The sequence below is a fragment of the Globicephala melas genome, chromosome 12 (assembly GCF_963455315.2).
Source record: "Globicephala melas chromosome 12, mGloMel1.2, whole genome shotgun sequence".
Taxonomy (NCBI): domain Eukaryota; kingdom Metazoa; phylum Chordata; class Mammalia; order Artiodactyla; family Delphinidae; genus Globicephala; species Globicephala melas.
This window is the reverse complement of record NC_083325.1, coordinates 84,013,153-84,301,510: the sequence shown is the minus strand read 5'-3', so window position 1 is coordinate 84,301,510 and position 288,358 is coordinate 84,013,153. Positions and strand designations below refer to the sequence as shown.

The following is a 288,358-nucleotide window of genomic DNA, read 5'->3' as shown; positions in this document are numbered from 1 at the left end:
TTCCACTCTCTCATCAAGAGGCCATCTAACTTGTCCTTAAATTTCTTCAGCGATAGAGTATGCCCACCCGTGGAGGCAGGTCTTTCCATTCTTAGACGTTTCCCATTGCTGGGAGGAATTAGTATGTATTGAGCTCTCAGTATATGCCAGCAAGTCTAGGTGCCCACCAGTGGATTTACTCTCTAACCCTTATGACTGCCTTGTGAATTATACGTCCTGGTGGCATCTCCACTAAAGATAAGGTCAGGGAGGCTTGGAAGAATCAAGGCAACCCAAGTCTCAAGCTACTACGTGACACTGTCAGAATTAGAGCTGGCCCAAGCACTTCACTCTTTTCTTTACTCCATATTGATTAACAATCTTCTTATTAATAAAGTCCTCATTTTTGTTGTGCTAAATTTCACAGTGGTGAATTTTCCACCCTCTGACCTCTGGTCTAGGTCTTAACCCATCAATAACTTCTAATCTCTTTTTATTTTGATCTTCCTTCAGATATGCCTGTCCCTTGGACCCACCTTTGTTTCCAGAGCCTAGTGTCCAGACTACGTAAATCCTGACCCCTGGGAACTTGGATGAATAATGAGGAGACTTCCAAGCGTACTCCTGTAACCCCAGTTCCTCAAAGCAGAACTTCCTGAAAGCCATATATACAGTATATACTACCATGCCTTCTCCTCCTCTGACGGGTACAGAGCAGTGGGTGAGAGCGTGTGTCCTAGAATCGGGTCTCCTTCTATCAGCTGTGTGACCTCAAGCAACTCACTTACCACTAAGCTTTGGATCCTCCTCTGTAAACTGGTAAGTGATGGCCCCTAACTCAGGGCTCCTTCCCAGAACTAAATGTCAGCGTCGAAGCCCGGGGCCCGGCGCATAGGAAGCACTCACTATGATAACGCTTTTCCCCTAAAACTTGTGCCATCGACAGCACCTGTGCATTTTTATAGAATGCCAAGCCTGAGTCCAAAAGTACAGGGGAAAGAAAAGCCAGCTGGTTCCCACACTCGATAGCACAGACGCAAACGGGGCGGCCCATTCTCTTTTTCCTGACGGAGGAGTCCCGGATCAGGCCAGCCGCTGACTTGGGAAGGCGTGATGCTAAGCGCAGGAGTCAGGCGACATGGCCAGAGGCTGCATCTCCACAGCCGCGCAGCTTCCTCCTGGGAACTGACAGTCCCGCCGGCCCAGCACGGCCACAGAAGCTCTCTGCAGTGCCCTTGGGACCTGTGAGAGAAGGTTTCTCCTGCTGCCTTCAGCCTCCAGGAGCAGAATTTGGTGCCGTGGGACCTGCCCTTGAACCAGCGGCATCTCGCTTCCCCGAGATACCCGCCCATCATGGAGCCCACTTGCCTGCCAGGCCTCACCTCCCTCCCGGTTCAGGCCACTGTGGAAAAGCTCTTTCCACAAATGGAGCTCCCACACCCCATATGATCGTGCTCTGCACAGCAGGTCCCTTCAACGCAGAGCTGATGTGACCCAGGTGCTTTGGGTCGAGACGGACCGTCTCTGCACGCCCAGACGCTCGCTGCTTTATCACCGCTCTGTCGCTCCCCAACGCCTCCTCGGACTAAGGAGCCCCTTACAACAGGGGCTGTGTCTTCTGACCCTCGAATTCTCAGCGATGAGTGGATATTGGGTAAGCGAGCAAAAGAACAAAAGGAGGAGAGATAAGGAGGGAAGGAAGGAGGGAAACGTGAAGAGTTTCCCGGAAGAAGTATTCAGTACATTCCCTCCTTCCTGTGACCCTCGCTGGCTTCATCCCCCCTAAGATCCAGGCCTCGCCTACCATGCCCTTCATTCTAACACAGCTGTTCCTTTGCCTCTGGAACTCTGGGGATCGATTTGTTGGGGTATTTTTGACTTTAATATATATAAGCAGAAAAAGAAATTACAATGCTTACTTCCAGGTGCTTCTTTACGTGACCCTTTGGCAAGCAGTGCATTGGGAGGCAGGTGTAACTGAACAGGCCGGTGGTAAACTCTGAACTGAGTCACTAGAACTGGCACAGCTCGGATTTCAGCTGTCTGAGGAGATGGGCGGGAACAGACCACATGGCATCCTCAAGACTGAATTCCTGAGCCCCAGGTACTGCACACCTGAGCCCCAGGGTGCTGTATTCTGCGTCCTGGGAAGCTGTGACCTTCTGTCCCAGGATGCTGTAGGCTCGATGCCCTCCTGACAGTAAGTCTCTTTGACGGAGAACTCACATTTCAGAGTCCTACAGGCTGTGGAGAACTTCTGCAAACTCTTCTCACCCGATTCTCACCTGTCACTACCACTTCCACTTTACAATCTAGGAAAATGAGGTCACCTGCAAGTAGGGGACAATGCCAAAACTCCAGCCCAGATGGCGGATCCCAGACCTCATGTTCTGTCTCCAAGCCACTCGTCCTACTGGTGGGCGTGTACAGTGGTACAAAGCTTTGAAAATTGTTTCTAGCCATCTGTGTCCAAAGGATTTGAAATAAATATGTTCATATACTTTGACATGTTAAATTCCTTCTGGGAATCCATCCAGGTTAAATGTCCCAGAATATGGAGAAAAAAAAGCTTTATGTACAAAGATGTTCACTGCTTTATTATTTATTAAGAATAAACTATAATCTGGGAAACCCCTAAACGTCCAACAGTAGGGACATGGTGAAGTACACACAACTATGGTTTCCTATGCGTTTATTAAAAAGACACTAGTTAGAAAAAGATGGTGAAAATGTGGGAAAAACACATTATAATTTTACATGAGAACGTGAGACTACACAACTGAATATATGTGATTATTCTACAAATGTATTTAAACCCATTTATTGAGCTCCAGTTGCATAACTGTTAGGGGATAAAGAGGAAAATGAGAAAAACGTAGATCCTGAATACTGAAGGCTACCATCAAGGGGTCATTAGAACTAGATAAGAAAATTATTGTGTAGGGAAAAAACAGACCAAAACAAAATACACCGAAGAGTAATAGCGGTGACCTTCTGAGTGTGAAAATACAGGTAATTTGGTTTCTTCTCTTCTTTTCACTCTTTTTGTGTTTTTAAATTTGGAGTGATGAGTAAGTATTGCTTTCTTTAGACATACACTTATTGTGTATGTCTTTTAAGACACGTGCCCCCTATGTTAACTCCCACCAGCCTCACACCCGTCACGGCTGCTGGCGACCAGGTCAGGGAGCGGCTCTGCTTCCTCCCCACGTCCCGGTTGCATGGCCCAGGGCCTCCCAGGTCACAGGCATTCAAGAAATACCCCAACGGTGGCAATGCGGTCGAATGAAGAGGGCTCAGCCTGGCAACGGGGCAGGTCTGAGTGTGCATCCCAGCTCAGTCCATCCCTGAGCATGTGGGTGAACCTGAGCATGGGGGTCCCCAAGCCCCTCTGTCCCTGCATTTCCCCTCCCACGAGATGAGCAGCCCTGCACAGCAGTGCCGACCCAGAGACGTGCCCTCCACAGTGGGCTCAGGAAGGTGATGGTTTGTGACTTAGCTGAACCCCAGCAGCTACCCTCATTCCATCTGACAAGGATCACTAAGCCCATTTTTCAGACCACCTCTTAAGGGTAATTCCGGGGTGTTTGAGGGGTGATGTGAGTCTCTTAAGTGGCACAGACGTGGCCTGTGAGTGGCCGTGTTTCCCTCCAGAGAAGGACCACGGACAGGACTGCAGGAGCAAAGACCCAGGCTGAGGCACCCTGGTCTGGGAGGGACTCAGCAAAAACAGAGCGTTCCAGCACCTTCCATGGTGGGCATCCAACCCTGCCCCCCTTCTCTGTGGCCCTCGCCCTAGTTCACCTGGAGAAAGTACCAGTGTGACTGGAGCCTCAGCTCCCACAGAACATAAACAATGCCGGTGATGAGGGTCATTCTCAGATAAGCCGAGATAAGCACGTTGCCTTTCTTCCTGACCTTCACAGTCATTCTCACACAATAGGAGGATGATAACATTTAACTGTTTCTAACAATTCCTCCACACAGTGGAGAGCCAACTTAAGCCATTTCCTTCGGGGACTTTCAGGGTTTAAGTGTGCTGCGTTCTCTGTGTTAGGCATTTCTGAATCTGAAGAGAATCTCTTTTTTCCTTTCCCCTCTCCAAGGGAGGACAATCCAGTGAAAGCATCACAGTGGTGCTCAGGAGATGGGTGGTCTAGAGTCAGCCCTGTCTTGGGTAAGTCACTTTCCTCTGGGGGCCCAGTTCCCATCTGTGAAATGCACGGTCTGGACCAGGTCACGGCTCAGTTTCCTACTAGCCCCACCAACAGCAACCTCATTCCACTCCCATCACCATGGTGAGATGGTCTCCAATTTTTCTCTTCGCTCTTTCAACCATTTAATAAGTCACCATGCTTTCCTTCCTGTGGCGTTTACCTGCTCGTTGGACAAGATCTGCCAAGAACGCGGAGTGCCTGGGGCCAAGGAACACACCAGGGGCAGCTCACAGGGGAGCGGAGTTGTGAAGAAAGACAGCAAGAGTGTTTCCCTGAACCAATAAGTGCCAATTCTGAGACCTCAGGCTCCAGACACCTCTCTAGACCCAACTTCATTTGCCCAACTCCCAGCAAACCCAACCCTCAGTAACCAACAACAGGAAGTGACATTTCTTTACACCGGAGACACGTGTGTATATTGGTGTGACAGGGCCGCCACAGACTGGGGGACTTAAACAACAGAAATTTATTTTCTCCCAGTTCTAGAAGCTGGAAGTCCGAGATCAAAGTGTCAGCAGGGTTGGTGTCTCTTGAGGGCTCTCTTTTCGGCTCGTAGGTGGCTGCCTTCTCCTTGTGTCCTCACGTGGTCACCCCTCTGTGTGTGTCTGTGCCCTGATCTCCTCACCAGTCATAGTGGGTTAGGTCTGCCCATGTGACCTCATCTTACCTCAATCATTTCTTTAAAAATTCTATCTCCAAATAGAGTGGCATTCTGAGGTCCTGGAGGTTAGGACTTCAACCTATGAATTTGGGGGACACAACTCAGACCATAATATCCTCCAAACTGTTACTTTACAGATGAGAGAGCTGAGGCTTTACCTCGATCTCAAAGCAAATTGGTGCTGGAGGCCAGAGGCCAGAGTCCAATGCTCGTTCCCTGAACCTGCAGCCTCTGCCCCTTCCCACCATCCTTTAGACTGAGCGCTCAGCTCTTCACAGCCCTGTAACCACAGGCCAGCCCAAATAAAATTCCCACTGGCTCCTTTATGGAAGAGCTCTGGATTGGAAGACGAAAGTCTCATGGATCAGATTCAGCTAACAGCTCTGGCCTCTGGCAAGTCATTTAATACTTGCCAAGCCTGAGTATCCTCGTCTGTAAAAGGGAGAGGTTAATTCCAAATCTCTAGGGCGTGAATTCTGCCTTGCTAAGCACCATAAGAAGCCATAAGAAGGAGGGCTGGCGGGCCCAGTCAAAGGAGAGTTTAAACAAGCTCCCAGAGAACATGGAAGCCACCTGAGGACAAATTATATGCATGCTTCGGAGGTTTCACTTTCCATAATAAACGTAAATTAAATCACAGGTCATTGTGAGACACTGAAGTAAGTCCTCTGCCTAAGACCACCTCCAGACCAAAGGCAGTCAGCTTCTCTGGATTTCCATGAGTTTGTGTAAGAAAATAGACTGCGTGTCTTCTAAAGTGCTGGAGCCTGCGGAAGCATCCCTGTGGCAGATAGACAACCCCCCAGAGAGGTTCCGCTGGAATTCTCTGTTTTCTGCAGAAAACAAGAGTGCGTGAGGCAGCCAGTGTTGTAGAAGAAGGAAAATCCCAGAAGCTCCAGACCCTTGTGCCATGTTGGTTCATGATGGGGAAACTCCATCTCTAGAATCCTAGCTGCTCATCTATAAAATCAGAGAGGAGAAGGAAAATGTTTGTGGCTGTCTGAGGCCGTGGGTGAAAGACAGAGAAAGGACTTGACCTTGTGGAGGGGGGACCTGACTTCTGAGCTCCTCTGAATCTTAACCAAGGGACTGGGGGTAAGTGCCGCAGCTTCTCCAAGCATGAGTTTCTCCACTCAACAAAGGACACTCATCATGTAGTACCAATATACATCTATATATCTCAAGGCCTTCTCACTCTAGCCTTTGAAGACACTCTAATACCACCTTAAACATGCAAAGCACTTTGCAGTTTAAAAAGTGCTTCCTGGGCTTCCCTGGTGGCACAGTGGTTGAGAGTCCGCCTGCCGATGCAGGGGACACGGGTTTGTGCCCCGGTCCGGGAGGATCCCACATGCCGCGGAGCGGCTGGGCCCGTGAGCCATGGCCGCTGAGCCTGTGCATCCGGAGCCTGTGCTCCGCAACGGGAGAGGCCGCAACAGTGAGAGGCCCGCATACCGCAAAAAAATAAAAGTGCTTCCTGGTGCCATGAATTAATAGGTGATCAACACATGCCCCTAGAGAGCACACTGTCACATCTAACACCCTTCACCTTGGTCTGCTGATTCCAGATCCAAGACTCTTTCCATGGCAAACAAATAAAACGTTTCTTCTTCCTCTGTAGGAAGTCCAGTGACCTGCACGGCATGAGAACTGCACTGAACTGTTCGAGCCAGGGCGTTGAACTTTGCAGTCCATGTTTGCTTTCAGACTACTTGGCGAATTAGCCCTTCCGAAGTTCTCCTTAAAATCTGTTTCATTTGGTGCCTAGCACCCTCACAGCTCAGCTCCCACTTCCTTCTTTTAAGCTAAGTGCTTCCAACCATTAAAATAAAAAGAAGTGAGGGAGGGAGAGAGGGAGGGAGGAAGGGAAGAAGAGACAGTTATTATCATTTTTAAATCCTCCATTTGCACCTTGATGTTCTGTTTTCCTATTTCTTTAATGCGATGTGAGGATAAACTGACTCTCCCCCTTGAGCCAGTCAGAGAAATCCACCTGCCCCCAAAGTTCCCACAGCCCCTTTCTCAGTCTCCTCGTAAGTGTCAAGAGGCTGTGTAGGTGGGGTCCCTGGCAGAGAGGACCGGCATCTGGCTGAAACTCTTCCCGGTCTGCATCCCAATTCCTGAGTCAGGCCCAGCCTGCCTCATCTCTCTGCTGTGGCTGGAATGCGCAGCCCCTGCAGTATTTATTCCTTCTCCACGTTTTGATGAGTCGTCTGATAAGGGCGACTCTCCCTCAGGCAGCTGCGATCCTACACCCTGGCGCACCGACAGCTGTGCGTGTCAGTGCCGGGGCCTTGCACAACGCCAGCCGCCCCTGCCCTTCCCCAGCCTGCACGGACAGCCACGTCCAGCTCTTCCAGGCCAGGAACTCAGCGACTGGACACTGCTGGTGTTTGCTCAAAAGTTCAGTATTTGAGATTCATGGTTAAATTCAGTAATAACACCACAATTTCACCAGAAAGCATTATAGTGATTACCGAGTTATATTAGGAGTTTATTTAAGATAACATCTTATTTGCACAATGTAGTTCAAATAGATGGTTAGAGCAGTCAGTGCGATTGGTAAACTCCTAGGTATATTAGCATAATCCGGAAGTGTGTGCCGCTTTTAAACATATGAACAGCTAAAACCGAAAGCATAAATATAGGTGCCACGGTTAGAATAAGAGGGTTTAGGTTCTTATGTAAACAGGCATTTACTTGTCTCTTTAGCACAGTGCAGTGGGATGTAAAAATCTCTCCAAGACAGCTTTCTTAAAGAAGCCAAATCCCAGACTACTGTGTTTCATTAATAATAGTTTCTGTTTATCAAATACCTTCTGTATGCCAGGTACCGTGCTGAGTGCTTTACGTAAATATCTCGTTTCGTTTACACCTCCCTGCACTACGATAATAAATATTATTATCCCCGTTGGAAAGACAATAAAATCGAAGCTCTCAGAGGTGAAATGACTTGTCTGAGGCCACACAGCTAGAACGAGAATTCAGGTCTAACTCCAACGTCTGGGCACTCCCCATGTTACCCACCACCAGATGTGGCGTGTCCAGCCGGGTTCCAGAAAACCCCCAAAACATCAGAGTGGGCCTCGGGGTCTCCGTCAGTCCCCTCGGAGTGCTCTAAGGGACCCTGGGTTTCAGGACCCTCACTCAGCTACAGAGCACGGAAGGAGAGCAAACCCAGAGCCTAGCCAGCGAGGGCAGCCTTCTGCATTGACCCTCTGCCCCATCTCCTGAGACCCAGGCAGCCACTGGGGATCCTCCGATGACGTAATGGGCCTCGGGGCACATGGGAAATTCCACAGAGTCCCCAGATCTCTCACCCTGCTATCGCCTTGCAACCATCCCGCTCTGAAGCCTGCACGGTGACTCTCACCTGGAGGACAACCGTCACCGCTCTGTGTCCCTTATCAGCGCCCTAGCAGCTGACTTTCTGTGCTGGATTTTTTTTTTCTTAACAGAGAAATGTGATTTTCCTCACTTCCCACATGGGACACCAAGCTGCACCGAGAGGCCCAAGTCAGCTGTCCCGGCCCTTCTTACCAGCACACCAGCCTCCCAGCCCAGATGCTGTGTGTCAACAGCCTTCAGACCATTGCATCTGGACTTTCCGAGCCATTCAAAGATACAGGCATCCCCTCGGTATCTTTGGCGGATTGGTTCCGAAATTCTTGTATGCTCGAGTCCCCTGTACAATGGTGTAGTACTTGCATATAACCTATGCACATCCTCCCATATACTTTTTAAAAATTTATTTTATTGAAGTATAGTTGATTTACAATGTCCTGTTAATTTCTGCTGTATAGCAAAGTGATTCAGTTATTTAAATCATCCCTAGCTCACTTATAATCCTAATACAATGCAAACGCTGTGTCAAATTCGAGCCGTGGCAAATTCAAGTTTCGCTTGTTGAAACTTTCTGGAATTTATTTTTTCAGTTCGAGGTTGGTTGAATCCTTGGATGCAGAACCCAAGAATACGGAGGCTGACTGTCGTCCAAATTGCTAATTCCTCAACGTCGAGGCTCACCTATGATTCTTTCCAACAGTAACTTCCATGTTCCCCAGCCCCAGACTTATGAGAAACGCTAACCAGTAGCTCCATGGACTAATCTGAGTTCAACTCTGACCCCTGGTAAGAAAGCTGTATGCCTGGAAATTAACCAAGACACCAATCATGCAATATATAACTAATCGTGTATTATATTTCACATATAATATAAATTCATGTAATATGACACATTGAGTTATATTGCAAGAGGAGGAAAAAACCTGCTAAAGTTTCTTAAAACTATTTTCTTTCAGCACACAGAACATTCCACGACAACATTAATCCCCCTCTGTCTCTGCACGGGCTCCCCACGTGGGCCTCATGTTGGCTGTTGGAGTTCTCCGCCCCTCACGCCAAGGCTGGTACATCTTCTGCTGTCTTCTGGCCTTGGCCTGAGCCCCTGGTGACCACACGGGGCACAGGAGACCTCATGGGCTCTGAGGTAACAGAAGCAGCTGCTACAGAATCAGCAGACCCTACTGTCTGCTGACCTCCATTCAGAAATGTTGACGGCAGATAGCAAAGAGAGAGGAGAGCTCTGTTCTCCAGGGGTCCCCGGAGAATCCCACTCAGGAGAAACTATTGTCAGCAAAGGGGCAATGTTCTTGGAGCCATAAGTGACCACAGCAAAATCATGTCTCTCCATGGCGTCAGATCAGGTCGAGGTCAGGAAGGTTTCACGCACGTGTGGACCTTGATAACTTGAAGGGGCACTGAGATCTCTGTTCAAATCCCAGCTCCACCCTCTCTCGGCTGTAAGACCTGGGGCGAGGGTCTGGCCCCACGCGTAAGCTGGAGACCGTCACAGCGGTGACCCCACAGAGCTGTTGTGAGATGAAAGAGAGCCATGCCAAGCCCCGAGCAGTGTGTCCGGCGCACAGGGGACACTTTACTGAGAGGAGCTGGTGTTTCTATGAGACGCATACATGTGTTTCTCTTGGAATGTAACCTATTGCACACAGCTTATTCTGAGGGGACGCGTCTGCACAAAGCATACCTATAAAATCTCCCCCATCAGCTGTCCAAGGTTTTGTAACACCACCGCATCCCAGTGTCCTGGGACAGTCATGGACAATGGGTTCTGCACAGAAGCCGTCCCCACAGTCCCCGAGCTGAGTGAGGTGCCCCCTTGTAATCATGTGTGTCTGTCTCGACCCCGGCCAGTGTCACATTTCTCGCTGTCTCTCTAGATGCCCTCACAGGATAGCACAGAGGACCCTGGCAAATGTTTATTTACTGGACAGAAGTTGCCAGGTCTTCCCCTGCCTGATAATTTAAGTGCGAGTTTCAGTTTTTTTCTCCCATTAGCCAACCAAAGGTGGAGTCCAACCTGATAGACACACCTGTGTTTAGCACATGGGTGAAATCACCCAGTCCCCATGCTGGTCGTGGACAAGTCAATCTTATAAAAATAACAAGAGGAACTTTGAACACACTGAATGCCCACAGGCACCGCACGCTGGGGGTGGGTGCGGTGGAATGCACCCAGTCAGTCGGCCTGTCCTTCCCCCTGTGCGTTAGCCCACTTCACAGATGAGCAAACTGACACTCGGCAAGTCTCATTTGCCAAAGGTCACGCAGCTGCTCAGTGTTTATCTACACTTGAGAAGAGGAAGACGCTGATGTCTGTTCTAGGAATTAGGAACACTGATGCTGAGAACACTTAAAAATAGCCCTGTGCATTTTCCCATTTTTGAGACAGGTTTACTAATCAGGGACATGGCTCAAAAAAATCCAGCAAAATGACTCAGTTCCTAGCGAAATGTCACTTCTCCCCATCACTCTGGGACAACCCCAGCAAAGCCTGCGAGGAGAGACAGAGACAGAGACAGAGACACAGAGAGAGAGAGAGGGAGAAGAAAAGGACGTCGCGGCGGGAAGACCGGAGCGATTTCCTCTCGCATCACCCTGCAGCCTCTCGGTCGGCTGGGAGCTGGGGGCTCACAAGGCGAAAACGCCCGGTGTAAAGTCAAGGGCAGGCTGGAGGGCTCATTTCCTGTCTTCTAAATATATTCTTGTTCTGATGGTATCTCATCCCCTGCGTCATGGAGGATGGCCGCCCTTTACATTGCAAATGCCTCCGGAACTCCTCAGCCTGGAGGAAGCTAGACTTTCTGAACGCCTTCAGGAACAGTGTGCTCAGGCCCTGGGCAGTCTCTGCTGTCCTCCCCACCATCCCCCCTCCTCACCTCCATCCTCCAGCTCCCCCCTCTCCCCCCGCCTCTCCCACCCCGCACCCCGTCCCCAGCCAGACACTTCCAGCCTCAGGGTGGGCAGCCCCATCCAGCAGCGCTGCTCTCCGTGAATGTTATCAGAGGAAGCACTTGAGCACCAAGAGGCAAACAGAAACCATTCCACACCTGCTGTCACTCTGCCACCTCCAATGCCCCACCCTCCATCCAGGTGTCCTCAGGGAAGAAAGGGCCCATTCAGCTCTGTGGCTGGTGGTTCTTGGGCCGAGTTCCTCAAAAGCGGCAGAAAGAAAGGAAACACACAGTAGGAGGCGGCAGAACCTCCCTACAGCCTCAGAGGGAAGCGCAGCTGACCCACTTGGCTGACGCCTGGCTCTGCAGCCTCTGGGCAGGTTGGCCGGCCCTCGGCCTCCGTCGATCATCTGTACACTGGGGCGCTGAGACCTGTGACTCCCCCTCGGCTGTTATGAGGATGAAGTGACAGAGTGCCCTCAACCATGTAACACAGTGCTTGGCACTAGGGTGTGAAAGGCTGTGTTTCCACCCCGGACCTGGTACATTCCCATGATCTCCTTCAATATTGACAACTGTGCCTCCTACTTTCTCACCATCAGTATCAGTAACTATAGTTCAACTGCGGCAGATTGGAAGTCAAGGCTCAGAGAGGGGAAGCAACCTGGTCGAGGTTACAGAGCTTGGAAGTGGCAGATCTGGAATTCCACATCCAGTGGAACTGAGGCCCACCTGAGTCCTTCTGCCCCTCGGCATCTTCCTCCAGACAGTCCATGCACCTCGGTGGTCATAGAGGCAATATTCCCAAGGGTGCGATGGGGCAAGAGGCTTAGAGATTGAGATCAGGGAGCCTGGGGTAGAAGGACGCACCACGACTGCCACTAAGCAGGCATCTCTACCCCTCGCTGCCTGCACAGGGCTAACCTGGAGGACACTGGCCGGGAGCAGAATTACAAGCACAAATTCTCCCTCCCAACCAGCCAAACTCCCCAAAGACTTAAAGGGACCTCAGTATTCAGAGACCACCAACTTTAATATAAATAATACTAAATAACTTACATTGACTGATATCCTATCATGTTCCAGGGACGGTACATATGCCAGGAAAACATTAAAGTATCTAGAATCACTCAGTCCTCACAACAACCTCCCAAGGTAGGTTCTAGTGACCAGAACTATTAGCAATTTGTAGATGAAGGAACTGAGCTGGAGAGAAGAAACGTGATTAACGTCACACAGCTGGGAATTGGTGTGACCTGGGGTCAAATCCAGCCAACGGGGCTCTGGCATCTGTACTTTTATCAGTGTGCTGTTTTCCTTTCTAGGACTGTGTTTTAATTTTTTAAAGGGCGAGCTGGGGATTAGCTCCAAAGGGCATCCAGGGGTCCCACTGTGGTGAAGAGTCACTTCCTGTTGGAGTCCTTCAGGACTGGTGCCGGAAGCCCGAGGCCGTGGGCCACCCTGCTTCCTCCTCAGGCTTCCTCTGTTGCCCAGGGCCAGCCTGTCTCAGCCACGCTGGTGGGAGGGGTGTCTGTGGTGCTTCTCCAGAACTCCAAGGGCCACCCCTGAATGTTCCCTGCACGCCCTGGACACCATCTCCATCCTAGATCAAGCAGAAGGGAAGGGAGGGGGAGACCAGGCCACCCGTGAGGGAGAGTGAGCTTCCAGTGGTGGGGGAGGGATGACTCCACGCAGCCTGGGAGTCTGGGCTCCTCTCCAGGCCTCAGGCCAGCACCCCTTCTTGTCCCTCTGGCCCACTGGGGGAGGAGAGCTGCGGAACATCACGCCCTCTGAGGCTCTGAGAAGTGAGAGCTTATTCACAGAGCTGAGACAAGAGCCTCGGATGGGCAGTCACTAGCTGTTTGACCTTGGATGAGTCCCCGAGGTCGCTGGTGCTGGTTAGGAAGTGGTTAGGGTGACACCCTAAAACCGTCCCGTCTGGAGAGCAGTCAGCACATGTGGCTTAAGAGCATCTCCACCTCAGGGTGACGTCAATGCCTCCTCGGGGTAGGACCCCTGAATCCCACAGCCCCTGTTTCCCTTGGTCTCCACGATCCTCAGGCTGGTCAGTCACCCCCCCACACCTGTCTCATGAATGATGGGGCACGTCACCCATCAGTAAGGCGGTGGACCACCCAAGCCAGTGTGTGCAGAGCCAGCCCTCACCGCATCGCTGTGGCCACCATGAGCATCTCTTCCCAAATGTGTACTCGGTGATGTCTCGTTGGTAGCTTGGACTCGGCCTGGTGAGAGTATTTACACCACAGAAATGGGCAGACGTGGGCTATTTTATTTTGTCTTTCTTTCGGGCAGTCGTTAAACATTTTCTAGCATGCCACTGGAGCCCGCGGGTAGACAGGCAGAGAGGACCCCACACTAAACCCTGGATTCCCCACTCTATTCTCCATTTGATACCAGGGAGCCCAGCAGGGCACTGGTGTGGACTTCCAAGGGGACGATGCCCTTGACTATCACTGGTCGAGGGCACACATCACAGGACCAAAGCACTGGGACACGTGCTCTCCCCTCAGTCCCACCCCTGTCATGTGGTGGATAAAGCATCATACCTAATGTCATAGAGTTGAGCAAGCCATAGTTTCCCATCTGCAAAAGGAGGCCACCGCTGGGTACAGCAAATGAAACAGGACCTTCCCCGACATCGTTGCTCAGGCAACAATCCACTGTTGCTTGGGTTTTACCAAGATTTCCACAAGTTTTCTTCTTCCTAATTTACTTTGATCTTCAAGAGCTCTCAGAAACCTCCCCCACTGAAGTGCACTTGAAGTCTGGAAAACCCAGGAACAAAAGGTCGCTGTTCACAGAAGGGCTCATAAGACTTGCGCGACTCAAGACCCAAAGCCTGAGCTAAATAATACTGCGAGAAACCACCCCAAAGCTAGATGCCACCTTCGAGCTTGTCACACACCCTCATTTCACAACTGGGGCAACTGATGCTTGTTCAAGGCCACATTTCAAAATATCATAGAGCTGAGACCAGAAGCCTCTAGGATCACACGTGGAAATTGGGAGAAATGGTTGATTTCTATAACTTACCCACCCAAAGCGGAACATGTTTCTGACTCAGACTTTTCCCGAAGGAGCGATATTGCACGAATCCACGTTAGCCATCCAGCACCCGTTGGCAATGCCCATGAGCCAGACTCTCTGGAATGGCCCATGTGACCTCTTCTTTCATCCGATGCAAGAGTTGGAAGCATTTCCCAGGCCCCCTTGCAGCTAGGGCTCTGGATGCAAATTAGCTTGCACCAAATGACACCTTTAGAAGGTAGAAGTGAGGCAGATGCCCTCTGCCTGCAGAACTCGACTGCTGTTGCAGTGCGTTGAGCCTCGGTGACGTGGGGGTTTCCAACAGCAAAATCCTATTCCATTCTATTCTCCAGCTCCTGGTGTCTTGACCTGGCTTCCTAACCCCTGGATTGCGGCTTCGGGCGGCTTTTCTTTAGTAGAAGTAGATGCTTCTGCAGCACCCTACTCCAGCCCCACTTGGGGGGAAGCCTCAGAGGCAGCAGCTCTCCCGGTGGCCAGCTCTGCATTCTTATAGGAATCGTTCCAGTGTTCCAGCCTAGAATCTGCTCCTTCAGCCCTTCCATCTGTTTTGTAAAGACCAAATTCCCTGTATTAAGACCCTTTCTGCTTAACATACCTAGAGCAGTTTCTGCTTCCTGCAATGAGCTCTGACGGATACATCTACCCTTAGGTTCTCAGAAACAGGCGATTGGTATACGTTGTGAGTTTCAGGAATAGCTACCTGAAAAATCTACACGTTTCTATAAGTCCTTTCTGGACTCCACCATCAGTTCCCGTAAGTTGTCAGGGAGGCACTGGAGCACTGCCCCCTGTTGGCTTTTGTATTCACGCACATCAGGATTCACGTGTTGCTGGGCTTTCTCGTGCACATGCTAGCAAATCAGATACACACTAATACAGGCCGACGCTCTACTAAAGAGAATTTTAGTAGAGCAAACTTAAAGTATATCCCACCTTAGACTTTAACAGAGAAGAACCTCGTGTAGATTGATTGATGGAGAGCCAGGGGACCATTTTCTTCTGCAGAATCCTTCAGGTCTATTTTAAAGAGTCTTCCAATTTTTAAGAGTCTCCCATTCTCTGATCCTTTCCTGAGTCTGGCCATGATGTGTCTCCCCAGGGGGTCATTTCAGATCACTCACCGGGTAGGGAAAGACTTGGGTGGCGTCGACGGGGCCAACTGGCCTCCGCTCCTCTCTGGACACCCCTTTCTTCACCATGTACAGTGGGACAAATGCCTTCCTGCCCACCATAAGCGAGGTCACCCTCAGGAAAAGCAAAATCACATGTTCCCTTGTGCTCTTCCAATCTGATCCTAGTCATCTGATTCAAGGACTGATTCCAATCCTCATCTCATTTCTGTTTCAGGTTGTGATGTCAAAGACCCATGTCCAGTTGGTGAGCAGAATTAGAAACATACGTCTGTTTCTATAGCAGGGCAGGGACGTCCATTTTTATAGCAGGGCAGGGAGGGTTTCTCCTGAGATGTCAGCTTCAACGCTGCCCTCTGGAAGAAGAGGCAGCAAGAAAATCATGAACACTCACCAAGTAAATGTTCAAAAGATGGGGAGAGCCAGCTCTCCCAGCTCCCTGCCCCTGCCTCCCTTCTCTCCCAACTGCTGGTGCTGACCTGGGGGAGCCCCGCCCCCAACCTCAACCTCCTCAGATGCCAAGCGCTAGGGTCTTCCCACACACCCATCGTCAGCTCTCACCCTTAGACTCGGCCACAGGTACCCCATAAATGGCCATGCTCCCCCACAAACAGAAGCCCCAGGGCTCTACCCAGATTCTGTCTCCTGAATCAACTCTCTCATCCGGCATATTGCATCCCCTGCATTTCACTCTGCTTTAATTTGATTTTAATTAACTAAATTTTTTAATGGAAAAAAGTCACATATACACATGGTAACCAAAAGGTCAGAGCAGGGGCTTCCTTGGTGGCGCAGTGGTTGAGAGTCCGCCTGCCGATGCAGGGGACACAGGTTCGTGCCCCAGTCCAGGAAGATCTCACAGGCCGTGGAGCGGCTAGACCCATGGGCCATGGCCGCTGAGCCTGCGCGTCCAGAGCCTGTGCTCCGCAACGGGAGAGGCCACAACAGTGAGAGGCCCGCGTACCGCAAAGAAAAAAAAAAAAGGTCAGAGCAGGAAAGGTTACGCAATTTTAAAAAAAGCGAGCTGCTCTCCCCTGTAAGATCCCACATCCTGTTCCCCAGAGGCAATTACTATCAAAAGCCCCCTGGAGACCCTTCCCATGGAGTCCTTTACAGGCACTGGGCAAATGCTATTTGCTGGCTAACTGGACAGCATTTTCAGACTCTCTTTCCTTGCTATTGTGGCTAGAAAGCCAGATACTTTCCCAGCCTTCCCTGCAGCTGGGAGTGTACAGGTGAGACTCTGTCCTGGACAATGAGATATGGGGGCAAGATTGCCCATGCTGGGAAAGGAGGAGTCAGGTGACGTCTGGGAAGCTCTCAATTTCCATATTTAAAAAAAGACAACTGTGTCTGGCACTGACCAGTCCTCCTTCCTCATTCCTTTTACTTAGATGTGATCTTCGGAGCTGCAGCAGCCATTTGGGGACCATGAGGAAATAAATGTAAGGATCTAAAAGCCAACACCTTTCATGAAGGTGGCGTGGGAAAGAAAGAAACTGGGTCCCTGACAACCTTGGTAAGCAGTAGCTGCTTCCCTCCAGATGTGGGATTACATGAGAAAAATAAACCTGTATTTTTTTCCCCTGCTGGTGTTAGTTCATTGATTCCTACAGGCCTACCTTATTCTTTTCAATATCCCCAGAATATCTCACTGTATAAATATATATTACAGATAAACCCTGATCCCCTGCTAATGGACATTTTTGTTGTTTCATTTTTATCCTATTACAAGCAATGCTTCCACAAACATCTTAGTAGGTGGATCTCTATGTGCCTGTGGCACACATCTATAGTGATTTGTGCAGTGGATCCTGTCCATGCTGCCACTGACTCCCTTGACTGGACTTTCTGAGTCCCCCTTGCCCTCCCAGCCCATCACCAAGGGTTCACACTCAGATTCCACTTTTTCTTCGTTCACCCCCCTGCCCAGGCCTGAATCCTGTGGGACATCCACGGCCTTGGCCAGAGCCCTGGCCTCCCACTAACCTGTGACCCAGTTTGGGTAAATATCTTTAGCTTTCTTCCTCTGGGACTGAAACCCAGGCTTGCCCTGAGCAGGCCTCCCTCCAGCCCAGCCCCCATCCGTCCCCAGCCCGTGCTAGAGCAGACGAGCTGCGGGCACCTGGGTCTGCTCTCCTAGCCCTGTGCCCCCCGAGCCATTTCCAGAGCCCGTCCTCCCCACCTGCCCCTTTCCTGCTCTGGTAAACTGGCCCACATGGGTGCCTGAGGCCCGGCTCCCACAGGAAACACAGTGAACAGCCACACCCCACTTCCAGCCAGGCCCTGGCCCTGGTTTCAGCACCTGTAACCAGCCTCAGAAATTCACACCAGAAACCCAACCTCACACCCCAACCCAAATCCCACTTGTCGAAAGAAGCTGACAAATACCACTGCTGGGTGGAAAGGGACGCGCAGCGATGGGAGACCAGATACCCAAGAACGTACGAAATGCACACCAGTGACCGCAAACGTGTTTCGCATTCTATCAGATCAGATTGGTTTGTGATCTCCAGCCTGTGCCCGGCCAGCCGGGACATGCCCAGAGCTGAAACGCGTTAGAGGGTGGCAGGGGGCAGCAGGGGTGCAGCCCAGACATGCAGGTTACATTCTCAGTATAAAAGTTTGTCTTCTAGGGCAAAAAGCCACCTTCTTTGATTGGCAGATTTGCAAAGCTGATTCCAGTAGGAGGCTGGGGCCGGTCTTGGGCCTGGTTGCTGGGCTCCCAGCGCCATGCTTGCTGACCCCTCTCCAGCCCTCTCCCCCCATCAACCATCCCCACCAGCCGGCTGCATCTGGGCCCACGCGGAACATCGAGGTGGCAGCAGGGGCACTTCCAAGACCATCTGGTCCAGTCCCTTGATTTTACAGACAAGGAAACTGAGGACCAAAGAGGTCAAAAAGGTGACAGTCACTTAGCAACAGAGCCAGGGGCAGGAAGGGCAAAGCTGCTTGTATGAGCACCTCCCGTGTAGCAGGCACCGTCCACACTGGTCTGTAAGGCTCACAGCCCTCCTTCGAGATACTCAGTGCTGTCTGCCTCTCACAGACCCGAGACTCGAGGCTGATGGAGGTGGAAGCGCTTGCTCTAGGTCACACATCCGGTGAGAAGCAGAACCTGGGCAGGAACTCGGCACGCCCGACTCTCCATCCTGGCTCCTTCTACCGCCCTGTGATGCCACTCCTGGGACAAGAGTGACAACTGTGGGTCGGAGAGGAAGAGAGAGTGTGTTAAGGAAAGAAATGAGTGGTTATGATTAAACAATGAAAATGCAAATAAAGAGCCTAAAACAAGCCAGCAGGTGTCCGTAAAGCCGTGCTTTTCTTCTTAAGTAAGGAAGTACCTGAAAACCAAAAGGATGGGGCATTTCAGAGGGAGGCAGAAGCCATCCTGCAAGAGCTCCCACTGCCCAAAGCTGGATGGATGTGAGTAACAAAATAAGTAACGTAGTATTGCGTTATAACCCAAAGTTTAAAAAGCACAGAGTCCACACCAAGATAAACAAATAACTGAAAAAATAAATAATGGGGAGAAGAGGCCATTCGCCCTGACAGAAGAATTCCACAGACTTTATGTAGACACCACCCCCTCCAACAGGTGGAGGGGGACCACCCTCCCGCACTGGCGTGGGCTCTGCTCTGCGACTTGCCTCCGAAGACGACAGTATGGGAAGGGGAGTGACTTTACCATGGAGAACCTTGGCGGACACTGCCTCAGTCACCCAGGTGATCAAGGCCGGCATCGGCAGTGATGAGTCATATGACAAGATGAATACAGCACTTCGCCTCTGTGGTCTTCCTTCCAAAACCCATACCCCCCAGTCTCAGCATGAGAAAAACAGCTTCCAAGCCCAGAGTGTGGGGTCTACAAAACACCTGCCCTCAAAACCATCGAGGTCATCCACAAGGAGGGTCTGAGAAACCGGCCCAGGCCAGAGGAGGCCGCAGAGACGTAACAGTTAAATGTAAGGAGGGATCCTGGAGGGGACCCTGGGACAGAAAAAGGACTTGGGAAAAACTGGTAAAACCCCAGTAACTCATGGAGGCTAGTTAATTGTGATGGGCAGACACCAGTGCCTTAGTTGAGACAAATGACTACATCTCTGCCAGCTGCTAGCAAGAGGGGGACAGGTGAGTGGGTGCAGGAATTCTCTGTGCATCCTTGCAATTTCTCTGTAAATGCACAGTTATTCTACGTGAAAGGTTTATAGTGAACAAACATGCAGAGTTGTCTGGCGACCCTACCGGAGAAGCTGTGCTGAACTCACCATGCATGAGACAGATCTGGGGATTCTAACATGCTGGACCATGTCGGGTCAAGTAAACCAGAGTCCCTGGGCCTGAGGCCTGAACCTCGGACATTCACAAGGTCCTGGTGAGTGTCCCATGCAGATGGGGGTGAAACCACTCGCCAGGGTAAGACGTGAATTAAGTCCGAAGGGCTTCCATGGAAGCAGATGGAATTCTGAACAAATTCTGGGGTTCTCACAGAGCAAAAACACATTTCCTCCTCTGCCCACAGGCCTCTAAAGGTCTCATTGTTGGATCCCTGGCAGCTCCCACCCCTGCCCCCCATCACCCCGAGTGAGTCCTGGAAGGCTGTTGTAATCAGGGGCTTGAAGGGTTCAAATTTCCTCTCGGTGTGAAAATACAAAGTGACCTGGGCCAGCTAGGAAAAGAGCAGGTATCCTCTTTCGTCCAGCTGGGGTCACTGTCCCCCCAGGGGCCCCCAGTCGGCCCTTCCTTCCACACTGAGGTCTCCGACCTGACGTGGCTAAGCTCCCAGAGGTCACCCCAGGAGCACTAACGCGACAGCAGGCCCCGGGAAGACCCGGGCTGGCCGGGCGAAGAGGGGAAGCATTTCCGACGTGCAGGCTGGCCCCGAGCCAGCGGGTCCCTAGACGCCACGCAACACACACCTGAGCGGGGTAAGAGAATAGGTGTGTGTAAACAGTATTTGAAAAAGAAACTAGCTGGACAAATACAGCACTTGTTAACACAGGTGTTTATAGGTGGAATTATTTTTCCAGGGCTACTATCTCCCAGCGTCCTTTGTAAGTCCCAGCTCACACCTGCAGGGACTTTCCCATTAAGTGAAGCCACAAAGAGGAAATGGATAATCCGTATCAACTTTACAAAGCGGGAGGTCAGTGATCGGCTTCAGGCCTGGGTCGTTTCCCTCCAGTTTCTCCCTTACTGGAGTTGCCTTCCCTTTTTTAACCTGCTCTGACAGGATTCGGCCTGTTCAGGGCTTCCCGCTTGGTTAGCAGCTGCTGGTGACCACCCGAGGGCAGTAGCTTTCCCGGCCCATGGGCGCTGGGTGCCTCCTGAGCAGTATTATCTTAATCTACTCTCTCTCCCCAGGGCAAGTCTCACTACTTAACATTTTACGGACAGGAAAACCAAAGAACTTGTCCAAAATCACAGAGCTGATAAGTGGAGGACGCCAGGGTGGTCATCCAACCTGGCCCAAGTCCAGAGCGGCCGGGGATGGCGACCCCTAGGGACCAGTGCTTTCTGGAGAAGCACAGATTCGTAGAGCTTGTCGTTCTGTTCCCCCTCATAGAAGAAGGCAGTGCTGTCAGGTGGTAACGAGTTACGAAGTATTAAAAGTTATGGAAAAGAAACTTAAAAATGGTGAAGGTGGCACGTTTCATGTTACGTGTATTTTGCCACAATTTAAACGTGATGGAAGAGAAACTTAAAACTGAGAACGTCCTATTCTGTACGAAAACCTAACACAAAGTAGGTGAGTTTGGTTTTCAGTTAGTCTGTCTGGTTTTTGCCTTCTGAGAGAACTCTGTCCTCTGGAAAGAACTTCCCTTACGTGAGCCTTTTATTCATGCAAATGTGAGGTGAGAAATTCCCCATTATTGGGGGGAAGCCCTCAAAGGTGAAATACCCCAAATGCAGATTCTTCAGAGTGAGGCGTGAAGGGCTCCGTTCAGGTCTCAAAGGCAGGGACGGGGTGAGGAGGGAAGGAAGTGTAGGACACTCGGCTTGACACGAGGACGCCGGACAGAAGTAGACTGGCCAGCACGGGACGGGGGGACTAGCAGCTACAGCACGGAGCCTCCCCTGGCCCTGTCATCAGCCTCCAAGAAGCCAGTTGAACGTGGCAGCTTGGGGGACACAGGGAGGGCTCTGTCACTCTTGGAGAGGGGCAGGATCAAAGGAGCGGGCCAGCAGACGCTGTGACCAGCTGGCCAGGGGCCACTGGTGGGAGAGCCAACGTGGCAGCCTGGCTGGAGGTGCCCGGGGCTCAGTAGGATGGGATGGCAAGGCCTGGGAAAGGCTGTGTCTCCTTCAAGCCCCCCGTCTGGGGGCTCAGACGGTGCCAGTGCGACACTCAGGACAAGTGACCCCAAAGCAAGTGGGGAACTGCGGTCCTTTGCCATTAGTATTGATGTCACTGCATCTACAAACCAGGGGAAACTTTATTATTTGGTTTCAGCAGCAAAACCCTTTGGTCTACCTTAAGGAATGAAGAGATTTCTTGAAACTTTACAAACCATCGCTCTGTTCTGACCTCGCTCTTCAACCTCCACTCCCAGACCGGCTCCATTTCACAGATGGAGAAACAGAGGGTCAGAGAAACAGCGGCATTCACAGGTCCTTGAAGGCTGTCTGCGGTTAAGCCCAGCTGTCCTGGTCCCTACTGTGGCTCTTTCATCCTCTGCGACACTCTCTCCTGGGAAAAGGAGGGTCCCTGAGAGCAAAGTGGGGGAGCCTTGCCCTGCCTCCAAAGCCCTCCTGGCTCCCCCCTGGACCACCTCCAGCCCTGCCTCTCCTCTGTGTGCAGATGGTACCAAGGAGGGCCAGCACACAGGCTTGAGCACCCACTGCAGGCCAGCAGCTGGTCTGCCCTGCCACTTGCCAAGGGGACAGAGAGAAAAAGAACACCAACTGAGAATTTCAAAGTTCACCACCGAGAAGCTGAAAGTTTTCCCATTTGAATCTGTGACAAGTCTCTAAAAGATAGGATGATGCCTAGCTAGACATTATTTTATGTCATTCTAATTAAGATGACCCCATATGACAATTACAGACCCGCTCCTCCAGTACTTAGAAACACGTAGGATGCTGGAACTCACTCTCCGCCTGCCACGCTGGAAGATCCAGGCTTCACACGGGCCCCTTCCCTTCAGTGGCCTCGGAAGGAAACCAGAGTCGAGGGCGTCCAACAGGCCCAGCCCAACGAGCCGGCGTTTAGCAAACCCCGTGTGCCAAGAAGGGGGGTCATTTGAAACATGGATTTTCATGAAGAGCCCAGGGGTAAGACAGGAATAAAGACACAGACCTACTGGAGAACGGACTTGAGGATGTGGGGAGGGGCAAGGTGAGCTGTGACAAAGCGGGAGAGAGGCATGGACATATAGACACTACCAAACGTAAGGTAGATAGCTAGTGGGAAGTAGCCGCATAGCACAGGGAGCTCAGCTCGGTGCTTTGTGACCGCCTGGAGGGGTGGGATAGGGAGGGTGGGAGGGAGGGAGACGCAAGAGGGAAGAGATATGGGAACATATGTATATGTATAGCTGATTCACTTTGTTATACAGCAGAAACTAACACACCATTGTAAAGCAATTATACCCCAATAAAGATGTTAAAAAAAATGGATTTTCATCATCGCCGTGCACTATTCTTCTTACTCTCTGTCAGTTTGGGGGCTGCCACCAATGTGCAAAATGCACACACACACACACACACACACACACACACACCCATAGACGTAGTTTGCTGACATGAACTCCCAGTGTCCAGTTTTAAAACTAGACCCGCACACACATCAGGCCACATCTCCTGACCCTGTCCTCCACCTCCAGGGCTGACCTATTGCCTGGAGCTCCCTGGGTTCCCTGTGGACGTTTGCTCAACCAGGACCACCTGGAGCGCACCAGCATCTTCTTGGGTCTGGCATGTATGACACATCTCTGACTCTGGTTCTAAGGGAGCATCTCTATCCTGAGCTGCCTGGCTGGGCAGAGCTTCCCTTCCCTTCCAGCCCGAAACTCCACCTGGGACGGCAGCTCGTGCACCGGGCACAGCTCAGAGGCACAGCTCGGAACAAAGGGGCCCCTGCTCCCCGGGCAACGACAATCTCTCCCATGTTTCAGGGTCGCTGGGCAGCTCACTACGATTTACCCACTTTTTCATCTCTCCTGGCACTGACTTCTCACTCCATGATGTGGTGACATCAGTGCCCGTGAATAATCATCAAATAAAGGGAGATAATTAATATTTAGCTTTGCCAGAAGGAAGCACTTGGGAGGAACCTGTCCTTTCATCAGAGGAGCTGACACTTGTCAGCTGGAGAGCAGGACTAATTAGATGCCTCAGCTGCTTGGCTCCAAAGTGACTTCCACGGGACGACCAAATGCCACGTGGCACAGGCAGAGGCAGCCGGCACACAGGTGGGCCTTTCATTCTGCACGCAAGTCCTGGGCCCTGCAGGGCTGTGATCAAGTTCAGGGCCAGGTATAGCCCAGGGTGTGCTGCTAGTTCTTTCCCCTTCCTCAGAGTCAGCCAGGAGGTCAGCGTGAGCATGGCCACAGGGCAGTGGGAACCATGTAGGCTTCTCCTGTGTGATGTTGAAGCCCTAACCCCCAGTGTGACCGTAATGGAAGTTAGGGTTAATAAGCCACAAGGATCAATTGTACAGCAAAGGGGATAGAGCCAATATTTGTTAATAACTATCAATGGAGTATAATCTTTAAAAATTGTGAAGCACTATGTTGTACACCTGAAACTTAGATATGATATTGGAAATCAGCTACACCTCAATTTCTTTAAAAAGTTGAAAAAAAGGTTCATTGAGATCATAAGGGTGGGGTCCTTATCCAATAGGATCGGTGGCCTTATAAGAAGAGAGACCAGAGCTCTCTCTCTGTGTTCTCACCAGAACCTGCCCGTGCCAGACCTGTTCCAGATCTGGGACTTCCAGCCTCCAGAGCTGTGAGAATTTCTGTTGTTTAAGCCACCTCACCTTTAGTAATTTGTTACGGCAGCCTGAGCTAACTAAAACACCCTCTACCTTCCCTCTCAGGACAGGAAGCCCTCTAAACACGCCCCAATGAGAGGCCACCAGACTCGGCTTGATTACCTCCAGGGACAGGGTGCTCACTCCCATACCATTAGCTTCAGGATATTTGAATGGAGATAATTAAGAACTTTGATCTTCAAAGACCTGGGTTCAAAGCCCTTTGCCCCCCAAGGTCACCTCTCCTCCCCCAACCCTGTGCCTTCCATCCTGGGGAAGGGTCTCTGCATACATGCAAGCATCCCAGCCAGAGACCAGAGCACCATGCTGGACTCTCCCCACCACTCTGCTCTCAACCCCCCGTCCAGTCTGTTGCCTGGTCCTGGAGAGTCTGCCTCCTTCATCTTGGTACGCAGGTCTTCCCCTCCCCTGGGGCCACTGCCACTGCCAGCCATCGTCCACTCTCTCCTGGCTTTAGGCTACAGCCTCTCAACTGGATCTCTGTCCTCCCCTCTCACTGCTACTCCCAGATTCATCCTCCAAACTGCTCTCAGAGTGAGCTTCCCAAAACACACTCCTGACCGCACACTTTCCCACTTAGAAGTGCCGCTATGTCTCCCAGTGTCCTGCAGGACAACGGCTAGACCCCTTAGCTCTGCGTCCCCGCTGCTTCACACTGGGTCCCATACCTGACGTAAGAAGAGTCAAGGGAGAGATTTCCAAGACTTTTCTGTTGAGGTTGATGGTAAATTAGTGAATGGTGGTTTCTGGATGTTGCCTAATAAAATGTGCCAAATCTGCGAGGTCTTCATAATTCAGTAAGCCAGTATTTCTCCAAATGACAATGCAAAATCACGCATGAGCAAAAGGTCCACGCCAAGAAACAGGTAGACTAACAGACTTTAGAGTAACAGTGAACACGCATCGCAATTAACTTTTTCAGAAACTATCACTTGCAGAGCTTTAGCGCAGTATCAAAAAATATATATCTATCTGAAAAAAGACATTAAAATACTAACTACGTATTGTCTGAGACTGGATTTTTTTCAACCAACAAAATATGTTGCAGTAGATTAAACGCAGAGACAGAGAATCCAGCATCTTCTGTTACATCAGACATTAAAGAGCAAAAACATAAACTATTGCCATTCTTTCTACTACTTTTTGTTTTCGAAAGAATATATAGTTTATTTTATAAAATCGTTATTTAAGGTAATATGTAATGGTTTTATTAGTGTTATTTTTTAATGAATTAATAATTTTTTCATTTGTCAATTATAATTTCTAATGCAGTAAATAGCAACAGATATAACCTACATAAACAAAAGCTCTTTGGGGTCCTCAGTCATTTTTAAGAGTATAAAGCTGTCCGGAGAGCAAAACTCTCAGGACATACTGGTCTAGTCACTTACTACCCAAAGCAGGATGTGCATCTCCAAAAGCTTTTTAGAAATGCAGGATCCCAGGCCCCACATCAGGCCTACTGAGTCAGATTCTGTATTTTAACTGGATCACATTAAGGTCTGATAAGCGTCTATTCAATACGCAGAGGGGCACTTATGAAAGTATTTATGACATTCAACAAAGTTCTGGTACCAAATCCTGTTGGACTAACACTTCTCTTAGTGTGACATTTCCCTGTGGGGAGTCAACTCCCCGAGAAGCAGACTTGAATCAGGGAATAACCCCGAAGCGAAGCCTCATGGGTCCCACCCACAGGGGCAAATCTGGGGAGCATGTGGCCCTCCCACGGAGGCTCTTGGGGGGGGGGACATAGGGCCTTCAGCCATGGTGTCGGCCTCAGTCCTGATTCCGTAAACACCTGGCGGTGAGAAACACAGTCCGTGCGGTGAGGCCCCTGTGAGGTGATCCCCGACGGTGGACTTGCCTCCCATCCTCACGCCGGGCCACCCGTACACCAGCCGTACCTTGCTGGGCCCCCCCGGCCAAGGGCACTCTGGCCACCCCTGGGCTCCCTGAACGGAGCGCCCCAGAGCTGCATCAGCCCACCCCACACCTAGCCTCAGCGACCTCAGACCCCCAGCCCTGCCCAAAGCACACCTCCACTCAGGCGGTGGCACAGGAGCAAGCAATCAATAGTCTGGGGATGGGCGGGCAGGGTCCCGCTGGGGCTGGCACGGGGCTAGGCACCAGGGCCCTGGGCTGGAGGCTCAGAGCGAGCATCTGGCTCTGGTGCAGGAGGCCAGTCAGCATCAAGGAAGGACCAATAGCCAACACGCGGAGGCAGGTCCAGGGTGCCAGGCTGTGAGGGGCGGCTGGGGTACGTGTAAAAGCTGTGCAGCAGAGCCTGGCACAAGTGCTCAGCGAACCTCCAGCAGCTGGGGGAGAGACCGGCAACAGATTCTCCCTCACCAGCCTCAGCAGGAACCAGCCCTGCCGATACCCCGACCTCAGATCCAGCCTCCAGAGCTGTGAGAGGGTACATCTGTGTCATTCAAACCCCCCGGTCTGGGGTATTTTGTTATGGCAACCTGAGAGCTATGATGACACCTAGTTTACAGCTGAGGAAACTGGAGGTCTAGAGATGAAGGACTTTGCCAAGGTCACGTGGCCACAGAGGGGCCTAGTTCTGGGCCCCTGTGGAGAGCAGAGCTGGGCACCAGGCTGCATCTGGACTGGATGTCAGTGGCACTGCTGACCCTGTGAACTTTGGCCTGTCACTTGTCTCTTGACCTCCCGGACTAGGAGACATCCAGTCCAGACCGGCCTGGCAATGCAACTGACCCCTGACCGTGGTCACCCCCGTGGGAGGAGCTGAGTCACGGGTATCATGGGCTCAACCGGGTGGAAGGGGAGCCAGAGGCCGGGGCCCTCGGCACTATCTCAGCAGGAGAATCGGGAACTAGAGCCCCAGCTGCCAGAGCCGTGAGATTTCTTCACCTTCTGCCACTTCCCCACTGTTTTCCCTTTTGTAACTGCCCTGCATGTATTCCACCCCCTACAGAGCCAGGCCAGCCCGGAGGGAGGGGGAGGGGGAGGAAGAGGCACGATGGCTCCTGCTGAGGGATTTGGGGGTTAGCAGGAGCCCAGGCCTGCAGCCGCTGCGCCAGAAACTCCCTGAGCCCCCAGCGCCCTCTGAGCAGTCTGATGAACTGAGGGGTCAGTGAAACCTCTCTCCCTGGAGCACCTGGGGATGCTGTCCGAGCTACCCTCGGAGGAGGGGATCTCAGACCACGGAGGCCGCTTTGCTGGTTACTGTCAATGCAGCTGCTCCCCTTTCTCCCCCCACTCTGTGAGAAATCCTCTCATCCTGTTCACGAGGGTGAGACAGATCTGGAGACAGGGGAAGGTGACCGGGAGGGATCTCAGCAGGCTGTCCTCTGTGCCCTGGGCTCCAGCAATTCAGCCCAAGCCAGATGGACTTGCTCGTCAGGAAGGTGCAGGGGGGGAGTGCGTGAGCACCCAGAACACGCGACAGTTCACCTGGACCAGAGCCTTTACTCAGGTACACGCATGTGCGCTGGCCAGGAGCGTTCACTTGGCGTCTCTGCACTAAAAACATGTTTTACGCGCGTTATTCCCTCTGATTCCATGAGGCTGACACGGCTGTGTTAATGCACAGATGGGGAAACTGGGATTTAGACTGGCCCCGTGACGGGGCTGGAATTCAAACCTGTGGGAGTCCCGGGTGATGCCCTCAGTGTCATGGACCCCTCCCTTCAGGATGGATCACGGCTACAAAGCAGCACCTGCCCGACTCTCAGAGCCTCTGCAGAGCTAACCCCTGCCGGCCAAGTCCTTTTCCTTACCTCTACCCCAGCCCTGCAAGTGGCAGCCCGAGCCTGTCCCCCGTATTCTGTCCAGAGCAGAGGAGAGAGGAGCCCTCACCCTGTAAAAGCCCGCATGTGCCTGCAGATGTAACACCTACACAAAGTCTCATCACCCCCCAGACTCCCCTCCCGTCCTAATTCTGCCTTTACTGCTCTCTGGGGACAGGGATTTGAGGGTGGGGGGCATGGGGTCAGCACAGAGCCCAGTATAAAAGTCAGGGGCATCCCTGGGTTCCTTTCTCCACATGGTGCCAGACCCTCATCTTTGGTGACAGAATAAGATGACCTGCAGCCCAGCTCAGCACCGGCACGGGAAGGTGGGCGGGGCCCTCAGCCTGCTCACCTCTGTCTCTCACCACGCCTCCTCGGCCAGCGCGGACTCAGACAGAACCTTTGCCCCGCCCCAACCCGAGCCCAGCCCACCGACACCGGGGTCCTCAGCGAAACCCAACGAGGTTCCTGTCCTGGGTGACACCATCGGGGGGGCCAGAGCCCTGAGAGGTCCCTCTGAGCCCTGTGCGTGGCTGGCCCTCAGAGGCCCTGGTCCACGCAGCTTAGGACTCAGAGATCTGGACAAAGACCCCCCATTTTCTGGGGCGGGGGAAGGAATGTCACGCAGAGGAGAGCAACAGCCTAGCGGGAGCTCAAGATAGGTGACATCTGTCACTTCCCTGCAATCTGCAAGCTTGTCACAGTGGCCTGGGAAGATTAGATTAGTGAGAAATCCAACTCCAGATACCTAAGGTCTAGCTCTCTGCTGTCTGTGCCCGCGGTGAGAACGACTTGGCCGGCTCTTTCCCAAGTGTAGAAAGGAGCGGGCAGGCCTCCCTGTCCCCGGCCCCCCTCCTGGCCGGCCGTCTCCACACCCCGAAGGCTCCCTCCGGCCCCCTCAGCTTTCCGAAATGGCAGCCCAGCTGGGCCTTTGGGGCCCTGCCTTTGGCTGGTCACTGTCACCACCCCTGGGTTTTCTGGAAAGGAGCACAGTCCCACGCATCTCTCCCTTTCCCTTTGCCTCCCGTTAGAAAGGCTCCTCCCCACCCCGGTCCGGGCTTCTGCTCCCCAGAAGCAGTGATTTGACAGGATTGGAGTCATGAATGCTCCATGGCCTGTTTGCAGGTCACACAGGTGGAAGGAATTAATGAAGAAAGGGTCTTTTAATGGACGAGAGCAAAGCAGCGTCTTTGGCTGGTGTCCGATGGCCCAGTCCCGCCCTCTGGGAAAACTGTGCGGGCTGGGTTGCACGGTGTCCCCTGCCTGTCAGCACCTCGGGCGCAGGGCCCAGACTTAAGCCTTAGAGACGGCAGGACCCCGAGAGCTCACATGGCCCCTCAGCCCTTCTCCCCGTTCTCTCCGACAGCCCAAAGTCCCCAAAGAAGATTCCATCTCAATCCGAGTTCCAGGAGTGCCAAGTCGGGATTTGCTTCCGGAGCTGGTGCCCCTCAAATGGGGGCCGAGACCACAGAGGGCAAGAGCTCAAGGGTCCGGCTGTGCTGACCCCTGCCCACGTGAGTGCCAGCCTGCCTGCCCCCCCGACCTGTCCCTCTCCTTGGCATAACGTCTCCTGTCCTTGCTCTCCAGTCCCAGCCTGGGATGAAAAGATCTAACTAGGGCAGAGGCTGACCTCTTCCAAGGGGCTGTCATCTTTGGCCTGGTGCCTCCAGGTGAAAGGGGAGGAGATAAAGGAGGGCTCGCACTGGCGGGGAGGTTATACCTGACCGTGTCTCCAGCCAGGCGACCCCCCCAGGGAAACACAGGAGGAAGACGGGCAGCAACCGCCTAGCCCCCTCCAGCTGGCCGGCCACTTCCCATGGCTCGGGGCTCCCTGGATGCCTCTGATGAGAAAAAGAATCCAGAACCTTCAAGCGGAGAGAAGCCTGCCTCCAAGTGGGCTGGAAAATCCACATGTGAACAACCCCAACTCCTTTCATTCTGTGCTTTCGCTTGTCGAGTCTTCTCCTGCCCCCAAACCTACTGCAACCGAATACCTGGAATAATTGGAAATTCTCGGAAAATATTACAGCCCTGTTCCCTCTAAACACATGCTCCCGCCTCTCTCCTTCATTCTGTCTGTCTGTCTTGCTCTGCCATTCCTTCCTGTCTGCTTATCCCCACCCCCATTCTTTCTCTTAATATATACTTTTCTCTGTGTCTCTCTCTCTGTCTCTCTCTGTCTGCGTCTGTCTCTCCATCTCTGTCTCTGTGTGTGTACATGTCTCTCTGTGTCAGTCTCTCTGTGTCTCTCTCTCCCCGCTTCTCTTTTTGGCGTCTCTCCTTCTCCGCCTGGAAGGAGCTCTGCTAGTGTGGCCCCTCTCCCCGGCTGAAGGTCTCAGCATCTACAGATATTAACTCCATTAATTTGGGAAGGATTTACTGGTGCAGAGGTTAATTGTCTTTCCCTGACATGTTTTTACTGAATACATCTGGGTGACAAAATTAATTTCCTCATTAGCTATTTTTAAAAGTGGAACAAGCTGGGGGGAAATCAGTGCACAGAGACTTTGCAGCGTGAGCTGTTCTAGCCTCCAAGCTCTGCCCGGGCACCGAGGGGCACCGAGGTCAAGGGTCAGAGATCGGAGGGATCCTGGAGGGAGGGAGGGCCTGCGGGGAGACCTGAGGGCTGCGTTCTGGGGCGAAGCTCTAGGGAGCCCACACCAGGGAGAGGCCTGGGCTCAGCGGCCAGGACTCAGCTCCCAGGCGGCTTCTCCAAGGCCCTCCTCTTCCCCACGGCACGGAGCCTCCTAGCTGGACACCCAGATCATGGTCTTTCGAGCAGAATAAGAGTAGCCGGTAGAGACAGAGATATATCCAAAGAGCCCCAGGTCGGAGACCCGGCGCCAGACCATGTCACGCTGCGGGGCCGCGGGGTCTGCACCCCTCATTGGAGCCGGAACTGCAAAGCCTGCGTGTGCTTACGACGGGGCGCTGCGCTGAGGGGCGGCCCAGGCAAGCCGGCAGGGGGCGAGCCCCATCGGGTGCCCGGCCGGCGCTCGGAGCAGGGACGTCTGGGACCACCTAATGGCAGGTGGCCGGCCGGCAGGTGAGTGCCATGGACACTGGACCAGCCACCCGACGCCGGGGCCTGCTTCCTAGGCTGTGAAGGAAGGGGCCTCTCCCACCCGCCCCGCCTCCAGCTCCCACCGCCCTAAACTCTGGAACCTGAGACTCCAGCTGAGAGGCCCAGGACCCTCCAGGCTGTCCCAGCACCACCCCGCTCCTCCGTAAGCGCCCCCCTCAGAGTCCCCCTTCCTGTCACTCTCACTGATTGCCCAGGACAGAGGCCACCAGAACGTACAGACCCAGCAAGACCCAGAGTCCAGAACTTTCCCGAGCCACGCCTGCTCTCCGACCTGGCTTCATCCAGACTGGCAGCGAGTAGTTTGGGCCTCTTCTAGCAGAAGAGGACGCGGACGCCCCGGGGCCAGACGCTGCCCTGGGCCAAAGCCAGGACAGATCCAGAGCCCTTCCTGCTGGCCAGGCCCCAGCCTCACCGCGGGCCCAGCCTCCACGCTGTCTGCCCTTCCTTTCTAGGAAACAAGGCGGCCTGGGATGTGGCGCTGATACAAACCCTGAATTCCCTGTTTCTTTAAACTGAGATATCACACACACACACACACACACACACACACACACACACACACACACACGTGCTCACGAGCTACACCCCAAAGGCTACTTCTGACCTAGCCCAGCACATGCGGTACTGCAGAAACTTCAGGAACAGGAAAAACCAGACCCAGGGAGCTATCTGAATGTCACAAGCCGTCAGCCCCGGGCAGGAATAGGATGGGCTGCCAGCACCTCCCCTCCCTGTCTTTATCTCCTGTTCAACTGGGCCTCTCCTTTCTCACAGCCTCCTTGCCTTCCTGAAGGCGGCAGCTCAGCCGGGCAGAAGGATTCTTGGAGTCAGGTCAACTTCAGGCCCTTCCCTAAACTCGCTGCTCTGGCAACCGACAACCCGCTGGACGCACTTGTGCTTTAAGGTAGTGAGGGCCCTGCTGGAGTGCCACCCCTCCCAGCACCTTCTCCTACCTTCCGAAGAACAATCCCTGGGCTACCGAATGCACCAGCAGGAGGTGATCACACCCACAGGGCCAGGAGCCCCGTAACCCATTCAGATGGGTCTGTGCTGAACCACTCCTCTCATCGGCTCCAGTCTGATTGAAACCTGAAAAGGCATCTGCACCTGTCCCCTGACAGCTGTCCTTCCCTGCTCCCAGCCTTCCAGACCCAGGGTTTCCTGGAACAGGAATTCCAGACTTCCCGGTGAAGGGCGGGCGTCTGAGACGAGACAGATTCACCCCTGCTCCCCCAGATGGAGAAGCAGTCCAGCCAGCCTGTCCTAGGAGGTGAAGAGAAGCAGGCCTTGGGGCACCCCCTGCCCCCTGATGCTGAGTGTGGGGACGGGGAAATACCAGGGTCAGGGAAGCTTCCCAGCGGGGATGGTCGTGGAGCTGAATTCTGAAGCATGAAGAGAAGTTTGCTGAGCTGGTCAGAGGGGAAGGGCATGTACAGGGACAGCACTTGCCGAGGCCCTGGGACTTGAAGAGGACCTGCAGGTGTACTTCAGAAGGCCAGAGGGGGTGGGCAGGGGACGGAAGGAGCCCTGGGTGTTTCTGCCCAGCGGTTCTCAGTGGGAGTTGAGCAGGACAGAGGCACAATCAGACTATGGGCTGGGGAGGGCCCTTGGGAGGCAGCGCAGAGGCCAGGCTGGAGCTGTGAGAGCCGCGGGGATGCTTCCCCTTGAAACCAGGGGCACTTCTAATGGGATAGCCTCTAAGAAACTGAGCGGAGACAGTGCCGGATGCATGCGCAGAAAGCCTCAGGGAGGGAACGGAAGGGCCTGGTCCCAGGGCCCAGCAGACATCCAGGTTCCTGACCAGTGATGTGGTTTGCCCGTGAGTTCTGTGGAACCAGATAAGTTAGATCTGGCCCCATTTTAGAGATGGGGCAACCGAGATAGTGGGAGGCTTCGTATCACGGTAAGTCAGTACCTGTGCCAGGAATAGCACCCGCTCGCCCTGGACTCCCACACTGGGCCACATGCCTTTGATGTGGGCATGGCAGCTGCACGCGCTTTCCTGCAAACGCACCTGGTTGTCTGCACTGCCTCCAAATGTGGGCATCGGGGTGCTGAAACGCCGTCCCCCTCCTTCCGACGCCACAGATGGAGCTGTCCAGGAAGAAAAACCTAAGGCCAGAAAGGAAACTTGTTGGGGAGCTAAGGCTGGTTGTGTCTGGCTCTGCAGAGCCCAGGTGAGGACCTTCGTTTTCTCCAGCCAGGCCTCATCCTCACCTTCGTGCGATGATCTGTCAAATCCCGTCTCTCCCACTACAGAAGCGCTCTGAGCAGATATGTGAAAAGTGCCCAGCGGTCACGTGTAGGATGGATGAAGCATGTCTGTGCAGAGGCTGCCTCGAAGCGGGAGGGGATTAAGATGGAGCTTCCCCAGAACGTCCTGGGGGTGGTACTAGTTGTTACCCGGGGCTCACCCCCCTGTGAACCACTACTCTCCTCTCTCCACAGGTTTTCTGTCTTTGAAAAGAACCAATCCTGGTCAGCTCTCCACTCAGCGTTGCCCAGAGCCACTCCGGGCAGCGTGTGTAGAAAGCAGGCCACCGGCGTGGGCACTTCCAGAGCTGGTCCCACCCAAAGGCAGTGGAGTTTGTCAGCTGCCCTGAGAAGCACAGGCTTCAGAAGCCAAAATTTTCTTGTATTCTGGGCCTTGGGACTTTTTGAGAGGGAAAAAGTAAAGTGCTGTCCTGCGAGTCTGTTCTCAATCCAAAGGCACGTTACTTTGGATAATGGTCAGATTCTGCATTTCGCTGATCTTAGGATCCAAAAATATGACGAGGGAGGAAGGGCGGTGCTTTTGAGGATTTAACATATTTTCTCAGGCACATTTTAAACCTGACTGTAGCTTGAAATACTAAGGGTACGTGCGTCTTAAGCTCAACAATGAGCAGCTATCTGCCTAAATGTACAAGGCGTTTCTAGGAGCGATTACAGTATTCCGCTCATGTCTCTCACCAGCTAAAGTCCCTCAGTGGCTCCCCACTGCCCTCGGATGCCATCACTGTTATCGTCCTTACAGGGATTAGAGAAAGCTGTGCTACGCGCCTGGCGTGTGTTCCCTCATTGAAGTCTCAAAACAAGCGTAAAAGGAAATATCATGCAGCCCATTATACGAAAGAGAAAGTCGAGGCTTAGAGAAGCTCAGGGACTTGTCTGAGCCCACTGCACTGTACAGTGTCAGAGCTGGGGGAAGCCCAAACTTAGCAAGGCCGTCCAACTTTCTCGCTCCCCTCCGTCTAATTCCTATCCTTGTGGAAGAGCTTAGGTCTCACCTACTGCTCCCAGGAACCCCTCCCCAGGCACCCTGCCCGTGTCTGACCAGGGAGCTTCTCCAGACGAGGCAGCAACCTTGTCGTTGGCTTTATCTGCCTCCTCCAGACTGGGACCCCTGGGGACAGGGATTTGGGCTCAGTGCCGGGTGGTCCCTCGCCGTGTCCATCACAGAGCCTGGTACCCACGACGGGGTCAGTAACTATGTGTGGAGTGAAACATTTAATTCTGCCCTGGAGCACCGTTTTCATTCTTCACAACCCACGTCTATCAAGGAAACTAATAAAACCTACCAGTGCAGTCTGCGTCTTCCCATGCTGGGTGATGAGACGGGACCCCCTGGAGAGCCAGGTAAAGCGCAGACTCCCTGCCTGTGGGCTGCCGCTCAGAGGGTGGGCTCAGCGGGCCAGTGTGGGCTCAGTGGGCCGGGCTGGGCTGGAGGTTTTGCATCTCACACAGGCTCCCAGGTGCTGCCAGGCCTGGCCTCGGCCTACGGAGACACAAGCTCTCTCAACTTGAGCCCAGGCTTGAGAAGTGACCATCTAGCCAACTAAAGACACTGCACACGGGGCTTACCAACATTTTGGACAACTTCAAAACTCTGGTTCAAACTTACAGTTACCAAAGGGGGAAAGGCAGGATGAATCGGGAGATAGGGGTTGGCACATACACACTACTCTGTATAAAACAGATAACTGATAAGGACCTACTGTATAGCACAGGGAACTCTACTCCATGCTCTGTAATGACCTATATGGGAAAAGAAGCTAAAAAAGAGTGGCTATATGTATATGTATAACTGAATCACTTTGCTGTACACCTGAAACTAACACAACATTGTAAATCAACTACGCGCCAATAAAAACTTTTTAAAAAACCCTCTGGTCCCTGGCATTACAAGACGAATGAGCATATTCTCAGTTTTCTATTTGAAGCAGTCATTTGTTATAGTGGGGAATTTTCCTCTGCGCTTTCTGAAATGCCAGGAAGTAAAACGGTAGGTGAGACTCCCCTCTCCTCATCTGCGCCTCCTCAGAGAGAACCGGGGCTCCCCGCGACACGGGGCAGCACTCAGCCTAGGCAGTTACGTTATGACTCCTCAAAACGTGACCCCCTTTACTTCAGCAGGGGCGCACCCAGGAAAAACTCCCTTAGACCACACACACGCATACACACGCACAGGCCACACACACGTACACACGCGCCCACACCATCAACTTCTGGTTGGCGACAAACGTGCGGGTGTTTTCTGTGTCTCACTCGCTGTGGCCCGCGGGGAAGGCCCGGGGAACCGGGGAGGTGCCGCCCCTCCCCACGCAGGGGGAGATGCCCCTTCGCACCGGCGCAGCGTCCCTGCTGGCCAGAGCCGGTGAATCACGCAGCCCGGTCCTTTCCCAGCTACCGGAGCTATCAGAGCTGACTGAAAACCAGTAGCAGCTGGCAGGAAATGGGTGAGAGCACTGACCCCAGATAAACTGTAGGCCTCCGCAGAGCAGCGGCAGATAGACCCTGGGACAGGAAGTCGAGCTGTCAGGCCTCAGCCCCACGCCTGCTCACAGGGCACTCCCGGGGCCACCGGGGGCTGCACGCACCCGATAATGCTTGGGGACACAGCTGTGCGGTCACAACCAAGGGAGGCGCGGCCAGACTGGCATAGCCCTCAGCCCCGGAGGGAAAGAAGGGGCCAGGCGGGAGGAGGAAGCACCGAGAAAACCCCTGATGGGAGTTCCAGGTTCTGCCGTCAGCAGCGGCAGAGGCAACGGTTCTAGCCGTCGGTCCTGTGATGAAATAACAGCTGGCCCGGGGGCTACCCTGTCGGGGTCAAGTCAGTCGCTGCCCGTGCGTTTCTTAATCAGGAACCCTGCAGCAAAATGACCAGCTCCCGAGAGCAGAGGGGCCCAGCCCCAGGGAGCACGTAAAGCAAGGAAGCACTTCTTCACGGAACACAGGCCCAACGCTTTCAAATACTCCTGCAGCTCCTCAGCCTGTTCTTGGCACAGACCCTCTGAAGTTCCCAGCGATAGAGAAGACAATAGCCGGGCAGCACCCCAGACCCTTCACACACATTTAATGCTTACAGACCTCCTAGGAGGATCATCCCCATTTTACAGATGGGCAGACTGAGGCTCAGGGGATGAGTCCACCTCGCCCTGGGTCATGCGCTTATGAGGGACAGAGCCCGGCTGCGAGGTCTGACTGCAGTCTCTGGGCTGTACACTGAGTTCATGATCCTCTATGCACAGGGAGCCCTTCGGTGAGGGAAGGGAGGGAGAGGCGGGGGGAGGTGAGTGGAGCCGAGAGTAAGGGCCTGTGGTCAGCGTTTAGTAACATCCTCCCATGGCCCGGGGTGGTCACCGGCCCACGCAGCCCAGTGAGAGGGCACGCGACCTCTTTGCACCCCAAAGCTGACCCAGGGGTTCTTCCAGGGGCAGCCAGAGCGGGGTGCCCTGCTGGCCGCCCACTTCTTGGTGACCCCTTTTTGACAAGCTCCAGCGTCTGCACTTGAACTCCTGAACCAGGTCTCAGCCTCCGAGGGCAAAGAGACTCAGCTGAGAAGGGCTAACGTGGGCACTGCCAGGCCTTCCTCTGGCTCTCTCTGCAGGGAGCACGCTGCGAGGGGCGGGGGTCCCTTTCCTGTCTCTGAGAAGCAGCGCAGTGCATCTGCCCCTGAAGTAGCAGCAGCCCCCTCGCTGGCACGGAACCGGGGCCATCTCTTAGGGTAGCAAGACGGGAGTTCAGCTGGGCGACTGACTCACCCTTGTTCCTGGAACTGTCTGAAGGCGGGAGAGGATGCTGTGGGTAGGTTCTAACTGTATCATCTGGGCTGGGGCCTGTAGCAGATGGTCCTTAGAAAAAAAAAAATACTTCCATGTGGGCTTAAAATAGCACAGCACTCACCATCAGCTGAATGGGGAAATGTACGAGCCCGCCTGTCCCGTTGGGGGTGGGCGCTGCAGGCTGCAGGTTGGGACACAGGGGCCGGGCACCAGCTGCAGTGGCCGGGGCTTGGAAGGCAGGAAAGGGAGGCCTTGTCTGCCCAGCCTGTAGGAGGTGGTGGCAGTAGAGTCTGCGACACCATGACAGTCCTGAGCCCCAGTGACCCACGGCCACAGAGAGGACCTGGGCCTGAGAGACACGCACTGGGGACGCAGCAGCAAGGCCATGGACCTCCGAGGCACCCTGGAAGAAATCTCAGATCTGCCACTCGATGTCTGCACGCCCTGGGGCAGGTCGCTTCCTCTTTCTGTGCCTCAGTTCCCTTATCTCTAAAATGGAGCGCACTCAGCAACGTTCTCTAGGGAGGGTGGAGGGTCTGCGGCAGCCCTGCCTGGGGAGGTGGTCTGAAAGCGAGCTCACGGCTCGGGGGTCTTTCCCTGAGGCAGGAGGCAGCCCTGGGCCTTTGCTCCCCTTTTCTGAAATCTCCTTTCGCGTCCTTATTTAAACCAGGCTATGGTTTGGCAACTGGAAGTGACAGCTCTGAAAGTCTGGGTCTCATGTTACACCCTCGGGGCCGATGCCCTGTGCGCTGGGAGGGCAAAGTGATGGCAGGAAAGACACCACAGGCTGTGATGGGCGGAGGAAGCCAGCTGCCCCAGAACGGGCAGCAGGAGGGCAGCCTGCTCAAGCCAGCAGCCCAGGGCCGCCGCGAGGGCTCCCCGGGCAGGTGACCCCGCCTCCCTCCTAACTTCTCAGAACTCAGCAAACAGAGCCCCAGTCTTGTGGTCTCTGAGAGGTAGGAGACCTCCCAGCTGCAGGGCAGGGGGGGACCCTTCAAGGGAGCCAGGAGGCCCTCGGGTCACTTGTCCAAGACAGAAGCTTTGTCTGGGATGGACAGTTTCTACCCAGTTCACCTCTGGGTCCTTTGGGAGAAGCAGTGAGCTGTGCTAGTAAATGTTTAACAATCGGCTCTGCAGGGGATTCAAAAATAGCTCTGATTCATGCCAGTTTTCATGGGGCAAATATCCCCACCCCGGCCGGTGTGATCACCGAACGTGGACTTGGGAAGATACTGCAGGATCCACCTTCACGAGCTCCAACGCCCAGCCCATGACCGCTGAGAAGCAGACCTGAGTAATGAGGGTCTTCAGTTAGACTCTGTGGTTAGCTGTTAACCTGTTTAACTTGGTTAAGTCCTGCCTCTTCTTACTAGCTGTGTGGCCTTGGGCAAGTTACATATCTACTCTGGGCCTCAGGTGTGAAGTGAGGCCCAGAAGTGTCACCCTCCTTTTAAGGGTAACCGCTGGGTAGGAATAATCCCTATGTCATAGCTGGTGTGTTAGGTGCATAACGGAGGTCACACGTGGGACTCTCCCACCGGCACGTGTCTGTAAGGCGCAGTTAGAACCTCGCCCACCCCGAAGTCAACGAGCACTGTCTCCCCTCAACGCCACATCCCCCTCCAGCTACTGCTTTATGGTTGCTGTCCTCACACACTCCTTCCAAATGCTGTCAGGCCGGCTCCACTTCGTCTCCTCCCGCCCACTGGTCCACCTATGGCCGCAGCCTCGGCCCCCATCAGCCACCTGGTCAGTTCCTGCCGACGTCACCAGTGACCTCCTTTTCTAAATCCAAGAGACACTCCCCAGTCATCCTCTCACTCAACTTTCCAGCAGCACCAGGAGGCCCTGCTGACCACCCAGCTCTCCCGCTGCCCCTCCCTCGGCTTCTCTTTCTGCATCTCTTTCCTGGGGCATCTCCCTCTAGCCGGCGTGACAGTCAGGCTGCCTGGAGCCTTAGGTGGGGACATGTCTCCCCTGCTAAACCCCATCCAGGGAGCTTGCCCAGCCCAGTGGCCTCTGTCCCTGTAGACCCATAGCGACCTCTCCCAAATGTGCCCCGCCCACACTGCTACTCCGCCCCCCAGGCAACACAGCCAAAGTCCATTCCACACACTGCCTCAGCTGTTTCAGAAGCACCTCAAGTTCAGCTTGTCCAAAACTGAGCTTACCACCCTCTCCCAGACCCGCTCTGCTTCCAGAGGTGGTCACTTCCCGAATGGCCACTGCCACGTGGTCGTCTTGGCCGCCATCCTCTCTCTTGCCCCAGATCTAATCTACGCCCAGACCCGCGTCCCTCCTAGCATCCGGCAAACCCATTCTCTTGATCTTCTGTCTTCATCCTCATCCCCCGGTGCAAGCGAACGCCACCTCCGGGGGCCAGGCCACGCGGCACCATCTAACCGGTCTCCCCTCTAGCCTTGCCGTCCAGTCCATCCTCCATGTTCTTCCAGGGTGAGCTTCCCAAATCTCAGAGGCAGTCAGGTAGGTCACCCTCAGATGCAGGAAACTCAGACCAGAATCTCAGCTTGGCTTCTCAGGACCTGGGCGACCAGCCTCAGCCTACGTGTCTGTGTCTGCGCATGTGTGTGTGTGTGTCTCTCGCAATCTTCCTCTTATCTCCCCTCCGCACCCCACACTCACCCCTTTGGATTTCAGCCCCATCGCTGCTTCCTCAGGAAGCCTTCCTTATCCCCACCCAGGAGAGGACCCTGTTATTCCCCCTCCCAGCTTCCTGTACCGTTGTCTTCACAGCAGTTACTACGCTTTGTGATAGTCACTTACTTGTGTGGTTAATTGATTAACATCTAGCTCTCCCACTGGGCTAATTATTCCCAAAGGAGGAGTTGACCAGTGGCATTTTGAGCTTGGTAATGCTTTACCCGGCGATTGTCTGCGAACGGCAGGAGGGCCGAGCCCCACCTACTAAGTGTCTGCCGCCCCCTCAGCCACTGTGACAGCATCAGAAGCCCTGTGCCTTTCCACACACCCTGGGTGGCTGGACCCCAGCCACCTGCCCTAGATGACAGGAGCAGCGGGGACAGGAATCCTGTCTAGGTGTGTCCAGTGCTGGCTGCCTAGGAGGACCCAGGACCCATCGGTGGCTCAGAAAACACACCTGGACGCGTGAGTGGCAGCTCCTGCTTGTAGGTTTTTGAACAAGCTGCTCTGATCACCTTGGCAGGAGCTCACAAGGAATTTCTGGTTGGGGTCCAGGAAGCTGTCTTGCCCATGGGGGACTAGAGAGTGACCCTCAGCACCCTGGGGATGGTCACCCCGTGGTACTGCCCAGAGTGCAGCCGGGCAGGGCTGAGTCAGCCGCTGCGTCCTCTCACCTTCTGTGGCTACTCAATGTCCAGGAGAGGATCCTCCCTTGACCACGTGCCAAGGAGGACCCTTGGTCCTTTCTCTGCTCGTAGGAGTCTCCACAGTCTCCCTACCTACTGCCAACCTTCTTTTCTTTTTTTTTTAACTAAAGATGCGACTGGGGCTTCCCTGGTGGCGCAGTGGTTGGGAGTCCGCCTGCCGATGCAGGGGACGTGGGTTCGTGCCCCGGTCCGGGAGGATCCCGCATGCCGCAGAGTGGCTGGGCCCGTGAGCCATGGCCGCTGAGCCTGCGCATCCAGAGCCTGCGCTCCACAACGGGAGAGGCCACAGCGGTGAGAGGCCTGTGTACCGCAAAAAAAAAAAAAAAAAAAAGATGCGACTGGTTCATTCTGTCTAGATCCTAAGCATTTCCTTCTTTTTTTTTTTTTTCTGTTGGAGCACAGTTGATTTACAGTGTTGCATTAGTTTCTGCTGTACAGCAAAGTGAATCAGTTATACGTAAACATATAGCTACTCTTTTTTAGATTCTTTTCCCATATAGGTCATTACAGAGTACTGAGTAGAGTTCCTTGTGCTATGCAGTCCGTCCTTATTAGTTATCTATTTTATATAGAGTAGTGTGTATATGTCACTCCCAATCTCCCAATTTATCCCTCCCCTGCCCTTTCCCCCTCAGGTAATCATAAGTTTGTTTTCTACATCTGTGACTCTATTTCTGTTTCGTAAATAAGTTCATTTGTACCATTTTCTTAGATTCCACAACCTTCTATTCAGGGCTGCCCAGAGAGCTGGCTGCCAGGAAGAAACGAACTGGAAAGTAGAGGCCAGGATGTGACAGCCACGGCGCTCTGACTTCTACTTCGAGGGTCTTTGAGCTTTTCCCTTCCTCTCAGTGATGAGCTTCTTTCCGCTATCATCCAATTTCCAACCACTTCACTCAGATTCCCAGAACTTTCACCAGATCAGCCAGAATTAACACTGGACCTCATAATCCATTTGTCCAAAAGCATTTGTCAAGCACTCACTCTGTGTCATGGGCCCACCTAACGTGGACCTCATGGCCCACCATGTCCCCACTTCCTTGGCCTCGTGCGTGTACGTGTGGCCTGTCTCCCGTCCTGTGTCTACTCGCTCCATCTGGTTTAACAAGATGGTTTCAAACCTGCTGTGCGCTGGGACGGTGCTAAGGCCCTGGTCCCTCGGCACCCAGTAATTCCGCACTTCCCCGACCTCACGAGCTCACAGCTTGTCCTGTTCGCCTTGTCATCTGCCCACTTTATTTAACCCCACCCCTTATTATGTGTCAAGCACCCTGAGGAGGCCTCCTGGGGACCCTTCAGAGCTGGGAAGAGTTTATAGATCTGAGACCGTCTCAAGTCAGAGGGTTTAAGTTGGAAAACGAGGGTCTAAAGTGCAGTCAAGATACCATAAAAACTCTGAGAGGAGAGTCCAGCACGCGTTGGAGCAGCACAGTAGAAACTGTAGGAGGGATTAGCGTCAGGCTGTCCCTTAAAGGGTAGGCTAATAATAATAATAATTGTAGCTAGTGTTGACTGAGCCTAACAGTGTCCTAATCAATTTTTACGGGCTATCATCTCCCTTAATCTTTGCAGTCACCCTACAACATAGGTGTTAATCTTACCGCCATGTTACAAACAAAGGAACTGAGGCACACAGATATAAATAATTTGCTTAAGTTCGTACAGCTTGCAAACGGCAGAGCCAGGATTTGAACCCGTGCACTCTGGCTTTGGGAACAACGCTCTCAGACACCATCAAGAGGGTCTGGGGATACTCGCTCTCTTTACCTGTGTGACGCAGGCCCCCAGGTCTAGCAGCCTAACCCCACATATGTTTGTTGCCTCAGTTCCGATGGGTCTGGAATCCGGGCGTGGCTTAGCTTGTTCCTCTGGCTCCCGGCCTCTCTATCCAGGTGACAGCCAGTGGTCACCTCAGGCTCAGCAAGGGGAGGGTTTGGCTCCAAGCTCACTCTCATGGCGATTGCAGGACTCCCATCTCGGCTGGCTGTTGGCTGGAGCCCTGGACGCCTCGCCTCCTGGGCCTCTGCACAGGGCAGCTCCCGACACAGCAGCCAGCTTCCCTCCGAGTGAGACAGAAGACGACAGGAGCCACAGTCGCTGTGTAGCCTCAGCATGCAAGTGACGGTCCTTCACTTTTGCCCGCGTCGATTCATGACAAGCGAGTCGCCAAGCTCAGCCCACACCCAGGGAAGCGTATTACGCAAGGGCATGGACCCCAGAAGTGGGAGGGGCCCCGGGGGCTCGTGGAGGAGACGGGCACCCCCAAACAACATGGGGCGTAAGCTCATTATCTTCTTGTTTTACTCCCCAGCCCAGGAATCCTAATTGTGTCCCCTTAAGTAATAAGAACAGCCTCAGAGTGAGTTAAACTTGACGCCCAGCCTGAGAGAACTCGTCCTCCTGCTTTTCCCAGGAAGTAAGTGCCGAATGAGACGAGCGCTTCTTCTCGCTCATCTGCACACGCAGCTATGTAAAGAAACACAAGTGTATTTGTACTCGTTGGCGTCAGGCTGAGAACTTGGCACTGCCGTTCCCTCTGCCCACTCGCTCGCCATCTGACTTCAGCCAGCCCAGCGCCTCTCTAGCGCTTAGTTTTTCATCTTCTCCCTTCCTCCCCAGCTCCCGCAATGAAGAAATGCCCCCACGGTCCCAGTGTCAGAGTTTCCCCCTTCAATCATCTCCAGGCGTCACTGTCAATGTCACCTGAGAATCCCTGTGCACACAGGACAGGCCGCCTCTCGGAGACCAGCCATGGTCCCCCGTGGCCAAAGGGCAAGGCCAAAGGGCAAGGCCGGACTCGAGTCCGGCACTCAAGACCTTATCCCACCCTATCCTATAGCCCACACCTGCTCCCCACACAGCCCTCCTCGCTCCACCTACGCTGGTCCACGCACCTGGAACCTTCCTGCTTCCGGGCCTCCACTCACTCCATTCCCCAACCTTCAAATACTTTTCTTGTTCTTCTTGAATTACCCAAACCCTGGTCTCCCTTCAAGGTCAAGTTCATGCCCCACCTGCTCAATGAACCTCTCCAAGGCTACTCCGACTCGACTCTCCAAGGAAGAACTTGGAGGAGGCAGGGTGTGCTCAACGGGGTCTGTTAAATGAAAACACTCACCGCAGCAAGCAAACTACGCTAGAAAAGCCGTCTGAGCTCCGCTCCCTAAACCCGCGGTCCCGCCCTCCTCTGCATGACCTGTGACCCTCTGGTCGCCCCAGACTCAGCTTTCCAGCTCAGCTGGGCAACGGTTCCCAACGCCCTCTCATCTGAACACCTGCTTCCTCCGAGCCATGCGCATCTAACCCTAACCCCGACCAAGTCTGAGTACTTTCATGGCCGGGCTGTGTCCAGTCCATCTCTGAGTCCAGAACCGAGCTGAGACTGGGGTAAATATTGTCAGGAATGAGGAAGATGGTGGCAACTCCTTTCTAAATAATACACCAGAGATGCCTCATTCTCTTTCTTCAGTGCTCAGAAACACAAAGCTGTGTTCCTGCTTGAAATCGAAGAATATAAACTCAGTATTATGCTGACGCAGAAGAAAGGATGCGAAGCGCTAGAGGTCAATCAGCCACAGCGACTGCTGCAGAAGCAGCAGCCACAGAGCCCAGGAAGACGTGTGCCTGAGGCCCCATTTTCCAGCACCTCCAGGTGAGACGGGGAGGTAGCAACGCAGACGAGGAAGAGGCTGACATGAAGCAGATCCAGGGTGAGCATCGCACCCTACCTCCTGACACAAGGGTGAACCCCAAGTCTTCCCGGTAATGCCTCCCGCTCCCTGGGCCCCATGGGACGACACCCACATTACACCCTGCACACTTCCCGTTCAGCTTTACATTCTGCTGTTCTCTTTTCGCACGTTGTTCAGAATAAACACTGGTGCCCACGTCACATTCTGCTTGTACACAGCTGCCAGAGAGGAGACATGCCCAGTGCTCTCTGAGACGGGAAGGCGGGGAGGGCAGGCCTTTTGCGCAGAAGGAGGAAGTTAGCTGCGGTGAAAGTTGACAGGTGAGGGCATGTGCAGCCCTGCGTTTCTCCTGGCACTGCCGCCACCAGCCAGGGGCCTTGAAGGAACTCCTGTAACTGCTCTCAACCCAGGCTGGCTTTTCTGAAAAGCACCTTATCTCAGACTTTTGGGTCTGAGGACCACTTCCTACCCTTAAAAATGAAAGAGCTTTTTTTCATGTGGCTTGTATCTGAAGATATTTACTGTATTAGAAATTAAAACTGAGAAAAATTTTTGGAGGTTTATCAATTTGTATCAAAAATAACAATCATAAATTCATTACATATTGGCATAACTTTTAAGAGAAACCACTATATTTTCCAAAACAAACAAACAAACAAAAAAAAACGGTAAGAAGGACGGCAACAGTTTATAGTTTTCCCAAGCTCCTAAGCGTCCGAATTCACAGAAGACAGCCAGACCCTCACATCTTGCTTCTGCACTCAGGCTGGGACATTATGCTGCTTTGCCTGAGGTGTGCGAAGAAAATTTAGCCTCCGACAAATACGTAGCTGGAAAGAGAGGACGACTTTGTAATAGGATTTTCAGATGATGGTGGGTATTCTTTGATACTACACTGAGACATAACAAGCAGTCGTTTCTTTCTTTCTTTCTTTTTAACATCTTTATTGGAGTAACATTGCTTTACAATGGCGTGTTAGTTTCTGCTTTATAAGCGGTAGCTTCTTAAACCTTAGTTGCCATTGGAATCTGAAGCCATATCAACTCATTTTTTAATCACTGTTAATTAAAATCCACTAGCTGTCATGTATTTTGAATAGTTTTGTTTTGTTTGAGGCGTGGCAAAAAGAGGTGGGGAAGGCCATCCATTCGAGCCAGGTTGCCAGAGTTGGAATCCTGGCTGTCTTACTTACTCCCAAGTTAATTAGTTCCTCTGTGCCTCAGTTTCCTCAGCTGTAGAATGGGTCAATAATAATAGCATCGCCAGGGCAATGAGATGCCTGCGCACTGCAACGAAGAGTAGCTCTGCTCACTGCAACTAGAGAAAGCCCGCGTGCAGCAACGAAGACCCAACGCAGCCAAAAATAAAATAAATTTAATTAAATTTAAAAAGGCTACAAACTGCACAGTCCCGTTAATACAAAAATAATAATAATAATAGCTTCTACTTGGCAGTACCACTGTGAGAACCAAGCGGCCTGCTTACGCTGAGGCTCTCACTGGACGCAATTCTTGCTACTGTGGGCTCAAAATTTGCAGACATGCTCACCCTTTGGGAGAGCCTCAGGGACCGGCCGGCTCTCCCAGCACCCAGGCAGCCCACCTTGGGTGACGGCGTGGCCAGGAATCTGGAAAAGTTAAACAGAAGGTAGCTCCTCCCGGCTCTCTCCCCCTCCTGTCAGTGAGGGGTGATGAGTATGCACAGACAGGAGCCCTTCGGTCTGGAAATCTGATGGGTCTGAGAGGAGATGGGGGTTCTAGGGGTTACCCAGGACCCCGTGTTTCCCCTAGAGCTGTCCCAGGTGGTCCACAGTCATCACCTTCCAACGTGGGCACGGGTGACAGGAGGGGTGACCTGGGTAGCACCCACAGGTCCCGCCCAGCCATCCAAGCAGGGGAGACACCTGCATTTGGGGAAAGCTGTGTGAAAGCCCCCATCACAGTCCACACGGTCTCCACACCCAGACGTGGGCCACGTGCCAGCCCTAGGGGGAGAACCTGGGGGATGGGACCCCTGCCCCACGAGGCACAGCCCCAGAAACGGTGTCACCGGAGAGGGGCAGCAGGGCGGAGGATGGGCTGCTGACGGTTCAACCTCAGATTCTCAGAGAGGCATGGAGTCAGCACAGGTGGCTCAAACAGGAAGTACCTGCAAAACAGGTAACAACCCCCTGAGCGAAAACACACGCGACAGGCCAAAGGGGGATTCGAGCAGACGGGCACAGCCGTGGGGCTGCCGCAGCCACTGGCCCTCCATCCACAAGCCCGTCAGGTGGGAGCTTCCTGGGCCTGTTCCACCAACAGTTTCATCTTGAGGAAGTTTCCTGACCCTCAGCTTGCAATGACTCTGGACCCAGTCTGAGTTCCTTTCATGAGAGATCTTTGTCAACATCACCACCACTCTTGCCAAAGTCAGGAACTAAGGAAATGAATGTAGCTGAATAAGAAGTAAGTTAAGGGCTTCCCTGGTGGCGCAGTGGTTGGGAGTCTGCCTGCCGATGCAGGGGACACGGATTCGTGCCCCGGTCCAGGAAGATCCCACATGCCGCGGAGCGGCTGGGCCCGTGAGCCATGGCCGCTGAGCCTACGCGTCCGGAGCCTGTGCTCCGCCATGGGAGAGTCCACAACAGTGAGAGGCCCGCGTATCACAAAAAAAAAAAAAAAAAAAAAAAGAAGTAAATTCAAAGGACACAGTTACGTGGCTAAATGCTCAAAATAAGAAGGAAAAAGATGAGGAGAAGGTGGTGGAGCGGTGAGAAGCGGGAAGCTGGAAGAGGACGGGGGGAGGGGGAGAATGCCCACCGTGGAGAGCTTACAATGCTCATCACCGCGTGTAATCACAAGAAAGTGAAGTTCCAAATATCATCCCCTTAACTAAGGCATCTGCCACAAATCACGAAATGCCAGGCGTACCCCAGACTCCAGAGCCTTCTCCTCTCCTCTGCTAAGACTGAGGGACTTGGGAGTGGGAAGATGCTGGAGAAAGTCAAGCACGTCCACATTTGCTCGATAGCTTGTTGTCAGCATTTTACACACAGGCAACCATAAGTGACCTCCATGAGTAAGCAAGACACAGCAAATGAGGCTGTGACAAAAGGGTCCACTTGGATATGACGGCGGGCGGGGCATCGTGCTGGGGTCAGGAGAGCCGGGCTCCAGGGCCAGACCTGTCTCCAGCACGCCGGGGCCCACGCCCAAACCACTGAAAAGCTGGATTTCTTGGCCCTGTAAAGGGATGAGCGGTGGGGTGGATGAATTCAGTGGTTTCTGAAACTCTCTTCTGAGAAGTACAGGTGTAATTATGAGACATCAGGAACTGATACCACCATGTGTGTGCACCCTACAAATTCCATGAACTCCCAATGAACATGAAAAGACCATCATCGTTGACAGATAATATGACTTCCTAACCAAAAATGTGTAAAGAAGTCATCTAACAATATTATCAGAACAAAGAGTTCTGTAAGATGGCAGGAGGAGAACAACATAAAAAAGTCAGTAGCTCTCTATAGAGCAATAATAATTAAAAAACTTTTAAGCTCCCATTACCATTTATAGCTTATAAAAATAATATACAGGAATAAACCTAACCAGAGAAATGTAAGACCTATATAAAGAAAATTATCAAACATTTCTTATTAAAAATCCTACTCCTGGATGCGAAGCCTCCTTTTCTAAAGACGTCAGTTCTCCTCCAATATAGACTATAAATGCAAAACAGAAAGTTGTTGTGGAACTTAACAAGATGATTCTGAACATCTTACAGAAAAAAATTACACAAATTTTGTCTAAAAGATTTGGGGAAAAAAAAGACAAACTATTAGGGAGGACTTGCCCTTCTAGCTATCAGAACATGTAATAATCTGTAATAATTAAAGCACCAGGAATATTTGTGCAGTGATAGACAAATAGACCAGTGGGATATATTAGAGTCCAGAAAGAGACCCATTGGAAATGGAAACTCAACATACAGTAAAGGAGGGTAAAGCAGTTTTAAAACGTGGCCACAGGTCCTTTGGAATGTCTTCCATTTAGAGGGGGGATCTATGTCCCCTCTCCTTGAATCTTGTTGGACAGGTGACTTCCAACCAATTAAGTGGAACGTGCCTTCCAAGGTGAGGCCCTAAAGGGCATGCAGCTTCCTGCTTGTTCTGCTGCCTCTCAGGGCCTTGAGATGCCGCCAAGAAGTCAAACCACCCTGAGGCCTCCATACTGTGAGGAAGCCCAAGCCACACAGAGGTCAAGTGTAGGTGATCCCATCACAGTCCCAGCTGAGCCCAGCTTTTAAGGCACCCCAGCCCAGGTGCCACAGTGACAGGCAGCCCTGATCCGAGGTCAAAGCCAATCATTAGCTGGTGTGTGGGTACTCAGGTCAGGGCCCACATCCTGATAGGGACCCGGTGGATGGTGGTCTCTTTCCTTTCCCCTCCCTGATGGAAACCGTCACAGGGAAGACACAAGGCAGCCCCTGCAGGCATCGTGTGTTTCTTGTAATTATGGCAGAAGGAGTCCTGAATACTGGGCCATCCCATCACTGGGCACGGCTGCCTTCAGAAAGTGTCTCCAGCTTCCATGGGTAGATCTTTGCACCTGTGATCAGGGAAGCCAGAGGCTGGGAGAATAAGGGCAGTGCCTGCTCTGGGCTCTGGAGACAGTGACTGCCTTGCTGGGTGGTGCCAGGGAAACAGAACAGAAACGGCTGGAGAATGACCCTAGGAGATGAGCCCAGAGCTGGTGTCTAAAGCTCATGGGACAATGACAGTGGCGCTCGCTGGACAGCAATGAGATGGCCACTTGCCGGTGCGCCAAGAAGGGACTGGTACTTCTTCCCGCTACTTGGTCCTTTCCGTTTTCATAAGCAGGGGCATTTCTTTTTCTCATTCAGAAGACACCAGATACAGAAAAATCAAAGAACAGACACAGAGCCCAGAAAATGCCGGGACAAGGACTCACATCTGCCCGAGGTGAAGCATAGGTGGGCCAGACCTGAGCAGGTGGGGGTACGTTTCTCTAGAAGAAAAACACTGCCTACACTAATGTACCTCCTATTAAAAACTGTCCAGTTCAAAAGGCAGAGGTACACAGCACAATCAGACAATCAGTGTGGCACTGCTCATAAAAGAGAAAATTTGGAAGCACCTTAGATGAACGTAGGAGAGGAAATCCACTGAATAAAATGGGATGCTTACCCACAGGATGACATTTCAGGTGGCCATATAGCTGATGTTGTATGGGGAGGTTTATTGACAAGGAAATATGTTTAGAAGAGGTTGCCAAATGAAAAAGAAACGTTTGCAAAGACGGACATAGAATACGATCCAGTTTCGGCCGAAGGATATAAAAGGCAGGAATTTACATACAGGCGTAGAAAAGAATTTGGCAGTTAATATCACAAAATACAAGCAGCGTGCCCATCTGAGTGGTGGCGTGATGGGTAGTTTTATTTTCTCTTTTTTATTTTGTATTTTCCAAATTGTGAACATGTATCAATTTTATGTTCTGGAACAAAATTAATGTTTTTGTTTCATTTTTCAAATCCCACGGAATTGAACCATATCTGTGGTTTACAAGCTCTTTGGCATTAAACGATCCCGGGATTCGCTGAGGTCGCCGGAGCAGGTATTCTGGTCTCTACTTCATGGCTGGGGAAGTGGGGTTCAGGCTGACCAGTTCCTGCCTAGAACAGAGGGACCCTAGGCTGGATCTCCGGGGCTCTTTCTTCACTGGGGAAATCAAGGGAGCGCAGAATCTAAGAAGGACAAGCGCCCCAGGTCCCCCCAAGTCTGTACCGGCCCCCAGCTGGACTGAAGACCCCAGACCAAGGCGCTGCTTCAGCTCTTCTCAGCTCCAGTGTCGTCGTCTTTGTGCTTTGTGTTTTTGTGTCCAGTTACTTCCTGTCACGACGGAGGTTGCTGCCCGAGCTCTGGGCCACAGCGGAGCCTCCAGTGGGCACTTTTCTCGCCATAAATGGCCTGGGCTCCCACGGACACCGAGCTCTCCTCCCAGCCTGTTCCGGCACACCCCCGACCGCCCCGTCCAGGAGGTGTGACATCCGTGGGGTCAGCTCCCGGAAGCTCTGAGTCTCTGGGGATGGGTTCCAGGCCGGGTCAGACCAGCCTGGGTTAGATGCTCAGCATCTAGGAGATTTGCTCCTGCCTGGTGGGGCTGACCTGGACCCCGCGGGGAGAAGAACGGTGCCCCGTCAGAGCCATGGGAATCTCTGGCCCAGAAGCAAGCAGCGTGGAGGGCCTTCCCCGCTGGCGGAGGGCAAAACCTCTGAGGCCTGGGGCAGAAGTGCTTCACTCTGACCAGGCCTCAGAGGAGGCAGCAAACCCTTGGGGTTTGGGAGCCAGCCGAGCCTGAGCGGTCAGCCAGGGAGCCCGTGGCCTCGCCGGGCAGGGGTGTGGGCCGACGCCATCACCGCTTGTCCCAACTGCCGAGCGGTCCTCCCCCCCCCCCGCCTCGATCTCTCCGTTTCATGGCACCCTCTCCCGCTGACAGCAATGGGCCTAAGCGGCTGCATCACCTTCCTGGTGAAGAGTCTTCAGTGGCACCCAGCTCAAACTCCCCCTCCCAGCACTGAAGGTGCCTCGGCCAAGTTTTCCAGCTTCCAGATTCATCCACTGCACCCCACACGGCCCTGGGGCTCCAGGCGCCCCGGCCACTGGCTCTGCCCCAGCATCTCTGCATCCTCCACCTTGGCCGGCACCTTGACCTCCTGGAGGCCCTTCTCCTGCATCAGTTCCCACTGGAACCCTGCTCGTCCTTGGCGATCCTGCTGAAATTCCCCTCCACTGCCACACAGACCCCTCAGACCAGACCCCTGCCACTGGAATTAGACCCAGCTCTCCCCAAACACACTCACTCTTGACCCCCTGTTTCCACAGTACGTACAGCCTCTGCCTCAGTCCTAGATCCACCTGGTCCCCCCGACTGACTTCTGCAGGGCAGAGACCACCTCCTGTTCATGTTCGAATCTCGCTACCCCACCACCATCTCCTTCCAGGACAAGACCCTCTTTGTACACAGTAGGCAGTCAGTGAAGGCTTGTAATATTGACATAACTTCACGGCCAGCTACAGATTCTGCTCCTAATCTAGCAAAATGGCAGTATTGTTTGGTACAATGAAATCCACAGGTGGGTGAAATATTCTCAGAGGACCCCAGCACATCCAACTCTTCGAAGCTCTAAGCTCCCCGTGGAATCTTTTTTTATAAATCTCCTTCAATTCTTGAAAAGACCTCAACCTTTCATCATGTGCTGTGCATAGACTCTGTCCTGAATACCTGCAGTGCTTTCCCCATCTTGCCCAGTCACCCAAGGCACAAAGTAAAATCAGCTTTGGAAATCAGAACTCAGAAGGAGAAGCCCCCACCCCCGCTAAAATTTCCTGGGAGGGGCCTTGCTAACCTCCCATGACCATAGGTTATAGGCAAGGCATCTGAACCGTGGTGCCGTGTGCTTCTAAACAGATGACCTGTCACCATAGCAACACTCACATCTGTCATTACCTCAGAGAGAGAACACGTTTTAAAAGAAATCTACTTGGCAACATGTCAGGTTAACTTCTGTGATTCTTACGGGTTCTCTCAGGAATCCAGGCCTGAGTACCGCGGGGCAAACGGTGAACAGTCTAGTAGGTGCTGCCACAGGCGAAGTGGCTCTTCCTCGACCTGTCCCCACCTGTCCTTGGATGAGTCAGGTACGGTGGCCTCCCCGAAGCCACAGCCCATTGGCTTTGCACTCAGGGCAGTTACACAAGCCAATGGTTATAAAAATAATAGCTGCTGTTCTGCCGCGTTGCATGCATAGGCTCTCGCGATGCTCAGGACACCCTCTGCAGCAGGCGTTACCTCCACTCAGAGACGACAGGCCGGCTGGTTCCAGCACCAGCCCGGGAGCTCCAGCCCTCCCCACGCACCGGCTGCTGTCGTGCAGGCGAGGGCCCCGGCAGGCTCTCGACACGCCATCCACATGCATTTTCCCAAAACCCCATTTCATAGAGGAGCAACTGTCTTGGAAAACTGAAGCCTCTTGTTCAAGATCCCTTCAGGAGGTGCCGAGACACAGGCTCACCTCCCCGGGGGGAGCCTCAGGGAACACACGTCTCTCCAGCCGTATTTACACCAAGTAAGGGGCCCAGGCTGTCTCCCTCTGAGCCCGAGAGGCAGATACCTGGGCGCCTCCCAGGCTCGGCTTAGGGGTGAATTCCAACCTCTTGCATTCGCTAAAAATCTTTGTCATCTAGGCTGTCAATCCTTCCGGATCTTACAGGGAATTTTCTGTGTATCTGAGGGGAATGAGGACTACAGAAGAAAGTGTGAGACTTTCATGCTCAGGAATCACCCCCAGCATCTTGTCGAGATGCAGGTGCTGATTGGTTGAGTGGGTAGTGGGGCCTGAGATCTGCATTTCCACCCAGCTGCCGGGTAAGGTAGCTGATCATTCATCCCACCTTTAGGGAAAGGGGACAGGGCCCTTCTGTTTAAAAGAAAAGACGTATTGTAAAAAGATGCAGTGTTTCCCCCAGCACTATTGCAGGCTGCCTGTTAAGACCCTAAGTTGCTAAGGAAGCCTTCGAGAAGGGGAGGGGGCCTGGCTCCCAAGGCTGACCTGTAAACCCCTGGAAGCCCTCCTGGGCGCGAAGCTCCCGGTTTGTAGCAGGATGGCTTCTCGTTTCTGATTTCCCAGTGCCTGGCCTGGTACCTGGAAGGTGCTAGATGCCCAAGAAATACTGACTGAATAAAGGAAAGAAGGTAGGAGGGAGGGAGGGCGAACGCCGTCCCCGGCCCAATTTCCAGCTCACCACTCCCTCCATCTGGCCCCTGCATTTGCCAACGGCCTCCCACCCGAAGCCACCGCTGGAAAGCCGGCTTCCGCTCCACGAAGGAGTGAGCTCCCACCACCTTCCCCCTGATGCTGCCGCCAGCCCACCCATGACCCATGGCTACCGCCACCCAGGTGAGCCCAGCCCGGCCCGACCTCTCCAAGCCCACGCAACCTGCAACCAACCTCCCTCTTCAGCTGCTGCACCTGCTTCGTCCTGAGCAGGACAGAGGCGTGGACAGAGGGGCCTGCAAGAGGCGGAGGGCACAGCTCTGCCCATGGCCTCTGCTCCCTTCCTGAGGCTGCACGCGGCGACCCGGGCCCCTCCTGCGGGCGCTGGCAGCCCGACCTCAGCCCACCTCACTGGCCCCCAGGGGCCTCACAGCCCACCCTGCCAAGGTGCCTCCAGGTTGGTGAGCCCTGGGCCGCATACCTGAAGCAAGCAGGCAACTTCAGCAGCCAGGCTCCCGTAACCTGCAACAGGAATCAAGGTGAAGAGCCCTGGACAAGATGAGCTATAGGGGCAGGGGGTGCAGGGAGGGCTCAGCAGGAGAGAAGCGGCCTGCGGACGAGGCCATGTCACCTGGGAGACTCACCCCAGCCCTCAAAGCAGCCGCCGGAGGAGTCAGCGAAGGAGCTAAGAACCCGAGGCTTTGCAGCCTCAGTCAGTGACTGTGAAAGGGGCAGACGTTTGTGAACAGCATCTTTGCACAAGACTCCCCTTTGGTTTTGTTCAATAGTTACTGTTTAGAGAAAGTCACAGTTCCCCACCCCCAAACACACGCGCACACACACACACACACACTCACATACACACTCACATTCTCACACACTCACTCACACACACATACACACTCACACACTCACACACACACATACACACTCACAGACACACACACACACAGACACACACACACACACACACACACACTCACACTCACACTCACACACACACACACACAGCAGATGCTACTCCTGAATGGTGTCCCTGAGGAATCAAGTCGTCAAGAAAAGGAAGGTCACTGGAGAAAAGAATCGCTTTTTTATTCCCCCAAATTGGCTTAAATTAGCTCATATCTCAGACATAACGTCCTCAGAGTACCTTCCGAGATTGACTCCCGGCAGACACACAGGTGGATCTGCCCTCCTTTAGAGGAAGTGAGGGGAGCGCTCTGTCGTCCTGATCTAGTTACGTTTGCTTTCCTTTCCTGAAATAGAGGCTCAGCCGGGAGGTGCCTCCACTCCTGAGTTTACTCATTCCAAAGGGGACACGACAGCAAAGAGTGTGCAGGGGACAGATGGACGGTGGGGAGCTGTTTTTCCGGCTTCTGCACCACGGGATGCTCTTTCCATGAAGGACCACAACGCGAATGTAATCACTGTTGCTTCTCTTCCACCCAACACGCCAAACGATGGGGGCCTGTTATCCCCTTGGCTCCAGGAAGACCCCCGTCTGAGGTGGCTGCCACAGAGCTGAGCCGAGGCCTGGGGGCCTCCGGGGCCGAGGAACCTCGGGTCAGTTCCAGGGGCCGAGGCCCAGCGCCAGCCGTCTGCGTTCAGGGCTGGCTTAGAGCACGGCCGCGGGACCCCGCGTTCACGGGCACAAAACGTCATTGGCAGAAGTGCTCAGCAATACGGCCGGGCAGCCAGACTTTCTCACCAGCAGACAATGCCCGGTCGACATCGCACGCCTACTAAGAAGCACAGCGGTTCATTAAACAAACCGAGTACAGGTTCGGTGGCTCCAGCTTCTGTAGAGATGCGAGGCTTTTTGCAGCGGAAGGAGCTCTGGCAGCTCAAGCCCTAATCCGTCACGCGGGCCCCAAAGTAGCCATAAACCCTGAAAGAGATGAGAATAGGTTTAAGTGAGGTGACAGCCAGGATCACTGAACGTTACTCTTCTTCCCTCTACTTTGTCTCCTCCTTTGTTTTTCTACCTTTTCTTACCCCACTTTTCATTTATGCTATGTTCGTACATTTTTATTCCCTTATAAGCCACCTGAAATCCTTTCTTGAACAGGGAAGGATCCAGTAAAACACCTGAAGTGAAATGGGATGAGATGGGATGGGATGAGATGAATGATCAGCTGTCAGCTTGTCGCCTGACCGAGGAGGGGAAGCAGAGCCCCAGTGTGACACCCCTGCACGTGTCCCCCTGGGGCCAGGAGAGGATGGGCTCCCGCGGAAGCAGCCATGTTAGGGATTTTAAGGGCTTTCCAGCTTCCATGGCTCCCAGCCCCCCAGAGAGGTGTTTCTGCCGTCGAAAGACCAGCAGCGTAGGAATTTCCTGGGCTGCCGAAAACACACGCACAAAACTAAAACTCGCGTTTCTGGGGCCCACCGAGTCAAAGTCTCTGGATGGATGGGACCAGGGACCCGTACTTTGACCAGGTAAGTCCTAGCTCAGGACATGAGCGCCTCTGCCCTGGAAACGTCAAGCCCCCGACCAGCTCCACGAGGTGTGCCCGGGGCCCTCCCAGGGTCCAGCAGCGCCTCCCTGGTGCCCAAGTCCAAGCTCCCGGAGCATCCTTGCCGGGCCTGCCTTCCCTCTCTGACACCCACTCCCCCACGAAGCCACAGCCAGGCGGTGCCCTCCTTGCTGCCCCTGGACCGAAGCTGCCCCGGCTCCCCACGCTCCCCTCCCTGTATGACCCCCATCCTGGCACCAGGGACACCGCGGGGGCCTGTGTGGCTCCCAGGCGGGTCTCCCCCAAGCCTGCCAGCACCGTCCACAGCTTCACGTTGGCCTTCACTGAGCCTCAGACGGGGCGCACGTCAGGGGGATGTTAATTCAGCAAACATGTGGCTATGTATTACTTCCCTCCTGGAAGTCACTGGCCTCAAACACACAGCTCGTGACAAAACAAGACCCAGCCAGACCCCTCACTCCACAACAGTTTGGAAGCTGTGTGCCTTTCCAGGTCTCTGAGCCTGGTCCCCCCACCAGCTCCCCCTCCCTTCTCCCCGATCAAACATGACTTAAGTTTCAGCCTCAGCTTAACTGCCACCTCCTCTGGGAAGCCTTCTTTGATTTTTCTCTTTTGCATTCAGCAAACATTTCCTGAGTGTCCACCCTGGCTCAGGCGCTTCACAGGCAACCAAGGGATCCCTGCCTCGACCCTGGAGAGGCAAGTAAACGTCACAGTGATTCGAAGTCTCAGCCCCTCCCAGTGCCTCTGTCAGAGCCCTTTTCCAGTCCTCTTGTTTCACTTCTACATCTTTATAATTATGTATCAAGTGCACACACACACAGCACACACCCGCACACGCCCTCTAACAGTGAGTGAGGGCTGAGTCTTCTCGTTAGCTAGGAGAATTAAAAGTTCTTCCAGAAAGTTTTATTGACAGAAACCAGGCCCACGGCAGGGGAATGTAGGTAAGGCTAAAAGTGAAAACTAACACCCATTAAAACCACAATGAGACACCATTACCCAACTATTAAAATGGCCACGGGCTTCCCTGGTGGCGCAGTGGTTGAGAGTCCGCCTGCCGACGCAGGGGACACGGGTTTGTGCCCCGGTCCGGGAGGATCCCATGTGCTGCAGAGCGGCTGGGCCCGTGAGTCATGGCCGCTGAGCCTGCGCGTCCAGAGCCTGTGCTCCACAAAGGGAGAGGCCGTGGCAGTGAGAGGCCCGCGTACCGCAAAAAAAAAAAAGGCCAGAATCCAGAACACTGACAACACCAAATGCTGCTGGGGATGCAAGTGGGAATGCAGCCACTTTGGAAGACGGGCTGACATACTCTTCCCAATCTGATCCAGCAGTCGCGCTCCTTGGTACTGACCCGAAGGAGATGAAGAGTGATGCCCACACAAAACCCTACACGTGGATACTGACAGCAGCTTTGCTCATAACTGCCAAATCCATCTTGCTTGGAAGCAACCAAGATGGCCTTCAGCAGGTGAACGGTGATCCACTGTGGCATATCCAAAGAATGGAATACTATTCAGCACTAAAAAGAAATGCGCTATCAAGCCATGAACATATATGGAAAGACCTTAAATACAGAGTCTAAGTGAAAGGAGCCAATCTGGAGAGGCTACCCATTGCTTGACTCCAACCACATCACATTCTGAAAAGGTGAAGCTATGAATAGAGTAAAACGATCAGTGACTGTCAGAGGTTAAGAAAGAGAGGGGGAGGCACGAGTAGGCGGAACGCAGAGGACATTTAAGGCAGTGAAGACACTCTGTATGACGTTGTAAATATGGACGTACCATTGTACATTTGTCCAAGCCCACAGAATGTGCAACTCCAAAAGTGACCCCTAATGTAAACTATGGACTTCGGGTGATCATGATCATCAGTGTAGGTTCATCAATTGTACGAAACGTCCCACCCTGGTGGGAGTGTTGATAGTGGGAGAGACTACGCGTGAGTGGGGGCAGGGCGGCATAGAGGAAATCTCTGTCTTCCTCTCAATTTTGCTGTGAACTTAAAACTGCTCTTAAAAAAATGGTCTTAAAAATGTTTTTAAAAAAGAACACCCATAATAAGAGTAGCCACCCTTTGCTACTTACGCTTACTCGTAACAGAATCAAGGGCCCCGGCTGTAATGGTCAGAGCTGAGAGCACACACCCTCCCTGGCGCCAGCTGCCTGCAGATGCGGCAGCAGGGCTGGAGCTGACCCCCCACCCCCCAGGCTCACTGGAGCTAATCACAGCATGGAGTCCAGGGGCGGGTCAGGCCAACTGCCTGAGACCCACGGGGACATCAGGCGACAGGAGCTGCTCGGGGAGAACTGGCTGGCAGCCTCCAAGGCCAGCGATGTCCCGAGCAGAGTGAGGAACAGGGACGGCACAGGGCTGGACCCCAAGTGCCTGGGGGACAACGCCCGCTTCTGCCTCGTAGCAGCTCTGTGACCTCGGACACGTGACTCTGCTTCTCAGTGCCTCAGTTTCCCCTTCAGTAAAATGGGGAGGACAGAAACCATGGTCTCCACATTAGAAGATTGCTGTGCCGTCTACATGAGCTGATACTTCAAGCCCTCTCGGAGCCAGACGGAGGGAGGCGGCACGCAAAGGCTGCTGTTTCTACTATCACTGCCACCACCCAGCAGGGCACTGAACCCTTTCTGTCTCTTGGTTTATTTAGTCCTCACCCCTGCCTCCAAGGAGGTCTTATTATCCCCGTGCTCAGATGACTTTCCCAAGGGCCCCGGCCTCCGTCATGTTGCTTTGCCTTTTGGGGTCGGAAGTCCCCGTGGAGGGTGTGCCCCGCCTGCAGCGGCGCCCCCCTGCCTGGTATGTCCATCCCTCAGGTGGGCTTGGCCTGGGCATGTGAAGTCCCAGCTGCGAGGGGTGGGGGAGGGGAAGCTGGACAGAAAAGTCCCAGGTAATGTAAATGGAAACTCGAACCGCCAGCCCTGCACCTGGTGTTTTTGCATTTCCCGAGACAGCTTAGACTCCAAGCCACTTCACATCCCAGCCTGGAAATTCCATGCTCGAGCTTACTTAAAGTCCAGCCCTCAGGTGACCTGGAAGACACCTGGTCTAAGCCAGACCCCTTGCCAGGGGCCCTCAGAGCCACAGCCTGCGGGCCGGTAGGGAGGCTCTCTGGTCCAGAGAGGACGGAGCAATGCTCTGTCCCCCAGGGACTCCTGGGGGCTTCGAGGGAGATCCCAAGTCCACTTGTCCAGATTGCTGGCAAGCGCGCCCTTGTGCCCCCAGATCACATTGCTAGAAACCCCGAGCATCTGGTTCCCTCTGATGCCACATGTGCGGCAGCGTACCACAAAGACACAGGCAGCATGACAGAAGAGGTGCCCAAAGTGCTTCCATAGCCCACTCAAGGTCACAGGTCACTGGAAGAACCCGGACTCGGGGCCAGGCCTGAGCCCAGGGGCCGATCTGAACAGGAACCGTGGCCACCACGGTTTAGGGAAACCAGCACGAGCCTCAGTGCTCTGGGGAAACCCCAGACACCAGAAGACAGAGTCCCTGGCCGTGACCCGCCGTAGATTGTGGGACAGCAGGTGCAAATGACCAGAGTCTAATTCCCGCATCAGCAGGGCTGGCCCAGCTGCGTCAGACAGACAGGCACGTGCCCAGTGGTCAGGGGCGCGGGGAAGCCAAGGAGACCTGTACAGGCGCGCGGTGCGAGGGGCGATGCAGCCAGCCAGCTGGCACCCACCTGTAAGCGCTGATGCCCACCCGACGTGGCTGCAGGGGCAGCAGGCCTCGCCCGCAGCCGAGACTGGGCCCCAGAGCACAGCTGCAGGGAGAAGGCGGCCGGGAGGCCTTCCAACCCCAGCAGAAATGTTCATCTGAAACGAGAGGCGGGTGGAGAGCACCCTTCAGAGACCCTAACCATGGCTGTACTGGGTCTACACCACATGCACCCTGTGTGCATCCCTGCAGGGGAGCAAGCCCGGGAGGGGTTAGGGGGTAGCGCCCGCCCCCAGTTCTGGTGGGCTAGGCTGCAGCGCCCAGATCTGAGCCCCACTGCCCCCCAGTCCCCAGAACAGGTACAGCAATATTTGTTTGACTTGTCCACTTACCACTTCCCTAGAATACATTCCTGCCCGTCGTTTGCTCCAATTCAGGAGGCCGCCCAGACTTGAACTACTAGCCCTCCTGTCTACCGGAGCCCTTCCCGAGAGGTGCTTCTGTGAACAATCACGACACTTACGGCTATTCCCCAGGAACCAAACGTTCAAGAGCAAAGAGGCAAAGCAAGGCCAGGTGCTGAGTGAGGGGCTCCTCAGCGGGTAAGAAGCCAAACCCACGCGGGGCGGAGCTGGGGCACGAGGGCCGCCTGGCCGCCTTCTCCCGCCGTCACCCTGAGCCGCGCGCCCTTCGGCGTCCCAGCCCCTACATGAGCGCCCGTCCTCTCACCCAGTGTGCTGTCCCTGCGCTCAGGGTCCCTGGTCACCTTGTGGATTCAGAGGGCACAGCTCCCGGATGAGGTGACACCAGCGGAGCCAGCAGCCTCGAACTTTCGCTGTGACACCACCACCTACATCATCAGGCCAACGCCCAGAAGCTGCTTTCACAGGGGAAATGGGCCAGATGACGTGAAAGCAAGAATAAAACCCAAACTGGGAGGGTTATTTTGATCACCCTGTAGACTTGTAGCAAAGACCCGGGCAGCTACAGGGGCATCCCGGGCACCGGGCAGATTTCTCTCGCCCTCTGTCGCCCCTGCCCCGCGTCAGCCTCCCTCGCCCCCTCCTCAGGAAACCGAGCAAGTGAATCAGGTCAGAGCAAAGCGTTCCTCGTCCTGCCGTCTCCACAGGGAAAGCTAATTAGTCGCCAACTATTCAGAATGGGTAATTGCTACCTGAGTTAACAAGGGCACACAGCTGGCAAGAAGACAGTGGCTTACTCTTTCCGAAGGTGTGCCTCTCTTAACCCGCGGTTCCGGGCTCTGCTGGGACCGACCGGCTCGGCAAGACACGGGTCCTGCCGGCCGCCCCTGCTCCTGGGTCAGCTCCGACACTGCCGTGGCTGAGTCACCGTCGGTCTCCCCTTGAACACGCACCTGCACGTGCTACACACACACCACACACATGCACGTGCATGACACACGTGTGCACACAGACACACAGGCACGCACACGTGCACAGCACACACCAGAAACATCCAAGGGTTTGAGGAGAATGGAACGCATCTGTGTGCCCACCCCGGTTTCCCAACAAGGTGCCCCAAGTTGCCTCAGCTCTGGCCAGCGGGCACAGAGACCAAACTGAGGGGGCTGCAGGCAGGACGAGGAAGGGGGGGAAGAGGAAAGTTGAGATGACCCTGCAGAGAACGCAGCTCCTGGGAAGGCTGGAAGAGCCGGCTGTAGCCCTCACGCACACCCGCCGAGCACAGAGTCACAGCAGAGCAGGCCTGAGGCGCCGGCAGAGCCCTGTCTCTACATTGCTGTGTGACCTCAGACAGGTCGCTTCCCCTCTCCGGGCCTGAGTTTCTGCCTGTAGAGAAATGGGGCGAACAGTTCTGAGGCGCTGCCCTCCAGGAAGTCTTCAGTTCACGTTTGGGGTCCTCAGTCGCCCCTGCCCTTCAGTCCCTCGCCCTCCCCCCGCCCAAGCACTTAGCACAGGACTTCCCCTGAGTGTGGCGGCAAGTAACTTCCTCTGGGGTGGCCATAGCTCTCTGGAGGAATCGCTATGTCAGAGGTAGCTTGGGCCGGAGCCATCCCGCCACCGACACCACTGTCAAATCTGCACAGGGGTCCTGGGCTGTGTCTGGATGGGCTGCCCTTGCTGCCTGCCCGTCCATGAGAAGCTACTGTGCAAATTAAGTGAGTCTACATGACGCAGACAATCCTTCCTTCATTTCTTCACTTAAAGGCTCGTTGTAAACAGCTCTTGCCGCTGTACATGGAGAGCTGTCTTTCTAACAGCCAAGCAATATTTCTACTGAATGGCCGTATCACAAAAGGTCTAACTGAACCCCTACCGAGGTTATCTCACTTCAGGTACTTCCAACCTTGGGCTTTTACAAACATTGCTTATATGTACTCATTTCAAATAAATAAGTTCTCTGTGTATAGATATCTACATTTATCTTTGAAGGTTCGTATGTGTCTAGGAACAAAGTCTGGAATGCCACCCACCAAGTTCATGTGCTGACTTCTGAGGGATAAGATTACAGAAGGAAACTCAAATTTTTGTAAGCAAGTGTCACTTTTTTTAATTTTTAAAAAATGAATGAGTGAAGGAGAAAATAAACAAAATGCAGTCACTCTTGAACCTCTGTAGGGCACAGATATGGCAGGAGCAGAGCCTCAGGAAAGTGGAGTGAGGGGAGGAAGGGAGCGTGTCCAGGGGACAGAGGCAGGGACCACTGCCCTGCTCCAAGAGGCCGGCTCTCCCCAGGGTAGAGAGGAGGGGACCAGGTTCAAACCCTGACGCCCAGCACTAAGCAGGTGTAGGACTTCAGTCTCCGGTGTGTGAAATGGGAAGCACAGGGCTACGCGGCGGCCGGGCTGCCTTGAGGTCTAATGAGATAAATCAAGAGAGCAGGGGGCCACCATCAGCGTCCTGTCCTGCGACTTCCTTCCTATAGGAGGTTCAGAGAAAAAGAAATACCAAACTGATGGCTGTCCCTCAAATCCTCCCTCCTCCCCCGCCTCCCAGACGGCCGGACCCAGCAAGGGGGCAGGCGGCGGTACACACGCCTGGTGTCCTTTCTGCCAGAGAGGGAACTCTTGACAACAGCCAGGCTTTGGGCACAAATGAGAAGCTGATTTGAGCACATCTAGAAACACCAAGATGATTAAGGATTGAGACAACCCCCTCTGTCATCAGTAATGTGGCAATAAACCTACTGGCCGATGTTTTTAAAACTCTTTTTTTCAGGAAAACTCAGTAAGCCCAAGAACCCAGAAACACAGCAGCCCTGGGGCTGAGCAGGAAGGTTTTAAATAATCCCAATGGTGTGGATGAAGTTAAACGATCCGCCCCTTCACATTGATACGCCCTGGATTAGGGGGTCAGGTCTCCTGCAAACTCCAGTTCAAAGGGAGACGCTGACGGGAGACGGTGCCCCGTGCAGCTGGCCTCACACGTCTGTGCTGCCGTCGTCGCCACACGAGGACCCACCTCGGCCTCCAAGGGTCCACGGCACCCAACCAGGCTGTCAAAATCAACACCACAGCCGTGTGCCCTTGGGAGTCAGCGACCTGAACCAGAAGGCCCAGGTCCCTCACCTGTAAGGAAGCACCACCTTCCTCGGGGGCTGTCGGGAGGCCCGATGAGATAAAGCCAGGAGCTAAGAGCTGGCCCAATCCCCACAGCGGCTGCCGCCCAGCATGCCCACGGCTCTCAGACGGAGGGGCTCATGGGCTGTGAAATCACATGCAGACTATGACGGGCTTGCGTGTCTGAAGGCCTTCAGCCGCCTCCCATGAGCCAGCCCTGGGTCCCCCACCTGCTAGTATCCCCAAGGCCGGGAAGGAAGCGGTCCAGAATCGCTCAGCCGCCAACGCATCTGCCACGACATTCCTGCGCCGCTGACCTGCTCCCCTCCCCCACTGCCCACAGCCCTCCCCCGCCCTCCCCCGCCCCTCAAGTGTTCCCAGGGTTCCCAGCCACCCAGGAAACAGCCTCTGGCTCTCTCCCAGGAGGCACTTTGAACATCTCAAGTGCTCCTCTCCAGCGAACATCAAAGACGATGGTGCTTCCCGTTGATCCTTAGACCCAGTGACCTGTGTGTGACCAGCCACACGGTGCCTGTCGGACACGAGCTGGGAGCCCAGCTTTGATCAGTGAGTCGCTGGCCCCCCAGACACCCCTGTGCCCCAAATTCATTCCACGGTCAGGTGGAGGGAGCTGGGTTAGGCCTGGAATTTGCACCTTTATCCCCCTCAATAAAGAGCTGCGTCCCTCTAAGCCTGTTCCCGCATTTTATTATGGGTTAGTGGCTCAAACATTTTTAATTTTAGAAATGATTGCAAACAATCGAATAGCACGCTGGCTCCGTGTCTCCCAGTTAATAATCTCTCCATGCACAGGGACAGCAATATTTTTAGGCCCTATTCAAGTTACCCATCCTGGCTGCAAATGAAATATTAATTAAAGGTTATGCTCGCAGCCTTCGGAAAATGATTACTCAAGGTAGCAATTATATTTCCCCCCTTCTCTGTGTAATAAGACTGCACCTCGCTGTGCAGTAGGAATTAATAATTCTGAGCCCTGTTGTTACAGAGGCAGCATCAAAGTGGAAGAGAGGGTGTGCCCAAGAGGGGAAAACTCAAACACGCTTAGACCCACAGAGAAAGTGCGTGACTTCAAAAGAGCAGGGCTGTCTGTTCAGGGCTGGGATCATTTCTCAAGGTCATCAGCAACTCTAGCTGACGGAAAGGGTGGCTCACTTACAAAGCACACAGAGAAACAGAACAGGACGTAGAGACGGCTCCCCATCCGGGTCGCTCAGCGCGGCCCATAGCCTGGCGTGCACCGGGAGCCAGTCAGCCGGCTCCCCAGGGCCTTTCCGAGGCACTCAAAAACTCAGGACAGTCAGCGACCCAAGAGCCAGCAGTTCAGTGCCTCCTCAGGCAATGCCCATGCAAGAGGAAAGAGGACAGTCTATAGCCTGGAAAATAGCATCAAGAATGAAATCCACTCACAGACTTTGAAAACAAACGTAGGGTTACCAAAGGGGAAAGGTGCGGGGGAGGGATAAATTAGGAGTTTGAGACTGACATACGCACACTACTATATACAAAATAGATAATCAACAAGGACCTACTGTAGAGCACAGGGAAGTCTACTCGATATTCTGTAATAACCTAAACGGGAAAAGAATCTGAAAGAGAATGGATGTAGTATATGTATAACTGAATCGCTTTGCTGTACACCTGAAACTAACACTACATTGTAAATCAACTGTACTCGAATATAAAATTTAAAAATTAAATTAAGAAAAAGGAACAATCTATTTATTGCATGTAGCTCCTAGATGCCAGGCAAACTCAGCGAGACAGAAATCCCCATCTTCACCTGAGAGATAAAAGCTGAAGCCCAGATTCATCGACACAGTGAACGGCAGAACTGAACTCAAACCGGCAAACCGACAATTCCGCGAACGAGGGCTGTGTCTCCTCCGTTGATCTAGCATGGCGCCTGGCACACAGTAGGCACTCAAGAAGTTTTACTGATTTAATGAATAAATGATTGAACTCCTGAATCAATCGTCCACGCTCAGCAAAGTTCAGCAACTTCTCAACAAAGAAGACTTAAAAAAAAAAAAATAGTTGTGACTTTAATTAAGTCTCAGGGTCCAGGGAACTGGGAAGGTCAGGGTACGAATGTCCTGATAAGAGGCACTCATCACCCCACCCCCAAGCATGGCCCAAGTCTTCCCCTGGAGGCACCGTCAAATATTTTTCATAAGATGGAATATAACAGTGCCGGAAATTACAGCTATATGTTATGAAACAGTTATGGTTTACTTTGTCCTGTGACAATGTATCAGAAATTCTTCCAGAAGCTCCCTGGGAGAAGCCTTCAGTGACCACATCAGACCACACCCTGATCCTGAGGAGTGGTTCCCACCACCCTACACCCTTGAGGTTACTCTGGGGCAAAAGAGAAAAGCCTTAAGGCCTCCTCTCAAGGACAAGGTTGCAGATATTTGGTAGCTGTGAAGCTGGTGTCTCCAGATCACGAGGCCTGGAGCCAGGGGCCCAACCTGCAGAGGAGAATTTGCTGACCCTGCAAAGATTCCCTGGGGCCACTGAGGCAAGGGTGAGGCCTTGCCCCTTGAGCAGAGAAGAAGAGGGGTTCCCCAGAGCTGTGCAAGTGGAGAGAAGGGTCCGAGGCAGAGAAACTCCCAGAGGGGTAAGTGAGGCAGACTGCGGTGGCTGGAGTCTCCAGGTCCAAGGATTCTTCTGGAAACTGCAGTGCCTTTGTGTACCAGCGAGGAGCTGGGACAGCCCTTCAGGATCTGAAAGCCACGGCGGGCAGGAGAGGGGCTGGGAGCAGGCTGTGGGGAGGCAGTCAGGGAACTCGCCGGCCCTCCGAGCAGGCAGAGAGCAACAGAGGCCCAGTCACCTGCCAGTGGCCGCTGGTGGACTGCAGCCAGAGGGAGGGACACACACTTCCCAAGGGTCCTGTACGTGTGACACTGCACTCTGTGCTGGACACAGTGTTCCAAGATGCAGACCCTCCTCTTGAAGACATGCAGACCGGTGAACAGACAAGGTCAGTGCCTCCTGCATGCAGTCGGATGCAGAAACCAGGACCCAGAGCCTTGCTGGCGAATGTGGCTAGAGCTCAGGTGTCAGAGCTGCTCCTCTGCGGACACTAAGGGCTCATCGAAGCCCACGGTCCTGAGACCCCTCCCAACCCCAGGGCCTAGGAACCCCCTTATCACATCGCCCTCTGGGATGAGGACACCCCGGCGGGAAGCATGGGTAACACCAAGGCCAGGGCACCATGGGAGGGAGGGACCCAGGGGAGGGCCTACCACCTCCATAAAAGGGGACCCAGAGCCGCCCACTGTTTCTGACACCAAATGGATCCACCGATACTCACCCTCCTCGGGCACAAGAGGTCCCAGAGCCCAGAGGCGTCAGAGCCACCAACTTTCTCCCTTCGCTTAACCTCTAAGTCCTTCCCTGATCAGCAGGGCTTGGCCAGAAAGGCCACACAGAGAGAAGGCACAGTGGCCAGAGACAGGAAGCAAGGGGGGGACCTGTGGTCAGAGTCCCGCAGGGAACCGGGCCCCGGGGCCGCGCAGCCTGGGAACTCATCTGCAGCTTAACAAAGGCCTCAGACCCTCACCAGCCTCCTGACCTGCCTCGGGGCCACCTCTGGGGGTTGGGGGCAGGACAAGGGCACTCAAGATAGACCTGAGAGCAGCTGGAAGGCAGCACTGCCTCACCCCAAGGGGGCTGAGCCAGCCAGGCAGGCTTCCCGGCCCTGGGACTGACTCTCCACCACCAGAGGGACATGAGGGAGTGGCATCCGTGCGAAGGGGAAGCGGGAACGTTCCAAGCTCCTTTCCTCTTCCAGGAGTCCATGAGGCTGCTGTCCACAACCCTGAGATACTGGGACGAAGCACTGCCCCAGCACAGATTCCGCCAGTGACCACAGGCCTTGTTCCTAGGGGAGGGAGCAGGTGCTCCAGGCAGGAACCTAGAGATACTGTGGCCAGGGCCACCCCAGGGCTCAGAAGCCAGTGCCGATGGCATCTGTAGGAAAGAGTATTTCATTAGCCAAGTTTGGCTTCTCCCTCCACCTAAGGCCTCACTCATCATGGGGATGGGAACGCCAAGGACGCCAGGACCCGGGAAGCACACCTGAGGTGCGGGCACCCCACCATCCAGGCCTACAAGGCCAGAAGCAGCCTGGGCCCCAGGGTAGGAAGTGGGATGTGGTCCTGCCCGGATGGGCACACTGAGTGCTGTGCAGCCGGCCTGGTCACGGTCATGCAGGGATCAGGCTGCTGGAGGGAGGGGTCTCGGCCCAAAGTGGGGCTCAGGGGAGGAAAGGGGCTTTGCACACACTCGCGTTCAGTCCCTAACACCTAATGCCTCACTCTGCAGGGTCATAAAACAGAAGCGGTCTCTGCCCCCAGGAGCTCCTGGCTGAGGGGAGAGGCGTAATTACACGCCTGATGTAGGGTGATGAAAGGTGATGGTCAGCCCAGGTCGGCGCAGGGATGCAGCGCTGCGGCGGGCATAGAGGGCACAGTGGGAGTGTGGGCCGGTGGTGCAGAGGAGGGAAAGAAAGAGAGGGTGCGGGTCCCACAGGACCCCGGGGCTCGGCTACACAGGTGCCTCTCTAGAGCTTGGATTGAGGAAGTTGGGGTCAGAGGTCCAGACTGGAGTCCTCTCTGCTGAATTCCCCTTCCAGACGTCAGAGGCAAAGAGGAACACACATTGGACACCACCTGCGCCTGCTCTTTCTGCTCAGTGGGAGAAACAGGTCGTCTGCTCTCTGGCACGCCGCAGGTTCCCCTTGGGACAGAGCACCTGCCACTGCAGAGAGGTGCTGTGGCCCTCCGGGAGGAGCCAAGCGTTGAGGGAGGGGCTCCAGTAGGCCCCGCCCATCGACCACGGTCTCGCCCACCGGCCACGCCTCCAGCCGCAGGGCTCCTCCTCCTTGCTTACCTTCCCAGCCTCTTGCAGGACAGCTTGCCACTCCTGCCTGCAGCTCCCGCCTTCCTGTTCCTACCTCCTGGCATCACCCGACCTGTCAGAATCACCTTTTTGCTAAGTCCGTTTCATTGCTTTTTCTGATGAATCCTTTCATTATTCCTGAGCCTTGATATAAACTTTCTCTCTTTTAACCTCCCCCCACCCCCTCCCCGACCCCGTCCCACCCTCGTGATTTGTGAGGACATCTAATCTAGTAGATCAGACTCTAGGAGCTCCAGACAGACCCCTGTGGTCTGCCCACTGCGGGCACTGAGGGTCCTTGGGCACCACTTATGGAGTCGAATGAGGGGAGACTTGCCTCCCTTACACTCTCCCTGGTTCGGGTTTCACACCACACCTTCCCGTGCAGATCTCAGGAACCAGGATGGGAACACACAACCCCATTCACCCCCACCCCTCACCCCTGCCTTTGGGAAAGGCTCCTTCCACCCTGACGCGAGTTCGCCTCCATCTATAGGAGCCCACTGGGTGCTCCTCAGAACCTCCAGGCTTCCCTCCCAACTGCAATCTTGAAGGGCAATTCCGCTCACCGGTCCTGCACCTTTGTGCACCTACCATGTGCTGGGTGTTAGATGAGACAGGAGGAAAGCCATGAGACACAGCTGGTGTCGTGCAGGGGTACACAGCAAAGTGGGAAGGGTGTGAACCTTGGGGTCAGGGAGACCCAGCTTCAAACTCTGGCCCTAACACATGCTGTCGTGGTGATCTGGGAAAGTTACCCAACTTTCCTGAGCTTCAGTTTCCTCAGCTGTAAAATAGAGACAATAATAGCTTGCAGATATATGACTTGCTTGCAGACTTGTCATAAAGATGTAAGGAAAGTGTGACACACTGTGGGTTCTCAATAAACATGAGCTGTTATTGGACACTGAGTTCACTGGGGAATAAGAGCCCAAGTTCTGCACCCAAATTACCTGTTCAAACCCTGGCTCCACCACGAGTTTGCTGTGTAACCTTGGACAAGTTGCCTCACCTCTCTGTGCCTTGGTTTTCTCATCAATAGAATGGGGATAATATGCTGAACAGTTTCAGAGTCTGTTTGGGGGCTGATGAAGAAGTTTGGGAAATAGATAGTGGTAATAGCTGCACAACACTGTAAATGTAATTAATGTCACTGAATGTTGCTTAAAATGGTTAAAATGGAAATTTTTATGTTACGTATACTTTATCACAATTTCACAAAGTTAATAATGCAATATACCGAGAAGCAATGAATCATAGGCTTTTAATGGGTGCAGTGTATGATATGTGAATTATATCTCAATAGAACTGTTTTTAAATAAATGGAGATGATAATAATACACAGCTAACAGGATTATCGGAGGGGATTAAATGAGTCCATACAGTGCTTGGAAAAGTTTAAAACCCTATCCAGCACCGTGTCCAGTGTTGGCTAGCATATAAATATACTTCATCCGTCATTTCATTTAATCTTTATAAGAACCCTACAAGATTAAGAAGTATTTTTACTCATTGTATGGGTAAAAAAGATTGACAGAGAACTTTAACCACGTTGGCATGGAAGTTGCAAAGCCAGGATTCAAACTCCAGGTGTGTCTGACATCAAAACCTATCACTATAGTCTGGGGAACCATGTGGAGAAGACATCTGATTGAGTCTGAGCAAGCAGCAAGCTGAAGGGCTCCCGAGCTGGGAGCACTGTGGCTCATGGTGGCAGCGGGGTGGACAGCAGGAATTACACCATGCAGGTGGAGGACAAATAGGCCTGCAGGTAGACAGGTGAGTGTCCAAGGTCCTCGGGGGCCATGTGATGGCCACTTGGCTAGGCCACTGTACTCAGATATTTGGTCAAACATTATTCTAGATGTTTCCATGAAAGTATTTTTTAGATGAGATTAATATTTAAATCAGCAGAGTTGGAGGAAAGCAGACCCTCTGTGATATGGGTGGGCCTCGTCCAATCAGTTGAAGGTCTTGATAGAAAAAGTCTGATCTTCCTTGAAGAAGAGAGACTTCTGCCTGCAAATGGCTTTTGGACTTGAGCTGCACCACCAATTATTTCTGCATCTCTGGCCTGCCGGCCTACCCTGTAGATTTTGGACTTGCCAGCCTCCACAATCCCATGAGCCAATTCTTCATACTAATCACCTCTCTTAAGAGATAGATAGATAGATAGGTGATAGGTAGGTAGATAGATAGATGATAGATAGATAGATGATAGATAGATAGATGATAGATAGATAGATAGATAGATAGATAGATAGATAGATAGATAGATAGATAGATAGATAGATGATAGATGGAAATACATAGATACAGTCATAGATATAGTTACAAATACCTTCTATTGACTGTTGACTATTAGTTTCTCCGGAGAACCCGGACTAACATAGGCTTCAACTTTCCTGGTCATTTCCTGAACTCACTATTGCCATGAGCTCCCATCATGGCCAGAGCACCTCAAGTGTGGCCTCTGCCACATCTCAGTAATAAGATCTTGAAACCCTGTCACCTTCCCAAGGAAGGAGAAGCACAACTGGGTTTGGGGATCTGTGAAGTTTGGGTTTTCTGGGGCCTTTTTCATCTTGTTTTAGAATCTTTTTTATAATTATTCAAACCACTCAGAAACACCTGAACTTTCCACTTCTAAGTTGGCTGTAAGTCACCTGACCCGGGTGTTGCTAGGTGAGAATTAAAGATCTTGAGCTTGAGAAGTCATCCTGCTTGGATACAGGAGGAAAGGTTGCCGTGGGGAGGGCGCCCTGTAAGTGATGAGCTTCCTGGCTACTGAGTGTGGAACTCAGTCCCCATGATAGCACCCAAAGGAACACACACAGGACACCGGACCCCTCTAGAGGCTTCTCCTCCCATACCTGCAGCCACAGCTCTGAGCTCAGAAGCAGGGGACTGGCCCTGGGCTGCTTGGCAGCACAGAAGGTGCTGGTTTCCAAGAAAGGGGCTGACAGCTCTCTGAGGCTGCGGGGAGGGGGCGGGGCAAGAGGGGCCCCTCTCCCATGTGGATGGCCAGCTCTGCTTTGCCTGCCTAAAGGTGAGCTTCCACCTGAGCCCTAAGGACATGGACAAGCCAAAGCGGTCACCCCGCCAGGTGCAAGAGTCAGGACTCAGCTGGCAGCCAGAAGACAGAGTAGTGGCGGCGAAGCCGGAGGGGCTATTGGTTACTTCATTTGCTTCTCAGAACAACTGTAGGAAGTGAGTGTTGCAGGGACTCAAGGTGGAGAGGGGCTGAGGCAACTGGGAGGCCAGTGGGACCAAAGCAGAGCTCAGCGCGGGGTAGGGAGGGTGTGAGCACGCCCAGTCACGTCCAGATGGAAGTGGCGTGCGGGACGCAGGGCCCAGCCAGGGGCCGACCCCACAGGGCAACAAGGGTGGCCCTGGGTCAGGGCACCTCTCAGGAGCCAGAACAGCTCGTTTCAAACCAAGACAAGGCAGGGACCAGCTCAGGACAGCCTGCCTACAAAGCTTAAACCAGTCCCCGATTCGGGATGCGTTGGCAGCTAAACCCGAAGACTACACATGCTTGTTTTACAGTGAGAAAAATGAGGTTTGAAAGCAAGTCTTGAGCTTAGGATGTGATTCTAAAGGAGAACTGACTTGAGCTAGAAGGCTTCTCTGCCTGCCTGGCTATCCCACGTCACCCAGAGCACTGTCACCTCCATAGACACCCAGCCAAGTCCGGGGCGATGGCACGTCTGACCCTCCGAGGCTGCTGGCTTTCTTCTGCGGTGAACTCGGGAGTCCCGGGCCTAGGGGACCGCAGTGAGCTGAGAGCGCAGAGGGGAGGAAGTGAGCTCTCCCACTTCTGCTTCCTCCACCCCGCACAGCAGGACTGCCTTGAGGAGTGGACCTTTCACCCATGTAGGGGCTGGGAACCTCACTTTCCTCTATAAAACTCTGCATGTTATGCAAAGATGCTCAACGCCATTAATTACTAGAGAAATGCAGATCAAAACTACAGTGAGGTATCACCTCACACCAGCCAGAATGGCCATCATCAAGAAGTCTACAAACAACAAATGCTGGAGAGGGTGTGGAGACAAGGGAACCCTCTTGCCCTCTTGGTGGGAATGTAAATTGATGCAGCCACTATGGAGAACAGTATGGAGGTTTCTTAAAAAACTAAAAATAGAGACACCATATGACCCAGCAATCCCTGTCCTGGGCATATATCCAGAGAGAACTGTAATTCGAAAAGATACGTGCACCCCAATGTTCATAGTAGCACTATTCACAATAGCCAAGACATGGAAACAACCTAAATGTCCATCAACAGGTGAATGGATAAACAAGATGTGGTACATATATACAATGGAATAGTACTCAGTGATTAAAAAATAATGAAATAATGTCATTTGCAGCAATGTGGATGGACCTAGAGATTATATAAGTGAAGTAAATCAAAGAGACAGACAAATATTATATGATATCACTTACATGTGGAATCTAAAACATGACACAGGGCTTCCCTGGTGGCGCAGTGGTTGAGAGTCCGCCTGCCGATGCAGGGGACACGGGTTCGTGCCCCGATCCGGGAAGATCCCACATGCCGCAGAGTGGCTGGGCCCGTGAGCCATGGCCGCTGAGCCTGCGCGTCTGGAGCCTGTGCTCCACAACGGGAGAGGCCACAACGGTGAGAGGCCCGCGTACCGCAAAAAAAAAAAAAAATTCATTCATTCATTTATTCAACACACATAGATAAAGTTTCCTATGTGCTTAGCAACATGTTAGGAGTCGCTCACCAAAACCTGGATTGGAAATCATCCCTGCGTTCAGGGAGCTTCTAGTCCAACAGACAATACATCCACATCCAGGGCCGTCAGGGGCAGGGGGGCCAGTTTTGCAATACACAGATTTCCCAGCTGCACCGAGGCCCTGAGTCAGACAGATAACCAGTTAGCAGACAGACAGACACAGAGGAAGGCTGTCATTAGATGCCAAGAATCAGTGGGAGGGGGCAGGTGGGGAGCAGAATGGAACAGGATGGAGCCTGGAGAAGAGGGCTCTTGGCTGCATTCGGAGCAACGTTCTCTCCTCACCCACACGCCCCAGAGGCCGCCCTGCTTACCAGGCACCACAAAGGTGGGACCCATGTATTCTCAGAAGGGCAGGTTTCGGGGCTGTGGGAAGGGACGGGGAAGGAATCAGGAGACCTGGGCTCTGTTCCGGGCTCTGCCTAGGACTGACCCAGCCTCGGGCAGCCACGGGGCTCCCCTTCCAGAGTCTTCTCCATCTGATCGACATGACACCTGGTCCCTTCTCACCTTGTGGAAGTGTCAAAAATAGGCAGAGGGCTCTAAAGGCCCATAAAAATCCATCCTCAGAAGGCGACCCGTGACACAGACTCTGCTGAACGGGGAAAAGGCAATAATTCCATGAGAGTGTTTCCAAACATCTGTGGAGTCATCTCTAGGAGGAACCCAGAGGCAGGAGGGGAGAAACCCCAAAACTCTGCAGGGCCTGCCGTCCGTCCAGGCTGGTCCCATGTTGAGAGTTTATCCCCAGCTGTAGAGGGAGGGACAGCTGTGAAAAACAATGGAGACAACACAGAGTGGCATCTAATCTGGGCCAGGCCCGTGCTGGATGCTCGAGCCCATTGTTCTGCTGTATAAACTTAAAACCATTATTATGGGCCAAACTGTGGCCCCCCAAATCCATATGTTGAACTCCTAGCTCCTAGTACCTCAGAATGAGACTATATTTGGAGATAGGATCTATAAAATGGTAACTTAGGTAAAACGAGGTCACTAGAGTGGGCCTTAATCCAATAGGACTGGTGTCCTTATAAGAAGAAGAGATTAGAGCACAGACACACACAGACCATGTGAGGACACAGGTAGAAGACAGCTGTCTACAGCACAAGCAGAGAGGTCTCAGGAGAAAACAATCTGCCCACACCTTGATCTTGGGCCTCCAGCCTCCAGAACTGTGAGAAAATACATTTCTCTTGTTTAAGCCGCCCAGTCTGTGACATTTTGTTAACAGCAATCCTAGCAAACTAATACAATCATTATTTATCACCCCGATACTTTTAAATGTTTTTGAGCCATATGCATTTATCCTCATTTCTAAGAGTAAATAAAAGGTCCTTATAAGAGGAATTCATAGGCTGTGTCCCCTGCACACACACACACACACACACACACACACACACACACGTACACACACTGTCCATAATGCCCTCTACTCACCAACCTCTCTGATAAAACATGGTCACCTCCACCAGTTCAAGCACTGATTACAGTCTGGGTAAATCCTGATTTGCCTTTTCCCAGGTCGTGGTCCACTTGACCGAAAATAGCCGTGGCCGTGTTATTTGGAGGAGGTAATATATCTCCCCTGCCTTTCTAATAAATAACGCTGTGGCTATGATTTTAAGATCAGGTCCATGCCGTTACCAGAACATCCGTGGGAGCGCTGGATGCTTCCGTCTCGTCCAGGCTCCAAGCGCACACGGGACTCCAGACGTTGCGAGCCACTTTCCCTGAGCCAGGCAGAGCCCCGCAGACGTTCCCGAAACTTCATCAACTTCATCTTCCTCGCAAGAGATCGCCCCAGCTGCCAGGAGCTCAGAAGCGTCAGGGGATCTGTCATCCGTTTTGTTCGCTGCTAAAGGCTGCTCTTTTCTGAAGGAAGCCACTGCCCTGGAAGTGAGGGTCACAGATGAGCCGAAAGGCGGATCTACCCACCAAAAACAATAAGTCATTCTGAGATGGCTCTTCTCCCTGGTAAACTTTCAAAAGATGCCATTTAGTCCAAGCGAGGATGTAGGCTTCTTCTTTCAGACGGCCCTACCCGGTGAAAACAGTTTCTCCATCCAAGGAAACTGTGGAAATAAAACACCTTAAAAACGAATTTGCATTTTTCATAATGTTATTTTATTGAAAAAACAACATGAGAATAAAATAAGAATCCAAGGCTAAAATTGCCCTCAGGCCCACCCCCTAAGAAAAATTGGTGTTTCTCTTTATCCAAACCATTCTCGTTCGTACGTAAATTCAGTTTTCATGTATAAAAATGTTAAATCAAGTAAATAGCCAGTAGTTTGTTTTTCTCTTTCTGAAAAATGTGCCTTCTTTGGAAGGACACAAGGGTAATAACATGAAAATGGGCGGAAATCACAAAGGCTGTGATTCATGGAATCATCGGCTGTCATGTGACAGCCCAGGGCCTAAGGTCAGGGCCCCCATCCCAGGGCCCGAGAGGGTCCTTGCTGTGCCCACTCCTTTCGAAGGAGGAAACACTGCCACCAGCCTCAGAAATGGGTCACCAGAGTCGCTTACAACTTGCGCAGCACTTTGCCTTCCGTATGTCTGCCCACTCAGTGATGACTTAAGTTGCTAAGAGTGGTGCCTATCTGAGAGAAAGCCACCTGTCCACGTGAGAATTGCCCCTCGCCTGTGTCCTTTCCCTCTGTACCTGTATTGACTTCAGAGGAGGCACGCAGCCAGCAGACCAACCCAAGAGGACCAGAAGCTAATTCTCATCCTTTCCCGGACAAGCATTGGGAAACTCCTCCCAGCTCAGGGGGCCCGGCCCTCACCTGCTGCAGCTTCTGGAGACTGAATTTGCCCGGGAGCAGCGGTGTAGACAGCAGTCAGGCAGCGAGGATGCTGCAGGACCCCCATCCTCCCCTCCCCACCCCCAGGCTGGCCCAGAGCCCACCAGGGGTCCCTGCTCAGGGACTGCAGCCCAGACGCCTGGCTCTGCCCCGCTTCCAAACCCCTGCCACCCCGTCCATGGTGACTGGCCCTTTGGTCTCCCTTCTCAGCCTAGTCTTCAGCCTGCCTCACCCCCTGCCCTGACGGGGAACTCCCAGTACGAATCCCAGACTCCTCCAAGGGGAGCGGGGAGGACGGCAGGCCCCCTATCCATGTTCTGCAACCCACGGTCAATTCCAGAGCCTTACAGTCCAAGTCAGAGCCGTGAGGGACAAGCCAGGAGAAAAGAGACAAACCATTCACACCACAATGGCCAGACTCTGCCCTACCCCAGAGTGCCCACCAGTAAACTTTTCATTAGGCGGATCATGTCATTCTTCCCTTCTTTCTTCCTTTCCTTCCTTCCTTCCTTCCTTCTTTCTTCTTTCTCTCTTTTTCAGAGTAATGCTGGCACATAGCTAAACACACACACACACACACACACACTTGTGCACAGGCAGGCACACACACACACGCCACACAGTAGACACACACACCCTGCCTCTGTCATTAAACTACATGTTGCCATGTGGCCAGAAATTGCAATATCCAATAGGGAAAAAGGAAATCACATGCTCTGGCTGAACCAGAGGAAGAAAGACGGGGCGAGGAGCCTTTGCCCGAGTAGCAGCCCGTACGTGTTGGCCACATCTGTCTCGCCCAGTGGAGTCACCCACAGCATCGCTACCTACGTGTCCCGAGGACAGCCTTGCCTCCCCTTCCCGTTTCAGGTCTTCCCCTTTGTCTCTCTTTCTCTTCATCACCCACAGACACGGATGTCCTGGGCATGCACTCATCCTACTGGGAAAACTACCTGATTATCTTGAGACTTGGCAGGCGCTTGATAATTGTGGGCCATGGAGAAGAGAGCGTCAGGGCCTTTCTGGCATCTGGATCACGGAGGCTGTCCTTGGAACAAGCTCTGGGCCCTCCTGCTTCCTGGACCAGTTTGTGACCAGAAGGCGTGCGAGTACTTGTGAACATGGGGACTGTGTGTGTGTGTGTGCATGTGTGTGATGCACTGGAGAGAGCCTGCAGATGGTGGGGTACGGTGTGGATCCCCAGGTGTCTGGTGGGAGCACAGCAGGACGGGGGCGAGAGAAAGTTCCCATCTTGAGCCCTGTGCCCCAGCACGTTGGCAAGCTATCAAGCATAGAAAGGACCGTCAGGAACCCCCAGCCTGACAGGGGCAGAGCTAGAGCTGAAATCGATGGAGGTCAAGGCTACGTGGAGAATGCGGTCAGGGGCAAGCCCCCAGTGACAACAGGCCAATCCAGGCGAAGCACAGTTAGCAGATCAGTGAAGGGCAAGGGGGCAAATCTGATTCCATAATCAAGGCCGTCAACGCAGAACCATCAGGGACTCCCAGGGCAGTGCATGGGATGGAAATATTCTGGCCCCGGAGAAGGAAGAGGCGGTCAGACCCGCCTCGCCTGAGCTGTGTGACCCTAGCCCAGTCAACCAACCTCTCTCAGCCTCAGTTTACTCACCAGGCAACCTGGGATGCTAACAACACCTCCCTCAAACCGCTGTCAAGAACAAACCCAGTCCACCAAGGCACTCTGAGACCCACATGCTGCGGAACTGCTGGTCTTCGTTTCCAAAAAGTACCCGTCAGCTGATCTGACAGAGAGGGCAGCGCTGGCAAAGCCTGGAGAGTGAGGCAGCCTGATGTTGTCAAGGGACGTAAGGAAGCTGGGAGGAGCGGCAAACAGGCAAGGAGGCTGGAGGGGGGACCCCGCCCCAGGGAGTCTGGGGCCTGATCCATGAAACAGGGCAGGTGGCTGGAACTGGAGAAAAGTCACTCGGGAGGTGGGGAAACCTGACCTGGGAGACCACCAGGAGTCCTGTTGCATCAGTTGAGTTGGTATATGAAGGACATACAACATACGGTGGATACAGAGAATACAATGGGCATACAGTATACGGTGGATGTACAGAGCCATGGCTGGACAGTATACTGTGGAAATGCACGGGGGAGTGGAAATGAGACGGCTGGGCAAGGGCGCCAAGGGCAGGCAGACGTAACCAGGACAGGCTCGCTGGCAGGGTGATGGGCTTTGGTGAAGAGGCCCCAGAGACCGCTCTCTGGCCTCTAATTTGGGAGAATGCCGGGGTCATGGTGCTACCCCAAGATTCAGGGGGTGTGACCTCTAAGAACACCTCAACCCTCCTGGGACCACTGCATCTCCCTCTTCCCCCAGCCTGCCCGGGAGCCCCTGTGTCTTCTAGTTGATGCTCCCAGCACTTGGAAGCAAGGAGGATTCAAGGAGGCATCACCTGCATACAGGTGAGCCCGACGGTAGGAAGGAGCCCTGCTCCTTCCCCTCTGGAGAAGAACCAGAAGGACACAGTCCCTGCCCCCTCAGGCCAGGATGCGGAGGGCTGGGTTCAGAGAGTCCAGAACTGGGCCAGAAGAGCTCCCCAAGGCAGCCCCGTCGGTGGAGGCTGAGTTCAAGTCCACGTGGGCATCGGGGAGACCTGGACTCAGACAGACTCGGGTCTGCAGGTGGGAGGCAGTCTTCCTCAGTCAGGTCTGCAGGATCCCAGCTGAGCCAAACTTCAGAGTCAAAAGCCCTCGGGCTGGACCACCATCTCCACCAGGCTCAAAACAGAGGCCTGGGATCTGGGCTCTTTCAATGGCCAAACAAAGCAACGTCAGTAACCAAACAAATGCTGGTTATTCTCCGGGCTCCGCAGCAAACAGAGGAGAGGCTGCGTTGTGCTATTATTAACTTGCCAAAAAAGCCCCTTGCTTTCTCCAAAGTTCCCCCTCGCATGCGTTCGTCCTTCACCCCCCAGTTTTCCTCCAAACCCACCAAACACGGCCCCTCTTGTGGCCAAGGGCTCAAGGGTCCCACAGGGATGGCGGGAGAACAGCCTTCCCGCTTCCGAAGTGCAGGGCACAAACACCTTCCTAAGTCCAGCTTAACTGGAAATGGCTCACAGGACAATCCAGGCCACCAAGAGCTCTCGTGACAGCAGTGAATCCTCGTCAGAGGCCTCGGGCGTTGAGACGCCCCAGAGCCGAGGGCACCTCCTCTGAGGCAGACCCTGACACACCATGCACTGGTGAATCCGCTTCCCTCAGTCAACGGGTACCCAGGCGGCTGGATGTCGCTACCACAATAACCCAGGAAGTGGATACAGAGCGTGACCCTCAGAAATTCCCATGGACCCAGGTTTAGTCACTTACAGCCATCAAGGGACGTGGAGGGGAAGGCAGCTGTGGGCTGGTTGCAACCTCGTGGTCACACAACACTACATGGAGAGACCCCTGCTACAGATGAACATTGCATGAAAAAATGGAACGCCCTCTTTTTTTTCCCTCCTAACCTGGAAATGATGTCATATCTCTCCACACACAGTAAACATTTCCCAATTCAGAGATCATGAACATCAATCCTGCTGATATAGTATAGCCTCCTATATTCTGTTTTCTTAAAGATAAGTTTTGGACTTCACACTAAGAAAAAAAATGGAATGGATGTGAGTTATGCAGTCCATGTGAAGAACACAGAATCCTCTTTCAATGTAAATTAAAAAGTTAAAAATAGTAATAAGATAGAAGGTAATTTTACCTTCCCCTAACCCAAGAGCCATTCACCTGCAATTGTTACGGAAACATCTGAAAACGTGTGTGAGGATGGAGGTGAGCTTGCCTGGATCCTGGACCCTCATACATCGCTGAACAACGGATACGACCCTTTCAGAAACAACGGAACAATCCGTGCATTCTCAAAACGTTTTAACCATTTGACCCAGAAACCCGCCTGCTGGAAACTTGCACTAAGAAACAATTTGAAAGAACAAAAATCCTACGTGGATAAATATGTTCACTGTGGTGTTATTTATAAGTTAAATGTTGAATGCAACTGAAGTATTCAACATCTGGGCACAATCAGTAGATTATGTCCCATCAAATCAGTATAATATTGCATGGTGGTTAAAATGATAATTGTAGGAACAAAGAAAAAGCTATTAGTATTGCTACATGATAACCTACAAAAAATGTGGGAATATTGGGCAAGGTCAGGAAGGCACTTCCCCAGAATGAAAGCAGATGTTGACTTCCTTTTTTGTTTAATCTGTCTATCTAACTGCCCTTCACTTTGTTCTAGAATATTCTCAGGGAACCATTGTATATCTGTTTTATTAGGATGCTGGAAATAGGGGCTCACTCTTTCAAAATCATTTCTGAGAGTTTATTCTAAGGAAATAATCCCACATTCACTGCTATACTACTTCTATTATTTTTAATGGGAATAACATAAATGATGAATAATAAGGGATTACACAAATAATATACATCCAAACAATGACATATTGTGCTGTCAATCGAATTGTGATATAAAAAAGTAATAACATAGAGAAATGTTTCAGATATATTAAATGAAAAAGCAAACTATGAAACTGATCTTAAGGTCTAATTACTCTTTAGTAAAAGTGTATATTTTTCTTTAATTTTAATTTCTTAATTTTTTTCTTTTCTACAATAAAATTATCTGAAAATGAAAGAAGTATTCCCAGAGCTGAGACTGACAGTTTAAGCAGAAAAAATACCTAAGAGTTAGGAGCTAAATCTATAAAACTCTTAGAAGAAAACATAGCTGTAAATCTTCATGACCTTGGATTAGGCAATGATTTCTTTTCATGTAACACCAAAAGCACACACAAGCAAAGAAAAAAATACATAAATTGGACTTCATCAAATTAAAAACTTGTGTGACAGAGGACACCAATGAGAAAATGAAAAGAGAACCCACAGAACGGTAGAAAATATTTGCAAGTCCCATATCTGATAAGGATATAGTATCCAGGACATATAAAGAATGTTTACAATTCAACACTAAAAAGAAAAGTAACTCAATTCAAAAATGTGCAAAGAATCTAAATAAACATTTCTCCAAAGAAGATGTACAAATGGTCAATAAGTACACAAAACAGTGCTCAACATCATTAGTCTTTAGGGAAATGCAAATCAAAATCATCATTAGATAACATGTTTACACGCAGCTAGGATGGCTAGAATTTTTAAAATGGACAATAAAATGCACTGATGAGGGTGTGGAGAAACTGGGGCCCTCATACAATCCTGGTGGGAATGTAACATGGTGAAGTCACTGTGGAAAATAGTCTGGCAGTCCGTCAAAAAGGTAAACATACTTAGCACATGACCCAGATATTCCACTGCTAGATCCGTACCCAAGAGAACTGAAAACATATGTCCACACAAAAACTTGTACAGAAACGTTCATAGCAGCAGATTCATAATGTTCAAAAGCGGAAGCAACCCAAACGTCCACCAGCCAATGAACAGATGAGCAAAGTGTGGTCTGTCCATACAATAGAATATTATTTGCCACTAGGAGGAATGAATAACTGATACAATGAAAGCTACAACATAGACAAACCATGAAAACATTATACTCAGTGAAAGAAGCCTGACACGAAACGCCACATACTGTATGATTTTACTTAGAGGAAATAAAGCAAATCCATAGAGACAGAAAGTAAAGTAGGGGGTTTCCAGGCCCAGGGAAGGAGGGAAGTGACTGCTTATAGGTACAGGATTTTTTTGAGGATGTAAATGTTCTGGAATTGGATAGTAATGATTGTTGCACACTCTGTGAATATACTAAACACTGCTGTATCGGACACTTTAAAGGAGTGGACTTTATGGTGTGTGAATTACAGTTGACCCGTGAACAATGCCGGGGTTAGGGACGCAGACACTCCGTGCAGTCGAAAATATAACTTTACAGTCGGCCCAATGTACCCAAGGTTCAACATCCTTGGATTCAACCAACGCCAGATTGTGTAGTACTGTGGTATATATTTGTTGAAAACAATTCACGTATAAGTGGACCCTCACAGTTCAAGCCCATGTTGTTCAAGGGTCAACTGTGTATCTGAACTTTTAAAGAATAAAGTATGATGAATCATTATTTACAGGTCATTTTAAACCCAAATAGCAGATACAAGGACTCTATAGCACAGAACTTTTGAATTTCCCAGTGACAGCCACAGGAAAAATATTCAAGATGACCTCAGCAGATAATGAACAGAATGTTTTCTCCTTGAGTTAATAACACAAGGCAATGTTCACATGAAGATTTCAGATCCGTTGGTGATCTGGGAGAAAAAAATCACACTAGCTTAAGGAAAATGTGATCAAATCTGTAAGCCCGAGGTTTAAATACTCTCTAAACCAATCAGAGATTGGACTATCCGGTCACATAGGAATCCTCAAACCTGACATTTTTATTATGAACCTGTACTCTTGACTTGAGTAGTTCTTGGGAGTGAAATACAGCAGCTACAAGTCCCAGTAAGTCCTGCTGCTTACACCCCTCCCCAGCCGGGGCTTTTCGTCCACACGCTGTTCTCTGTCTCCCACTGTGAACCAAAGATCACTTCCTATTGTCCAAAAAAAAGATGGAAAAAGTACAGGCCAGCTTTTCTCAGGAGGCTAAGCTGGGCTGTCAGGAGATGAGCAACATTTTGACACCGAAGCTTCATCTTCACTTTTGGATCAGTTTGTGAAACCCGCTCTTAGAAGCGTCACCTCGCCTGGGCGTCCGGTCCAGGCAACAGCGCTAAGTCAGAAGCCTGCCTCGGACCAGAGGTAACGCACCCACAGGTGAACAAGACATACTTTTCTCTAAAGCGCAGGCTCCTAACTTTCCCTTCGATTTAACCCAAAACTGCCTTCAAGAATGAAGCCTGTGCTTTAGGAACGCAACCGCAGAGGTAACCTCAGGAAAGCCAGAGGCCCAGCAGCCCAGAAGCTTTCCAAGAAGGAGGTGGCTTACAGGTCACCAAGTCCAGCTTTCCCGCCCGTCAGGAGCCCTATCCCAGAAGCAGGCCTGGCAGACCGTCCTGCAGACCCAGTGTGACGGGAACTCCGTCCCACAAGGCAGCTCTCCCGGCTGATTTGATTCTCTTGGGCTGGGCTGAAGTTTACTTTGCTGAGATTTCCCACAGAGGTTCAAGCTTTTTGCTCTGAAGCGGCTTGTAGAAGGAATCTACTCCTAGCTCACATGAAAGTCCTTCAGATGTTTGAACATGTCAGCCAGATCTAGGCCATCGGCTCAGTGACACTGAGAGCAGATGACACCAGGGAGAAGAGATGAAGAGATGTCCAATGCTAACCGAGGTCTCCACCTCCGAGCCCGTGTAACTTGGAGCCAGACGCTTCCATTCTCTGTTGCCCACAAACAAAATACTGATACCACTTCCTCACCGGCACTGTAATGTGAAATGCTTTAAGAGATACCCCATAGAGCTCAAAACAAATCGCTCTTGATTTTTGTTTGTTTTTGTTTGAGAGAGAAATTCACCAGTGCAGTCATCCAGGTTTGCAAGCCTGGCAGTGACCAAGGCCAGTGGCAAGTGCTTTCTCCACATTTTCTCCTCCATCTTTACAGATGCTTAGGCTGGGATCCTCTCCCCATCTGGCCCTTCCACACAGTTCCTCAGGAGGACCTGCTCAGCTCCACCCGCGTCTTGCATAAGAATTATTCACAAGGGATGTCGGTGATGAGAGGCAGATACTGTCAGAAACAGTACTGGGACAAGTCCATCGCCCCGAGTTCTAGCCCTGCCTCGGCCACCATCAACAGGGACCTTGGGTAAGTCCCTTCACCTGGGGGGGCGGGGGGCATGCCTCAGGGCCCTCATCTGTAAAAGGGAAGGACTGGAATCCGAGACCCCCGGGGTCAGTTCTAATGTCTTACCCCAGCCCTGCCCGCTGTTTGCGAGCTCCTGCGCCAGGCCCCAGACGCGCCGGACGCTCAGTGATCAACAGTTTCGATCACAGTGAGAAATGGGTTTGGCAGAGCCGAAGCCTGTGCCAAGGCAGTGAGGAGGTGCCTGGGCAAAGGAACTGCCACAGAAGCAGCTTTGTCGACTCCGCAAGACAGTCCTTTCCTTTATTTCTTGTAAAGAAAAAGATGCCATCATTCTTAACCTCATCCAACGGCCAGTCGAGGACCACTCACTCCACAAGGGTCCTGCTATGATGTCCTATAAATCTGGAGGGAAACTGAGGCACAGCGGACGGCAGAGAAGGCCCTACTCCATATGGGTGTGGTCACAGGACGAGGCCTCAGGGCTGAGGGCCTGGGGGCCGGGGGCCTGGGGAGTGGACAGAGGCGTTAGGGAGGAACGGCAGCTCGGGGTGGAGGGGGGCGCAGCTCTGCCATTCCTGGTCCTCTTTCAAAAGAAACCTAAAGTCAGCATTGTGATTGACTGAGATTAATCACATCCCTCCAAAAGCACCTCTGGGTAACACTGGTCCCAGCACCCCGGTCTGACAGCGAATAGCAGTGGAGGCCATCAGCAGACGCCGTCTGGGCAGGAAGCTTCAGGAAACACAGAGGTCAGGGCCAAGAGGCAGGCTGGGCTGGCCCTTGGTGGCAGCAGAGGCATCAGGACCCAGGGCAGGGCAAGCGGCAGGAGCCCAAGATGAGTGACCATGGGGTCTGGACCACAGCCAGGGGGCAGAGGGCAGCTGGGGCAGAGGTATGGGACACGTGAAGGAGTCAGGTCAGGGGTCAGAGCATCCTCACCTGGATAAGGTGGATGAGCTATCCAAGCGCAGAGCTGGCCAGACAGAGGGAACAGTGAGCCCACGCGACGTCCCCTAGACTGGGGACTTCTGCATCACTGGCTCTCAAACATCGAGCACAGCCCCGCACAGAGGAGGCAGCAATGATGTTTGCAGGAACAGTGATGTTAACAAAAGGCCACCCACTTCTGTGGTCACCTCTTATCTCTTCTCTAATCTTCCCAAGGGACTCCCAAAGCCTCATCTCGCTTCCCACCCTCAAAGCTCTGGGAAATGGCCTTCAGACAAGAGTGGCATTTTATGCTTGGCGGTGGTCTTTTTTCCACATACACCCCACAAAACCCCTGTGGGGTTCCTATTGCTATCCCCATCTTCCAGACAAAGAAACTGAGGCTGAGGCAGGTCAATTAACCTGCATGAGGTCACCAGCTAGTAAGTGGCAGTGCCAGGTGCCCTGCAGGGCCAAGTGGGCAAGCCACCGTCCCTACCCACGGAGGGCAAGTGAGGCCCTCCTGGGCCTTTGGGCTTCCAAGGTTGCCCTCTTCCCCACCCCTTCCCCCTCTCTCCTCTCCCTCCCCTCCCCTCCCCTTCCTCCCTCCTCCTCTCCTGTCTCTTCCTCTCCCAGGCTATGTCTGAGATAAACCTACTCAATTACCCTCAATGAAGAAAACACCTAGGAAAGATGTGAGGAGCCTTCTTCTTATTTTAGATGTGTTCTTGATTTCCCTTTGTGGGAGCTAATATTTAACGTAGCTGAGCCAGGTTTAAATTTGGGCCAGACACCCGGATACCTCCTTCTCACAACTGTCTGTGACTCACAGACTGCACCAGCTGCCCTGGGTTAGTGTCGTCTTATCCATCCATCAAGCATTCATTCAACGACCACTCACGGTCCATTCCCTCTGTGCCAGGCCCTAGCAACTTGGTGTCCAGATCTTGGGCAAATAGAAGTGGCCACTATGATGCAGCTGCCACGAGCCAGTCTTGAGACAGACAACATTCCATCAAATCCCCTCAACATCCCTTCGAAGTCAGTGTTAGTATCTTCTTTTACATCAAGAACTGTTGAGAGGTTGAATAACTTACCTCAAGGCGCTCAGTTTCAGAGCAAGAGTCCAAGCTTAGACGGGTCCAAATCCAAAGCGAGTGTTCTCACCACCAAACTCTACCTACCTCCAGCCGACTTCTTCCCCCCTTATCCCTTCCAGTCATAGACCCCCAAAACAATTCGGGGGACCTTGTCAGCCCCTCTCCTCGAGCTGGGAACCAGCAGCTCTTGGGCTGGTGCCAACATTTCAGGACCTGAGGGCCCCCTTCTCACGTTTTGATGAGGCTGACATCCCACTAATCCTGCCGCCCCCACCCCCAATCATCACTGTTGCAGCCGGAGCCCTAAACTAGACTGCAAGCTCACGTGCCTTTTGGAGCTTCTGTTTACCTGCTCTTTGTCCTGGGAAGGGATCCACCTCTGTGGGGACGATCAAGGTACAAACCCCTCTGATGGCCTCTCTGGGGCAATCAGGTTTTATGTGACAAAACCACACACGGAATTCCCTACTGATATGACAACTTTGGTATGCAAACCAGAGAGAGAAGTCTGCAGATAAAGGAGGTACCTCCCCTGTTAAGGTCCATCCCGAGGCCATAAAGACCTACATGCTCTCACTAGGATGGGGAGAAGTCCAGGCAGACCAAGAGTTGATCTTTATGGCCTGTGTCTGGGTCAACTCCACATAAACCCGATTTTACACCCTGTGGTCAGTTTATTCTTTCCCAGGGTAGGAGAAGGAGACTGGTCCTTTGCGAATTTAGAAGCTATGCCAAACAGAGCATCAGATAATTTGGCCCGACTGGGCAACGATCAGCCTCAGGTTTTAATGCATATTTCTTTTAAGCAGTTTATGCAAAAATGGCCTCACTAATGTGGTGAAGAGAGGACAACTCAATAAAGCCCAGTTGTTCATCTGGTTTGAAAGCCCTCCGCAGTGCCTCCGTGTGGATTAGCGGCTGGCGTGCTCAGATAAACCAAAACCAGGCGGCTTGCGAGGTGGGAGTGCAGAGGCCCCGGTTCAACGTGAGCTCAGACAGGGCCGTCCGTCGACAGGGTTTCCACAGGACCGTCATGGGCACTAAGAGTGGGAAAGGAGCCTGGTCCGTGGGCTACAGAAGCACAGAGCAGCAGCGGGGGACTGAGGGCAGGGTCTCCCTCATGCTCGTATGAGCTGTCTGGCCTTGGACAAGTAGCTCACGTGAGCCTCAGTTCTCCAGGGCATCCCTCACGTAAAAGAGAGGCTGTAGCCCTGATCTCACAGTGTGATGGAGGGGATCTGAGGACCCGAGGAGAGAGTGCGTATGATGTCTTATGCCTCCAACAAGCTGTATCCATGTCGATTATGAAGATGAGTGGCTAAGCAAGCATCCTGACAAGGAAGTTCACCCCCACGTCCAGACTCATCCCGTCTCCCCCAGATCAACAGAGACTCGCACAAAATACAAAATCCGGTAGCTGCCACTGTTGGGTACCGGCTCTGTGCACACAAGACCTCATTTATCCCTCACAGCGACTCTCCTGAGTATCAGTGGGGCAACGTTATGGAGAATGAAGCTAAGAATCTGGAAAGTTCGGGTATTTGCATAAATACCAGGGGCTGGGTTTGAAGAGCAGCTCTAAGAAGTGAAGAGACACGAATGAATGCACACGCAAGACAGAAACGGACTCACAGATATAGAAAACAAACTAGTGGTTACTAGCGGGGAGATGGAAGGGCGAAGGGCAAATTAGGGGTACGGGGGAAGAAAAGAAGTGAAAAGAAGCAGCCAGCGACCCACTCAAGGCAGAAGGAGAGGCTGGTGTTGCCCGGAGACCCCCAGCCCCTGCTTCTCTTCCCCCTGCCCCCTCTGAAGGGGACCAGCTGGGCCCACATCACCCCTGCCCTGGGCAGACAGGGCGCTGGGGTCCACTCCGAGAGCCTGCCACATCGCTGCTCCATAAAGAACGGGCTGCACGCAGCTGCTCCAAGCACTGCCTCCCGGCCGACTCTAGGGAACCTGAAAGTGACCAGAGACTCCCAGGAAGCCACTCGGCGCTGTGACCAAGCGGGTCCTCCAGGGCGCCCACAAGGAGGAGGGTACTGCCGTCCTTGCTGACTCTTTCCCATTCCGCAGTTGGCTGGCTTTGGCTTTGAGCTTTCACAGTGCATGTCTATAGTGTCTCCCTGGAAAGAAAGTGTCCTTGTTCTGCTTGGAAGGGACCAGACACCCTCCTTCCTCCCGTGCGGGATCCAGAGCTTCCAGCTCGGGGCTCAACAGACTGGAAAACAGCAAACACTGTCTCGCAGAGGATGTTTCCAGCTAAGATGATGCTGCGGTTCCTTTCAGAGCCCAGGAGGAATGTTTAGCCTGCCAACAGAAAGGGGTAATAAAGTTTGTCGTCAAATATTGAGAAACTTCAGACCGCACGGGAATCCGTGGCCTTGAACGCTAAACGCCCTTGTGAGGCCTGTGTCACAGAAGCAGTATTTCACTCTAACGTGATGTTTTTACAGGTCATCACAGAGCAGAACGTGGAAGCTGTAAAGACCCAGGGTGATCTGGTCTGACTCCCTATGTTGCTGAGAAGGAAGTGAAACCCAGCGAGGTGGGGACTCATCCAAGGTCGAGGGGGCCCTGGATGCAGAGCTGAGAGCGGCCAGAGCCTTCGTCAGTGCCTGCTATGGCGGAACTCCGACCCCCTAAAATGTATATGTTGAAGCCCTAACCTCCAGGATGTCAGAATGTGACTGTATTTGGAGGGAGGGTCTTTAAAGAGGTAATTATGTTATAATGAGTTCATACGGGTGGTCCTAACCCAATATGACTGGTGTCCTTATAAGAGGAGGAGGTTGGGACACAGACAGCCACAGATGGGTGCCCACATGAACCACACTGAGAACAGGGCCAGCTACACGCCAAGGAGAGAGGCCTCAGGAGAAACCAACCCTGCTTGATCGCAGGCTTCTGGCCTCCAGACCTGTGAGAAATAAATTTCTGTTGCTTAAACCACCCAGTCTGTGGGGCTTGGCTACAGCAGCCCTAGCTCACTAACATATACCTCTCTCTGCTTCCCCCAAACATGAAGCATTTAGGGAATGGGAATTTTTGCAGTTATTGACATAGATGATATGCTGAGCAAAGTGCTTTTAGTTAGCAACACCTATTTGGGAGAATCCCTGGGATACTGCTTGTGTCGTGTAGACAATGATATAAAGTCATGGGAATGGCTTTCCAGCTATCTCTGCAATCACTTCCCAAGGAAGCCATTCGAAATGTCTCAGGCAGCGATGACATCCCTGGAGTGACTGGTCAAGGGGAGCGGTGCCCACTTTTATGGACAAGATCAAGTTCATTTGTTTAAACAAAGTATAGCAAGAGTCTCACGAATGTTTGTTCGCACTTCTTATGCTACGGAAACGGACCAAGAAGGCAAAAGTAGGGCGATTTCTAAGGGAAACACGGATGGAAGTAGGTGGAGGAGGGAGTTAAAGAAAACTGGAAGGGCTGCCCTGGTGGCGCAGTGGTTGTGAGTCCGCCTGCCGATGCAGGGGACACGGGTTCGTGCCCCGGTCCGGGAAGGTCCCACATGCTGCGGAGCGGCTGGGCCCGTGAGGCATGGCTGCTGATCCTGCACGTTCGGAGCCTGTGCTCCGCAATGAGAGAGGCCACAACAGTGAGAGGCCCGCGTACCGCAAAAAAACCCAAAAAACTGGAAGATGGATCCAACTCACCTGTGTATCTCACCGACCAGTAGTGACCAGCATTCTGTGGGTGAGAGACGGGCATGAAGATGGACACTGTCCAGCACTGTTGGCGACAGACCGTGAAGCATGGAGGCCACATGTGTGGACTTGGAGCCAAGCTGCTTCCCACCCTTGCTGGCTGTGTGAGCTTGGCAGGTTCCTTAACCTCTCTGTGCCTTGGTTTCCCCAGTATGTTTTAAATAGAAATCAGAGTAACGCCTCTCTCACAGGATCCAATGAGTTAAAACATGCAAAGCTGTCAGCACAGGGACGGGCACACAGAGGCCCTGGTCACCGCCGGGCTTGCAGATGAAGTCAGACTCTTGGAAAAACAATAGGAAGAAAATGCAATGAGTCCTAATAAAGGGCTTTGGAAGCCCAGAGGAGAGAACCGCTGACTCTGTCACGGTGGGCTGCGAAAAGATGGGTCCGAAGAGGTGCCTCGCGAGCTGGCCTGGGCCCAGATCCCAGGCTATGTTCTGGAAGAGGGAACACCTGCAGGTAAGGCCAGGGGCGTTCATAGATATCGTAAATACTACATGTCTGGGGAACTGCAGGGAGCTTGTTGCCCCTGGAGAGAAAGCTGTGCTGGGGAGGGTGGTGGGAACTAGAGATGGAGGGGTTGATAGGGGCCAGCCGTGAACGACCTCCTGGTTGTTGCTAAAACAGAGACTGGGCTGCATCCTAAGAGCACAGGAGTCGAGCGCCGCAAGATTTTAAACAGGAGGTGGTGTGCTCCTTGGACGAGGAAGGGCTGGGTCAGAAAGAAAGGGCCTGCGAGCAGGGAGACTGGCCAGGGCAGCACCCCCTCGCCCAGGGGGAAATGACAAGGGTGCAGACCAGAGCAGAGCTGTGAGGGCGGAGAGGCAGGGCAGGGCAAAGGGGGCGGGGCAGGGCAAGGGGGCAGGGCATCCAACCGCTTCCTCTCCCTGGGCAAACGGGGTGCTACGTTCCCCGGCCTCCCTGGCAGTTAGCTTAGGGACCACAGGACTGAGTTCTGGTCAGCGGGATGAAGCAGAAGTGTCGTAAACCGTTTCCAGGCTCCTTGCGGGATCCTCTGGTCTGCTCTTCCCCTTCGGCGGCACCTAGCGTGTTCCCGGGCTCCAGGTGTTTCTGGTGCAGACGGAGCAGGGCGCGATCCCTGAGTGGCTGCCTGGAGGAGAGCTGCCAGGAGACATGTCCAACCCACATCACACTTGTGTGCGCAGGACACAAACGTTTACTGTGTTAGGCCGCTGAAATTTGGGGATAGTTGTCACCAGAGCATAGCCCACCTAACCACATGGGGGAATCAGAGCACTTGTCGTTGGACCAGGCTGGGGAGAGAGGTGAGCCTCGGACGACTCACTTGGGCAAGCAGATGAAAGTGGTGCCGTTAACAATAGCCAGCCAGAGATACTGGCCAGTAAGCCGTCACTTTTATCCTAGACATGTGGGTTCGAGGTGCTTGTGACAAAGGAAACAGAGGCGGCTAGAAATGCATCAGAGAAGGGCTAGGGCTGCAGCGGTGGATTTGGGAGTATCAGATCCAAGTGGTCGCTGAAGTCTTGGAGAAGGAAAGGAAGTGGCTGGCATTGGGGAGCGGGGGATGCAGAGGGCAAAGAACACTAATAGTTAAACAAGAAGAGGAGTCAGTGAAGGGCGAGCAGGATGCTGCCTTTCAAGAAGAGCAAAAGGAGAGTTTGACGAGGATGCCGAGGGAGCAGAGGCTTCGCGAAGAGAGGCATCGACAGGGTGAGATGCTGCAGACAGGGCGAGTCGGATTAACACCAAAAAGAGCACACAGGTCCAGCAAACAGCAGGGCACTGAAACCTCACATCCAACCCAGAGCCAGCCCAGGGGAGAAAGGGGAAGGGCACCAAATCCCTGTGGCCAAGGAATGAGACAGAGGGGACATCTCGCTGGAGAAGCTTGGCCGGAAGGGGAGAGGGAGGCTGAGGGAAATGCAGGGTCCAGAGAGGTGAGCGTTAAACAGAGAGAATGGAAGAAGGACCATCCACCAGGGAAATAGCCTGCAGGAGGCAAGTGAGAGAAGATACAGCAGAGAGAGGTGATACTTGATGGAAAGACATTGAACCCAGAGGAGGAAGGAACATGGCAGGAGATGGCGATGGGAGCCAATAACCTCCCCAGGGCAACCTCCTCCAGGGGCCTTTGAAATCCCAAGATGGCAGCCGAGCTGGGATGCTGCCCCCCGCCCTGCCTGGGGTGCCAGCCTGCTGGTGCAGAGAAACTGCTCAGCCCTGTCATCCAGGGATGGCTCTGACACCACACAGGGCTGGGTTCAGCTAAATGATAACTCTTGTGCGAGGCCCTCGGCCTCGGGGGAAAGCCAAAGGCCTTGGAGGAAGATAACAGGTGGTTACGACAGTCCCAACCCTTGAGGCACCAGAGGTCCAGGAAGTGAGATAAGGCGGGTTCAGAAATAACTCACCAGAGGCAGACAGTAATAAGTGCCCAAGGCAAGGAGCAGATGCTGCGCTGAGGGGGTTCCACAGGGAGATGACTTCCAGCTGGAAGAGATCAGGGAAGAAACACCTGAAGCAGGGTCCTTGGGAGCCAGGCCTAGTCTGTGCTTACCAGCGTCACTTCCAGGTTCTGGAATAAATGGTTTCTCTCCTTCATCTGGCCTGGGCTTCCTTCTGGTTTAACTGGCGCCCACTGCTGTCACAGTGCTGTTTTAATACCCTTTGTTCCTTGGATGATAACAGAAAAATGAATCTAATATGGTAAAAAGAGCTGACTCCTGGATCTCCATGGGCATCTCCTGGGGTTGCGGGAACCGAGGTGTTCAAGCAGGACCCCAGGAATGGCTGGTATTTACATCGTGTGTGGTTCAGAGTACCTGCGAGTACCACAGTGCCTGCTTTGACAATTACAAGCCATGCTCCTTTGTCAATTACAGGCCAGTCCTGGCTGCCGTAACAGAATCCCTCTGACAGAATCCCTCCGACTAGGCAGCTTCAACAGCAAACATTTATTTCTCCAAGCTCTAGGGGCTGGAGGGGATTGGGCCACCAGCCTGGTCGGGTTCTGGTGAGACCTCTCTTCCTGGCCACTTGCAAATGGCCACCTTCTTGCTGCGTCCTCACATGGTGGAGGGAGAGATCATCTCTCTCATGTCTCTTTATAAAGGCACTAAGCCCATACATGGAGGCATCACCGTCACAATCTCATCACCTCCCAAAGGCCCCACCTCCAAATACCATCACCCTGGGGATTACGACTTCAACATGTGAATTTGGGGGAAACACAAACATTCAGCACATAGCACGCCTTTGCAAATTCACTCCTGTTGGTAATGCAAAATCCAAGAGAGAAACTTCACTTCTCAGATCTTCCAAATAATCAACGAATTTGGACCACAAAGGATGTGAATAATTTTTTAAGGGAGGGGAGTGAATCGTCTCAAGTCCAACACATAATGAACTATTTATATAACAAGTAAATTTTAAGTAATGAAATGGGCACTAACTAAAGTCAGTAACTTATTTTAAAAAGTATGTTTGCATCTCTTAACCTGATTTCTTTTCACACTACCCTTTGCAGTCACAGGTAAGAGAACCAAAACGTGTAACGTTTAAGATCAACCTAAGGTCACAGGGTCACTTGTCAAGAGAGGCTTGTTCCGGAACCAGTGTTGTGAGAAAGACGCCGGTCATTCTAGAATAGTTCTGGTCAACTCTGGGGAAAGGGTACAGAGAGAACAAAAAACCCCTGGGCTCTCATTTCTGTGTCGTGTGCACTAGCTTCCATGGGACAGTGACCACTTTAAGGGTTGAATTCTTGAGCCACACATTCAAATAGTCCCGAGGGCCAGGAATGGGCGGGAGGGGAGGCAGGAAAGCCCGCATCACAGACAGCTCACCTTCCACCTTTCAGCATCCGAACCATCAGGATGGTGTGAGATGAGCGCTGGGGCTCAGCATACAGAGCCTCCCTGTGTGGACCTGCCCCAGTGTCCAGGAAGGCCTGGCAGGGCTCCCCAGTAAACCAAACCCCAAAGCAAGTCCCACTTTCTACAGACGAACCTTCCTCACTCAGTCGAGGCCTGGCTTACACTCGGTGTGCTGGCGTCTCCCCTCAACCCCAGACACTGAACTTCTAAACTTAAAAATCCCATTGGCTGCTTTTACCCCTAAGCACACAGGTCACGAAGATTCGGGGCCAGAGTCCAGGTCCCCGCTCCCTCCACCTCCAGGAGCAGTTTGCACTGAGTTTATTGTTTGCAAGCAGAAGCCTGTGGCTTCGATTCTTTATAATTTAGAGCTGATCAGCAAGGAAAATATATTTTGCAAGGTGCAGTGAGGGTAGACCGTCTTCTCCCCTGGCCACTGCGCAGGCATATGGCCTGTCATCCCACCAGGTAGGAAGTGATTATCAGAGCGACACAAACAGATTTTTTTGTCAAAGACCAGGTGTGATTTTCTCAGGTTCTGTGAGAACCCGCACTCATGTTTTCACCAACGCAATCTGTTTTCCAGCAGCCAAGGGGCGGCAGGACCTGGGAAGCCAACCTGGATGTTCGGGAGTCACAAAGGTTCAGCCTCTGGAAACTTCGAGCATCCCTGACCTGACAGGAGGTTGGACCACCGAGGATCCAGGGAGTTGGCCCACGACCCCTGAGTGACAAGGAAAGGTGGGCTGCAGGGAGACAAGCGGGCCTGGGGGCAGGGGTCCCAAGCTCGTCCTATGACCCCAGGCAGCACTTCCACTTCCTCCCCGGCCAGCCCCTCACCTGTGACAGCAGGGACCTCTGCAAAGCCACCTCCTTGCACAGAACCGTATAACAGGGCTCATCGACTATGCAGGACCAGAACTTCTTTTTTTTTCTTTTACCTCACTATGGCTGGTTTAGTTCTAAGATCTCTTTGAAATAAAATTCAAGACTTAGAAGAGATACTGGCGTAAAGATGGCAGGTGGAACACATTCCTTTACTTTTATTACCTCCCTCATGACCTTGAAAACAAAAACTTCTGGGGTTTTTTTTTGTACAGTATAGATAGTACAGTATAGAGCTGTACTATCCAATATGATAGCCACTAGTCACATGTGCTAAATTTACATTTTTCTTAAATAAGTTCTAAACTTCAGTTTCCAGGTCACACTAGCCACATCTCAAGTGCTCAATAGCTACGTATGGCCAGTAGCTATCATACTGAACAGAGCAGATAAAGAACATTTCCATCACAGCAGAAAATTCTATCGGATGGTGCTGGTATAGACCTGCTAGGAGCAAAAGCCATGGGGAGAGCACAGTGGGAAAATGCTGGGAAGTGCAGGATGGGTGGTGACTGGCTGGGTGAGTGGGATAAAGCTGGATCCTAAACCAGAACTGGGGGATGCAAGAAGCCAGACCACCCTCTTCCTTTGTGGGGACGGAGCAGGAGTGTCAAAGGAAGCCACGTGCCCTAACTCTGAAAAATGGCTAAACCAAGATAATGAACTTCATTGAAAGGATTTGAAAAATGCCATCTCTCTTCTACCTTGACTACTATACCTACTTGGTGACATAAAAGGACAATGCATAGCAAAGTACTACACACTGGGGGGCTTAAAATGACAGAAATCTCTTGTGGCACAATTCTGGAGGCTGGAGGCCTGAAATCAAGGTGTGGGCAGGGCTGGTTTCTCATGAGGGCTCTGAGGGAGAAACCGTCCACGCTTCTCTCCTCGCTCTGGTGAAGGTCCACGATCTTTGCTTCCCTGGCTTGTCGATCACTAGCTCCATTCTCACATGGCCTTTTCCCTGTGTCTCTGTCTTTCCATGGCCTTCTTCTTATGAGGACGCCAACTACATTGGATTAGGGACTCTCTCTACTCCAATGTGACCTCATCAACTAATGACATCTACAAGACCCCATTTCCAAGAAGCTCACAATCTGAGGTACTGGGGGTTATAGGACCCCAACATGTCCGTTTAGGAGGACTTGATTCAACCCGTAACAGCCAGGTTCCAATTGGAGTCCTCAGATGTCCCTGAGTTCTACACCAGAATACGGCAACACAAAAAGAGCCTGGCCCCGTCTCTTCTTTCCCACCCCCAATTCCTCCCGTACCGGAGGGGCCTTGTCATTTCTCCGTCCACACCTCCCACCAACCACTGCCTCTCGGCCACCCCTCGGCCTAGGTGTACACATGCTGGCAGCACTGTCCACTCCAGGAGGATGAGCCCTGGAAAGAGGTCCACGAAGGCCCTAGAAGCAAGGATGGGGTCATTTGGACAGGGAATTTCAAGACTCCATCTCCCTTAAAGTACGTTCTAGAAGGACAGAATGAAGTTCAGGCTCTGGGTAGGCATGTCCTCTTGGTCTTTGTGAAAAGGCACAGCTGGAAGAGGGAACTCGGGACTCTCCAAAGCTCTCATCCCAGGTCTAAGGGCAGCCTTGCCAAGAAGCAGCCAGATTTTCTCAGCAGAATCCATGGAGGGCTCAGGATTTGGTGGTCCCAAATACTTCTGCAATTGAAGGTAAAAGTGGAGTTATAAATGGAATGACTTGAAAGTCTGTTTATGAAGCAGTTTTGTCTTCAAATCCCCTTTCCCACCTCAGCAGAGGACTGAGGGTTTATGCTCTGGAGAGAATAGAATGGAAGGTATCTAGACAGGAGTTTCCAGGCACAGCTGAAGCCTGGGGTACCATACAGAAACAGGGGGCAAATGAAGGTTTGTATACTGAATATTGAGACCCTGTACCCCACCCCCAGCTCTCTTTTCTCACTCGACTTCCAGAATGTCTAGCCTGTCACCTCCAGGAAGAAGGTTAAACCATCCTTCCTTGTGAACTTAAACCAGAACAAGAAGAACGATATAAAGGTCCTAATGTTGATAGTTCCCCAGCAAAACAGCCCAGCCATGTCGGCAATCTCAATCACACATTCAGTGCTGCCAATCAGCTTCTTATGTCCCACTCGTACATATGAGCCAGGAACCAAGGGTGTCAGACATCTGAAGAAAGCCTCTAACATGAGAGATAGAAACCAAAGCACAGAGAAGAGGTGCTACTTGGAGGAAACAGAGATAATGCACAGAGAAGAAAACATCAAAAACAGAGAGAGAAGAAGATATGGCATCCATAAAAAATGAAACTTTTTTATAATATTTATATTTTAGAGGAATATTTAGAGGGAAAAAATCCACGGAAAATTTCAAATGTAATATCAAGAACAGAAATCTCATTTAAAAGATTAGAAGATAAAATAGAGAAATAGAAGAAATAGAGCAAAATTGAAGGTTTAGTTCAACAAGTTCAACATACGATAATAGAATTCAGAGAGAGAAACCAAGGAAAACAGAGGAAAGGAAATGATCAAGATATAGTTTAAGAAAATTTCTGAGAACTAAAAGACATGATTTTCTAGCCTAAAAGACCCATTGAATGCCCAGTAAAATAGATGAAAATAGACACACCCCAAGTTAATCATCATGAAATTTAAGAACATTGAGGACAAACAGAAGGTTCTACAAGCTGTCTGTGTCAGATATTCAAGGTGTCAAGATATTTACCACATACCTCTGGAAGCTACTAGAAGATTTTCTCATCCAAAACAAGAGAGAAAACTGTGAAAACATGCATTGGATGCAACTCAAGAGAAGATCAAATGGTAAATATCAGACTTCTGGTTTCAGCTCCAACATGTAAAGAGCTCTGAAGTCATCATCCACCATCCTTACAACAACAACAATAAGAAAAGCTGGACAAGCTGAAAAACAATGACTTTTCTTGGACTCATTAGGTAACTGATGTTGCAGGGCAAACTGCCACCCATAAATCTGGAGAGGCAGGTACATCCAGAGTCATAGCCAAGATCTTACCTGGAGCAAAATCTGCTGAAGTCATAAACTAGTAGGGACACTTAAAAGGCAATTTTGATGAATTGCTGGAGTCTTTTAGTGTGGACTAGCCTAAAAAAGAAAACTTCTGGAGCTATGGGATTGGGGGGGCTCTCACACTATTTTGGGCTTTACCTCTGGGAACCCCACCAAGTTCTCACAGTGAAGATCCAAGAAAGATCCCCTCATGGCTCTGGCAGGGGGAGGGAAAGGTAATCATGTGAAATATGCCCAGAGCATTCTCCATAACAAATGCCAACTCCTCAAGGGAGAAGAGTTTGCCAAGGCCTATCCCAGCTGAGGGAAGGGCATTCCTCCCAATACAGCACCCCCCAAGTCTTCTTGGATCATGTATCAGGGGAAAGGCAGGGGAACATAGTTAACAGGGATCATAGTTTCAAGGAAATAGATTTGGAACACTGCATCCAAGGAAGTGAGTAGAAGACAGGGAGACAAACCTACATTACTTGTGATGGTCACAGCCTCAAAACGCAGGTCCATTAAAGACTGAGATTTAATCAGAAGATAATAGAACACTTTCCCCTTCCCAGTGCTTTACCATGGCACCAGTAGGTCTCAGTATAATAACTGGAAAAGCTGCAAGACTCAGCCTTTCTCTGAGAAGGAGAGCTTAGGGAAGCCCAGAGTCAAGAGGGGAGAGAAACAGGGACATTCAGGGGATTTGAAGCCTCTGGCACACACAGCTACAGCAAATATGAAACACAGCCCAGCTTCTAGTCAGATTTACATAAATCCTCACACGAAAGCCTATTTCCATCAATTCCTTTTACCCAGCACAACATGTCTGGCTTTCAACAAGAAAGTATAAGGCATGCCAAAAGGCAAACAAAACCACAGCCTGAAGAGACAAGCAATCGTCAGAACCAGACTCAGATATAACACAGATGTTGGAATTATCAGACAGGGAATTTTAAATAACTATGATTAATATGTTAAGGATTCTATTGGAAAAAGTAGACAAAATGTAAGAACATATGGGTAATGTAAGTGGAGAGATGGAAACCCTAAGAAAGAATCAAAGTAAATTAAAAACACTATCATGTCAAAAACACTGAAATGAAGAATGCATCTGATGGACTCATTAGTAGCCTGGACATAGCCAAGAAAAGAATCAGTGAGCTTGAAGATAAGTCAAAATAAAATCTTCAAACTGAAAGGCAAAGAGAAAAAAGAATGAAAAAATAGAACAGATATCAAAGAACAGTGGAATGTGTTCAAAAGGTCTAACATATGCATAATTGGAATGCCAGAAGGAGAAGAGAATAGAGCAAAAGAAATATTTGAAGCAAGAATGGCCAAGAACTTTCCAAAGTTAGTGACAGATACCAAATCACAAATCCAGGAAGTTCGGAGAATACCAATCAGGATTAACACCAACAAGTCTATACCTAGGCATATCATATTCAAACTACAGAAAATGAAAGCGGAAAAGAAAATCTTGAATTGCAGTCAGAGGGAAAAACACCTTTTCTACAGGGGAACAAGGATACAAAAATTACAGCATACTCCTCACCTGAAGTCATGCAAGCAAGAAGAGAGTGGAGCAAAATATTTAAAGAAAAATAAAATACCAACTTGGAATTGTATATCCAGAGATATTATCCTTCAAAAGTGAAGGAGAAAACTCTTCAAATTTTCTACAGTAATTATGTACAGTTTTCTGTATGTCAACAAAAGGGAGAACACAAGGAAACTTTTGAAGGTAATGAATATGTCATTACCTGATTGTGGTGATGTTTTCACAGAGGTATCCATATGTTCAAACTCACCATATTGTATACTTAAAATGTGTGTAATATTTTGTATGTCAGTTATATCTCAATGAAGCTGTTTTCAATAAATAAATAAATAAGGAGAAATAAAAACATTCTCCACCAGACAATAACAGGGAATTCATCACCAGCAGACCTCTACTGCAAAAAATGGTTCAAAGAAATTCTTCAGAGAGAGAGAAAATGATATAGGTAAGAAATTCAGATCTACTTAAAAGAGAAAAAGTGTTGGGGAAGGAATAAATAAAGGTAAAATAAAATCTTCTGTTTTCCTTACTCTTAATAGATCTAAAAGATAACTGATTAAAGCAGTAATAGTAACAATGTGTTGAGTGATTATAGCATGTAAATAAAGAAAATGAATGCCAACAATATTTAAGGGATAAGTGGGAGGGATTAGAAACTGTCAGTTAAAAGTTACCTGAGTGAATTTTAAAGTGATACAGTGTTATTTGAAGGTGGACATAGAATAGTTTAAAATGTGTATTTTAAACTTTAAGGCAACTACTATTGAAAAATTTTTTAAAGTATCACCGATACTCGGAGGAGATACAATGAAATCATATAAAATGTTCAATTAAAATCAGAGAAAACAGAAGAGATGGGGAAAAAAGAAGCAAAGAAAAAATGAATGTAACAATAGTAAGCAGAAATATGGTCAATATTAATCCAACTATATCAATAATCACTTAAAACATGAATGATTTAAATACACCAATTAAAAGACAGAGTTTATCAGAGGGGATAAAAAACTAGACCCAACTAACTACATGTTGGATACAAGAAACCCACTTTAAATGTACAGACACAGATGGATTAAAAGTAAAGGGATGGAAAAAGATATATCATGCTAACACTAATCAAAAGAAAGCTGGAGTAGTTACATAATTTCAGACGAAACAGACTTCAAAATATGAAAGATTATCAGGAATAAAGAGGGGACTTACATAATGACAAAGGGGTCAATTCTCCAAGAAGACATAAAAGTCCCTAACACATAGGTACCTAATAACAGAGCATCAAAATACAAGAGGCAAAAACTGATAGAACTTCAAAAAGTACACACATTAGCTATTATAGTTGAAAGCTCCAACACCCCTGTATCAGTAATTGGTAGATACAACATGCAGAAAATCAGTAAAGAGAGAGATGACCTGAATAGTCAATGTGGCCTACTTGACATTTACAGAATACTCTGTCCTACAACACAATACACTTTCTTCTCAAAGAGCATAACTCGATTTACATAAAGATGAAAAATAGCAAAACTAATCTGTTGTTAGACATCAGGATAATGGTTACCTCTGGGGAGAAGGATAAGAGTGGTAACTGGGAGGCAAATACGAGACAGTTTTGGGATACTAGCGAGGTTCTGTTTCTTGACAACTGCATGTGTACATTATGATAATTCATCAAGACAGGCACTTATGCTTTGTGCACTTCTTTGTATGCATATTATGCTTCAAGTAAGTGAATTTTTTAAAAGGCAGAAAGACAAAGGGATGCCCCAAGATGACGGAGTTACCTGTAGGACAGTCAGTACAGACGCCCAAAGGGCTGCCAGTGCAGCTTGGAGCAGCTCAAGAGATGCCAGAGTAGGTCATTTCAGGAGGATGACATTGACCTGCTCCAAAACATCCAGGATCTCAAGGAGAAGAGGAAAGCATCACAAGGGCAGGAGAGGTGGAGATGGAGCCATACGTCCACAGACTCCTCAAAAGTACAGAGGTTCCCAAAGACCCTTCTTCTCTCACAGAGGGAAATGGGAGGGGGGACAGACGAATGATTTGACGACTTTGATCAAGCCTCATGGGCTTAGGCAGAAATAAGCCGAGCCCCCGAATGGAGTCTAAAGAAATAGAAATATTATTTTCTTGCTCAACATGCTTTCTTTCGTGTGGACGCATTGCATATTGTCACGTGACTTCGTGATGCTTGTTTCATGAGCGAAAACAATGACCCTATTCAAATTTCTCAGATTCCTTGAGACGGGTGTTAATTCCAAATTTATCAATAGTTTCGGTACAGGACTAAATCCTAGCTCGCTTGCTTTATCTTTGCATTTCTTCCCTCCTGGATCTAATAAATGGCTTATTTTCAATTTCCCTAATTTTTCATTATAGCAGGTAGAGGCCAGGAGAGCAGAGATAAATGAAGTTATTAAATGGTCTCTCCACACCCTTTCTTGATCCCAACGTTTATTCATTCACTCCTCTTCTTATGCAGGAAAGGAAAAATGAGTGAAGAAATTGATGATTTCATCAGAGCTACCAACACATAACAACGCTAAATGCCTTCACCTCTTTCCTTCGCTTTCCCACTGCCAGCTGTTGATGCCAAAGAGCGGCAGAATCATCTAGATGCAGACATCAAAGGGACAGAAGAGAACTCAGCAACGAGATCAATCAACCGTGAAAAATCAGGAGGGTTTTTTCTTTTTCTGGTAATGTTTTTATAATTAACCTACAAACCTAAATTCTGTGCAAAAGAACCCAGTGCCAAATCCCAATGTAGTAATAAAATTCCTGCTTCTTAGTTTCACATTTCAGGCATGCCTGGATATTAACTCCACACTTCCTCTTCTCCTATGCTAATAAGGAGTGAAAGAAGCCCTCCGTCTTCAACCTGTGGCCTTAAATTTAATCCCAGGTCTCTAGGGGGCCTTACTGCTTTTCTAGTCTGGCCTCCTCATTACACGGATAAAACCCGAGGCCCAGGGAGACAGCATTCTGCCCAAGGTCACACAAGGTCAGAGGCACCGCTGGGACCAGAAATTGACCCTGCCCCTGCCTTTACCTGCGTGGCTCCCAGGAGGGGAAACCCCAGTCCCAAAGGTGCCGGTTCCCTCCTACAGCCTGGAGTCCCTGCCCTGACCCCCAGAGCTGCTGCCAGCCCCGTGATAACTGCCCCAAACTTCTCCCCCTCCTCAAAGCTAGGCGCTGCCGCCTCCCTCCCTGTCAGCGTTTCAGAGGCAACCAGCAGAGAGGAACTCTCCCCACTTGCAGCCAGGCCCACCTCTGCCCTGTCTTGTCCCTCCTTCCCCCCAAGGCCAATCTCTAGCTGGACTCTTGACCGACACCCTTCCAGCTTCCCCAGGTCCCTGTCACATGGATGAGCTGTGTCTCTCTCCTCTCTCTCTCTCTCCACCAGGTTCTTTTTTTATTTTTATTTTTTAATTTTTATTTTGTATTGAAGTATAGTTGATTAACAATGTTGTGCTAGTTTCAGGTGTACAGCAAAGCGATTCAGATATACATATTCCACCAGCTTCTTGCAATCGATTTTCAAAGCTGGTGTCTCTCATCTTAGAGAACAGCACAATGCCCAGGTCTTGGGCTCTCTGCCTTTCTGGCTGGTCCCCTGTGCTCTCTCCTCCCCACACTGATCCTCATGTGATCACGGGAAGGGGAGTGGCTGATCCAGGTGACAAGGGTTCAGGCCGACCATACGTGGTCAGTTCATGTGAGTCCCCAAGTCCCAGGGAGAGGAGCTCAAACTGGTGACCTCAGCTCCACTGAGTGGAAGCCCAGAATCCTGGCTGCAATGGGCACCCAGATGACATGGTGAGGATGTGCTCCCAGAGCTGGCTGCTCTGTCTGCCACAGGTCGCTGGGGAGTGCCCTCCACCTTCCCGGGACCTGAGGGGCAGGGGCCTGACAGGCCACATGGCTGAACATCAGAGCCCCCGGCCAGCCCGGGCACCAGGACGGCACCCAGGCCTCGGACCCACAGTCCTAAATGCAATGCTGCAAACTGACTGCCCGTGAAGAGCCAGGTGTGACCCGCGGACCCAGGTCGATGCTGGCCAACGCGACCCCCCAGCCCCGTGTCCTGGCCACGGAGGGCTGCCGCAGCAGGGCTATGCTCAGCAGGCCGCCCTGCAATCCGGTCAGCCTCTGAGAACACAGCAAGCAGCCCTGTCTGCAGGACCGGAGTGGGGAGAAACCAGTGAAAACTGGCCCAGGCCTAAGCCTTCAGTCTGGACACGAAGCTGCCACTCTGAACGGCTGGTGGGCTGAGGCCAGATGTGCACACCTGCCCAGGGGCTGGGCGCTGGGTGTCGTGCACACAGGCCTCGATGGCTCCTGGGCTCAGCTGCTCTCCGCCCCTCCCTCCCCCTCACTGTACCTCACAGACGTCATTAGATAGTAGGGATCAGGCCTACCGTGCAGCCCAGCGAAACACGGCACCTCCCGGGGAGGCAGCTCCCCGAGAATTCTGGGAGGGGAGGCGAGCTTGACCTGGGGGCAGCGGAGCAGGCGGGAACAGAGCTCCAGGAGACTGGGCAGCAATCCAGATTCGGAGCCACAAGTCCTTGGGAGAGCTACGTAACTGCCCGATGTCCGTGTCCTCTTCTCTAAAATGGGTGACACTGGTGCCACCCTCGTGGCCGTACTGAAGAGGCACACCACATGCAGGGCGGAGGGGCTTTTCCCTCTTCCGTTGGTAAGTTGGCCAGCTTTTCATTGCTCCAGACAAACAGAATGGACTGATTTCATGCCCTTTCGACAGCTCTATTGTATTTCCAAAAGTCACACGTTACTCCTTCCCTGTGGGACATGGTGGGGAGGAAAAGGCCTTCACCCCCGCAGCCATGCCCACAAGGAGGCCGTCAAGCCCCTCCTTCTTCACAGATCAGATACTGATTAAGGATCTTCATTCTAGAGGAGGGAAGTAGATAGTAAATGATAAGCTTAATACATAGAGAAGGGCTATGTTAGGTTAAAGGTCGCACATATTTGGGGGGAAAAGAGTGAGGAAGGGGGCCTGGGAGGCGGGGGAGGGGGACAGCTGTTGCATGAATTAAGTGGGTCTACGTGGCCCTCTCTGGGAGAAGAGGTCAGCAAAGGCTCGGTTCAGTCAAGGGGAATCTGGGGAGCACCCCTTCCAGACACTGGGAATGGCTGGAACAGAGCTCGGAGGCGGACGCGTGCCCAGAGTGCTTGCAGATGCCTTCTCCAGCCACACGCCCGTCTACCCCTTGACCCCAGGTCGGGATCCTGGACATCTGTGGGCGACGGAGATGGGAGCCAGGCCTTGGCCCTAGTGGTCCGAGGCTGGCCGGTCTAGTAGCGGAGACCCGGTCTCCCTGACCCGCCCAGGTTTCCCCGTATCACCCGCTCCAGCTGGAGACTCTGTTACTACAGGAAGAACCCTCAGGGCAAATTGCCCTTCGGGACACCCACCTCTGCTGTCTCCCACCCTGAGCTTACACCCTGATCAGCCAGACTGCACTTTCTCATCGGGCCTGTGACAGGGTCTCCCCCCACTCGCCTCCCTGGGTCCAGCAGTGGGTCCTGCTGTAGGGGTCCAGGCCCACGCCCCAAATCTCCTCGGATGCAGCTAACCGCAGGCTGCCAGCACTCCCCAGTCACCACTCACGGCCACCAGGAGCAGCGGGTGGGACCGGGGGCGGCCTTGGAGAGGGAGGGCTTCCTGGATGGTGAGTAGACAGTGGATGGATGGCGGGTTAGTGAGGAAGGACGGATGAAGGAGTTGAGGGGGCCACAGAGGAGCTGCCTCTAGGAGGGAAAACAGTCCGATGCTGCCCCAGAAAGGATTCTAAAGAGAGATGCTCTCTCACCCCTGAAGTGCTCTTTCTATCACCCGCCCCCCACACTAGTGCAGCCCCCTCGGTTTCTGGCCCTCGCCCCCAGACTCACAGCCAAAGAGACCTCCACCTCCCTGCATCATCAGCCGTGGAAACCTAGATGCTTGGAGAACACTCCCCAGGTGCCTCAGAGCCCCGTGGGGCAGGCAGGGGGCAACAGAATTACTTCTTCAAATGAAAACCCAGGGAGAGCTCCAGCAGACAAACCGGCAACGTGAAGCTCGTCTGATCGAAGTGAAAAAAGGAACATGGCTGCTGGGCGCTCAGCCCTCACCCACCTCCGACACCTCTGTGCCTCAGCTGTGTCGACGAGGGGTGTGTGTGTGTGTGTGCGTGTGTCAGCGTAGGATAGGCACAGAGAGAGAAATGCGGAGAGAGATCTTGATTAATATATAATTTACCTCTACAGCTAAATACACAGGCCATAGTCATGACCATCTCACCAAGTGGCCATAAAACTGCAAGGTAAATAGGAAATCCCTAAATGACAGGGGTTTTTCTGAGGAGGGAGTGGTGTGATAGAGTGCTATCTGAACCAGGTCAAGCTTGCGGTGACCTGGGTGTAGTAGACAAACAGACAAGGCCCTGTTTCTCCCCATCGACGGCCCCATGATACCCTCTGCAAGGCTGAGAGCCCGGCTGCGAGCCAGGGTCGAGGACAGGTCCCCACGGCTCCTCCTGGGAAGCGGGCTCCCCACCCTCGTGAGAGCAGCCGGGACAAGGGGGCACACTTGGCAAGGATGGAGTCCGATGCTACCCCCAACACATACACACTCACTTTTCGATGCCGGCCTTCCAAACGACGCGCTCAGAGACCACCTTTCCCCCACGAGACAGGATGACCCAGTCCCTCCATCTTCCTGCCCCTACCCCGGGACCCCCAACTCCAGGCCTGCGTGCCTCAGCTCCCCGGGAAAACTGGTCTCTACAACTGAACAGCCATAGAAAACACTTTTTTTTATTTCTTTTCCTTTTTTTCCAAAAAAGGAAAGGCCTCAGACTTAGGATCCTGCGGCTGGCGGTGCTCCAAGCAGATCGGCCCCAAGGGGCCTTCTCCCGCCCATCAGCCTGGGAGGAGGGTCTCACTCAGGGAAAACACTGCTGCTCCTTTCTCCTGGCCTCGCTGCTGCCCGAGTGGCCAGGAGCAACCAGGGGCCGTCAAACGTGGGGGGGAGCCCACGGAGGTGCAGCAGAGGGACGGCCCACGGAGAGCACAGGGCTGCCCCTAGACAGGACAAGTATGGAAGCAGGAGGGAGGAGAGTGACAGCTTTAAAGACAGCAGGAGCACGGTAGGAAGTGACATCCCTTTTAAGCACCCAATGCCAGGCCCTATGTCAGATGCCTAGCACCTTCACCAGAGTCTTCCAAAGTAAGACTCCTCGTATCTATTTGATGGATGAAGGAACTGAGACTCAGAGAGGTTAAGACACTCGCCCACAGTCACACAGCTAGCAAGTGTCAAACCTGAGAATGAACCTGTCGAGAGAGAATCAGAGGACCAGCTAGGTGGGGGGTGGCAAGGCAGGGGGCAACCGGGGCCTGTAGTTTGGGGCACTGGTGTCCTGCTGTGTACCGAGTAGGACGGAGAAGCACAGACTTCTCTTTGAGGACGTCTGAGGTCACCCAGCAGGCCAGAGCCTGAGGTCCAAGAGTCACAGGGCTGTCACTCAGCCTGGCCACAGCGGCCGCTCACTCTGCTAACACACTGTATCCAGCGAAGCACTGACACAGCCCACGGTTCTCCTGGTTTCCTTCTGTGACCATGAGCTCACTGAGCGTTCTCATTCATTCGTGCTTGCGGAGCTGCGTTTCTCCCCACCACTCCCTCACCCACACACACAGGGCACACGGACGCCAGGGCCCATCAGCCTCCGAGGGAGGGGCAGGAGAGCCTGGGGCGCAGGGCCTGGCAGCCCCAGCGGGTGCTCGGCCATCGGGAACGGGGGTCACCACTGACCTGCCCAAGTCCACGAACAGGAAGAACCCCTCGGAATCACCCCTAAGACCCCCTGACCCGGGTTCTCAGAGCGGCGGCTCTTGTGGTGGAGGGAGTTTCGGAGGAGCTTAGACCTGGGTCATTGTTTCTCTGGAGAAGCAGCCGGGAGTGCTCTGCTGCGGGGCTCTCCCCATTAGAGCAGCCTCGCACCCCGACCCCACAAGACCGACCTGCGCTTCGCGAGCCCCAGCTCGTGTCCCCCACTGCGGGCGGTTAGGGACCCCTACCCGGTGGGAATTCGGGGACGGCACTAACCCAGGCCCTTGGTACCCACCCACGAGGAGCAGGGTGAGGCCCGGCGGCCTCCGGCACACACCGGCCTCGGGAGCCCAGGAGGCGGGGGTGGCAGCCAGCGCCCATGCTGTGCACCGTGATTTCACCTTCCACAGAGCTGTCATCCCCCAGAGGTGACGCCTGGGGTACGACGGTCATGCCCTTAGGGATGAGGGTTTTCATTTGATATGAGAGAAAGGACTTTTCTCAATTCAATTTTTTGAAAGAATTTTACAGAAAGGCCACATAACCACGCACTGTCTCAGTAAAACGCTCCGTGCCCTTAAGACGGGCCCAACTAATGAACACGCCCCTTACGAGGTTAAGAAGCATTGCCTGTCACCTCCGGATTTTTTTAGGTGCGCGAACATCCTGAAATCAGCACAGCTCTCACTTCTACTTGACAAGTCAGTGTAGCAAACTTTAAAATGAAAAATGTGTCAACTTCCAGCTCCCTGCTGCTGCCTCTGCCCCTGCCCCCGGCCGACTGCCAGTGGCCTCGATGCCACCTGCGTCCGGCTCTCGCTCTGGCAAAAATTGGGAGGTGCCAGGACAGCACATCCGTCCAACCTCAAAGCTGGTGCCTGGGCAGGAGCCATCTGGTAAATGCTAACAGAAGGAGAGCCTGCCCTGGCCTGGGGGGAGCCGCTCACGCCTGTGGCCTCCCGGCCGCCCTGCAGAGAGGTGACAACGCGGAGGGGACCGCCTGGGCCTGGATTTCGTCCCTCCCAACACACTGTGTGACTCTTGGCCAACTACGCAATCCTTCTGGCCCTCGGTCTCCTCATGTCTGAATTGAGGGTCATGATAGAAGCCACCAGATCAAATTCTTGTGAGGATTAAGTGAAACAGTACACGTGCCCCAGCCGAGCACAAACCTTAGCTTTGGTTACAACAAAAGGGCATGGTGTTCACCAAGTTACTGTTGAGGGTTGAATTAATTAATCGAAAATTTAATGGGGAAGAATAACCCCACTTATCATAAAATTCCGGTTTTATTTATTTTACCTTAATGATCATTTTATGGAAATACAAAGGCAGGGGATATTCACTGAGTAAAACATAGTAAGTGTCTCTGCACATTATACATTATACTTGATTTAAAATTTATTTTAAGGGGCACCGGACTCTGCTTATTTTGTATTAATAGTCTTAAGGGAGGGATATACTCCCCTTTAAGGATTCAGGGAACGAGATTTTTACCCATAAAATGACAGAATAAATGCCAATGAATAGGCTACCGCAGCGGGTTTCATTGATTTCTCAACTAAAGAGTCTCAAAAGTTTATTTTCCAAAAACGTTTATTTTTAAAAGTTCCTATTCTGGCCGCGCCTGAGTATGATTGCCTTTCTCCAAAATAACTTATTCATTGTTCTAGCACCTGTGGGCGCCCGGGCCCCGCTGTACAGGGCGTGGAATTAGGTCTCCAGGAAAACAGTTAAAAACACTCACACACTTGAACAGAGAAGACTCGAAAGTAGTTTTTAAAATTAGATCCTTAGCTTGGAAGCAAGAGTCAAAGGCTTTCTTCCAAGGTGGCCTTTGTCCCTCCGTGGCCACTGCTCTGCTTGACATCTGCCGCCCCCCATTCCCACTAACTCCCTGTGATTGTTTCCTGGGTCTCCCATCCTATCAGCTCATTGTACTCATGTTTTCCACCGCACACAACACGCCCTTCACAAGACCCCGGGGCTCTTTCTAAACCCAGTTAATCCTCCAAGATAGGCAGACCCCGCGGGAATGAGGAGTTAACGCAGGAATCTCCGAGGCTTCAGGAGCCAAGGTCACGCTTCACTCACTCAAGTGCACGGGGCCCACGGGCTCCATGTCTGCGGACCCGGCCTCATGAGCACGCGGCTTCCAGGTCTGCTGAGTCGGTGAGAACTCACATCAGCTCTGCTCACAGCCCAGCAGCCGAAGGGGCCCAGATCCCTCGGGGGGCTGGGAAGACTCCAAGGGCCCAGGAAGAGGAGGAATCGGGGTCACACCACCCCGGTCCTGCCTCTGGATCCCCGGCTTCCGAGCTTCCATCGTCTGCCGGTCCCCGGTCCTGTCTCACCCTCTGCAGACCTGGCCTCCACTCTCAGTGCGGGCCAATGCCCCGTGACCCCCAATGCCCTCCCAATGCCCTGTGACCACGGCCCAAGCGTGGCCCTGTTTGGGGATCTTCTCTGCACACACCTGTCCCTGGCTGAACTGAAAGCCCATGGGGGCCGGGACAGGGCCTCCCTCCTCCAGCCCTGATGCTCTCCTCCTAGGGGCCGCAGGCCCATTTGTGCAGCTGAACAGACAAGAGAAGGGTGTCCTGCTGCGGCTGCGCCCGGAAGCCTCTGTGGAAACGCTGTGAGGTCAGCTAGAAGGAGAGGTGTGGGGAAGCTTCGTTCTCTGAGCGTGGCGCTGACGGGGTGCTGCCTGGCTGGGGCGGAGGCAAGAGGCTCCGGGACCCGCCAGCTCCACCTTGGACATGTGCACACTGAGAGCTGTCCCCTCTGTTCCCAGGTCATGAGAAAAAGCGTCACTTGGTTTCTTCGCTTTCTGTTGCCACAAATAGAAATTACCTAACAAATTACCACAAACGCGGCAGCTCAAAACAACACAAGTTTATTATCTTACACTTCTGGAGGCCAGAAGTCCAAAATGGGTTCCACTGGGCTAAGGTCAAGGTGTTGGCCGTGTCCTTTCCGGGGCCTCTCGGGGGCAGCCTGCTTCCTTGTCTTCTCCAGCCTCTGGAGCCCGCGTTCCTTGCCTTATGCCACCTCGACCTTCAAAGCCGGCGCTGGCCCGCTGAGTGTTTCCCACACAGCATCACTGGGACATTGACTTCTCCACCTCCCTCTTCCGCACTAAGGGCCCCCTGGAGATTACTTGGGGCCTATTTGGATAATCCAGGATAATCTCCCCACCTCCATCCCCTTGACTTAACCCTATCTGCAAGGTCCCTTTGCTAGTCACAGGTTCTGGGGCTGAGGATGTGCGTATCCTTGGGGGGTGGAGTGCATTATTCTGCCCTCACAGGCAAAGGAGGGAGCCTCCTCAGGACACGCTGTGAGTACGCAGACACCTCCGCTCCGGGCCAGCGTCTGGGAGGCACTAGACAGCCTCTGGAGCCGTACCTGTGTACAGTCTTTGTAATCAAAGGCGTGTAAGGCTGGGGAAGGACCATCCCAGGGACCGGTGGTCCCCCTGTGAGCGGGCAGAAGAGAGGGGGTGTGCCGTCTTCCGTAGGAAGTCTCCTCCAAGAGGCGGCATTTCTCCTGCTTTGGAAAGAGCTGGAAGGGCTGGGTCTGGGGAGTAGCTGTGGCCCCCCAGAAGGGAGAGGAGCCCAGGGGCTCTGAGCAGCTCTGGCCAAGGGAGTCCTTGGGCAGCGAGGTCATCCTGGGGACCCCCTGGGGGGCTCTGAGCAGGGGTGAGGCCTGCCGTGTGAAGTGCAGAGGTTTGGGGAGCTCAGGAAGCGCTCCAAGACGCAGGCACCATTGTCTACGTGAGAGTGGGGCAGGCTCCCTCCATAGACCCCGGAGAGTGGGAGGTCGGCCATCGTGGGGCAAGAGGCAGAACTGCCCAGCCAGGGAAGCCAGACGGCTGGACCGCCGCTATGCCCTGGGCAGGAATCATGGGGCCGGAGGGCGGTGACTGGCAGCCCAGAGCAAAGGAAGCTCGCTGGGCAGGCACAGGGGGGCAGCAATGTCCAGTGCCCCAAGGGAGTGACTTTTTGCCCAAAGCGCAGCTCCTTTGAACACAAAGACTTTTTTTTGTCCCTTCAGATCTCCAGAAATCACAAACCCTGCAATCTTAGGACTGGACAGCACCTTAAAATGTCACCTGGGCAGCCACACCCGCCAGAGGAAGGTAGAGGAAGGTACCGTCAACCCCTCTGCAGAAGCCCTGAGGTCATCTAGGGTCACCGGGCAGGTATTGGTGGTGTAGGGTCCTCAGCCCTGCTCCGGCGTCTCCCCCCACAAGCACCTGAAACGGGGCAGAGCCAGAGGCGGGATCTGGGCTCCGATTTCCCGTTGGCCTCAGGCTCCCCTCCCCCCCACGTCCCGCAGCTTCAGGAGCCTGGGGGAGGCAGTGCTGCCGTGGGGGCTCGGGCTGGGGGGCCTGGGAGCCAACAGGCCTGCCCCCTCATTCCTGGCTCGGCCACCCTTGCCATCTACGGAGGCTCCGTCAACTGCTGAACCTCTCTGAGCCTCAGTTTCCCCCAGAAAAGAGGGGCTCATAGCCCCGGCCCCCCGGAGGAGTGCAGGATCCCCTGAGCCCGCATCAGACGCTGGCTCTCCCGCCCCGCCCTTTCTCCAGCTCCTACCAAATTCAAGTCGAGCCACATTGGTCTTCTTAATCAGCCTCACTAATTTCCGGTCCTGGCAGCTTCCGAAACTAAAACGCCTTGCTGTTCGGGGCCCCACGGGCTGAGCTTCCTGGGGTGTCCCCACGTGGGCCACATGCCGACAGGGCGGGAGAGCAACGGGGTCAGCCCCAAGGACCCTGGGCCAGCCCAGCCCATTGTAGTGGCGCCAACGGTTTAATCATTAACTCTTTATCCGGTGCAGTGGGCCTCCCACGCACATTCATGATCTACTCAGCCTCATCTCGCCAGCGCAGCTCGGCCGCCCACATGACAGGAGGACCAGCGTGCTTGGGTTCTGAGTCACTCCCCAGCACCACACTCAATGCCTTTCCAGGGTTAGTTATCGTCAGGAGTCACGTACGCTGTACATGTCAGCATCTCCGGTCCGGCTTCACTCCCTCAGCCTCCCTTGGGCTGCCCTCTCCGCTCTCCCCTCTCCAGCGCTGAGCGCCCTCAGCCAGAGTCAGCCCGTCCTCCTCGGGCGCCCGGACCCCTCCCTCCACGCACGTCCCCCAGCCAGGCCACCTTCACAGTCCCTTCCTGCCCGCTCTGTCTCCCGCTCTCAAGCACCCGCATGTGCTTAGGGAACTCTGGGAACACTCCTGGTGTAGCAGGGAAAAGCCGTCTCCTTCGCTTCCGCCCATCCCTCAATGACGCGCACAGACCTTAAACATCCTCATCCCGCGCTTACCGTTTTGCCTGCTACCACGCCTTCAAAGTTCCCCATCATGGACGGCACCAAATCCCAATGCCTCCTTCTGGTCTTAAGACCTTTGAGCATTTGGTTCCAGCATCTGGGTCCACCCAGTCCCTCCCCAGGGCCAGCCCTCTGGGGTTCGCTGTCTGCCCTCGGTCGCATTGCCCTCTTCTTGTCTCCACCCCAGTGAAATTCCACTCCTCTTTCCTTCAAGGCCCTCTTAGTTCCATCTCCTTCTCTAGTACTGGAGAGTGAGCCACCTTAGGAGCCAGAGGCAGGCAGCATCAGAGAACCTAATTCAGAATTAGGTTCAAGTACACAGTGGAAGCAAGGTGAGTACTTGGTGCATTCATTTCCTGTGGCTGCCATGACAAATTACTACAAACTGGGTGGCTGAAGACAACAGGAAGTCACTCTCTCTCAGCTCTAAAGGCTAGAAGTCCAAAATCAAGGTGTCAGGCGGGCCAGACTCCCTCTGACGGTTCCAGGGCAGAACACTTTCTTGCCTCTCTTAGCTCCTGGTGTTGCCAGCAACCCTTGGTGGTCCTTGGATTGCAGATGTACCACTCCAGTTCTGCCCTCCATCTCCACGTGGCGTCTCCCTGTGTCCTCTCTGTGCATGTGTCCAAATGCCCCTCTTCTTATAAGGGCCCCAGTCATCGGCCTAGCCCACCCACAGGACCTCATCTTAATTTGATTACATCTGCAGAAACCTCATGTCCAAATAAAGCCACATTCACAGGTGGCAGGGGTTAGGATGTGAACCTTTCTGGAGGACACAGTTCTCCACCCCAACGCTAGTCACATATCTGCCTGAGCCTCAGTTTTCTTATCTTCACGATAACACCCTCTCCCTCAGGGTAGTTGTGAGGATGCGATGAAATAACGCAGGTGGAAACTGGCCACTTCCTGATACACATTTCTCAACGCTTCTCTGTCAAGACCCACAAGACATTCCTGCAGGTATAACTTCGGGCCCACCTACTGCTGCTTCTCCTTCCCTCTTCTTCCTCTCCTGAAAAAATATCAGAGTGAGAGTAACGATACTAGAGTCCAAACCTGGAATCTGTGTTACTTTTATTTTTTTTTTTCTTTTTAATTAAGGAATCCCTGGCAAACTTTGCCACTTTATAACGAAGATCGATTTTGGAAACATCAATAGTTCTTAAAACAATTAAGAACCATCAGTTTAGATACAGCACAGAGTTCCTTAGCCAGCATCTGTCCCCTCACCCTTCCCTACAGCCCAGGGCAGCTGCAGCTTCCTTGAGAGATTAGGTCTGTCTGGGGTCTGGCTGTCCAGCCCAGATCCCAACTCACTATTAGCTAGCTGCACAACCGTGGACAAGTCCTTCCAGCAATCTGAACCTCCTCCGTTTCTCATCCATGAAATACTAGCACCCACCTCATGGGGTTGTTGTGAAGATGGGTGGAATATTCTCGTGACACAGCACGCACCTGGCAGATCCTGAGAGCTCGGTACCTGTGAATTGCCATAGTTACTGTGCAAACGCTTCTCCTAGGGGAGGAGAGACTCCAACAGGAATCCAGAGATCAAGGCCAGAGGTATTCTCTTCCGAGCCTGAGGCCTTGCTAAATTCAACAAGAAGCTGTTTGCTGAGGCTTATCAGAATCCTCCCTCCCTGGCCCCGTCAGCCACTTCAGTTCCACTCCCTACATGTAGAGCTGGAGATCAGGGGCTCCTGCAGGAAGAATGACACAGAAGGCCCTGAGGGGCGCACAGAGCTGACATCCAGTTAAACAGAGAGACTGTTTCCCGGCTGGCCCCCACCCCTCCCAGACCTCTCTCCCCATCTCAGGGGGTGTGTAGAACTATCCCAGCAGTGACCCCAGCCTAGAATTTCTAGTCAGGCCACTGACAGCAAACATATTTCTAACTCCAGTGAACTGAAACTAATTTTGTTCTCAACTAAACATAGAGTTGGCATATGATCCAGCAGTTTCAGTCCTAGGCATATATCTGGCCAAAACTATAATTCAAAAAGATACATGCACCTCAGTGTTCACAGCAGCACTACTCATAATAGCCAAGACACGGAAACAACTTAAATGGAATACTACTCAGCCATAAAAAAAGAACGCAATAAGGCCATTTGCAGCAACACGGATGGACCTAGAGATTATCATACTAAGTGAAATAAATTAGAAAGAGAAAGACAAATACCATATGGTATCACTTATATGTGGAATCCAAAATATGGCACAAATGAACCTATCTACAAAACAGAAACAATCACAGACATATAAAACAGACTTGCGGTTGCCAAGAGGGAGAGGTGGGAGAGGGGAGGAATGGGAGTTTGGGATTAGCAGATGCAAACTATTATATACAGAATGGATAAAGAACAAGGTCCTACTGTAGAGCACAGGGAACTATATTCAATCTCTTGTGATAAACCATAATGGAAAAGAATGTGTGTGTGTGTGTGACCAAATCACTTTGCTGTACAGCAGAAACTAACATAGCATTGTAAACCAACTATACTTCAATAAAATAAACGAAAAACAAAAAAATTATTTTGTTCTGAAGATGCACCGGGAGACTTTGAGAATTTGAAGACTCCTAGCTGGTGGAGAATTCTGTGCTCAGGCTGCAGACTGCCTGTCTTCACTGCGATCCCTGCAGGCTGTCTCACCTCATCCTCCAGGTTCTGTCCAGGCCCGGAAGTTGGCCTCAAACTGTCTCCCTGGCCCCAGGGCTCCTCTGGCCACAAGCTGTTTTTAAAGTATGAAAGAGACGAGGCTGTTAAAATCTTTTGCCTTTCTTGCGTTTTCCTCCCTTGCATTCCTCAAACATTCTCCTCTACCCCTGCAGCCCTGCGTGGCCGGCCTCTCTTATTTCTGTTTCAGCTGTACGAAATTGGAGACTTTTAGAAGCATTGATAAGAATGAAAGGCTGGGAGGAAAGAGCAGCTAAGATCTTTTGTGTGTGTGTGTGGTACGCGGGCCTCTCACCGTTGTGGCCTCTCCCGCTGCGGAGCACAGGCTCCGGACGCGCAGGCTCAGCGGCCATGGCTCACGGGCCCAGCCGCTCCGCGGCACGCGGGGTCTTACCGGACCGCGGCACGAACCCGTGTCCCCTGTATCCGCAGGTGGACCCTCAACCACTGCGCCACCAGGGAAGCCCAGGAGCTAACATCTTAATTAGACGTCAACGTTGGGCCAGTGGGATATCGTACTGAAGGGCCAGGCATGTTTTCCCAGAAACGCTGCTGCATAATTATTTTCCATTTTCCTTTCATTATCATTCATTCCACATCATTCGTGTTATAATGTTTCACGCTTCTCCCTAGTCCACTTTAACAGCGGTGTGCAATTTTCACCAAGTGGGCGTGGCTGGGTTTGTTTTGTCTTGTTGGTGAGGGAGCTGGTTCGTTTTTTATGTAAAAACTCTTGTTTTTCTCGTTCTATAGATGGGGAAGTGAAAGAACAAAATAAAAGTAGATTTCTTGACATGAGTGACCCTGGAGCAGATTTAGAGAAAGGTTTCCCTAGGGTGGCACCTGACGGGGGCGGGCAAGGTGAGGTGCGTCTCCCAGGAGGGGGACAGCCCAGCCTGCCTGGACAGCCCTGCTCAGCGACAAGAAGGCACCACGGGAGCCCCCCAGACCCACAGGAAGGCCTTCCCCTCGGGACGTCTCGCGGCTCCCTAAGTGGGGTGTGGGTCCCCGTCAGCCCAGATCCCTAACAGTGATGGGACCTTTCCTAGGGACTAGGGCCGGTTCTGGAAAGGGACCACCTGCTTCTACTCACTCACTGGTCAGTGTTAAATGAGACCCGCTGATTTTTAGTCCCGCATTCCTGGACTAAGGACATTGTCTCAAGATGCATCAGAAAAGGCATCTCAGCTCTTGGTTTCTTCACTGATGGAGAAACCGCAGCCTCTCTGGCCCCTTAGACCATGACGGCTCCCCGGCAGCATTCACTCTGCAGGACTCCAGGGATCTCGGGGGTAACCTCCCCAAACTACCCCGCAGCCCACCCATCCTTCGGCCCCTTTGCTGTGGGTTCGGCTCACACAGCCAGCACACCCCAGGAGCAAGGGGTCCCCTAAAAAGTGTCCCTGGAAGCCTCCAGGGGCTCCAAAGTCTGCCTTTTAAGACTCCAGAGCCCAGAGGCGGGGAAACCTAACACTCCTTTCTGATAAGCCCTTGCACTGTCTTTTGCCCACAAATACAATGGTCCTCATTAGCTTTCACTGGGGCTTTGAACTCCACACAAAACCCTTCCCTCCCCTAACTGCCTGCTGGAGCGGCCCTGGGGCCCGGCCATGTCAGCATTTCCTTTGTTGTCTGTTTTTAAGGTGTTTATAATGGAGCCGTTTTTTCTGCTCCACGCTCCCCCCCAACCCCAGGTGAAATCTCAGTCTAGGAGGCTAGTCTGCTGCTTTCCAATCACCAACAGCTCTTTTCTTACTGCCGGAGAATAAACTAGGTTGCTTTCGAGTGGGAGCAGTTTTTAGCACTTGGTGGCAGGGCCGGTAAACTGGGGCAATTCTTACGCCCTGGGTACTAACCAGGCAGTTGGAAAGGCCGCCAAGCACAAGGCTGAGAAAGGGGGATTGCTGGAGCCCTTTCTCCCTCTGGCCCCAACCCACCAGCTGGGCTCCAAAAACTCACTGGAAAGTTAAACAGCTCAAAGGTAGAACGCTTCTGTCCTCAGAAGCAATGTTTTAGCTGTCCCGGAGGGCCCGGCCAGCCCACAGAATCTGATTCCATCCCTGAGGCTGCTGGCTTCTCACACGCATGATGACGTGTATGTTGAGTCTGGAGGGAGCTTGGGGCATGGGGAGCAGCTCCAGGGGAAAGGGACACCCCCCGCCCTCCAGATAAGGTGAGCGTGGCAGGGTACAGAGTGGGCAGTGTTTGCCCTCAGTGAAGGCTCACCCCTCCATCTCTGTGCCCTTTCTCCCTGGGTACCAGTCCTGAACTCTGACCCCGAAGCTCACTCTACAGCACCCTATCCTCAGGGGATGAGGTCAAATAAGGCTGCCCACCCCTCCATCCCCAAGCCTCCACTCTCCCTGCAGGCTAATCCCTGCTCCCACTGCCCAGGCCCAAGCCCCTGCTGGATCCGTGCAGGCCAGGAGGCAGCTCCCCTGGTGAGCACCCTTTCGGGGAGAAGGGCAGCAGGTGCAGCCGGCCATGGCCCTGCACAGCAGGCTCATCCCTCCCCTCTGTGGGCAGTTCCTCCTCTATCAAGTGAGGATACTGGGGCCCTAGACCATCTCCCGTGGTCCCTGCACAGCAGGCTCATCCCTCCCCTCTGTGGACAGTTCCTCCTCTATCAAGTGAGGATACTGGGGCCCTAGACCATCTCCCGTGGTCCCTGCACACTTAAAACAACACATTTGTGAGGCCGAGTGAATGTCGACCTGGTAGACTTCAACACGGCGTCATGAGGTGTGATGAAAGCACAGACAGTTTAGAAGAAGCTGCTTTGAAGCCTGTCGCCCCCCAGGCTTCGCTCCTCAGCTGGCCTTGACTTGCAGGGTCTCGCTTTCCCTGCCCCACACATTCCCAAAGCCCCAGCTTTCCCTGACGGCTCTTAGGTCAAGGACGCCGGAGCTCCCTCAGCAGATGAGGCAATGGCAGAGGGGCTGTTTATAAACCCACGTGCTGGTGAAGCCGGGACCTCCTGTGTCCTGGGAACCCCCAAGTCGCTGAGCCTCACATCTGCACACAGCTGGGGAAGCACGCCTCCCCGGGACCCACCTCCCCGTGTGAGCAATACCACTGATCCACAGTTTAGGGATTAAGCGCAATGCATATCGCCGCTCTCTGGGGATGCCCTTGATCTCTCCATTTATTACATTACCTCAGTTCCCTCTTCGAGCTCTTGTGAGTAAACTATGCTTAAGGTGATCGCAATACTGCTGTGGCAGCTCCAGGAGGCCATGGGGACTTCCAGCTCTTGTCTAGGGCTGCATGTACCACAGTTCAGGCAAACCCAGGATGGGGAGGAAGGTGATGATACAATTAATGATGCTACAATGAAATTCTTTAGAACAGATTTTCTCTAGGTTCGCTTTTAGTAGAAAAATACATACAATATGTATTTCATAGGTGAAAACCTATCGTCCTACATACAGGGAACATTTTTTTTTTTTTAGAATTGTAGCCGACATTTATTTTACTTACTTATTTATTTATTTTTGGCCACACCGCATGGTGTGTGGGATCTTAGTTCCCCGACCAAGGATTGAACCCCAGACCCTCAGCGGTAAGAGCGCAGAGTCCTAACCACTGGACCACCAGGGAATTCCCCAGGCAACTTTCTAATAAGTTATTCCAAAAAGCAAGGCGTCCCTACAAGGATAATGAAGCGTCATTCAAAGAGTAGCAAGGCCTCACTTAAAAATCTCTCTGGAGATTAAACCGACCACCCGCCGGCAGACCCATTTCTACTCCACAAGGACACCACCTGCCCGCAGGGCCGAGCGTATGCAGAGCAGCGCACCTGACACCTAGTTGATTGTCCAGGCTGTGGACTGTTTGGGCTTCTTCCTTCACCTGCTTCCTCCCCTCCAGTTGACTTGCTAGAAGACCAGGGAGAATGCAAAGCCACTGGTCTCGTGGGGAAGGAGACTGAAAGCACGCACCAGTCTGCTGTTGGCTTTGGCGTGTCCGTTCCTTTACCACGTTCTCAGCAACACTGCCGCCCCAGCCTGTGTTCACCCCGAGGCTCTGTGCCCCACGCCAGGCCAGACACTGGGTAAGTTAGAATGTCCCAGGTGTGGTTTCCATCACCCGAAGGCAGGTGATGGATCTAGTTCAGTGGTTCTCAACCAGGGAAGCTTTCAGTGATGTCTGGAGACATTTTTGCTGGTCACTTGGGAGAAGGGTGCTATTGGCGTCTAGTGGGTGGAGGCCAGGGAGGCTGCTAGACACCCTACAAGGCAGAGGCCAGCCCCCACAACCAAGAACTATCTGCTGTGGTTGAGGAGGTGGGGCCAAATGAACACACCTGATACCCAAGGGCACGATGCAGGAAACGTCAGATTCTGAGCACCCCAGAGGCGCGGGGGAAAGGGAGACAAGTCACCAGGGCTGCTGCAGCCTCCGTTTCCATTTTTGTAAAATAAGTGGCTTAAAGTTTGTGCTTTTATTAACTGCCACTGGCGGAGCTCTTTCCACCCCTTCCTCTCTGAGGCATAAAATCTTGTTCTACTCTCACAGTCTTAAATTAGGAATATTTGGTGGTGTGATCATGTATGTTTAAAACCAAACAGAAATTTCCTGTTCCCCAGCACAAAATAAAATTCCAGTTTATAAAAGGGCCTGTAAAATCTCATAATCAAGCCCATTAGCTGAGCAAAATGTTCCGCTTTGATTTTGTGGTGTTTAGCTTTCTTTTCTTAGCACTACTTCATTAGCGTGCTTTTAACGGAGGCTCCTCCAGCCTGCTTCTTGAAATTGCCGAGAAAGAAAACACACGGCTTTAAAGCACAAGATACAAGAGCCACATCCCTCCCCCTTTGAATCCTGAGACTCGGGGAGAGCAGAGAAGGCCGGGGTGCCTGCAAACGCAGTGCGGCCCCAGATACCTTGTCTCCCTGGGGCTCTGGGATCTTCTCCTGCATTTTTGCTCCCTGGCCTCATTGCCAGTGGCCTTGCTAATTTCCAGCTCTTCGCGGCTTCAGAAGACCAGATTTTCTTGATTAATAACAAAAGGTTTTGTTGAGATCAGAGCTGTTTCCCACCATCTCTATGCAAACCCTGGCAACACAGACTGTGGACATTAGCATTTCAAGGCGCTTCCTATTACGGATGGCAAGAAAAGCCCCTCTTGGTGGGTAAAATCCATTTTGTCCTCTCTGGTGACATCTGTTCTAACTTTTAAAGCCAGAAAGGAAACTAGATAATGCCAGCGCTTTGATTTACAGCACTTGTCCTTGTCCTCGGATGCTGCCAAGCTCACACGGGAGAACCCAGAAGTAATTCTGAACTCGCCATTCCAAAGTGGGTTTTTTTGTCTTTTTCATGATTTCTGTATTACATGTTCGATGGCTTCTACACCTCACGAAATTGAGTATCTTAAACTTCCATTTTTTTGGAAAAAGAATGTAAATGTTTATTGCTGCAGATACTATTGTGTTTCATCTTCAAGTTTGCTTTCGTGGAGTGAGGAAATCGAAGCAGATTCGATTAAGCAACTGAAATATGTATACAAATATGGAAGAAAAGCCCCGCGAGTGGTAGGATAAAAAGGGAAAGGAGAGAAACCCGCCAGATCGTCACCTCCTCCTACCATCTGGGCTGCAAGCTCCGGGGTCCCTTACCCTGGTCATCCCCGAACAAAGCTGAAGGCAGATTCCAGCCGGTTCTCCATTCACTATTCATTCAGGGGTCCATCCGCTCCTTATGCATTCAGCCAACTGCTGCGCTAAAGGGCCTCCTCCCAGGATTGACATGGTAATGAAGTGTCCGTGCGGCTCCTGAAAAGGCCGCCCTAGGTATGTGCCCCTCTGACAAACCCACCCTTTCACCCCGCGGAGGCCCCCCAATTATCTCATAACATGACAGCATCCTCGCAGAGGGCTCCCGGCTCTGGAGCTGGGCACGTTCATCACGTGGCCGGGCTTCCCTTCGCCGGCTGGGGCGGCCAGCCTCCCGGGTCCCCGCCTCTCACCGGTCCCGCAGCCGCTGTGCTCCAAAGCGGCTGTGCCCGCCAGTGCCAAGGCCGCCGGGATGCTGAGTACCTGGAATTCCTGTTTGATCATCTTCAGGTGTTAAAGGTCGACCGAAGAGCTAAACCATGTCACATGAACTTGCTGCTGGAGGACCTTATAATTATAATGCCCGGCAAGGAAACCAGACAGAACCTGGGGGGTCTGGGCCGGCGGTGGGATGTGTTCGGTGCTGAGAGCGAGGAGAAGTTAGCTAATGAATCGTGCTCAGATTCTAGCAAATGACTTTCGCTCGACTAATAAGTGTGTCTGAACCTTATTTAAACTGGCCCAGGTCAATAAAACCCAAGAGGAAGCAGTGGAGTTGGGGGAATTTATAGAAAGACTGCACCATCTGCAACTTATATGTGTTCTGCCCTGATACGATGATTTCCTTTAATTTAATGTGACATTTAAGAGCCTTTTTGGAAAGAAAAATGAATATTTCTATATTCTATTTGCAATAACCTCACCTGACTCTGCACATAGCCAAGAAGAATAAATGTCACATTCATGGCACACAGTTGCGGGCGTCCTGGAGAGGGGACCTGGGAGCAGGGAGGCAAGCAGGGACCGCATGCAAGATGGATCTGTGGCTGCCAACCGGAACTCACAGAGCAGCCCGTTCGGACAGGCCGTGAGGAAGCCATGCTTTCCTTGAAGAGCAGCAGGGAGACAGGCCAGTGTGACCCCAGCTTTCTGCCGATGCCCCATTCCCTCTTCAGAATCTTTCCAAAGCTTCTAGGTCGAGATTGAGCTGTCCCGCCATCGCAGGACTTGGAAATGCATCCCTGGCAGACACCTGTCCTTCATTCATCGTTGAAATAGAGCCCTCTGCCTGCTGACCTCCAGGGGCTACAGGCTCGGGGGACAAGAAGAAGCAGGAGGCGGTCTGGGTGCATCCTCCCAGGAGGGACCACACCCCTGCTATGCACACCCCAAGGCCCAAGGACCAGCTTTTTGTGGGGTGTGGAAAGGAGCTTGGGTTCTAGGGCTGGGGCGGCCACAGGCCACTTGCAAGGGCCTTCACGATGCTGGATAGACCCAAAGGTGGGAAGCAGAGGAAAGACTGGAGGCAGGGAAGCGCTGCTGCCCCTCTCCCTGGGCCCCCTGAATATCAGAAGTGGTCCCACTCCCCTTCTACCCTGTGCCAGGGAGGGAGCAGAGAGGGGTGGGAAGGGGGCCCTTACCCAGGCCTCAGGGGTTCTTGCCAGGTAACAGGAAGCTGTGCATCTCGGAGAATATCCTCATTCCTCGATTTTCCCAACAATCTCTCCCCAGGTTTATCACTTAATCAAGACCCGCTCTCCCACAGTGGCCGCGCCCTCAGGCAAATAACCCTTTCAAAGCGTCCAGTGTTTCTGAGCACTGCTGGGCTGTCCCCTCCGCGTGTGACTCGGGCAAGCTCGAGCCTCGCGTGGGAGCCCCACGCAGAGCCTTCAACGCCACGGGTCCTGGGAGCTGAGTCCCCCCAGTGGAGGTGCCTCCGGGGCTGGGAGCTGAGAGCCGTCTTGTCACCAGGCTCCAACTCGCCCCAGACTCTGTCTGACAAGGCCCGTTATGCAGATGACGCCTCCCCTGGGGTCACGGGACCCTTGGGCCTCAACCAACCGTGTGACTCCCTCAGGCTAGAACCCTGCTTTGCATCATCCCCCAGGCTCCCCTTCCCCTGCATCCCCGACCCCTGACCTGCAGGACCCACAGCGTGCAGGACCACCTGACGTTTCCAGAGCTGAGGGGGTCCCTCAGCGGAGGGGCGGCTGGAGGGCCTTTGTGATGGGGGTCTCCTAGTGTCCCAGCCCCTCTCCCCGGTGATCAGTCAGTCCCTTGAACCCAGATCCCTCCTTCCCTCACTCTGTCTGACACCCACCATCAGCGCCCAGCCCTGACCCTGGAATCTCACGGCTTGTGTTTCCGCAGGCAAGAACCTCACCCACCATGAGTCCACTGTCACCGCAGAAGTGACTTACTGCCCCCCAAGGAGGATGGGGGTCCATGGACCAGTAGACAGCCTGGAAAGAAACTCAGGGGAGATGTGACCAGAAAGTGAGGGAGAGAGGCTGCACTCGGGAGAGCCAGGGAGGGCGTCCCCAGCTCCCAATTCCAGGCCCACAGAACTGTACCCAATACAGTGGCTGTCATTTCAGGCCATTATATTGGGGTCCTTTTCCGTACAGTCCTAGATAACTAAACCGCTTTTATTCAGGCCTGAATCATTCCTTGGATTCCAAGGTACCACTGCTTTTGTTTTTTTTTTTTGCTTTCCGTTTTATGACTTTCCTAAATCATGGCTGACTGCTTCTCCAGGAGTCCAGCTTATAATAGCCAAACAGTCTGTGCACTGTAGTCTCATTACAAAACCTATCTATCTTCCTTAAATATCCCAGAGCAGTAAAACTAAAAATATTATCAAGTTACTTTGGCTGGAGTTACCAACAGCCTTTCCACAGCATTTAACTTCCTCATCTCTCTGACCCAAGTTTACAGGAAAAAATATATGTGCAGATCGCCCTGAAGATCTACGCTTTGGAAAGACGTCGCCTAATCACCTCTTTCTGTCAATACCATCCATCCTCGGGGCCATTCGGTGCCCTCAGAGGCCGCCGCATTCCATGAGTCCCCTGACGGCAGGGTCCCCTGTCCTTCCTGCCAGCCTCCCCGCCCTGCATCCAACTCCACCTGTGGTTTGAAAGCACAGCTCACTTATCTCTTAGTCAACCGAACCACATAGCTGGTCAGCAAATATTTACTGAATGAGCCTCATGCACTGGGTGCTCCCACAGCCTCCCCTCACCCCCTCTTCTCCCCTCCCTATCCCACCACAAGTCTTCCTGTGAGGACATTCCTGACCTTCCAAGTTCCTACACTCCCAGATGTAGACACCTTCCCCACCTTAGCCCCACAAGCCACTGACCAGAGTCTGCTGATCACTAGACCAGCGGAAGGGCCCCATGGTCGCAGGAACAGGGCAGCGGACTCACACCTGGCCAGTTCCTTTTTTCAAACTAACAGTTTATTAACGCTCAAAGAAACCATCTTAGCACCGTGTAATTCTGTGTTAATCATTCAGGGGATGCCCGCCAACCATATACTAAGAAAACCAAGAAGGCATAAATAAATAAATCATGGTGCCCAACCTTGATGTCTGGTGAGGAACACAGATGCAGACCCGGATATGGGGGAAACTTACATGCAGGGAGGTCAGGGCTAGAGCACAGGCAGGCACAGGTGAACACAGGTGCCGTGGGAGCACGGGGAAGGGCGATTCTCCCAGCGCGGGAGGAACAAAAAAGACTTAACAGTGAAGGGCACATTTGAGCAGGCCCTTGAAGGACGCAATTCCACCAGACAGAAAAGGGAGAAGGGAGGTCCATGCAGAGGGTCCAGGGAGGCCTGAGTGAGTCTATTTCTTTACCTCCATCAGTGAACCAATGGCTAATGACATAATGGGTCAGCCCAGGGCCAGGACTGGGGTGAAGGGATACAGGGAAGTGACGCCTTGAGTGTAAAATTGAAGGAGATGTCAAAAAACTCAGTGATCAAGATAAAACCCATTTCATGCAGTACGTAAGAAGTCAAAATTAATGCAAAATCCATGGCTAACAAAATGCCATACTGTTAAATAAAAACCAGACCAGTATTTTTCCTTCTGTTTCTGGCTCATTTTCACCGTTAACCTGCCGCTTTTAAAGTGTTCACAGCTATGGGCATTTGTGCACTTCTCTTTACCCATAATTCCCTTTACTTTATTTCCAGGGAAAATGAGAGAGAGAAAAAAAATACATGAAAATAGTTTGAACCAAAAGCTCATTCATTCCTGTCTTGGCCTTCAGCAAATTCTTCCGTCTACAAATTCCCTCCTTCTTTTGGAAAAACTTGAGTCTGGGAGCTGGAAGCTTCTGGGAGCTGGAAGCTTTCCTTCATACCGAATACTGTTCAATACCCTTTTCCTCTGTTAGCCAATGAACAGGGCAAACGTGCACGCCAAAGGCTTCAAGCTGGCCTGGGAGCCTGCGGATATGTGCGCATCCTGCCGGAAGCTGCAGAGCCGGGCAGGAAGTTGCAATTACGAAGAGGTTGGGCTTCTGCAGAAGCTGAGCAGTGCTGGCCTGAATAAACCCAGGCTTATCAAAAGAAGGGATATGGGAGTGAATCTGGTAATTAATAGGATTGCAGGTTTCAAAGGAAAAGGGAGGAGGCCAGGCCAGCTTTGTGGCGCCCAGCACTTTCCCTAAAGGCACAGACAGAAACAGGACAAACAGCCATGGGGCAGGCGGGGATGGACCACGTCCAACTGTGGGGCAGGCTCTCTCCTCCTTTATGTCCTCCCAACAGTCACCTGTTTGCTCGAGACCCTTTCTCTTCTATCATTACTGACTCCTTAGCTTTTCGAGATAATTATCATTGGGGATGAAGTTTCTTACTCTTGGGTCCTAGCCAAGTGACCTTATTTTCAGAGTTTAAGGAAGATTTTCAAATTTCTCTTGTAGGTTCCAATTTCAACTCATTTTTAACAAAATTTTCTAGAAGCCACTAAACACTGAAATGTGTATTTCGGTAAAAGTGAATCCATTTCATCCCAAAGGCCAGACAGTGCAACACAGGAGAGCCTGGGGGTTACAGAAAGCCATACTACCCGAGATCCGCCCAGAGCCCGTCTGCTGTGGACTGAGAGTTCTCTGGGGACCGGCACACAGCCAGCGTGGCTGGCCACATGTGTGAGCCGCTTTGCTTTCAGAACCACCCGCCAACCCATGTGAGCCAGGAGCCTGGGCTCTCCATTCAGAGCCTACAAGTGTCTACTGAAGCGGAACAGGAAGGGGAAAGCTCAGAGGAAAGGGTTTCTCCCTCCCGTGACCCTGAAAGAGACCCAGTTGTAGCCTGCAGGGCTGGATGGGAAGACTTAGACAAAAATCACAGAACTGGGAGGACAAAAGGTCACACTGGGTTTCTATGGCATGGTGGAAAGCCAGATCACCTCGTAGTCAAGAGAGCTGCCCTGGCACCCTATGAAACACCTGCTGTATTTCTGAGATCCACCCTGACCCTCGGTGCCCTCATTGGGACAAGGGCTGGGGCTGACGGAGTAGGTGACACGCCCTCCCTCGAATCCCCTGTCACTCCAATCCTGTTCCCTGACCTGTTCCTCCTCTTCCACTCCCTCCGTGCAGGCTCCAGGGATCTCTCTGAAGGGTGAGTCACACCTGGTTACCCACCTGCTTCAAAGTCACCCCTGACCATCCACATCAAGCATTTACCTGCAAGGAGCACCACTGCCTGCAGCGTCCGCTCCGCACTCCTGAGTCCCCCAGCACGTGGCCTGGCCTGAGGTCCAGCTCCTCAATGACCCCTTCTGGTGCCCTTGTCCCCTTGTTTGGCTTGAATCCCCCACCCTGTGTTCAAATTCCTAAAGGAATTTGAGGTAGTGCCCACCTCCAATGGAGGAAGGAACGTAGAAGGCAGACCATCTAAGGTCTTTCCCCCACTGTCATCAGCATTGCTATCACCATCGCACACCACACCTACCATCTTCTAAGCCCATCTCCCCAGCAAGTCTCGTCTCCCATGACCCAGGTTATAAGGCCCCTGCTCTGGGCTTCCCAGCACCCCAGTCTTGCCTCTCTCCTAGAACTCACCATGTGGCATCACGACATACACCTTCATTCACCTGCCTCACCTTTCATCTTTGCTTCCTATGCTTCTATTCTGGTAGGTGCCATAGCATTGATGCTCAAGATGAATGAATGAATGAATGAATGGGAGAAGGGACAGACACATCTATCCCACTGTGCGTGCGCAGAGGTTCTTTCATTGTTGAGCCTCTTCTCAAGGACATCTGATGATGACAGAGCCCTCCCTGCTCCCCTAGGCTCCAAGGTGCTGAGAGTCACGAGTATTCCTGTCTGTCCAGCTGCATCCTCCCTGCCACAGCTGTTGCCCACCCACCTTCAACCAGAAGCAGAGCGGAGGGGCAAATCTGCGTGGCACCAGCTTTAGGCCTCCTTTCACCTGGAACACTGACTGTTCAGCACATCTTCGCCCTGGAGATTCCCACCAGCTGGTTCACAAAACCGAAGGGCTGAGTTTTCTCTACAGAGAATGTCTTCTGCTTCCCCTTCAGAAAGGACACTGGAGTCTGAAGTATCCAGCACAGTTCAGCTTAGCCTCTTTGCCTTGGAACCTCGTTTGTTTCCTCTGGGGCTATCAGGAATAAGGACCTGACTGAAAGCTCTCATAAGGCAGCAGGGCCCTCTGCCGCTCCTCCTTCCTGGAACTGAAGCTGAGTAGCTTTGTGCAAAAAGGGAGACGAGTGGGCGGACACCTTTCCTAAGCCTTGGTAGCCACTTGAGACGGTCCTCAATCGTTCCTGACCTTCCCCCAATTAAATATCCTCAATTCCCTAAACTTTCTTCAAAAGGATCATCTACTCAGCAAGAGGAGAGAAATGCTCAGAGCCTTCAGAAGGCAAGGAAAGAACCAGGCTCTGTCCTGATTGAAGACACAACCAGTGAGACTGGTGAGCAGACTTGCTTTCTACAGGTAAGATTCTTTTTTATATTTATTTTATTTATTGTCATTTATTTTTGGCTGCTCTGGGTCTTCGTTGCTGCGCGCGGGCTTTCTCTAGTTGCGGCATTCAGGGGCTACTCTTCGCTGCAGTGCGCAGGCTTCTCGTGGCGGTGCCTTCTCTTGTTGCAGAGCATGGGCTCTAGGAGCACAGGCTTCAGCAGTTGTGGCACACGGGCTCAGTAGTTGTAGCTTGCAGGCTCTAGAGCTCAGGCTCAGTAGTTGTGGTGCACGGGCTTAGTTGCTCCACAGCATGTGAGATCTTCCCAGGCCAGGGCTCGAACCTGTGTCCCCTACATTGGCAAACGGATTCTTAACCACGGTGCCACCAGGGAAGCCCCAGAGTTGCTTTATAGGTGAAAGGAGGTGATAAACATGAAGATTTTCATTTTAGTGCAAATTACCGCGGCACAGCCCTCCTGGGGCAAATTCCCAACTTCCTGGTCCATCATGGACTAGCTCTGAAAATGCCAATTTTCTTTAGGTGACGAGTCAGAAATGTCAGGGCCTCATAAGGAGTGCTCCCCAGAAATAAATTTTAGAAGTGTATTATTTGACACCACTACTTCAGAGGAGTGACATTGAAACTAGTGGAAAAGGGAACGTTTGTTTTCCCTCTCCCTTTTGAAATGGCAGCAATAACGTTCCAAATTAAGGAGATTTCCAAAAGCATCAGGCCTTTGGGCAATGCAACAGGAAAAGATATTCTGCAGAAGCTGATCATCTAACAGGTCACACTGTACCTGCTTCCCATCAGGCTGTGGTTTCGCTATTGGGAAATGAATAAATCAGAGGCGTGATGGCAAACTAACATCTTTACCCTTCAGGCTTAGGAAGTCAGTTAATTAAAGCAACAAGGTGCTAACGGGTGTTTGCACTTTCCTCTCCCTGCTTTTTGTGCATCACATGTGCAAGTGGCTGTGTGGGCCCCCCACTCAGACCTCCTATTGTCCAAATGCACCATTTAGCAAGCAAACCTGGTGGCTGAGTGCTGACTTTCTCAAGCCCGATGTAGAACCTTCCAGAGGTAGAAGGTGTGTCAGTTAGGTTAAATTAACTTAATGAAGTAAGGCAGTCAAGATCTGACTTCAGTATATACATCCATGTCCTTTACTTTCTCCCGATGTCGCGGATACCTGTGAACTGGTTATGCATCTTTCATCCATTATCTTCTCTGCTGAGAAAAAAATAAATTCATTCACTCCATGAACATTCATTGAGGACTTCTAGGTGCTTGGCAGGCACAAGGTGCTGGGAACATGGAACAAGAAGTACCAAGCAGATCCCTAAGAAGCTGGCAGTGCCCTGGCGAGGCAGAATTAGCAAAAGCCACGTGCCAAATGCTTACCCTGCTTGTCTCAGCTTCGGGGGCCATCTACCCCAGGTAGGATGGGACCTCGAGGGAGGAACAGCCCTCTTCTAACTGGAAGGTTAGGCCACAAGAAGGCTTTGCAGAGGCAAGTCTCAAATGAGAGATCTTCCAGGCTATACTGGGGAGGGGGCACGGGGCTCTGTGGAAAGCTGACAAGCACCAGGGTGGCCTACCCTGGCCTGTTCGGGAGCAGGGATGGTTGTGAGTGACTGAACGCTGGATGCAGGGACCCAGGGACCAGGCCAGGGGATCAGGCTGAAGAGGGAGGCGGTGGGCGGCCCATGGAGCTGCTGCCTTGAAGGGCTGGGTCTTCTGTCCCCTGGGGGGGTCCACCAAATGTGAGAGTCTGAGAAACTCCTCTAGTGGCAGCTGAAGAAGAGAACTGAGCAGGTTCTTCCATCCCTCGCTCACCGTTTATGAGGAGGAACGTGCTGTGTGCCGCGGATGGGATTCCCTGGCCCCGGGACGGACACGAGGGCCATGTGTGTGCCCTTAAGCGGTCACTTCGCCCGAGGTGGACAGGCCATCCCTGGGATCCCGCCGACTCTGAGATTCCCTAACACTGATGCGCCGCGTCCCTGGAAGATGCTGCAGGTGGCACCAGGCGGAGTAGAAGGATCTCCTTTCCTCAAGATCTGCAGGTGGACGAAACCAACCGACTCAGCAGCTAACCGAGAATGGTCTGCCTGGTGACAGTCACTGCGGAGGACAAGAGATGAGTAAGAAAAGGCAGCTGAGGGTTTCCCTGGTGGCGCAATGGTTGAGGGTCCGCCTGCCGATGCAGGGGACGCGGGTTCGTGCCCCGGTCCGGGAAGATCCCACATGCCGCGGAGCGGCTGGGCCCGTGAGCCATGGCCGCTGAGCCTGCGCGTCCAGAGCCTGTGCTCCGCAACGGGAGAGAACACAACAGTGAGAGGCCCGCGTACCGCAAAAACAAAACAAAAAAATAGCACAAAGTGACCTTCCGGGTTCCTTTTCGGCAGTAACATTTTATGAGTACATGAACACAACAGATTAAATGTCCAGGCCTGATAATCCCCCGCCACCAGGATTCCAGGCAGCGCCCACTGCTGCCGTCTTGGACTTTCACCCAGCACTTCTGGCTCCGTTGCTTCCCCAACCCGATGCCCATTAACACCCCCTCCCAATTCAGTCAGGTGTGCTTGGCTAGCAGCCCAGGGGCCCAAAGCAGTAGCTGATGAGCCTTTAGCTGGACCCACTGATGGACACTCGGCTCCCTTTCTTCCAAAATCTGGTCTGGCCTGGTCTCCCGTGGCTTTGTTAACACTTGGTTTTAAGCTGTGGGTGGCAAACTATATCCTCTGAGGGTGCCTTCAGGACACAGGGGTCCCCCTCGGGTGGCTTTGGACGCTTATGTTGAAACCTGAGTGCACAGGGGACAGGGGAGGCTGCCAGAGGAGCTGCAAGGTATCCTCATCATTCCCTCCCTGGCCCGGGGACTCTCATGCTGGGCAAGCATCAGAATCCCCCCGGGGGGGCTTGTCGGCACAGACCTCTGACCTCTCCCCAGGGCTTCTGACTCATGAGTCTGGGGTGAGGTCGGAGAATTTGCATCTCTGATGCTCCCAAAGGGCCCATGTCAAGGGCCACACTTTGAGAGCCGCTGCCCTAGTGCCCCAGTGAGACGGGGACAGTTCTGGCCCCTGAACATGGCCCCACCCGCCGGGTCTGTGATGAAAGCTCCCTGCCAGGGCCACAGGCCACCGCAGTCCCTCTGCTGAAGCGCTTCTAGGACTCGGCCGGGAAGCAGCCCAGCCCGGCGCAGGTGGCTCTGAGGGGGAGGCTCTGGGGGAGGGGGCCCAGGTGGACCAGGGAAGATTTGGGGAAAGTGACACTTGAGACTGAGGGACAAAGGAGGGCCAGGCCACGAAAGGGAGGGGATGAAGGGAGCCCCAGAGAGGGGGGCTGACGCAGGCACCCACACCTGGCACAGGAGAGAACTCGGTGTCCCGGAGAGCAGCAAGCAGGTCGGGCAGGAGCTCAGGCTGGACGGCGGGCCAGGGCGCGACCCGCGGGGCCTTCGGGACAGCCAGAGTCTGGACATAACCCAGAAAGCAGGGCCTGCTGGGAGGGATTGGAGGGAACAGCCCTTCGAGGGGCCGGGGCCAGGGGTCCGGGGACCCAGGATTGAGTGGGGAGAGTTGAAGGGGTGGGTAGCTCAGGCTGCTATCACAACATACCACAGACTGGGTGGCTTAAATGACAAACACTTCTTTCTCACAGTTCTGGAGGCCGGAAATCCAAGATCGTGGCCTTGGCAGAGTCCGTGTCTGGGGAGAGCCCTCTGCCCTCTGCAGGGCTGCTCCACACATGGGGTAGGGGCAGCAGGCTCCCTGGTGCCTCCTCTTCTACGGACACTCATCCCACCATGGCGGCCCCTCCCTCATCCAAGCCCGACCACCTCCCAAAGGCCCACCTCCAAGCACCATCACACTGGGGTTAGGGCTTCAACATATGAATCTGGGGGGGACACAAACATCCGGTCCATAGTGGGGCGGGGCGGAGGGGAAAAATCAGAGCTGACGTTTACTTCAGTTTCCGAAGGGCTTCACGTGGGAAAAAGCCAGTACTATTGAAGAAACATTGGGCCATCTCTGAGAAGCCCCATGCTATCTTCCCTGTACTCTGGTAAAGAGCAGGTCACCTCTAACTACAATTTTCTTTCCACAAGCAAACTGAAAGGAGGTACTGTCAGTTAAAAATTAAACAACAAAACGAAACTCAGACCATGTGAGTGTCATGTTTTTTTAAAAAGCAATCAATTACTGGTTTTCTCTTGATCCCGACAGGATCAAAAAAACATTTGGTAGCATTCCCTGACGGTCAAAATCCATTCGTAAATGGTTACACAGTCTGTGCCTCGCTGTGGATGTCCTGTACTTCCGTGTCGGCCCCGTGTTCTTCAGCTCTTCTCCTCCCTGGGCTCCTTGCTCAGCAAACATTTTTCAGTACGTACACGCGGGCCTTCTCATTGCCCCTTTCCCACTGATTTGGGGGCAACTGAAGACACTGATCTCTTGTTTTAAAATAAGAATCAGTGAATGGACTTTGATGCAGAGAATGTCTTTTTTTTTTTAATTGAAGTATACTTGATTTACAATGTTGTGTTAGTTTCAGGTGTACAACAAAGTGATTCAGTTATACTATATGTATGCATGTGTGTATATATATGTATGTAGATATATACATATGTATGTATGTGTAGTGTATATTCTTTTTCAGATTCTTTTCCCTTGTAGGTTATTACAAAATGTTGAGTATAGTTCCCTGTGCTATACAGTAGGTCCTTTTTGGTTACCTATTTTATTTATAGTAGTGTATACCTGTTCATCTCAAACTCCTAATTTATCCCTCCCCACTTTCCCCTTAGAGAATTTTTCATTGCAGCCAACATTTCAAATGTATCTTCATCCATCCCTTCTTGTGGCCTGTGCCATGCACTGTCGTAGGTATTGGGGTACAGGGGTGCAAAGGATGAACCAGGCCCTGCTCCCGGGGAGCTCATGCTCTGAGAACATTACAAGGGCATTAGGAGCCGTTCAAGGAACCAGAGCAGGTCGGCACGAGAGGGGACACCTGCCTGAAAGCCACCTGACCCAGCCATCTGACCAGGGCTTAACCCTGAGCCCAAGGCTGACCCTTCAATGCCGCCCCCTTAGGACAAGCTGGACATCCTGCAAAACCTCTCCAAGCCAACCTCGGGCTCTCATCTCTTGCTCTCAGGAACTTCAAACATTCAACACAGAGTCAAGACATTAAAACAAAACACACACGCACACACAAAAAAAACCCTCTTCCAGTCTTCAAGCTCCACTTTATGACCTAAAAAGCAAAATCTTTCTAAAGCATAACAAGCTACTTCAGATGAAGAAAACAACGGACTCTAAAAGGCGAGGAATCCAGTGTATGTTCTCTGTCACGTGAGCACCAAATACTGAGAAACCATCCCGGGACGAGGAGGCCGGCCCAAACCAGCTGCTTCAAAGAGGCTGTTCTTTAGCGGAAGGCTTAACACAATGACCCTAGAAATGCCGAGGGGAAACAGTCCGAGAGCTCGCACTGGCTTTCCAAGGAGGGATGCCAGAAGGTCCCTCTTGGCAGGATTCACAGCATCAAAATCCCATTTGTAGAGAATGCCAAGTGTCAGTGGCTACGATGGCCTTTTTTAAAGATCTGTGCTTTCACGCCACTAAGAAAGAAAAGGGAACGAAAAGAAGCTAGAGATTCACTAAGCTTAAAAATTTGGAATAAAGGGTACCTTCCCCCCAGTGAATACAGCTGATGCCGCCATGGCGGCAGTGGCATCAAACCATTTGTGCTGCTTCCTTCGTGGCCGGCTGTTTGCTTTTTCAAGCCAGGAGGAGACACTACCATCGGACCCCTCTCCACAAGGAAACTCAGGGTGTTACTGCTTCTTCCTCCCCCACCCATCTTCAGGGCAACAGCTCTGCACTTGGGCCCCAGGGGGAAGATGCTTTCTCAGCTTGTCCTCTGCATCCTTGATCCGATCTCTCCAGTTTGGGTGTGAGGAAATCTGGGCCTTTTTCCTTTTCCCTGGTGCGTTTCATTTACAATGATTTTGCTAAGCAGTGTGAATGTTTACCATATGCTGGCCGTGTGGCAGAACATTTTGGCTCCCCTAAAAAGCCAGGTTGCTGAGTCACGCTGAGTCACTTGCCCCGAGAAATCCCCAGGGGGAGGGGATACAAAACAGCTGGGGCAAACACGGGGCCCTGGCTGGCCCTCCTCGGAGGGACCGGGGCGTGGACGGCGGAGCGGAGTCAGGCCAAGATTCCACAAGCGGCCGAAGCACCACGGCTCTCACCAAACAGCAAAGTCCTGTAAACGTTGCATTTCTAGAACTTTGCCTACAGAGGAGAATAGCTGAGATGGAGCCAGAGCAATGAGTAGGACTAAAGACACTTGTAGACAGAAATAATATTAAATAAAAGGCCGACAAGCAGAACTTGATCACTAACTGATTGCATACATTTGTTTTTGTTTTTTAATTTGTCCTCTCCAGTATTGTGTGGTGGACATTCAAAAGTCAATGAACTAATTGATTTCGACTCTGAATAATTGTGTTTTTAAATGGAACATGGGTAAATTTGGGTGGTTATTTCCTACAGTTCCTTCAATGTCCCCAAAAGTCAGACCCTTCATGGGATGATAAAATGGCCACTTCTAATCACCTTATGGCCATAAGAATCATCTTATCTAAAATGCAGGTTCCGTAGTCATCTTTCCACCTCTGCTAAGAAGCTGGGGGTCCCAGGAGTATATCTTAAAACATGATCCCAGGATTGCCCAGGAATCTTGTGAAAAAATATAAAGGGCTCAGCCCTATTCCTCACCCTACCCTCAAATTCTTATGGGATAGGTAAAGGTGGGGTCTATAAACCCATATATTCCAGAAGCTTCCAGATCATTCCAGTTGGGTTTTCCCTGGCTCTGCTTACAAGAACAAAACAGCAAAGTCCCACCACTGCCTAGATGACCCTCAATTTCTGAGCAGACGTGAAAATGTTGCCTGTGGGTTTTTGTTACTCTCTTCCACCTGAGAAAAACGTTCCTCACTATTTCTCCCATACTTGACTGAAAGATTCAGATACAGTGTGTCCATCATCCCTGTCTTTACTCCCTAATCCTGGCACCCAGTGGCTCTGCGACCTCAGACTTGTTACTTAGCCTAAGTCTCAGCTTCTGACTCACACTGAAATAGAGCCCCTAAAGCTCCTCTCGGGGTGCTGTCGGGCTCAGGTACACACCCTCGTGCAGGCTTCACGAGGACCCGGCCTTCTCCTTTACCGCACTCAGATTCCACCATGTAAGCAGGGAGACTGCTTTCTTCAAGTCTCTGATCCAATGTCACCTTCTCCATGCAGCCCACCAGGACCACCATCGAAACCATTACTCTCGGCCCCTGCTGCGGGCACTGCTCATTTCCACCCCTGCTTTATGGCCAGTCTTCACCATCTTGTAATAACCTCTGTGATTTACTCACCAATTTCGTTTCTTTGTCTCTCCCCTCTAGAATGTAGCATCCTGGTGGTCAGAATTTTCGTCTGTTTTGTTCACTGATGATTTCTAATTTCCTAGAAGAGTGCCTGGTACACAGTAGGTGTTCAGTAAGTACTGGACGGACGGATGGATGGATGGATGGGTGGGTGGATGGGTGGGTGGATGGATGGATGAGTGGATGGAAGGGTACCTGCCTTTGAGCTCTATTTCATCGGTGCCACCATTCACACTGGCTGCATGTCTGAGCTTGGAAAACCTGTCTCCTTTTCCAGATGAGGTAAGATATGATTACTCACAAGCCAGTCACTTCCCTCTTTAAAACCAGCTTTGTTGTTTTACTACTGACATGTTTTTGCCAGATCTGTTTGCGTGCGCCATAACTCATGTAAATGTTAATAAAGAAAACTATGAAAACAGCTTCCTACATGTTTCCTGTTCCAGGCATAATCACGTGAAAATGCAGTGTGCCGTGCGTGTGATGGAGTAACCCCCTTTACTGGGCTTCCAAATGACAATCCCTCCCGGGGAAGACACCAATCCTAGATCTGTACATCTCCCCTTCCAACCCCAGTCTGTTCTGCACTTTCCCTGCATCACACACTTCCGGCCATGGCCTCGGTACTGGGGCCCAAGGCAGGCTCCTTCCAAGTGCTCGGGCGCTCCCCACGGGGTACGCTGCTCCGAGGGCCGCCCGCACTCAGGGACGTTCCAACCTCAGCACTTCAAACCCCACTGACAGCGGCACGGGCTTCTGTTCCTATCGGCGATCGTCAGCCCATAAGGGGACCCTAAGGCACGGTGAGGATGGTGCAGAGTATTTTATTTCGAAATGTTATGTTTCGAACGCTTGTAAAATACTCATTGTCAATGTTTCCTCTTTTAAAGCAAGCATTTCTCCGGAAGATAATTAAATGGATTTGATACACTTTCAGAAAGCCTTAGGCAGTAACTCAGGACAGAGATGAGCCTTTGACGTCAGACAGGCCAGGGTCCAGGTTCTGGCTCCCGCCTCCTGGCTGTTCTGACAGGATGGGTGACAGGGCAGCCTCCCGGCAGGTGAGGCAGGAGAGCGCTGCGGCCCAACCCGCAGGGTCTTGCAGGGTTTAGGGAGACCAGGCCGTGAAAGGGCTTGTGCCAGGCTTGCGCTGGAGTGAGGGGGGCTGCGGGATGCCCCTCGCCACGCGGGGAAGAGGGCCTGGAGGGTGGGAGTCCCAGCCCCGCAATTCCCAGGCTCTGCGGTCTCAGCCAGGGGACCTCTACCCCCTGTCCGAGCCCGGCCCTGGCCCGGCGTCTGTGATGTGGGACTCACGGCCGCACCGCGGTGCCCGGCACATCCCAGGCCTGCTTCCCACACACACACCTGCTCCCTCCCCGTCCACAGGCACTCCCACTCCTCGTGGGACAGAGACTGGACAGGTGCCTTGGGTTTCAGACCTGACCCCACCTGACACCTGGCCCTGCAGCCCGGCTCACCTCTGCACTCAATGCTTCCTCTGCAAAACGGGAAGGACAGTGCCTACCCTGCTGGTCAAGGTGAGAGTCAGAGAGGGCAGTGCTGTTAAGTCCACCCTGTGATTCACATGCTAGGAGTTGCTCTGCAAAGACGCTATTTTAAAGTCAAAAGCGGGAGAGCTCACACACCTGTGCTCCTGGCTCCTTGCAGAGCCCCCGGGGTGGGGGTTGGGGTGGCCTGTCACTGGCGCTGGCTGCAGGCCTTGCTGTGCAGTCACCAGCGGCTCTGGTTCCCTGCAAGTTCTGACTCAGTGGGTCAGGACCGGAGGCCAGCTCTGCCCCGCTGGGAGCACCCGGGCCGCGGCTCTCACGCCACACTCTGAGAAGTAAGGGTCAGAGTTTAAATGCTCCGTCCCAGCCCTCCGTGTGATGTGAGTCTCTTCATGCAGGTGGACTCACCGAGGGCAGCGGCAACCAGGGAGAGATGCCCGCAGAGCAAAAGGAAATGAAGGGCGAGGTTGCAGCTCCCCTCAAGGCCAAGGGCTCAGGCTCAGGCGTGGTAGGTGGCGGGAGCCCGCAGCTGCCGCCTCCTTGCCCTCTCTGCGCCCCGCCAGCCCCTCTTCCAAACACAACGACAGCAGCAGCCACAGAACCTAGACACTTTCTTGTAAGCGTTTTGCCCTTCTGGGTTTCTTCCTCTCTGGGGAAGCGGAGCGCAGGATTTCAGGAACTGGAGCTGCACGGCATTCTCCTGACCCCTGTCTCAGGACCAGGAATGGCATCGCGGGAAGACGGACCTCAGCTTTCTAGCAGCTCCAAGAGCCACAGCCTGGGGGCTCCCAGCCCCCTTCGCGGTACTCAAGCTTCGAGTCCGCACACCAGCAGGGTCTTCCTCGGGGAAAACGGTATCCCAGGGGTCTCTGGAAGTCAAATCAGCAAGACAATGGCTAAAGAGCCTGCCCCCAACCAGAAAGCCTGATGGCCCCACACTCAAAGTCATGACATGTAAAGAAAAATGCCAAAATCACCTTAAAATCTTGATGCTGAGAAGTGTGGAGATGTTTCTAAGATGCCGTTTCTGGAACGTCCGGAGGCACCAGGTGCTCTTACCCCCTCACCAGGGAAGCTGAGCGGTCCACAGGTGGCCACGTCTTCCCCCACTCAGCTTTCCCATCCTCTCCAGGGCCCGGAGCCAGTCAGGCCATTTATCCTACTTGGTTTGGGTTCATCACAGATGAATATAAATCCTATACTTTAGGGGAAAGTCAGTAGGAATTCTGATTGGTTAAAAATAGACCCACGCTATATACCTGAGTATATACGAGACACCACGATGTCAAATAAAACCATGCATTTTTTTTTAAATTAAGGCATTTTTGTTGGACGTGGAGATAACATTTATTTTGTGCACTATAAATCATTTGTTGCTGTAAAGCTTTCAGGAAGAAAAAAGCTGAAGTAAGTTATCCGTGATTACAACTGCAATGCACGTGTAAGATTATACTTCAAAACTCTGATTCACCAATCATCCCCCTGCCATCTGTAATTTCTCTTTTGGTGGCCATTTAGTCATCAGTGTGACAAACTACATCAAAGTTTAGTGGCTCCAGACCATAGTTTCTTCTCTCACAATCTTATTGCTTGGATTCAGAGGCTCTCAGGTGAATGTGGTCAGTTAGCGGTTGGAGTGAGGTCACCTTACGGCCTTTCTAGGCTGGACATCCAAGTTGTCTCCTTAACTCACAGTGAATTGCTTAACTGGGATGGCTAGAGGCCTGGGGCCGGCCCCTCCCTCCCATAGCTCTTTGTGTGTGGCCTCTTCATGCAGTGAGCTTGAACGTCCTCATCACAGCATGGTGGAATCCAAGAGGCCTGGATTTCTTCCATGGTGATTGTAAGAGAAAAACCAAGAAACCAAAATGGAAACTAAAAGGCTTCTTCGACCCTAACCTGGGAAATCACACAGCACCACGTCCACTGCAATCTGTTGGGTTCACGCAGCCTGCCCAGGTCCCGTCTGGGAAGGATGACATGCAGCAGGAACTCTGGGAAGCATGGTTCATCAGGGGGCATCTTTGGAGAGTAGTGACCTCAAAAGCTACCAGAAACCTGTAGGTCAAGGTGAAGGGCAAGATACAGAAACTTCAGGGCCCACTGTGAAACGAAAATGCAGCCCCCCCCCACAACCGCCCATTCAAAAAGCAGAAAAAAGGATTCTTCCTTTCTTCCACAGTCTCTCTCTCTCTCCTTCTAGCTCCTCTAGCTAGCCAGGACGCAAAAGGTGCTAGTGGAATGAATTAGACTCAGTCTAAAAGAATTCTCACCTGTCATGGTGTTTTTTAATGTGTGATTTAAAGGCATACCCTCTTGGCCACAAGGATACTTAGGCAAATAAAGACACAGGTGCCCAGAGCCCTGGTCTTCAACTCAGCGTGCGGGGTGCACTCACCCACTCTGACCTTTCCTGCCCCCAGTCCTAGGCCCTCATGGGGGACAGAAGAGCAGTGGTGGATCAGCAAGGGGTAGGAAGCAGGTGGAAGAACCCAGGGAAGCATGGAGGTGGGACCACATATGGTCCAGGCTGCCAGCCTCCAGTACGTGCTCCACTGTCCCAACAGATGTCACTCACAAAACACAACTGAAAGGTTAAAATTATTAAGAATCTCGGGGACTTCCCTGGTGGTGCAGTGGTTAAGAATCCACCTGCCAATGCAGGGGACACAGGTTTGAGCCCTGGTCTGGGAAGATCCCACATGCCACGGAGCAACTAGGCCCGTGCGCCACAACTACTGAGCCTGTGCTCTAGAGCCTGTGTCCCACAACTGCTGAAGCCCGCACGCCTAGAGCCCATGCTCTGCAACAAGAGAAGCCACCGCAATGAGAAGCCCGCTCACCGTAGTGAAGAGTAGCCCCCGCTCACTGTAACTAGAGAAAGCCCGTGTGCAGCAACGAAGACCCAATGCAGCCAAAAGTACATAAATAAATTTATTATTAAAAAAAATGAATCTCAGGATAACACCTGTAGAGCATTAAACCCCAAGTGTGGGGCCCCTCTGAGCTAGGTGTCCAGGTGACATGCCCATGGAGCTGGACCTGCCAAGGAGTAATGACAGAGTAGGAGCAGGCAGCAGTGCTGTACGAGTGGGACCCCTGCCGTGGTGGGGGGAAAGATCCCTCTAGCTCCCCTAGCTGGCCAGGATGCACAGGGTGCTAGTGGAATGAATTAGGCTCAGTCTAAAAGAATTCTAAGCAACGCTTGCAGCCAAGGGTGAGGACAGTACTTGTCTAGGCCAGGGATTCTACAACCATCAGGCTTAATGATGCCTCAACACATCTGCTGTCAGGGCCAGGCTGGGCCTGATAAAACAACAGTTAAATCATATTTTCAAAATCCATGACTTGATGAAATAAGGTACACGGAAAAGTACTTTGCAAATGCAAACAATAAAGACATGTGAATAGTTTTCTTTAAACAGATACCACTCCTCCATGTGTCCTATTTTTTTTAATGATCAACAAATGGGAACTTCTAGTTCCAGATAAGATGGAGTAGATGTACTTCTCCCTGTTCCTCCTGCCAAGGAGAGCTAAAAACTCTAGACACCAGCCAGAAAACAGTCATCAGCAGACTCTGAGAGGTGGAGAGAAGGGCAGACTGGCTGGTGACTGTGGAGCCCAAGGAAGGACATGGTGGTGTTTTCCCTGGGTTTTCTTTGTGCCTCTTATATCCTGGACCAGGTGCTGGGGAAGCAGGCACCCTGAAACACCAATGGACACGGACAAGAGAGAAAACAAGAAAAGCCTGCCGTCTCAAGCAACGGACCAGGAATGATGCAGCCTGGCAAGACAGACAATGTCTAGACGATAACTATACTACCCTAAAAAAAAGCACCAAAGATACAACTGGGGCACCAACTCCACCCCCATCAGCAAAGGCCAAGTGGAGAGCCTACATTTCCACCCTCACCCTGCTGTCATGAGGCACCCCCATCTCAGCCTCCCTCTACAATAGGGTGGGGTTACAGATGGTGGGGTTGGGAGCAGAGGCAGCCGCCCTGCTAGTCAGCAATGAGCCCCCTCGACAGTGTTAAGAGAGATCACGTGCGAGCCTGGACTTTCACCCTCACCCAGCAGTAACCTGGCACTGTTTCCGCTCCCCACAGGGTGGTCTCAGAGCAGGCTGAGTGAAAAGCTGGGGCGTTCACTCCCTTCCAGAGGTAAGAGGTCTTCAGCCCCCAGAGTGTAGGTACTGGAGGAGGCATCTCTTCCCCTGCCAGCCAGGATAGTGTCAGCAGAGACCTGCTCTAACAGAAGGTGTAAGATCCAGAGTCTCATAACACCCAAAAAGTCTAGGGTTCAAGCAAAAATCACTCTTCATACCAAGAACTGGGAAAAGCTCAACTTGAATGAGAAGAGACCACAGTTGCCAACACTGAGTTGACGTGATGCTGCAATTAACTAATAAGGGTTTTACAACAGCCATCAAAGTCTTTCAAGAAGCAATTATGAATATGCTCCAAAAAAGGATAATCTCAGTAAAGATGTGGAAGATACAGAGAAGAACCAAATGGAAACTTTAGAACTAAAAAATACAATAGCCAAAGCAAAAAATGCACTGGATGGGTTCAAAAGCAAAATGGAGAGGACAGAGAAAAGAATCACTGAACTTGAAGATAGAAAAATAGGAATTACCCAATTTGAACAACAGAGAGAGTGAGTAGACAAAAGAAAAAAAAAAAAGAAAAGAAAACGGACATGGCCTCATAGACCTGTGAGACTATAGCAAAAAGATCTAACATTCTTGTCATCAGGGCCCCAGAAGGAAAGAGGGAGGGTTTGAAAAAGTATGTGAAGAAATAATGGCTGAAAATATTCCTAATTTGGCAAAAGACTTAAACCTACAGAGTCAAGAAGCTGAGAGACCCTCAAACTGGAAAAAGAAAGAAAGCCATGCCACGATACATCATGGACAAATTTCTGAAAACCAAAGATAAAAAGAGCAAGGAGAAATAACACCTTATCTTCAGAGGAAAAAGCAACTTGAAGAACAGCAGATTTCTCATCAGAAACCATGGAAGCCAGAAGGAAGTGGCACAACATGTCAAATGCTGAAAGAACTCTACCCCAGAAGTCTAGATCCAGCAAAAACATTCTCCAGGAACCGAGAGGATTACAAGACCTTCTCAGATGTAGGAAAACTAAGACGACGGGTCACCAGCAGACCTACCCTTAAAGAATGTCTAAAGGATGCCCTTGAAAAAGAAAGGAAATGACAAAAGAAAGAATACTGGAACATCAGGAAGGAAGAATGAACACGAGAGAACGTAAAAATGCGGGTAAATATAATAAATTTCCCTTGTCCTCTTGGGTTTTCTAAAAGCAAGTGTATGGGTCCTCAAGAGGTCCAAGATGGCTCATTCTCACCCGTAGGCAAACCGCACCAACTGCAGGATTGATTTAAGAGGCCAGTTGCTTACCTGAAGCTTCTCAGATTGTGGTGCTTGCACCACCTGCATCAGTGTCTCCTCAGGCTGTTTCCTGGGCTACTCACCAAACCCAATTAATCAGAATTTCTAGAGATGGGCTGCAGGACTCTGCTTGCAAAGGTGATTGTTACATACACTAAGGTGTAAAGTCCTCAGGTCTGAGTTGAACTTTTGTTAATAAAGAATCAGGCTCAGTCACTCAGTGTTAACTTCTGAGGAAGATGAGAACAAAGTGTTTTATAAATTCCCTGCAAGATTGGAACAAATTTTAAGGTAAAAAAGTAATCAATATCCCACCTGAGGTCAAGGTCACAAACCTCTGGATCATCACAGGGTACTGTTCTAGGAAGTGTGGGCTCACAGACGGATCTGTTATTCTTCTCTGCTTCAGTTTCTTCCTCTGCAAAACGGGGACAGCATCTGCATTTCCTAACTGATGGGGTCAAGTTGAAGAGTAAAACAAGCGAGCTATGATGGGCTTGTAAATGACTATTCTTGCCCAATGTGAATGATTAACCTCCCCTTCTTTATCTTTTTTTTAATTTTTTAAATTAAATTTGATTTCATCTGTGGCTTTCACTTTTCATTTTTTATTATTGTTTAAAATTTATTTATTTTTTATTTTTGGTTGCATTGGGTCTTCGTTGCCGCGCACGGGCTTGCTCTAGTTGCAGCTACTCTTTGTTGCGGTGTGCGGGCTTCTTATTGTGGTGGCTTCTCTTGTTGCAGAGCACGAGCTCTAGGCACACAGGCTTCAGTAGTTGCGGCACACAGGTTCAGTAGTTGTGGCTCGCAGGCTCAGTAGTTGAGCTAGCTCGGTTGCTCCGCAGCATGTGGGATCTTCCTGGACCAGGGCTCGAACCCGTGTTCCCTGCATTGGCAGGCGGATTCTTAACCACTGCACCACCAGGGAAGTCCCAACCTCTCCTTCTTTAAAGAGGGCCATCACGTCGCCCTTTTTTCTTGGAAATATGGTGTCTCTATGCTCTTCACAAAAACTCCGGGAAAGGCAGAGACGGTTAAGATAAAATGTGCCACTTAATCCAACCGGCCTTTCCTCCAGGGTCCCGCTGATGGGCAGCCCCAGCACTGAAACATATGAGGGCCCTGGCATCCGCGGCGCTGGGGAGACAGCGTGATCCTGGCTGAGCTGAGGATGGGTGCCCAGGGACTGCTCCAGCCCCAGCAGGTCCCCGCTGCTGGCTGGGTCCCCGGCACTCACCTCCCTGAAAATGCAGCCTTAGGTCCTGTCACCTCCCGCAGACAGGGGTAGCAGTGACACGTGACAGGCATCAAGGGGCTTGCAGAACCCTTGTGCTGTTTCCAGCTGGGGAGAAGGGATATTGTAAATTGTCATTTTTAGGCAAGTGGGAGGGTAGACTCTGGGAGTGAAAGCCTCAAAGACGTGGGGATGGTGAGGGTGAGGGCGTGGAGAGAAGTGTGTCACTACTTGAAAAACAAATTCTCTCCACCAGCCGACTTGAGCGGCCAGTGATCAGAAGTACCCGTCCTGGCGCCTCCTGGGTGCCACCAGCGCCCCATCGGCGGCCTCTCGGGTCGGGAAAGGGCAGTGGCCGAAGCACCGCGGGCGCAGGACGCGTGTCCGCCGAGCGCGCCCCAGCCCCGGCCTGAGCCCCTGACCTGTCTGCTGGACTGGGCGGCGGGGCGCGGCGAGGCGGCAGCCGGGGCCGGGCGCGCACGCTGTGCGGGGCGGGCGGGTTCCTCCCCTCTGAAGTCATGGACTTGGCGCTCGGCATCGCAGCCGGCGCGCAAATGTGGCTTCGGCCAAAAAGGGGAAAGAAGAAAAAAAAAGCGCACAATGTGTTTCTTGTTAGGGACTCGCAAGCCGGGCCTCGGGTTTTACTTTTGGTGCCGCATTATAATATTGAGATGCAGCTTGATTCCGGACAAGCCCGCCCTCGTCGCTGGCCAGAGAGGGCTGCTGCGGATTCCCACGGACGCCGGTGGGCAGCCCCAGCGGCCCGGGCGCCGCGGCCCATGCGGGGGGGAGCACGGTGGGCGGCGGCCAGGGGTCCCCGCTGTGACCCGGGCTCCCCGCGGGGGCCGGACCCCGCGACGCGCGCCCCGGGGCGGCGCAGACTCGGCGACGCCAGCCCCGCGCCCGCCAGCTCGCGGGCGGCCCGGGATTGTTTTGCAAGACCTTATCTCTCGCTCAAGTTAATTTTCTTTTTTAATTTGGTGACCGGAACAAAAGCCACAGGAAAATCCTTTGTGAAAGCTAAACGCGCCCACAAATCGGGGCACTTCACAGCATTTGTAACTAAATATTTGCCGTGCTGGTAGTTAAATCGGCCCCTCCGCCAAACTTTCCAAACTTTGCTTTCTTTGAACGGGGCTGAAAGGTGATCTCCCTACAAGGAGATCAGAAGGTTGAAAGCAATTGGCTTTAGCAAGGCGTTTTTCCTGGTGCTCTTGAGATCTCTGGGCAAACAGGACCGCGCGCGAATCCTAGAAGGAATTGGGGCCGGGATGGGGATGGCGGCGGCGCGGGGGAGGTACGACTGCTAAGCCATTGTAGTAGCTGAAGCGCTTTGTTAGTGCAATTTATTAGCTGTGTGCGACAAGAACGAGAAGAGGTTAGGCAGGTCTTCAAAACTACCCATAGGGAGAAAAATAAACATCCCCTTGTTTGCTTTTTGTGGTTTTGCTCATTTTCTTCCCCTCTCTTTGCCCCTCATCTAAGGCTGTTTTCAACCCAAATTCGGTTATCTGGTTTCAGGGTAAGGGCTCCCTCTTGCCAAGGTATTAAATAAACAAGTAAAGCAAAAACTTGAATCCTTATGTAATCCAGATGCCGTTTCCTCGAAAACCACAACAAACCCCGCTAAACCAGATAACAGCATCGGGAGCAGCAGTGGCCCCACCCCCGCGGTTTCGGGGCCAGCAGAGGACATCCATGTTCAGGAACTCCTCTCCAGGACAGACGATAAATAATTGCTGCTAGCACTCTAAACTGCAGATGCGCACCCTTGAGGGATCCGGATGCCATAAACTGTCCGGGAATGTTGGCATCTGGTTCTTAAAATGGAACTTTCCCTAGAGATAAAGCCGGGACCGAGGAGGCGTCTGCGTCCGAGGGCTGACTTGGAACTTTCTGGCCTCTTGATGTTCTCTGTTGAAAACGCAGCATCGGGAAGGGGCTAAAAGCCTGCCCGTCTTTGTAGTGGTAATGAGGACGCAGACGCGGGTCCGCTGCGCTCCGAGGCTGGGAGCCGCGGGACCAGGCTGCACATCCTCCCGCCTCCCGGGGGGCGGAGTGGGGGGCTGTTCTGGAAAAATCTGAGGGTTTTTAGCTCAACCTCCAAGGGTTCCGAGGAGGAAGGCAGGGGACAGTAGGGGTGCAGGGGTGAGGGGTCCTTCAAAGGTATTTTGGGGAGTCCAGCATCAAAGTCATCCCCGCGAGGATCCAAAGGAACACATAAATCTCGACATCCACTAAGACAGTCACCTTCTCCCCATCCGCCCTAACCCTCGCGCCAGCCCCACCCTGAACGCCTCGGTTGCAAAAACAAATAAAATAAAGGAAAACCTTTTTTTGCTTTGGCAACCTCTAAGCCACATTACGCCTCCTGCACAAGGAAGATTTCTTTCTTCTCCCTCTCCCGGCTTTTTTTTTTCTTCTCTCCCCAACCCCCCTTTTCTTTTCTTCTCGGTCGTCCTTCCTTCCCCCAAATCGCTCGAAACTTAAGACGTGCAGCGGCTGCAGGTGCTCGCGGGCCGGGCGGCCCGGCCGGGGCGAGCCTGGGACTCGCAGGCATTGATCAGCTGGGCGCGCGCGCTGAGTGACGGCGCGGTTGCCATGGCAGCCGCCTGAGCGGCGCCGCGAGGACAAGGCTGCAGGGCGGCGTGAATGGGCGGCGTCACGCGCCTGGCGCCAGAGAGTCTGCTCCGGGGCTCCGGCTCCGGCCCCGCCGCGGCCTGGCCCTCGCGCTGCCGCCGCCGCCGCCGCTGCCAATTCATCACCTGTCAGGGATCACTCGGGGGGTCACGGGCGGAATGGACACAGCTGTGAGAACAAAACCGGGGGAAAGAAAGGCGAGCGCTCCCAATTGTGCCAGATGTGCAGGGAGGACCTTGAGACCGCCCCCCCCCCGGCCCCCCGCAGGCTCCTCCCGCCCCCAGTTGCATCACGCGGGGATTGCAAAGGTGGCCCAGCCGGCCCGGTGCGCCCGGCCCGGAGCTGCTTCTGATCACAGCGAGGGGCTGGACGCGCTGGGAGCCGGCGGCCGAGCCCCGGGTGGAGACCGAGGGAGTGAGCCCTGGAACCAGGTTAGGGGAACTTCCAGGGCAGGCGTGTGGCTTTAAGTGGGTGTGTGTGTAGGGGGGGAATTGTATCTCCACCCCCCCACCGGAAGCCATTCACACCTTCCCACCAGCCACAGATCCAGCAAATCCAGGGCCCTTTCTACAGCTTTAAGAGTCCTCAAATGCAAACCCACTGAGACACCAATTGACAGATTTTTCAATGCTTTGTAACCCACCCCGAAAATGCTCCAACACCGTTTTGCCGATGAAAGCATAATTTTAAAGGTAATTTCGTATTGGGTTTGCTGAGACAGACATACTAGTAATTCAAGCCTTTTTTTTTTTAATCATTGACTTATACAGCCTCATAATCCCCTTAAAATGATCTTTAAATGAATGTAGAACTGGGTAGCGTGCCAATCGAATCGAATTCAACACAATCAGGCTGACTGGACTCTGACATGGCCGCTAAAGAAAGAAACACCAGAAAACTTTAACCATATTTAGCCATTTTACTGCATCAGGGTACAAAAATGATCATGGGAGAAGGCAGTGGCTCAGTCAGCTTTGCAAGTGTGTAAAGTAATCCTGCACAACGCTCATTAGGAACCAGCCCAGAGCCTGACTGTAGGGATAATGAGGCTGGCACGGATGTTAACATACGGTGTCCTTGGAAAAAGCTAGGAACGCGTCAGTATCTCAGAGCTGCAATGTCCAAGAATCACAAGTAATAATTTGAGAATCCCAAAGATGTTTGTTTACGTTGGCTATTATTGTAAAATAGTCAAAGTATAACATCATGAACCAAAATAGTGTCAAAACAAAATCTGTTCCACTGTGGCACGTATGTGACAGAAACACATGCACACAAAGTACATCAAAAGGCTCGAACTGTCGGGGACTCGGGTATGAAATCATTTCCAGACTTAATATCAGAGAAGAGGTTGTTAATGGAACACTGTCAGGAACAGAGTCGCAGGCAGCCTTTGCCCAGCCAGGCCCTGAGCAGATTTCTCTGCTGGTCAGGAAACCACCATCTCCATCCTCCAAACTGAAGTGGTTGGATTTTCTGAAAGTGACATCCACCCTAGCGCCACCAACTCTCCCTCCCTAAAGAGACGCCGTGGGGCAGGCACATGGCTGCAACTGGTGTCTGAGACCAGACCAGCTGGCTCACCGGTGACGAATTAATCATTCACTGAAGGAAAAAATACTGTATCCCCATTATTAAGCTTTGCTTTTTCTCCAGTTCTGCCCTCTTCCTCTTTCTTAAATGCAGAGGAGGTGGATGGAGATTGAGACAGAAAAGTAAACTTACCAATATAATATTTTGTCAGATTTTCTAGCATATTCTAGAGAAATATGATTTTCAAAACACACAACTAATTTATTGTAGTCTTCAGTTAAGCTAGAATTATGTGTGAATTTACTGAAAAGGATTTGAGTAAATAACTGCAAACTTTTTTTTTATTTAGACCGCAGGAATGAGGTCTTAAAATATGTCTAGAAAAAAGAGGGGCGGGGGAGACACAAACTGAAGCTGTTTCCAGTCCTAGTGCTGAAAAGATTCCCAACCTGGTACCTGACAGATTTTTTTTCTTAAATAGTGTGAAGATATCGACCAATGGCTGGGGCCACCTACCTATGCAAAAATTTAAAAATACAGCAGGCGCTGGAATGTGACACCAGAAATCACGATTTGTGCATAATTAATCACCTTACTGTGCCACCTACATTGCAGAACACAGACCAGCAGCCTCTCAAGGGCCGCGTATATAAATACAGCTCCAGTATACAAGTTTTCCTAATGACTTCCGATTACTAGGATCATTACAATAGCCTTCCCAGCTCTACAAAAGGAACCCAGAGTCTTGCCTCTCAGAGCTCCTTAGCGATCAGCATGGTTTCCAATAAGTACTCATTTTACAGAGTTTACAATAATGCCTCCTGCGTCACTCCGGGTTGCACGATCCCACACTAAACCTGTCGCTGAATGCGCGCGTGGGTGTTTTTGGTTTTGTTTTTTACAAAGCTTTTCCTTATCTTAAGAGACCGAACTCACTCTACAAAAGTCACTTGTCGATGGCAAACTTATTTGCGTTTTCACTTTCTTCAGAAATGCTTTCTATCTTGATGACATTCCGTGAGGCGCAGGGAACGGTGGTGACTTTCCCTCTGCTGTGCAGACCTAGCCTGTGTCGTTGTGATTTTAGGGATGCTGAGAGCTCTGAGGTGTAGAGGCTTCGTCGGGGGACACCTTACGGGGAGGGTCCTGCCTAGCCATTGGGAGTAGAATTAAGATGCACATTTAGATTCCCGGGGTCTCCGTCTCCCCCTCCCCCACCCTGTCCGCGACCGCCTTCTCCCTTTTCTCCGCTCCTCTCCTCCCCTGTCTTCCCCCTCTCCCGTGCTCCCCTCCGCTCCCCTCCGCTCCCCTGCACTCCCCTCCGGCCCGGCGCTTACTGTACTCTATTTACCACCCGAGCTGGGCACGCGTCCGCCCCGCCCACCCCGCGGGGATTGGCTGGGAACGCGGAAGGACCGAGCGCTCGCCTCGCGCCTGCGTCCGCCAATGAGGGAGCCCGTCAGGCCTGATGGACACGCTGACTTCCACCAATGGGGACGCAGGGAAGCCGGATCGTGTTGCCCCGGCGAGCCCTAATAAAAGCCGCCGGGCCGGGCTCTCAGCTTCATTCTGAGCCGAGCCCGGTGCCGAGGGCAGGTAGCTCCGCAGACGGCGGCGGCGGCGGCGGCGACGGCGGCGGCGGCGGCGGCGGACTGAGCTCCGGGGCAGCCCGCTCCCTCCTCCCGGTCTCTCATTCCCCGCGATCAGCATGAAAGCCTTCAGTCCAGTGAGGTCCGTTAGGAAAAACAGCCTTTCGGACCACAGCCTGGGCATCTCCCGGAGCAAAACCCCGGTGGACGACCCGATGAGCCTGCTGTATAACATGAACGACTGCTACTCCAAGCTCAAGGAGCTGGTGCCCAGCATCCCCCAGAACAAGAAGGTGAGCAAGATGGAAATCCTGCAGCACGTCATCGACTACATCTTGGACCTGCAGATCGCCCTGGACTCGCACCCCACTATTGTCAGCCTGCACCACCAGCGGCCCGGGCAGAGCCAGGCGTCCAGGACGCCGCTGACCACCCTAAACACGGACATCAGCATCCTGTCCTTTCAGGTAAGACCTGCTCCCGATGCCCCACTCGCTGCCGCGCACCCCCAGCGATGCCTGGGCTGCCCCTGGCAGAGCCATTGTCCAGACGGCCGGCCGTAGTCGGTGACTTACAGATGAGCTAATAACTTTATTATTATTATTTACAAATATGGTGTAGATTGAGTCGTGCGTGAAATTACTGGTAAGTTCTGACCTGTTAATGCATCTGTCTTCGAGTCTGAATGTAGTATTAACGTGTTTAATGGAACTTGATGTTTTAAAAAAGGCCCTTTCTCCTTAAGATTGTCTAACGTTGTGCCTCTTATCTCCTTTTTCGCAGGCTTCTGAATTCCCTTCTGAGTTAATGTCAAATGACAGCAAAGCGCTCTGTGGCTGAATAAATGGTGAGTGTTCGCTTGTGCCTCGCGTTGAACTGGCGCTTGGAGTGTGTGTGTGCGCGCGCGCGTGTGTACTTGCGTATCTGTAAAAATGTTGGCTTGGTAAATGAATGTGTACTTCGTTGTATTACACGTAGTACATTGTTTACACGTACTCTAGACACGAAGGGGCCTCTAGCTCCTGTTACTCAAAATCCCACGACATTTACCTTTAAAAAAAAAAATGATGCCAGTAACTTACTCGGAAGGTGGTGGAGACAAATGTGTACTGGCTTCTGTGGGCATGTAACATACTCCGGCTGTTTTCTGCTATCGCTCTGGTACTATGAGGTACTAACCTCCATATAATTAATCTTATCGCCACAAATTCCATAGGGATCCTCCTTCCCAAAAACTGCAGCCCTCTGGGATTCAGCTAACCCGAGCATTGCTGCCCTGTGCCTCAGACCCTGTGATGTGGGATTCCGACTTCCCTATCTGTTAACGAAAGGGCTGTTTTCAATCAAATAATTGTTACAAGAAGCAGACTGGCGCCTGTGAGCACTGCCGTTGGAGATCCAAATAAGAGGTGGCGTTGGGAAGCTTTTCCCCCGAGTCTCTGCTATTTTAATGTTGAATTTGCGCTGTCCAGGCCGAGTGTGTGTGTTGCATCTGGACGCCGGGGTTTGCCCAACGTTTGAGTGTTTGGTTAAGTGTTCAGACTGCGGCTTCCTCCTGGCACCAGTCTACCGCCTCTGCCCTTAGGTTAAAATCTCCTAACACCCCCTTCTCTCCCAGTCTTTTGCAGGCGCTGACTTTTTGTTTCCTTTGCACAATAACAACAACAACTCCACAGGCTCTTTTAAGGCGCTGAACTCACTTTTCAACCCTTTCCCAAGGAGAACAAGTCAAAGGGACCTTTTTTAAAAATGGAAGGAAAACTAAGAATGATCAACTTCCCCAGGGTGTTTTCTGACATGGACTGTGATATTAGTTATTTATGAAAAAGACTTTTAAATGCCCTTTCTGCAGTTGGAAGGTTTTCTTTATATACTATTCCCACCATGGGGAGCGAAAACGTTAAAATCACAAGGAATTGCCCAATTTAAGCAGACTTTGCCTTTTTTCAAAGGTGGAGCGTGAATTCCAGAAGGATCCAGTATTCAGTTACTTAAATGAAGTCTTTCGGTCAGAAATTACCTTTTTGACGCAAGCCTACTGAATGCTGTGTATATGTTTATATATAAATATATATATATTGAGTGAAACCTTGTGAACTCTTTAATTAGAGTTTTCTTGTACAGTGGCAGAAATGTACATTTCTGCATACAAAGTGTAATGATGTACTTATTCATGCTAAACTTTTTATAAAAGTTTAGTTGTAAACTTAACCCTTTTATACAAAATAAATCAAGTGTGTTTATTGAATGGTGATTGCCTGCTTTATTTCAGAGGACCAGTGCTTTGATTTTTATTATGCTATGTTATATAACTGAACCCAAATAAATACAAGTTCAAATTTATGTAGACTGTATAAGATTATAATAAACATGTCTGAAGTCAATACCTGACTCTGAATGATTTTTAAGATTCTCTTTCTGTCTCTATCGCGCCATTTTATTTAACCCCTCCTCCTTCATCCCTTCTATCACCCCCTAAGTGTTGGAAACCTGTGTGCTGAGAAATGCCTTATCGTATGTGTGGTCAGGGCTATCGCTTAGGGGCAAAGGGCCGCTGCTGCTTTTTAGGAGAGCTGACAGGGGCTGGGAAGTTTATAAACCCAGAAGTTTCTCTAAGTCCGTCAAGGAAAAATTAGTTCTCTGCTTTGGGGTTGGGTTTCAAACCAAGGAATTGCTGTGGTGGTGACTCCTGAGAGGTAGACCATTCAAATAAATGTGGACTCTGGAGGCCTACGTGTCTGTAGATGTCAAGACACTTCTGGAGTAAATGAAACTGCTGTGAATCAGAAGACAAAAGACTCTATAGAATTCAGAACATGATTTTAAGATTTAGAGGAAGGGCAAAAAGAAACCCCTCAGTGCCCCTGTCTCCTTATGACCCTTTGCCCTGGGAATTCCGCTGTAACCGGCCCTGAGCTCCAGCCTCTGCGCGCTGCCCCTGTGCCGAGAAGGACGGGGCCCACGTTCCAAGACAGGTGGCTATTAAACTGCCCTTCACCCTTGACTGCGCCGCCGCACTGCCTGCCCAGGCGAGGACAGAGTATCAGCCGGCTGTTTCCACCGCAGCCCTCACGTGGCAACCTTTGGACCCGGCTTTAAAATATATAGTTAGTATAGATACGTGTTTAAAATTTATATGTGTACGTATATTTATATTCTCAAATTGGAAGACACTTCCGCAGGGGTGTGAGGGGAGGGGGGCAGGTTCTGGAAGCTCGGTCCCGGGAGGACTGGAACTGGAGAAGGAAGCTGGAGGACAGGCGGGCGAGGATAGGTGTCTCACCTGTGGCCACTTTCTCAGGCCCAGCCGAGCAGGTGCTGGGTGGCGCCACCGAGTCTGACCTGGCGGCTGCGGCGTTTCCGGCCCTGACACTGAATCTATCACCAGTGAGCAGTGAGCGCCGGGTAGGGGTGGAGGATGGGGAGAGAGGCAGCCTGGGGATCTTAGCTCGAACCCTGCCACGTTCCCGCATCCTCGGCAGCGGTCCCGGCCCTGGAGCCTCCTTCCTCTTGGGCTGGCGCCCTGCAGCCGGCCAGGGCAGCTCTGGACATCACCCGCGCCCTGCCCGTCATCCCCGTCGTGGACATCATGCTAGTCCGCAGGTGGGCCCGTCCTTTGATCCGGGCACAGTACCAGGGCCGTCGTTGTTGTTGATAATCATACCCCCAGGGAAGCGGGCTCTGGCTGTGGCACCTGGGCGCAGCCGGTCACCCGACCCACGCCTCCCTTCAGGCCTGTCGCCTGACGTCCGTCCACCTGTCGTCAGCCCCTCCGGCGCCCTGCACGACAGGCCACACTGCGTGGGGCTGGACCCGGGTGGGGCAAGGGCGGGAGGAGGGAGGACAGGTCGCTGCCCACCCCCGTCCTTTCCTCTGGGCGGGGAGGCGGGGGGACTGCGCAGACGCCAGCCCCGGGTTGCCCCCAGCCTCGGTGACCCTCTCGTGGTCGGCTCAGATGGCGAGGGGATCTGACCCCGGCGGAGGGTCTCGTGCACGGGCTCCCTGGCTTTGCGGGGGAAGCTGTGTGGCCGGGGCGGGGCCTTTCGACAGCTGCACTGTCACTGGGAGCGGGGGACCGTTTGCAAGTTTTGGACGACGACCTAGAGTAGCAGCAGCGTCAAGGGAAAGAGGCACCCTTCGGAGGGGACTTTTCGCGGCGGAGCCCGGGCGGCCCTTCGAGGTCCGGCCGGTGGAGGCCGAGCGCCACCTGCTGGCTGGCTCGAGGAAGGCAGTTCGCGAGCGGGGTCTAAGGGGCCCGGGGCTTGGGGGCTTGGAACCCGAGTTAATCAGCTGGAGAGTTAGGGGAGAAATCACCGGGGAGACACAAGCTTTTGAAAATGAATGATGATGTCATGAAAGCCTATTTCTCTAGCATGTGTACAGTCGTTTCCACATGGGACTCTTATTTCATCTTTACTACTTCATAACTTGGATACGATCCCCTTTTACAAACTAGTATCTACCACCAACTCTGCAGTAGGTACTGTCCTGGATTTTAATAAAAGTATCAGACATGATCCCGGGCCTCAAAGAGATTATAACCAGATCGTGCAGAAAAAAGAAATGTGAAGTCCAATGAAAGCCAGAACGTTTTCCCTTCTCTTTCCTTAAGTTTTTGTTTAATTTTATTGTTTCTGAATTGCTTAATAACCTTAGCCAGGACCTCCAATGTTATGTTAAAGAAGTAGGGGTGAGTGAGAGTGGGCATCCTTGTCTTATTCCAGACCTTAATGAGAACAGGTCAAACTCCGTCATGTGTGGCCTGGCTCTAGGATTTTGCTGTAATATATAGTCTTTATCAGTTTTAGGAAGAACTCTTCAATTGTTACAGGGTTTTTTTGAGAATTTTAAATCATAATTTGGGGGTGAATTTGGTAGAGTAGTTTTACTGTATTTATTGATATAATTTCGCTAATGCATGACACTAATTTTTCTGATGGTAACTACCTTTACATTTCTGCACTAAATCCTACCTGAACATGATGTATTATTACTTTTTATAGACACTGTTGGGTTCTGTTAGGCAATATTTTACTTGGAATTTTTGAGAATGAAATTGAGCTGTGGTATCTTATGCAGTCCTTACCTAATTTTGGAATCAAGGTCACGCTGACTTCAAACAATAAATGTGTGGGTCAGATTGCATTTACTTTTAGTCCTCAAAGCCATGGATAAATCCTCAGAGCTGGGCAGACATGTGGTCTCTCCATCCTACAGAAACTGGACTCAGATATGTGATCTGAGTGAACAAGGGCACACAACAGTCAGTGGACAGAGCAACTCAGCCCAGTGTTTTACTGGAATGGAGAAGGGGCTTCTGAATTTAATAGGAAATAGCATTCTTGTTAATAAAAAGCTATACTTTAGCTTTTTATATATACGTGGAGCTTTTTAAAAAAAAATTCAAGGATCATTATTTATGGGGCTTGCTCTCCACAGTGTGGGCACACAGCTCCAGGACCACCCAAATAGTCAAATAGCCTGACTCACCACCCACCCTTCCCTTTCTGTCGCTCTCTGCTGTTGGAGAGGCGCCTCCAGGCTCTGAGTGTCCTTCTGGAGATGGTTCTGACAAGGCTTTGAATGTCCTTCTATTTCATCATAAAGATAATTTGGGACAGAGGCAGCAAGATCTGCTGAGAAGCTTAGCAGCAGGTGGTGTGTTCAGTGCCAACTACTGACATAGGCACTCTGAGGGGTACCAGCCTGAAGTCACAAGAACGTCAGAGAACCCTGCAGAGGACACGTGGAGCGAGCTGATTCAGAGTGAGGGGCATGCACACATCTGTGGCCGTCCTGGGTGAGGGTGCCAGGCTCAGCAAGTTAGGGGCATGGGCCCAATAGGAATGGAAAACAAGGGTTTGAACCATGTGAAGCAAGACATTGCAACCGAGACCACCACGCAGAACCCTTGAAGGCCTGCAATCTCAGCTAAGGTATAGACTAAAATAAAATATTACTCACTAGCCCAGGAAGATCGTAAGAAAGTCTGTCTGTCAGCCTGAGCTCAGGCGGGGAAAGAAATATCTCCCTTGCAAATTCATAGCCGTAGATCTGCCCTCATGGGGAATGGGGGTTCAAATATATACTACCCAGTTAGTTTCAGAAATTCTAATGCTGATAAATTAACATAAAAATGGGTCCTGGCTGTTGATGCTTCTGGGGTGTTTGGCAGTAGCAAATACAAAACTTCTCTGGAGAGAAAAGCCCTCCATACAGACCGCACAAAATTCTCATATTTAATGGCTTGCTGAACGTAAGTTTACAATTAAAAAAATTTTTAAACCACTGGAAAACAATTTACCATGTGAGAAAGAATCAGTAGATAGAATGAAGAGAAAGATTAGGAACAAGAGAACTATAAAGGATGAAAGTGACTAAAATGATTAAAGAAATCAAAGAACTAATTGAAAACATAAGACAATCCCAAGATATAGTTATTGAAGTTGAAAACAATGCAAAAGTTAAAACCCAGATGAAAAACCACTGGAGCATTTCTATACACTAACAATGAACAATCTGAAAAGGAAATTAAGAAAACAATTCCACTTACAATAACATCAAAAAAGAATAAATACTTAGGAATTAACATAACCAAGGAGGCAAAAGACTAGTACAATTAAAAGTACAAAACATTGCTGAAGAAATTAAAGAAGACATTAAAAAATGGAAAGATATCCCATGCTCATGAATTGGAGAACTTAATATTGTTAAAATGACAATGCCACCTAAAGCAATCTACAGATTTGAGGCAATCCCTGACAAATCACAATGGTGTTTTTTGCAGAAAAAGAAAAATCCATCCTAAAATTCATATGGAATCTTAAGGGACCCTTAAGCTAAAACAATCTTGAGAAAGAAGAACAGAGTTGGAGCACTTACAGTTCCTGATTTCAAAACTTACTATAAAGCTCCAGTCATCAAAACAGTGTGGTATTGGCATGAGCACAGGCATCACGATCAGTGGAATAGGCTAGAGAACCCAGAAATAAACTCTCACATATGTGGTCAAATGATCAACAAGGATGCCAAGACCATCCAATAGGGAAAGGACAGGCTTTACAACAAATAGTGCTGGGGAAATTGGATAGCCACATGCAAATGAATGAAGTTGGACCCTTACCTAACACCATATACAAAAATTAACCCAAAATGCACTAAAGACAATAAACATAAGAGCTAAAACTATAAAACTCTTAGAAGAAAACATATGGCATAAGCGTCACAAAACTGGATGTAGCAATGATTTCTTGGACGTGACACCAAAGGCACAGGCAAAAATAAAATAAAATAAAAATAGACAGGGCTTCCCTGGTGGCGCATTGGTTGAGAATCTGCCTGCTAATGCAGGGGACACGGGTTCGAGCCCTGGTCTGGGAGGATCCCACATGCCGCGGAGCAACTAGGCCCATGAGCCACAACTACTGAGCATGAGCATCTGGAGCCTGTGCTCCACAACAAGAGAGGCCGTGATAGTGAGAGGCCCGTGCACTGCGATGAAGAGTGGCCCCCGCTTGCCACAACTAGAGAAAGCCCTTGCACAGAAACGAAGACCCAACACAGCAAAAATGAATAAATTAATAAAAAATAATAATAAAAATAAAATAAAAATGAACAAATTGGACTTCATGAAAATTTAAAACTTTGTGTATCAACGGAGGCTATCAACAGAGTGAAAAAGCAACCTATGGAATGGGATAAAATATTTGCAAGTCATATATCTGCTAAGGGATTAATATCCAAAATATATAAAAGGGATTAATATCCAAAATATATAAAAGGCTCCTAAAACTCAACAACGGCAAAAACAGCCCAATTCAAAAGTGGGCAAAGGACTTGGATAGACATTTGTCCAAAGAAAATATATGAATAGCCAATAAACCTTGAAAAGATGATCAATATCACTAATCATTAGGGAAATGCAAATCAGAATCACAGTGAGCTATCACTTCACATCCATTGGGATGGCTGCTATCAAAAAAAAAAAAAATGCACCAAACCCGTCCCCCCCCCCACCCCCGAAAAGAGCAAGTATTGGGGAAGATGTAGAGAAGTTGGAATTCTTATTCACTGTTGGTGAGAATATAAATGATACAGCTGCTGTGAAAAACAGTATGGCAGCTCCTCCAAAACTAAACAATAGAATTACCGTACGGTCCGGCAATTCCACTTCTGGGTATACACCCCAAAAAACTGAAGCAAGATCTCAAAGAGATATTGCATGCCTGTATTCATAGCAGCATTATTTGCAATAGCTAAAATGTGGAAGCAACCCACGTGTCCATCAACAGATGAATAGAAGGCAAAATGTGGTCTATACATACAAAGGAATGTTGTTCAGCCTTAAGAAGGAAGGAAGGAAATTCTGACACATGCTGCAACATGGGTGAACCTTGAGGACATCATGCTAAGTGAAATAAGTCAGTCACAGAAAGACAAATGCTGTATGATTCCATTTACATGCAGTACTTAGAGTAGTCAAAATCATAGAGACAGAAAGTAAGGAGGGTGGGTGACAGGGGCTTGGGGGAGGGGAAAAGAGGGAGTTATTGTTTAATGGGTATAAAATTTCCATTTTGCAAGATGAAAAGAGTTCTGCAGATGGATGGTGGCGATGGCTGCACAACAATATGAATGTACTTAGTACCACTGAACTATACACTTAAATGTACTTAAGGTGGTAAATTTTATGTTATGTGGGAGATAGGTCTGAGGAAATATCCCAGAACGTAGCACAAAGAGATAAAGATATCACAAATATGAAATCAAGGCCAGAGACACAGAGGATAGAATGAGAAGATCCAACACAGGACAAACTTTACTGAGGGTCGTGGCAATGGAGGGGAGTGAGCAAGCAACTTGAACTTGAACATTAGACATGTCTAAATAGTAGACAAGCCTTTAGTCAAGCTGGCAGGCCACACATATATCCGTCCTAAAACTTGAGAAGAAAAAGTTCAACAACACAAGACAAAGAGTTCACAGATGAAGTAATAGAGTGGCCTTTAAACATACGAAGATCGTCAACTTCATTCATAATAAGTGCACATGGATACGACATGAGATATCAGTTCTCACCTAGCAGATGGACAAAAGTCCAAAAGTGGCCACGTACTGTGTTGACAAATCCTGTACGTTGTTGATAATAAAGTGGTACAACCCCTGTGCAGAGGAATTGGATGATATCTAGCAAAATCGTATATGCATTTACACTTTGACCCTGCCATCCCACTCCTAGGAATCTATCCCAAAGTCACAATGCAAAAGTATGAAATAATAGATGCTCCAAGTTAATAGATTTGGCTTTGGCTTTTTTTAAATTTTATTTATTTATTTACTTAGTTGCGCTGGTTCTTAGTTGTGGCACGTGGGCTCCTTAGTTGCGGCATGTGAACGCTTAGTTGCAGCATGCATACCCTGGGTCCAGTATGCAGATTTCCAAGCACTCCCCTCCCTGGGACACCAGCACAGCCAGCAGGACCCTGGGAACCCTCCCCTGCACCAGTGAGCAGCATCCCCTCCTCAAGGCTTCCGGGTCTTAACCATTCCAACAATTCCAGCCTTTCTCCCCGTGCCCTCAGCCCAGACAGCGACATGCTTCCTGCAGTCACTACCTCCCTGCTACCTCCTTAGAGTTCTTTTTTTCCTTTTTCGGTTCCCTAGTTAACAATTGACACTGAGTTGACAATTGTATTCTCTCTGTGGAAGTTCCTGCCTGGACTCTGGCTGGTCCATTGGGCCCAACCCCTCAACCTCCCTGTACAATGTGGAGCCCGTACTGCTCAGAGGAGAAACTCCAATGGCTCACCAACTCTTGGTTCGAAAGGGTACATGCACCCCAATGTTCACTGCAGTGCTGTTTACAATAGCCAAGACATGGAAGCAACCTAAGTGTCCATCGACAGATGAAGGGATAAAGAAGATGTGATATATATATATATATATATATATATATATATACACACACACACACAATAGAATATTACTCAGCCATAGAAAAAATGAAATAATGCCATTTTCAGCAACATGGATAGACCTAGAGATAATCATACTAAGTGAAGTAAGCCAGACAAATATCATATGATATCAATTATATGAGGAATCTTAAAAAATGATACAAATGAACTTATTAACAAAACAGAAACAGACTCATAGACTTAGAGAACGAACATATGGTTACCGCGGGGGAAGGATGGGGGGCAGGGATAGATTGGATAGAGTTTGAGATTCACATGTACACACTGCTATATGTAAAATAGATAACCAGCAAGGACCTACTGTGTAGCACAGGGAACTCTACTCGATATTCTGTAATAACATAAATGGGAAAAGAATTTGAAAAAGAATAAATACATGTATAGGTATAACTGAATCACTTTGCTGTACACCTGAAACTAACACAATGTTGTTAATCAACTATGCTCCAATATGAAATAAAAATTTAAAAATAAATTAATAAACAGCAAAAAATAAATAAAATAGAATTTTAGTGATATATTGGTCCTATATTGCTGCATAAGTAAGCACCCCAAAACTTAGCAGCTTAAGACAGCAAGTGTTTCTTACCTTGTACGGTTTCTGAGGGTCGGGAATCAGGAGTGGCTTTGCTCGATGGCTCTGGACAAAGACTCTTGACTCAAGGCTGCCAGCGCTGGAGAATCAGCTTCCAGACTCCCTTGTGTGGTTGCCTCTGTTCCTCACCGGCTTTTGGCCAGAGACCCTGGGACCTCTCCGTAGGTCTGCTCACAACAGGGCAGCTGGCTTCCCCCAGGGCGAGGCAGGGAGAGAATGTCCAAGACAGAAGCTGCAGCCTTGACCCACCAAATCTCGGAAGTGACGGACCACCACCTTCGGTCACACAGACCAACCCGGGTACAAAGAGGGGGGACCACCAGGGTGTGGGTGTGAACAGCAGAAGGTGGGGTCCCTGGGGCCATCTTGGAGAGTGGCCACAAGGTCTTTTTATTAAGAATGTTGGCTGAGGGGGTGGGGTAGGATCAGGGCCAGCCTGGGGGTCCTGATTCCTTTGCTGCTGCTGACAGTGGAGAGAACGCACAGTCTGGGCAGGAGCTGGAATCCGGAGGTCCCAAAAGGAGGAAATGGCCAACTTCCTACCACAGGCACCATTTTAGAAGTTCCTTGGAAACATTTGGTGGAAATGGCAGTGATAATTTTGGCCGTGTGACTCCTCCAGTCTATCTTGCTGTGTCACTAAAACTCTCAATTTAGGAACTATGCTGGCATTTCCTCCAGCTGATAAGATGTCTAGATGTCAATGGACGACATGTGTATTTTTTAGCTGCAGCCAATACATTTTAAACTTATTAACAAGACCACAACTAACTTGGTTTTTTGAACTCAAGAAAAAATAGCATATTAAGTAACCACACATCGTAGAGCATCATAACTCATTGGATCATTTTACTTTTCCCAAATATTACTCCTACCTGATTCAATACCTGGCTAGAAGCAGAACCTTGAAGTGAGGTAAATAATATTTTCACTTCTACAACGGGAGGGATAATTTGGGCATATCTAAAAGGCTAGCTAGCTAGCTAGCTAGAGATAGGAAACCATACTATTAAATATTTTGGACTTGAGATGATTATTCTATTGATAAATGGAATGGTAAGGTATAACAGCCAAGGATAAAATTCAGTTCTTCCTTCCCCCTGCCCAGCTATCATATGTATTTTAATTACTGGAAACATATTATACACAATTGATAGTGTTCTCCAGTCTCACCATTGAAAGTGACACCTTCAAGTCCAAGTGATCGGTTGAAATAGATAAAAGGACCAAAGTTCTGGAAATGTTGAAAGTGGCCCTTGGGCCATTTCCACACCTTTATACACAGGAAGGAGGTAGCTTTTGTGTGGCATCTAGATAAAGATAAGGGACTTGAATTCTAAGTCTTATGTTGATATGCAATCTAAAAATAGTATATATTGATTCTTATACACTTCAACATTTTCTGTGTAAGGCCTTTACATTCTTAGTTATAGGCAAGAGCCCAAGTTTTCTGAGATTCCATAGCCAAACCATCAGTGAAATAGGAGGAAAAAAAAAAAACAACTCTTACTGGAAGCCATATGCAAGAGAGAGATAGTGACAATGTCTGAAAAGAAAGCCATTTCTATTTTTTACATCTTTTTCACTACAGTAAGGGTGTAAATTTTAACTGACATTTCCCAAGGAAGAAAATCATTCTGGGGGGGGAAAAATGGAGGCAATTACACACCAAAAGTATGTTGAAGGCTTCAATGTTAAGGGAAAATATCTACTTGATTTCAAATATTTTCAACCAAGACAGTTTCTTGCCCCAGACTAATCCTCACAGGCACTGAATGGAACACAGAGCTTCTGGGCAGCCCATGGAGGTGAGGCTGCAAGCATTCGACCCTTGGTGCTGGCATCCCCCAGCCCCGGGAGGTGTGGGCAAGCATGTGCACTAACTAGGTCTCGGTCTCACTAGAAGCAAAGCGAGCGATCCTTTCAGCTCCATCATGCTCCCTGTAATTCTCCTGCCCTGGGAGATGAACGGCTCTCTAAAATCAGGCTGGACGCATCCAGTGTGTAAAAGAGCTATTTTTCCATCCGTTTTTCTGCCGTGACAGAATCACAGGAGAGGATTTATTTGTCTTCCTTATCCCTGTGGTGATCCGTGACAGTTTGTATTTTCCAAAACTGACTGCAAAAACATTCCTGGACCCACGTGCTCTTCTAGAACTTTGTCACTCCTGCAACAAGAGGTGGAGTCTGTCTCCTGGCCCTGAACCTGGGCTGGACTTTGTGAATGCAACAGCAGAGGAGCTCTGTGAATTCCAGGGCTAGGTCGTAAGAGGTGATATAACTTCTGCCTGATACCCACTCTCTCTCAGTCTCAGGACATTCACCCTGGGTATGTAGCTGCCATTTTGTGAGGAAGCCCAAGCTGTGTAGGGGTTTTGCACTTACAGCTGCCTCCCCAGCTGCCACCATGTCACCCATCAGACCTGTGAGCAAGAAAGCCTTTGAGAGGCCTCCGGCCCTGCCACCATCTGACCACAACTGCATGGGAGACCCTAAGTAGGAACACTTGGCTGAGCTAGTCAATCCCAGGACTGTGACAAAAATATTTATTTTATATATATATATATATATATATATATATATATATTTAAAATATATATATATATATATATTTAAAATATATATAATTGTTGCGGTTTTTGCCAATCAGTTTGGGGTGATTCCTTACATAGCAGTGGATAACATGAACATGATCTGAAGAGGTGAAGTATCACACAGTCTAAGAATTATAATCTCCACATTTTTTTTGGTATAACCTCCTTAAAGGATTTTGAAAAACCATCTATGTGCTCACACAGTTTTTACTTGTCACTTAAATTTTTGTAATAAGTTTGCAAAATAAATTTTCACACAAATTCATTGCACTATTCTCTTAAGTGTGTCTCCTGGAGTATCGGTGCAATTTGATAGTTGTGATTAACCATATTTAAAATACAAGAACCATTTCTTCTTTAGAAGTCAAAAATTTCACAGTTTCTTTTTCTCCCTGAACTAGTATTTCTATCTACTTCTCCCACAAAATTTTGTTCTAATGTAATATATGTTTGCATTTAAAAATCATTGATTACCCTATTATGCCTTTCTGCAAAAGAACATATATATATTGAAATTATAAACATTTTTGTTTCCAGTTATCACAAATCCTTCTTCATGTTTAAATCCTTTTAACATTTTTATAAACATTAAGATAATATTTTACAGGAAATACATTTCTTAATGATATTTTCAATTATTTTAAGTATCCATGGATGAATGTTACTTTTGTATAGAACGAGCCAGAGTTCAGCATGAATTTTAATCCTGGTATTTTTGTTTGAATAGATTTAAGTGCCAAGAAACCTCACTCACACAAAGAAGTAGATGGAATTGGAAGCTGTTTTGATAGAACAACGTCATTCTTTCATAACTTCTTCCAAGTTATATGCTAGAAACTATGTAGCAATTCATTATCAAACTTTATTTTTAGTATTCTACCCCGTGACAACTCGATTACATCTAGCTTCCATTTTATTGGTAGCAAAGAACTGGGAATCACTGGGCTTGAACATTTCCCCAAAGATGATCTAGGGAACAAAAGGAGGAGGGGGTTTAGATGGCCTTGGAAGACTTTCAGCCAACCTTCCATTTTTCATCCCACTTTCACCTCTGCCTCCAGGGGGCGTCCCTGGGCTCCCAGAGCCTTTCAGGGCGTTTGAGGGCCCCACACATCATGTCTCTTCTCTTTAGGGGCCTGTTGGCAGGCACCCAGGACATAGATTGTTTCTCTGATAAGTCTCCTCACCCCCCTGGCCTTTCTGGATTACAATATTTGTTGAAACTTCTCCCCTGCTGTCATCTTCCTTCCTGAGCTCTTTGACCTTACAGGTTGATACGTCAGGATGGAGAAGAAAGAGATGCACGTGTTCATCCTCCCATTCCTGACTGGTAGTGAAGTAACTAGCAAACAGAAAGCGCGAGTACTTAGACTTAACCAAATGAGTGTCTTCGCTCTGAAGACCAGCCTCGGGTGGCTCTCCTCCTCTGGAATCATTTAAACAGGAACCCCATCGTTTTTTTTTTAATGTGCTCAATGGTGGATTTGTTTTACTGATATTTCCAGAAGTCCTTTGGAGGAAAGGGCCTTAATTAAGCAAAAGGCCCTTTACAGGATGGAATACTGTCCTACACATTGTTGGGGTAAAAAGGATTTGGGGTGGGATATATTTGGAAGAGATTGCACATCATTTTCTTTTCTTGGAGTTTCAAAATATACATGGAAAGCTCTAAGAAACTGTGTAACAAAAAAACCTAGAGACTGTCATACAGAATGAAGTAAGTCAGAAAAACAAATATCGTATATTAACGCATATATGTGGAATCTAGAAAAATGGTACAGATGAACCTGTTTGCAAGGCAGAAATAGAGACACAGATGTAGAGAACAAATGTATGGACACCAAGGGGGGAAAGCAGGGTGGGGGTGGTGGGGGGATGAATTGGGATTGGGATTGACATGTAGACACTAATATGTATAAAATGGATAACTAATAAGAACCTGCTGTATAAAATAAAATTAAATTTAAAAAAAACCTATTTGATTGGACTTTCTAAACTTATTGGACCAAAAATCCAGTTTTTCGTGTAATACCTGCCAACATCCTCACCTAACCAGCCTTCCACAAACATCCCAAGGGAAAGGCTGAACTAACTGATACATCTGGTAACCGATTTTGGCCAGACACTGTTTCTCAGAAAGCCCCCTTTCAACTGGATCCTGGATGTGGTGAGGCCGCAGGCCCTGTGCAACTCTCTGCTTTGTGGGCACCCTATGGACCGTCAGCACACGTGTGTGACGAGCTGGATGGACTCTTGACCCCCAGGTTTGAACGTTCCACAGATGGCTGAGGGACAAAGCAACGGGCCTTTTATTTGTGACTTTGACATGTGCGCTTTTGGGGATATTGGGAATGTTGTAATTTTCCAGTGCAAACTTTGACACTTTGTTTCTGGGTCACAGAGAAAACACCACCTTTCATCACCAATTACTGTTTTCCTCAAATCCATGCTATTTTTGTCCAGTTTCCTTTGAAAGACCAGAACAAATGCTAAGCCTTTGATTTCTCCACTTGTCATTCGAATTCATGGTACAGATTTTAAAGTCTTACCTTGTGTTCAAGTTGTCTTTCAGAATACGTGACTGGCTCCCCGAAGTACTTCTTTCCCCAGCCCTTGTCACACTGCTGTAGTCACAGCTCTTGCCTTTTTCATGATCGTGTAAGTGACTGACGCTTACTTGGTTAGTCATCAATATCTTCTATACATTGTTTAATTTTCAAGGCCACACTCTCACTTTTGATGTCATTTCATTCCAATCAAATCGCTCTTTATCTATTTAAATTTTACATGAAAATTTGACTTCACATAATCTTTGATAGTCTTTGCTCCAAATAGTGGTAATTCCTTTTAAGCCAGTGCATAATAATACATTCTTCTATTTTTTTCAAGGCTGCTAGAACAAGATTAATTTAGACAATGTTGAGATTAATCCTGCTGCAAGTCAAAACAAGTTGCAACATGCTGGAAAACACTCTGAGTCCCGTTTTTAATTTACAAATTAAGGGTGTTAAGACTTAACTCTTTTAAGGTCTCTTTGGAGAGCTCTATACTCCTGTATGTCGCTAAAGCTCGACTCTTGGGCTTCCATAAGTTATGCAATAACGTTCTTAATCACTTATCATTCATTAGATTTTTCTAAAATTCTTGAGATTCAATTATCTTTCAACTTATTGCAGCTCTTTCAGTAATAAATTCCGTTAACTTGTTAACCACCAAGTTCAAGTTTGACCTTTGGCCCAGTGCCTTGCAGTGGCTGTGTGCACAAAGCTACAAGTGGACGCTCCCTTGGGTTGCAATAAGCTTTAAAGGATACTCCAGATAAGTATACTTCAATAGAAGATATTGTGCCAAGAAAGTATAGCATGTGAGGAAGAAAAGAGCACGCGCCTGAGCACGGGAGGAAGTGAGGACAAACTCACAAAAATAAGGACCATCTGTGAAGTTAGTTTCCTGAAGATCCTTGTAGTATTCAGGAAAAACAAGGTAAACGGACAACTTTAGCTTAGAAATCAATTTGCACAGGAATAAATTGGGACCATACTTTGAAGGGCCTTGAATGTCCATCCAAGATTACTAGAATTGGATACTTTGAATGACGGGGGAGTCATCGCCACTAATGAGCCGGAGGTGAACTCTGCGTTTCAGAGGCTCCACTGGCATTCGTGGGCAGGAATGAAGAGGGGAGAGGGGAGAGGCAGGCGATGCTGGTGGCTAGATTCAAGGTGGAGGGGCCCTAAGGGAATGGTCTAGAGAGACACTACAGAGAGGAGCTAAGAGCCTGGTGACTGACGGGGCGAGGGGATGGGAGAGAGAGAGGAAGTGAAGATTGACTCAGTTTCTGAGCCTGAGTAACGGAGATAATTATGGCGCCAGTGACAAGGAGGCAACCACAGCGGGAGAGCTGGTCTGGGGGACAGCTTTGAGCTCTGTTTTAGGCAAGCTGTACGTGAGGCGACGGCCGACATCTGGGTGGGAACATTCAGCTGGCGCCGGAGAAGAGGGAGGTCGGAATCTAGGGCTTGCTGGGCACATGCACGTTCTCCCCGTCACACCCATCAGGGTGCCAGGGCCTCCATCACAGCTGTTTTCTCCTTGCATCATCCCAAAACAAAAGGTCCCGATTTTAGTCTGTTTCCAAATGACAATCTCTTGTGTTCACTCACTCCCGGCTCCTGATACCTTGGTTAAGATTTCACGATTGCTGCAGCAGTCCAGACATAGAGGTACCCCCGGGGAGGTTTAGAGATATGATAAACCAAGAGTCTTTTCTTTCTGCAGTTTTCTTCTGATGGCAGAAACACGTGTCTTTAAAAATAACTCAAATCCAGAAATTTGTAATAAAAACTCCAAACCCTTGCACATGTGCAACAGGAGACATGTAACGCTTATTCATACAAACCTTGCAATAAAAACTGGAAACAACCCAATATCCAATAAGGTAAATAGATACGTTATACATGTTTATATAACAGAATACTATTCTGCAGTGAAAAGTTAATGAATGGCAACTATGTACATCACCAGGGATAAACCTCACAGACAGCGTTTAATGAAAGAAGCAAGTCAAGGATAAACACTAACAGTATGATTTTATTGATACGAGCTCAAAACCAGGTAAAATTGTTCAAGGATACATACATACATAAGTGGCAAAAGCATAAAGGTAAGCAAGGAAATGATTATCACAAAGGCAAGAGAGTGGTATTTGAGGGGTACTTCCAGAAGAGACACACACGGGAGACTTCTAAGGTGAGGTCATGGGGTGGAGCCCCCAGGGATTAGTGCCCTGATAAAAGTCACGGGAGAGCTCACTTCCTCCCCTACCCCTGCTCTCTGCCACACCACGACACAAGGAGCGGTCAGTGGTCTGTAACTTGGAAGAGGGTTCTCACCAGAACCCGGCCGTGCTGGCATCCTGATCTTGGACTTCCAAACCCCAGAACAATGAGACATAAATTTCTGTTATTTATAAGCCTATGGTAAGTCTATGTTTGTTCGTTACAGAAGCCTGAGCTAAGACAAAGATAAAATGAAGCTAAAAGTGGGGTGAAAGCAAACCATCCTATGTAGCACCAAAATATTTGTAATGATACGACCACTTTATAATTTCCTCATCTGTAAACTTGAGGGGCTAGACTAAACGACCAGAAAGACTTCTCACTCTACGTGCTCATGTTCATCCCTTCAATATCACCTAAATGGCTGCAAACTGAGTTCGCATACATCACTGGAGGGGCAAAAAGGGATAGCTGGGGATGCACTAACTCAGTGTTAGACCTGGCTTCAAATTTCTGCTCTAACCCATAATGGCTGTGAGCCACTGGGCAAGGTTTTTCACTTCTCTCAGCTTTAGTTTCCCATTTGTAAGATAGGAAAAGTATCTGCTTCTCAATATTATTGCAAGGATTAGGGAGCTAGTGACTAATATATAACAGGTAGTGGGGAAGCAGTACCCATTATCAAGGGAGGAAGCCCTCTTTCCTCCATCACATACTTTTTTTTTTTTTTTTGCGGTACGCGGGCCTCTCACGGTTGTGGCCTCTCCCGTTGCGGAGCACAGGCTCCGGACACGAAGCCTCAGCGGTCACGGCTCACGGGCCCAGCTGCTCCGTGGCATGTGGGATCCTCCCTGACCAGGGCACGAACCCGTGTCCCCTGCATCGGCAGGCGGACTCTCAACCACTGTGCCACCAGGGAAGCTCCATCATGTACTTCTAATAGATGAAGAAACTAGAGCTGACAAGTACATGGCCATCGGATAGACAGCAGAGCCAGGCGGTCCATAACTCCAGCCTTGTGACTCACTTCTGTGTTCTTTCACCTGTGATGTATTGACCAACCGACCCACCATTTCAGTGATGGGTCAAATCAGCTATCTGGCAAGGTCACATTTAAATACACACATGCACGGGCACACGTGCGCGCGCGCGCGCACACACACACACACACACACACACACACAAACACACACACACACACACACCCCTTCCCCAGCACCAGTTTAAACACGCTGCAATGGTTATGTTTATACCAAATGGACAGAGCTCAGTTCAGGAGATCTGGTCAGTGAGGACAACAGAGCCAGACAGAGGGTTCGTTTCAAGATACACAAGGATTTAAATAAAAGCCCAGATGGCCTGCAGATCTGGACTCCTTTACTGCCTGGCACTGCGGCTGCAGGGTTCACAGGGAGAGGACGGAAGAAGGAGATAGAGCTTCCGTGGGAAAACCCAGGACACATTCTCAGAGCCTGAAGACTCAGATGTGTTTAATACTCTCCACTAACATTTTCTACAACAATGGAATATGGAAAACAGAAGCACCACAGACCCACGTAGGACAGAGCGATGGGTACTGGCAGAAATGAAGTCAGCACCGTGTTGGAAAAATTATCAGATTTGGAGTCAAAAAACTAGGGTTGGTGTCTTTGTTCTGTTTACTAGCTGAGTGACCTTGGGGGTGGGAGGGAAAGAGGGCTCTCAAACTCCCAAATCTTGTTTTCTCAAAATTAAGATAATGACAATAATACCAATAGTTTAGGGAACGGCTACAAAAATCTAACGCATTGTTGTCATGTAAAAGTTAAACGTCTGTGTCTCAGTCTCCTTATCTGTAAACTAGGGACAATGATAGCACTTACGTTATAGGCTTGTTAGGATTTAATAAGTTAATCCATGTGAACTGCTTATAACAGTGTCTGGCTCAAGTAAGCATGCAAATTATTAGGTAGATGATTATATTAAACTAAACTGTCACCTACCACCATCTCGATCCACTGTCTATCCACTGTTCCAGATGTGTCTATTGGTTTCTTGCCTTTAGTGACTAGTTGTCATTATGAAAGACAGAGTTCCATTTTGCCTATTTTCTTTTCTTCTTAGGAGACAGTGACCAAAATCATTAAAAAAAAAAAACCTCTACTGCAATAATGATTTTTTAAATAGACATATATTACTTATCTATTAACATTATTAAGCATTAATACTATTTAATAATAGAATATAAAGAAAAATACATAGAGTGGTATTTAAGATTGTAATCTAACACAGAATACTGACAATAGAATAGACATATAGAAGGGCAAGTGTTTGTATACGAAAGCCATATGACAATAAGACTGCAAGTAAAATGTATATATCCAACACTATGTGCAAACTTTAATGTAATGGTCTACTTCATGAATAATAATGGGATAAAGGATGTTAAACACAAAACGTAGATTTTTAACCAAAAATTGAACATCATTCCAAAATAACTTGTAGGAACAAAGATGTTTGATGTTTAAAAAAAATGATTTTTCCCTATAAGTACTGTTTACATGGATATAGATTTTTTTTAAAGACTTTTATCTTTCTTAAACCCCAAACCCTGGTTTAAAACAAGTAAAAGACAATGGTGATGGTACAGCGAATAAAGCTATAATTAAAGTGCACCTTGGAAAAAAATGTAAGAATTGACTTTAGCTAAAGTCCCCAGTTAGCTAAAGAACAATGAAGATAACTGTAATATAAAGAGAGGGCATTCTGGAACCCCACTGCCTGGGCTTGAATCCTGGCTCTGCCACTTAGTAGCTGTGTGACCATGGGAAATTACCTAATCTGTCTCTCAGTTTCTCATTCGTAAATTGAGGATAGTAGCAATTAAGTCATGACGCTGTTGTGAAGAGTAAATTAGTTAATAGATGTAGAGATCTTGGGAAAATGTCAGGCACATTACGCGTTCAATAAACGTAAACTTTTAAATTATAACAACTGCATAACGATACTTTAAATATCCCAAATGAATATAGAATAATAACTGATAAAACAAATATTCAACACAAAATGTTGACTTTGGGGGGTCAGCTGAACATAAATCAGCACTAGTCCATTACTATTGCTAAAGATCACAACTCAACGTGACCACGGCATATATAATATTAAAGGAGCATCACGTTTCATCAATCCAAGCAAGACTCCATCAACTGCAGGATCTGTCGTTACTTTAGGAAACATTGAGGGGGAAATGCTGCCGTTGATGCTGTGGCTTATATTTCAGAAAAGTCAAAGTGTGAAAAAATGTGCACCTTGGAATTGATGCACCTTGGAATTGACCAGTCGGAAAAAAACTGGAAAGTGGTCAACAGCGTTAGATTGCAGACGCGTTTGTTTAAACAAAATGGTAGACATACAGTCTAATTTTCCCGTTGCCTTCTAAGGGTGGGAGCTGCATTTCCTGGACAGGAGTGGCCACTAACATAAGTTTAGCTTCTCTTCAACTACCAGTTCCTGCACTGGGGGCAGGAGCCTCCCAGGGACCACGTCCTGCCCCGGCTGCCAGGTACCAGGAGGAGGAACCGGGAGCCCCTGCGTTGCTCTAGGAGGCAGAAAGCTGAAAGAGTTGGTGGTGACGGAAGGTCTGTACTTACCACCAGATCCCAAGAGTCACCGGTGCCTGGGTGGCCTGAGTCTTTGGACTACTAAAAGGGTTCTAGAGAAGTTGTGAAACTTTATTCTTTTCCCCATTCCCAACCTTGCTTAGTTCTTCCTGCAACCCACTCCATATTAGAAATTTGCAAAGTTTCTGGAGATGTAAGGAAAGAACTGGCTGATTGAAAACTACCTAACCCTAAAACCCTAAAATCCTCAAACTCTTCCAGGTTAGGTGTTATTTTAACAGACTTCCCTACCAGAACGAAAAGCAAAATTTTAAAGAGATGTCTTCAAAAAACACTGCTACTACAGCTGAAAACAAGATGCGTCGCAGTGTTGAGTCTGCCATGGATCATCCATGTCAAGTACCTAAGTGGCCAGGTGCCTATGAACTTCAAAAATGTTTGCTCTTCCTCCAGGGCATGCAGTTCACCGAATTCCCCAGCCTCCCTTGCCCCTCAGCACGACCAGGGGACTTAGGAAGGCCGATGGGATGGGCAGACACCACTTCCCATGCATGGTCCCCCACCCTCTCTCCTCCCCTGCACATCGACAGAACACAGAAGATGGGGCAGAGGACTCTGAAGCCTTGGAGGCTGGTGGAGCCACAGAATGAAGGAATCTGGGTCCCTGAATCTTTGTGAACTGTTACAGGAACAAGAAACAAACTTCAAATGTGTTAAGTCAATGAGATTTTGAGGTTGTTGTTTAGCCTACCTTAATAAAGAAATTTTCAATGAACCCACGATGGCCCACTCGTGTATAAAAGTCAGTAGAGAATCCCAGTATAACACATGAATTCTAGTTCAAATTTATCAGAGTGGTCAACCTGAGATAAGGAATAAGAAACAGCAATGAGACCTGGTCAATGAAAATAATAACTAAAAAAAAAAAAAGGTTGGAAAGCTGAGCTAGAGAAAGGGTAAACCTACATATCAGATTTGGGGGGATGGTCCTGATGTTAAATATCCTCACTATAATGATTTATCCCCATTTGGGCTCAGAGAAAACATGCTCACCATAGCTAAGTTATACCTAAAAATATTTCCAATATTCTTAAGTTAAATGTAGGATTGAACCATTTTAATTTGATTCTATAACTATATTAATTTATAAGATGGGCATCTCCACAAAGGACTAAACAAAGGGCTTAAAGCACACAGGCGGTTTTAAAATACATCCATGTAGAACAGATAGCCTAGCACTTTAAAGTGACAGCACTTAGCAAGATGGGCTGTGGATGTTCCTCCCTGAGAGTTTTTAACAAAGCATGGTGTCATGTCCTGAAAGATTCCCAGAGTCATAAGCTGAAAAGCTTATAGGGCCAGACAGGTAGCAGGTGGCTATAAAGTGATAGGGAAGGGCGGGGCCTGTAAGGAACTACAGACACACACACAGTGTGAAGGCATTCAGCATTTTTACAATGTGTGGGCAGACTCTCCTAGTTTAGGTATACCTTATTCACTCATCAAGTACTGACTGAATGTCCACTGGCTATCTGAAATCCAGGACTTGGCCTTTCTTGAGGTTTCTTTCCCATCCTAATGCTCTGAAGAATGTCTTATGGTAAAATGGATGAATACATGACAACCGATACAAAACTTAAGACACAAAAAGAGAGAAAAGCACCCAGGTAAAAGATAGAGGGAAAAAAACACAAAGAACTCAAAAAGCAAATAAATTCTTTAAAAATAAAGAGAGTTAAATTCGCATTAAGTATAACAATATACAGTCTACAAATTCTCAGAAACACAGATAAAAAGGGCAAGTGTCAGGAACTATGGTAATTTGAAAATAACAATCTAAATTTTTATTAGACATTTGACCAAGAAGATGCTATAAGATATGAAATGTCAGGTTATGTAGAGTTTATTTACATGCGTTTTGCTATACATTTGGGCTTCTATCTAAACCTTTACAGAAGGAACACTTCATTAAAATGAATTCAAATTTTACAACTACTTGGAACAAAGAACACTGGCCGAGGTGACAAGTCTCTCTTCTTCAGTCGACTGGAGAGCAGGCTTACTGAGTGGCAGATAGAATCTTCATTACCCCCTTGTGTCTGGTGAGGAAGCCAGCAACTGGGAGAAGGTAACCGAATTGTGAGGAGGAATGGTCTATGGGCAGGGTACTAAGATCTAGAGCCCTTCTTGCCTTGAAAGGAAATGAGGTAAATAAGTATGAAATATATGTTAAAATTAGAAAATGATAGTGGGTAATCAAGACAATCTTAATTATTTCAAACAACTCCTTAATTTGAATAATATGAAGCATGTAGTTCTATACTCTTTTTTAAAGTAAAATTTCATTTATTCAAGTTCTAATAATTGTTTGATAGACTGTTTTGTGCTTTGTTAAATCCCGGCAAAAACTAAGGGCTCGTAATATGTATCACTGGTGTAAATAACCCTCCACAGGCACATTAAGCCCAGGAGATTAGGGACCTAAGCTACTCTTCGTACACAGATGACTGTTGGTTATCCTGTATCGGCGTTGTCAGAATATTCTGTGGACTTTAAAACAGTCCCACTGCCTTTCTTGTACAGTATTGCTGTAATTCACACTTTTGGCCAATTTTGCTTGGTCCTCACTCCAGTTAGGTCAAATCACTGGCATTTTTATTGACTTTTAAGGAATCATCCTACTAACAGTCTGGAAATAATTGCTCTTCCTTCTGAACTGATCCTCTTATTCTTACAAATTCTTTGTTTTCTTAATGCCTCACTGTAACTGGAAACTCAGGATAGAGCTCACCACATAGCCAGCCAGGCCTGTCCAGAGTCTTCTGCTCCAAGTGCTGGGAAGCCCCTTTAGGAAACCTCTCACCCACAGACCTGGGCACAGCAGACTTGGTGTTAACCAAGGCGGTGCTTTACCAGTGATTTTACTTAAAAAGCTTTGACCATGTAGGTGACAGTGGTTGATTTCTAGCAACTGTTTTAGATATTTCTTACTTAACTCTATTTCTTAAAGTGGTGAGAATGTAAATTCTCTAATTGGTGAGAACTGTTTCAACGGCGGCTTAAAACTAATTACTTTGAAAACTAATTTTTTACATACCTTAGCTTAAACTGGATCCCTCTGAAGATCTATCTATCTCAAGGGCAGCATTTTCTTCCTAGGCATGAAAGGTTTAAAATATGTAAGGTTTTAAATTCTCTTTCTAGTTAATCAGTCTCAACCAAGGATTCTCAACCTCTCTCAAGTGATGAGCCATTACATTAAAAGCCCATCCAAGTGCAGGCTCTCAGTTACAGACCAATTTCTATTTTTCAATTCATCTGCATAATTATAGTCTATGCTCAGAATTCTGAGGTAGGGAAGGGTAAGGGGCACCACAACCTGGAAATTAAAAATGCAGTCATTCCAGACAGCCCACCCAGGCTGGTCCAGCCCCACCCCCACCCAAAGCAAAAAAGGCTCCCCGGCTGTTCGGCTGTTTCTTCCCTTCTGCCAAGTGTCAGCACGGTTCTAGAAGGGCAGGAGGCGAAGGAGCCTAGATGTTCAGTGTCAAGTGTTTGTCAAAGAAGTTGATTTCATTGCTCCTTCCCATTTACCTGCTTCTTCCCTCAATGTCACTCATTCGTAGAGAGCACAGTGCCCTCTGGTTCTCTTTTCCTGGTAGTTACGCTGATTTACTCAAGGGTTAACCAGGAATTCAGGGATTTTTAAGCTCTGAATAGGCTGATACCTCTGAATAGGCTGAGAATTCCTGGTACAGCCAAAATCTATGTAGTTTTAAAACCTTTTAAATTTAGTATTTTAGCCAGAAGCATAAAGGATGTAATTTCATTCGAAAATATTTTCTAATGGTTAGTATTTGTAAGAAAAAAAATCCTGATTACAAGTATATTTCACACAGAACTATAACATGCAAGTGATCCAAAGAGTCCTCAATTTAAGACGAAGAATTTTAGCAAGTAAGTTTCTAAAATTATTTGGCTAGGCAATTAAAATGATTCTGACTGCTACAGAAAACTCAAATAAATAAAAATAAAAGACAAAAACAAGTTTTCCTGTTAATATTGAAAACGTTGGTTATTATGAATTTTACATTTCTCCAAATTTGAGAGCTGATCCTTAAATGCTCAGCATCCTGAAAGTTATATCAGTCGAGAGAGAGCAACAGCTTGTTCTCTAGTCTCTCCTACTGAAAGGCTGTCCTCGTAGGTACCACTCCATACGTCCACGGTGAATGGATCTGGCCTACGTTATGGTACATGAACAGAACTATCGGCGGCTTAAAGTAAAGGCAAAACGGTCTATAAAACATGGCAAGACTCTGAGGCAGAAGCTAAGGGACTAGCAAATTTAGAGCACCAATTCTCTTTTCCGTCATTTGTCACCCAGCTTAAAGCAGAGTTTTGCATATGTGAGAGTTAGGCTGAGCTATGGATTATAAATAGATACAGATACACATGCACATAGACACACAGATTCAAAGGGATGATGGTGTGACTCAATAACCCATCTGGTTTGTCAATTTCTAAAACACTATGAAAAAGCAAACTTTTCCAGAATGTTCATACAATAACTAAATTGATACCCTCCCAGGATCTGGAAAACCTACTTCTTGTAGTTACACAAATGCACGGTACAGAGCTGTGCCGTGGGCCCTAATGCTTCACAAAGGCACCATTCAGGCACTGAGCCACGCTGTCTAGGAAAGACTAGAGAGAGCAGCTCAGAACACTCCTGCAGCTGCACGACCGCTACATGCACCTGAACGTTTTTAATGAACTTTAGACCTCTGACAAAACAAACACACAAATTACTTTATTTTTAATTGAATTGTGAATCATCGTCACTATAGTGAATAAAAATTCATGACTCAGAATAGCATGCAACTTTTTTTATTGTTTTCTAAATCTATCTGTACACTTAATACTCTGGTATTAACTTTACAAACAGAATAAAGAATACACTACAGTGATATTAAGCTGCATCTACTCACCTGAAAAGGAACAAAGTATCGCCCCTGAAATAATTACTAATTACACAGTACTGCAGACTAATAAACACTGTAAGTACTAAAATGTTAACATTTCAACATACAATGTCAACAACATCCTGCCTTCTTTTTTAATTGGTTAAAACATTTGTTAAGGTCATGCAAAATAAACACTTTATGAAAATGTTAGATTACACTCAAACATCAAGGCAATGAAACCCAAAAGAGCAACTTTTTAATGCAACGACTGGTCAAGTAGATAAACTATTCAGCATATTAAAAATCCAGTAAGTGAAAAACATCAAAAATGTAAACACTAAATTTAGGTAACTGCTCCTCTATGATCTCACCACCTACAATCTTATCTGTGACTGAAGATATACTACCAAAATTGTTCTACATAAGTAAGCTATGTTAAAATGACCAAAAAAAATGTCAATACATGATGCCAGGGTAAATTTCTAGTCCACACAACAGTTAAATGTGATCATTCTCTTAACTCTGCTAACAGTAAATGAAAAGTCACACCCAGATGTATCTTCTGTTCACTCCTGCTTTGTTACATGTTTTTAAACTTTTGTCTACAAGTATTTCTTATGAACCTCCCCCAGAATTAACATGCCGATTTAGGAACAGGTGAAGCAGATAAACCTTGCCCTGGTATAGAAGGCAGTGATTTCGGTTTCCCTAACTAAATATTTCCTTGTCACTTGTCAACTGTCACGGACCCTTCTGCTATAGTTATGTCCTCAGTCTCCCATTCCATGAAGATTTTTAGTGCCTATTATTATCCATGTCTCCCTGATTCTCCCAGAGAAAGAATTCATTTTTTTCCTCTCATCGCTCGGCTCACTAAGGAAAGCTGAGCACACAATTTAAAGGAGCTACAGAGTAGACCAGGGCGGGTTCTCGGGCAGGTGGATGGTGCTTGAAGCCATGTCTGGGATCTGGAGAGAAGAGCATCCAGGTCATAGGAAGGTGATCGGCCCCTCTCCATGGGCCACTCTCCTAGCAGCTCACAATGACCCAGTTACTGGGGCTCTACTTTGGGCACTGTTGACTCACATTCTTACCAATTTTTAAAGCCCTCTTTATATTTTCTACTTAAAATTTAAAAACTCTTTGATAAGCAATTTGTCTATTATACAGAACACCGGTTTGCAACTTACAGAGCATTAACCTTTAGTCTCTAGGCTATTCCATAAGCTGTAAGTTCTTATGTTTCACCCCTTAAGAGCAAAATGTGCTTCTGGTTCATTTAACATCATGTCTTCCCTCAAATATTTAATGAATGAATGTTCTACGGAAGGGGTCTCTAGCTTTTAATTTCTGTTGGTGAATTAAGCCCTTTATATTTAATAAACTACTTCTGACCTATCTTTATACTCATCTCGTCTTGCAGTTATACGCCAACGAAAGGTGCAATAACAATATTGGGTTTTTAAGCTGCTAAGTACAAAGACAAGGGGGCTGACAGATGGACCAGGCTACCTTATACTTCCCTCTGTTGTACAGTGTATGTCTCTTTCACCAAAGACCTTCTCATCCGTTAATTATTTGTGAGTGAAATGTACAGGTGGTGTGCGTGGATGGATTCACCATAAAACTCAGGGCAGTCTTGTCACAGGGATTATAGTAACACTATTCTGCTTTTGCTTGTTTTTCTTAAAGTTGCTTGTTTTTCTTAAAGAATGCTTTCTCTTTCTTCTCCAAAGCCTGTACTATCAGAAGAGGCTACTGCGTGCAGCTCTGAAGAATCTTTCGAGAGCCTCATATAACTTGAACGCTGGCTTCTCTTATGCGTCATGCTTTTTAGATTTTCATTCTGAATGGCAGTTGAGTGGGAAGTGGAACCAGACCTCAAGATGACTTGGGGCGTCTCCCTAAGCCCCTCCATTTCATCAGAATTCTGGTTGGCTCTGTTGGCTGGAGCACTGTTGTTGTTCAGAGTCACAGTGCTGGGTGTGCGGTTCAGATTGTAGGCTTTGTGGCACGCTGGCCAGTTTTCTTCAGGGCTGCTGGCTATCAAGCTGCATTCGGAAGGGCTTTTCTTGTCTTCTGAACAAATGGACATCCGAGCTACAAGTGGGTCTTGCAGGCCACTCAAGCTATGTGGTATTCCCCGTTTTCCACTGTGGCTGTCATCTTCGAGCTCTATGAGATTTGCCTTTTCAAGCTGGGAGTCATCAGCTGCTTCATTGTGAAGGGAGTGATTGGGAGAGCTCTCATTGGATCTCACTCCCGAATCAGATGAGTCCTTTTTGTCAAGGAGGGCGTCTGATAAATACTCTTTTGCCTTAATGAAGGTTCTAATAGGCTCCGCACTGTGTTCTGGAGACTTCAACACTCTCTCTACTTTCCCTTCAGCTTTTTTGTCTCTGTCATCTTTGAGCAGTGGAGTATTGTCTGATTCTTCTGTCCCAGACTCATCTTCATCACTTGGAAGTTTCTGATAGCGCAGCCCACCTCCCTTCAGCTTCAAATCTGTCTGGAAGAGACCTGACCTTTCTGAGGACTTCTTGCTTGGGAGAAGCTTGCTGCCTGACTGATCAGATTTTTCATCCTCTTCAGTGATAGGATCCAGGGGTGAGACATCGTTAGTGGAAACTCCTGATGAGGAATAATCTATAACATCTCCCCTCTTCATTAAAAATGACTTCCTTCCATCATCTGGCTTTGGTTCACTATCCCTCCCTTTCTCTGGTTCTAGATTAGAGTGAATGGAGCCCCCGGATGAACTCTGACCCATGTAGTATGTGCTGTGTGGAGAAGACCTGCCGCTCATTGTTGTGGAACCCGTGCCCCCTTCTAACTGAGACATCTGGGCAATATATTCTCTATAGGCATCTCTATACTCAGCCTGCACCTTATCAGTAAGCTTTGAAATTTCAATACTGGAATCCTGGGAAGTGAGACTCGATAGACTTGGGGTTCTGCGAGTTTGTGACTGTGAAGACAAAAAAATAATAATAATTTAAGATTCAAATAAACCCAAAAAAAGGCACAATAAACATCAGCTTAGGAAATTTTATATATATATATATATATATATAAAAATATATAAATATATAAATATATAAATATATATATATATATATGGACAATAAGAATTTTTAAAGTCCTTAAAATACCAAATTCTTTTAGAAGAATTCTGCATAACACAGTTTAACAAAAGCTGTGAACTTATGAATAATTTTACTGTTATTAGAAAGCTTTATACAAATTTTAATAAAATTAGTTTATTGTTAATATTTAAAAGTATAATTTAAGGTTATATTAACAAATAACCTTAGGACTTGTTTTTATCATTTCCAACTTTTAAATTTATTTACGGCAAAAGTCACCTTCATTGATAAAATATAAAAGTTCCCCTTAGAAAAGAGAAAGAAGATGAGAGCTAAGATACATCTCAAAAACAAAATACTCAAGTCTTTAAATGTATGTTAAATAGAACCTTTCTCAACTTGCACGACATGAAGTTTCTGTCAAATTCCAGTTCAGTGAAAAAAAAATGTACTCAAAATGCAAAAAAAAAGAGAAAAAAACAGATTTTAAAAGGAAAAGTATAAAGTGCAATGGAAAAGATAAATACAGGATCCAAATGAACAAAAATGGAAGCCTTGAGGTCAACATTCAGGTCCAAGTAAACAGAAATAAAATATTTTTAAAAGTTTGATTTCCAATGTGAAGTTTTAGGACGAGAATTGCTTCAGACCCCAGAAAAGGTTAATAACATGAGGAATAAAAAGTAAAGATTAGGAAAAAGAGGAAGGAAATGGAAGAAAAAGAATCAAGGAAGTTTAAGAAAGGGCAAGAGCAAAGGTTGAAACGAAGCAGAAATAAGGCAGAGCCTTCCTGCCACCGGGAGAAAATGACCCAGCTCCCTGAGAAGGTTCCCTGAGACCCAGTTCAGGACAGTGCCGCCCTCACTCTCAAATGCAGTATGTGGACCCCTTCTCAGGGGATCCACGAGGTCTAAACTATTTTCCTAGGAATATGAAGATGACCTTTGCCTTTCCACTCTCATTCTCACAATAGGGTACAGTGGAGTCTCCAGAGGTTGGTTCATGTGTGACCTCCCAGGAGATTCAACACAGAAGCAGATATAGGAATCTAGCTGTCTTCTACAAAGGCAGGCATTAAAGAGATTTGTAACACAGTATCATTTTCAGTAAATATGTTTTGTTTTGGAAAATAGTCATTTTTCATAAAAATGTTATTTATGTTAACATATAATTGGTTTAAGTTTCTCAGTTTTTATTTCTAATATAGTAAATACTGACAGATAAAACTTACATAAACAAAGGCTCTTTGGGGGTCTTCAATAATTTTTAAGAGTGTAAAAGGATTCTGAGATTTAAAAAAAGTTTGAGAACTGCTGCATTGATAGGAAGGCTGTGAGACTTTCCAGGTCACGGTGGTAAATACCAAGTATGGAAAAGCAGAGGATGAGGATTTCTTAAGAAATGTTAAAAGGAATTCCAGGGAAAAGAAAGGAATTACTGTTGTTGAAACAGGGAGATAAAAGGGTCAAGTGCGGACTTATCATAAAATAAGGAAATTTTTATCTTAGTTAACAATCAATAAAATGGCTTCTCAACTTAAATAAGATTGATAGTACGTAGAAAAAGATAATAACAACCAAAAAATATTTTTACTACCAAATCAAACACAACACCCTTAAAAATGGTAGACCTAACAGGTACTCCTTTCTCTAAATACGGCTCCCTTTCAGTAGAGAGTTCTTGGTGGCTACTTACTACTTTTCCTCCCTTGCCTGTCTTCTCTCTGCTCTGTACCCTGCTCTAGGTCTTTTCCTAGTTTATTTTTCTTCTCGTCCAGCCCTTACTCCTTCTCACGTTCTCTCACTTTTGTTTTTATTCCTGATCCTCGCCTCTCCTCCCTCTTCTAAGAACATCCAAAGAAAGAACTCAGCCGTATCTAACACCAGATAATAAAAAGAAAACAAATATCCACGAACAGTGTGCAACATACGTACTGAAAAACCAGGTTATGGTGCTCAAAGGGATAACATGGCAGGTTATCCAATAAAGATGTGTTTTAGCCAATGATTACTGAATTTAACAAGGAAACAGCAAGTGAAAGATGAACTCAGCTAACCACCTAAGTAGGCCAGTTCCTGTTCACCCTCAATGCCATGACTCTATTTTATTATGTTCTCAATTCTTATCAATTTCTGAAATCATGTTATTTTCTTTTTGTTCTACTGACTGTCCTCTCCAGAAAAACACAGCTCCTGGAGAGTAGGGACTCCTCCCTCCATCCTCTTCAGTCAGGGACTCATTAAAGATTTTCTGAATGACTATATAAATGCACCGACATAATCTCGGAGAATTAACCACCACCCTCTTCTTCAGTAATATGAAAAATGGCATTTAATAAATACCTGCCAACTTAGGTTACTGTGACGTGGAGCCCCTTCATCCAGGCCGAGTGTGTTCAGCTCTTCAAAGCTGAAGTTCAGTGTGTAGGGAGTCTGACTGGAGAGCTCGGTGTGAGGCAACTCGTGTGCCGAGCGGTGCGCAGATTCACCGCGAGGAACTGAGCTGCTGTTTTCACTCAGTAAACGTGGGTCCTCAGGGACCACCTGGTTTTCTGCATTTCTCATTTCTAGTACCTTGAGAGAGAGAAAAAAAAAAAGTCATCAGTATCCGCACTGACACATCACATTCTAGAAGCTTTAGAAATTATCTTAAAAATTAAACATAAAGTTACTCTAATGGAAATGAGAAAGCATACTTTCTGTAAGTGAATTTCAAATACATTTGTTCTTATCTGCTTATCTTTCTACATTAATAATACAACTGACCCTTGAACAACACAGGTTTGAACTGTGCAGGTCTGCTTACACGCAGATATTTTTCACTAGTGAAGACGGCAATATTTTCTACATAGTCCAGGGTAGGTTGAATCCGCAGATGCGGAGGAAACTTGGATACGGAGGGTTGACTCTGTTGTCAGTGGATTAATCTCCGAGTTGTTCAAGGATCATCTATACTAAAAGAAGTACAGTCGCCCCTCAGAATCTAGTGGTTTTGCACCTGCAGATTCAACCAATCACAGATTGAAAATATTCGGAAAACAATTCCAGAAAGTTCCAAAAATCAACACGAATTTGCCACACACTGGCAACTATTTACACAGCATTTACATTGTATGAGGCATCATAAGTAATCTAGAGGTGATTTAAAGTATACAGGAGGATGTGTGTAGTATGCAAATATTACTATGCCATTTTATATACGGCACTTAAGCAGCTGAAGATTTTGGTATCCACCGGAGTCCTGGAACCACCCACCCACAGATACTGACAGATAACCGTAATGACAACAACCATCCCATATATACTATACTCTAATTTGACCACTGTGTTACTACTTTAATTTAAAATTTAACTTAAGAACAAAACAAAATGCAACTGGAGTGTGTCAAAGAGAACCACAGCTGGACAGTAGCTAAAGCAGTAAAAACAGATTTTAACCAGGAACTATCGCAACGGGGAAAAACGGACCTCAGGATAGAACTGGGCTCAATTCCAAAAGCAGCGCAGACACGTGGGCATTTACAGCCCAGGAACGAGGCGGGGGTGAGTGGATGGAAAGTTGCTAAGAGGAAGCCTCAGGGGTAAGGGGGGGTGGGATTCTGGTTGAACTGACCTGACAGGATACCTTCTGGAGGCAGGCCTGGGGTCTAGGACCTCACGGGGAGCAGAGGAGGGGTGCAGGATGAGGAATGTAATCGGATAGCGATAGCGAAGGTGATCAGACACTGAGGGTGAGGTTCTTTCTCAACTGACTTAACAGGATGCTTCCTACAACGGGGCAATGCAGGCGCAACGAGGACAGACACCAAGGTCGAGGCCTAGAGGCTTCGGGAAGCCTGACTGAGTGAGGTCAAGGAGAGTGTCCTGGTCAATAAAAGCATGGAGAATTGGCAGGTGGCCTCTCTCCCAGATTTCCAAGTGAAATGCCCAAAAGGCAAATGGTGCTAAGTGCTGCTGTGTATATTCTACATAACAGGATATACAAGAGCTGTACACATAAGTGTAAAATGTAATTTTTACATGTTTTTTTAAAAATATAGGAAAATATCAGTTTAGACCAGTACTTACTGGCACTTGTTTTATAAAATGTTGTAAATAATTCTACAAATATTAAAAATGTCTTACTGTGCTCCTAAAAAGATGCCAGTCTCCAAAATTCATATTCATTTCCTTCTTCAGTTCATCGATGTTACACTGAGCTAACACACGGCCATTTATGTTTGCCTGAATAAAAACAAACACAAAGATAAACAAAATGTGAGAGATTCTGAACTTCTAGTGATTAAAAAGTACATTTATATCAGAGACTAGAAAATACTGACCTAAAGAAGGTTACCACCCCATGTAATGATTAATAAACAAGCAGAATCTGAATAACACAAGCCACTCCATACTCTTCCAAGTGTCTTAGGCGCTCGAGTAAAATAAATCATTCTTCAGGGACCAGCCCGAGAGCTCACCCTCCAACTATTTCCAAAACTACCTATTCTGCCATAAGCAATACCAAAACTGTTAGCTTTTTCCCTCTAATCATAAAACATGAACACGAAGGCAAGCTGCTGGGAGGGGACACAGACATCTGTCAGCATGTTGGTCACTGATGAACTTCTAAATGAAGTGAAGCGCTGACAAACTTGTTTATCAACTTTACGAGATAACTTCAGCCACCAAGAATGTCCACCAACAAATTTCCCAGTCTATTAAATTCACAGAAAATGATCTTGTCACTATTAGGTCTCCGTAATTCCAGTCCCTTCCAAGTAAGAAATGATAGAATTTTCTTTATTAATAACAGGTAGCTTACTTATTTTACAAAATACAAAACCTGACTTTATTAACTGTGGTAAAATTATGGAATACCTGGGTTTAAAACCAAAAGAATCCTCAGTTTCCAAGTTAATTCTGAAGAAAAGAATGTACAGAGCAAGCCTACAGCAGAGGTCCTGCTGTAGAAATGCAAGGAGCTTAGCAGCACTTAAGAAACCAGTTGCTACGATGGGCTTCAAACAGCCAAGGCCTGAGAGTAAAGAGCTGAGTGGGCAGAGAACCGCTGTCCTGAGGGAAACAAAATCCCCACAAAGGGCTCACGTGGAGACCTCCCTCTTCCCTGACGCTCACCAAGCTGCCGTGAGGAGAGTCAGGTTTGTATCTTGGAAAGGCAGTGCTTGACACTTTCGCAAATGGGGATGAACACTAAACAGATCTATGAGAAAACGAACGTTATCCGAACCTTTCTGACCAAACATAGTTTAAGATTAGTGAAATGGTATATGTGCTCGTAATTCTTTTAAAACCTTTTTAGATGCCAGACTTTAAAGTATGTAAATATTACAGGCTTGTTGTTCATGTTCTCCTTCACTGTATCTCTGATAGAAAAAGTATAACTTAGTGGAAGTATCTATTAAAACGGGGACTGGGTTAGCCTTGTAGATGGGAAGCCTCCTCAAAATCCCAGGCTCGTGGTAGTTACCGGAATTGCAAGAAAAGATCTCGGAAGAAATAAACTTCCTCAAATGCATTAGCCTTGCAAACCCAAACCTCTGAGGTATTTTCAAACGGGACATGATCAGAAGTCCTCTAAGACATGAAAGTGAGAATCTGAGGAAAATGAAGTAAGTATGGTTTACTTGGATACTTATTAAGTCACAAATAAATATTATAATTAAAGAAAATGTAACATAAAAGAAAAGGCCTTCAAATGTTCTATGTTGCATATTGGAAATATAAGTTATTGTTAACCTTAATGTGAAATCCTTTAGAACTTTGTACTTCTCATCAAAGCATTTTTGACTTATATTAGATTTTTTTTTTTGGCCATGCCGCGTGGCTTGTGGGACATTAGTTCCCTGACCAGGGATGGAACCCAGGCAGTGAAAGCACCACGGCCTAACCACTGGACCGCCAGGGAACTCCCCCTTATATTAGATCATTTTACAGGAATGTTGTAATACAACACTTTATTTTCTTTTATCCATTTCTAAACTAAGGGATAAAGGGGCAATTTTAGGATACAAATAGTAAGAAACCTGTTTCCACCTAGAGCTTTCCCATTTCAACAGAGAACTCGTCTTTGAGAAGCTAAATACAAAGTGCTCGCCATGCACAGATCCCGCCACTGGCGCCCTCAGCCCTGTCTCGAGTCAGCGGGGAAACATGCTGGTCACCTTCTTGATGGTCGCACAATACTGAGGCAGCATGCTCTGGTCCAGCCCTTCTATTTGTTTCAGTTTCTCACAAACCGCATCCACATTCATTGAATTCAGTGATATTGTTCCTGAGGCTGGGCCTGATCCCTAGATAAGTCGTGGAAAAATACATGTATGAATAGCATTTAATGTCAGATATACGCAGTCATGTGACAGAGAAACTTGTGAAGTTACACTGTAAGTACTCTGATTAACAATACATTTTCAAACTAAAGTAAAGACAGCGAATGTGTGCAGTATGGGGAAATGCCATTAGGGAACAGATTTAGCTACTGTTATACCTTAACAAGTATCTTTTATTATAGCAGACACAGCCTGATCAAAACCACTCTTCTAAGAAGACAGAACATTCCACGAGCCAAGCCAAGGCCAACTGCAAGAGAGCCTAACTTCAAACCTCAAGAGAGAAGAGTGTAGCCCTTAATAACAGAAGGACAGGGGGTTAAAAAAAGAAAAGGAATGGGGGGAATTACTGATGCCTATATTACAAAATACAAAAAGTAAATCTATGAAATAATTTTAAAAGTGCCTATATTTTTTGAATGTCTTTACAGACTACCTTAACAGTCTACGACTATTAACTATCTGAAGTTTTCAGATCGTGACCATATTTTATACCCAAGGGGTCTAAAACTTCCCCTTAAGAATCTATACAATAATCATGTAAATATGAAACAACAGCATTACTTCTTAACACATGTGGAAGTAAATATGATCCATTAAAATTTGGTCTCATTTAAAAGAAAAGTCAAAATAATAAATCTAGTATTTACTTAGAAGAAAAACCTTTTCTGAATATGGTGACGTACTAAAGAAGTATTTGCCTGTGGCCAACTGTACATGAAGCTCCTCGATTACAGATGTGGACACTGGCTTACAGAGAGGTAAGTTCTGGCTTCAACGTCACAGAATAAATAGCTAGTTAGTGGTAGATTTGGATGGGAACCCTAACTTATTAGGTCTTATAACTTCCTATTTTCTTTGTTGCAACTGTCTATTTTTAAAGAGTTTATCGAAACTATAACCAAAATAAAGAGAAGACAAACCAACTAGTATAGAGGAAAACACTCCAAATGACCTGTCTTGTTTACCAGTCAATCTAGTCTTAAAATAAATACAATTTATCCTATCCTCAAGTATGTGTAAATTTACATTTTCTACTGCCTCTTTTACCATTACCAAGGTAGACTATGACAGCCCAAACTGCCTGTTAGCTACTTGTTAAACATGATTTGTAACATGAAAGCGTAACATAATACTCTATTATGAACTGATAAATATACACACATAGTATATAAACAAAATATGCCTATATTACATATAAATACAAGTACAGCTAGGAGATGAGACCATATTGGACAGTGAGGCAGTAATTTTATGAGAGGGAGTCTTAGCAAGTTTACAAGTGTAAGACAGTCCCATAAAAATTTGTAAATTAATGCCTTGGAATATACTGCACAAAACACATTTATTTATAGTTTGTTTTCAATTAAATATAAATTTAAAATATGTCATATATTATGCGGTCTGAGGTTCAACTACTTCAAAAATACTAACAGCAAAACACTAGTACTTCCAGAATTTAGTTTTCATATTTATATACAAAGTTCTATTTTCTGCCTGGATGAGTATAGCCAATATTCAAAGTGTTCATTAACCAGTATCTACTATGGAAACTTAAACTGCTTTCTATGAATTTTTAATAACCATATTTGTTTTGTTTTTCTTTCTTTTAAACAGGTTTATTTGAGATATAATTCACATACAATTCTCCCATTAAAAGTGTACAATTCAATGACTTTTAGTATATTCACATAGCTGTGAAACCATCACCGCAATCAACGTTAGGACATTTTCGTATCGCTAAACAGGAATCCTGTGCCATCAGCAGTCGTTCTCTATCCCTTCCAACACCTAGCCCCAATCCCCTAGCAACCACTAATCTACTGTCTCTGTGGATTTGCCTGTTTTGGACATTTCATATAAATGGAACCACACAACATGTGACCTTTCACAGCTAGCTTCTTTCACTTAGTATGTTTTCAAGGCTCATCCATGTTACAGCATGGATCAGTACTTCATTCTTTTTTATTGCTGAACAATATTTATCTTTTAAATGATCTTTAATACTGTCTTTCAAATGTTTTTATTCCCCAACCTAGCTCTTCTTTCTGGGTACATTTACACTTGTTTACATTTTCTTGATTAGAAAAATCACAAGCAAACAGTTTGATCACCAGAATAAATAATGATCATCTGGATTATAATTCATAGAATAAAATATCCATGAATCCATACCGATACAAATAAAAAGTTGAATAAGTAAATAAATGAGGAAGAAGAGACAGCTTTTACTTATAAAATTCCAATTAATTAATGCAGAAGAAAGGAACAGAAAATTACCATCAGGAAAACACCACAAGAGTGGCTGTACACTAGATGCACTGGTGGACATTAAAGTTAATGGGCAAAAGTATAAGGAGAAACAGGATATTTTCAGAGTTTTAGAGTATCTCCCCCTAAATATTTACTCACTACAAAGGGAAAAATAAAACTTCACAGTGTTGAAATCTGGCAGATGCCACCTTAACCACATGACTGAGGTTATTAGCATGACCAGTGGGAAGATTTAGGCCCTCACAGATGCTCAAATATGATGCACTGAGAAGGACACGGCATCACTTCTGTGGGTCTCTTGCCAAAGATATATAATCTGCTAATCATAGGAAACAGCAAACAAACCCAAATAGAAGGACGGTCTACAAAATATCTATGATCAGTTCTCTTCAGAAGTTTTAAGGTCATAAGAGACAAGGAAAGACTGAGGAATTGTCACAGATTAGGGAACTCTAAGGAGAAATAACAAAATACAACTGGATTGAATCCTGGACCAGAAAAATGACATCAGTGGAAAAACTGGTCAGATTCAAATAAAGTCTGTATTAAGAATACTGTACAAATTTTCACTTCTGCTCTTGAGAAATATACTACAGTTAGGAAAGATGCTAACATTAAGGGAATGTTATTTTTGTACCTTTTAAGTCTAAAATTATTTTGAAGTAAAAAAAAAAAATTTAATCACAAAAAAACTCTATTTCTGATTGTGCTAAAAAAGGTAAGTATGACAGACATGGAACAGATTAACTCTGTCTGCAATGGCGGGGGGGAATGTAAAATGTTAAAGAGTATCTTAAAGGAATCTGAGAATTCAGCAATGGAGACACATTAATAAAGATACTACCCTTTCCTTTAAAACAAAAAACTCCACATTATTTTACTTTCATGATCCTTCAAAACTTTTACATTTTATCACTTGAAAGCATATTTTGTCCCTCATTGGGAATTATGTAGAAAATATATATTATCTCTGAATGGCTTTGAGAAGCTATAAGAAAAGACACAATGGATATCCCTGTAATTCCATCAAAGCTATAGTCTGACTATTCATTATTTGTGAGTTGGCTTTTCTCAAGAAAAGGGGTAAATTATCAATAAATTAAAATACATTACAATATGCTTCTTTGAATAAAAGAGAAATAGCGATTACTTGGCAGGTCTCCTCTAAAATAATCATATATAATAAAATTATTGTGAAGCCAAATGAATCTTAGTAGCCAAAAGAATGACCTTTAGATGGAACTCTCATAAAAAGAAGGAGAAGGAGTATAAAAGTGATAAGGAAAAACATATTCAATAACTCAATATGTAAATTCTTAATAGGAAACTAATGACATTACTTTGGCAATACAAAGAATGGTAATACTTTAAAGTTTATCATGCATTCTTACTTGAAATTTACTTGTTACAAGTCAAGAAAAGATCACTTCAGTATACATCACAATTTATTTAAAATTTTTTTTCTGATACAGGAGATTGAATGCAGAAGATGTTAGTTTGTTTAAACTGTTAAATATAAACTTCAAAATACATACAAATCAGAATTCCTCCGGGTCAAAGTAAAGCTAACAACAAGACAGATTTAAATTACTTTGATATAACTATATGATTTTATATTATAAGTAGATTAAAGCTACACTCTGAAACATTATCATCTCTGGTAAATTTATTAAACAAGCTTAGAACTGATTAGCCACAAATGAGAGCCATGCAAAGGCTGAAAGCAGCTATTAAGAGAAACCCAAGGCACCGAAATGAGCACAGATTTATAAACAGCCCAGCAAGAAGCTGCCAGTGATTGCTTCTAATAGTCTAAAACAAGGAAGGTGAGTAAGATTTCACTGAAAGTTTCTGTACCTGTCTCTGTTTGTTAAACCCACAGTCACACGGCTTTAAGGAAGGAATAAAACAGAATGAAGGACACGAGCTTAAAGGAAAACATCAAATACACATATGTAATAAAAACAGGCAGCACTTTTGTCACTCCTCTTACTTTCCCATGACTTCGAACACACCACCTCTACAGCAACACAAAGCAAGGAACACTCGCATACACACACACACAGTAGTTTCATGTCATTAACATGTGCTTGGTAATTTTAAAATTGTACTCTCAAATTTTATATTCTTTCTCAAAAGAATAAATCATGGGCCATACATTCAACAAGAAAACCAGGTAAATAAAATTTGCTACAAAAAGTCAATATTCCTACTATGTACAAGTTTAAAATTAATTTTTAAATATTCTGATTAAAAACTGCCACTATTAATTGCAGGCCAATTTAATAACAGGGTTTAAATACTTGGAATTCACATGCTCACTTCATAAAATAAAATATTATCTAGCCACACTATAGTTAACATTCAGAGATACACTTTTCAAATTTGGGTTTTGTTTCACTGGGCATGTGGCACGTAATAGATCACTAAAATACCATTTGAAAAGAAAGGCCCTAAGAGCCTTTCAGCTCAAGAAATCATAAATATAACAGTGAAAAATATTTGCATACTGTGAGTAACGTAACTATTTTACTGATGTAGTTCTTTGAAACTCTAATTCAAAGCAGACACACTGCTATTAATTATTCTTCTGTACAAATTAGGTTGGTGGTAAACATTCTTAAAATAGTTAAAATAATCTAAAGATAACTGACAATATTGAGTCAAAGTTAATTTACAATGTTTTTCTTTTACTATGTCATTATCTGGAGTACCTTATGGAAACCTTGTTTTCTAGTTTACATATCAACATTATTGTAAGTAGGTTTTTTAGGAAGTTACTATGTATATCTGTGGAGACTTGAACTACATGAGAAATTCTGGGTTGGCCAAAAAGTTCATAACATCTTATGGAAAAACCCGAACGAACATTTTGGCCAACCCAGTAATAATTAGGTCAAAGTTGACAGATGAGGTTTAACACCACATGTAAAGGGCAATCTTTAAAAAAACACAAGTTCAGGACACGATTTTGTTATTTTTTAACTTTTAACTGTACTCTAGGATTTCAATGATATCCTTACTGCAGTATCCTACTTCTTCGATAATATCTCAATCAATTTAGTTGCAGTTTATTGTTTAGGAAAAAAAGCTTTCTTGAGCTGAAGTCTGGCACAAAGACTCTGAAGCTGGAAGTGAATATAATTTTTCACTACATTACTAGAGAAAACATATGTTAAAACTTTTCCAAATTGAAACAGATCAATAAAAAAGTGCACTCCTAAAATGCTTTAGAAAGTGTGAGTGAAGCTCCAGAGAAAAGGTGCTGACCGCTGGCAAAGAGCACCCGCCCCAGGCCTGCATCTAAATGAACCTGGAACCCCTGCCTTACCCACGGCAGCTTTAGCTTTCTCATCCCAGTCTGCTCCTGCGCGATGAGAGACAGCTTGATTTGGACATGTATTTGGTTTAACAGGTTATCAGTTCTAAACCAGTGGTGGAAATAAAAATGATCTACAGTTGAGTCCCATCTTTTTTTCCCTTTTAACTTGGTCACTCCACCAATTGGATCCGGTTCAATGAAAACCAAGACCTTCATTTTTAAGACTTTTATTAATTCAGTAAATTTCATCAATCTCTAAAAGGAAAAGTAACAGCACACTGTAAGGCAGGACACTGTTATTAACACTGCCTCTGCAACTCTGAAGTTCTCCGCAATTAAACGTTGTGCTAATTATTTTCATGCCTTTTCAGTGAGGTAGCTGATCTAAATGAACCTATCTAAAGGTATCTAGTAACCCCTGCGGCAGAGGAGGTCGGGAAAGAATGACTTGGTAGCAACACTGATCGTTCCCGCTTGGCAGCCTCAAGCCCATCCGCTCCAAGAAGGCAGGATTTCCATCAGTTTTGTTCACTACCACATCCCACTGTAACAGTGAACCAGTGGATGATCAAACAGGCATCTGAAGGACTCAATGCTAAATAATTCAAGGAAGGATAAAAGGATAAAGAAATGCTCTATCACTCCTTCCTTCGAAAAAATGCTTTTCAAGGAAACACAGTTACCACCATGGGCAACATACCCTAAACAAAAACAGACTGAACACAACACTTGTAAGAAGAACTCTTTGAAAGACCACAACAAAATGCCACTGAGGAGACCTGGCTCGAGACAGGCCCTCCTTGGTGGGTCCTTCCCTTCATGGTCACAGAATGATCTGAAGGCCACTACTTCCTTGTGGGACCTGGACTGAAAGAAGGTAAAGGCACCAAGCAAAATTCTCCTGGGAAGCTTTCAAAACTGTAAAATATTTGGAGCATTCAGATAAGCTGGAAATCCTTCTAAATTCTAGGAAAACAAACTGATTCTAGGAAATCAAACCACCTTTTAGGCCAGAGAAGCATCAACAGATAAAAGGCTGAGTTAATCTAAACTGACTGGAGTGTTCATACACTACTCCCACCACTGAGAAGAGGTTATTTAACACAAAACGGTTTTAGTTTCTGAGTCTTTTTAAAGCTCCATGGAATTTGGTCTTTGGGACAGTAGTAATAATAATGATTATTAAGTACTTAAAGTGTGCAAAGGCTGAGTAATCCCTAAAGCAGACCTGTGAGGTAGGTCTGCTTTTTCCAGATGAGGAAGTTGAGTATCAGAGAGGTTAAGTAATTTCTCCAAGGCAAAGAGCTAATCACCAGGGCCTATTTAACTTGAATGACCAAGTACCTGACCAAGTCATGCTTAGTATTAACAGGAGCAAAGAGGGCAGCATGGTGGTGAGGAACGGTCCATGGAAACAGCCACACGGATTCCAGCTCTGCACCTGGTGCTCCCCTCCCGTGAGACGCAGGGAAGTCTGCACCGTGGTACTGGACTAGACCATGGGTCCTAGCCTTCTCTGAGGATCCCCCAGAGGGAAGGCAAGTCCAAGGTGGGGGGCCAGAGTTCTTTTTTCACTGGTTTTGTAAACTAGAATTCTCATTAAGATTTCAGTTCTAAAAAAGGCTTTTCTGCTTTGAAAGTTTGAAAAACACTAGTCCTTTCTAGCTCTAATATCCTGGGGATCATATCTTGGGCCCAATGTTAATATATATTTTTTCAGTTTTACAAGATTTGGCATATATTTTCTCTATTATAAAATCACAGTGGAAACAAGCCAGCACAGAGGCTTGTATCTTATGTCTTTGCCTTAGTGGGACCCTCGGACATCTCTGTAATTTATCTGTTAAGTCCTTGGCTGGTCTTCACAAGTCACAATCATTACAACGTTCCTTAATGTGAGAAAACTCAACTATTTTCATAAGGCTCTGCTTTATGAAGGTTTATGAGAAATTCCTTGAGGTAAAAAAAGATGGGACCAACTATATTGAAAAGACCACAGAGAGCTGGTTAACTCTCTATGATCTGGTTTTCTGGTGTTTTTTTTGTTTTTTTTTTAACTCATTATTCTGTGTCCATAATGACAAGACAGTTTGTCCAAAAATGTTCGCATAGCTCCTGACTTATCTATAAGCAGCTTTTGTCATCAAGTGTTGCATACAGGAGACAGATGAATGAGCAGAGATGAACTCACCTGCAGTCTTCGTATCTCAGAAATCATATCGTTTTCTACTACAGTACTGGAAAACTACAGGAGCCATGAAGGGCTAAAAAAGTTTTTGTATTATATTAACTACTTCTTCATTGGTTCAGCTATAAAAATCCCATACAATGTTCTCATGTATAGATACTTCTCCACATTTCCACCACTGTTTTTAACACAGCTTTGAACTAAGTGTCTACTTGAACTAGTCTACTTCTAAATAAATTTTACATGCTATTGTCACTGTTAATTTCTTAAAAGCAAAGAAGGCTTGGGAAGCAACTATTATTCACTAAACAGATTACAAAACTACCTTTTAATATTAAAAGAACAGCAAATAGTATGGTTATTTTACTAAACAAAGGCACTAATATATTCAGAGCATTTTTACTCTTCGTTATTGCGCTTGCAAACACTTCTTAAGAACTGCATTATTTCCCCTTCCCCAAAAACTCATTTTAAAATTTGCCTAATGCTCCTTCACTGGTCCCTGAAATTACTGACACCTTTTACTCACAAGTGTTTCTCCTTAAGCATGGGAACAGCTACTACTTCAGCATGTCTCTGTCATTAAGACCATCAAATTCTTCACAGGATCCAACTTTCATCAAAAGTTTGCAGAGGAATTTTAGCTCAGAGAATTGCATTGCATGCATGAAACTATGTATTAAAGGCTCTCTGACTAAACTAAAAGTCATTCTTGCATATAGTGGCAATGATCCATGGATTAAATATTCCCCCAACACCCAAATAGAATTACTATGGTTTATTGTGTCCATAATTCGTGGATAATTGAAGTCTCTCAAACACTTCAGCTAAAATGTTAATGACTTAAAAAGAATCATCAGCTCCTCAATGAAAACATCAAAATGGTTCTCTTCCTATCTCACTAATATTAATTCAAAGAAAATTAAGTTAAAAAAAACTACTGCCTATTCAAATGCATGTTTTAAGTTAAAAATTATGCATAAATTCAGGATGCAATATTTCACCAAAGTAATTCTAACTGCTATGCTACATTTCTTTAGATTAAATTGATCATGTTTACATGGGCATAACATTCTGCAAATAAATCAACAGAACTTAAGATACAAACTGGGTTCTTAAATTCCACATTGATTGAATGAATGAAGATTTTATGGCTCATCACATTAAATGTATTTCTTATTAAGTACAAAGCCTTTAATAATAAATATACAAAGAGACTTCCTACAAAAGTTGGTTTTTTAGGGCTTCCCTGGTGGCGCAGTGGTTGAGAGTCCACCTGCCGATGCAGGGGACGCGGGTTCGTGCCCCAGTCCAGGAAGATCCCACATGCCGCGGAGCGGCTGGGCCCGTGAGCCATGGCTGCTGAGGCTGCGCGTCCGGAGCCTGTGCTCCGCAACGGGAGAGGCCACAGCAGGGAGAGGCCCGCGTACCGCAAAAAAAAAAAAAAAAAAAGTTGGTTTTTTAGACACCCATTCTAAAGTGTTGGGGGAAAAAAGTTTTAAATAATTCCCTTTACTTGCTGTACTAGCTCTGTTTATCTGAAAATTTTATTTTAATACAGTTGACCCTTGAACAACACAGGTTTGAACTGTGCGCGTCCACTTATACGCAGAGTTTTTCAATGGTAAATACAACAGTACTACACGGTTGCGTTGGTTGAATCCGGAGATGCAGAACCACAGATAAGGAGGAACTACTTCCGCAAGAGGGCTGACTATAAGTTACAGTCTCTATTTTAGACTGCTAGGATTTTAGGCTGGTAGGAGGCTTGGTGCTCCTAACCCCTGCATTGTTTAAGGATCAACTGTATACAGATAAAGAAAAGTAGCGCTGTAGTAGTACTGAATTTACACTAAGCATGGGCACCTAGATTAAGCACGAGCCACTAAGGATCCATTCCTGGTCTATACCATCGAGCTCATAATGTCTTTTTGCAGTCTCAAGGTTGATTGGAGATATTTTCAAACCTATTCTGCATGTATGGTACCAACTGCAGGCTTCAGAAAAACAGGCAAATGTGAAAATAAAGCCCAACATTAAGGAACTAATACCACCAAATGAATGCTCCTGATGGCTGCTGGAAAAACCCCTTCCTTATTGGATGACAAAAAAAAAAAAACCATCCCATGTCATTGAAAAAGGGGAAAAGCAGGAAGAAATGAAGGGTAAAGTTAAACATTAGCTTTTTCATTAATCCGTGAACTATAATTATTAGTATTCAGCTACTCTACACCAGCTGCCCATCACACTGCAGATGCACAGTTAGTGAACTGCTGTCATCATGATTAAGACAGTCGTTACTGCTGCAGAAGCGGGAGATGCTCGCGTCCACACCACAAGACTACTCCGTTACCCTCGAGGAGTCTGTGGGTGAAGAAAACCCCTCAGCAGCATCCTCCTTGATAACCTCCTAACAACACAAAACAAGAGTGTGGGTAAAAGGTGAAGGAGTGAGCCAAACAAGGATGATGAATGAACATGATGTTGAAATAATATATAACACTGAAACCTGGACCTGATTAGATTTTTTTCCTTCAATGATAATATTTTAAAATTTAAATAACAGTTTAAGTTCTATAGCTTTTGCCTCCTAATTTAAAAAATACATTAACAGGGAAGTTCTTTTTTTTTTCATTGTTAACACACGTTTATCATCAGGAACACCTAAAATTTTAGGCACAAATGTATTTTGTTTTGGATTAGAGTTAATAGTACATTTGAATACTTCCCTGATTCTATTTAATTTCTGCTATTCAATCAAAATGTTCTTTCAATACGTCCTCTAATTTTTATACCATAGGGCTAGCATATATATACATAGATAGACACAACTACCATATATGTATGTCCTTTAAAAAGAAATCAGAAATTAGCAGATGTAAAGGTTTAGTTTTAAAAGTTTGATAACAAACATTATTGGCCAGAAACTCTGGTTGTAAACAACTCATCATTTACCTCCTGATGCTGCAAGTCATTTTCCTTTCATTGATATTTACCAGAAATGAAAACAAAATACATTTTGTGTTAGTAACAGCTTATGTTTCTTAAAACTACTTATAAAATAAGTTGCGCTTTTACTACAGAAAGGAAATAAGCAAACTTCTAATGCTGACTATGTTTCATATTAGAGTAATACTTTAGTTATGCTTTTTTATACTTACTAGGCCATTGCTCTGATCTCTGGGCAAATTCGTTTTTACTGATGGACGTGAGATGAGATGTTGGGAGCCGCCAGGGTAGTACCTTGGCGTGTAAAGGTAAGGGGCAAAGAATGGCTATGGAGAAAACACGTAACAAAACAATTACCGAAATCAAAGTGAAATGAGATGTAGCAAATGAAACTAACCAATAAAATACAACTCCAAGTTTTTAATGCAAGTGACAAAACAAAAGAAAAAATGCCTCACTCATATTCTCTAAGATATCAAACTTAAGACATATTATTTAAATTTTTATATTGTTGATTTAATAAAGCTTTTTAAAAAGCAACTAAAGTTTTGCACCTTACAACTTGACACCAGTTTCTCTTTACATTTAACATTTTTATGGGTTTACCATGTGTCAGGTTCTAAGTGATTTACAAATATTAACTCACACTCTCATAAAAAAAAAAAAAAGCAAAATAGAATCTCAATAGAATACTATTCTTTACCAAAAACAGATTAGCCTTAAGTAAGACCAAAGAAAGTCTGAATTATATGAGAACCTCCTATACATGGACTCCAGGAATACTGTTACTCTAGGTTCCTAGAGTTTACTTTATATTCTATATCCTGGAGTTTACTCTGTCTCCTAAATAAGCAAGCATATTTTTTAAACGGGGAATTCATTGTTTAGAGGAGATCTATAAATACACCATTTATTTGTATCCAGCTTCATATAAACAGGAGCTATCAGATGATATGGGCTAAAAATAAAGATTAAAACATATTAACTTTCATTACACTGATGTAACATCTTCCCTTACTTTTTTCACTCCTGCCATTTTAAGAAAACTGTTCTGCTTTTAACTTTCAGACTAAAAACCTCAAATAACTAGAGCAAAAAATAACTAGATCTAAAAACATGAGAAATTTTTAAATGTTTTAAAAATAATAAAACGATATTAAAGCATCACATCATTGTTATTCATGTGAAATTAGTGAACACAAGGTCTCCACCTAGATGGTATGGTAATTTAATATTAAAAAAAAATTCTTGGTCTCAAAACTTCAACTGTCATCTAATTATCAATTGAACCATTTTACGAAAAATTATAGCAGATTTTAAGACTGGCAAATAAAAACCTGCATTTCACACTGCCTACCACTCAGATAAAGTTTACAAGGATGAAATACATTAGAAAATGCTATTGCTCCACCTTTTTCTCCTTATTTGAGTAAAAGAATGGAATAACATTCACAGGACCTCTATAAATGGTATACCTAATAACTTACATGGCTGGCATTTCTCAAAAACTGGAAAATTTAAATTTTAGAATTCCTGCTTTGCCACATTTATTCAAATTTCTCTATCTTCCTAGCTTATAAGAAATTTATTTAGGCATGCACTTGGCTTCTATGAATACCAGCCCCTGTGTTTTCTCAAATTAGACTAAAGAGGGAGACAACAAAAATAAAGAAACTGCAAGGGATCTTAGAGTACAGTTCCAGAAAGTATAATACTAGAGCAGATGCTCCAGTTTCCTATAGGAAATATTAGTGTTTAAGACCATTAAAATGAGGATAGCTTGGACCTACTCAACTTGATAGGGTCTGAATACTGCTGATAATTAATTGTGCTCTCATCTTTTGAAGTAGAAAATGATCATATTTATACTATGCAAATGATTATACATGACTGAAGATAACTTGAAATAAAATTCTAGAAATTGGCTACAGTGCTATTATTTGGCAATAGCACCTGAGTCCTACCAGCAGTATTTCCATTATCTCACATTTAAAAGCTGTAACACATATTAAATATAGGTTTACTGAACTACTATAAAAATTATCATTGTTTTAAATTCCAATACAAATTATTATACAAGATAACAAGAAATGGAATATTTGTTTATAAACAAATAGAAAAACAGATCCCTTTGAAGCACAGGATAGTCTCTGCTGACCCCATAGAGTTCACTTTCTTATTAAGATAATAAATAAAAGCAAAAAGCATCTCAAATATTCAGACTCAATTGAGATCTAGAACCATTAAAATTCAAAATTCTTCTGATTTTTAAAAAATCATACTGCATTCAAACTTAACACTTTTTGTCTTTAACCTAAAGTACAGTTTTAAAATAATAACAGACCCCATTAGCAGAAAATTTCTAATGCTTCCCTGGAAGAAATTCTTAAAATTTAAGACTCCTAGCACTTGCTTACCCGGTTGTAGAATGGATGCTGGGGTCCCGTCATACCACTGTAATAGCTGCTATGAGGCTGTGGTGACACAACCCCTCCTCCAAACGGGGCAGTGAAGGAGGCGGAAGAAGAGCAGGCCGACGCAGGCTGACTGTAGCCCGACGGTGGTCTAGGGGGAGCTTCGTGGAGAGGTAGCGGGGGATACGCAAGTCCTCCGATATTAATCTGGTCTCTTGCAGCTCGAACATCTAAAAGATTAAACAACACCCCAGAAGGCAAAAGAAAATAGAACATTAGTATTTAATCCAATTACCATTTCCTCCTTTAGGTACCAGATAGAAACATGACTGTATCGCTCTTGCCAAGGATTTCAACGGGGTTACAGAAGTAGACAGGAAATTTTGAATACTCCATAGACATTTTAGCAAGAGAAACTCAACTACTTTGCATAAAAGCTTTTGTTCACCATTTGAAAAGTCACCAACATCTGGATTCTTCTCCTCAGTTACCAGAACTATAAACTTTTTTCTGACTTTTCAAGGTATTTGTGCTATTCTAACAGTTCTTGTGACTCATAAAGTTTCGTTAATTATTAATAATTCAAACTTGTGTAGTAAATATAACGTTAGCTAAGATTATGGGTTTGCAAACTATATGTCTCATCCACCTCTGAACAACAACAATAACCAATTCCATAGTCACAAAATACATCTCTGACAACAGCCTTATAACAGGTATCTAAAAAAGAATGTAGGAGTATAAGGCTCTCTCTCCATAATTCCTGGAAAATGCCAAGGTGAGTCAGGAGCACCTGCATCATACAGAAGATGGTATGTTTCAGCAAAGGTTCTGTGTGTGTCCATGTGCATACAGTGGTGCCTCAAGGACAACTTAAATTCTTCCAAAATCCTCATGTCACTGTCCTCAAGTTCTAGTCCACAGATTTAAGCTAAAATTTTAAAAGTGATATAGATTTTCTTACCCCTCTGGATAGAGATCCCTATTAAAGACAGAAGACTGGTGACAGAAAAATTACAATGGACTGACATCTTAAACTGGTGATTATACCGTTAAGAGGAACCTGATTCCAAAGAAGGTTCAGCTGTGTAGGCTGGGAAACATAAAAAGGTCAATTTAACAAACAGCATTTTCCTAGCATTCCCAAAAGATGTCAGACTGCCGATCTGCAGTTTCATTAATTCTCCTGTGTAGCGCTTGGTTCGATATTTCTTGGTGTTTCATGGAGCGCAGGAGAAACTTACACAGCTACGTCAGAAACAGGAAAAGCCTTCAGTGTTGCAGAGAGGAAAAAGTAAATTTATTACTAATACCCACCTGCAATGATTTCCCGTAGTTTGGGGTCTAGATTTACAGTGCATGGCAAAAAGGTTTTTACATCTCGAGCCACAAGAACTGGCGTCCTTGAAGACAAAAACACTTCAAAATTTCTTATATCTCCATCTATTTCCAGGAGTGGCTCAACATCTTTAGTTGTTGGAATATTCTTTGATATTCTTCAAGTAAGAAACAAACAAAAATGGTCATTAATGTCACTATTAGGCAAATTCTGCATGTAACTTAAAATTTGTTATTTATAAAAATAACACATTATACACCTTGCTCTCATAATTTTTTTAAAGGAAAGAAAAAGGAACAAAACAAGTGGTATAGTTACAAAATTACTAAGGTAACAAGTGTGAGGTCAGAATTACATTGCCCTAATGAAAGGCAGGATTTGGGCTAGGAAAACAGAGAAAGGAAAGTAACATATTCTAGGTATGTCACATGTTAATGATTACCTCTCAGTGAAGACTATAAATGAGTTACCATTTTACACATGTGAACAGTAGCCTCAGACAAATTAAACAGTCTGCCTAAGTCACACAACTAAGAGAATCTGACTGGCTCTAAAATCCATGCTTATTATAAAATACTAGGGTTCTTGCCTTTGCAAAGAAAAGAAGAAATAAAGAATAATTTCTAAATAAATTACATGAACTAGAAAAAAGCACAGATTTTTCCTTTTTTAAAAAAGGTTTTATTTTCTATTATAAAAGTAATCTGTGCTTACTATATAAGCATATATATAAGGCAAAGAAATACAGAAAGGGGAAAAAAACCACATCATTTTACCAACCAGACACGATAACTACCAATTACAGTGTCACTTAGTCTATTTTTCATTATGCATAACTTTTAACCTAGTTGAATTTATATATGTAAATACTTTTGTATCAGGCAGAGGTCTTAAATGTAAAAACAAGTGACATTCATTAAAAAGTACTTAGTAAACACTTCTATGTTGAACTATACGAAACTGCCATTTTTACAGGTCAAAACGGTCAAATATTGACAATTCCATAGGGTTCAACCTACTACATGCCAGGCCATGCGCCAATCTGAGGCAGTGAGTAAAAATACATCACAGAGGGATAAAGGAATAGAAAATATGAAGGAGCTTAAAAGACAAGGAAGTAGATGACAAATCTGGATATAACCCAAACGTCCACTAACAAGGAAAAGATAAATAACTTGTGGTATAGCCATATAATGGAATACTACTTAGCAATAAAAAGGGATGGACTTATTTATAGATGCAACATGGATAAATCTCATAGTAAATTATGTTGAGTGAAAGAATATAGCAAATGAAAAATACATAGTTGTATTTTTTTTCATTTATATAAAACTAGAAAATGTAAACCAACCTATAGTGACAGAAAAAGGATAAAGGTTCCCTGTGAAGTCAGGGATGTGAGGAAGAGAAATGACAGGGAGAGACTTCAAGGGAACGGGAGGGGACTTTAGGAAGTGATATGTCTGCTCTCCTGACGGCAGCGACAATTTGGTGGGGATGCGTGTTGTGTGTCTATATATGTGTATACATATGTAAACTTCAGGAACTGTACAATTTAAATATGGCAGGTTATTGTATGTCAATTATATCTCATAAAGCTGTTTTAGAATCACTGTAAATCTGAAGATGTCTTCAAAACACTCAATTCCCAATTAGTCAAGAATATTAACTGTGAGATTATACTGAGTCTAGTTTCAGAGAAGCAGTAAGATTTTCATGTTCTTCAAAAAAGTGAAATGGAATCTTACTCTAATACTAGTTATAGTTACGTAATTTCTCTGGGACTAGCACTTTACTACTCAGGCCCACTACTTGGCTAGTAGCCATTTATTAAAAGCCATCTAAAAGAAAATCCAGAGAACAAAATTAGCAAACAAGAAAAGAATAGGGTGCTGCTTAGAAAATAAGGATAGCAATTTTGTCTTAATGAATTTCAGGAAGTCCCTTTTATGGACTCATGCACACGTGCACAAAACAAAAAGCCCTCTGAAATGGGGTTACTTCTTAATAAATTAAACTGGCTTTCAAACTGATTATTAAATATATTTAAAATGAAATGGAAAACTTGAAGAATGGTTTCACAGAATCATCTGCAGAAGTGGCCAAAATATTAGAGCTTCAACAGTTAAAAAGGTAGTTCATCTATTTCAGGAGTTTAACATAAAATACTAAGAAGAGAAGCTAGAAAGATTTAGATAAAAACACACAGCTGACAAGTCACATGAAACAAATTAACTGAATTTTAATGCCAGCTCTGCTTAAGCTTGAATGTGAACAGTGTTCTCAATACGATGAACAATACTGCTGTTCACAAGCCAACAGTCTGCTGCTGGTTTCCAGATTGAAGTCTCTATTCTAACCTTTTGAGCTCAATACATTAAACTCTTCTACTGAAAGAGATATTTATGTAAATGATAATCTTTTGGCAGTAGGCCACCAAAATCATATGTGCCTTTATTTTTCAGATATTTTTCCAAAGGTTAGTATTTAAAGAATTTAAGCAACTTCACTTTTCAATTAGGAGTGAATTTAAATTTCCAGTATTATGAATCATGTGAATTAAAGTTGCCAGCAGTTAAATGGCCCACAGAAGGCATTATAAAACCTCAGGCATCAGTGATCTCCCAGTAAGTTTAAATGCAATCTCCTTCTATGCTACCAATCTAGCAGTACTTGTTAATGCCAACATCAATGTAAGTTAAAAGCATTTTGATTATAAATGACAGTGATTTAGAGAAAGTCCGTATTAATTCCTTGGCAGAAATTACATAAGCCATTCATATCACTTCCATTCAAAATAAGGTTTTAAATTACACAGAAAAAATTCCATTTTAAATCAAAATATAAATAGGTTCTAAGAGCATAATTTATGAAGAAGGCATATTTACCTTACTTTGTCTAAAAGGAGCTGCCTAATAATGTCATTATTTAATCGTAAGAGATTAAAAATTAAGATAAATTTTCTTAAAAATTTTAAAAGGGAAAACTTTTAACTGCCTCAGAATTGAATTACTTTGAAACAATTTAACTTCCAGTAGACTCTCAAATACTTTCTATCAGTGAGTGTCCATTTGTTAAATACTCTCTATGCACAGAACACTTGGAGATTCTGGAAGATAGATGGAACACACAGAAAACAGCCACTCAGCATTGTAGCCAAACGGGTCAGAAACAAAAGATAAAATGAAATCCATTGTTAAGTCCATTACTATCTGCAGACAAAAACCCTAGACAACTTTGGAGCTAACCACACTCTCCCCTTCCGTCTTAACCAGGTTAATTCCTGCTCATCCTTTGTCTCTCAGCTCAGCTCCCCCTCTTCAGGGAAGTCTTCCGTGAAACCACATTGCACTCCTCTATTACAAACCCTCATAATAGCACATATGCTTTCTTACATACACATATCACAATTAGAATGTTATTCAGTAGTGGAATTATTTTATTAATGTCTATCTCCCCCCACTAGACGGTAAATTCCATTAAAGCTAAGAACAAGTTTGGTTTTGTTCACCACTGTATCTCCAGTGCTTAGCGCAGAATGCTGTCATATGACTTTTGCGTAATAAATATTTGTAGAGTGAACAAACTACACAAAACAGTATTGTTCCCAAAGAACTCTATTCTTTTAAAATAATTTTCACTTTAATTACCCTTTCTGATATTGAAAAAAAACCCTTGTGCTTGGGAAAGAGTACATTGATCCATTTCAGTTAATTTTTGTACATGGTGTGAAATAAGGGTCCAACTTCATTCTTTTGCATGTGGAAATCTAGTTGTTCCAGCACCATTTCTTGTAGAGACTATTCTTTCCCCCACTGAATGGACTTGGCACCCTTATTAAAGCTTAACTGGCCATAGATGTATGGGTTTATTTCCTGACTTTCAACTCTATTCCACCGGTTTATGTCTGTCCTTGTATCAGTGCCACAGTGTTTTGATTACTATAGCTTTGTAGTTTGTGGGTTTTTTTAACATCTTTATTGGAGTATAATTGCTTTACAATGGTGTGTTAGTTTCTGCTTTATAACAAAGTGAATCAACTATACACATACATATATCCCCATATTTCCTCCCTCTTGCGTCTCCCTCCCACCCTCCCTATCCCACCCCTCTAGGTGGTCACAAAGCACCGAGCTGATCTCCCTGTGCTATGCAGCTGCTTCCCACTAGCTATCTATTTTACATCTGGTAGTGTATATAATTCCATGCCACTCTCTCACTTTGTCCCAGCTTACCCTTCCCCCCTCCCCGTGTCCTCAAGTCCATTCTCTACCTCTGCGCCTTTATTCCTGTCCTGCCCCTAGGTTCTTCAGAACCGTATTTTATTTATTTATTTATTTTTAGGTTCCACATATATGTGTTAGCATATGGTATTTGTTTCTCTCTTTCTGTAATAAGTTTTAAAATCGAGAAAGAGTTCTCCAACTTTATTCTTTTTCAAGATTGTTTTGGCTATTTGGGGTCTCTTGCAATTTCATATGAATTTGAGGATCAGGTTTCTGTTTCTGCAAAAAAGGCTACTGGAATTTAGAACGGGATTGCACTGAATCTGTAGATCACTTTGGGTAATACTGACAATATTCAGTCTTCCTATCCATGAAGATAGGATATCTTTCCATTTATTTAGAACTTCTTTAATTTACCAATGTTTTGTAGTTTTCAGTGTACAATTCTTTACCTCATTGGTTAAATTTATTCCTGGGTATTTTATTCTTTTAGGCACTATAGTAAATAGAAGTGCTTTCTTAATTTCCTTTCAGATTGTTCACTGGAGGTGTATAGAAACTCAACTGATTTTTGTGTTGATCTGTACCCTGAAACATTGAATTTATCAGCTCTAGTAGCTTTCTTGTGAAATTCTTTGGGATTTTCTACATACAGCATCATGTAATTTGTGATTAAAGATAGTTGCACTTCCTCATTTCCAAATGGATCCACTTATTTCTGTTTCTTGTCTAACTGTACTAGCTAGAACTTCCAGTATAATGTTGAAGAGCAGTGGTGAAAGCAGGTGACTTAGTCAACTCAGACTGCTATAACAGAATACCATAGACTGGTGGCTTAAACAACATTTATTTCTCACAGGTCTTAGAGTCTGAAAGTCTGTGATCAGGGTGCCAGCATGATCAGGTTCTGATGAGAACCCTCTCTGATTTGCAGTTAGCTCTCTGATTCTTTTTATAAGGACACCAATCCCATCATAAGGACTCAGCCCTCATGACCTCACCTAAACCTACTTACCTCCCAAAGGTTCCACCTCTGAGTACCATCACATTGGGGGGTAGGTTTTCAACATATGAATTTTGCAGGGGACACATTCAGCCCATAGCAGCAGGCGTCCTTATCTTGTTCCTGTCTTTAGGGGGGAAGCCTGCAATCTTTCACCACCGAGAATGTTAGCAATGCGTTTTTCCATAAATGCCCTTTACCACGTTCAGTAAATTCCCTTCTACTCCTAGTTTTCTAACAGTTTTTTAATCACGAAAGGGTGTTGCATTTTGTCAGATGCCTTTTGTGTATCCACTGAGTAGTCTGCAATCCTTTTTATTTTTGTAAGGTGGGTGGTAACATCCATATTTTCTGATTTTAGTTAATTCTGTCTTTTATTTCTTCTGTCAATCTAGTGAAAGGTTTGTCAATTTTGTTCATCTTTGCAAAGAGCTTTGGTTTCGTCAATTCTCACTACTGTTATTTTATTCTCTATTTATTTCCACTCTAATCATTATTATTTCCTTCCTTTTGCTAGATTTGAAATTTGTAAAATTTGCTTCTCTTTTTCTAGTTTCTCAAGGTTAAAGTTAGGCTATTAATACAAGATTTTTCTCCTTTTTAAATGTAAGTATATATAGTTATAAATTTTCCTGTGTGCTGCATCCCATAAGTTTTAATCACCCCTAAAAAGTACCTTGAAGGAATTCTCTGGTGGTCCAGTGGTTAAGACTCTGTGCTTTCACTGCTGACGGCATGGGTTTAATCACTGGTCAGGGGAACTAAGATCCGCATGGTGCAGCCAAAAAAAGAAAAAAGTACCTTGAAAATGATTCCATGAGTCACCTTTCATATTGTGTTGGAGAGAACGGTTAGCATAGGGGGTCAGAAAAATAGACACTTTCCTTGCTATAGCTAAAGTAACAGAATTACTTTATTGCTTCTGTTACTAAAGTAATTAAAAGCTAAAACTCTCCATATGCAGAAGGTTGTGCTGAGTGCAAAGCAACAGTCAATGGAGCAAAGAACTTGTTGCAGAGAAAACAAAGAGGCATCTCCACGTGGTGGTCAGAGCTGATTTTCAAGACAACAGTGCGCACAGTGTCAGGTTTGCTCACTCTTTAAAGTCACAAAAGTAATGCTGCATTTTATAGGCACCCTATTCAGTAAGCGCACTAGGAAACAGCAAACAAAGCACCTGCACATGTGGCACACTGGGTATGTAATCATGCCAACCTTCAGGCTTGCTCGTTTGTTTCTGATGTCTGATATTTGATATGTGTGACTTGTATGCTCAAGGGTGATCTAATTAGGGTTGGTAACTACTGCAAACCATAAAAATACTTGTCCAGGTTGCCACAGGGATCACTGGCAGAGCTAAACAATGTTACTTTTTTACTTACTAGAAGAGCTTACTCTACATTTTTAAAAAACTGTTTCCCATTGAGGGTGTTCATTTCCAAGGAGATCTATTTGGCAAAAACATGAGGGCCCAAGATTACTTTTTTTACACTAATGAGGAAACATGTAGGCCTGTAATTTAATGGATAAAAGAGTGCTCAATATGCAAACTCAGTAGACTACCATTAGACACACAATTTGCATATCTGCAGCTGGGCTTCAGCTGAGCTTCACCTGGGTAGCACAAGGTGTAACTTTGGTGGTAGAAGTAATAGGAGGAAAATTTTATGACCACAAAAATCTCATTCTTGTTAAAAAAAAAAAAAAAAAGGCGCTGAATCATTTTGACACAAAGGCATTTACACTCAAAGAGAAATGAGGTTGTTCAACTGCCTAGGAAACAAATGTAGTATAATCAAAGTCTGAGGGGGACAAAAATCCCCCTCTGAGGCTGTTATATAAACTTACTGCGTATTTACATGTTAGATGCTTCCCATTAAATTCAGTTTTAATAAAGGCAGTGATTTCTAGGAATACAATGCCTGCATGAAATGCAACTTGGCTGTATTCTGAAACAAAAAGCAGAGTGTTTACTCCAATGACTTTCCTTAGATCCAGCCTTGATGATCTCAGATTCCTTAAAATAAGGCTGTAATGTTTGACAATTAAAATTAAAAGCCTTGAGACTTTTTTAAGGCATAAAAATGTATTTAAAGGGTGGGTCACTTGTTAACTGTGTGTGATCTGGGACAAGTCATTTAACTCTCTAGACTCCAGCTTCCTTATTTCAAAGGGGCTGAGGTAGATTTCTGAGGGCCTATCTGTGGCCCTCCAGATGCTTCCCAAGCCCCTGCCATGTGGGGAAATGCTCTTTCTCTCAAAGTGATGAAGGAAAGCTCTGGCCTACGCACAGATGTCCCTTCCATGTCCGAGCTCCCTTGATTCGCAGTGTAAACACGAGACACGTAAGCATAATTTTACTGGCTGCAAGACTGTACTTTTGGTAACTGCAGGGATGAGAAAGGATCAACAGGGAAGGTAAGACACGAAAGCCCAGAGAAGTAACGAAGAAAGTATCTGCTGAGGCTCAACCGTAATACTGGTAAGGCACTGCCTTCATTTATGTGTATTATGTAAAATGCTCTGTGTGAGGTAGCCCTTTCTTATATAAAATCTAATAGAAAAGATATTTAAATGTTGTACAGAACTGAAAGGAAAAATTTTTTTAAAAACCAGTATTTGCTGAATACCTACTGCTTGCCATTCTTTGAGCCAGATGTTTTATCTAGTTTATCAAATTTCCCAACGCTCCATGAGGTGTTATTTCAGTTTTTAAAATGAGGAACCTGAGGCTCAGAGAGGTTAAGCAACTGGCCTGACATGGCCTGGCTGTAAGGGGCAGAGCTGGAGCCTGCGTCGGCCAGATTCACAACCTTGTACCCTGCTCCCTGCGCTGGTTCAAACCGAGTGCCACAGACATGGCTCACGATTCTTAAATTAATGATTTACCTGTTTTTAACTCCTTAAAATATAATAAAATAGAATGCTGTTACACATTAAATTTTAACACACTGAAGAAGACCAACATATAAGCCTGTGTTAGCAAGTTATCCTGGTTTTTTGTTTCAATTTTTTGCAGACTTGGAAATAAAGTTTCTCCTCCATCTTCATGTATATATTCAAATTCCTTCATTGTTTTAAAATCCAGACCAGCACTTTTCCGTTAACAAAATTACTCAAGCCAGTACACTACTCCACCCTACGTGCCTGAGCACAGAGTGCCAAAGCTAGTTAGAAAATCTCAGTAATAATTCGTGACGTGACCCAGGTGACAGGACCCAGTCAGAGAAGCAGCACCCAACACTTTGACTATTAAAAAAAAATGTGAGCAACTGTAAAATTATATTAGTGATTCACCTAAGAAACAAAATCCCCAATTAAACTTTCAAGTTTCTGAATCAGATTAATTGAAAATATCCCACCATTGCAAAGCAAGTTTAAAAGTTGGTTAACGTTTGCATCTACTCATGATTTAGAATTATCTTGATATTACATTACCAAAACTAAGTATAGAAACAAATAGATGCTTGATCCAACACAGGACTGCAACAATCATCCACCGTTTTAATTTTAATATTCTTCAGAACAGCTCATTTTCCTATCTGAATTTATCAGGAAATGTTATAATTTGAATCAATTAATTTATATTCATTCTGCTTTATTTATTGGGTTTATACATAAGATTGAATTTGCAACAAGGTTTCCACCAGGGGGGAAAAAGCCTGAAAAACCATGTACTATAGCATGATGCCTACCCCAGTAGTCCCATGCAGGTGATCAGATGATAGCAATTCAGATGACAAAACAGTAATTTCAAGCTAAGGTAACAGAGAAAACTTCAGTAAAGAGGTTGAGGCAAAACATTTCACAACAGACAATATGAAAATAGTTCTCTCTCATTAAAAAAGCAAAGCCCTAGTTTTATATCAAGAGTTTATATGATGATATGACATTTTAAAATATTCTGACAAAAGTAAATAAGATCCAATTTTCATAGCTGTTTGAGGAACACTAATAACATCGTGAGGTGCTAGCAAGCAATAAGAGATGTTCATGTTATTGCTGCCTTTAAGAAATCGTAAGAAGTGTTATGCTAATCATATACAGGGCACAAATGTTTTGCAGTAAAATTCTGAATAACAATCAGGGAGTGGAGGCTCTGAACTCAGAGTCTGCCTATAAATATGCCCAAGATTAAAGCAAAACTTTTATTATATGAGTTATCTTAAAGCTTTAACGTTTAATCAGCACGGAACCCAAGATCTACAATGTTTAGGATTTAGTATTTTAATATATAAACATAAATTTGTAAGCAGATCAATTAAAAAAAACTCCTTGTTCTTCATATCCCTTTGCCCAATAGTAACTTTAAAAGAATTTTAGGAGAAAAAAGTACTACACTAAACTTAATAAAAACTATACCATACGATCAGATAACCATTCGTTTATGATCATGATTCTCAGTGCTTACAAAAGTCCTGTGAAGCCATTCTTTAAATAACAGGAGTGAAAGTTGAACCTTAGACAGTTTAAAATGTTCATTAAACTCAGTGTTTTTCTTGTTTTGCTGCCATGGAAAAGGGAAAGCAAAACGCATTCACTCTTATTTCTTGGCCGACCGTGCTAACAATGTTTCTGGTGAAATACTCCCCCCTCGTGGACTTTTTGGACATTGCAAACAGAGGTCATGTGCTTCGTGGTTTTACATAAGCATCTCACCATTACCTTAGCACTTCAATTAGCTGGCATTTTTATTATACATTACCTTTGCTTATTCTCAAATTTTGAAGAGTCTTAAAAGTATTTTCATTTGAAATTCTGAAATCACAAACCTCTGTTGAAAAAAAATAATTTCAGGGAAAATACTGATCTCTACCTGATCTCTAATGGTATATTTAACTTTTTGGACAAATTTGAATCCTTCAATAATCATGTTCGTTTTTTAATGTAAATATGCATAATATTCTTATTGTATTATAAAATAAACTATAAACCTGCATAGGTAATGATATTTTTATTTTACATATTAAAACATATTTAGAAAAACTGATTTTTTAATACTGTTTTCAAATAGTCTTCTTAGTTAATATATTTTAGTTTTTCATGTTAAAGTTAGAAACACACAACTTTGAAACATTTAAAATTCCTTCTTTGGGCTTCCCTAGTGGCTCAGTGGTTAAGAATCTGCCTGACAGTGCAGGGGACACAGGTTCGAGCCCTGGTCTGGGAACATCCCATATGACGTGGAGCAACTAAACCCGTGCACTGCAACTACTGAGCCTGCGCTCTAGAGCCCGCGAGCCACAACTACTGAGCCCGCGTGCCACAACTACTGAAGCCTGTGCTCCTAGAGCCCGTGCTCCGCAACAAGAGAAGCCACCACAATCAGAAGCCCACGCACCGCAACAAGTAGTCCCCACTCACAGCAACTAAAGAAAGCCTGCATGCAAGAATAAAGACCCAACGCAGCCAAAAATAAATAAATTAGTTTTAAAAAATTCCTTTTTTGCTCTATATTAGTATAAAATACTGAAAATGGCATTATGAGTTTAAATGAGAAAGTATTTAAAAAATCAATTTTACCCTATTGAAAACAAAAGAAAAGCTATTGAAAACGCTATCAAGAAAAAAATTACAGACACTTAGCAGACATAAAAATGGTATAAAGGCTTAAACACACAGATGTACCAGCTGTTTAAGTGCTAAATATCACAATTTTTCAGTTTTCCGTACAAAACCTACTGCAGTTGGTAGACACAATCAGAACTGAATGAAGCACTGATTTGGGGTTTTACATAAGTTGCTAAGAAGTTTGCATTTTTTTAATGGAAAAGATAAATTCCATCCTCTAAAAAAATGTGTATTTGCTACAACATTCCCATTGATACACAATAAATGATTCTAAATATTCACTTGAAAATGAATAAATTATATCTGGAAATAATAAAATTAGTTTAGTTCTGCATTTCTAATATCTCAGACCCACTGCCTAGCTCCGTAGTCACAGACAGCCTCCTGGCTTCCAGAAATGGGGCTGGGGAAGCTCCAACAGCTATGGCCGTATGAACTTAGGTAATGCCCGCTCTCTCTGCCTCCCAGAGTTATGAGTATTAAATGAAATAATCTAGGCAAATCCAATGTGTGGCATATATTGAGGGCTCAAGTAATACTAGTTACTGCTTTTATTAGCATGTGCCGGCACGTAATAAACTCTATAAACATTCGGTTAATGAATGAACACAATCAAAATGTTTAGCATAACAAAAACAGAGTCCAGCTAAGTCAAAGGGCCTTTTTAAACAATACTGACAACAGCCTGTAAATAGAAACTAAAGTGGGAGGAACCTGTCTCAAAGTGTGCCCATAGGAAGCAACTCCAAATCGGGCCATTCATAAAACCATTACGAATGTAAGAAACCTTCCAAACGCAGCTGAACTCACCGTTACAGGGAAATGCCTAGGAAAACACTGCTTTGATTTTACTATCACCTGACAAAAGGCAGAACCTACTGGGTATCAGCTGAAATATGTAGTCACCATTCAACCTTTGTGTTCTGAAAACGTTCTATGTGCCTTGCCCAGGGATCTACTGGTATTAATGACAAAGGAAAATGTTTACCCATGTTTAGAACCAAAGAAGGACACGTCTGTATGGACAGTTATTTTTTTCAAGATAAAATGTGGCTTCTCATTTACCACCTTCCCCAAATCCATGCCTTCCTCAATGCAAATGTCATCATCATATTTCTTTATTCTTTCAGAAATACCCACTACTGCCTACTCTATGCCAAGAATGTCTAGAAACAAGGAATTCAGAAAGGTTTAAGGAAGTTACATTTCGTGGAGTTAAGAGTCTAGTTCAGGAAACAAATATTAAAGAAACAGCAATGCAAATATTTATAAAAGGTAACTATGGGAAGTATCATGAAGTAACATACCAGTGTATAATGAACACATCTAATAAAATCTTGGAGACTGGGATATGCCTGGATACAAAAGGCTTCCCGAGGTAGTGACATTTAAGGTGAGACCAGAATAAGGTGGGAGAGGGGAGGATGGGCCAGAGATAAATACAGGTGGAAAGGTAAAAGGCAAGAGGGAGAAGGCATGAGGAGGGGCCGGAAATCCATGCTAAGATCGTTTGGAGTTCCAGATAAACCTGATTCCTGTATTTAGAATTCTGACCAACTATTTCTCATTACCCTTAGAACCCAATGTGATACTGAAATGACCACCACTTCCATCTTACACTACTCATACATCAAATTCAATACTACTCTACAAGCAAGGTGCTCTGTACACCTATCAGTTTTCAATGCAGCGGGAAGCACCTTTCACTCTCAAGCTGGGGTTTAGATGTGAGGGGTAGCGGGGCAGGACAGGACATGCAGTTGGCAATTCCAAAGGAAAGAGGCAGGTGAAAACACTGACCCAAAAATTACGCTTATAAATCCATCGTTTTATCAGAAAATAAAGAATAAATGATCTTAAGAAACATGAAACTATTACAGCAGAAGAAACAGGCAGGGAAGTCATATAAATTCTTGCAGATGTTTAGAGTAACTAATGAGTTTTCTATCAGGACACTGCAACAAGACTATAGATGATGTTACTCATTTCTCATCTCTCTCATATTCGTGGAGTGCCACCATGGACCATTCTCTACTGCTCATTTCATCTTTACTGTGCGACTGCCACCTACTTTCTCCACAACTTTCCATTTACCCTAATTTTTCTACCCAGTTTCACTGTTATCTTCTTCCCAGCACAGGATTCTGAAAATACACTCCCTTAGGTCAACAGGGTTCCCTAAGTCGGTTCCAAGTTACACTGATATGACCAAATAACAGGCACCTTAGAGCATTCCGGGTACGTGTACAATTTTTTCAAGGCCCTGCAGTGGATCTCCATTTTACTCAGAGTAAAAGCCAAAGTCCTTACAATGTTCCTCCTAAAAGTTGTCGGTGACCCGCACCCCCTGACCTCCCCGACCTCATCTCCCCTGCTTCCCCCTACAGAATTCCCTCCAGCCACACCAGATCCCTTGTTGTTGCTGTTCCCCAAACAACCCAGGCACTCTCCAGCCTTAGGCCCTTTGTCCAAATTGTTCCCTCTGCCTAGAAACGCTTTCCCTAGATACCTACTTGGCTAATTCTCTCTCTCCTCCTTCAAGTCTCTGGTCAATATTTCTCTCCTCAAGGAGGCCTCCCCTGAGCCTCTTGAGCAGTCTGGACCCTGCACCACTCTTCCTCCCCCTAACTCTGCTTTTTATTTTTTCCATAGCACTTGTCACCTCTTAACATGCTGTAGAGGTGTGTGTTACAGAGACTGTTTATCACTCATACCTCCCTGATAGAGTAATAAGCTCCTCAGCTTAGGGATCTGTGTCTGTATTGGTCATGGACATATCCAGGCTCCTACAATGGTGCCTGGTTCATAATGGGTGCTCAATAACTATTTCCTGAATAAATGAATGAATTCTAAGCTTTCTCCCATTAATTTCTCTCATATGTTTGGATGTTGCTACGAGTCTGGTAGCAACAATAAAGAAGCAGCAAAATATATAAATAGATAAACTCAAAAAACAGTCAAACATGTCTAGTTTTCATGCTTCTTTTTTTTCTCTGAACAACAAACAGGCATGATTTGCAGGTATATCGAAGTAAACTAAAAAATTCTGCCCTTCACCTTTATTTATCTTTAGGAACCTGAATTTTCCAATTTCCACAAAGACAATGAATAAAAATAAACAATGCATAATAAGAAATGCATGTTTAACTGTCAACATTACATTTGTTTACGGCATCTTTGTTCATGGTTTGAAGACTCAATCTTCACATTAAATCTAGCAAATATACTGTTATTTATTTTATCCAGTTAAAATATGATTTCTATTTTAGATTATATTTTATTTTTTTCAGCACAAACCTGCTTAGTTTCCTTTCCTATATGGAGAATTATTTCATGATTTTGCAAAAAAATTCAATCAGGTTTTTTTTTTTTTAAAGATAAAGATATTGATAAAGTATTGAACCCCTGAATAAAGTATTTACATTATATATACATTAAGGGCAAGAGTGTTTTGGGGCAAAAAATGGAAATAATAACTATACACAGGACAGTAATTTAATAATGGTGGAATGATGACAACACCAACACCTACAGAGAAGACACATCATGTCAAGAAGATAGAATTTCATTAAGATTCTCAACTATATATAAAAAACACTAAAAGAGCATACATAAAACAGTACTGGGAATAAATATTTATAGTATCTCAAAACCTAAATTAAGAAAAAATCATCAGTACAAAGAATGTACTTTGTGCTACAAAGGAGATAAGACTTCTTTGCAAATCTAAACTACTGTCCAATTTTTTTATGCTATTCAAATTTATAACTTAAGTCCACATGCAAAAGAAACAAGCCTGTGCATAATCTGGGCCACACAATGGGGTAGGGAGGGGTACCAGTAATCACCCAGAACTTCAAGGAAAGAGGAAGGCGGTGAGTGAGAGCTAAACAGAGGCATGAGATAACTAGAAGTGATAAAACTAAGCTTATGAAAACTTCGGGTGAGTATCAGGAAGGAATATCAGATGATACGATGTTTTATTATGAAAAACACCCTAAGTACAGAAATACTGCTACTTGAATAATTTAAAGATACTGAATTTAGGATAAATGCTACAAACTAGATGTCTGCAGTGTCTAGTCAGCAAGTAGTAGATATTTCCGCAAAAAGAAAATGGCTATGATTCTGAGGTTTCCTCAAAACTTATTAAATTGTTTTTAAAAAATCAAAATAAAGGACCAAAACAAAGTATTGTTTGGTAAGGCATTATCCTTATCACAAAACTAATTCTGACCACATCATCCTAAGTAAAAGGCTGGTTGAGCAGTGTCAAAACAGAAATTTGAAATATTATCTTCATGAAAACTATTTAAATTGATCTTTTAAAAACCTCTATCACTGCTTAAAATGCGAACTGAAAAATATCAGAAATAAAGTTTTATACTAAAATATCTCAATGGTGTCTAAAACTCTGTAATAAAAGTAGACAGAAAATCTTTATCTACAGTTTTTATTTTACTCCCTTTCTTCTTACTAAATGTATGTTAACAAAAAAAGCCCTCAAATGATCTAGACAAAAGCTTTTAGCTCAACACATAATTGCCAGAAAATTACAATAATTGTACCAATTAAAATAATCTTGAATGAACAGTATGTCATCTTAATGTTCCAATGGTTTACAGAGGGATCTACTTAATTAGCTGAAATTGCTTTCCAGTGTTAGTATCAAATGTCATTTGTTAAAAGTTGAACAATTTAGAAAATAATTTAACAAAGCAATTTTACCAAACACCAAGAACCAACATTTTCTTTTTCAGCTGAATATATCAAGCAGATGTGTCATCAAATTGCTATAAAAATAAATGAGGCTTTTTATGGATTAAAAAAATTTTACTACTAGTGTTAAAAATACTATTTTCTGATTGTTTTCACCAAATCAGATTTCTTTAATAAAATAAATGAATATCAATTATATACTGCTGCTTTTTGTCTGTTGTAAATAACACTTTTTATTATTCAAATGACAAGCAATAGCATCAGAGAACTCAACTATGGTTAACTAGAAACAGTCATCTAAGTTATTCTAACATATTCCAATATATGATTTTTCAATGTTGATCAAATTGGCTTCCTATAGTTTTTCATTAAGAAATCATCTTAAATTACTTTGTCAATTCCTTCCTTAATGAATTCTCAGATTCTTATTACATTGTCTTTTTTCTCTTCCTTAGACTACCGACAAAGCAGTCTTTATAAGTATTTGCAGGTATATAGGACACAATTATTTCTTTAAAAAAAAAAAGGCATCTCAAAATCACCCTGAATCCAACCCATTCATGGATGGCAGGCCCACCAAGAGCTGAAGTCCAAAATAAGAAATTAACTTAATGGTAAAACAAAGTTCCCATTACCTCATTATACCTCCAATATATAACAATCTATATTTATTTGAACAAAATAAAATATTCCCCCTACAAAAATTTACTCCAAGCTATTTTTATTATATGATTAAAAATACCCCCCCAAAAGCATTTCTTTGACAAATGTTCTACTGATATATTAATGAACAGGGTGAAAAATTACTATTATCTTTAAATTACAGGTGATACATTCTCTTTTGTCTGTAAGATATATTTTAATTAATTAAAAATATAAATTTTTGAAAGTTTCCTTGAATATTAGGAAGTCATATAAGCTTGAGGCTCAAATGCTAGAAATTAGGGTGAAAGTTTTAAAAGGTCAAGTAATTGCCTATTAGCAAATAACAGTAGTTTTAGCCTGAAAAGTTTTCTATCATCCAGAAGGCAATGTTTTAGCCTGACATTGATAAAAACCTGTTAATTGGCCGTTAGAGCCATCACATTTTTACTTTCCTCCAGTCGTTTCAAATATGTATGTTTTACCTTCAATCAGAATATAAGTTTCTCAACACTTGAGTATATAGGGACAAAAGATATGTTGTATGTAATACACCCTCTAATGGTCTAGGAAAAAAAAAAGGGTGTGTGTGGGGGGGCGGGTAATGGTGCTTTGGGGAGATTCACGCTGAAGTATTTAGGTGTGAAAAACACTTTTGGATGGTTTGGCAAAAGGAAAGTGTATGTATGTGTGTGTAGATATGTGTGTAAGTTGCTCGAGGGCCTAAGATGCTTTGTATAGTTGTCTCTCTATGTACCCCACCTGCTCAGCCAGCCCCTGGAACACATGAAAGCACAAAGGACAACAATCTAAGCCCTGACCCATAGTAAAAACTCACACTAAATACACATTAAATGAAGAAAATTAACTAGAATGGATAAACAAAAATCAAGGGAAGCCATTAGGTCTCACACCTACTCATCTTGGTTTCTTTAAGAAAAGAGACAAGATTTCAGGAAGGCATGTTTTATTCAAATGATAATATCTAAAATGAGACTGAGGGCTTCCCTGGTGGAGCAGTGGTTGAGAGTCCGCCTGCCGATGCAGGGGACACGGGTTTGTGCCCCGGTCTGGGAAGATCCCACAGAGCGGCTGGGCCCATGAGCCATGGCTGCTGAGCCTGCGCGTCCAGAGCCTGTGCTCCGCAACGGGAAAGGCCACAACGGTGAGAGGCCCGCGTATCGCAAAAAAAATAAAATAAAATAAAATGAGACTGAAATACTCTTCATCCTTTTTATATCTTTTGTCTCCCAGCGACTATCCCAGCAAAAAAGTAACTAGAAAACTACAAAACCATGACTTTCTAATTTAAATTACTGCCAATGATAAGTTAAAAGCTCATTTTCATAAAAACATGCTCAATATTTTCTATATAGTTTGACAACATACAGAAGAAATAAGATAAATTTTCTGCAAAGAAATTAGACACTGTGCATTAAAAAAAATTTTTTAAAATATATGTGATTTTTCACTTGAATAGCTCATTAACCCAAGAGTTGCAGATTCTGATCATACTTGACCTCACTGATGGACTGTCCATCTTACTTCCTACAGGAACAGAACTGGCTAACTTGACTTCTTGGCATTTGTGGATTGCAGGTCTTAAAATACTAATGAACACTGCACCGTCTGCATCCACTTGCTCCATGCCTTTTAGAGGTACCAGCTGATTCTAACATTAGAATCAATCAATCAATCAAGTGTGGTTTGTGATTCATCCTGCCACCATGAAACAAAATGGTAGGTTTTTTTTTTAAAGCTTTCAATAGAGCTACGTATATATACATAATGATCTTCAATTACACGTGGCATGTGTGTAAAGGTTACTAAAACCACATAAGTGTACTAAGGAATACAGTTCTTGGAATCATTTAATGTAAACTATGTCCTTAAGTAAAAATCTTAACAAAGCAACAAATATTTACTGAACTATCACTATGGAGAACAAAAGTAATGGGAAGAGGAAAATTTCTTAATAAGAACCAGGTACTTCATGTTTGTATCCCTCCTCTCTTTTTATTTGTTCAAATCATAGCATTTATCGTCCTATATTTTAACTATTTACTGTGCTTTTCCACTGCGTTAAAATGTCTTTTTAAGTCACAGAGAAGGTGAAAGAACAGGACAACCAACTCCCAAACACACCTCACCTAGATTCACAAACTGTCAACATCATGTCGCAATACACTTGCTATCTCCCTCCTCCCCATATACAGGTACATGTATACACATCCACATAATATATACACAGGTATACTTACAGACATGTGCGTATCTACACACACATACATACACTTTCCTTTTGCCAAACCATCTGAAAGTGTATTTCACACTTCAATACTTCAGCATGAACCTCCCCCAAACACCCTTACCATGCCTAAGGAAATTAACATTAATTCAAAAATTCTTCCTTACCAATTGCCCGCAAAATGCCCTTCAGTGACCTGCTTTTCTTCTGATACAGATCCCTATCACAGCTCACACACTGCATTTTGGCTGTGGGACCTATCTCTTCAGTCTCCCCCAGTCACCAATATGGAATTCAAGCCAGTTGTCTTGTAGAATGTTCCACATTCCAGATTCATCTGGCTGCTTCCTCAGAATTAGAATCATAGTACAACACGGCTGGCAACGGTACCAGAAAGGTGATGTGGTACCTTCTACCACATTTTATCTAGTGGCCTATGATGCTATGCACCCCATTAATGATGCCAGGCTTGACTGTTTGATTAAAAATGCGATGACAGCCAGATATCGCCACTGCAAGCACGTGTCTTCGCTGTAATTATATGTAACCTGGGGGTGATATTTTGAGACCATGTACACCTCCTGTGTTCCCCAACAACTTTCCTCCAGTGGTTTCTGCAACCACCGATGATCCTTGCTTGAATCAATTATCACACTGGGGATTTAAAAAAATGATAATTTTTCTACTTCATTCATTCCTTCTACACTTATCTGCTGGCAGTCTCTTAAAACAAAGAATTATTCCTTTTTCCTCTCTTCTAAGTATTACTGTGGACTCACTGGATTTCTTTTGTTGATATGTTATAATCCATTACCATCATTTTTCTTTGTGATTCTCAAATGGGCCCAAGTTTGAAAGGTGCTCCTTCAAGCTAAGTCCTGTGCCCTTCTGTGCAGACCTCACTGTCTTTGAACATTCTCCTTCCTTGATTTCTGGCACAACAATGCAGGCTCCCCCTGAGCTTTCCCTGCCTTAGACCTGGAATCAGCCATTTCTCCAAGGAGTCCCAATCAGAAACCAAGATCTAGGCACCAGATGCACTCACAATTTGGGGGTATTTTTGCTCCCTTTTGGTGGGCAAAACTAGAGGAAACCTCATTTTAAATTATGAGTTAATATTTAATATCTCCAAATCCAGTCTACTACCATAGTGCTCCTCCTAATTTCTTCGATTCAATATTTGTATATCCCTTCTCCCACAGGGAGAACACTGGCTTCCAAAAATATCTATTAATTCATTTTTTACTCTGTCCTATGATACATTCAAAAGGATTTCAGGAGTATAATACCAATACTATTATCAGCAACAAACTTACTAAGCTCAAGATTTCTTTGCAGTTAATTTTGTCTTCAGTATATTATACTAAGAATAAAGAATCAGAGAACTGAGTTCAAAGGTGTTTGAATTAATTTTTTTCTGTGTGGTTATATTTTCAATTTCATGTACCATTAGGATCATCTCTTTCTGTTTGTATTCAATATTAGGGTTTGCTTTTCCCATCCTTTTTGTTTCTCGATTATGATACGAAAGGCAAACTACATTAAAAATATACATTCAGAGACATCTCATTCCCCATCTAAGTAAGCATCCTCTTTAGGTAAACATTTTTATTAGTTTCTGGCTTACCCTTCCCATGGGTTTGTTTTATATTTTCATGAAAAATAATATATACTTACATATGTATATACAGACGTACTTATTCCCCCTTCTTCCTTATACAAACAGAAACATGTTATATACTCTTCTGCATTTTTCACTTACTAATATATCCTGAAATTTTCACCATATCAAATCATAGCTTTTTCTCATTTTCTACAGCTACGAGGCACTCTATTATGGAAGCTGTGCCATAATTTATCCAAGCAATGTTCCCATAAATGTGCATTTAAATTATGCTGCTACAGATAAGGTCACAATAAACAACCCTGTACAACCAGTTTTATAACTGTGGAGGTGTGTGTTTAAATTTCTACACATGAGATTATAGGATCAAAAAGTAAACATATATTTGCCTGGTCGCCTTTGTACCTCCAGCATCAGGACCAGGGCCCCCAAGTAGCAGACGCTTAGATTTTTTTTTGAGTGAACTCAATTATGAATTTTTTTGAGAGCTTTAAAAACTTTTTGTTTATTTTCACATCTCTCCTGCTTCTATTTCCTGAGGACACAGACCTTCTTTCACCAATTACTCACTCTCTTCACAGAACATGCAGAGGGCCCAGTGCTGGGAACCCTAGGCACACTGTCCTTAACATGTGAGAAACTGAGCAATGTTCCCGGACTCCTGAGACACAATAAACTTCTAAGCATTATATTCAATTAAAGGAAGGTGAAGAGACTGACTTGAGTCCTATGTGTATCAAACCAAAAACTGTGCTCATCTAGCAAACATTCATTATTATACAGCACCTATGCTATGATGCAAACGTTTATTCATGAAATAATATTTTACTGCACAACCAAGGGAAAAAACAGTCATGTATCTTATAATAAAAAGATGATTTCTAAAACATCAAAGAGCAGATGCAATCAGTGACACTGCTCCACAGACCCATGGTAGCTGTGTTTCGCTGCCATCTACGAGAGCACCTACTTGACACAGCTCACAGAATTCAATCTGTTTAATTTAGCACAAATTAAACAGCAAAACCTACAAGAGCTCAAGTCTGTAGACTTGATACTACAACCAGCCTCTATATTCTAGAATCAGTTATTCACCTAGACAATATTAGATAAAATATGTACATGAAAACTGGGGATTGGAAAATAATGAAAACCACATGCTGACAATACTCTAAGAAAAATTACTTGGTATCTTAAAAGTTCTGATGTATAAACTCTACACTGAATGGTTCGTTAGATTTAATATTTCATTTACATGTTCAAAAGAGTAGTCTCAATTATACCAAGTTTTATACAATTGTATAGTTCCCTTGTATTATACTTTTTCTAAGAGGTATTTTTATTTAGAGTTGTAACTGAAAACTTTGAAGGTATTAAGTATTCTGGTAAACAAAAGGGATTATAATTTTATTTGTTTATTTGACAAGAAAGTCAAACTCTTAAAACTTGCCATGTTTGACATTTCACTGAGCATTAACTGTATGGCTTTCCAGAAAAAATTAATCAATTTCTTTACCAGAAGTAGATTTAAAAAGTACTTCAGGGGCTTCCCTGGTGGCGCAGTGGTTGAGAGTCCACCTGCCGATGCAGGGGACACGGGTTTGTGCCCCGGTCTGGGAAGATCCCACATGCCGCGGAGCGGCTGGGCCCATGAGCCATGGCCGCTGAGCCTGCGCGTCCGGAGCCTGTGCTCCGCAACGGGAAAGGCCACACAACAGTGAGGGGCCCACGTACCGTGAAAAAAAAAAAAAGTACTTCAAATGACTGACTATAAAAGAAAAATAGTTCTTTTTATTGTTTTATAGAACAACTTATTGTTCTATAAAAGAACAATAAATTGTTCATATATTTTATAAATCCTTTATTGTTTAATGCAAAGAATGTTTTCCAGCCAGTATTCACAGTTCCCCAAATCCTCCAGATATAAAAGCTGTGAATATACCTGCACTAATGATTTGGAAAATGTAACCTCCTTAATATTTCTATAAAGACACTTAGAATAAAAAATAAAATAGAAATAAATAATAATGTTTTAAGGTTTTCATTTTGTATATATAAATAACATCGAGCTAACAGGACTATGAAACATTTTTCATCATATAGGTTACACTGAGATAGGAAGAATATAGACAAATAAGTCTGTAAATTTTCCATAATGGGATATATACCTGTGCTAATACAACTCCAAATTATAATGGAATTAATGAGAATGATTAGTTGAACCCGGAACTCTACATTTTATACATTTTGTATTCATTTTGCTTTATATGCATTAACTTTCTTCTGAAAAGTCAACTCAGTCTAAGGTAAACTTAAATATAAAGAGGTCAGATAAAGTACCTTTCATAGATGGTTTTCAATGTCATTTGATCTGGAATACCTTCAGTCTCTTCCAAATATAATATGAGCCATGAAGTTCGGTATGGCCACTGCTCAGTAAGGTTGATCCAGCTAGCAAGCCTGTCCCAGTTGAAACTTATCTGATTGGCTCTCAGTAATCGCCCTTTAAGGAATACAAAAAATGTTTTAAATTAATAGGCATGTAACGTTAAGCCAAATATTCTGTATATTCAAAAATAATTCAACTTTAAATCTTTTAAAATTTGCCATTTAATTTACACTACAAACTGAAACCTAGTACTTATATGGATATGGCTTAAACACAACTCTGTTTAATTTTAAAGTAATTTTTTTGTGATTTGCCGTTGGTGCTACACACTGCTTTGATGACATTTATGCAGGCAAAAATCTTTCAGGATGGCATGTCAGACGGTCTTGACCCTACCCACAATCATACAGCAGAACATCAATGCACCCATGATAAGCCCCATCCTCCTATGGACCTTGAACAAATCCAAATATGCTGGATTGTACATTTACCCGTTTTATTATGGGTAAATGTACAATCCCATACACTTTCATTTTTATGTACTAAGGGTGGCTTATGTAAGTAATCTATCAAGTGAATAATAATATGTTTCTAAAATTTGTTTACATATATTTAAAAACTCCTATCACCAGGGCTTTCTTAGGACTCTAATTCAGTGTTCTACCATTGGGCATGCCTACATTAGGACACTTGGCAATCCCTGAACTTTCAGAACAGATGATTTGTTTCATTGCTTCATCAATTTTTCCTTGATCTTGTTGGGATTCTGAACTGCTGATATCATTGCTTTTTAGTTTTAAACATTGTCAGTTTTATTTCATCATTATCTAGACTAAGATATCTATTTGTTTTGGTTCAAATATGAATCATCCCTTTCCTTACTACTAATAGATATAGATTTGTAATTCCCCCATCCAATTCTTCCCATATCCTCAACCCTCATTCCCTCAGCAGATATGCTTTTATGGGCAAACCACATTATCATCACCGGATTCCTTTTCCCCTAGAAAATGGGATCTGGTCTGCTAAAAACGTGACAAGGTCTTTACTTTCAATCCAAGCGAGCTACGGTCACATGCATTTGAGAGCTACAAAAACTCACTGACGTATCACAATATACGGATATATGATACTAACGCTGGGGATAAAATGCTTAACAAAAGAGATATGATCCCAGCCTTCATGAAGCTTACACTCCAGTGGGCCAGACAAATAAATCAAACAAAAATCATGAAATGACTTAATCACAAATTGTGACGAGAGGAGATCCACTCTCAGTAGAGTATAAACAGGTTAACACAGAACTAAAAGTTTAAAACCCTAGACAACTAGAAGCAAGGCATTAAAATGTGCTTGCAACATTGACAACATACTTCTTGAACTTTAAAAGATAAAAAACTGGTGAAAAAAACTTTTAGAACTGAATTGGAAACATGGGTTAAAACAATATGTGAACTAATTTTCATCCCATGATTAGGCTTGATCCCCCACACATTTGTGGGAAGGCAATGAAGGCTTCAAATCTAACTACAGTTGCTCTATTGAGTTTTTAAACCTCACTCATTCAGTATGTTAGTTACTGATGACAGACACAGAAGGCTTACTCCCCACCCTAAAAGAACTCAAGAGTGTACTGGAAAAGATGGATAGATAAGAAAACAATTACTTACAATCCTAACAGATAAGACTCTTCTGGAGATACACACATATTGCTGTGAGAAAATAAAAAATGCACTCCAAATCCAGAAGCAGCAGTTACAGGAAGGTTTCCTTAAGAAAGTAACCCCTAGAACTAAGCTATGCAAGGTGAGTATGAGTCAATCTGATGAGGAAGGGCTGAGGCAAGAGGAGAACGTTAGGGCAGTCAAACAAAGGCAACAGCAAATGCAGTCATGAATTCATGAAACTAGCAGATACAGAGAACAGACAAACTATTTTAAAAGTGTGAGTGAATAAAAATAACGTTAAGTATTTGAAGTGTTCTAGCATACAACAGTTAAGAAATAAAGCAGTAGCGGGGGCTTCCCTGGTGGCGCAGTGGTTAAGAATCCGCCTGCCAATGCAGTGGACATGGGTTTGAGCCCTGGTCCGCGAAGATCCCACATGCCGCGGAGCGGCTGGGCCCGTGAGCCATAGCCGCTGAGCCTGTGAGCCCAGAGCTGCTCTGCAACGGAAAAGGCCACAACAGTGAGAGGCCCACGTACCGCAAAAAAATAAATAAATAAAATAGATGTATAGAAAATCTGAATTTCAAAATTTTAAAATATAAGCGAATTAAGACATCCTAAGTTCATGGATTGGAAGACTTAATATTGTTAAAATGTCAATATTAGCCAAAGCAATCTACAGATTCAATGTAACCCTGTCAAAATCCCAATGACATTTTCTGTAGAAACAGAAAAACCCATCTTAAAATTTACATGGAGTCTCAAGGGACCCTGAATAACTAAAACATCCCTGAAAAAGAAGAACAAAACTGGAGGAATCACACTTCCTGATTTCAAAACTTACTACAAAGTTACAGTAATCAAAACAGTGTGATATTGGCAAAATGCAGACATAATAGACCAACAGAACAGAATAGTGAACCCAGAAATAAATCCTCACATATATGGTCAGATGATTTTTGAGAAGGGTGCCAAGACCATTCAATGGGGAAAGGACAGTCTTTTCAATAAATGATGCTTGGAAAACTGGATACCCATATGCAAAATAATGAAGTTGAACTTACCTAACACCATATACAAAAATTAACTCAAAATGGATCAAGGACCTAAATTTAAGACTTAAAGCATTAGAAAACACAGGATAAAAACTTCATGATATTGGATTTGGCAATGATTTCTTGACATGACACCAAAAGCACAGGTAATAGAAGAAAAAAATAGACAAACTGAACTTAATAAAAAATTTTAAATTCTGTATATCAAAAGACACTATCTGTAGAATAAAAAGGCAACCCACGGAATGGGAGAAAATATTTGAAAATCATGTATCTGAAAAGGGATTAATATCCAGAATATACAGGGAACTCCTAAAACTCAACAACAACAGCAAAAAAAGTCCGACTCAAAAATTGGCAAAGGACTTGAACAGACATTTCTCCAAAGAAGATACATTAATGGCCAATAAGCACATAAAAAGATGCTCAACATCACTAATCATTACGGAAATGCAAGTCAAAACTACAATGGGATACCACCTCACACCCACTGGGATAGCTATTATCAAAACACCAGAAAACAACAAGGTTGGTGAGGATGTAGAAAAATTGCTTGTTTACTGTTGGTGGGAAAAACTTCTTTTTTTACTATGGGAAAAAGTATGGAGGTTCCACCAAAAGTTTAAAATAGAAACACCATGTGACCCAGCAATTCCACTTCTGGGTATATACCAAAAAAGAACTGAAAGCACTGTCTCCAAAATATATATGAACACCCGTGTTATAGCAGCATTATTCACAACAGCTAAAAATATGGAAGCAACCCACATGTCCATTGACAGATGAATGGATAAGCAAAACTTGGTATACACATACAGTAGAATATTAGCCTTAAAAAGGAAGAAAATTCTGAAATATGCTACAACATGGGTGAACCTTGATAAAATTGTGCTAAATGAAATAAGCTAGTCACAGAAAGACAAATATTGTATGATTCCAACTATATGAGGTATTCAGAGTAGCCAAAATGGTAGAGACAAAGTATAGTGGTGGCTGCCAGGGGCCGGGGGGAGAGGAGCAGGAGGATGAGAAGAGAGTTCCAGGTTTACAAGATGAAGAGTGACGTAGATGGATGGTAGTGACGGCTGCACAACTATGGGAACTGTACCCTTAAAAATGGTTAAGTTGATAAATATTTGTGTATTTCATTTAACACAATAAAAAAAGAAAAAATATATATCTTTGAAAACAGAAAAAGCAGCATGTAAAATCTGAATTTCAACATTTTAAATTATAAATTAATTATACTCAGTTATACAAATTAGCATAAAATTATGTTTATACGAAGAGAAAAATTAAAGCTGAGAAGAAATTTTAAAATTTTTAAGTCATCGAGTTTTAAAATAACAGTAGACAACTGGTAGTTGATTTTCATTGTCAAAGCTAATATTGGTTTTATTAGACACACTTAATGCGAATAAAACTGGTATTCAGCAGTGTAATCATATAAACCCAGTACATCCTTTTGTTTCTGAAATTGGATTGCTTTATTAATGTTAAGCCTTATTATCTACCACACAACAGTGAGAAAACAAAATTCACCTGTCACAGAAACAATATTAAGTAATCTTCTCATGGTCTGAGGACTTATGTCACTGAACCAGTCCTCTGTAACCAGCAGTTTTGTGAGATCAAAGGACATCTGCCGAGTAATCGTGCGCTGCATCTGTCTTCTTCGGTAAGTATCCTGAAACAGTGAACCCATACTTCGAGCCTGAGAACTTAAGGCTTTTTGAGAAGTTAATATATGTTTATGTCAACAACAAAAACAATCCAAAATTTTAGTCAAAGAGAAAGACTATATAGTAATAACAGGTATTATTATTACTTCCTGAGGCAGAATATTTACAGAACACTTATAAAGTAATATTAGCAGCAACTGCATCAAATGCTATGGTTTAGCTTCAGATGTATTTTGATTTATAGTTGCACAGAGAAAGCTCGATGCCTTGAAGATCATAAATAAGCAGAATTGTGTAAAGAAAATTCAACTCAAACTCTTATGGGAGCTCAGTATTTATAGGAACCCTGAAATAATAAAGCAAATAACCCCTCATCTAGATTTAAGGATTCAGCATTTTGATTTTTAGGTTATTTTTAAACGTATGACACAGCTGCTCTAACTATCCTCACATCTGCATAAGAATTAAAGGCTCTCTCCTGGGTGGGGTGGGGTAGGGAATCCCATCTAATCAGAGGAGGAACAGGCACAACAAAGGTGCGTTCTCATCTAAGGTCATGAGACAGGGGAATGTGGATACAATTATAGGGAACCCAGGAGTCCACACTCACAGGACAGAAATTCGAAACTGTAAATCACACCCTGCTCTTAATTTAGAGCTGTCAACTGTCATTCATAATATTACTTTCACATCCATACTTGTACATGGTAGAGGCATAAAGTCAAAATATCACTGAAGACACATTTTTTAAAATGTAAAATGTCCCAATTTAATGTTAGCAAAGTAGGGGGGAAAATAAATGGCGCTAATGCTAGCCCAGCCTGGCCATCCTTAAGCAGCACTATCACCATAACTTACCTGCAAGTGGACATCTTCCTGCCTTGTAATACTCCCTTATTCTTTACAAAAGAAGGCTCCTAAAGATAGGGTAGGACAGGGAAACTACAGTGTTCCAGGAGAAAACCAAGGGACTGGGAAGGGCACAAAAATCACTATGTGGGGAGAAAAAAAGAGTACACATCTCACAAACGTCGGGGAAGGAGGAAGGCCAACAGGAAAACAAAGCAAGGAATTGTTCTCACACTACACGCCTCTCTCTCCCTTACAGCTATGGTGACATGGGTCCCTGGAATAAACACAACTTGACCTGGAATGAACCCAGTGGTTCTCTAACCCTCGATGAAATCATCTGGGGAGCTTTAAAATCTCACCCTCAGAGGTTCTGATTCAATCAGTCTGGAATCTGGAGTGGCACCTGGGCTGAGAGCAGGCTGGGAGAGGACAGGCACTCCTATATAATTTACAGTTATTATGGCTCTAGGTTCAGACATTCCCTGAAAAACCACCTGAAGCTGAAAGGAAATCCAATGATAAAATTTACTGATGAGCTCAACGCAGTATTTATAAAATATTACGTGGCATCACCTTGGTTTTAGTTAAATAATAGCAATACAAACAAATGGCTCAAAACATAAGGTAACTTACCCGTCTATTAAGGGCCGTCTTACTACCAAGTTTTGTCATCTCTCCAAGGCTGTTTTGTGAAACTCTCCTGTCAGCATCTTCCTGCAACCCTTAAAGAATTTATCAAGAAAGCACCATTGTATTAAAACTCTGTTGTATGTGATATTTAAAGAGTAGTGAAATATGAACAGTATTTTTCAAGGTAAAAGGAGATGCACCATAAAAAACTACAGAACTACTTCAAACCCAAAGTACCTGAGGAACTCGATCTCTACCTGTATTATCTGAGCATGGAATATCTCCATTAGCTGTTGAAGTTACAAGAAATTTTCTTGCACTGCTTAGTCCACGACTATTGAGGAAAACAGGCAGATGAACTATGTTGCGCATATAGTCATGTCCATTGATGTTTGAGTCACGAAGCACGCTGTTGAGGTTCTGGTTAATTGCCTTTATAATAATATGTGGATCACTTGCAAAAATAGCAATGAATGGGCCTTTTGAAAACAGAACTCGGACCTGCGGTAGAAGAAATGTATAGTTATGATAAGATAAAAACTTTAAATTATCCAAAGTAATAAAGCACCTCTTCAAAATCTGTGTTGTCCTTTGGTGACTATATTTTTAAAATACCATTTCCTTTTCATTCAAGTATTATTCTACATGAAAACAAATTTTACCAAAGTCTCAATCTGGTTTGTCACCATCTGACAATTTTTCAACATTTGAGAGTGATAAAATCTCCAAAGAAAACAATTAATCCTGTCGTATTTCGAGACACTTATGGTCTACATAAGAGGTAAGATCAACACACATGAGAAATATTCATGAATACATATGACGTACTAACCACATTGGTCTCCGACCACAGTTACACACTGCTGTTTATAACGTACCTTACAGAGAGCCACTGACGTGCCCTACTTTAATAGAACTCTACAAATTCTGTGGTTTCCCTACCCTTAACTCCATTCCAACCATAACTATCTGCAAAGAAAAGCTGGAGTCACACTATGGACTTTAGAGACCCTCTATTCACTTTTTTCCTCACACTGCCGTTAAGCTAGAATTGTTTCAATCTGCTTGTGATGAAACTTTTACTCTTGCTATGTTTCTGCATAAAACATGGTTGTTTTTACAAAAGAAGTATTATTCAAACTCCACTTGAGATACTCATGAAGCGACTCCTCTCAGCTGCCACATATGTGACAATGACAAATTTCAAGTGGTTCAGACATACGGTGTCCAGCATCTGGAGTACTCTGTCCTGCTCACAGGCATCCAGCCCGTCGATGATAACCACCAGCCTTGTCTGATTCTGAGTGAAGCTGTCAATGGTTTTTGCCATCCTGGCCATCAATTCCACTTCACACTTAAGAACCTGTGCAAAAGAAAGGATACAAAGCACTGAAATCTGAGAAGGTTAAGCACATTTCTTAAAAAGCCTGACAGAAAGTCAGCTAAAGGAAGAAAAGAAATCCAATGTCCTCACTGCCAGTTGTGGTTCCGCTTAAAACTGTAGCAAGTGCTTCACCTAAATTAGAGCATTTATTACAATAAAGTAGACACTGTCATATCCATTTTAAAAGGACAGACTTGGCTGAGTGACTTACTTGCTGAGATCACATGCTCTGAATGTCAGAAGACATATTTGAATGCAAATCCAAATAATCTAAATACCACACTACATTTGACCCCCAATGGCACGTGACCTTGATCAAAGTAAGGGGCTGCAGGTAACTGTATAAAGCCCTTTTCTGTTCTAAAAGTATGTTCCTATCTTATATGTTTTGGTGGTTCAATCTGCTTACTCTACCAGGCTCTAGGGCAACCTATATTATTAGGTAGTAATTACCAGCTGTGGAATAATCTGCAACCTTTTGAGTATCTTATAAAAGTCTGTTTTATAAAAATACATTATTTTTGTAACTTTTCCCACTTCACATATGTATTTTCATAGGAAAAATCTAGAGTAAAACTAAAAACAAATGCAACGCTTTAACACTCCCTAAAGCCCCATGGTCATGGGGAGCATATTCACATTAGGATTATTTTCTGCACGGCTTGTGGGATCTTAGTTCCCCCCGAACAGGGATTGAACTCCGGCCCTCGGCAGTGACAGCACGGAGTCCTAACCACTGGACCACCAGGAACCTCCCAGGATTATTTTCTAAGAAGCAGTGAGTGCTTACTTTCATGAATCCTTCACTTTTCAATTTGTGCAGTTTGGAGGCAGCATTATGGAGGCGTTTCCTTTGAGAATTCAGGAGAGAGTCCAGCACCTGCCACCATGTACGACAATTCAGCACAAAGGCCAATCCCACTATCGACGCAACTGATATGAGGACAGCATTCACTGTCAGATGCTTTGGGTCAACTCTGAATATAGCCAGAAGAGTAATTCCAGCAATAATGCAGCCAAAGATAAAAAGGAAGATGACAAAAGATGGGAGACAACACGTTTTTTTCCATTTATTTTTACCTGTAATACAACAAATGGTTTTAACATGTCAAGCATCCAGAAAATCTCAATCATTACGGTGACAGCATATAACAAATCTGATGTTCAACTCATGTTTTCATGCACTGCATCCATCCCATCCTCAAGCCCTACATACACACAAAGAAGAGAAGGAGGTCCTACCCTGCGTATCTTCAGTCTTGAATACTCGGAAAAGCCTGGTTGCCAAAAAGCCAAACTCTCTTTCACAAGCATCCGAGAGGGTGGCAATCATTTCAGCCATTGATGTTTCTCCACCTACACTGGACAACCTATTGTAATCTGTAAACAAAAACCTTGGGGAAAGGGGAAAGAAAATGTTACTCAGCTATCTAAAGAAACAATTTCAACATATGTTATCTCTATCATTTAGCCTGTATTTCTTCATGTCTCTTTCAAAAGGTTGCTTTTAAAATTCTAAGGAGGGAAAACAACTTGTAATTAGGTATCTTCCATTTCTAACATCTTATATACTTTTCTCAGGAAAAGGCAATAACAAAAGTTAAATGTAGTAGACTTATATGAAGTAATTCTGACTAAAGGCAGAAAGGGAAAAAGATTATGACAGCTTAGCCAAGGAATCAGACATCTCAATAGATCTCATGATACAACGATTAAAATGATTAAAAGGTGACACCCCGGGCTTCCCTGGTGGCGCAGTGGTTGAGAGTCCACCTGCCAATGCAGGGGACACGGGTTCGTGCCGTGGTCCGGGAAGATCCCACATGCCGCGGAGCGGCTGGGCCTGTGAGCCATGGCCGCTGAGCCTGCGCGTCCAGAGCCTGTGCTCCGCAACGGGAGAGGCCACAACAGTGAGAGGCCCGCGTACCGCAAAAAAAAAAAAAGGTGACACCCCGTATCAGCCAAAAAAAGCTGCACAAAGAAAGTTTTCTAAGCATCAACTGAAGAGATTAAAACCTTGAGAAAATATTATAATAATTAAGAATTGAATGCCATTTAAAAACTCAAGCTTTAGAATGTTTTATTTATAGCTTAAACATCTACCAGGGATTTAGAAAGAAGCTATAAAATATTCATTTCACAGTTGTTCTGCAAAGTAACTGAATTATTCGTATTTTGAGTCTCTGAATGGATATTATTTCTGCATTAGTTCCTTTCTTCCCTTCTACCCCTAAACTAAACTCTCATCTCAATCCTGTAGATAGGCATTGCTTTCAAAATACAATCTAGGATCACACTGTAATATGTATCTGCATGCTATTTTAATTGTTCTAATTTTTTAAAAAAATACCATCTCATTAATTTAAAGTGCTTCTATTTTATATAAAAATATCTTCTCCAATTCTTTTATTACACTCCGCATATTTTCTTTTTACGCTTTTCATTTTAACTTCTCATTTTAAATCCTTTTCTTAATACTCCTATATGTCAATTATTTGTAAGCTTTCATCTTCCTCTCTTATAGTTTTGATGTCTTATCTGGTTTGGCCTATTTACTTTCAGCTCAACTTAAACATATTTTATCTTATAATAATTTTTAAATTCTTAATCTTTCAGTGCATATTTAATTATTTTACTAATTTCTATTGAATTCCTTTTGCTTTCAGTTCTCTAAACTTTTTTTTTTTTCATTTTACTTGCCTCTGGAGCCCTCTAGCCTTCCTTTACTCTTTGACTTACATGTTTCTCATCTTTTCTGAACTGTTTTCTCATACATTTCCTATTTGCTATTAAAAATAATTTTAGAGGAGTGGGTAAATATATTTCCACAGGTGAGGAAAGAGCAGCTCAGAGCGCAAGCTGAATTGCCAAAGTTACACCCTGATGTAAACAGATGCCAAGACTCCTTTCACTCTTTTCAAATAGACCAGCACTCTTTTCAAATTTGTCCAAAGGATGACAACAGGTGTCATAAGGGGGGAACATGGGTTTATGCTCAAATAAAATTCGGTAAATCAAAGTTAACTTGATCTCTTTATGAAAAGGTGTCTCTGATCCTTTAATGTACAAGAGGGAGCTATAATATGAAGTGTTTCCCACACAGATTTGACCAGGGAGTATTTGTTTGCTTTACTTCTCACATTAAAAAGTTTAAGGGACCAATGTTTTTTTGGAATATACATTGAGAAATGATGCATTATAAACTTTTACTTGCTTCATCTTATTAAAAGTTACTTCTGTCAAAGGGACCAACTCACCTCACAGGTAAAGCTTTAGTGGTTTGCTCTGGCAATTCAGGCGGATTCACAAACATCAATTTGAGGAGGAGCTCCAAATACCCAATATGTCTTGCCAATCTAGTACTGAGGACCCAGGCCCAATTCCAATTCTCTCCTTCCCTTCGTCCACCAAAGTAAACGACAACTGAAATTCACGGTTTAAAACAAAATTATCCAGAACAATCATTAGTCAAGCAGCCTCTTTTCTCCAAACAGTCAAGTATCAAGTAGTAACAGGCAGACTTACATAATTTTCATGGTCCCATTCCATTTCCTAACTACTCCTCAAAGAATTACTCAATTAATTAACCTCCCCCAACATACATCAGGTATGTGAAAAATGGAAAGTAAGCTGACTAAAATATGACATAAGAAACACAATCAGAAAGATAATGCCTTAAACAGAAACATAACCCTTAGTTCAGATTCAAACATAAAGACTGGTTTTATCACTACTTGCAAATGCTGAAGTTACCAGTAGTTCCTCCAAAGGTAAATCTATTTCCTTTCTTGCAACTGAAGACACTCGCGAGAACAGGGATTATATATATTTATTACTTTGCTTTTAGATAAAATAAAAATTACAGGCATGGTCAAAATGATCAAGAGCATGTCATGACAGCTATAAAAACTTATTTTTAAAAAAGGACTTAAATATAAATCATTAATTAACATATAAAAGGGAAAGTATAATAAATAAAAGTTCTGCTTCAATATTAACAAGTAGTGCACTAGTTTTTAAAGCTGTACCAGCCAGGCTGGGAACAATGTTCCTCTAGGCCAACTTACAAAATAGCAAAAAATCAATTTTCTCACCTAATTATGAAAATCTCTTACAGACTTTAGGAGAAAGATATAGATACAATTTTAAGTAAAACAATGAGTTTTGACATTCTCTACATTTTTGAAAAAGACAAAAGGCAAAGACTTACTAAAAAATATATATAAGAGAGCCAAGAAGCTCAATGACACGGCTATTCCAAGATTTGGGTCAATCGTAAAAGCAAACAATAAACCAAGGCCTCCACAAAGGAGCAGGGTCAGAAATACTATAAGCCATGAAAACTGAAAAAGAGGTTCAATCTGTTGTCCTGCAAAGGTTTTCATTTCATCTGAAAGAGAATTTAATATGAAAACATTATTTGTTTTATTTAAGAAATACAACTTCAAACATTTTGAAAATTTCACATTTTCAATATTAACATTTACTGAGCACTTACCAAGTCCCTAGATAGAATGCTGGTACTTAACCATTTTAACCAACGTTCTCTTCTGATAAGAATCTCATTCCCTAGGGGTACCTGTACCCTTGACCCTTGTCCTACCCACTCTCTTGCTTCCTACTGAAAATGCACAAAATCCTCTTTCGTATATTCCCATCTGTTAAGATTTTGATATTTATTCTTGCGGTTTGTATCACACAATCAACAAGGTACTGTTTCCAGATATAAAACTAAAAACTATTTTTCTGTCATGTGTCTTCAAACTATTATACCTAGCTATAGCACCACCATTTCTCCCCGCTCCTCCTCACCCCTTCTCCCTCCAATTACATTTGAGGATCACTGCTCTTAAAGGTGTGTGCTCAGTCCAGATGAGCCCTGAACAAGGCATTCTTACTACTAAACTTAGCAAGAATTTTATAGGCAATACTGACACCTGTCCTTGAAGAACGAGTGAGATTTTGCCAAACTAAAGGAGTGGGGCTTAGCGGGGAGGTGGGGGACCTGTCCAGGAAGCTCCTAGTAGAGGAGGCCACTCAGGAAGGGTCTAGTGGGCTCGCGTGGGCGCAGAGAGCCCCTACGCCTACAGCCCTGAGCACACACGGGGGGGCAGTCCCGGCAGGGGTGCTCACGCAAACTGACAGTCTGTGAAGGACCTGGGTAGGACAGTTATAAACAGCACTCGCAGGGAATGTGCTACGAAGGGGTTTTAAGTATGCTATAACATAGCTGGATCTCTGTTTTAGAAACAGAACTCAAATAACGGTGTAGAGGATCAACCACATACCCATACATAAAACTCTATTCTACCATACGACCCAGCAATCCCACTACTGGGCATATACCCTGAGAAAACCATAATTCAAAAAGAGTCATGTACCAAAATGTTCATTGCAGCTCTATTTACAATAGCCAGGACATGGAAGCAACCTAAGTGTCCATCAACAGATGAATGGATAAAGAAGATGTAGCACATATATACAATGGAATGTTACTCAGCCATAGAAATGAAATTGAGTTATTTTTAGTGAGGTGGACGGACCTAGACTCTGTCATACAGAGTGAAGTTAAGTCAGAAAGAGAAAAACAAATACCATATGCTAACACATATATATGGAATCTAAGAAAGAAAAAAAAAAAAGGTCATGAAGAACCTAGGGGCAAGACACAGACCTACTAGAGAATGGACTTGAGGATATGGGGAGGGGTAAGGGTAAGCTGTGACAAAGTGAGAGAGTGGCATGGACGTATATACACTACCAAACGTAAAACAGATAGCTAGCAGGAAGCAGCCGCATAGCACAGGGAGATCAGCTCGGTGCTTTGTGACCACCTAGACGGGTGGGATAGGGACGGTGGGAGGGAGGGAGATGCAAGAGGGAAGAGATATGTATATTTATAACTGATATGTATATGTATAACATATGTATAACTGATTCACTTTGTTATAAAGCAGAAACTAACACACCATTGTAAAGCAATTATACTCCAATAAAGATGTTTAAAAAAAAAAAACTCCATTCTTCTTTACTTAAAAAAACAAAAATACACAAGAGAAAACTTTGTTATATATGCAGACTTTTTACAAACATACCTTCTAGTTTCTTGAGCAAGAAGGATTTCCCACTTCCCCACTGTGCATACAGCCCCACACAAATGGGCGGCTGCATGGTAGGTTCACTGAGAATATCTGCCAGGGCACTGCTATACAAATCATAACCAAGCATGTCACCATCTGTTTCCGTAGGAGACAAGTGTCCTGTAATTATAAACACATCATATCCTTGCATTAAAGACATTACTATTAAAAAGTAGCATCAATTTTCATTTATTAATTGTTTACTTAATTGAGGAAAAACACTTATTTTAAATGGTTAGACCTGTGTAAAAATAGGTTCAGAGGTGCTTAAGTTAATACCATATTTCATAAAACTTAAGATACCTACTAATTATAAGATGCATCATTATTATGTACGACTAAGAAAGAAAAAGTGCTGCCAATTTATGACACGATGCTTTCTTACCCATCAATTATAAGACATATTCCAACTTCAGGGATGCTAAAATGTGGAGTAAAGTAGATTTTACAATCGATAAAATGATTAAAACAATAACTAGTCCTTCAGAATCATTTTAATATGTATAATACCTATATAAAGAATGCTATGTTAGTGAAAATCGTAATAGATAACCAGAGAAAACGAGACATTCTATGGTTCCAGACAGAAAGGTTCAATAACTTAAAAAGAGCAATTCTCCCCCACATTAATCTACCACTTTAAGGCAATTCCAATAATAATATTCCATGAGGGTGTTTTGAAAAGCTGAAAAGCAAGAAGAACATGTAAAAATAGCTATGAAAAATAAATTTAAAGACTACCAAAAAGTAGCTGTCTTTGAAGAAGAATCAAAATACATTCTAAAGCTACAATAATTATAACATCACAGAACTCACACAGGATATTAACATGTGGCATTTCAAATCAGTGGGGAAAGGATGAATTAGTAAGTGGTATTGGGAGAAGTAAGCCATCCATTTTTTTAAATAAAATTAAAACTCTGCATCTCATACTTTAACAAAAATAAGTTTCTGAAACATTAAAAAATTAAATGTAAAGAGTAAAACTATAAAAGCACTAGGAGAAAATATAAGAGAAAAAACTATAAAAATCTTTGTGTGGAAAAGGCCTTTCTTTCTCAATATAATACTAAAGCCAGAACTGCAGGAAAAGACCAACAAGTAAACTACAAATTTATATAACTATTGGATGGGGAATTAAAAAACCCCCATAAGCACGGGAGAGAGATACAATATATAGGCTGGATCCAGGATCAATATCCTTAAAGACACAAAAATCAATTTTTAAATAATTTTAAAAACTCAAGAAAAAAGACAGCAAAGGATACAAAGAGGAAAATAGCAAAAATGCAAATAGCCTATGAACATATTAAAAGATCTCAATCTCACTAATAATTTTACAATGCCAATTACAATGAAATTTTTTCTTATTGATCTGATTAGAAAGCTTAAGGAAGCTGGAAATATCCAGTTTTAGCAAGGTTGCAGGAAACTGCACTATCATACATGGTCTAAGGAAGGAGAAATTGTTACAACCATTTTGGAAAGTCTATCAAAATTGAACATCCACTGACTTGCCAATTCTACTTCTGGGAGTTTATTCCAAGAAAATAATCCTAAAAATAAGAGTTAACAGATATACGTACAAAAAAGATGTTCACTTCAGCACTAGCTTTTAACAGCAAAACAAACCAAATATTCATCAATAAAGAACTGAATGTACTATTAGAACTTAGAATGAAAGATTGTGCAACAATTAAAATATGGTATAGTTCATTATTTAAAACTTTTATATTATGGTATCTCAAGTTTTTTAAGGCTATATACATAGTATAAAACATTTTTAGAAATGTAAAGAAAATCTTGGCAAGTCATTCAAACAATTACAAATTAGGAGATAAAGGACAATAGGAAATTTGAACTTTCTACTCTATTCGTGTTTTAATTCTTAAAATTTAATGTGTGCATTATTATCAACAGAAAAAAATATTTTAAAATATAACTCATAATGTTGAACAGAATCATACTTGCTTATGTAAGTAAACAGCTAAACTGGAAGGTGGCAGGATTCTACTATCTCCTGTTGGTTTCTGGGACTAACATGTCTGTTTTTTAACTCTAGTAGAAAACTGTTCCGTATTTCAAAAGACCACATGTGAATGATTACATTCTCATGTGCATCCTTTACAAGCAAAAACTATTTTAGTACAACATTCAAGGCATTATGTGCTAGATGTTATGGAGGATACAAGAAGAAAGAATCCCTGCCCTGAATAACTTGGAATCTGGAAGGGAGAAAATTCTAAAAGAAATAAGGGAGAAAATTTTAAAAGAAACAAAATAAAAGGCCATATGTAATAAGTATTAAAAAAGGAAATATAAACACAAATGCTTAAGTATTCAAATGAGGCAAAAATTGTATCTGGTTAGGCAGATCAGTTAAAACGTCACTGAGAACAAGACAACTGACTCCAGCCTTGGAGAGAGATGATTTTAACAAGAACGTTCATGGGGATGGAGAGGACACAGCACAAGCAAAGGTAGAGAGCCACACTCTGAAAACAGAGTGCATTTTGATAAAAGCACAAAGAATACCTGAGAGAATAACAGGGGGAAGAGAGTTTTAGAAAAGTAGGCTAGATTTCTAGAAGTCTTAAAAGCTGATTGTTGACTCTGAATGTACTTAATGTGAATGTTACAATATAATGCAAAACAGCTTTAGACAGGGAAAAGTTATTTTTCTACAGTAAAGTAATAACTTTCTTAACTTTTATAATCTTCAGTTAAGTGAGAAATGCAAAACTGCTGGAAGTCTCTTAATTTTTTCATAGACATTCATTTCTTAAAAGCCCAGTTAGGTACAAAACCCAATACTTACTGGCTCCAAATATTTGAGTTAAAATACTTTTCTGATGGCTACAGTCAATGTTGTAGGGAGTCTCGCCTGCTTTGTTGGGCCTATAAAGTAACCGTCCATCTTTGGGATTTCTTAAAAGAAGTTCTGCCAGTTTCCGACTCCTCCCACGAATAGCAATATGCAAAGGAGTGTCTCCTTTCTGTAAAATAGTGGCAGGAAACTTGAACTTTCACATTTCTTACATATAGTACATACAGAGTAACAATTTTCATGCTTCTATAAAATAACAGAAAATCCGAACTTTTCATATTTTTCATATAGAATGTATAAATAATATGAATTTTTATCTCTGTAACCTCCCCACAATTTCTTTCTCTAGTTCCTTCCCTAGCTTTTCTCAGGTATTATTTCTCCCACAGCCTTCTAGAACGAAAGAGGACAAGCAACAGGCTTTTTCCTTGTGGCTCCTCCCAGGCCCTGGATCCACCTCCATCACAGGTTAGTAACCATCTATCATCCAGATACTTACTGTCCACAGATGTCAACCACCTTCCTCAACTAATTTATATTCTATTTCACAACGTGGTCTCCATTTGTCTAGACAGCTTCCCAATCCATGCTGATATTCCACTAGCACAAGCGACCTCGTCCTTCCTCACGCCCTTTGTCACCATTATGTTAGTTCCCTACATTCTCTTCCTCAGAGTCCTCTATGTTGAATCCATCCTTCTCTGGCTACTACAACTTCTTCCGTTCTCCTCAGCTTTCACGGCTCCCTAACATCAACCTGCCTTCTTCCCTTATTAGAATCTCCATCATATTAGTATTCGCATCCAACACTAAGGAAAGAAAACTAATACGTAAAAAAAAAAAAACAAATTCAGTCCGCAAGGTGTTCTCCACTTTTTACTTCACAAACATCTCTCTTAAAGACAATGACCCACAAGTTAACAAATGAAATTCTCAGTTCTCACCCACTCACTTCCTGTGGCTTCTACAGCACAACCTTATCGTGATTTTGAATCTCCTCTTCTGCCTCAGGTCTACTTCCTCCTTTTCTAGATTCCCTTCCTACATCCTAATTATGGCAGAAAAGCTACGTATCGAGCTCACTATATAGTAAGGCACTGAGCTGGATAATTTGGGGGATATGGAGATGATAGACAAAACAGTCCATGGCCTTAACTAAGTTACAATGTAACAGGAGGAGACTGGATAAACATGCACATTCGTAAAACAAACTAGAATGTGACACACGCTGTAAGGAAAGTTTGACCTCAGCTTCCATCTTTCTTCCAAACTGATGATCTTAGTCACTTCCATGCAGCTCTCATCTCTTGGTAACTAACTGTGAAATTCCTATCACCAGCCTTGATTTCTGGCCCAAATTCAAGCCCTATCGGTCACGGCCTCCTGAACGTCTTAGCCTTCAAACTAACCACATCTAAACTGAATTTCACCATCTTATTTCTCCACCTGAACTCCATTTCTTATCCCCAAACATGTGAGAAGGAAGAATATCATCAGTGGCATTTCAGCCAGACACAAAATTTCTGAAAATGCAGAGAAGACATCAACACACCCTGCCTGTTTATGCTGAAGATAAACAGAGATTGGTGATGGGCCAGGTAAAAATAACATTAATCTTTATTCTTAAATTTTTTTTATGTAATCCTTTATGAAGAGCCAGGTTCAAGACTTTTACAAGTTTGTATTCCAAATTCGAGCAGGACAGCACCTTATTCATCCTTTGTAAGTATGTGTGAACGAATGCACATTCACTCCAAGAACATTCCAGATATCACGTGTGCTTCTCAGCAAGTATGTGCTGACTTAAGACAAAGCACACACAACAGGGTCCGAGACAGGGCACCTTAAAGGGCACGTAGTCCAGTGGGGTTCCCTTTTGCAAATTAGGGGACCAGTGCCAGAAAGTAGTCAACAGCAGAATGAGAAAAACAGGCAATACAGAAGTTTTCTAGAAAGTTAAGTATATTCAATTTCAACAACTTCTCTTTGACTTTATGCCCTCACTTTTAAGATTAAAATTTTTCTTTATATTTTCTTTCTTTTATATTAATATGATATTAATATACATTAATATATATACCATATATAAATACATTAATATGGTAATAATAGGTAGGAGGCTTTTCTGTGTTTTTTTTAATAATGTTTCTTGATAAAATAAAAGGCAAATATATATAAATTCTGTGTTTTTTGTTTAATTGCCTCACGAATAATAAAAAGATAAGCTTCAATCTATTATGGATTAGGAGAGCCCAAATCATATTATATATTCAGAGGGAAAAATTTATATTTCTTAGTTCATACAGAAATAACTTCTTTTCTGTGAGGAAATCAATTTGAAGTAGAGAAAGAAACCTGCTTAAAATGCAGACCAACTAAAACCAGGAATCAATTCTATATGAAGTATTAAGCAATTGAGAGTTAAATTTATTACGGAAAATATGAACATTCCTCTAAAAGGATTAAGGCAAGGACACATGGCAGAACATCTCTCCTGCTGGTGAACGTGAATGCCAGTCTCCTTTGAGAGTCTATCTTCTCCAGCCCCTTTTGGATTCTTTCTTCCTGTTTCTCTGAACAAGCTCCACACCTGATGACATCCTCCTTGCATGGTGGTCAATGCGCCTTGCCATAACTGATCTGAGCCATAGAGGGAACCTCTGAAGCAGCTGCTTTGCTGCATACTGAGCCCGCCCACTCCTCAGCATGCTCTCAGAACAGCCAAGAAGATCTCACAGCATCCAAATCCCACACAAATAGCCCCAGCAAGTAATCTCTCCCTCCACAAAATAAAATCAGACCCCCATTAAACCCACCGGATATACAGTCAGTCTACCTATAGCCCTCAAAAAAAACTGCTCTCTACATAGATGTTTTTACCTTATCTACGGCAGATACTTTAGCTCCTTTATCCAGCAGCAGCTCTACTACTTCTATATTTCTCATCTTGGTAGCCTTTATAAGAGGTGTTTCACCATCCTGTGGGCACAGATAAGAAAGTTTGCCAGATTAATACCTTTACTCCTAAATCTTTAAAGTCACATAAACACACGTGTCAAGAATTCAAATATCTGACCAGTCTATATTGAAAATGTTCTCAAGGAAACATAGTTGGAAAAACTAACAAGTGCTTTTCCTTTCATAACCAATCACTTGTATCAAAATACTTTTATATCACTCAACAGAGCAAGAGATGTGCCCCACTACTTATCAGCCGCTTCTGCCCCTCACCACTGTCTTTCCCCAGGCCCACCGCTGACACCTGCGCCACCTCCTCCAGAGGCTGCTTCCCGTTCTGACCACCTCACCCAAGTAGCCCACTACCTAGCCTGTCAATGTCCAGACAAGCCAGCGTCTAGATCTGTCAGATGTTGTCACCAGCGCCTCTGTGCTTCTAAGGAAGGACCTGTGTACAACAGGGAAACAACCTGATACGAGCAGTATGCCTTTGGGAAACCTTAAAAGAGTTTACAATTGCTTTCAAAATCAAATTAATAGAAATAAGAAGAGACCACAGTTCAGCACTGAATTAGGAAAAAGCAAAATCTGGTCAGAAGCCACGTGTGGTCACAGTAGCTGACACAAAGGTCTAAAAGAAAAAGAAACAAGATTCCAAGGAGCCACCACCTGCAAAGCAGAAGGTATCCCAGGAGAAGCTCTGCCCCAGGGCACTGAGGTTACCATCACTGGTTCAGAAGATGCTGCTCCAAATCTCTAACGGATGAAATAGGATTGTCTTACGGGTGATTCCGTAAGTTTGCTTTATTCATTCCTGCCATTTCAATCCAGAACTCCAAATATATTTTCCTCATGGACAACTATCACATGTAAAGCCAAATATAATCACTAAAGTCTTATACAGTTTTATACTTTCCACATGATTTGAGTAAAATAGACTAAAAGTGGTTGGTTTGGGGAACCAATAACCACACACAATGATATTTTAAAAGGAAATGTGTTCTGCATTCCAAACAACAGGAGCATAAAATAATTCTGGGGAAATGATCTGTCCACAATTTATGAAGAGCTGATACTGTACTTTCTGATTAAAATAAATTAAATAACAATTAAAATAAATTACACATTGCATTTTGCTGTGAATACACAACTCCTGAAAGGATATAAACTTACTCCTCAATTTAATACAGAACATTTCCAGTTAAATCAGTATAATTCTAATATCAAACAACTGTAAAAAATTGAAAAAAATAAGCAGTACTAACATTCAGCACTAGGTATTGCTAAGAGAACAGAAATGTCGTTTATACCTTTGTGCATATTTCAGTGTCAGGATTGCACTGTAAGATATCTCTCACCATCGTTGCATTTCCTTTCTCAACAGCCCAATACAAAGCAGTTTTATTGTCCTGCATAATAAAAAAATCAACAACCACTTCACATAAGATATAGTATTAAAAACTTCTATTTGTAAATATAAAACATTATTAACATTCCTATTAAAGCATTAATATATCTTACCAAGAAGCAGCATGGTAGAAAATAACATTAATCCTTATTCTATCTTGCATTTACTTGTGAGAAATTCTTTATGAAAGAAGCCTAAGAAAACTTAATACTTCTTGACTGAGAAAGCAGCAACCCCACATAGTTGATAAGGGAAACTATGCTTTTGGAAAGCAAACAGGTTTCAGGACCCTGCACTATGTTGGAAGTCATCAGTACCTGAGCTCTGTATCCTGTGATAAGTCACATAAATATTCTGACTTTCGGCTTTTGGCTTTTCATCTGCCCAATCTTTTCAAAAGATAATGCATAAGAGTGTACTACACAAACATATGGTGAATTGTTTTTTTACCATGTTTAGCTTTCTTAATCTCTATACTGCACCTATATACTGATCTTCATCAGATCCTTTAAAATCCTATCTAGTTCAAAAACCAAAAACAGATCCATGTGGACTTTGAATGCAGAGGTAGAGAACAAAAACACTGACTAAAACATAGGAAAACAAAATTGACAGACACAAAGGAGATCGGTAAAAGTCTAAATAGATGATCCAGTCACCAACTTTTAGTGAAAATATGATTTTATCCCGAAAGACAGTGAATGACTCTCTGCCGCTGCCACATTAATTTTCCGACACCAAGATTTCCCCAATGCAGTTCCCTTCTCAACACTGTACACTAGTTTCCAGCCTCTCTGGCACTACGTCCCTTTCTTTTCTCTATCTCCCATCCCACCCTCCCCGCCATCCTGCTGACAAGCTGATTTATTCACCAACTAAGGAATACAGTCTTTCACTTTCCCTTCTTACTAAATTTTCTCATCCCATTATTCCACTATCCTTGCCTGAACTACCGAGCCTTCCTTCTCTCTCCCTATCTAACCCACCTTTTAAACTTAGCTCAAATTCTACCTTCCCTTAAAAGCTCTCCTTAATGCCCACTTTCCCCACCTCAAGACTCTTACATTTGAACCTTTCACTAGGCAATCATATACTATCTTATACCAAAAGTGGCAACACTTTTTATGTTTACATAAAAACATAAGAATAAATATAAACAAAACAAACTAAAACCTTCCTAACTAAAACACATGTTTCTTCAGGCAAGGGACCCATGTTAAGACCCTCATGGCATTTGGCATAATATTTATCAGTTTGATTCAAAAGTGGATTTGGATACAAGCTAAATACAAGGAAAAAAACTGAGCAGAAATGTAGACTCTCCAACCACAAAACAGGCTGTTCAGTACAGTTTTTTTTAGTCTAAAGCTCTTGACATATTGGATATATTCTCAACTTTAGGGAAGCTTTTCCCTAAAATAAATAACCTTTACAGCTGTGTGAGCTATGACTGCCTTAAGCAAAATCCATAGGCACTACCAAGTGGTCCTGGGAAAGGCTAGCAAATGGGGGAAAAGGAGAAGAAAGATGAAACAACAGGAACAGAAGAACAATACATGGATGAAGAAGACAAAACAGAGGAAACACATACTAAAGAAAATAAGTCCCATACACTCAAAGTGCCACCAACTGCCTCGGTATCATAAACTACTCATGTCAGAACTGAATATATTTAGACATTAGTAAGGGAGGTGCATTTGAAAAACATGAACTTCTTTATGCTTTACTTCTATCTAAATCTAACTTGACATCAATACAGAAATTTCATAATAATGGCAGTGAAACTTAATAATACAGGCATCCATTAAACGTACTAGGATTTATATGTTTGTCTCCATAGGAAAACTGGAAGAATGACATTATGATCAGCCAACATATACAAACAATTATACTAAGATAACAACAGCCCTGTAATCACACACACCTGCCCTCTAATGTCTATATCAGCATATTTTTGAAGAAGTGCTCGAACAATTTCCACATGACCACCTCTGACAGCACCAATTAAAACAGTATCTCCACTCTAAAAAGACAAAAAAAAAAACCAAAGTGAATTGATGATGGAACAAAAAACACTGTTTTCAAGTTAAAATTAGTCATGTATTAATTTAACAGATTTTTTCTGAAAATTTCTTGGAAAAAATTATCTCTAAATAACAGAAAGTTAACTAATATTAATACCTGATATTAATAACCTTCAGAATAAGGGACAGAAGACTTTATACCTCAAAATGAGAACATTTATACCTGAAATTCCACAACAAAAGTTTAGAAAGATAAGTCACCCAGAACAATAAGCCATTCTATTTGAAGGTAACCAACCTCCCATTACAGATGTAAATTAAATAAAATGACACAGTGGCTGTCAATGAACCAGATGAACATTTGGAAATTACATAATACAAATCCCTTGGAATAATACTATATGACAAAAGCCATGGATTCTAAAAAGAAGGGAGTTATAAAGCTAGAGCCATCTGTGGGTTTATAACCACATTTAATTAAGGGAGAAGGTTGGTTCCCAGAACAGCACCTATATTCTATCAATTTGGCATTACAGGCCAACAGTGCACAAGACTCACTCCCCAGTACAAGGCTTAGATGAAGTTCACTACCTCATAAGGACATCTCTGCCCTGAAATTATATCCACCAAGCAATAATCATTATTAATTATATCTTCCCCTAGTGCAAATACTGTAAATGGCCTTTTTTTTTAACTGCTAAATTACAAATCAGTTGTATGAGTTTGGGTTGGGTGATTCCATAAGCTACAGCTCATCTCAATCCTAAGTGGGCCCCAGTGGGCTCTATAGCAAGATGCAGGTCCTCGAGGATTATTAAGTCTAGCACCATGATGTAGTACCTTAACTACTACATTAAAAGTGTAAATAAACCCATGGCAGACACATTTTAGTTGAGAATATTAGCATTAATGTGGGTTCAGACTAGTAAATTAATAAAAGGTTATAAATATTTCATTGCTTACGATGTGTCATGCACTGTTCTAGGCACTAGGAAATAAGATAGACAAGGTCCCAGCTCTGAGAGAATTTATAGCCTAGAGGAGACTAACAGACAACATACAATAAACACAAATAAGAAATCAGATAAATGTAATGCAAATAAAATATAGTGATTTGATAGAAAGTGACTGGGTAGCTACTTTGGCTTGGGTAGTCTTGAGAAATCAGGACTAATGTGTAGGATTTGGTGCTTTAACAACAGGATATATAGATGCTGGTACCACTTACTGAGAGGGAGAAGACTGAGGGAAAAGCAGGTGTGGGATGAAACAAACAAGACACCTGTTTTGCTGTAAGTTAAGAAGCCCATTAGACATTCAAGTGGACAGTTCAAGTTGAGCTGGACAGACAAGTGTAGACTTCCGAGAAGAGGTGAGAACAAGAGATACCAATTTGAAAATTCTAGGTGTAAGGGTGGGAGACTTGAAGCCTTGGAACAATGAATAACGACAGCCATGAACAACACCTATAGTTAGGATGGTTTCAAGATCACATTTTCAATAACAGCATTATTTCTGAAAAATTTAGAAGAACACCTCCACAAAGATTGGAAAGTTTTAACTTATTAGTTCTAAAGGCAGAAATAAAACATCTTAAATGTATGTCATGCAGGAAGAATCTTGAAAGGTGGTGAGAAGTTAAGGTAACCTTCCATCAGTGTCACCACTGAAAGACAAATTCTAAATAGATAACCTACCCTATCAGGTATGTTCACATATGTTCCAGCATCAAGTAGATCCTGTACAATTTCTGTATGTCCCTCCTTTGATGCAATCATCAAAGCTGTATTTCCATCCTTATCGGTTAAATTTACATTTGGATTCCTCTTCAAAATTTCTTTTACTGACTGTGTGTAGCCTCCTTTTACTGCCACAATAAGTGCAGTCATTGAATTCTACAAATCAAACAACACCCAAGAAATTAGTACTTTCAGAAAACATATAATTTATTCTATAGTCAAAAAACTGATGTTTTCAAATAGGTGGCCTATTATTAACAGTTATTTCTGATAATAAAATGCCAATATAAATAACCAGAAACAGACCAAAAGTGGCCAGAAGCATATTTTCCATTTTTGAAGATACATTAATTCTCTTCGGTCAATAGGACTGTTACGACATTCAATTCTTTAAATGATAATCCAAAATTGGAGTCATTTACAATGAACAAACCCTCTCACTAAAGTATTGACATATAAAATAGCTGACAGGATGATTCAAAATTAAACACATTCTAAGTTAAATAATCCAAAGTAAGAATCAATCAGACTTCAAAGAATTGTCTATAATAAAATCTGTATGAAAAACTGAAGTAAAACAATGAATTAATAAGCTATAGAATATTTCAATAAAAGTATAACATATTTCCCTGTTTTCCACAGTGATCTACAAACCACATTTTCAAAAGTGTCTTATTTTTAGTGGTTCTTTTAAAAACTGCACATTTAATTTATAACAAAATCACATAATAGAAGAATCTGACTCATTATAAAAGAAATATTAAAACTTATTGTTGAGATTTTGATCTAGTTTGAGATACCATGCAATTTCCTTATAGAAATATTTCAGTTATTATATCAGCCCCCAGAACTAAGCCATAATTCTCTCAATATTAAAATAACACCGCCTTTTCAGATTCCTCAGCAGTCAATAACCATAGAGACAAGCCACTCATCCACTTGATAAACTGTCCAGAAAGGAGGCAAGTGAAAGGTATGACTTCCATGCCTGGGTAAGAATCATGCTCTATCTCCGCACACCACTAAAATACTATGTACCCCTCGAAGGTCATCAATTAGTAGCTTCTGTCAACATGGACAATAGGAGGAGCTGGTTGGTATTATGCCAGGAAGTCACTTTTAATGATTTAGAATCCACTTTTGTTACATTGCAGCCAGAGATTTGGTAGCAACTCTTCTCAGAATCCTTTATGATCCATCTCACATAATAACAATAATTATGTTAACAGAAGTCTGTATTGTTTCTTGTGCATAAATGTCGTCTCCTTTACCTATATTCTTACAAGCTCAAGAGAAGAGCGATATGATAGGCTTCTCCAGTATCCCCAGCACATCTGGCACAGGGCTGGGTGGACAGCGGGTACTCAATAAGGAATTTATAACTGCTAGACTGTAAGATATACTGAACCAATTTTTAAGCTATATAGGTTTTGACCACAGATTTTTGATATTTTTAAATCTATTAGAGAAAACAAGTCACAGATTAAAATATCAAAAAATTATATTATTTTAGAATTTTAAAGAAAAGGTATTTTAACAAAATAGAAACTCTTTCCACAACAGTAATTCAAACAATTTGATTTGGGGAGTATTTTAATTTATACTAAGATTACTAAAAGATATTCCATATAGTTTTAGCCTCCCAAAATTTATGTGCATTAGCAATAAATCCTTAAAAGCACATATCTGTAATACATAATATCTATAATATAATATATTTACCAGGATAACAGAAGATGTTTGTTTTTCTAAGTATCGTTTAGAAACTATAGGGAAATTTTTCTAGGTATATACTAAGGAAAAAGTATTCTCTCTCTTAAAACTAAAAACATCTCTCTACTACCAGCAGTTAAAATAGAAAAGATACTTACAGCTCCTTCTTGATCAACATCAGCTCCCATAGCCAATAAATGTTTTACACATTCCAAATGACCCTTTCGTGCAGCCCAAACCAACGGGGTGGTTCCATACTATTAAAGAAATAATAAATTTAAAATTATTACCTAAGGTGTATTAAAAGAAACTAGCTCTCACCATGAATTTTGATAAAAATCATACTTTGAGCATTTTTAGATTATGGTTTATACCAATCATAATTTTAATCCTAGATAAATCATATTTTCCCCATGCTATTTCTCCTTAATAGATGATTAACCGCTGCATGAAATGTATTTTAATTAAATTTAACTTTTACAATCAGTGACAATTTTTCCATCATAATGTCATATAGCCTCTAATTTCCAACAAGCTTTCTTTGCTTCCCATATCTTGTGAAATATAAAGTCCAACAGTCTGAAATAGTAACAACCAAGTGCCAAACACAGTTCTAAATAGTTTACACGAGATAACGTGTGTAATCCTTATCAGAAGAATAAGTACAAACCACAATATCACATTTTAACAGATGAGCAAACAAGGCCCTGAGAAGTTAATTACAGGCTCGAAGTCACAAAGCTACTAAGAGGTGGAGCAAGACCCATGAACCCAACAAGCCTGGCTTCAGTCTGTGCTCTTAACCACCACCCCAGATCGGCCTCTGTACCTGACAAAATAAATGTCCGCCTAGAAACTGCACTCAAAAGCGCCTTCTGCTGGAACATGATTCAAAAGACATCAGAGAATGTAAATCATGCATAAAAGCAATGCTTTATCTTTGGGGAGATTCATAAGACAATGAAGAGACACAAGAATACTCACAGTGACATTTAACTACATGGGAGACTGCAGGTTGAAATGAACATTTAATGAATACCTACTTTTTATAACAGCCTTGACCAATAGAACTTTTGTGCACTGATGGAGGTATGGACAGTGAATACTGACTACAGAAGAAGGGGCATCTAAGTTGACTGGGTAAGTTAAGGAGACTTAACAGAGAAGCTAACACCTCAACTGAGACTTGAGAAAATAAATAGGAGTTCGTCAGGCAGAGGAGGTCATAACATTCCTAGCAGAGGGAATAGGATAAACCATGACACGCACGTCATAGAAATTCATAAAAGTTCACAGAATGGGGCTTCTGTGAACCCGCCTGCCAATGCAGGGGACACGGGTTCGAGCCCTGGTCCAGGAAGATCCCACATGCCGCGGAGTAACTAAGCCCGTGCGCCACAACTAGTGAGCCTGTGCTCTAGAGTCCGCAAGCCACAACTACTGAGTAGTAGCGCCTCAACTACTGAGCCTGCGTACCACACTACTGAAGCCCGCGCACCTAGAGTCCATGCTCCGCAACAAGAGAAGCCACCACAATAAGAAGCCCACGCACCACAATGAAGAGTAGCCCCCGCTCGCCGCCACTAGAGAAAGCCCGTGCGCAGCAACAAAGTCCCAATGCAGCCAAAAATAAATAAGTAAAGAAAGAAAGAAAGAAAAAAGTTCACAGAATGATAGACAATCTTCTGTATCCAAAAGCTTAGTGTATATGGAGACGAATGGCAAGAAGTGAACCTGGGAAGAAAGACTGGGGTCCACCTGAAAAGTCTGGGCTTTGCCCTGAAACCACAGAAGCTATCAAAGCTCTCCAAAAGCAAGAAAGAATGAAATAATTAAATAAATATTTATCAAATATTTGGGGTATTAAGGATTTTAAAAAATGAATAGAACAAAATCCTGGGGAGCTTTCTGGAGCTGATGGCACATGAGCTGAGTGTGAAGGATGAACAGAAGCTAAAGCAGACGAGGATGAGAGGGCACTCCACACTGTGAAAGAGCACCTGCAAGATGTGGAGGGTTAAAAACAGATGGACTCAGGAACCTGCATCATTTGATAGTTGAGTAAAGGTAGTTTGGGGTAGAGAGAGCAGGAGAGAGGGTAGAGACGGAGGCAAGGATTATCTTTATACATCATAACAGGGATTGATGTCTTTAGGATTTTAAATATGAGAGAGAAAGAACAAGACTTAAATTTTAAAAGATCATCTGGGGGCTTCCCTGGTGGCGCAGTGGTTATGAATCCGCCTGCCAATGCAGGGGACACGGGTTCGAGCCCCGGTCCGGGAGGATCACAGCGGCTGGGCCCGTAAGCCATGGCCGCTGAGCCTGCGTATCCGGAGCCTGTGCTCCGCAACGCAAGAGGCCACAACAGTGAGAGGCCCACGTACCGCAAAAAAAAAAAAAAAAAAGATCATCTGGCAACAATACAGAGAAGGCAGACAGGACCCACAGTAGAAAGAAGAGCTACAACAGTAAATAATGAAGATAGGGAATCAACCCTACCTATTTCCCTGAGAATGATGAATGTGATATAAAAGACAATGGAAGGACACTTAGCACGTATTTAATACCTAGGAGGAACCCACCTATGAGATGTGTGTCTTTATAAAATGTATTAATAAATATAAACATAAGATACATCAGAGCCGCCGCATGAGATCATATGAAAATCCTTGTAAGTTAGACACACTGAGTGGACATAATATGAACTAGAACCTGGAAAGATCTTGCTGACCTACCTTATCGGAGCAGTTGACTTTAGCACCATTTTGCAGTAAAAGTTGCACTATATTTGCATGGCCTCTCCCTGCTGCCCAGATGATTGGGTAAACACTGTACTGCTGGGAGGTAGGCAGGTGGGTGAGTAGGTACACAGGGAGGGAGGGAGGGAGGGAAAGAAAAAGTCTTTTAGGTGGATATTTACAGCACACATTTGCTAAGAAGAGGAAACAACAAAGGGAGCAATATAAAGTAGTATTTTACAAAATCAAGTTACAGACCATTCTCCACTTTAAAAACACATGTAATACTCATAATACATAACTGGGAACTGAGATGCACTCAACCTTAAATATATATTATGAACACATCTATTTTTATAGATTCAATACACAATGTAATTATCTAACCAACAGGTAAGACTAATAAGAATATAAAACCTTTCTTTATAATCCGTCCATTAACTTGAATAAAACCATTTCCTTTTTTTCGGCTGTACTGAGGTATAACTGACAAATAAAATTGTAAGACATTTAAAGTGCATGTAATGATTTGACATACATATACATCGTGAAAGGAATCCCCCCATCAATAAAACAATTTCTTAATCTGCAGTCTGAGATCAAGTCTCAAGCAAAGTACAATAGTAATGCATGTATTACCACCTATAAGAATGTATAGTCTGCTGTTTTTAGCCACCAAGTTTGTGGTGATGTTACAGCAACCACAGAAAACTAATACAGGTGACTTGGAGTAAGGTTTTAGCAGTGGAGAGGGCCAGAAAAAAAAAAAAAAAAGAATATAGAAAAGTGGCATGGATATTTGGTAAATGTCTCTTTTCTTTAAAAGAGTTTAGATTAAGAATACATACGCACAGAAAACAGGTAAGATGACTTAAGGATTTCAAAATCTCCTTTTGAAAAATTGTATAGTTATAATTAACATTTAAACTCTAAGAGTTGCCTTTTTGTTGATAAAAACTGAGAAATAAGCTTAGCCTCAGAAAGAAATTCTCATTGTGTTTTGAAATCACATTCTGCATTATTATCTTTAGTAAGATCTAGATCATTTTTATCCACTACGAAGTCCAAAGCATAACCAGCCTTAAGTATTCCCTAAAAGAACTTACCACTTACATTACAGATGGATTTTTTGTTAACGCTTACCAGACCAGTAACACTTGGATTGGCACCATGAGAAAGAAGCAACTCAACCACTTCAGTACGGCCTTTATAACATGCCCACATGAGAGCTGTCCATCCTCCCTAAAGAAAACAAAAAGGTGGGGCAGGGGAGGGAAACAAAACACTGGATTGTCTCTAAGCACAAAAATGGCATTAATGAAGTTCCTTTTGTAAGCTTTATTCTTTATAGAACCATTGTTTTAAGAAATCACTACTATGTAGTTTTAAACACCTAAGCTCCCCAGAGAAATACACAATAGTATCTGAAAAAAGTCAAATCTCTTAAGTCCAGTAATGATTACTCCGAAGTTTTATTATATTTTGGAAATTGACATAGAGAACATTCATGTTGGACTCTTTCCAAATTTCCAAGATTTATTTTGGTTTTATAAATATTTTCCTTCAGTAAACATTCTATGTCTCCAGATATTCTCCTCCTGGTATGAGTCTAGACTTTTTCCAGAGAGGGATTCCAGCAACCCTATTCAACTCCTGCATCTAAACCCATCCTATAAATTCCAGATCATTATCATACCTCTTGCTAAAAAAGAGAGGATGAGAAGGCACTGATCTGTAGACCATGATTTCCAGGGGTGGGCAAAGTCATTAAGTATGAATTAACAGCATAGTAACTTTCTATTTTTTAAGCTACAGGAGTAGTGTTCTTGTTTTGGCAATGTTCTCTTTAACTATAATGCAGTTCAATGAAAGAGACAAATGCAATCAAATTATACTAAGAAGTGAATGTTTTGTTTGCTTTTTTTTTTAAATCAGTATTTGCACCAATCCAACTTTGGGTTCAAGAATATAAATCACTTAATCCTTCTGATTCTGTTTCATTGTCACTAAAAAAGAGATTTAAGAAAAATACTTGCCCTAATCCGAAAAAGGCAAAACTATAGAAAGGGAAAGCAGATCAGTGGTAGCCATGGGTTGGGGAGTGGGTGGAGGGGCTGGTTATGAAGAAGCAGCATGAGGTACTGTTGAAATGATGCAACTGCTCTGTACAGAGCTGTGGCGGTGGACATATGACATCATGTGCTTGTCAAAACCCACAGAACTGAACACCAGCGAGACGAATTTTATTGTAAGTAAATGTTTTAAAAATCAACTAGAATATGGGGAAGACAGAATATAGACTGGGATGAATTAATTATATTACAAACGAATCACATAATTACTTAGAAGCTGATCTAGGTAACTCTGGAAAGCAATATTTTGACTGAATTCTGTAATAATGCTAAAGACGAAAAGAACTGTATACAAACAATGTATTTAGTAGCAAATCTGTTTCTCTCACGGTATGGATTAGAAATTCTGAAACTATTTGTATACTAGGGGTGAACAAATAAGTAAATATATAGTGTGGAGAGTGAGAGCCAGATTTCTCACAGTCAGAGGAGAGTTACAAATTAAGAAAAGGGAGAAGGCTACAGTGGATTGGGTTCATGGTTATCGACCTAGTCTATCTTAAAAAAATATATATATGTATATATATATACACACACACACAGATACAGAATAGATGTATGTGTATGCAAGAGTTAATATACAGACATGTATTTCCTACATCTATCCAATGAGAAGCACTACAGCAGTGACATCCCAATAACAATAAGCATACCTAACACCTAGATTACTGGTTTCTAAATAACATTTTCAAAAAACAATAACTAGGGTTCCTTGGAAAACTGATTGATTCCAGGGCTGATAATCAGGGAAATAAGGCAGGGAAAATATAAGATGAACCTGAGCCTGAAGCATTTTGTAATGCCAGAAAGTAAGGAAGTGCTAAAATGTGTATCTACATGTATCTATATATAGATATATATTTAGAGAGACAGAGAAAGACAGAGTCAGAGTCAGAGAGAGAGAACTCTTCTTTACAGAAGAATTCTAATTAATAAATGTAGATGGAATGATGAAAATAGAAAAATCACCATTATAACACCACAGTCATAACTGCTGCATGCAAGATGCATTGATGGATGCTAAAATAAATGAATGAAAGTTTAATCAAAAACAAGATATCTGTACAGTCTCAAAGTATCTTCCCTCAAATATTTAGTAATTACAAAGGGAAATCTGACAGACACTACCTTAGCCAGGATGCATCACCAGTGATACATTCTGGTGAGGTATGTACCTAGATGTGGTACACTAAGAAAGGCATATCACCTCCTTCCCAGTAAAGCACAATCTCAGTCTAATCATTAGAAACATCAGACAAATCCAAATTGAGAGACATTCTAAGAATGCCAGACAAGAAGTCTTCAAAGGTGTCAAGGTCATGAAAGACAAAGAAAGGCTGACATAATTTATTTAGGTCAAATTATAGAGCTGGGCATTTAGTCAAGTCTTACCCACACCAATATTGTAATGTGTAAAATTCCTGCCCAGAATTGTGTTAATATCATTCCCTCATTTTAATTTGTATAGTATCACCCTATGCAAGAATCTCTGAGATAAAAATTTAATCTGGAGAAACCTATGCCCAAATTTGCAAAATGAAAAGACTGGAACTGACTGCCTATAGCAATGCTGTAGTTTGGTGTCCATTAAAGGTCTTCTCAAGGAAGAATCCTCACTAGACTTCCTGACATTATATCCTGGAATTATTCCTGAATCCCAGACAACCCCTGGTACAACCTCCTCTCCTCACACAAGTCCCAGGGACTCTGCCCTCCCCCACAGTTCAGCAGCCGCCACCACCCACCCAATTCTCTGAGGTTAGGGTCTCTCAATACTAACTACTAAGGGAGACACAGTCCTCAGTTTCCCTAATTTGGGGTGTTTAAAAGCCAAACACAGAGGCCCTTTAAATGTTAAAATATGCTGTGATTTGATAAGTACTTCAGGGAAATGAGAAATATGGAGAACTAAGAAAGTTTAAGACACCATTTTTTACAAATCTTGACAAGTTCTTACACATTCACAATGTGTACTTTATAGTCCCTAACTCCCTTGCTGATATACATGGAAGAATGATAAAGGAGAAAGCCTTTGGAGTAGCAGTCCTGGGTTCAAAACTCAGTCTGACTGCTTAAGAGCTAAGTGACTTTGGGCAAAGAGTATTTCTTCCAGTCTCAATTTCCTGAACTATATACGCTGAGAACAAAATTAACCCTTAGCCCATAGGATTCTTCTCAGAAGTCAATTAATGATAGGCTAAAAAGAACCTGAAGGGATCAGGCATACAAAAGCTACTTAATATTAATTCACCTGATAAAATGGTATGGTGCTTTTAATAAAATATTGAGAACTAGGTAATTCCATGAATTTCTCTTCTGCTTTATTATACACCAGTTAAGATAAGAACACTGCATTTTACTTTACCTGCCATACCCATCCTTTGGCTAGGTTACTGACATCATTACCTTCTCTCCCTAAATTTTTATAGCAATGTACTTCAATTTCTTTTCAGAAATAGGGAGGATACAAATGGTTCTGTATCCTTCTATAAAAATAAGTATACCAACCACTTCACTGAGTTTTGTTTTTTTGTTTTTTTTGGGTTTTTTGCGGTACACGGGCCTCTCACTGTTGTGGCCTCTCCCGCTGCGGAGCACAGGCTCCGGACGCGCAGGCTCAGCGGCCATGGCTCAAGGGCCCAGCCGCTCCGCGGCATGTGGGATGTTCCCGGACCGGGGCACAAACCCGTGTCCCCTGCGTCGGCAGGTGGACTCTCAACCACTGTGCCACCAGGGAAGCCCCACTTCACTAAGTTTTAAGAATAAATATAACACTGTAGAAGAACACCGTGTATATATTACATCGTACAATATTAAGTGCAAGATGGTGGAGTGCTGCAGTTTCTTAAAAATTCAGACCACCTGTACTTCATAAAGCATCAGCAGCAAAGTAATACATGTTGTCTATATCAAGGCAGTTCAATTCCTTCTTTTTTTCCCCTGTTAAAATTAATCTTTGAAAAGGCTGTACATTTTGCAGAATAATTAAGCCAGAAATGATCCCTTTCTTCACCTTTATGCTTTAAGCAGACGCCAAGATCAAATAAGAGCTAAGATAATTAAGAATCATATCTTGTTAAACTTGTAATGTGTACAGATGGCATTAGGAACACAATCACATTTTGAAAATAAGTTTATAAATATTATTCTGAAAATCATGACTTTAAACAACTGAAAATATTTTTAAAACTATACTATGTCCCTCTTAAAGTTCTCCTTAAAGGGAACAACTTTCTCATGAGTTCTAAAACTGATACATTATAAAGGGTAATAGGTTGTTTTAACAACATTTCAGAATTAAAATTCTAAAATAAACAGAAAATAATGACTAAGAATATTCTAAAGGAGGTGCATTATATCACCGGGTTTTAAAACATTCTTGAGGGTCATTTCAATGCCCAATCCCAAATCCTAAAAACATTATTATAGTATCACCTCACACATAAAAATACAGGACTTAACACATATCCATTACTGCTAATAAGATGCCAGCTGATTAACAGTGGATAAAGAATGTCCATACCATATCACGGTGCTCCAGGTTAGCCCCACATTTAAGCAGTTCTTCCACAATGTGCAGGTGCCCTTCTTTTGACGCTGATATAAGTGCTGTCCAGTTATCCTTGAACACACAGACACAAATGTTACCATTTCAAAACCAAAAATAACATTCCAAAGTGAGGAAAAATAAATGTGAATTTATATACCAGATGATCATACCAAATTGACATGATCCGACCCACTCTAAACTACTCTGAAATTACACTGCAGCATAAGCTCTGTTAAGAATTTATCTGTCTACCTGTATGACTACAATGGTGTAAAAACGGTTTCACAACTGCTTGTTCAGTCTTTTCACTGGACTTCTAATCACATACTGTGTTTTTCAAAAAGGAGAAAAGGTGACTATCAAAACCTCAAAGCTAACCCTTGTGGTTAGCAACCATCACTCTAAGTTGAAATTAAAGAGCCTGCAATCAGATTTAAGAGCACATTTACAAACTATTACAGAGATCCCATTTGATGAGTTTAGACACTGTATGATAAAGAACTATTCTTTATTTTTTTAAATAAAGCCTACAAGTATCCTATCCTAACTTTTATCCATGAGTGTACTATAATTTAATTCAAATGATCACTCAATTAAAATCACCAATTTAATATCATCAGTTTGAATCATAAATACAAACAGAAAAACAGATGTAGCTGTGTGACCCTGAAAAATAATTCCTGGGAAACAGAGAAAGTAAGCCTCTTGGAATAGTGATTTATCCCTCATAAACGATATCAGAAGGGACCACATCTTTCTGGCTTATCATATGTGATATTTATAATAATAAGATACCATTATGGGGAGTTACTTAACAATATGACTCATACATATCTTCTAGGCAGGCATTTAATTTTAAGTATATGTGCTCCCTATTCAACCAGTGCCATCTATACATTAAAAAACCTGAAGAGCTGAGAACTTTCACTGAAAGTAAAAATTTCTCTCCTGTTATTACCCCTTTTAAAAAATTGAGTTAGACTATTACTAGGCAAAGTTGAGATACAGAAGAAGTACAATCTATAATCTATTACTTCTGAATCATTTCTTAAAAGCAAAGTTAAGGAAAAGAAAAAGACAAATGAGTAAATTATTTCAATATATACCAAATCTTCCAGATTGCAATTAGCTCCATTCTTAATTAATTCTTTCACTATTTCCAGATTGCCTTGTTCAGCAGCTATCATCAATGGAGTCTGGCCACACTGGAGATATAAAAGACACAGAGAACTTGTCAAGATGCTGTACTTTAGCTGAAATACCAGTTAATTACAGCACACTTACTTTTTCCTGATGTTATGTTAAGCGCTATTTATAGTATTTCATTAATTTAGAAACACCTCTGAATTCTTAAGTTCTCAGATTACTAATAATGTAAAAGTCAAAGAGAAAATGAGACTTTCTTTATGACAGCATTAGCAATCTGTTTTTGGCACTGCAATTTTATTCAAAATAAGTAAGCATGAATAATACTAGGCACTGAAAAGTAATTACCACGATGTATATAAAAATCTTAGGGTATCTGTGGTAACCAAATTCTCTACCAATACAGTTAGAATATGATATAGAATGTGGTTTTATTGTATGTATAAGATGTTTTATCAGGACTAGAGAGAGGAAAGTAAAGCAATAAATAAAAACAATACAGGTGCTGTATATATTATGTAGTTTTTTTAAGCCTTCCCTTATAACCTTAATTCATTAAAGTCCCTACTAGCTACATCAGAGCTGCCCAGCCTGTGCCTAGAATGAGTCACAGCATAAGATACAGTGCTCCCCAGCCCTGAGACAGCAGGGCAGGGCCTGGGCAGCGGGATCCTGGGACAGGTTCCCTCCAGCAGCAAGCCTTGGCTACTGCAAGTGCAGCACACACATTATCATTTTCTGTACATGCCGTGATATCCAACAGGTTAGAAGCACTGGGTTAAAGGTGCTGAAACATACTAAGGTATATGAAAATTACACCAGAAACTAAGTTCAATTAGAGAAATATTTATCTAAGCACCTACTTACTGAATGTGTATCAGTGGGGGGGGGGAGGAACATCAGTGATTTTTTTAAATGCTAATCTGACAATATTCCACTGCTTAAAACCCTCCATGGTTTCCTACTGCTTTTTTGGATGAGAACCAAAATCCTTACGTGGCCTGTGGTCTAACGATGGAGAGACGACAGCAGGCCTACCTTGAAACCTGTGCCAGGCCGTTCCCTCCTCACCAATGTGCCCTCAAGCTCTTTCCCACCTCGGGACCCTCAGACAGAGTCTTCCCTTTACCCCACCCAGTTAACCCACCACCCACCCGGCAGCTCTTGGGTCAAACATCAACCCCTTAGGGAAGCCTTGCTAACCCCCTCTAATTTCATTTACTGAACTAATCCTTGTTTGTAATTACACATTTATTTGTGTGATTAACAACTGATTTGTGTTTCCTCTAAAGGCCCTAAACTCCCAGAGGGTGGGAAGCATGTCTGTTTTGTTTGTTTAGTACTGTACACCCCCAGCGTGAGGTAAAGTGACTGCCACACAGGTACTCAAATATTTATTGAGTAAATGAGTGAGCGAAGTCTGAAAGAATTTAAAAATCCACTAACGGCAACATACAAACATGGAAATAATTATAGTAACAGGCAATATGCAACAGATGCTACTATAAGAATACAAGTAAAGAGAAACACAAATACTGAGTTAAAGGACAAAAGTAAATTGAATTAAATACAGACACTCATATAATGATGGATACTAAATTATATGTGGTAGTCACCTGTCATTCAACCAGAGTCATTAGGGAATGAGATATTATGCATAAATAGATTTTCCAGGTGAAAAAGTTTAGCCTTTAAATATTAAATTTGATTATAACTTTTATGATTACCATTTTCTAAAAAGTAATACACACATTGCTACTTGTTAAACAGATTAACTTAAACACTATGTTTATGATTCTGAGTCATACCTACAGACATCAATTATTACACCAGGCTTGCCTCTGTGAGCTCTAATGTCTTTGAGTTACTTTCTACAGCATGTTTCTCCCTTCTGATTAGATTAACTGGGATAAAAAGTGAAATATCAAAAGCAATGGTATAATATATAAATTAAAGCCAACTAATTGGCTCTATGGTCCTAAGGATATATGACTTGTACATCAGTTTCCAAAATTGTAATTCCCAAGACTCAGGAGCTTTCTGTTTACTCTCTGGGGTCACAGTCACATTTCAGATAGTTCACAAAGACAGGTGCTCTTAGAGTATGAGGGAAAAAATAAGTTAGATGTGTATTAAAATCCATAACACAAATAAGACAGATGGTGTAAACGTGATTAACTGAAACAAGCCAAATGAAAGACTTGAAGAGTCATAACTTTCTCTTGCAGAAACTATTAGTTGTCTACCCAGTATCTAGAGCTACAGGATTTTGTTGGGGTGGCAGCATGCTCAGCTAAAAACACCTACATTGTTCAGCCTTACTTGCAGTTGGAAATAATCCATGGCACCACTCTGGCTAGGTCTCCCAGGAAGGTTCAGTAATTAGACTAACTCGGCTGGCCCGTTCCCTTTTCCTTCTTGTCTGATATGTGGACACAATGCTGCAGTTGTATCAAGACAGCTGATGTGAAGTAACAAGCACACAGAGAGGAGTGGCCAGAAGGGCAGGAGGAGCCTGGGAAGGTATCCTGACGCCATCATATCAGCCTTGGAATGTCTCCTCCAGCTTGTCATTACATGAGAAAAATAAGATCTTAATTTGATTAAGCCACTATTTTGGGAGCTGTTACATGCAGTCCAAAGCAATCTTTAACCTTTTGTAGCTACATTATCCAAATAGATAAGTGATTTTCAGGAAAGGCTGCCATTAAGTTTTATTAAATCCCTTAAGGTAGAAGGATATTTACCTTATAAGTTGTGCCTTATCACAAAACATATTTATTCTACTAGTTCTTGCTTAGCCAATCTAGTAACTACAGTTGTGGAGACAGAGTGACTTAGAAACAGTCATGACGACTTTACTCTTTCACTTCAATATGAATCACTAAAGGGCCCTCCCCTACCTAACCCCACATACACATCCCAGCAAATCCCAAACCCATTTCTTTCCAAAAAGTACAGGACCACATAACTCATATAATACTCTATTGATAATGACCTCAAACCAAAACACCAAAACAGAACACTGCGCGCCAACTAACATACAGCACAACAGCTATCATATTTTATCTCAGCTTCCCAGAAGCTACAATGCAAAAACATCTCCTATTCAGCATCTTTTTGCTCTTCCCAATTCCTAGGTAGTCCCACTTCTATTTATTCAGGTGTACTGGGCCTAGATAACCATTGCCCTTTAAAGCAGTCACCTTGGGAGGATCAATACGTCTTCCAATAATTGTAGTGAAACTAGAACATTTTTTAATTCTCCTCTGAAGCTTCCTTCAGGGTCTACATTTGTAAGCACGTAACAAAATTCACCTCCTGAATTTAGAGCCCTGTTTCATTTTCTCAGACAGGGAATAATGTTCAACCTCAACACTATATCCTTGTATCAAGGAGAGCTGAGAGTGCTCTTTTCAAAAATAAAGTTAAATTAAATTAAAGCCCTTCACTGATCTACAAAGGGCAAAGACTTGCCATCATTGAGAACATTCAGAGGCCAAGAGATTTATCTAGTTTACAAATAAAGTAGAAAGAAAAAAAGGAAGGAAATTAGCATTTATTAATTGCAGCCCATCATATGCTAAGCACAGCATCAGGCAATTTTCCCCACATTATCTTATTTTATTGATGTAACATTTAAGAAACTTTTTGAAAACTGATAACCAAACATATTAACATGAGGTAATTAAGTACTTCACTTTTTAAAGGCAAGAAAGAGGGAAGAAGGTCTAAGCAACTTTTTAGAATTCTATAAAAATTAAATTTAATCAGAAGCTGTAGAAGCAAAATGCTAAAAAAGGCCTTGAGAAAGCTACTTTCTCCACAACCTTCACATTAAGCCATAATGTAAAAATCCCAGGTTGCTTCAAAGTATTATTTTAAAAATCCAATTTTAATTTATTGAATACTAAACTAGATGTAAATATCACTAATAACCATTAAATGCTACTGCATGCATGATGACAAGTTAAGCTCTAAACCAAATACACTTCATTCTTTGTAAGATTAATTTAAGTTTATGCTTATTATGTGCTATTTTTCTCCTTCCAAGTGAAGCTATTTTCTCAATATTCCCAAAGAAACTGTCTATGAAATAAAACTTAATCTTTTTAAACTATCATTTTATTATTCCAAATATGCTAATATATGCTAATAAAATGACTACTTCCATAAGCAGTTCTTTTATAACAATGAACAATCTCCAATTATTAATTTTATCTCATTTATGCATAACAATTATTGACTATTCAAAACCATAGAAGGGAATAATGATGTCAACTAACCAAAATATAGTTTGTTCAATATAGAAACATTGAAGATATAGACACTATCATTAGATGAACTTATGCTTAAGACTCAAAGACAAAAGAGCATGAACAGATCATAGGTTGTTTGAAGTCAAACAGAATGGGTTCAATCTGGATTTCACCAGGTAATATCTTGGATAGGAAACTGAAGGATTAAGTCATTTATCTGTAAGTCAAGATAAATAAGAGTATAATTTTTTATGGAGTTTCTATGCAAATTAAATGAGCTAAATATATAGAACTATTACCATATCTGCATAAATAGTCAATAAAAACAATAGCTATCATCAATGTATTGCAATAACAAAAATTTTATATCACGATTTCTTTAACGAGAGCTAACATTTAATAAAATTAGGTACCCCATGTCAAAAACAATAATAATAATAAAGAAATAACTGTTGATTCAGCAGCTTTCAAAACATTTATAATATTTGCATACCCATGTTCATAGCAGCAGGATCCACAACAGCAAAGAGGAGGAAACAACCCAACTGTCTATCAATGGATAAGTGGATAAACACACCGTGGTACATACATATAATGGAATATTATTCAGCTTGAATAAGGAAGGAAATCTTGTCACATGCTACGACATGGATGAACCTCGAGGATATTACACTAAACGAAATAAGCCAGTCACAAAAAGACAAACACTGTACAGTTCCACTTCTATGAAGTACCTAGAGTAGTCAAAGTCATAAAGACAGAAAGTATAATGGTGGTTACCAGGGCCTGGGGTCGGGGGAATAGGGAGTTGTATAATAGATATGGAGCTTCAGATTTGAAAAAGTTCTGGAAGTATTTCACATGTGAATTACTTAACACTACTGAACACCACTGAACTGTACACTTAAGAATGGTTAAGATGGTAAATTTTATGTTTTTTCCCCACTGTAAAAAAAAATCATAAAACTCTGCATGTCTACACACACAGATACATGTATGTGCACACATATACACATATACATACATATACATTTGTGTAAAACTAAAATCAGTCCATGTTCATCTTATTCACTGGTCAGAAAAAAAAAAATTACACTGTATTGAAATACAGTCCTAAGAAAAAGGATTATTTTTCTTAAGTTTTATAAAACATACATATTTGCCACTTAAAAAATTCATACAATAAGTTTATTAGTCCCTAAAATGTTGCAGCTTGGCTGTTCACAATAAAATAATCAACATTTTATCTGCTTGTATTGTTGAAAAGAAATATCTAATACGAGTTAATGAAAATGATGAATATATACTTCCCTGTCTTATTAAACAGAACACACGACCTATTTCACTATCTGTTAAAGATTTAAGTCTTTAAAATCCCAAGGCGTGTGGAATGAACAACTCGGGAAGAGGGTGGAGGCTCCAGAAAAGAAAATATTTCAGAAAGTCCTAATTTTGTCTGGTTAATCTTTTTTTTTTTTTTTGGTTAATCTACTTATAAGAAGGTTGGGTCTAGAAGCTCTTCTAAAGTTTCCTAGAAACACTTTTGATTTCAGTAATTAAACTTCTTGAAGGGTGACTGTTCTATCTGGAAAAAAGCCAAACATAAGTCTCAGTCATAAAGCATAAATTCAATATTCAATCATTTATATAAGTTCAAATGTATTCCAACAATACAGAATTCAAAGAACTTTTAACTATAAGAAATTATATCATTACTGAGGGTGAGAACTACAAATTTCTTACTTACCTTTATCCTTAGCACAGTGCCTCATACATAGTGGGTAGTCAACAAATATTGGTAAGAAGAATTTAATTTTAGAAACTTGGTCTTACCTCATTTCTCTCATCTACATCCTTGCATTTTTCAAGAAGAGCTTTCAAAGCAGGAATGTTTTCTTCTTCTACATAATTTATTACGCTCTGTGATATGAGAACTGACATTTTCACAGAAAGCTACGATACCTGTTAAATCAGATCATAATTTGGGATTAGGAAAACAAAGTTACTACTAACTATATTACTTTCTTAACCTTAAACTTGTACAATTACACCTCCATTGGCAGGAGTAAAAACAAGGCCCCATAGCTCAGCTCTCAAAATGTCCACCCCTCTCCTCCCAAGACTCACACTCATCTCTCTCTTAACTCATCCAAACCCCAAACTCCAGACCCATCCCCCAAACCCTCCTCCTCACCACCACCCACCACCCACAAATAAAAGCAAGCGCTCCACGGCCTCTCCTGCTACGTTCTCCATCTCAGTAAACGGCCACTCCAGCTCCATTCTTCCAAGGTCAAAACCTTGGAATTATCCATGACTTATCTCGTCCCTTTACACTCTACATTCAATCTATTAGCAAATCCTTTGGTTCTACCTATAAAATGTATTTCACATCTGGTCACTACTCACCACCTCCATCACAACCACCCTGGTCCAGCCACCGTGACCTCTCACCTAGATCCCAACTGCTCTCCCCTCCTCCATGTTGCCTTTCCCACCGTCTATCCTCCACAAGGCAACCAGGTGATCTTTTGAAAATGTAAGTTGGACCAGAGCTTCTTAAATCATAATATACATCAGAACCACCTAGAGCTTGTAAAACACAGATGCCTGGGCCCTTCCCTCAGAGATTCTGACAAGTAGGTCCTGGTGCAGCCCCTGTATCTGTATCTTTAACACGCTCCACACACCTGCCTTTGCTCAATTTGCTCCCTGCATTTGGAACATCACTCCTAAATCACTGAGCTGCATCTTGGCCATCCTGTGCTCAAAACCCCCCAACAGTTGTTCTCTCACTCGAAATAAAAACCCTAATTCCTTATCATAGCCCAAAAGGCCCTGCCTGACCTATTCCAGCCCCTGTCCATGTCCCTGAGCTTATCTACCACTCTCTTTCGCCTTCATTTTGCTCAGGCTACCCAGGGTTTCTGTTCCAAAGTCACCTGATCAGAGCATCCCTGACCACTGTGTACGAGACAGCCATCACCCCCACTATCGTTCCTCATTACATCGCCCCACCTTGCTTTTCCATGCAGCACTTAGCATCACTCAAGAAACCTTTGTGTTTTGCTTTCTGGGTTTTTCGTCTGCCTCCTCATCGTCCACCCCACCTCCAAAATGCAGCCCAACGGGAGTAGAGACTATTCCTGTTTTGTTTGATGCTGAATCCCCAGCATGTAGAACAGTGCCTGGCACACAGCAGACACCAATATCTAAGAATGAATGAGCATGCCTACACCGATGCACCCACCTGGAATTCTTCACCCATCTTTAACTTTCTAACAAATGGAAACATTCCTTCAAATTCCACCTCAGGGGGATCCTCCTCTGGGACCTCCTCCCCCTTCCTTCCCCTCACTCTGTCCTTCCCCGCCCTGGTCAGTTTCACCCAGTACACCTATATGTCATGCATATCTGCAGTATTACACTTATAACAACATATCACAATTATTAATTTACTTTGAAATCCTTGAAAACAAGATCACGTCTTACCTTTTCATCCTCAGCAACTAAGGAAAGGCTTGGTACATCGCCATTAAATGATTATGGAATTAACAGGAATATTTTATAATTACAGAGGCTATGTGCACCCTAAATTTTAATGTTACACCTGGTGAATCTGGTTAAGGTGTAAAACAGAGTTCTTTGTACTACTCTTACAAGTCTTCTGTAAGTTTGCAATTACTTTAAAAATTTTAAACACACATGCAAATGTCTGACAAAGCCCTTATTTAGATCAAATATTTTTCCTCACTATAATATCACACAAGACTGGAATGAGCACAGTAAAGAAAAGTAGTTATAGACATTGACCTCAGTTGTTAAAAAGAAAAAAAAATTGAAAATCTTAAGATCTTCAAATCTTGTTACCTCTCTCCCCCAATCTGTTATGTGGATGGTATGTGTATCACCTTGAGATACATAAAACTTTAAAAGTTATCACTCATAGATTGTGACTAATATTAAAAGACTTCAGACTTAGATCCTTTCAGACTAAGATTAAGCAGAAAATGGTAATAGTAAAAAAAAAAAAAAAATTGAAGCTGCCTTGCCTTAAGCCACCTGAAAGATATTCTTTAAACGAATCTATTAAGGAAAGGTGATCTACCTTTGTCATAGAGTTCTGAGAAAATGCAATTCTACACAGCCATAACTGAATAACAGTTCGATCTAACAGTAGTCTGTTGGAAGTCTGTAATTTACAATGCTTCAGGTTACCACTGACAAGTTGAATAATACACTGTTTCTGCCCTATGGAGACTTAGGGCTCTTTAAAGTACTGGAGGATAAAAGAGGTGACTGGGGGAAGAGAGAAATGGCTGAAATAAAATTGGTTGGCTGAAGCTGGGCGATGGGCACATGAGGGTTCATCATGATCCTCTACTTTGTGTACTTAGGGGGAAATATTACAGCAGGCTTTGCTGATCGTTCAGCATTACACGCCTGGAATTCTGGTAATCTCTGCATTCATCCACCCATCCCTTCTTTACTGTTAAGTTTCTTTTTTTTTTTTTTTAACATCTTTATTGGAGTATAATTGCTTTACAGTGGTGTGTTAGTTTCTGCTTCATAACAAAGTGAATCAGTTATACATATACATATGTTCCCATATCTCTTCCCTCTTCCATCTCCCTCCCTCCCACCCTCCCTATCCCACCCCTCTAGGTGGTCACAAACCACCTAGCAGATCTCCCTGTGCTACACGGCTGCTTTCTTAATGGGAGGAACTTCACAAGTCTTACCTTCACAAATTCAGAAGCGCCTAAAACAGTTCCTTGTGCATATTAAAGAATTGTTAAATGTTTCCTGAATTGAATTTGATCGTCACATCACATTTATTAATTTAACAGGAGAAAACAGTCTACCACACTGACAGTTATAAAATGATTCCCATGAGCCAGGCTTCTAACAAATCAAGAATTTGATCTCAAGTGTGCCCAGTAAATCAGATTATGTTCTTCGATGGCCAGGTCTTCCAATCTCTCCCTCAGAGGCTTCACTTTTGATTAGCCGTGCTTCCCCTCTTAAATAAATCCTTTCAACAGGTTCCATTCTCACCTAAAAACAAATACCCTCACCCCCCACAACCCATCCTGGGCTCTCGTCATTCTCAGAAATTCCCTGTCAGCTTCAAGCCATCCTCCCCTCCCCCTCCCCCTCACAGGACCAGGCTCTCCTCTCCATCATCCCGACATCCCGACAGACACGTGTGCCCAACCCACCAACAGACAGCCTAGAGGTCTCAATTTAAAAGTCACTTCCCCCAGTGAGGTTTCCCTGACCGCCCACTCCCCTCCCAGACCAGCTTAGGGCCTCCTCTCTCCCTCCTTCTTTCTCAGTCTTCCTTAAAGATACACTGCACTTCATTGCAGTGACTGTGCTCCCAGGCAGGAAGCATGCCTGGTTTGGTCACCACTGTTTCCCCCATGCCTGACACGTTTCCAGGAACAAAGGACAGGCTCAACAGGCATCAGGTGAACGAAGGCAGCCCAGGGGGCAAGGCCTCATCTGTTCTGCAAATATTTCCGGGGCACCATCATGTGCAAGGCCCATGACAGCCTTTAGTGGATTCCTATCAAGCCTTCAACAAGCTTACCGTTCACTAGGAGACATAAAAGAACTTCATCACGAAAAGAGCATTTACACGTCACCTTACAGTTTATGAGATGCTTTTATATCTATGATCTATTTGATTTTCCAATAATCTTAAGTATCATCTCTCATTTTACAGATGAGAAAACAGGTTTCATACACAAGTAATTTGCCCAACATAATTCAAAAAGCAAATGTGTACTATCCAGATAAATCCAAGTCATGATTTAAGGTAGAACAGTGCTGCAGAAACCCAAGGTCCTACGAGAGCTCCCAAGAGAGGTTCCTACTCTTACTGGAATATCATGGAAGTATCACTTTGTGTTGATCCCTGAAGAATGGGTCCACTGGTAGGAAATGAAAGAAGGGCATACCAGGCAGAAGGGACAGAATGAACACAGAGAGTGCTGAGTGACTATGCAGTGTATGTCCAGGAAACAATGAACAGAGTGGATAGGGAACGTAAGTAAAAAGTTAGAGCTACGACTGGAAAGTGAGGGTGGTTAGATCTGTAATCTCTGCGAGATAAGGGCCGTCTCTCTTTTGTTCTTATGTCCCCAGAACCTATTACAGGTCCAGAGCAAGTAGAAACATCAAAGATAACTGCCAAACTGAGTAACTGTATAGGTACACTAAACATGCCTCTTCTGTAGGCCTGCCCATAGCTCCCACTACCCTCAACAGCCATGTTCTCTACCATCAGGCACAACCAGTGATGAGCACATGAGGACACGTGACTGCTCAAAAAGATAAGCTGGGCCAGTCAGATTCCTCTCTCTAGAACTGGAAATTAGAAACCAGAGACCCAGTCATTGCAGACCATGAACAAAATGATACAGTTTTGAGGCAGCCAGTCAGCAGAGAGAGGATCCAACGATGTGAACAGAGAACACTCCTCATAACTGAGAAAACAAATGTGGCCCCTGAGAGATCTACAGAAGGTGGAGCTGCCTTAGATCCCGATTTCTTTCCGATTCTCAGTCAGTCCTGCAAATCTCCTTTTCCCTGAGGTAAAAGAGTAAATCTCTGTCCCTCGCCTTCTAAACAGCCCTGACTAACACAGTGGCAGAGAAACTGAGCAAAAGCAGGAAGAGGGGGATGGCACACTCACATGATCCTAGGAAAACTTCCCCCAGCAGTGAATGCGGCCCAGAATCGGACCCCTGGATACCAGTCAGACAACCCACAGGAGAGGGGACAGGCGGTAGGGATGCAGAAGAAATGAGAGAGATGAACTTGAACAGTATAAAATCCCCCATATTGGACCCTTTGACCTACCAAAATATCCAGAAGAGAGATTCTGAATGTAGAAATTTTAAAAAATATGTGACCAGACATGAAAGAACTGGCAAAGATGACTAGATACCAAGCATAGGTGATGAGAGGATGATGGTGCCACTAACAAAAAAAAAGTGCAGTCTGGAGAAGGTCAGGACTTTCCTCTGTTTGGTTAGTATCCCCTCCTTCCCCACCACTCCTGCATGCTGAATGTGAGGTACTCGAAAAAACCTGGGTTGGAGAATCCACCCAGTTTGGGGAAGAACAGATCTGCAAATCACTCACACAGAGTGTAAAACAAAGACCCTCATACTTGTGTGCATCAAAGTTACTCAGGAAGCTTGTCAATACACAAATTCCTTGGGCTTCTCCCCCAGAGAATCCTATTCAGTAGACCTGGGGCGCAGAAACTGACATTTTAACAAGCACCCCGAAATGATTCTGATGAAAGTTTCCACGCTAGCAAAGCTAGAGAACAAAGAACACAACCTTGCCGCTGCATTTCTCACCCTCGGCTCTGCATCAGGTCTCCTAGGGTGCTTTAAAAAAATTTAGATGGCTGATCTTCAGTGCTGTCAAAGTGGAGACGGTGACAGAACGTATCACAGTCACCTACCTGAAGGGGTGATTCCTGAGCCACACCCCAGGCCGGCTGAATGGGAATTCTGAGGGTAAGGCTAAGAAAGCTACATTTTTAACCAGTGCCCCCTAGCGGCTAGCAAAGATAGCTCCATAAATAGTTATTAATAAAATATTCTTCATTGGTTTAAACCTTACTATGTGTCAAAACAATTTTAAAGAAAAATAATCCAACGTTACTGGCTGACAAATCTCTTCCCTATAAATAAATCAAGGAAGCGTCGTAATCGATGGCTTGCTGACATTTTGCTGATATAACGGCCTGCACAGGACAATGGAGTAATGGAGCCCAATATGAAAGCAAAGGGAGAAAAACCAACCACCTCCTCCGTGTAAGCCCAAGGAAAGAAACCTCGAACGCCTGCCCTAGCGGTACCAGCTAAGGGGGTTCTCGAGGTGGTGGGTGTGCCTGCGGCTGCTCCGAAAAAATAACCAAAAGACACTTGTTTCACTAGCATCCCCCATCTCAGCCCCCCCCCCAAAAGGCTGACCACCTGCGACAGCAAGTCCAAGACCTTCCCGGCGCCCCAGCAAGCGCGGACCCGCCCGGAAAGCCGGACACCGGCCCCCCCCGCACCGCGGCCCCGCACCGCCCCCTCCCTCCCCTCCCTCGACCCCGCACACGCACTCGGCCTCGCGGTCCCCTCACCCGGCCACGGCCCCTTCCCCACACCCGGCCTCACCCTTCCTCCGCTCCCTCCTCGCTCTGCCTCGGCCCCCTACACACCCCACCACGGCCCCTCCCTGCCGACCACCACACTGACCGTCTCAGAACCTGGCCCCAGGACGGCTTCCACAGCTCCGGCGGAAAGGGCCCGCTTTGCCGCAGGCGCTGTCAGAAGACTAGAAAGGGAGGGACCGCGGCTTTCAGCGCGTCGCCCTCACCGTAGCCGGCAGCCATTTTTCCCCCCGTCTCTGCAAACTGACAGATCACGTGACCCTGGCTGAGGGGCGGGGTTGAGGGTGGCCACGCCCCGTGTCTGTCTGCGGAGCCCGAAGGAGGCGGGGCTGGGTGGGGCTGCTGGCGCCGGCTGGAGCGAAGCGGGGTAGGCGGGCTGCGGCGAGGGAAGCGAGTCACCCAGCCCTGCCTCCCTCGGCACATTCTCTCTGGCCTCCAAATTTTGGCGTATTTTGGCAAGCGCCCCAGGCAATATTTTCTTCATCTTCAGTGTCACTCTTCATATTATGGCGAGTTTCTTATCCCAGTTCACCATTATCATCAAAGCTTATGCAGAGAAATAAACCGCAATTATAACTTCAAACGACTCTGCAAACATATTGCGAAGGGAGGCTAGCTGAAATCCCGTCCTCCTGAACCCAGAACACCTGTGGGATCTAATCTCCCGGCCCAGAGAGCCCACCGCCTCCCCCGCTTCCTCATTCCCCCCTCTGCAGCCCGGCAGACCGTCCTTACCCGGGTCTCTGCAGAAGGAACTTCTGACCTGCTGGCGGCCAAACGTGATTGACCACTTTTCCACTCACAGTTTCCCTCGCGACTCCCTCCTGGAAATGTTCCCCTCCCTCGGCTTCTGTGACTCTGATTCTCCTCGTTTTCCTCCCATTTCTCTAGCTGCTCCTCTCAGATTTCACCTCCCTTCAAATTGGTTAATGTTTCCAGAATTCAGCTCAAAGCTGGACTCGTCACCCCACCACCCCCCCCCCCGACCTGGTGTGATCCTCCTGTTCTGACACTGTCGGGGGACCTGACTCCTGCCCCCATCCACCGAGGCAGGAATTGGGAAGTCATGCACCTCCTCCTCCGCCCCTGCCTAATGTCATCCAATCAGCCCACACCGCCTGATTGCAGCCGCCTTCATCACCCCTGAGCTGCTTAAAGGCTTCAGAAGCTCCCCACCAGGACTACATATCAAAAGCCCCCAACTACCCTCCCTGCCTCTGCTGGTGCCCCACTAACCGTCTCCCCAGGAGACTGGGGATCATGTCACTTCTTTGATTAAACTCCTCAGCAGCCTTCCATTTCCATAGAACAGATTCCCAAATAGTACTTAACAGGCAAGTCTCCTCTGGAGCTGGCCCCTGCCAGACTTCTTGCCATTGTACTGTCCACCACTCTCCTCCCATCCTGCCCCCACCCTAGGCTGGCAAGTTCAGTTCCCGGAACATTGGGCCATATGCTCTTTGTCATCTCCATTTTGTTTCCAAAGTGTTGTTCCCTCTCCCCTGGATATTCTGTCCTGCCTCTTGTCCAGCTGAGTCCAACAGATGAATTCTATTTGTCTTTTAAGAGGCAGCCTAAGCAGTCCCCTCTTGTGTAGCTTTCTGCATGACCTCAACCAGGGTTCATCGTCTGTATTCACCTTCTTACTCCACAGTCCTGGGGCATAGTAGGTATTCCAAAAGTATGTGTTAAAGCATATTTAACCGGTTTCCATGTCTCTCCCCCACTATAAGGTTCACTCCATTCTTACTCCACACCAGCTTCCCTCACCCTGTTTAGAGCAGTGTGTGGCCTTGGAAAGCGTTTAAGGAAGAAAGAGCACCGTTTACGTCTTCGTCACACGCTTTGGGGTGTCCTCTCGTTGTGCACGCATGCCACACCAACATCTGATGGAGCCGCACGCTGGCCCCTTGTTGGCTTTTTCCATGAGTTGCCAGAGTGATCCATTTCAGATGCTTTTCAATGGTGCCCAAAGTTGGCACATCAAAATCATCTGTAGATCTTTTTAAAAATCAAAACTCGACTCTTGTTGGGGATTTTTTAAATATCTTCCCAGCTGATTCCAACGAAACATCATTCTCAGACGTGGTTCTTGTCCCACTGTGTCCAAATCGGTGATAGCAGATATGAGTATCCCTTTTCAGTGTCAAGCAGGTTTTTGAGGACCTACACAGTATAGCAGGTGGCCTTTTAGTAGCCACTGGTTGTGAAAGCAACATGGGAATTGGAATCTGTGGTTTCACAGGGATCTATGGCCCCAGCGTGGGAGCCAATGCTCTCGTCATAAGGAACCATCTGAATCATCAGCAAGGCATTTGAAAGGCTTTCTTTTTTGTTCTTGTTATTTTGGGGGTGGGGGGTGTTTTAAAAATATTTTAATGAGTGCATTTCAATATTATTGGTGTCTCTTGTAATCATATTGATTTTATTTTTATCTATTTAAACACATTCTGAGAAGGCAGTCGTAGGTCTTACCTGTCTGCCAAAAAGGACTAGAACACAAAAGTGGTTAAGAATCCCCGGGCAAAAATATTAAAAATGAGATGAGACTTCCTACACTTCCTGACACCTCTGGGTTACCATGTGTGAAAAAGCTGCACTCTCATCCCACAATGGTTAAATTTGTTCCCAGGATTCCTAGTACTAGGGAAAATCTGGATTACTCTTCTTCCAAGAAAGTTGTCTGTACATTAAACCTTGTCTCTGAGTTTCTTGAGCTTCTGAGCTACTCTCCGAGAGATTTGCTCTTCCCCTGGGATGTTGACGGGCTTTCTGGATGAGCTTGGGGACACAAAGGGAAAATGTGGATTACATATCAGAGATTGGGCCCTGCAAGATCTCACTGAGGTGTGTCGGCTGTGAAATGGTGGCTCAGGGAGAAGGGGTCTTGAGTCCCTAAGTGCTTCCCCTACGGAACACCATTTTGAGAAGAGAGCTGCCCCCATGACAGTCCTCACCGTTCCAGACCGCCTCACCATGACCACCCCAGCCGCTTCACCCCGTAAATTCTGTAACTCCAGGAAGCCACGCCTGGTCGGTGAGCTAGCCTCTCCACAGCAAGTCCAGGAGGCTTTAGGTCGGCTTATGCCCACCAGGTGTGAGCCACACTGAGCAGCAGTGAACCAGCACGGCCAGAACGCCTCTCTTGGGGACAACTGGAATATAACAGAAAGCAGGGGGGGCGGGGGGGACAGGAAGCAGTGGTCCTCCAGCTTAGGTGGCCCCAAGCACCGCTGCACCGCAGCTGGCAGCTTCTCAGTCAAGGACTTTGCAAATCCCCGTCTAGAAGTGGGACATTGAGTCCCAGACACTAAGACCATCACCCACACTACCTGAATCCCCTCCCCACTTCTTCTCCCCGGATAAAAATCCTGAAGATATTCGGTGTACAAGTTGTCCTTTCAGGCACATTTTAAAAGCAGTCCAGATGACAGCCTGGAAAGAAGCTACTAGAAACAGGCTTTCCTTTGGCAAACGTTTGAATGGAAGATGAGAGAAGGGTCAGGTTCAAGGATGGCAGGAAAGGGGAGAAGCCTTGGAGCAGGGAATAGGGTATCAACTAGGGTCTCCCCTCCATTGCAGGTCTGAACTGGGGACGGGAGAAATTTTACGTTTGGGGTTTTATTAATAGTCCAGCCAGGCATTTCATTACGAAAATGAGAATGTTTAATGACCAAACATGACTAGGTGATATTCAATGATCCAAGAGTAGTGAGAAAAATTACAAAAATTATGAGACCTATTAGAAATTTTGTCTGGGAAACAAGAAAGAGACGGAGCACTTACAGGAGCTGCCCTGAGGAAAAATAAAGTTGCTTTTTTTTTAAGTATCGTTGATTTACAATGTTGTGTTAATTTCTGTTGTACAGCAAAGTGATTCAGTTATACATACATATACATTCTTTTTTTATATTGTTTTCCATTATGGTTTATCATAGGATACTCAATATAATTCTCTGTGCTATACAGTAGGACCTTGTTTAAGTAGCTTTTTGATCCCACTGTAGCCCATTCTTCTTTATCTACATTATGGTTACATTTAATAAATCAAATATTTTCCAACTTCTGCCAAATGCTGTTGACTCCTTTCATAGTTATGGACTCAGACTCTCATCTTGTGATGATACGACTGCTGTAAAATCGAACTGAAATGCTTTCTCCTCAGTTTTGTTTCAAATGAATCACTCTCTCCACTTTCATTGGTCTTTTTATGGTTTATGCAGCTCGCCTAAATCTTTCTGGCAGAGGCATCCTAAGGGTTTCTTGCTTCAGCAGAATCCCTCAGATCACTTCGAGAGCCTGTCTTTTTTACTTGTCATGTATATGGAGGAGGAAAAATGTGAGTTATCTTTCCATTCCTCACCACTCTCCCCACCAAAACTGTAATTTTAATCACGCTTTCATCTTTTTCAACAGATCAGCATATTGGGATGATGATTTCAGCAGTCCAATCTTTTTACATGGTTTCAGTTTCATTGTACATCAGATTTTCCACGGAAATCTTAAGCTGTTTCACATACCATCTTGCTTTAAAAAATGTTTTTCTCTGACTCTAAAAGGAATATGTGTTCATTATAAAGTATTTGGAAAACACAGAAATATTTGAAGAAGAGAGATCTCCCCTAATTTACCACTCAGAGTTCCCTGACATCTTAAACAGAGATTTGAAACAAAAACTTTATGGACGAAAGTCATTACTTTAAACATTTCTTAGTGAGAAGGGGAGGGGTAACAGGGAGGTTCCTAAGATGTCATTTTTTGCCTTGAAGAGTGATGGTTGCTGCTATCGTTTCTCTTGATAGCTTTGCCAATCTCCTCCCTGACTCATTTAATCAGCGTGTTCCTGCTACATAAAAAACAGGTGGAAGGACATTTCCTCAACTCTGGGATGGTGTCAGAAAAAAAAGGAACACACTCCCGGACAGAGTTAAGAACAGATTTGAGAGGCAACAGAAGAGGGGCAAATATATAACCCTGCCTTCAAGTGGGGGGCGGGCAGGGAGTGGTGGAAAAAGAGTCAGACAAAGAGTTGGAGGAAAGAGAGAGTTATAACTGAATCAGTATAAAAACGACGTTGGGTTTTAGAGGTTGGCAAGCTCAACGTAAGTCAAACGAAACTACCAGCAGGGCAGACACACATTGGTGTTGCCAACCCATCGCCTTGCCATGGCTGTTTTAGTCTCTCTAAAAGCTCTTTTCGATCATCAAATTCTTGGGAATTCCCTGGCGGTCCAGTGGTTAGGAATCGGCTCTTTCACTGCCGTGGGCCCACATTCAGTCCCTGGTGGGGGAACTAAGATCCCGCAAGCCGCGTGGCATGGCCAGTAAATAAATAAATAAACAAATAAACAAATAAATAAAAGTAAAATACTAATTTAAAAAAAACTGCCAAATTCTTACTCACTAACAGAGATTGAAGATTTGGGGCCCCACTATGAGAGTTCAATCCAATTAGGGAGATGGGTAATATGCTAACAGAAAGTATTATCAGCTCTGGATGGCATAGGCTAAGCCCCAAGGACATGGTAGCTCAGAAGAGCGAGCGGTGTCTGGGGATTGGTGGGAGGAGAGCAAAGCCCTCTAAGCAACGAGGAGACTAAGCAGGGGTCAGGGGAACTATATCGACCAGGAGGTGGGAATGGGCGTTACATGGTCAGGAAATCCTACTCAAGGTTGACACCCAACCGTACTCGTTTTGAGTTTTATATCAAAAGCATTTTTAGGGCAACCTTAAGTTAGTAAGAGGTCTAGTGCTTTGTTCCCTTCTTGAAAATGTGGAACTCTTTCCATTTCCAGGATGTCAGCATCTCGTTCTAGCTAAGTTGGAACCTTGAATCCCTCCTAGCCTCTGAAGCCAAAGTTCACTTATCAGCACGGACTCCCATAAAAGCGAACAAGAGCTGGAACAGAAAGGGATAGTTAACATTGCATTCGGTCCACTGGTTGAGTTTTTACACCCCTTCAGTTGGATGAGACTATGAATTAATGTTTAATTTTATTGTGCCATAAAAATTATGTAATTCAGATCTGCTAGTTGGTATATGTTTTGAAATTACACCTGTCTCTTACCTTAATCATGAAATTTAGTGTTATTTTTTCATATTTTAAATTATCAAGCAGTTTTCGCTTGCTAAAGATACATTAGAAATTTAGGACAGCACATCACTTAACATAGCATTAAATTCAACTCCTCTGTTACTAATGATTCTAATCATATAACCTATAGCTTTCTTTAAAACCAACATTTGGGGGGAGGGGTAAATTAGGAGTTTGGGATTAACATATACACACTACTATATATAAAATAGATAACCAACAAAGACCTACCGTATAGCACAGGGCTATACTCAGTACCTTGTAATAACCTATAAGGGAAAAGAATCTGAAAAATAATAAATACATATTTATATATATATATTTATATATATACACACACATGTATATATGTATAACTGAAACACTTTGCTGTATACCTGAAACTAATACAACATTGTAAATTAACTGTACTTCAATTAAAATATTTATCCTAAAGATAGCTGCTTTTCCATGTGTTTCTTATGAAGTATTAAATCTTTTCTCCTCTACTTCCAAATTGCCTACCAAGTGGTTCTTTATTAAGTTAAATTGACCTCAGCTTGGTTGATTGATGCATTTGGGTATCCTTGAGCCAATACAACACTGTCTGAATTACTATCACTTTATAATAAATTGTAATATTTTCCGGGATTACCCTTCCTGGCCCTTTGAGGTTCCACTATTTATCCGTAAAGTTCACAGTAACTGACACTTTTCATCAACATCAGACATTTCTCTAACATTCTCTCTTCTCCCCTTCTGGGACTCCAGTCACTCACAGGCTAGACCTTTTCACCATATCTTCTACAGCTCCGACTCTCTTCTCTGTGTTTTCTAACTTTGTTTTCTCTTCATGCTTCTCTCTGGATATTTTGATGTATGCTGTGAAAGGGAAGAGAGTAACTACAGTTTGGAGGAAGCTAGGAAGACTTCTCAGTCAAGATAAGATTTGAGCTGGTTCTTCCAGCAGGTAGAAGCATTTTAAGCAGGAATGTGAGTGAGGTATAGTCAAATAATGACGAATACAGTTATATAACCAGAGTATGGGCGGGGTGTAAAGAAAAGTAGATAATACCAGCCAAATAGCAGTGCATCAAGATATCTGAAAACCAAGCCTGAAGCAATGTGCAGTCAGTATAAAACTTGGGTAACCCCAGCTAACAGAACCCCCTGGAGACCTACTAGGAGATTACTCACAAGAAAATAATGAAAAAGCTACAGGATGTCTACTTAGGGATAAACCAGGAATATCAGTAGAGGCTTTCAATTGTACGATCAGGCTCCATTCACTCACTCATTCATTTTACTCACCCAAATTCACGAACCCCTGTTATGTGCCAGATGCGTCTTGAATAAGTGAACGGGCCACTATAAGCTTCACTCAGCACCCTTCTAGATGCCAGGGATGCAGCAGTGAGGATACAATCCCTACCATCACCCCTCATGGACCTTATATTCCAATGAGGAAGACAGACAACAAGTCAGCTCTAGTCAGCAGACAGAAGTAGGTGCCATGGAGAAAGGGAACATGCAGAAGATGGTTAAGGTGCGCAGGCGCAGAAGCCAGGCACTGTCTGGAGGAGCAGCAGTTCAAGTGCACCACCTGGAGGAAGAACAGTGCAAGTGCACCACCTGGAGGAAGAACCGTGCAAGCAAAAGGGACAGTAGGTACACAGTCGCAGAGGTGGCGATGTGCTTGGTGTGTTCAAAGTACAGCAAGGGCAGGGTGGCTGGAGCAGCATGAGAGAGGCGGGAAAGGAGGAGGTGAGGCCCCAGAGGCCAGGGTGGGCAGGGCCTCTTCTGCGACAACAAAGGTGAATTTTACTGCAGGTGAAAATAGGGTTTTGACAGAGAAGGAACACAACTGAGCTGTTTTAGAAAACTCATTCTACCTACTGTGTGAAAAATGGACCTTCAGGGGTAACAAGGGAGGGACGTAGGAGACCATTTAGGAGGCATTTGTAGTAACACAAGTGAAGGGTGACAGCTTGAACAGGGGCACCTAGTAGTGGAAGGAAAGAAAGTCAGGTTCTAGGTGTATTTGGAACAAGATGTCCTGGGATACCCAGCACTGAAGCATCTGGAAGATGGAAGACAAGGTCTGTAACAGACGGAGCCAGAAGCTAGTCTATAAACGTTACTTCTAACACTAGGCAGGTACAATTGTAAGCAGAAGATCTACACCTTCTCAAAAAGGATGTTCTCTCCTGTCAGAATATGTTTCAGGAAAAAAGTCAGGCAAATTCCCAATGGAGAGACATTCTGCAAAATACCTGACCAGCAGTCCTCAGAGCTGTCAAAGTCATCAAAAACAAGAACAGTCTGAGAAATTGTCACAGTCAAGAGGAGCCTAAGGGGACATGACCACTAATGTGTCCTGCAAGGCATCTGGGGACAGAAAAGGGCGTTAGGAAAAAACTAAGGCTAAGGAAATCTGAATAAAGTGTGGCCCTTGTTCAGAATTGGTTTATTAGCTGTGGCGAACGTACACACTAACGTAAGATGCTAACGATTGGGAAACACTGTGTGGGGATATGTGGAAACTCTGTACTATCTTCACCACATTTTCTGTAAATCTAAGACTATCCTAAAATTAAAAGTTTATTATGTGTCTAAACTATTTTATATACATATATAAAATAAACTTTTTTTTTTTTTTGCGGTACGCGGGCCTCTCACTGTTGTGGCCTCTCCTGTTGCGGAGCACAGGCTCCGGACGCGCAGGCTCAGAGGCCATGGCTCACGGGCCTAGCTGCTCCGCAGCGTGTGGGATCTTCCCAGACCAGGGCACGAACCCGCGTCCCCTGCATTGGCAGGCGGACTCTCAATCACTGCGCCACCAGGGAAGCCCTAAAATAAACTTTTTATTTCAGAATATAAGTATTTTTTTTACAATGATTCGGCACTTACTTCATTCTTCTTTTTTGCTGAATCACACAATATAGAATTCATCAGAATCCCCGTGCTTTTAGGACTGAAGGCTGTAGCAGTCTACAGGGCTGTAGCAGTAGCATTACTACAAACTGACTACAGAGCAGAGAGCTTAAGCAGGGCAGGGAGGAGTAAGGACACGGGCTAAAATCACTGGAATGTAAGCACACATGGTGGCGTCAAAGAGTTGATGGAGTCTGTCTACTAGAGGAAGTGAGATGGCAAGTTGGAGGGGGTTGGGAGTGGAGTGCTGGAAATGGAGACCATTGGTGATAACAAGGTCGGGGGGCAGGTCAGGGAGCTGGGAGGCCAGTGTTGGCAGGCTCTTCTCTAAGGATATTGACATCATCAAGGGCCTTGTGTTGGAGACTGACAGCAATCAGGCTCTAATCTTTTCTAGTGGGGAGTTACCCAGGGAAGTCTGGAGATGGAGGCGGGAAAGAGGGATGATACGCGCTTCTAAACTCCAGTATTTTAGGAGGTGAGCAGGGACCGCTGTCTGCGTGTGACAGTGAGTAGGAGGGAGGGCACCTGCCCCACCTCCAGGCCCAGTGATGAGCTAGGGAAACCAGTTACTACTTGTGAGGTCAGCAAGGGATGTCACGTCCTGGGAGAGACGTGGGTTTTCATTAGAGCAAAAGGTGGAGGAAAGAGCCAGAGGAAATAGGAGAGATTTTACTAACAACGTGCCATGTGTCCCAGGAGAGTGGCAGGTTTGGGGGAGTTGGGGAGGGGAGTGCAAGATGGGTGTACAGAGCTGCAGGGGGATAGCAAGCTTTCTATTTTCAATAGTGATGAAAATGGAGATGACTTGGCAAACATAAACATGTTGAAATGCTGTGACTCCAGACATAAACGACACTTCGATGTACTCACTGTGGCAGCATGAAGTTCAAATTGTTTAGCCATTCACACAGGAAGTTGCACCATCATATACTAAAAATAGCTACTCACATTGTGGTTTATGGGTCCGTATTTCTAATGGAATAAAACGTCAGGAGCACATGATTATTGGCATAAAATTCCTTAGTTCTTCATTATTAGTCAGTCTCTCCCTGAGCAAACTGATTCAGAAGGTCAGGTGACAGTCATCTGGGCTGTTTGCTTATATTGGATCTATCGTGAATCATTCCATTATCCACTTTTCTGTTCTTGATGAAAGTTTATAAGAGTTTTAAATGATTTTATCTGTATATGGCCTAATGTGCCCCTGAAAGAAAAGTACTTGCAGGAAAATACTATGCACCAGTATAAAGGGGGAGAAGCAGATGTGACTTATTCTCTTCCTGCTTCAAATTCATTTATAAATGAACCAGACAACTGATTTTCTGTTTTTTGTTTTTTTTTTTTTTGCGATACGCGGGCCTCTCACTGCTGTGGCCTCTCCCGCCGCGGAGCACAGGCTCCGGACACGCAGGCCCAGTGGCCATGGCTTACGGGCCCAGCCGCTCCGCGGCATGTGGGATTCTCCCGGATCGGGGCACGAACCCGCGTCCCCTGCATCGGCAGGCGGACTCTCAACCAGGGAAGCCCTGATTTTCTGTTTTTATGGGTTGGAGTAGGGTTCAATGAACATGTGGTTTATTTAACCTGCATATTAACTACATCCTTCATTTCTCTCTTTTCTTCTTGCTATTGCCCCTCTAAGTAAACTTAATAGGTGAAATAAGGAAAGAGAGGTACAAAATATAAGTGAAAAATGAAGGTTACAAAATTATTTTGCAAACACACACGTTTATCTAGCAACAGGAAAAAGACTAGAAATAACCCCAGAATATTAAAATCGGTTATCAGTGACAGAATGATGGGTGTTTGTTTGACTTATTTGAATACATTTACGAGCTACGATGTGCCTAATATAAAGGGGGAGGGATAATCAGTTAGTATGGGTGTGGAGGAACCGATGAAATAATTCCTAATCTGAAGGTCTGGATAGAAAATATTTAATCTTGCCTACAAAACACCTTCGGTCTTAATGTTAAGGTTTTTATTTTTGGCCATACTGAAGATTTCCTAAAATTAATCAAATTCCACAAAACCTTGTTGCTTTGTGTGAAAGGCAATTTATTAGTATCAAGTAGTATAGGTTGCTTCAGTTTAGCAAATGCATAACGATGACTGATTTTCTAAATGATTCTGTTTATACCCATACCTGAGACGTACGTGGTCCTCGTGCCTTAAATGTGGCCTCAAGGACTTAAGCATCTTAGTTTGTGTCTCTACCACACAATGTGGAGACTTTGGGAATCTATTCCTACATCAGCCACAAGTTGATGGTAATGAGGGTTCTTGGAAATGGAGGTCCTGCAGCTAAAGGAATTAGTTTATGAGTCTGGGGTAAGTATCAGATAATTATGAATTTACATATTGTTCTGCATTCATCACTCTACTTCCTTCTTTGGTTGTGCAACTCTGAACAAATATATATTAACAACTACAGCACTGTGTGGTGAGTGTAAGGTACATATGAGAATAGAGAACCTGCGACTGGAAGGCTCAGGAAGAGCTGCCTAGAGAAAAGCATCTGTTTGACGCTTAGCATTCATCTTAGTACCTGGCATATAGCACAAGCTCACTGAACATTTCTGGCTGTGACGATCAGGCTGCATCCCAGTGATGAAGCAGGCGTTAGCTGGAGGAGAGAGGTGGGGGGGGATGTGGTGTAGATGGTAATTCTGGGTAAAAGGAGCAGCAGGTAGGAGTCAAGGGAGAGGGACGGGAGGAAGTATGATTACCCAGCGTGGCTTGAGCATAAACTGCCTTAGTCTGTTCAGACGCTGTGACAAAGTACGAGAGACCGCGCAGCTTCTGAGCAGCAGAAACTTATCCCTCACAGTTCTGGAGGCTTGGAGTTGGAGACCAAGGTGACAGCATGGTCAAATTCTGGTGAGAGACCTCTTCCAGGGTGCAGACTGCAAACGTTTAGCTGTATCTTCACATGGTAGAAGGGACAAGGGAGCTCTCAGGGGTCTTTTTCATTTTTTTTTAAATAACTTTATTTTATTTATTTATTTTTGGCTGTGTTGGGTCTTCGTTGTGGTGCGCAGGCTTCTCATTGCGGTGGCTTCTCTTATTGCGGAGCACAGGCTCTAGGCACGCGGGCTTCAGTAGTTGTGGCTCGTGGGCTCAGTAGTTGTGGCTCACGGGCTCTAGAGTGCAGGCTCAGTAGTTGTGGTGCATGGGCTTAGTTGCTCTGCATCACGTGGGATCTTCCCGGACCAGGGCTCGAACCCGTCCATGTCCCCTGCATTGGCAAGCTGATTCTTAACCACTGTGCCAGCAGGGAAGCCCTCAGGGGTCTTTTTTAAATTGAATTTTATTTTTGATTGAAGTAGAGTTGATTTACAATGTTGTGTTAGTTTCAGGTATACAGCAAAGTGATATATAGATATATATCTCTATATCTTCTTTTTCAGATCGTTTTGAAACGATCTGTCTTTTATAAGGGCACTAAATCCCATTCATGAGGGCCTCCCCTCATGACCTATCACACCCACAAAACCCCATCTCCAAATACCATCACCTCGGAGTTAGGATTTCAACATGAATTTTAGGGGGACAGATTCAATCTACGGCAGCATATGTGTACTGGGAGGGGTGTAAATCAGGAGAGAGAAGCAGGAGGAAGGGTAAGCAGGGCTTAGATCATGGAAAGTTTTTTTCCACCATACTTAAGAGTTTGAATTTATCACAAAGGCTTTGGTTAACAGTTTCATTTTTGAAGCAGGGAAATAAAAACCCAATTTGTTGACTTTAGAGAGATGACTCGAGGCTGCAGGTCACAGAATGACATGCCTGGAGGATGCAGGACCCGTTGGGAGGTCCCTGCCATGAACTAGGTGAGGCATGGGGAGGGAAGGCCGGTGAGATGGAGTCAGTTGTCTGGGAGACGGGACACACGGCGGCTGGCAACATGTGCTGGTGGGTAAGGAAGAAAGAGTGAGAAGAGAGTGGGTGATGCACAGGCTCCTGACTTGGGTAACGAGGGAAACACTCCGGACATTTCATGGCATGAGCACTACGAGAGGAATCTCACATTTTGCACAGTTTGGGGTGTTCTGAGTTTGCTTGTGATTTCCGGCTGCAGATATTTAGCTGGAGCTGGTGGGGGCGAAGTTAGGAGACAGAGGTCAGTGTTGAAGGTAGGGCCAGCACAGAGGACCTATGAGAACAGACAAGTGTGTGAACTGGGGCCAGGACGAGGGGTCTCGGCTGACTTAGATCATCCAGAGGCAGGAAGGAGGAGAAGCGAGGAAGGACAGTTTCACAGACACTGAGAAAAGCATCTCAAGAAGAGAGTGGTCCACATAGCCACATGCTGCAGAGATTGAGTGACGCAAAGATGGAAAACTAAGTATCACATTCAGCAACGGGCAAAAAATGACCCTTGCAGAGCGTAGGAGACAATTAAGGAAGCGGGCTGCTGCGCTGACTGCTCTTTGCAGAAGATTTATAGTAAAGGTTCAGGACTGTAGGATGGACTTCAGTACTTGCGAATTTCTTCTTTAGCCTCTTCTTGAGGCTGATGATTCGTGCATTAAAAAAGCGTGGAGAGGGAAACAGGAAGTCAGCTTTCCGTGGGACTGGCGGCCCCCCTGCAGGGCCTCCTCTTCTCACGGGGCCCTGGGTCTCCGGGTGCCGGGCAGCCAACTTCCCCACTGACGGCTGTAAGCAGCTGGCGGCTAAGCTCAGATCCTAGGCCTGTTTTTATAAGCCTGTGCTCACGCTCACACTGCAAAAAGGGACGGCAACCGGTGAGCGGCATCCGTCTCCTGGGCACAGTGCGTCCAGCTCTGCCCTGGCTGGCGGATCCGGACCTGCCCTTCCGCTGGCGGGAGCCTCAGGCTGTGCTAACGGACACCATGGGTATCACTTGGGATGATGTGACAAAAAAAGAAGACACAAGCACAAAACAAAGCGTACCTGAAAAATAAAAATCCATCGTAATAGAAAGGGTTTTACCAGTAAAGGGAAATGCCATCTTTTAATGACATTAAGAATGTGAGCTGACATCTGATTCCAGCAACCAGCAGACTGAGCCATCTTGCTATAAACACCTAGAAAACTATAGTAAACAGAGCACAAAATTATTTTTTAAATCACATAGCTAAGCTTATAAGAAAGGCGACCAAATGAAAAGCTTACCAAAAAAGGCTCACATTGATGCAGTTGTGACTTCTAAGGAGGGAGGGGGAAGGCAAAGCTTGGGGCAGGTATATGGCCTCATGTGCAACGTTCTTTCTATGAAAAAAAGACAAACTTTAAACCTAACGTGGCAAAGCAGAAAGAGCTGTTCGATCTGAGCGGTGGGCACTAGAGTCTGTTTTATTGCTCTGTACTGAACCATACGCTTGAAAGAGTTTGTAAAGTCTCATTTTTTAAACATTGGCTAAACTCAATGTTTTCCTATTATTCCTTTTTCTATTTGGGGGAAGATAAGTTATTGTTAAACAGATAGTTGGCACACAGTAGATCAAAACTTGCATAACTCCTGTTGCTTTTACTCTACTTGTGTAAACGCTATAAAATCGTTGACATATGCTTTTCTTTCTTCCTCTAATTAACTCACCTCCCACCTCTTTGTCGGCGCAGCAAAACGCTTTCCCACAAACCCAAGTGCCAACTCCTCTGTGCAGCTACCCGAGCCTCTTCCTGAGCTCCCCACCCCTCTAATTGCCCCAAGACCCTTGTACTTGCCTCTAATAAAGCACTTACCATATTATATGGTGACTATTAGCTCCTCAAAGGCAAGAGCCGTGATTTGTTTAGTTACCCAGCACGTCCGGTTGGAAGTCATTTAATGACTTTCGTAAAATACGAAACACCTTACAAATGTTCATCTATGTACAACAGGAGTCCTGTTATCTCCTGGCCTCCTGGCCTTCCTTACCGTGGAGCTAATCACGTTCCCTCCGCCGTCACGCCTGTCGGGACCAGCACATGGAAGTGCTGTGCTGGCAGGCGGCTCCTGGGTCCGTGCTTCTCCCGGTCGTGGCTATCATGAATCTCAAAACGGGGTCATTTCAATCTGCCATAAAGTCTAAGGCCTTCCAGTGAGAAAGCACCACAACTGCACTTACTCATACGTGTTCATCCAGCATCTTTGTACAACAGTACAAGTTAATAGAAGACGTTTTCCCCATGGCTGTTCACGACAGCATCTAGAAGAGCCTGGAAGTGCACCCCAAAGTTCCCTTAAGCCTGTAATCGTGGTACAGAAACCGAGCGGTCGTCCCAGTGCTCTGCTTCTCAAAAGCAAAGACCAGATCCATATACAAGGCCAGTGAGAGTGCCAACAGCAGAACTGGGAAAGCCACCTCTTTTTCTTCGTAACTGAGGACAGTCAGCATCCTCTTCACTTTATAAGTCTGGTTTTTTTTGTTTGTTTTTTGTGCGGTATGCGGGCCTCTCACTGTTGCGGCCGCTCCCGTTGCGGAGCACAGGCTCCGGACGCGCAGGCTCAGCTGCCACGGCTCACGGGCCCAGCCGCTCCGCGGCATGTGGGATCCTCCCGGACCGGGGCACGAACCCGCGTCCCCTGCATCGGCAGGCGGACTCTCAACCACTGCACCACCTGGGAAGCCCTATAAGTCTGTTTTAAGAGAGAATACAAGATACTATATACTAACCTAAGGTTCTTTTAATTGCCTCCCAAAATGTTTATAACATGACAATAGTTTCTTTTAAATAATTTTTAACCAGTTAAAAAGTCAATGACTCCTGAGAGTATTACTATTGAACTAAAGAATCCTTCAATGCAAAAAGACCATTGCTTCTCAAGACAGGCCTGATATTCAGTTCTAGAGATGGAATTTAAAGCCTCTGAAATCAGCAAACACACACATATATTTTTAAACTACTGTTTAATCAGTTTTAAAGACACACAAATTAGAAAAAAAACATTTATGTGTTCAGTTAAAAACATCTTTAAAACCCAGCAATAAGCCACCAGTGCAGTTCTGAGGACACACAGACTAGAAACAAGTGGTTATGAAATTATCACATCACAGTGTAACTGACACAGTGGTAACTTTAATTTACCATACAACAGGAACTACTTTATGGATCTGTCGAAAAATAACACATCTTTAAAAAAATATTTTGGAATCATAAAAACAAAAAGCACAGACACCACGTTCTATTCTCCCCCAGCGAAGGCAAATGAAGGGCTGTGAATACTGGCTGCTGGAGCTCGGGCCCCCCCTCGTGTTGGGGTAACAGTGTCCAACTACTCCTACGCAGAGATCAAGATGCAAGCTTTAAAGGAAGGCAGGAAGGAAATCCCACGTTGTCACTCTGCATGGAGGAGGGTTTCTCTTGTTCCGCCGGAATTATTTTCACTCTCATTCCTACTGCTTTCCATCGTGCCCCTTGGGGCTCGGGGAGGCAGGTGCGGACGAGTGACAGAAGACGGAGCATGTGTGCTGGTTTGATTCCTCTCTCCTGCGATTAAAAAGTCAGGAGCAAACGTACTTTGTTGACGAATCCGTAGATACAGAACCAAAAATACTTAACATCAGAAAAGAAGCATATTTGAAAGTTCTGTCCAACCCTTTACACGTGTTTGCCCTTTAATAGGAAAAACAAAGAGGAATATTGACAAATCAACTTCTCAAAGTCAACCCAAAATAGAGACGGGGCAGGATACAGTCACTTACGACTCCAGTAAAAGGCAGCCAGTCACTTTTTCCATTTCAAACATGGTATTAAGAAAATGGTTAGTCCTTCTACTGATGTTGCCCTGTAACTTCTGGTTTTTCATTACATTTCCATTTCTTTTTATAGTAGCAAAACTTGATAAAATGTGACTGGAGAGATGGCTATCATCACTGAGGAAGTTAGACAGGGGTTTTGCATGGATCCTTATACTCTTACCTATAGATCATACAGTCCTGGGGTTTCTTTTGTTTTGTTTTGTTGCTTTATAAAAGGTGTACTGAAAGAAGACAGTTATAATCAGCTTTAAAGGCAAGACAAATTAGTTGGCATAAAAATGTGTCTTTAGGCTCTATTTCAGAAAGTCTTCCCAATCAATGACCTCTAGAAGCTTGTCAGTTCTTTACTGGGGTTTGCATAACGTTTAAAAACCTATTAAAATAAATATTATTTGAAAACATATATAAAACTTTATTAAGCAGCCCACCAAGTAAAATGTAATTGGCTGCATCCCCTGTACAAGAGCTCAGAAAGCAGCTTAGTTGTTGATTCTAAGAGCAGTCCTACAAAATGCCAACATGGAAAATTTCATTTAAAATTGTCTTCTGTAATGAGTTACTATAAATAGATTTGACTAAGTGGTGCTGCAGGAAAACACGGTAGAGACCCTCTGCATCCTAACAGACGCTCTGCATCCTAGTCTTTCAAATCCATATTTCAGAGTGAAATTTCTTTTTTTAAAGCAAATCTTTTTCTTCAGCATAAGGAGTGTGCACTGATACAAACACACTTTTACAAGGAAGGGCTGTAGAAAGCAGAACTTTCAGCATCTAATTTAAGCGTCTAAACGATCAGCTACTCATTAAATGTACCCTGGGTTACCTGTAGTTTTTATAAAGTCCTGGAGGGCAGTTAAGATTACATTTCACAGTGTTACTTAGAATTCTGCACCTCTGGTAAATATGATGTATTCAGTGTCAGCCAGGATGGACTATTAGTGGCTGAATAAAACTCTACGAAATACTGGTTCATATCGAAACCTCTGGACAAATGCTTCGCTGACACAGCAATAATAGGCACCATTCTGAAACAATTATTCTCTCAAGTAATTTTTTCTTTCGACTAAAATGCAGAACTCTTCAAATCAATAAACTGATAATTTTGGACAATTTAAAATAAGGAAACAAAAAAGCACAAATGTCCAGAGTTGTTCATGAACTTACAAATGAAAATTTACAAGGTATACATTTTAAATAGGAAAGATTTTTGTCCCAAGTGTAATCTAGTCCTCGAATAAAAGTACAAATTTTATAATTATTTTAATGTCAACATTTTAAAGTAATTTTTTCTGTAGTTTAAAATAAGGTATAACTAAATTAAATATTCTTTAAATATCTTTGAATGAAATAATATTTGAGAAGTTATATGGTGGTAAACCCTGTCCAGTAAAATTGATAATTCATATAACATAGTTTTTAGCATATATATTCCTCAGTTGTACACAGCACAAACAGAAAGCAGAGAAATCAAAAAGAAAATATTTTCCTTCAGTGGAGACTATTTTGTTATGAAAGATTCATTTCAAGGGCTGTATTCAGTAGAAATGGTATGCTGCACGCCTTCTGATTGCCTCAAAAAACTTGAAAAGTCAGGGCTTTGAGCTCAAGTAGTAAAAATAAGGGACCATGAAGATAATCTTGATGATGAATCTGCCCCGGTTCGTGACTCTTACAGATCTTGCTAATGGTTTCCATTCATTACAAACACAACTGGTCACAAACTCTTGGAACTAACCCTTTGGGCTCATTAAGGAACTTTCGGCTGGAGGACAGGTCACTCGTCCAAGTCCCAAGGCTCACTAATGTCTGAGCCAGATGAATACCCAGGTCTCCTCCCAGGACAATTAGTGCTTCAATGTGGGTTACCTCTACTTTTTAAAACCATTCTTTTTACTGGAAAATTTTTCTCCAAACTGGTATCTGTGGAAATCCTGTATGTGAACATCACACATGGTGGGAATCAGTAACAAAAATACTTTTTAAGCAAAAGTATGGTGGAGGCATAAGTGGTGGCTGGACATTTTGGAAGCCAAATAAACCTTCTCTATTATGCTGGGTATTTTAGAAGCTAAGTAAATTTCTTCAATTACCCTGAGTTCCAATTATAAATGCTTATTTTAAAAACCAAGAATAAGCGGGTTGTAAAATGGTGACAGCTGAGATACATCAAAATAAATTAACTGCTATTGTTTCAAAAAAATAAAATTGTGGGAAAAATAAGTATTTTGTCCATTTTTTTCCCTGAGTAGTATAATAATAACCAAAAATATTGATATAAATATGATGCTGATTGATCATCTCTGGAGTGGTTTCATGGCAACTGAAGAGTGGAGAAATAATATAAATATGCCCTGAATCCTATTCTGTTGATTTAAAAAGAAGCACATGTTACAACGAATCCCTTTAAGTTTAACATAGTAGAGATATACCAGTCTTCAATTCTTCTATTATAATTAGAAGTAAAGTATTAATCCTTACAACACTCCAAGTAGATATATTCAGTTTACAGAGCACAAAAAGTCTCTTCTTGAGGAGGAAGGTCAAGCTGAGAATGAGAATTCTTTCTTTAGTTTTTCTCCTAGATTGTATACCTGTGATTATAATTTCTCCAAAATTAAATAAAAGCTATTCAAAACCCATTTCATACAAAAAACAAAAAACCTGGATAATCCAGGGGGATGGAAATCAGTCAAATTGTATATATAAGGTATTTTCTTCAAAGTAATTGGAAAATTCATCAATCATCTTGCTTTCTAGATGGCAGTGCTATGTTACCTTCATTGAGCAAAAAACAGATAACAGTGATATTAGGTTTATAGGCTGAGGAATAAAAAATAGTCAGGTAATAGAACT

General features: G+C 45.8%; 2 protein-coding genes across 17 annotated transcripts; one reads left to right on the top strand and one right to left on the bottom strand.

The window, feature by feature from the left end:
- Window positions 1–147,827: 147,827 nt before the first annotated feature.
- On the top strand, window positions 147,828–150,241 carry ID2 (inhibitor of DNA binding 2). The gene is made up of 3 exons (XM_030844491.2): window positions 147,828–148,324; window positions 148,641–148,704; window positions 149,476–150,241. The coding sequence occupies exons 1-2, from the start codon at window positions 147,977–147,979 to the stop codon at window positions 148,695–148,697; spliced, it is 405 nt and encodes a 134-aa protein (XP_030700351.1). The 5' UTR covers window positions 147,828–147,976; the 3' UTR covers window positions 148,698–148,704; window positions 149,476–150,241.
- A 15,361-nt stretch (window positions 150,242–165,602) lies between these two features.
- On the bottom strand, window positions 165,603–269,645 carry KIDINS220 (kinase D interacting substrate 220). Of its 16 annotated transcripts, XM_060309793.1 has the most exons (33): window positions 268,870–269,036; window positions 262,430–262,558; window positions 256,298–256,396; window positions 255,165–255,263; window positions 250,653–250,751; window positions 249,507–249,608; window positions 246,927–247,025; window positions 245,014–245,211; window positions 243,217–243,315; window positions 241,195–241,293; window positions 239,807–239,905; window positions 236,918–237,095; window positions 234,055–234,219; window positions 232,170–232,349; window positions 231,217–231,382; window positions 229,202–229,353; window positions 228,750–229,039; window positions 227,798–227,938; window positions 226,833–227,076; window positions 226,579–226,667; window positions 224,954–225,098; window positions 220,641–220,803; window positions 198,246–198,424; window positions 196,932–197,158; window positions 194,727–194,840; window positions 193,919–193,975; window positions 189,387–189,422; window positions 187,913–187,945; window positions 183,617–183,745; window positions 181,578–181,676; window positions 179,796–180,026; window positions 172,498–172,555; window positions 165,603–171,591 (listed from the first exon to the last, which is right to left on the bottom strand). In XM_060309793.1, exons 2-32 carry the CDS (start codon window positions 262,535–262,537, stop codon window positions 172,499–172,501), a joined length of 4,176 nt encoding a protein of 1,391 aa, XP_060165776.1. In that variant the 5' UTR covers window positions 262,538–262,558; window positions 268,870–269,036; the 3' UTR covers window positions 165,603–171,591; window position 172,498. The 16 variants fall into 16 exon arrangements, with proteins under 16 accessions (XP_060165776.1, XP_060165778.1, XP_060165779.1 ...); XM_060309794.1 differs by lacking the exon at window positions 165,603–171,591 and having other exon boundaries at window positions 172,497–172,555; XM_060309785.1 differs by lacking the exons at window positions 165,603–171,591; window positions 172,498–172,555; window positions 268,870–269,036 and adding exons at window positions 174,275–177,335; window positions 269,520–269,645.
- Between the last annotated feature and the right edge of the window lie 18,713 nt (window positions 269,646–288,358).

Excerpts from the sequence above, each read along its gene's own strand:
- KIDINS220 (XM_060309785.1), bottom strand. The coding sequence starts at position 262,537 with ATGTCAGTTCTCATATCACAGAGCGTAATAAATTATGTAGAAGAAGAA. Across the intron at positions 239,906-241,194 it reads ACACTGAAATATGCACAAAG|GATGGTGAAACACCTCTTAT; the intron begins GTATAAACGACA and ends CTGTGCCCACAG. Across the intron at positions 193,976-194,726 it reads GAGATCAGAGCAATGGCCTA|GAGGTTATCAAGGAGGATGC; the intron begins GTAAGTATAAAA and ends TTGTGTTGTTAG.
- ID2 (XM_030844491.2), top strand. The coding sequence starts at position 147,977 with ATGAAAGCCTTCAGTCCAGTGAGGTCCGTTAGGAAAAACAGCCTTTCG. Across the intron at positions 148,325-148,640 it reads TCAGCATCCTGTCCTTTCAG|GCTTCTGAATTCCCTTCTGA; the intron begins GTAAGACCTGCT and ends CCTTTTTCGCAG.